Raw genomic sequence first — 254,081 nt, 5'->3', positions numbered from 1 at the left:
ACATTCAAGTTGGTCGATAAGTATTTAGTTATGGATTCAGTCGACGTGGACGGCGTAAATTTTGACAAGTGTAACCATTTTAAATTGGTGTAGACAACAAATTCCTTATTTTGTACGCTTGTGCCCGAAAGAACTTTTTTCGTTTTACGGATACCTTTTGTAGCAGCAAGTCTACTTCCAGAGGCAAGATTAGATGATAAAGTTGAATTTGCATCAGCAAAAAAATGAACGGAAAATATTTTACAGTCTTGGCTTCTTAATGTAATTGTATACAGTGATGGCTAAAACTAAAGCACGCACACATCTCACATTGTAAACATTCAAAAAAGATACATTTTTATTTTATTTTAATCACAACAAAATTTTTCTGATCATTTTAAAATTAATGGTTTTAATTTTTTTTTTGGAAAGGGTTATAAAGATTATGCGTCAGGTGTTAGAGTTGATTTCATCCAAGAAAATTAAAATTGTGATTTCATTATTCAAAATCTTATAAGCTCTCATATGTTTGTAATTTCTATACTGTAAAAATTGTGTTTTTATAGACCTCGTAAAGTTAATGTAGATATTTTTATTGAGGAATTAAATTTATTGCTGATTAGTAATAATTCAAAACATTTGTTTGTAGTTGGAATATAAATATAGATTTGCTTTCTGATGCATTAATTGTTGAAGTAGGTATTCTCAATATTGTTGTATTAATATACCAACAAGAATATCTGCAACATCAAAAACTTGTATTGATTATATTTTAGCTAGAATAGATTTGAAAACTTATCTAACTTCCACCAGTACAGTTGTCTGATTTTAGATGGTTTGATTTTGAAGAAAGTAACCAATTCCCTGTGAATAAACTGACCGCCAATAAATTGGTCTAGTATTTATACAGATTTTGAACCTTGAGTTGCTTTGATAATTTTGTTTTAGCGTTTAAGGAATATGTATATCTTTGTTACATTGTAGTTGAGCGTAGAAAGGAAAATTTGAAAAAGCTGAAGCTATGCACTTCTAACCATTTATTGGAAAAAATCACACTAAAAATCGTTTGTGAGTTAAATGAACAAAATATTCAAATAATATTATACTCGTATTTTATCACAACTATGATACCTGTTTGCAAAAAAATGTGCACATGAATAGGTTTCATAAAGCAAAAGAGAGATGTCTTCATTTAAAGTTTATAGGGTTATTAAAGCATTGAATAGTACGTACGTCTTTTTATACTTCTTGTAGTTTTTCAAATTACTTTATAAAAAAAATTTTAAATGTAATTGACATTTGAACATATTTAAAAAAAATGTATGTATGTAGATCATGCTATTTTATTAAGAAAATTCGAAAAAAGCTGATTTTAAAGGTTTTATGCTGAATTGGTCTTAATCCTACGACATTACTCTGCAAATTTTTCCACATTCGAAAAATTGGTATAGGTGTTCGATTTTCGAAACCCTGCCCTTAATTTATTTCTATCCTTAACAATGTTTGAATTTTGTCCACGTAAGGTGATAGTAAAATTGATACCTAAAAAGCTGTCACAACATAGTGTGATAGTCATTTTCAAACAAATATGTTTATTCCGAATAGAGCTACCATATGCTTAAACAAACGACTGGAAAATTTTCTTAGTTCGCTTTGATTCGTTAAAAAATCACATTCTAGTGACGGACAAAACTTATGACATTTGAAAGAAGCAAGAAAAGTAAGAATTTTATTCAAAATCAGCCAATTTGAAACTTTTATTTAGATATTTTATAAGAATAAAATTTAAAATTTCACCAAGGCAGCAACGAATTTTGACAATTTGAATCTGAAATTGTTCAATCGAATTGAGTTTAATCATCTTACACAGACGGAATGAAAATGATAGTCAATTTGATTATCAAAAAAATAATAGTCAACTATCACCTTAGCCGATTCCACCCTTTTGTTGTTCTTTCTCTGCAATTATATTTATGGAAGAATGAATTAAGACGAATCAAAATAAAAAAGCCACGGTGTTGCCAATTCAAAGAACAGAACCGATTACAAATTAGTCTTCCTTTGCTCTTCCGTGGTTTGAATTTTAATCATTTCGAAACACAGCTTTTCCTTGAAAATTTTAAGGAAGTTCGAAAATGTTGACTAGACAAGGCCTAATGGTCTTACTTGAAAAAAACCTCTAAATGCTACGGCTATTTTTACTTTTTAGAGGTCCTTCAGTTTGTATGCCGAATCCGAACGGTTAATTTGAGAAGGAGCTTTCCATGGCCAAAATTACTCTTGGAGGATTTGTCAATTCCTTGCAAGAGTCAGTATATGTGAAAATACTTTTATGTGGCACAATCAGGGATTAAACTCCAATGCATGACAGTCCAACGCACTAACCATGACGCAACGTATACTACAAACTTCAAATTGTTGTAAAGTGTAATTAAAGCCAAACAAATGATAGAAACTTTTAAAAAGAAAGTGATCTGTAATTTAAAAATTACGAACTTCAATCATAGACACACCATATATGGTGTGTCTATGACTTCAATAATCAACAAAAGTCTCTCGTTGTCGTTTCATTGCGATGTATGGTGTTTTTGACAGCTGTCACTTGATTTATGCTAAGTTTGTTTTGCCATTTTATATTGAATAGACTTACTCTGAATAACGTTTGCAAAACGTTTTGAAAATATGATGACAACTGCTTATCATTATAATAAAGTCAGCTATTCAAGACAAATGACATATGACATCATTAAAGTTTTTAAATTAATTCACGAAATAATATGAACGTTTAATGTATGGTTTTATTAAAAAAATTCTTGGAATTAAAAACCAGGGGTGGAATCGGCTAAGGTGATTGTTGATTGTTGACAGTCAAAATAATAGAATTTAATCTGTGCGAGGTGATAGTCAAATTGGTACCTAAAAAGCTTTCACAACAAAAATGCGATAGTCAATTTCCTACAAGCATGTTGTTTCTGAGTAGAGATACCGCTTACAAAAAAAGAATGGAATATTCTTTCAGTTACCTTTTTAGGTACAAAAACACATTCGGACAAAGCTTACGACATTCGAAAAAGCGTTAGAAAAGTAAGAATGTTATTAAAACACAAACTTAATACTTTTATTTAGATATTTTTTTTTACTTTAAAAAATGAAAACGAATATTTTACTGACAAAAAATACCTCATTTCATTCATAAACAAAGCCATACTATTTGAAGGATTATGATGTCCCAAATTCGAATCTGAATTTTGTGATGACTTTTTCAGGTAAAAATGTTTGTTCTTCAGATATAGTTTAAATCATTTTAGTATCTCACTTAGTTTTTGTAATTTCTCATTAGTCATGAGGTGACTTATCGCTCTTAATTTGACTCTATTTAAAGTTTTATAAAACCTTGGAAGTAATTTTCTTATGTTTTTGGAATATTTTGTTTAAGAGCTCATTAGTGCTGATTACTAATCAAAATACTGTTTATACCTACATATGTGTGATTACACTCAGTAATAACCATTTTTAACATTAATATTATATTTTTTTTCAATATATTTGAAAAACTTGATGTTAAAACCTTAAAACTACGAATTCGTAGTCCATTTGCGTTTTTCTATTAAGAACTATTTTAGCGTAATGCTTCAGTGTACATTTTATAAAGATGTTTTTAGAAATTTTAAGATACTGAACATTTTTAAAATGAATTTTAAAGTAATGGATGAAGATTAAAGAAATCGTCACAATAACTTCAAAAAAGTTTATGTAAGGATTTTTTTTTTTCAATTAGAAAAGATTGTTTCTCAAAAAGCTGACGTGAATGATTAATTTTGAATTCGGATTCGAACAAAAGCCGTCGCAAAGTTTAGAAAAACTTTAATTTAATTGTCACTTTTATTAAATTGCTGACAAATTCAGTATTTAAAGTTAAATTCTTATTTTAAATTGTCAAATGTCAAAAGATGATCCCTTGTGACAGGTCTTTAAATAATGGAAACCTCTTCTTCGAAAGCCATTTCGCTGATTGTGTTTTGAATTTTTGGCAGAATATGGTAGTATACATAAATACGGTTAAAATCAAAACCTTGACAATGTATGAACATAATTGAATAAAATTCAAGACTGGGTCGCACGCACTTGCTAGTGTATCCAAAAAGTCTGTTTAATAATGTTTAAAGTTTAAAAATATACCTGCAAAGAAAGTTTCAAAAATTTAAATGCCATTTGATTTAAAAAAAAATAATTTTTCAAAACTTGTATTTGAAAATCGATTACATTTTTTTTATTAATTTTTTATATATAATATTTACGCGCAATGATATTTTCGATCATCAAATATTCTGCTTGTGCAGAAAATAAATGATTGAAATCAGTTGAATAGTTTTTGAGAACATTTTAATACAAAATAACGGTTCTGCATTCTGGAGCAAAAGAAAAAGATTGAATAAAGCCAAATTAGGAAAACAAATTTTTTCGGTTTGTTTTAGAGATAATCGAATTTTTGGAAATGCTGCAATTTGTTTTCTTTTTTCTTTGATCGCAATCATTTGATATAAAAAGGAGTTACAAGTTAAAATTTGTATAAGTGCTACAATTACTTACATTTTTAACTGTTGGCTTTTGTCTGATGTTTTTCCTAAATTCTGGATGTCTTCGTATATTTAACCTTTTCATAATTGTGGAAATTAAAGAACTACTGAAAACCATCATGAATATCAAAGTTGTTTGAAAGCATAGTCTTTAAATGTATTAAATTTGTATGTAAATCAATAATTCTTGTCTGCAAAAGTCTAGAACAACTACTTTAGAATTCATAAACTAAATAAATATTAATGTACAAAATAATATGAAAATGGACGTTCTTAACGATGATCCAAGCAAATCGTTTGATAGGATCAACCACTCTATACTTTTAGTTAAAACAAGAGAGATACGGATTTCCAGAATGAATTATAACCTTTCCTTTTTTAGTATTCATTAATGACATTTACTCAAAAAATGGATATCCGTTTTTGCAGGACGATATTAATTTGAGCTTTTAAATGCAGCCGAATAAAAAAAGTGTAAAGTGATGTCATAAACTCCGATTAAAAGTCTGATTGTCTCGTCGCATTTTATTGATGAATACTGACTTGATCACGTGGAAACGTACGTGCTTTCACTTTTCAGACCATGTGATATCGACAGAGTTTAGCTGTAACGAAGTTTGTGGTGCAAAACATCTGATTATCTTCGCCGTGAAAACCATATAGTTTGCGATTTTTGAGCATTAACCTTGATTTTTCATTTATAAAAATAGTTCTGTAAGGTATTAAGTGAGCATTGTCGAGCACATTAAGGCAATAGGTTAGACAAAGAAAGAGCAGTGTCGTCAGCAATCATAGCAAATTTAGTGTTTTTCATCCAAAGATGTTAGGTCGGACAGATAAACATTGAAAAGTATGGGTCCCAAGCACAAGCCCCTTTGGAACTCTACTAAGTATATCATAAGGAATACAGTTTACACTGCCTGCGTATACAGCAAGTGTTCTGTTTCGTAAGAAACTATTCACTATTTTAATTAGATTTGTCGGAAAACCAAACATCATAAGTTTGTAACATAACCCGTTGTGCCACACAGAGCGAAGGCTTTTTCGATGGCCAAAAGTACTAGACCAGTCGATAATTTTGAATTTCGACTCAAATATCTTTTTAAAACCTATAGATTATGGCTTCCAACTCATTTTATCTTATAAGAAATATTGTTATCAACATTCAGTAAATTTTTGAGAAAAATCTAATTGACAGTTTTTTTTACAAAAATAAAAACCTACACAAAATTTTAATTTCAAAACTTTTTTTGGTTTTAAACTAATTTAATTAAAAAAAAATTGTTGTCAAAATTGAGTGTAATTTTGAGAAAAATCGAATTGACAGTTTTTTTTACAAAAATTAAAAACCTATGAAATAATTAACAAAAGTAGGTAAAAATGATTTTCCTCTTAAATCTTTTCAAAACTTTGAGATTTTGGCTTAAATCTAATTTTATGTTATGAGAAATATTGTTTTGAACATTCTATAAAATATTTTGAAAATACGAACTAAATTTTTTTTAACAAAAAATTGAAAAAAGCATTTCTAAAAGTAACAATTGATTTTCGACTCAAATGCCTTTTCAAAAATTAAAAATATTGGTTTGTTTTCGGGATAAAAATTCAACAGTTTGTATTTCATAAAAAATAGAATCTTCAAAAAACAGTACGAACATTTGGTAAAAATGATGTTCGGTTCTCGATATCACGTAGAAGGTATTAACTTTTAAAAAATAATACTAAAATTGTTAAAAATTGGTTAACGACTAAAAAATCTCGTTAACAAAAAAACATTTTGTAATCAAACTATTTCATCATATGCAAAATATTTTTATTAATTTTTAAATTTTTTTGAATAATTCAATTGACAACTTTTTTAACAAAACACGAAAACCAACAAACCTTTTAAGCAAGATAAATAAAAAACAGGATGGGAAGTTAGCAGAGTGGATCACATCCCAGCCTCTTTTTAATTCTTAAAATTTGATGGCTTGTGGAGTGACTAGCTCTAGAGCCAAACTTGTCAATAGGATATATGTTTGGAACCTCAATATGATCGATTAATAAGCTTTTTAAACAGTTTACTTACCGTACTTAATAAACTAAAAGGCCTTTAACTATTAGAATTATTCTTTGATTTACTAGGTTTGCACATAGGTAAAACTTTTGCTTTCTTTTATTCATTCGGGAAATAAGAACAATTAAAAACCATTGTAAGATACTTCATGACCGGTGATGGTAAGGCTTTAAGCAACTGTTGCTCATACCATCAAGACCAGATGATTTTTTGGGTTTAAATTATTTAATCCACTTCTTCACAAAATTATTTTTAAGAACGTTGTTACTATTCACGTAACTCGGAAAGGAATTGTGCTCAATAACCTTATTTTGAACAATATTTTCAGTGTTTCAAATAGTTTTTGTAACCTTTTAAAGAGGTTTGAATCCCTTACCAAAACTGGATAAGAGGTTATTATTTTTTTTTTTGAAAATGCCTATCCTGTTCTTTATTTTTGTGTTTAAAATTGTTTTACATTATTTTAAAAATATCGATTCTAAACCGTTTCCTCATGAAAAAAAAACGAAATATCACAGAAGTTAAATCGGTTTCATTTTAAAGTCACCCGAAAAAGTTCTTTCCTTCTATAAGCTTATTGGAATTTTTATGTTTGGATTTTACTCTTTTAGCAAGAAGAAATTACACTTGCAGTACTTTTTTCGGAGTTGGTATTTTTAACAGTTGTCACTTGATTTGTAAAAGTATTTGAAGCTTGCCCAAAGCATTTTCAAACCATAACAACAAACCCTTTTCTATATAATTAAGCTACATTTTTGGCGATATTACTAAATTGTATGCTTTTTTTTTCTTCTTGAAACTCACACGTCTAAAAAAAAGCATAAAAGCTCAATTTATTTCAAAAATAATATCCATATAAAATATGTACGGAAATTCTGGATTTAGAATATATCTATGACAAACATAACATTTATAACATAAACCTGCAAATAATAGGTTAATGGTGAATTCCAGCATTAGACTGGATTTTGTGAATCTATAACATCACTGATCCGAAGGTTTGTTTTGAATTCTTTTTTATTTTGTTAAGTATACGCCACAGTCACCCCATCATGAATCATATCATAGGCATAACTATATTCAAATCCACACAGTCCTCTCAACAGCTGAGCTACCTGCTGCCTGCTGCTGGGTAGCCGGTGACGATGAGTCGACGACGAAGCACGGTGAGAATAAAGTTGAGAAGAGGTTGTGTTTAGGTTGTGCTTCTGTTTGTTTTGAGATAAAATAATGATTGCGTGGAACAAGTTAGGATATGGAACGTGGGAGATGAGCGGGTTTTCTCTAGTATCTAGTTCGTGTTAGATACGTCACATAATTTTACCATGAATCAGTGGCAGTGGTTGTGGTCGAGTATCTCGAAGCATGGTATTCCTCGTCTCGGCCAACAGAGCTTACAGTCAGTGTCAGACAACGACGCAGACCTTAATAATTCTATCTTCTCATTTTAACTTGTTTCTCGTTGTCTTTTTTTGTATTTTTCTTTTTCGTCAAAGCTACGGAAAAAAGAATTAAACTCGTCCGGTTCCGTATTTATGTTTTTAGTTTTTCTTGCTGGAGAATCTTATTGGAGAGTTTGCGCGTCGATTGTATTTAATTTCTTTTTATCCAGAGCTGTCGTATTTGTTAGCATTTTTTTGCCATTTTAATTTCAGTTGGAATGATTGTATTAGAGGAATGTAAAAGGTCTGTTGTATGCAAGGCTAGGTGGTGTGTAAGATCCAATCATCATGGGTTTGAAAAGCTCTGGAGTCAAAATTACTGGTCTATATAAAGGTACAATTAAAAGCAATTATGCAGTTCTTTTTACATCTTATATGGTAAGTTTAAATCATATCAGCTGCCAATAGTTCAATAACTTACAAACATATGCCAAACCGAAAAGATTGTTTAGATAATTTAACAATAATCAAGAAGGAAGAAACTATCGTTGCGAATAAGACACAATTTATTTAGGAATTTAATATTGGTATGCCTTTAATGTACCAAATTATCTAATCTTCTAGCTTTTGAGTTGTTGCTGGCTTATCGACGTACAACTGTTTTATTATTCACAATAACTCCATTCACAATGATACCACTAGCCCACAAACCGTAACAAACAGTAACTCTTTGTGGGTGCATTGGTTTTTCGACAATTAGTCTTGGATTTTCATTCGCCCAAATGACGAATCCACTGAAGTGAAAATGTACCATATAACTTAAGATGATTTTTTTCGAAAATTAGCTATCCACTTCTTGCACTTTGTAAATGCAAGCCTTTATGCATAATGTTTGTCAATGACCAGCGTGACCTGGTTTGCTTAAATGTGTTTCATAATTTTTCCAATCGTACTCCCTTTCGGACGATTAAATTGATCGAAAATATCACAAAGTCCAGGATATCATTTTGATTTGAACGCTCATTTTCATAATAAACCTGAATAGCTTTACCATGTTGCCTAATTGTGTATCTTTCGATGGTTCAAATTAACTTATTCTGAAATAAAAAAATGCCAAATGACATAAATATGACGTTCAGGTGTAGTTCATATTGAACATCGGCCCTTAAAATGTAACCACAATTTAGTTAAGATGTAGAATTAAAAGGAGATGTCGATTTAGAAATGTTGGTCGAATTCAAGTTGAAGGCTGATACCGTAAAAGACGTGATGAAAACGTTTTTTTTTTTTTTCAAAAAAGAGATTGGTTGAAAACAAAACGAAATAAAAGATCAAAATATTTCGAAACAATAATGGAGACAAAATTTTTTAACGTGCGATACAAAACAAAAAAAAGGATTCATCTTATTTTATAGTTTTAGATAGCTTACGACTATTTCTTTCAGCCACTTAAAATGAAGTTGCAAAAGTAAATTTAGAGTCAAAAACGATTTCACTCTTTTATAAGTGCGCATGCTGATTTATGAAGGAAGTATTAAAGGTTGGAGAAATCCCATTCAAACCATTTTAAGTGATTTCAATATGAAAATTTGGAGGACGATATTGGAAATGGGGCCCTATGTTATTTCTAGCGTATTTAAAATCAAGTTTTTTTTTCCCAGGGGAAGATAAATGATATCAACTATCCATGTACATATTTAAAATAATATTGTTTACAATTTTTACTTATTTATTTGTGTAAGACACATACACAAAAAAACATATTTGTTAGAATAATGTAAGATGGATAAAAAGAGCTAAAGATGAACCACAATTTAATTACTTTTTTTAAACCCTCTGCATAAAGGGACCTCAAAAAGTCTATACAAATCTAAATTGACATATGTTTCGCGGGTGCCAACCGATCATCAGATTCCTTTATTTGTGGTAATTGACGAACCGAATTAATGGTAATAATTTTACACAATTTCCAAGCGTTATTTAGAAGTTAGTCTATTCATTATCAAATGGCCAAATGGTCAACTCCTTAAAAGGTGTTTAGTCCCATCTCAGTCCTGCCCTACTTGTTGAAGGGCGGTGAGACAATTTTGCTGGAATAAATCAATAATTATCTTGCAACAAACTCTTTTCATAAAATGAACATCTGTATTACAAGCACTTTTGTACGTGTTTGAAGACTTCACGCAAGAGTTATATAATGTTGGATTAACGTTTTTGGGTTTGTTTGATTTCGCAAATACTTTCGAATCATTAAAAAACTTCAATTTAGTAGTAAGTTCATCCAGGATTTCAATTTTTTACCTTACGTTACGCAACAAATATACATGTTTCTACTTGACCAATAGAATACAACCAGTTCAAGCTGGGGAGAGCTTGTCAAATTTGTTTATTACTGAAGGTGTCCCTCAGGTGACTATATTGGGTCCCCTTCTATTCTGTATTTACGTCAGGATACTTCCATTCTTTGGTTGATAACTGTGCTGTATCTAAGTTACTCCTTTGACTTATTGAGCAGAGCTTAAAGTGTCAAAGAACACAATGAATGTGTAGTCATATCGAGTAAGAATCTAGATCTTCACTATTTTCCCTCCATGGTTTTGGGCAATGCTTCAAATTAATATGTTGAAGGTGCAAAACATTTTGGCTTGACTTTTAACAGATTATTGACTTGGGATAATCATGTGAATGAGTCGGTAAAGGACATTTTGGGATTATTACAAATATTTTAGTTGCTTTTGATAGGGAAACCTCTTTTTTGTGAATATCGTTACATTACTAAAAAATCTGTAATTAAAATCTTTGCTCATAGAACTAAACACTATGAGCTTTGTGGCTCATATGGCCCCCCGTGATTCCTCAATTGGTTAAAACTTGATGAATTTGTGCGACCCGATTGCAATAAACCTGGATTTCCGTTTCATATTATGTTCCAGCATTTAATATAAAAACAAATACAAATTAGATGAATGAAACTAATTTGAAGTAAATATCTTCTATTGTTCAGGAGCGTAGATGTGTTGATTTTAATTTTTTATGAAAAAACTTACTGAATTGAATGGTTTAAAGCCAATATTTTTAATTTTTGAAAAGGTATTTGAGTCGGAAATCAATTTTTGCCAACTTCGAGTAATATGTTTTTTATTTTTTTTATTTTTTATACAAAAATTGTCAATTCGATTTTTCAGAAGATTTTACCAGATATCAAAAACGTTATTTTTCGATGCACGAAATTGTTTTGGAGATTAAATCATTTTTTGTTTATAAAATTTTTGAGATGACAAATATTTTTTTTTACTTTTTTGATTTATAATTTGTTTGGTATCGCATTACAATATATAATATAAGATTTAATTCAAGTCTCAACCGTTATTGGTTCGTGAGATATATTGGGGTAACCAAAATTTGAAATTGCTATGGTAAAAAACCACAAACTCATTTTTTAAAGCCCTTTCTGCGTTATTATGTGTATAACAAAATTTGTTTGATGTTGATATTTCTACTGGTTCTTGAGCTATGGACGTACCTACATACGTATTTACGTACGTACACACGCATACACAGGCATCTCTCCCAAAGCTTATTCTTAATGACAAAACATTTAAATAAATAAATTGGTTGGTGCAACAGTCAGTTGAGAACTAGGGCCTAGTGACTTACAACGAGTATTGTTGTCAGGAATGGAGGGACCTACAGTTTATATGCTGAATCCGAACGGCTAGTTTAAGAAAGCACTTTTTCATGACAAGAGTTACTCTTGGAGAATTCCTCGCAAGAGGCAGTACCCGTGAAAAGACTTTAATTGGCATAGGCAGAGATCGAACCCAAGACCTCTGGCATGACAGTCCAACGCACTAACCATCATGCCACGGGTACTACTGACAAAAAACTTAGCTTTCACTTAAAAATCCAAGTTTTAGCTTAACCTTTTTTTTACTCACACGATTCATTGTATCTTACAATATTAGAAAGCATTGACGTATTTCTTAAAAGAAAATATGTTCTTAAATGAGCACAGTTTTGAAAAGCTTAAAAGTATTTTGTGACTACAATTATGCTTCTTCGTACTGAAAGAGACAGCTCTGCTTTCTATCATTTTATTTTTATTTGTATTTCGATGGAGTATATTATTATCAGCAGCAGCTTCAGAGACCACAGTTGTACGGTGCTCGGTGGGTTTTGCTCCGCATTCTCTCGATGGACTCTTGTGTTCAGAGATAGAGAATTTTTATATTGTTGTGATAAGTGAAGTTTTTGTTATTTGTTGTTGTTGTTGTTTTTGTCTTCAATTTTTTTTATTTTTTTTTGCTTAGGTCTTGAAAAATCCGGGATTTCTTTGAACTTTCTCTTATAATCTTGAGAATCAATTAAGAATACAAAACAAAAACAAACCCTCTTTAAACACAATCTTGTACCACATAACAAAACAAAATATTTAATTCTTGTCTTAATTAATTTTGAAATCTATTAAATTTATATATTTTAATCCTTCGACCTCTCCTTCACCTATATAACTTTAACAAAAAGAAAAAAGGAACCTACCTTTTTGTCGTCTCCGTTCGTCTGTGTTTATATTGTAGGAGCTTCTAAATTGCTTCCGATAGAGTTTGCAATGATATTGTGTATTGTATTGATTTAATTCGGAAAACACCGTCAGGCATTATTCCCTCTTAACGTGTAGCAGCCTCTGCTATAGTGTCTTGTGTTGCATGCTCCCAGTTTAATAACATATTCGTGTCCTTAAGGAAGAAAACAAATGAAAGGACATCCCTATCCCAACCCTAACCTATACAAAATATTCATCCTTCCATTGTGTTTGTGTATGTGCGCCTTAGAGATTTAGGGATTCCATCAGCTTTGTGAATAAAGATATATGTACACATACGAGCGAGTAGTGAGGAGTGCGCGCGTTTGGAACAGCGGCGCGGTGGTGTTGTGAAGGGTCGAATGTAAATATTTGTATTTTGTGCTTCCAGAGAGAGAAGAGAGGAGTGTATATTTTCAAGCGTGTTTTTTAAATGATTTTTAAATAAAAACAAAAACAGGATCAAAAAATTACAAAAATACATAAGTTTAATTCGCATTCGCTTTCGAACCCATCATCATTTTGCGAGGAGGGGTTTTTGAGCGTATTTTTAAATTAATGATGTTTGAGTTGTGTTTTTGAAAGATCTACTAATTTGGCATCCAACAGGAAGCAAAGTATGATTAGGAACTTATAGAGAAGAGCTCTGAGAAGAACAATATTCCTATCGTTAAAGCTGTTTGTTGTTTACTATACTCGTCTTAAATTAAGGTAAGTTTTAAACTCTTTTTAATTTTTATACAATTTAATAAAGTCTTTTGAAAGAGGAATAACTTAATTGAGACTTGTATTGGTTTTGAATTTACACGACAGAGAGATGCATTGTCATCAATTTCAGTATTCTAACGTATGGTTTCTTAAACAAATCTGACTTGTATACGAGTATGGTGGTGCTGCGTCGTCATTTGAATTCCTAATGAGTTTCCTGCAATGCATCACTATGCAGTTTTTATTTTTGGGAGGGAAGATTTGAGCTGTTTTTTTTAAGGAATAATAAATTGGGAAAGGTTTTTATTTTTGTAAATTCAAAAGATTTAAATATATTATTCCGTATTTCATGTGCAGTACCTTTTGGGGGGAAATAATGCATTCAGTGTTGTTTTTTTTTTTATTAAAAGCTGTTGAAACTGTAGTGAATGTGAATTCCTCTGTGTATTTTGTAAAGAAGTTGATTTAAGAATATTCCACAATTTAATTGAATAAAAAAAAAATAAATTGGGTGGCGCAACAGTCCGTTGGGAACTAGGGCCAAGTGTATTACAACTCTCAACCATTCCTGTGTGCGAGTAATGTTGTCAGAAATGGAGGAGACCTACAGTTTATATGCCGAATCCAAACTGCTTATTTGAGAAATCACTTTTTCATGACAAGAGTTGCTCTTGGAGAATTCGTTAATTCCTCGCAAAAGGCAGTACCCGTAAAAAGACTTTAGATGGCATAGGCAGGAATCGAACCCACGGGTACTAGAATTTAATTTAATTGAATAGCTATATTATAAACTTGGTTCTTTTTAACTCTGCTAAATTGGAAATAATTCTTGATTATTTGGGGTTTTTATTTACTATCTATAATTTTGTTTTTGTATTTATGAGGATAACATTTTTTTTTCAGAATTTATAATTAACCTATTTTTTTCAATATTCAAGTTTGTTCTTTTAAAGCATTCACAAATCACAAGCATTAGTAATCTTTTTTTTAATCAAAAAATGTATAATATAATGAATGGGTCATACTCATAAGTCTCGACAAGGTTTTATTCACTTTACTTTTTTATTCCGTTTTGATAGTTTACATTCAAATCAAACTTCAAAATAACTCTATCACTCTTTGAGATATTACTTTTTAAAATTAAATGAAGAATAATATGTGTTCAGGATATCGAAATGGCATTATGGCTAGCGCGTTGGACTTTCATTCAAGATATCTTGGGTTCAATCCCTTCACGGGTACTGCCTGAAATACTTTCGCGAGGAATTTACAAATCCTCCAAAAGTAATTAATTATAAATGTTTTCTCAAATTCGGTTTCAGCTTTAAACTGAAGGTCCCCTTCATCACTGCCAACAGTACTCGCATATAGGAATGGTTGGATAGTTTTCAATGGACTGTTGCTCCGATTTGTCGTCCGTAATTCCGTACGTTCGGGATACCATTTTTCGTTGTCCATATCTCAACAACCAGTAAAGATATTGACTTCAAATAAATGTTGTTACACAGATAAAAAAAAGGTCTTTTAAAAAAATTTGGCGGTTTTTTTTAGTAGAGCAATTTTAAAAAAAGTTAATCTTTTGGTTGACCCTAATTATCTAACGAACAAATAACGCTAGTGACTTGAATAAAATTGAATATAATATAATGTGATATGATACTAAATATGGGAAAATTTGATTGGCAATGTTTTTAACAAACAAAAACGAAAACCTGCAACAAACAAAATGACTTGTTAAAATTGATTTTCGGCTCAAGTGTCTTGAGAAAAAAAACAACTATTGAATTCAAACTTTCTTTATATCATACGAATTTTGTTACTTATATTTAGTATGATTATTACAAATTGAGAGAAAAATGAAGAATCTATAAGATACTACAATTATTGTAACTGTATCTAAGAGGCGAAGATTTGTTCCTTGTAAAATCATCATAAAATGTATTGTTAAGGTATAGAATTGGAAATACTAAAGTCTATTACTGACTTTTCTAAGTGTTAAAACTTCTGATTTTGCTTTAACTTTTTACATTAAATTTAAAAGTAATTTTTATTATTTTCATTCGAAGTTAGTTTCGATGTATGTATGTTTGTCTCTTTGACTCTTTACATTTTTTTAAGTCACTTAAAAGTCAATTTTGAAAGTAAAGGCATTAAACTCAAATTTAACTTTTGACTAAAACCTTTTTGACGTAAGGAATTTGATGGTGTACAATTTTAAAGAACCAAAGTTTACTGACTTTCAAAATTGGATTGTATTTAATTAAATTTAAAGAATTTATAAAGTTAAGTTTAAGTTAATTGAGTTTTTAAATTGACTTTAAGACATTACTTTTTAAATTCAATTAACTTTTGTTTTAAAAGTCAAAGTGATTATGGAAGTCAAAAGGTTTAAAAAAAGTCAAGGTAATGACTTAACTGCTGCCACCAAAAGAGTTTTTGTTGAGTTTTAAAAACCCAGTTAATGCTTCTCTTTAAAGGGCATATTTAAAAACCTCAAGTGATAGAAAAATTGTACTGGCAAAATTTGAATTCAGAACATTCAGAAAAAAAATTGTTTTATTTTGCACTGCGATTTTATTTAAATTCATAATGCGACGTTTTATTGACAAAATGGCATTTTTAACTTCCCATAGGATGTTATTGTAATGGGTCCGATTTGTCAAATTGAAAATTTTGACATTTCTCGACGTTTCAAGGTCCCTAGAGTCGAAATAAAAGATTTTTAGAAAGATGTCTGCGCGTGCGTGTTTACGTACGTTCGTACGTCCGTACGTTCGCGAGGTTTTTTCGTCGTCCATAGCTCAAGAACCAGAAGATATGTCGATTTCAAATAAATTTTGTTATACAGATAATAAGGCAGAAAGATGCAGAAAGGGCTCTCAAGAAAATTTCGTGGGTGTTTTTTTACTATAGCAGTTTGAAAAAAAGGTGAACATTTTGGTTAACCCTAAATATCTTAAGAACCAAAAACGCTAGAGACTTGAATTAAATTTTATATACTATATTGTAACGTGATTTCAAAGAAGTATATTTTTTGAAAAAATCCAATTAACGGTTTTTTTATAAATCTCCAAAACAATTTTGTGTAACGAAAAATAATGTTTTTGACATCTGATAAAATTTTGAGAAAAATCCAATTGGCAGGTTTTTTACCAAAACAAAAAACCTAAAAAAAAATAATAAAAGTTCGTAAAAATTGAATTTCGACTCAAATATCTTTTTAAAACTTTGAGATAATAGATTTTTACTAATTTTTACTCATAATAAATATTGTTTTCAACATTAGAAAAAAATTTGAGAAAAATCGAATCTATAGTTTTTTTTTTACAAAAAATATAAACCTAAAAAAAATGTATGAAAGTTGGTAAAAATGATTTTCGACCCAAATATCTTTTCAAAAATTGTAGATATTGACTTCAAACTAATTTTATCTTTAAAAAAATATTGTTGTTAACATTCAGTAAAATTTAAAAAAAAAAATCGAATTTACAGTTTTTGTACAAAAAATTAAAAACCTAAACAAAATTTGGTAAAAATTGATTTTTGACTCAAATATCTTTTCAAAATTTTGAAATATTGGCTTCAAACTAATTTTATCTCATAAGAAATATTGTTTTCAACATTCGACAAAATTTTGAAAAAAATCGAATTGACGGTTTTTTTTACAAAAAATAAAACTCTAAGAAAACAATACTAAAACTTGGTAAAAATTTACTTTCGACTCAAATAGCTTTTCAAAAATTAAAAATATTGGCTTCAAACTTATTTTATTCTACAGAAAAAATTGTTTTCGATATTCAGTAATTTTTATATAAAAATCCAACAGTCCGTTTTGTTCATAAAACATAAAATCTACAAAAAATAGTGCGCAAATTTGGTAAAAATGATACGAGTACATATAGACAAACTTTTAAGCAAGTCAAATCGACAGACAGGATGGGAAGTTGTCAGTGTGGGTCGCATCCCAGCCTCTTTTTGTTGTTTGATTTGGAAGCTTTTATACAGAATGGAATCAAGAGATTTTAAATGTGAAACAGGAGTTTTTCAAGGATGTGTTTTAAATGTACTTATTTTTGCACTCTTCATTAAAAATATCGAAAACCGTATACGAGGTGGGGTTCTCTTTGAAGATATTAGTGCTTAAGTTTTGCCCAATGATGACAACCTAAGTAACTGATAATTCCGAATCCTTTTAAATCAACTAGCTCAAGTAATACTGGGATCTTTACTTACTTACTTAGGTCCTCAGACCTGTTAAGTCCGTTAGGAACCCCTTACCTTAAGGGGCAAAGGGCCTCTACTACGCCTACGCAAAATTGGATACGATTTCCGGAGATATGACGCTGATTCCGCCTCGACTGTCCTGTGCCATGAGCTTCTTGTTCGTCCAGCTCTTCTTCCTTCTTGTGTGGGCGGATTCGACTGCATTGCTTGGTCTGCAATGCAGTCGTTACCTTTTCGAAGCGTATGTCCAATCCATTGCCACTTACGTCTTCGTATTAGAGATTCTATAGGTTCCTGACCTGCCCTACTATGAAGGACCTCTTTGAATCCTTAGGATGTTACGAATACATCTATTTACGAAGGTTTGCAGTTTTTTTTGTTATAGCTGAAGTAACCTTCCATAAAGAAGCACAGATTCGACATTTGTGCGAAACAGTCGTAGCTTTGCTCTTAAGCTGATAGTGTTATTCCTCCAAATTTTTGACAGCATACCGAATGCCGCTTTTGCTTTGCCGATGCAGCATATGCCGTCTTGTTCGGTTCCACCTTCGATGGGAACGTTTCCTCCAAGGTATTGAAAGCTCTTCACCTTTTTCCACAGGTTGCGATAAAATATTTAATTGAGAGGATGGTCGGGTTCCGGGCTGATCATTTTTGTTTTGCCGGAATTAATTTTCAGTCCCACAACTTCTGCTTCTCTCCACACTTGTTGTCATTTGATGAAGACCCATGATCCTATGAGAGAGTAAGCAAACATCATCCGCGTAATCCAAGTGCTTTAAATAGGATGTGACAGAGCTGAGCGCAGTTTATCAACAAAAACAGAATACAGCCCTGTCTGACTACGATTCGGATTTCAAAATCATCTGACAACCTACCATCGTGCAGAACGTGACACTTGGAACCATCATATGCTGCTTTAACAATAGCAATTAGTTTCTCTGGGATACCTCTCCTCCACAAAGCTAACCAAATATACTCCCAACTTTAACCATAAACGAAGATGCTCTGCACATTGTTTAATTTTACAGGAAATCCGAATATTTTACGTTTTCTCAAGTTTTTCTTTGTTGGAGGTAAATTTAAAGGTTCCTAGCGGAGAAGGAGGTTCTAGTTGGAAGAATTTGACACATTTTAAATCTCTATAATGCAATTTTTATTTAAAATGAGCAAATCATACTCAAAGCAGTCCCTTTCCCATTTTAGAAAGGAATAGTTAAATTTTATTTTGTTTTTGCTTAACTAAAATCCAATAAAAATGTTGTTCTAATTAAACTAAAAGTCGTTGTTTTTATAAACACTTAATTGATATTGCTTTATTAAATTCTTTTAAAAATGTTTTTGGTTATATACTTCAATGAAGTGGTTATTGAATTGTTTGCTTTATATAGTTTCTTTCTATATTATATACATATTGTATTAAATTGAGAAAAATAAATGACGGCGGTGTACTTGGGCGTATACGCAATTTGTATTGTATATAAAATGTTTGTTCTTCATTTTCGATGGCTGGCTTAAGTGTTTGCAGAAGTTAATATAAATATTAAACCAACAATTTTTAATATTTAACGTTTAATTTTTCATCATAGAGGCTTATTAAGAAAGTCTATTTGAAATGAAATGAGAATCAAATAGAACAAATTACTTACATATATCGGTTTAATGAATTTCACTTAACCTAAAATTATAAAGTCAACGTAAACGGTCAACAAAAACCACGAATTTTTCCAATGTCAATGCATAAAACATTGACTATCTTCAGTTATAATTATTGTCCTAAGAAAGTGATTAAACATTTACCAGAAAACCCCTGTAAATGTTTTATAAGAATCAATAAACAAAAGGAATTACACAGTTTTTAAAGATACATTTTTTTTTTAAGAACAATTGATTTCCTTTAAAAGGTTTTTAAATGTGTTAACATCGTCTTAATTCATCAGATCAAACTCTTAAAGCACCTTACTTCTGAATCAAATTTGATTATATAGAAAACTTTTAAAGAGTTATCGTCTATTTTTGGTAAACATGACCTTATTCCCAGCTGTGATCAAACTTACACCATTACTTCTAGTAAAAATTCGTCCAAATAAATAGCCAGTTGGGGCATTTAAGGCACACACAGGGTTAATAGCTGCCTCGATTTAAATAATTAAATTTCATGAATTAATATTATTTGAAACTTCCGATTTTATTTAAACTACAAACAACAATGGTAAGCATAAATTAAAAGATAGGTATAGCGATTTTATGAAATCGTCGTTATACTCGTATGTGGATTTTTGTTGTGTTTTTGTCCTTTCCTTGCCTCTATGTCAATGCATTGCAAATTGTTCTTTTAAAATCTATTGTTCTTATAACAATTAATATAAAACATATAATAGCCAATACAACTTACCAGTATATATTTTAAAATTAAATTATTTACTTAAAAAAAAAACAATCTGTCAACTTAATTATCGTATTTTTTAGAATTACATTACAAATTATACGTTGATTCGATATTAAATTCTGCCCTTTTTATGTTGAGTTATAGTCATTGCCATGCCCGACAGCCCCAAAAAGGAGCCATTGTGCCCCAAAAGCGTCAATGTACTAGTGAACGGGTCTACAGAATTTTTCGTTGCCAATAACACAACCTGAGACCCTTGTGACAGATTTTGAATTCTGCCTTACTGTTTTCTGAATCGACCTACAATATTTTTGAGAGCTTAACTAGATTTTTAAGTGATAATTTTGTTTTTGAAGTTTTCGGAAATCCTTTTATATCCCAAAAAATTGGTCTATATAAAATATGTTTTATTTTTCTGCACCATTCTCTTATGTTTTTTTTAACAAATTACAAAATTAAGTTCAAATGTTATAAGGAGAATTTGTTTAAACGTGCGGTTTTTAAGAAGAAGTAAAACGCAATCATATGGCCAAGAAAAAATACTTTTTACTAATGTTTCCATATAATAAATGAAGCCCTGAGGTGGTGAAAACCAAATATTATTTAAAATCTTAAGTTTGGTCTATAATTGATTTAAAATTCACTAATTATTAAAAATTTCAAAGGTAAAGCAATTATTTGTGATATAATAAATACACTATCTTTTAAGATCAAAAAATCATTTTAACCTAGAAAAGTATTACCGTGACCACTTAATTTAATTTTACGTCACAAACTTTAAAGAAAGTTACGTTTATTTTATTTCAAACTTTTTATACTCCCACAAATTCGAGGCTCTATGCTCTCATTTATCTATCTCACCTTTAAGCATAAGTTCTCAAATCCGGTGTTAAGAAACTACTTATACAAAGCAAATACCTACATATAAAATAAAAATGAAAGTAAAATCACAAACGGAAGAATAAAAAGTTCAAAGATCTTATGAATAATGAAGCCAGCTTCGTTGGTTGAAGTATTGTATTTTATTGTGATAAATTTAGAAGCAAATTAGTATGCTTCAAATTGTGAACAGTAGCCGTGGATCTAGATACATTTTTCTTAAACTGTTTTCTTATAGAAGTGCAATATGAGATCAACCAGAAGATACATAGTAATTATGCGATTTCTGAAGTCTGAAAAACTACATTCTTCAGGTATTTAAGTTCTCACTTCTTTTAGTTTGAGTAGTACTTGACTTTGGGTTGTATAATAAATGAGATTTTCAATTTATTTTTCCTTCCAAAATAATGTTTTATTTATAAAATTTGTATCGATTCCTGATATCTGAAATCTTTCATTTTGTTGAATATTTGATTAATAGTCAAGACAGAGAAGGTTTTAGCATATATTTCTTTATCTTGAGAAGCATATCAGTTACTATTTTCATTGAATTTTGTTTCGGTTTAGTTTTTTGTTAGGGCTTGTTTTCCTCTCCAGTTAATTACATTTTTTTTATAATTTAAGAGTACCTAATACAAAATTTGTATTTGTTTTTTTCCATCCCATTGTCAATACATAGATATAATACATGAAGTACCTAACTATGTGTAATTGAAATACTGAATAAGTGTTCTTTTTCTAAAAAGATGTTTCTTTTTATTTCCACATATGTGGACATATGTTATTTTTGTAGCTTACACCTTTTGACATTTGACTTTGACAACTACAAATTTCAACAATAAAAATGAAATGAGAGGGTATGAAATTGTGCCATACAAAAAACGAAACAATAGTAATTTTTCAAGAAAAGTTTCATGGCCTCGTTAGCTCTTAAAGGGTTGTTCACAACTTACCATCGAGATCTTGTGATTTTACGCATTTATACATTTTTGTCTTTGAGTCCAATAAGTCATGGAAAATTGTTTGAATAAAACATGATTCCTACTGTTTAACGTCATACAATAAAATAAACAATTATTAATTTCTCTTAAAAAATACTCGTTTTTGCCAATACAAAAAAGTAACCTCTTATTGGAAAACCCTCATATTCTTAAAAATTGTTAATAAAGTAATATAAAAGTAAATAAATTAAGTGGCACAACAGTCCTTTGAGGATTGAGGCCAAGTGACTTTTAACTATCAACCATTTCTGTGTGTGACCATTCTTGTCAGGGATTGAGGGAACGTACAGTTTGAAAGCCGAATCCCAACGGCTAATTTGAGTAAGCACTCTTCATGGCAAGAATTACTCTTGAAGGATTTTTCAATTCCTCGCAAGAGACAGTGACCATGGAAAAAAAACTTTAAATGCCACAGGTAGGGTTTAAACCCTAGACCTCTGGCATGACAGTCCTACGCACTACGGTCACGGGTATACAAATAAAGTGATATCCAAAGTCTTTAATTTCCAATTTGATCACTGGTCCACTATGAATATGGAAATACATTATGTAGAACTTAAAAAAGAAATATTTATGACTCTAAATTTTGTATTTTCTAACAGAAAATTAATCAATTTAGACAAAACGAACAATTTACTACAGAAACTGTCACATTTTTTTCTGACGTAACTATTAGACCGAGAGCTGAGGGCTAGTTTTAAGTCCGAAATACATACATACAATAAATGCTGGTGTTCCTCAGGGCTCCGTTTTTTCTCCAACTCCATTTCTTATTTCATAAACAATCTCTTATCTGAAACTTCGAATCAATTAAACTATTTCTCTGACGATAGTACACTCAGCTTTTCATATTCTTTTCTAGAATCACATCCTTGTCTTTCTGATGTGCAAGCGTATAATAATTTCATTAAATTCCATGCAAGTTGCTTCCACCCCCCCTCCCCTTCTAAAACAATTCAGCTGTAATACTCGCACTTTCAGGAATGCTCATCAATTTGCCCTTGAGATTAATTTCGGATGTACTGTCAAGTATAGAGATTCTTTTTTTAACCGTACATCAAGAATGTGGAATGGTTCACCCAACTCTGTTTTAAGATTCAAAATTTTAAGACCAATGTGCACCGGTATCACTTCTTAAATCTTGTGCTTGAGCAGACAAATTTTTACGGCATTTGCGTGCCTGTAAATTATAAAAAAATCAAAAGTACTAAAATAGTGAGAAAAAACACTTCAAATGCATTATTTCTTGACGCCTTAGACTCTCCCATTTTAAATATGGTTTTGAAAGATTCCTAATATGTATATGACAGACGTCTAAGTGGCCACAATTATCCTGCAGACGTTACTTTTTTGGCGTTTTTAGACTTTTTGAAACCAATTGAAATTAGTCGCATTCCAAAAGCCTTATAGCCCACTGCCCAAATTTAATTATTAGTAATGAAATTTTGAGGAAAACCACCCCTATTATTAACTTTAATACAGTTAATTAATAGCAGAAGAAGTCAAAGTGGTGCTACACTGTTGACAGCAGTGATTTAATATACGAGTGTTATTGGTGTATTTTTAAAATAGTTTTTGATGTCGTTCAACTGTCATATATTTAAATATTTTGAATTTCAAATATTAAAGTTTAATACTAGCAGAAGCTTTAACCAAACAAAACTGTACAATATCGCGAAAAAAGTCGTGAATGTTTTAAAGAATTTTATCAATTGTTTTTTAGAGGTAATTCCATAAAATGTATGTAATGTAAAAAAGGTTCCACTACTTAACATAAAATTTTAACTGTCAAGTTACCTGGTACCTAGCACATGATGTTGATAATTCAAAAAAAGCTTTATACTTTATACTTGAATGTCAGGAGTACCAGTGCTCGTTTAAGTACACTTATTTGATACTAAAAAGAAAATTGAAAGTTAGAAAAACTTCAAATCAAAATTCATTCACATTAGATTCTGTGTAAACCTGACAACAAAATCGTTGTACATTTCAATATTTCTAGAACCCTGAAACTTTATTTACTTGCTGAAATCAGTGTTCAAGACCAACCTTTAAAACATTTTTCTTTTAACTATAGGTAGAGTAACTTGGAATTACCAACAAGGTATTTTTTTGTGGTTTGAACATAAAATTGGAGGTCCATTCTCTGCCAGAAAATGCACAAGGGAACGGTTGAAGCGCAGATTTCAGTAGCGAATTATACCAAAATTAGTTTACTCTAAACATAAATCAATGAGAAGTTTTTAAAGGATCAAACTGTGTTGACTAAATTTTGTACGCTTATGTTCAGATAACAGCTATGTTTACTAAGGTCAATTTAATCTGGAAAGTTGGGACTGGATTACTAAGTATTTATAAAGAGGTTGTTTTTTTAGAAAAAAAAAAATAAAACACATATTATTTAAAGTAATGAAGTATATGGTTTCGAACAGTTGGAGGAAATGGAAAATATACAGAGGTATTTTTTCAAGCGAATTTTTAGGTTATCTATTAACACTCCTAATTATGCTATCCACCTAAAGACAGGCTTACCTCAAATTTTCTTGAAAAACTTAAAGGCTAACGCCGATTTTATGATCAGAGTTATGAAGCGATCTGACCAAAACTTGCAAAAAAACTCCTTAAAATTTGTTTTAGTTGTGGATATAGTCCGGTCAAAAATTGGTATGATCTTGCTGTAGCACATAACCTTTCAATATCATTGCCAGTGGACAATGTGGAAGCAATAAGAAATGCATTATATGAATGTATCTCTGTTATAGATGACTCGATGTATAGGCTTTGTGTTGCGAGAAGGACTGCATCAACATCGAGGAATATATACAGACAACCTAATCTGAAACTTGGTGAAAGAAACTATTTTAGAGAAGAGTTTACAGTTTCTGAAATGAGCTTGATCTTCAAGATAAGAACGGAAATGCTCGATTTGAATTATAGACCACATAGAACAGACTTAAACCCTGTGTGCTCCCTTTGCAACCTTGGTCAAAACGAAGATGTTTTGAATTTTTTAGCACTTTGCTCTATAATTCAGGAAATCCGAAGGTTCTACTTTTATTCTAGTTTTCTTTCCCAAGAGGAATGTGTCAGTGTACTAAACGGAGATCGTTGCTGGAAGCCTCTTATACGCTATGTCTCACATGCACGAAAATATCGAAACGAGTGTTTGAGTTTGTTTTGAGTTGTAAGAAGATGTTAATGTGATTTTATCTTTTTTTTTTTTTTTTTCGTTTTAAACCAAATTAAAAGTCCTTAAAATTGAAAAATTAAATTAAAAAAAAAACTTGAGAAATATACAGTTCTTTTCCTATTTTTTGCTTTTTTTTCTCACTTACAAACCATTATTTGTTTTAGCTAAACTAAAAGCCCATTGCCAATATTTTTTTTTTTTTCCTTAATTTTTTTGTTTTGACTAAACTAAAAGTCACATTTTTTATTAAACATATAAATACCTGTTATTGGTTTTTTATACTATATATTTATCAAAATATTCTTTAATGGTGAACATTATTCCATATGGTTTAATGTTTTCTTGTTTTTCTTTGTTTTGACTAAACTAAAAGTCACATTTTTTATTAAACATATAAATACCTGTTATTGGTTTTTTATACTATATATTTATCAAAATATTCTTTAATGGTGAACATTATTCCATATGGTTTAATGTTTTCTTGTTTTTCTTTGTTTTGACTAAACTAAAAGTCACATTATGAAAATAATAATTAAAAAAAAATTGTTTTCTTTAATATTTATATTTATATTTACATTTTCTTTTTTTTAACTATGAAACTTATTTTGTGAAATATTCTGTCTTTTTACTCAAATTGTACTTTTTTTTTTGGTTGTTTATTTAATTAGTTTTTTTCCCGGCAGACGGCTTATAAAGCCATGCTTTGTATATCTTTTATCATGATATAGGTATTGTACTTATAAGAAAATTGAAAAAAATAAAGAACTTATCTATCTATCTATTCAAAGTTATGGCAAAGAATTTAATATTGACATGTGCTTAAAATTTTTAATTAACATAATTTGAAATACTTTTATTAAACAAAACGAAATTCAAATTTTGTAGATTTGAGATTGTTATTTGTATAGTTAATGAGCATAAATAATTTCTTACATTTACTCAATTATTGATAAAGAAAACTGTTAACGCAAAAGTTCAATCGGCTAAAAATAGTTCTCAGAGGTAATTTCTTTCTTCAGCTAGCATATCTCAGCCTAAAATATAAACAACAAAAATTAGATGAAAGTGAAATCATTGAATTAAATTTACCAGTTTAAAGCAGAACTACAAATACTCTCTCTGATCAAAAGCATGGTTTTATTGCACCATTTCCAAAATTACCTTGTACCTCGTTAAAGTGCTAATAATTCAAAATAACTCTTTGACAGTGCTAATAATTCAAAGCATTTTAACATCATCTGCATTGATTAGTGATATAAAATTATTTAAAACAGAAGGCAAATTATCATTGAATAAAATAAACAGCACTGGGCCAAGGTGACTTCCTTAAGGTACACCAGAATTGACTTTACTTACGCCACAGATAGGCCCAATACTCGAAATAATGAGCTTACTAAAAGTTTCCTTCAATTTTTGTATTTTGTTCAATATATGATATGAAGTGGCGTCTTGTAGGAACCAAAGGTACAGGATTTACCAACGTTGTTCAGAAGTCAATTTGTTATTAAACTAAACTTAAATCAAGTGACAGCGTTAAAATAAAGTTATTTTAGTTTTTGAGCTGGTACAAGTGATTGGGGTAAGCAATTGTGTTTGCAAGTGAAAAGAATTATAGAGTTCAGGATAAATACCATAAAACATGTGTCTACAGTTAACTTTAAGTCCACATTAAAAACACTCCGGCCATTATTCCAAAAGCCATACATCTCAATAATAATATTCTTCTTGAACAAAATATTTAAATCAACAATAAACAAATAACACGTCAATTTAAAATCAGTTTCCTTGACTATATTTATAAACGAGTTAATAAAATTATCCTTCAACTTAAAAGAATAAGAATAGCCAATAATCTTATAACCTTTACACATACGTATAGTTCAAAGTTTCAAACTACAGTATTTACATCAGTTAACTTTTTAACCGACAAGACGTAAATAATATATGTATGTATGGACAAACAATTAAAATTTCCATAAATAATGATAAATCAATAATAAAATAAACTTCGATTCCTTGATGAGATTCATCAAAACTTTCAAGAGCAATAAAACTTTATATCATCTTCAAGCAATAACCATTGTTTTCTAACTTAATTTATATACCTAACCGACATCGACAGAGAAAATATAAATATCCTTTCATCAGCTTATCCATAAACATAAATACATAACATTGTGACAACAAGAGCAACGACGCGACAACGAAGACGACGATATGGAGGGTAGCACTTGCTTTTCTTAACTTAACGTCGTTTAACAGTGGACATATCAGACAATTTTGATGGAAAAAAAAGGATTCAATAGATTCCGTTTTAAGGATTCCGGAGAAGGTTAGGAATTTAATTGAGTGAGGTTCAGTGCTTTATATTCAAGATTTTGCAATAAGCGATTTCGTTTTGATATTTTAAAACACGAATATGTTAATGTTGTTGATTTCATTGCAAAGAGGACATTTTGTTATCAACAATTTAAATTGAAACTAGCCAATATCAAGTTTCCCCCATACGAAAGTTAGATATAATAGTTTGAAAGCGCCATTTATCTAGGGTAACAGTAATCCTTATATTTGATAGTTTTGGTAAAATAACACCTCACGAAAAAGTGAAACATTAAGGATTAAGCGGAATTTCAGCAAAACATTCTTGTTTTTATGAGATGCTGATTATTTTACTGCATTTCAAAGACTAGTTGAACACCTTGAGTTTTTATCGATATAAATCTTTACACTAAACCACGTACTTCTTCTAACAGATCTGATCTGTCCACGAGTTTAACTATTGCCAAAGAGAAGGTGCTAGGTGCTTCCTCATGCAAAATAAATAAAGCACAAGCATTTAAAATTGATATAATTGACATTTGGTACAATTTTTAGAAAAAAAATCAATGTTCAAATTCGATGAATGTCAGTTTTGCTTATCACTTAAAACAGGTAATATCTTCTGCAAGATTTTAACCACAACAATGGGAACTAATCAATGTGGGTGGTACTCCAACCTCTATTTTATTAATGCGTTGATATTTATTTATTGTTTATGTACCGTCAATTTAGATGTCAAATATGTGCTTTAATTTGTAATGTGCTTAATCTTTAAAGAATTTTCCAATTTTTAAATAAAAACAATATTTCTGAAATATTCTTAATATCATAAATTGTTAAATTATCAAATTGACAGATAAATCAAGTTCGGTGCCAAACTCTCGAAAAGTGTTGTTTTGCTTTCAGTTTTAAATATTATATTGAAACAAGCTGACGCAACAGACGTCATCAATGTGTCAAATTTAATGGTGATCAATTGGAACGACCAGAAATTAATAACATACAAAGATCAATCAACTATTCAAACATTTTTTAAAAACTAGAAATTTAAATCACACGTCGTTATGTATTTCAAACTTGCTTATGTATCCAAAGAGACTATATACAAAAATATTTACTTTGTTTTAAAACTTTAAAATGTTCCTGGAAAAAAGTTTGTTTTTTAAAATTTAAATTGAAATTTAAATCAAATCCTCAAAAAAACCTTCATTTTTCGAAATTCCAATTATTTCAAATAATTAATTGTGCTCACTCATGTACAATTTTTTCAGTTTTGGTTTTAAAATATTTGTTTATGCAATTATTTAGAGCTTTTATAAGTGTACAAAAAATCAAATGGGGTGGCGCAACAGTCCGTTGTGAACTAGGGCCTAGTGACTTACAACTCTCAACCATTCCTGTGTGCGAGTACTGTTGTCAGGAATGGAAGGGACCGAATCCGAACGGCTAGTTTGAGAAAGCACTTTTTCATGACAAGAATTACTCTGAAAGGATTTGTCAATTCCTCGCAAGAGGTAGTACCCGCGAAAATTAATTTTTTAAATTAAGGTGGCACAGGCAGGGATTGAACCCAAGACCCCTTGCATGACAGTCCAACGCACTAACCATCATGCCACGGGTACTACATATAAGTGTACGTTTTACGTTTAAATTCCGTACAAAAATGTAGACCTGTATTCGAGACATCGAATTTCGTAATCAAATGTTTTATATTCTTTTAAAAATCAAAAATGAAATCAATGACATTTTCGATCATCAAATATTATTAAGACAGTATAAGAGCTTATAGAGAAATTACTGAAATCGGTTGAAATTCTTCTTAAACTTATTTTTTTATTGAAATAAGCCAAATTAAGAAGACACAATTTAAGGAAAAAGAATCTATCGATTAATTTTTAATAAAATTCAAATTTCCTGTTTTTTGGGTAAACAATTTGTAAAAGGGCTACTGTTACTTTAAGTCTACAAAAAAATAAAAAAACCTCTAGTGAGAATCGACTTAAAAAGTTAATTTTGAAACAAAAAGACGGGTGAAATGGGAAGACACACTTTTTTCGTGTGTTCAAAGTGTTATCCAATCATTAAAAGAACACTAGCTAAAAATAAAATCTCTTTTTAATGGTGTGATTGATATATGAGTTTTACGTTCTGCAAACAAAAACAATTTGCTAATATTGGGTGAAATTATATGTGCTAATGTAACTCCCTCCGCTATGATATGTCTGAGAATGCTATTGACCACGCTGTCTGGAATCCTACCTCTGCTATTCCTTCAAATGAACCACTGCCTGGCACTGCCTCCTTCGAATCACGCTTCATATAATTTGGTACCTAGTGGTCTAAGCAAACTAAATAAGAAACACTTAATCGCCATTTTTTCTTTATGAAGATGCTTTATTCCATCCCGGATGTGGAATGTCATTGAGTTCTGCCGAAATAAGCAAAACAGAAAGTACAACACCAAAACCTAACTACAAGTGGACCTCAAAATGAGCGTGTTTCTTAATTTCTTCACCAATATATTTAAAAAAAAAGCTTAATGTAGGTGTCGCAGAGTTTCAACCTCCTGCGACCACACTAAATGCTCTTCAACCTCTCGAAGTACTTCCAGCCCATCGAAAGAAACCAAGAAAAGTCTTTTAAACTCACTCTTAAGTCTATTGACATTTAAATTTTTCACATCGGAATATAATTTGTATTTGTTGTACCAGAGCCAAAAAAACAAGGCTAGCTTTTCACTTTATATAAAAAGTTATAAAAAGATACAAAGGTAATCTAAGTGATATTTCTGGAGTTCCTTGTGTGGAACAATAGAAGACATTTCCGAAGCCTCTAGGCTGAAATAAAACTAATCTGACGATGCCAAACTGTCTTAAAAATACAGATAGCTCCTAGACACAATTCCTGAATATAGAGGGTTCGCTTGGGGAGATAATTCATTTAATGTTGACCAGCAGAATAATTAACATAAAATCAGGCGACTCTTCTACTAGAAAATTCGTTAGTAAAAGGACACCGTTGGTGTTCATACCTTCTCCTCTGAAACTTACATAGTAGTAATAACAAAGTCTGGACACAGAGCGCTTCAGAGTTATTGCCTATTTAGATTAAGCTGTCTCCAGTAGCAAAAAAGCTATTGGTAATACATTGGTACTTACAACCCCGAAGTACGCATTGGTTATACAATTAATCAGACCGATTTAAATGTACGGTGTGTTAGTATGGTGGACTTCTCTAGAAAAATCTATAAACCACGACAAACCAAATAAAGTCAAACATTCAGCTTGCCTGTGAGAATCCCTTCGTACGATCCCATCTGCGGCACTGGGTACCCTAATCTACCTAACATATTGATATATTTAGCAAACAAATACCTGCAAGGTCTGCTATTCGCCTCAAAGCTTTATTACAGTGGCTTACCAACAAAATAAGTCACTCCATAATTCTTAAGTATTTAGAATCCACTAAACTACAATTCGACAGAAACTTCTAGATTTCTATACCTTTTATATCTTTTTGGGAGGCTAGGGTATTTCTGTAACTCGAATCAATACCCTTTTGCACAGATGGATCAGACAAAAATGAAGGGGTTGGTGGAGGTGTGTAGTCTGAACGACTGAAGTTAAGTTTCCCATTCCGCCTTCCCAACAATTGTAGCGTGTTCCAGCTGCAATGTTTGGCGAATAAAGAAGTCTTGCCCTGGCTTAAAAAAAACGGGATATCAACATCTGATATCCGTATCTTTGGACTCTATAAACTCTATGACAGTTCATAACTATCGTTCATCTGTTGTTGAGATGGCACAACAGTTTAATATTCAACTTTACTGTGTGTCGAACCATAGAAACATTCCCGGAAATTGTAAGGTAGAGGAAATCACCAGAAGTATTATAGTACAACCCATTCTACCACATATGGCTAATGCTGGCTAATGCAAGACGCTACGCACAAACATCAGGTGGAATACCATCACCACGTGTCAGGGCACACAAAACTTCTGGCCTACAGTAGATTTAAAGCGATCAAGGTGCTTGCTATGAGCTCGATAATCGGTGTCATAACCGGGCACTGTCTAACAGAAAAGCACATCACGCGTCTAGGAGAAGGAACCAGTTCTTAATCTCCTCTGTACATGCCCTGCTCAAGCTCAAAAACGAAATGACTTACCTAGGAGAATTCTTCTATAACAATCTCAATTATACTAACATAACTGCTTTTATTGAGCTTAGAAGAAAGCCTCAAGATTCATGTTATATCACAATCGGACATTAAACTTGGCTCCAGTACGGACATCCACTTTAACCTAACCCAATCCGTGTCGTGGTGGTTAGTGCGTGCGACTCTTGCAAGGAATTGAGAAATCTAATATTGTCGAAGACCGAACGCGACTTAATTTCTTATTGTTTTTTTTAATTGTTTATAGTGGACTCCAGGAAACTTTTTAATGGAAGTTTACCAAAACCAAAACTGAAAACTAGTCTTCGAGAAAAATTAAGAAATGAAAGAGTGTTTTTGTTTTCCAGATAAGAAACATAAATTATCTTTTATTGCCTGGAAGACCTTGCCCGAAGACGCGATTAAAAAGCAGGATCTTAAATGAAAAAAAAAAAAAACAAATTGATATTTTGAGTTTGACAGAAGGTCAATTCTCGATAAAATGTATGGTAAAAAAAATTATAAGATAGAGAATCTTTGGTAAAACACAACCGATAAAAATCACTCAAAGAAAATTATTTCGACAAAAAAATCAATAACCGCAAACACGTCCCGTAATACAGGAGAACAGAATTTTGAAGCTATGGTCAAAAATACAAATTAGCAGTCAAAGAAAAGGAGGAATAAAAAACAATATTCTTAAAAAAAGAAAACTATAGCTTTTCAACTCGAAATTTCCACAACAGCAGAATCTTCAACACAAAAAAAAATTTAAAAAAGACTATAAACTTTTCTCCACACAATTTTCCAACTGTCTTGTCGGTTTGGACGCAATCCAAAAAAATTGACAAAAATTCTTTTTAATACGGATTCGGGTTAAAACTGTAGGTCCCTTCGATCCCTGACAACATTACTCACACACACTAGGCCCGGACTGTTCCGCCACCTAATTTTTTATTTCTATTTTTTATTTTTGACGTTTTGAAAAAGGATTTCAATTGTTATAAATAACATAAACTGGAGTTTATTTTAACAAGGACTAATTGAAGAGCTATGAATATTTCCATTTTAGTTCAATTTAATTGATAAATTTGTCCACTGTACACTGCTGCTGTTTCCATTTAGCTTCAGAGCTAATCATCTGTCATCAATCATTTAAGAACTGCTACACATTATGTCAATGTTTACCAAGCCATTTATATTATTTTTGTTTTAGGCCAGAGAGTGTTGTAGAGACCCACGTCAACACGAGTAAATGAACTAAACGAACATACCTAATGGTTTAACAAATCGAATTTATACCAACATTTTATGACATACATATTACAGACTCCTATTACTGACTTATACCATATGTATAAATGTAGAAAAGAATCCGGCTGCTGTGCACAATGTGTCAAGTTTGTCAATATTTTTCTTCGATTCTGTTTATATAATAATACGATGATGATAAAAACAAAAAGTTTATGGTTTTATTTTATTTAATCATTTAGCCATTAAAGCTAACTCAAATACCTAGTCAGGTTTTGTTGTTAGTTTATATTATACCTTACTTACATATGTATGTATGTACATATATGTATATTAGATTGTCTTACCTTTAGCTTTTTATTATCTAAATAGTTTACTCAGCTGCGAAATCAACTTAAGGAAATCAAGTTAAGGAAAAAAAGGTTATGGCCTGTATGAGAATAGCTTTTGAATATTTGATACGAATAAGGCATAAAGATTGTCATTTAAATAATATGTAAAATATTCAACTTAATAATAGAAAAACGTTTTTATGTTCTTGGATTTGAACTGATTTCAAAACGGAATTACTTTTTGAAACGTCTAGAATGAGAGGGATTTAATACCAGGTTTATAAATAGTAGGTGTCATTTTTGACATTTAAAAAGAGAGCATTTTTTAAGAGAAAATACAAATGTTTATTTCGTCGTGCATAAAAAAGAATGACATTGAAATTCTGTAAAACGATATCAGTCAATGGTTCAGCAATCCTTTTTAGTAAATTTTCTATGATCGAAGACGTATTGCCGAAGACGGTAACACTTTTGGTCATGCTTTAGAACTCGCTCTTGATGAACTCGATGGAGGAAAAGTAAGTCCTGGGAGAACAAGACACAGCTTAGAAATAATGTCATAAGTATACTGCCAACTCCATCTTATGCTGCAGTCGCAGAGTCAGGGCGAATGGAAAAATGCCAGAAAACTGTCGAAAAGACATCATCTGTGCCTTACACAAAAAAGAAAAGTTTACAACGTGCAGTAACTATAGATATAACATTGTTATGTATCGCTTATAAGATACTCTCTTCTTTTCTATAAGAACCCGATAGCCTCATACTCTAGTATAAAATATAAATTCCAATTTATCAGCTGTTTAAAAACTTTAAGGCTGCCTGCAACTGCATAACGAGATTAGAACTTTGCAAAAACATGAGAAAATTGGGCATCCCAAATAAATTGACACTACTATGTAGTTTGACTATGACCAAAGGTATATTACAAACCAAGTTAAAATGCCCTGGTTGCTATCTAGACCAATCAACATCTATAATGGACTCTGACAAGATGATGAGTTGGCCTACTTTCTCTAACACCTAGCGTTAAAGAAAGTAATCCATGATCCTGCCACACCATCGTCATCAGATCTAGCCAGATACAGAGTTACGAAGACGACATCAATATTATCGGCAAAACGCAACAAGCTATACAAGATTCCTTCATCCAGATTGATTTGGCGACATAAAATCTGGAGGTGCACATTAGTGAAGGAAAAACAAATTATGGGGCGTCTCGTCAACTGCGAGAAGAATAGTTGGTGAAACAATCAAGGTAGCGGAGCATGAATTTAAAGTAGTTCAATTCATCAATTATTTTGGGTCAGTAGCAACCAACGTCAACAGAGCCTTCTATTTTTCTCTCAAAGCTTTTTAAATCCAGAAAAATTTTCCTTAATTTTTAAGTTGCTGCTGTATATGAAGATGGTTCTGGTAGTACTTACATACGAGACCTTAGTAAAAGGCACTCCAACCTTTTAGGCGCGTTCCATATTAAAGCTTAAGGAAGAATTGTTGGCGCCTTATGTTATGAAGGATACACTACAATCATCTGTAATCTAACTCGAAGTAGATATCATCACAAAAATTAAACTCAGTAGACTGCAGTGGGCGAAAAGGAACCAGCCCAGAATGCCTTCTAACGTAGCATTTATGTGCATAACTGGATGTCGATCGGGATAATGGTGAGACTTGTTAGGTGAGACATGCACCGGATCCCTATTGTCTAGCCTATGATAATGATGATGTTCTCAGTAGCCTCATTATTTCCAACTTTAAGAGCAAACAAAAAGTAGAAAGGTGAATAATGGGTCTTTATAAAGAAGACAAAATTTGACATATAAAAAATAAATTCTATTATTTTTTAAAAAAGTTTCCTATTAATTAAAATGAAAGAAAGTGAGAGAGAAAGAGTAAAATCAAGTAGGAAAAAGAGAGCAAGAAAAAGGGAGAAAATAAGAAAGATAGTGAGGGAGAGTTTATTATATAAACTAGTATCAGAGAAAGAGAAAGAAAAAAAGAGAGTAAATGGACAAAGAAAAAAGATATGGCCAAGATAAAAAAGGTTAATTTGAGGGCTGTCAACTTCATTTAATCCTAAACATTGTATTTTGTCCGATAACTGCCACTATTAGGATCAAAAGAGGTCCAACATTTTAACAGAAAGTGATCCTCTTTTCAATCTCTTTGAACCTTAGAGAACCTGAGTTTTGGGGTAGAAAATAGGGCTTGAATTTCGACTCGGGTAACTACAGTCCCGATGACGTCCCATTTATTTCTTCTGAAAATATGTCAGATGCAAGCTTCTCTTATCCCTACCGCTTTGCTCGAAAGACTCATTTATTTTAACAATTTATAATTCTTTTCTAAATATTGACGACTCTTCAGAATTCTACGATCTGACCTGATTTTTACCAAAATCATTCATAGAATTTTTGACAACTTCATTTGTCCCAAATTCAGAGCTCTTCAATATTTAGTAAGAAAGATTATAACTGGAATCGGTTCATTAGTGTTGCCATGCCCATGGGGTCGAGAAAACCAACAATGTAATTCCTTAAAACTTCACGATACTAAATATTTATTGTGTAGGTCTACTGGTAGGAAGTGTAGAATAACATTAAAGGCATCTGAACTTTCATTAGTTTCTCGATGTTGTATTTCTTGCTAACACAATTAATCCATAGGACAAAATAGGTCGTAGAACGGATGTGTTTGTCCATAAAATCATCTTTGATTGAAGGCTCAACTTTTTACAAATTTTTTTCCATGAGCTTTAAAGGAAATGCAATCTTTCTTAACCCGTTCTTCAATATTAATTTTCCAGTCTAGTTTGGGATCTAGAATAAATCCTAGATATTTACCACTGAAAGATAAAGACAGTATTTGACTGTTTTATCGGGGAAGGGTACAGGCAGGTTATTTAGTTTTTGGCGTAAAGAGCATCAATTCAGTTTTGCTCTAGTTAGGACATATTTTACTGTTCGTAGCCCAGTTGCTAACTTTCTTCAGAGCCATATGTTTTTGAAAAAAAATACTACGAATAAATGTTAAAATCAAAGTGGTAACATTGAAAAAAAGTTAGTTTCCACCTTCACCTTTTTATTAAGTTTAAAAAAATTGTGATTGTGAAAGTTAGTTTCCACCTTCACCTTTTTATTAAGTTTAAAAAAATTGTGATTGTGATTTTCAAAATACTTGTTTTTAATATATCGTTAAAATAAATTTTAAATCTCAGAATAACAAAAAGAAAGCTGCTGTATCTTGACTTTTTAGATAATGTGCGGGTGATTTCGCTAATTATGCTGACAAACTTACTCGACATAAGTAAAGACTGTTCCTTTTCTATTTATATTCGCGAATGATATAAAAATATTCAAAGTAATTTATTCTTTCACTGTCTCAAAATATCCAAATCTGTTTTGTGCGACAATATTTCCACAATGGAAACTGTACAGCGATAATCCGGTCCTACGACCAACACATCAAGCATCATTTTAACAGAACTGTGACTGAACTTCTTAAAGATAACCAAAAGCTTCAGTACAAATTCTTACTAAAACACATTTAACTTAAATCTTTTGCTTTTAAAGGTCATATATAATACCTACAACTACATTCTTGGTATAAAATACAATGGAATTATAAATATTATTTTTTTAAGAAAAGTATTTTAATATTTTGTTAAAAGGGAACTTTTATATAACTTTTAAATAAAGTAACCTATAACCTTCCATCATAGAATCTTGTTTTTTACTTTTTTCTTTATTATCTGTGACTTAACTTTAATTTAATGCTTGGATAGATATTTCATTCCCTGTAATTTAAATTTAATGTAATGTCTTTGGTTTTATTTTCTGTAATATACCTATCAAGTTCAAGTTTTTTGTTTGTTTACATAAAATTAGTCTACAAGCTAAACGTTAATGCACTTAAGACCTAAGCTAAAATATTTTATTTCCAATTACAAAACTATAAGTTGAGTGTCTTTATATTTGTTTACCTCTACATAATTCAAAACAGAAAACAAAATAAATAAATAAAACCTATAATTTGTTTACATTAAACAAGCAGTTAGTTTATCAATGAACCTTGAACCTTTATTCGATTCAAGTTTGACTTTTGTCAAGCTTAAAATACTATGTATATTTTAAAAGCAGATGGACTTTGAAATAATGTGTTTAGTTAGTTTTGAGCTAACAAGATGTTAAGACTATGCGGACAATTTTTTTTAAATTTCTTCTTTTATTTTATTTTATTTTATTTTTGACAATAAGAATAAAATAATCCAAAATCTTGTTCTTTTCCACTTGATAAATAGAAGAAGAAAAAAAATTTGAATTGCTAATTTAAAAATGAAACATCAAATGTGCAAATGCATTAAAATTAAATTAAGTTTGGTCAATTCAAGCTTGTTTACATTTAATTCAAATAGAATTTATAATAATGATGATGTTTATAAATAATATCGAAATGATTAAGACATCACGACATTTTGACGATAAGCAGCTGTGACAAATAAATGAATTATGCCGCTGCCGCTCGTCGTCACATTTGTAACTTTAAAAACTATTTACAAAAAAAAAATAGTTATTGTTAAAGTCAAGCAACAGATTTTAACTTTAATAAAAAATACACTTTGCATCATTAATATAAAGACACTTTTTATTTAGCTTAAATTTTTTAAAGCTCTTACAGGAGTTTAGAAAAAAAAACTGTACATTTTTCTGTTCATAGTCTATTGACTTTTAGAAATCATAATTTTCAGCAGCTTTCTGCTTGTGGAATTTAAGATATACCTATTTTGAATAGCGTTGATATTGCAGTTTTTTACTTAAACAAAGTCTTAGAATCTTACATAAAAGATATTGTTCCTCTTGAAATATCCAAATATTTCATCCATGGAATAGAAAAGAGCTAAAATACTTTGAAACAAGGCTATGAAAAATCTTATAACAAGCATGTTCACTGAAATCGTAAGTATTTTAGCGAACCTTGACGGCCATTTTGTTATGGTGACATCCGTCAAATCTTTTGTTTATTATTCAGTTTTTCATGCCAAATCATCATGACAAGTTATACGATTGAACAGCACTCTCAAATGATAAACCTTTATTATGAAAATGAGTGTTCGTTAAATCAACCATTACGTCCATTGCGCCCATTTTTCTGTAGACGTGGTGGCGTGGTGGCACAGTCGACTCTTCAACGTTTGGTGGCCACTTCTTCTACACACAACATCTACCTGCCCTTATTGAAAAACCCATACATAAATAGATTAAATATGTCCCCAATTATTTAGATCCCAAATACCTCATAGATATAAAAAGTTCTCTAAAAGTTGACCCTTAAACCTTTTGATCATTCGTCAAAACAAAGGAGAAATCTGATGGCTTCATTGTACTTAAAATAAAGATAACTTGGTTAGTTCTCCAAGAAATTGCAACATGTTTGCTAACAACTTTCAGAAATCTTACAGTGACACTCCTGTAAAAGTAGATGAGATTTTCTATAATCATGTGTGACTATCCCAAGACTATCTTTAATAATGTTAAAATGACGTTACAGAAAATCGTACATTACTTGGCATAAGTTAATGATAATTATTCCACTGGGCCAGATGGAATTCCTCCTTTTCTCTTTAAAAAAATGATATAAGTCAGTAGTGGCATCTCTCGTCCTTTACATATTTACACTACCTATAAGATCAGTCGAATTCCAAACCCTATGGCAGAAGGCATTTATTTCACCTGTCTTTAGAAAGGGACAGATCTGACATTAATAATAATTACAAACTGATCTCTAAACTGTCCTGAATGCCGAAATTTTTCTAACAAGTTGTTTTTGGCAGTATAAATTTGAAAAGTTTGACATCTAATCATCTACTTGCAGTTAACCTTAAATCCCAAAAAGCTTAGAACTCGGTCGAGAGGTCGATTGTATTTACACTGATTATCCTGAAGCTTTTGACCAAATTTGTTATCATATCATCACATTAAAGCTGGAGGCAATCTTATCTTCAAAAAGAGATCTTAACAATTTAAATTCAGAACTTCTTTCTCCAACCATATCATTGCCAAATAAAGAGTTCCACAGGGTAGTTTTTTAGGACCTCTACTCTTTACCTTAGCTATACCAATAATATTACTTTATAGAGCCTATCTGCCGAGACTATTGGCTTTGGAAACATTCAGTTCTCATCATATGAAGAAATATCTTAAAGAACTAAAGTATTTTAATGACCAGCCATTTATTTTTCGAATTAATAAGTTTACTACATATGTAATCATTAGAAAACGAGGGGAAGGTTAGAATAGGAGTGTCCGTGTAATTTGGATTTTAATTCTTCAACATTACAAATACAATGACTGGAAAAGATAGAGCATGGTATTGTATTCCACACTTGGATGTACGGCTAAAAACGAGGCTCTATACTTCACAGTTGGTAAGAAGGCGGAAGTTGGACTCAAAGGTAAACCTATATGATTGTTTCATCGTTATTTGAATAAGCAACGGTTTATCGAAAAAAACTAGTTGATTTTCACCACTCAAACAGTTTTGCCGAGACTCGGACTTTTAGGAATGCCCATCAGTTTAATATTGACATTAACTTCAAACATAATTGTATTGTTAAGTACATTACTCTTTTTTAAGTTCCACATTAAGAATGGAGAATGCATTGAACAAATGACTGGAATGTCTCCTGAAAATTATATTCCTTTCACTTGGCAGTGAAGTTTTCTATTTTACCACTCATTGTTTTACGCTTGCAACTTCAAAACAAGGATTACCATTGATTATCACACATACAAAAATTATAATTTAGATCAAATATCAATAGATCACTTATCAAAAAGTGTTTCATAAAGGAAATGTTCTCAAATAATTTTTCAAGTTACAAAAATTTAACTTATGATTGTATCTAAATATTGCAAGTCATCCTTGCTTTTTGTTTCTTTTTTTTGAGAATTATCAGGTTTTAAAATAATATAACATATGTATGTATATTATAATGTTTGTTATTATAATTCAGAAAATAATTGAAAACTTGAGCTTTGTCACCTGTCTGCAATAAGTTAGTCTTAGCATGATCTTTAAGAATATATAGCCTTCCCCAATAAAAAGGCTATCTAACACTGAAGTTTAGATCCTTTAGATCCTGAGATAAGCGCATTCAAACAAACAAACAAACTCTTATGCTTTACATCATAGGATATAGTATGTATGTAGCTTTACTATGCCAAAACTATTTCTTAAAAAAAGCCTTTAACTTCTTAACAGAAATTGAGTTCATGAGAATAAAAGTAGCAGTTTGTTGAAAAAATACACTAAATTAAAAAGTAAAACAGAGTTCTCAAATTATAACAATACATTTTCCTTCTAATCGATATTTTCAGTGATAAGAATAAAGAATATACATACATATGTACATACAAAAATAGATATAATATTGATATGCTTATCATGTTCAATTAATAATTGAACACCTATTGTTTGATGTACTCGTAAATTTTTTTGTCATAATCTGATAGTTCAAGTACTTAATTATTATTGATTTAAGTTTTTTTTTAATTTGGTTAATAAAATCAATTATTTTGTATAAGCCAATTCTTGAATTTCTATTAATATAAAAGTACAAAAAGTATTAATTGAAGCTAACCATGTTTACATCTAAAAGTTAAAATAATGAATTACATTTATGGAATAATTTGTTTTTAATTTAAGTTCAATTTATTTTTTTGGAGGAAACCAAAAGTTAAACAGTTCAAATTTTACACTTGGGCAGTTTATATTTCTAAGATTTCAGAGAATTTTCTCAGTGGAGCTTATAGAGCAGGATAATGAAGTATTTATAAATAGGATTCACTATTCATTCTCATCTGGTAATAAAATTAGTTTTAAGTTTCATTTTTTCGTTTTTGAATTATAGAATACTTGATAGTTCGAATTATAAGAATTCTTTTTGTGGAGTTTTGACAGCAAAACTGAACACATTTTGAGATTATAGGGACGGAATCAGCTAAGGTGAGTGTCATATTTTTAAAAGTCAAATTGATCTTCAACCGACTTTTCCGTCTGTATAAGATGGTTTAGTTCAATTCAATTCGATTGCACAATTTTCATATAGAAAATTCATTGATACCATGGTTAAATTTTTAAAGTGCTTCATATATCTTAACAAAATTCTAAAATTGGGTGTCTTAAGATCCTTATTTTCTTGTTTTTTTCGAATGTAGAAAGCTCTGTCGGTTATAATAATATTTTTAATGGAAGAAAGGTAATTGGGAAAATGTTGCAGGTGTTTGAGTATGCGTCTGGTAGCTCTATTCACATTTGGACAGACATTTTATAATTGTTGGAAATTGATTAGGTATTACATTTTTGTTGTTACAGCTTTGAGTTTGACTATCACCCTTCATAGATCAAATTCGAATATTTTGACTGTTATCTATCGAAAATCACTTCAGATATTTGTGAGAACATATTTTCCAATTGTTGTTCTAAATTATCTGCAATGATATTACATCGATGTGTTGCTAAATCACTGCCATCGGAAAAAAATAACGACCCAAGGTCTTTTCATCCGGTATTGTCACAGGCCATGCATCTGCACCGTATAGCGATGTAGATGCTGTTTCTACCTTTATTATTTCACCAATGACTTTGTTTTGGAATTTTTGGATAGGTTCAGAATTTGATGTTCTTGTACAAGTATTTATATATAAGTCTGAGTTCTTTTTTTATTGTAATTGTAATTGTAATTGTAATTGTAATTGTAATTGTAATTGTAATTGTAATTGTAATTTATTTATTAGTTTAAAAAAAAACTCTTAATTCTAATTAACAATTCAGTCTTTAAATTAAGTTATTATATAGAAGATAGGTAATTTTTGATTTAAATAAATTCAATATAGATATTATTTCCACATTACTAGGAAGCATATTGAAAAGTTGAAGACCTTTATATAGTAGGTTGTTTTGGGTCTGAGCTCTTCTGTACAGCGGAAGTCGGAAGTCACCAAGATTTCTCAACAAGTATCTACTGTTGGTTATGTACTCCACATTTCTCTGTAAATATACTGGATATATATTATGTTTGATTTTAAAAATCATGATAAGCTTATTGAATTTAAGACGTTGATCAACATTTAGCCATTTCAGAGATAGCAACATTTGATTAATTGGCGTCATTCTATCACATTTTAAAATTACTCTCATTGCTTTATTTTGCAAAATTTGAAGTTTATTTTGATTTCCAACACTACTCATATATATTATCGATGAACAGTAATTGAAATGAGGAAATACAATAGTATTGTAAACTGTCAAAGCACAATTTTGAGAAATATTTTTTCTTATTCTGGTCAAGAAACCTATTTTTTTTGAAATTTTGTTACAAAGTTTATTTAAATGAAAATCAAATTTAAGTTTACTGTCAATGAACACTCCTAAATATTTGACTGTGCTTACTCTTTCAATTGTTTCGCCATTTAAGGAAAGGGTTACATTTGATTCTAAGCTATTTATACACATGCACTTGGTTTTGTTGATATTTATTTTTAATTTGTTCTTGCACAACCAATTGTTCGCACCATTCATATCAAGCTGCATATTCTCCTCACAGAACTCTAAGTTGCGACCACAGATATAAATAAGAGTATCGTCGGTAAATAAACATACTTTTGAACGTGTTAAACATCTTCCAAAATCATTAATATACAACAAAAATAATGAAACTCCAAGTTCCGCTCCCTGGGGTACACCAATAGACACTTTTTGGGTACTGGAGGTAATATCATCAATCTTAACATTTTGAGTTCTGTCAGTTAAATAACTTTTAAACCACTTCATCTCATTTCCACGAATACCATATTTGTATAATTTTCTCAAAAGTATCTCCCTATCAATGGTTTCAAACGCACGTTTGAGGTCCAAGAAAACAGCCAGAACAGTGTTACCTTTTTCCTTTTCCTTTTTCCACTCCTTAATGATCCAGCATATGGAGGTTTCACACGAATGACCACGCCTAAATCCTGATTGCTCTTCACATAAAAGTTTATTATTTTCAATAAAATTTGTAAGTTGGACACAAACTATGTGTTCCAATACCTTTTCGTAGGTCGGTAGCATATTTATTGGTCTCCATTCTTCAGCTGTTTTAGCATTTTTGACTTTTTTAACAGGAATGATATCAGCATTCTTCCAACTCTCTGGGAACTCTCCATGGTATAAAGACAAATTTATTATTTTAAGCAGTGATGGAAGAATCACATCACTGCAATCTAATACAATCTTGCAGTTCAAACCTGAGCAATCATTTTTCTTATTCATTTGTTTCACTGCTTCTATAAGATCATTTAAATTGATTTGATTAAACTGGAATATGTCTTCATAGATTGGGATTTCATCCGAATAAGTTAGTTTGGGAATACTTTCGCTAATGTTTACTATACTATCAATAAAATATTGGTTCAAGGAGTTGGCTTTATCAATATCAGTTTTTATTTGAACACCATTTATATCTAGGTCATTAACGAAACTTTTTTCTTCTTTAAGAATATACCTCTTCAAAGATTTCCAGAGACCTTTCTGATCACCTGCTTTTTCACTTATTTTCGCTTCTATATACTCATTTTTTGTTTTTTTACACTTAGTTTTATAATAATTTCTAGCAATTTTATAATTGTTCCAATCATTTGGTAAGTTTGTATACAAAGCTTTGTTATATAAAATAACTTTATTATGTTTTAGGTTAATTAATTCATTATTAAACCACTCTGCACATTTTTCATTCAAAGTATAACTTCTGGTTAAAACCGACAGACTTTGTTTTATTGCACCTTCAAATAAGTTCGCGCAAACATTTAGATCTTCGCTAGAACACTCATTTTCAGTTATATATTTAGTATATTCATTAATAAAACAGTTTTTTTCATACTTAATATACTTAATTTGTTTAGGTTCAAATTTAATGGATTGTTTTGTAAAAATTTTTAAATGTATTGATTCATGATCTGAAATTTTACAATCTCTGTTAACTCTAGCATCAGCATTAAGGGTAAAATCACTAAGAACATAATCAATCAAAGTACTTGAAGTAGGTGTTATTCGCGTTGGTTCATTTATTAACTGTTTAAGTCCAATATTGTAAAGAAAATTATTAACATAACTGATTTCATAATTATTAATATTACTAAAGTCAATATTAAAATCTCCAGCTATTATTGTGTGTTCTCTACTGCTGTCTATATTTCTTGGAACCCATTCATTTAATATATCGAAAAAATCACTTACCCTAAGCGATCTTGACGTACATAATAGTATAATATTCCATACTTCCTTTTTGTAAGTTATCTTAATTGATTTAATCCATAGATTTTGTTGTTGTATAAAAGTGTTCTTAACAGATGATTTTAGATTTTCTTTAACGTATGCTGTGACTCCACCTGTATGTCTAGAACTAGACAAACAATCAAATCTTTTATAACCCACTAAAAATAATTCACTATTGTGGACAGAATCGGTAAGATGCGTTTCAGTAAGTAATAAAAAGTCAAACTTAAATTTTCCAACAACATCTTCGATTAGCTCGAAATTTCCAGTAAGTCCCTGAACATTAAGGATTAAGCCTTCAAGGCAAGATTTTAAATTTTCATTGTAGCATTGTTTATTTAATTGCTAATACCAAATACGACTCCTCATAGCTGCCAGTTTTTTTACATAAACTGGGCAGTTATAGTCGAACGTATTATGACTCACATCCAAATTTAAATTTAATCTCTTATTTTGCAGTAAACAGTTCACACATTCATTTTTAATTGGCTTTTCACAACTTCTTGAGTCATGATCTTCACAACATCTTCTGCAACAGTTTTTGTTGGTACAATCTTTTGCCTCATGATTGAATCCTAAACATTTAAAGAATCTCTTTACTCTTATTTCCTCATAAACATTGCATCTGTCCCAACCAATGTTTACTTTACCAACATCGACTACCGCTTGAAAACTTTTTGAATCAACTTCTACAATTGAGTTCCAATATACATAATCTTTGCCATTTTTCTTTTTAAGAGCTTTTTTTACTTTTACACATTTTATTTCACTCTCTTTAAAGATTTGATTTTGTAATTTTAAACTCTTTTCAACCTGCTCTTCACTTATCTCTTCACTCATGCCAGTTATAAACAATTATTAACCAGTAGGTACATTTTTTTGTAGATCAAGTATAACTCTTCGCTATTATTTTTGATGTGCCCGTTCCGTTTAAGCTTTGAATGCAAAGTAATTCCAAGTTATTTGGCAGTATTTGAGTAAATTACTTATTTACTGTTCATAGAAATAGGGACCTTATTCATTGTTTTTTTTTTTTTTTTTTTTTAATGTGTCGGTTTCATTTTATTTTATTTGATACGGTATTTGCTTTATTGACTGTATTTTGCAATTATTGTTCAGCCTTTCCAACAAATCTACTTGCCACCAATATTGCAGTATCATCATCAAAGGTGGTCATGATAGCATTGGTATCCACTGTACATTCCTTATAAATATATAAGAGATACAAAATTGGCCCTATTATACTTCCTTGTGGTACACCGCATTTTATTTTCTTTAGATCAGAGCACTCTAAAGTTTCGGTTCGTAACATATGAAGATCAGTAATTTGAAGTACTACCTGGGAGGGCCCCTATGCAGTTTCTTCTCAAGTTCCAAGTATAGAGGATTGAACAGTATTTAAGAATATAGCAGAGTATACTTGTGGATCATTTTTTCAGTCTTAGTAAGATTTTTTTTCTTTAAAAAGTCAAATACTTTCTCAAATAAAGATAAATAATTTTCCATCTAGAACATAGTCCTGACGAGTAATTACCCTACATCCTACTTAAAGACTTCATGGCAACCAACTTTACAGTTTTACAAATTACCTTAAATATAAATTTCTTGAATGATTTACCTATCTCAAAAGGTTCATGGCTCCCTTTTGATACGCCCTTGATGACTGGTGATGGTCATCTATAAATATAACTAATGGTGGAGGTCGTTTCGTTATAGAAGCAAATTTCCTCTTTCACAAATTGAAAGATCTTCCATTTAAATCATTTATATAAAGTGAAAGTTTGGCATACATTTTTCTTCTTTTTTTTTTTGCACTGGAGAACTTTTGTGCATAGTTCAAAAAAGTTACACGTTCAGCAGAATGTTAGATGTTCTCAGAAAGGTTCTAACTTTAAACATTATTTTCTCTCTTTCTCTCTATTCACCTGAATTAATGTTATGCAACAAACCAACCTACAATCTACGTAGTACATCAATGTTATAAAATTCTTGGTGATGAAATTTAATTGAGTTGGATTCCTTTGAACTTGACATTGAATCATGACGACTACACATTCACAATGAAGGTAAATTGCTGAAAGTTTTTTTTTATTTTACTTTCTTCAAGGATTCTTTTATATTATGTGTCCTTCATTGTTTGGGCATAGAAATGTATGCGTGCATTTATAGAAGTATTCACATATTTTCTTTTTAAAACTGGGCTAGGCTGGGACTAAGGCAGGCAAACCCAGCAGCTAGCGGGGAAGAGAGGTTTTTGATGTCTATTCGTTGCTATTCATTGAAAAAAAAGTTGTTTTAAAAACGGTTCCATCAATGTAGAATAGAATAGACAAGACTTTACAAATCATCACATGAAAGAACAACAAAAATACATATAAAATGCTTAAAGGATTTTAAGTTTATAGTCTGTGGAGTGTACGTTAAATTTAAAACAGCTGAAGGATTGATATATTTTTAATGTTCTTATTCTACTTTCATTCGTGTATGGTATCGAAAAATCTAGTAAAAAATTAATGATAATAAAATATAATTAGAATTACAAGTTTGTAGAACACTTTCCACCAAACTTTTCCCATATGATTAACCTTTATTTTGAAATCTTTCTTTTTAATTACAAGGGATGTTTGGGTTACCCAAAAATAAAGAATATTTTGACAAATAATCTAGGAAAAATTTTACTATGGATCAAAATAATGAAATTTATCGAGGTATTTTATGTTTTCTAACTTACATATACCGCTCTGCAGAAACTTTGTTTATATTTTAAATGAGTTTTGGACTCTTGTATCTCTTTGTAAAAAACACATTTAGTCCAGTTAGGTTCAATCTCGTTAATGTGCCGAATTATCTCATTCCATAAGTCTTGAATTGTTAGTACTATCTCATCATATGAAATACCATTTACAATTATTGCTTGACCGACTTCAACCACATCAAAAGCTTACTCTTTGTGGATGCATCAGCTTTCTATTAATCACTTGGGAATTGCCATGTTTGAAATGCGGCAATTTGGCTGGTTAAAAAATCCACTGAGGTGAATTAAAATAATCTCTTCATCAAAAATTGTATCCTGAAGGAGAGCCAGGTGCAGGCAGAAGATTTTTCAACAAATATCCCAGGTTAGGTACAAAATCTGGAATCACAAAATTTTGAAACAACAAATCTTGAATCACAGAATCTTGAATCACGAAATCAGGTTGTATCAATGCTTATTTAAAAGAATTGTATGGATGGCTAAACCAATTAATGAGAATCAACGAGAACGAAGTTTTCTACTGTATTAATTGACAAGTCTGATTCCTTTAACTTTTAATGATTCTTATTGCTAAATTTTGAATTCAAATTCAGCATTTATAAAAATTATAAAGTAAATGTTTATAACAAATGATTGAGTCCTCGGGATTCAACAACACGACATAAACCATGCTAACGACATTTTCTATTTCTAAGCAATTTAAAAATAATGTAAGTGTATTTTGAGATATTACAGATATTGCAGAAATAGAATTGCTATTCCTTTTGTGTATTGTCGGTTGTTTAAGCTTACTTGTGGTTAGGTAAGATTCAGGGTAAAGGCGTGTTTAGGGCGTATGGGGTGGCTATGTAATTTGGCTCTATTTTATTTTCTAAATAATTAAACAAACACAATTTATAAATTGCAGCATCTCCACCAAAGGCGAGATTTTCTACGTATTGACTTCCATACAACTAACTCTGGGAAGAATGAAGCTCTAAATCAAATGAGCATTCTTTATACGTAACCCCGACTCTTCATCTATCGAATTGAATACAAAAAAACTCGTATTAAAATCATTCTTTAGAATCAGTACTCCACGATCTTAAAGGTTTCTTACTTGTAACATATGGAAACTATATGGCAAGTATTGCATTCGTAAAAAATTTTATTACTAGATTCTAGTGCTCAATACAAACAAAAATTTTGTCAGAATGATCAAATGTTGAAATACATGACATCTTTAGGGTATTGGTAAGTTAGGCGCTATGATATTTCAAAATTTATTTGGGCAATATTAACTTGACATTAGGCTTTGTGGCATTTTCTTCCAAAGCATTTTCAGGCAATATGACATTTTTAATGTATTGGCTTTATTTTATTTGGCAAAGGTCCAATTAATTAAAATATAAGTACTAATTATAAACAGATGCAAGCCCAATTTTCGATCACTTTTTGCAGCTATTGAGGTCTTGTGTGAGCAAAAACGAGCCGAATGCTCTCTTCCAAGACTTTAATCGTGACTTCACATGAGAAACTAAAGAAGTAACAGCGGCAGATTGAAAACTACACGTTAAAAAACAAACACCCTTTAGATAGGTTTTATGTATTTTTTCTGACCATCACTCATAGACATATGATTTGTTAAGTACAAACATACTTGGTAATAGTTTTTAACGCAACTTCTTGTACTATTAATACACTCGAGCCTATAGCTAGTGCTCAAAAGCAAGTCACTATAAAGCTAAGCTATAGTGTAGTGCTACCATACCTTCTTTTTACCTAACCAATACCTAACTCATAAATGTCAAACATTCACTTCTCGAACACAATTTGTCAGTGGAGTGCTTTTAAGTATTTTAATGGATTTTATTGGCAGTAAAGTGAATAAAAAGTAGGAAATGATAGCGAACGTGACAATAATTATGACTATGAGCTAGGTTATGGCGCTTATAATGAATGGGTTATCTATCATCATCATCGTGAAGACTGAAGAGTCACACATAAAAAGAAAGAGAGTAGGTACTAGGTATAGGTATGGCATGCCTCAATCTAAACATTAAGATATATAAATTGATAGATATAAATATAAGTTTGAGAAAGAAGAGTGGGTTATACATATTTTGAAATAGTTGACATTGTGTAGAGGAAGAGGTACACCTTCGATGCCTATACATAATGGGGATATTATAAGGTACCTATCTTAACGTACATTTCGTTATTGAAGGATATAGAATGGGTGAAAGAACCATTTTCAGTTGGGAACAGACATTCTTTCTTACAATACAAAAGTGAAGACAACCTACTTACAAAATAGCTTGACATGGGTAGGGTAGGGTACATTCTATATATTGTTTGTAACCCATTCCCTTGAACCTTTTATAGATAGGTACATGACATATACCTTCTTTAGATATTAGTTTAATGACTTGTATTCTTGGTTTACTATACTCGTAGATGGAATATGAAATTGTGATTCAATTATATTTAATAGCTTACATTATATGAATGGAATGGTTTAATAGTTTGCACGTGGTAAGGCTTGCCATTTATATGCAATCAAAATGAATATATACATATTTCGATTGAGCCTATAATTGCAACAGTACGATTATATACTCGTAATTAATTCATTATAAGTTCTCATAATTAAAGGAGCAAATAAGCCAACAGCGATTAATTACAAAATACAAATTTGGAATCGAATAAAAGAACTGATTGAATATTGTAATGTTCAAACAGTTTATAAAAAAGCTACGGAGATTTAAAATGGTACTTCACTTGGGTAAGGACATTGCGAATATTTTTGGGGTGGAGTCTACATGTGCATTATAAACATGTCTTTTAAAAACTTATGTATAGAATATCGAAGAGTGTTGAAAACAACTGTTTTGATTTAATTTGAAATAAACATGGGTTCGAGAACGACTTTGACAGCTACATAAAGAGATATTTTCAAGGATATAGATATAGATATTTTCAAGGATTGAGGACTCTCAAGAAGTGAAATAGCAAGGGGACTTAACCGCTTTTTTTTGTAAGCTGTTTTACAAAAATTAAAAATAAGTGATAAGTATCACACAGCATAACAATGGTTCGAAGGCTAATACAAACATGGATATTATCGGTTTTTTTGAGGCAAGTACACAAGCAGCATCGGATGCATTTTGCTAGAGATCCTGTTGATTGGATCATTGAATGGAAACGAGTAAAATGTTTGTTGGAACAGTCATTTCTCTTTCTACCTTGGAATTTCTAACAAGACAATGCCCCACTTCAGGGGTTGTTAGATTAAAATGTTTAGTCATGGTTTTCTCGTAAGGTTTATCATGGTGGTAGGCAATTTGGAGACATGGGTACCTTAATCAAAGATATTCGTGATGCATTTGTCCAAATTTCCTGCGATTTACATAACATATAATAGCTTCAAAAATGCGAAAAATATATTAAAATAAGAGGATCAACATTTTTTTGAACCCAAATATCTCTGGAACCAATAACGCTAGTGACTTCAACTACATTTTATTTCGTAAATTATTTATTCAGTTTATAGCAAATTTTCTTAACATTATTTAATAAGCATGCATAGTGCATATAATTCAAAATTAAATTAAACATTTTGAAGCAAAAAGAATAAAAAATCGGCATCATTCTTAAGCACGAAAGTAGCTAGAGGCAAATGATCCTTCTTAGATAATTAAACATTTACTAGAATGTGTGTGAAGATACAAGTGACAATACAAAAAAATACGAATATTTCAGTTTTTACGAGAAATAAACAAATGTGTACATTTATAAATTGAACTAATTAAAGCAAAGTAATAAATTGACTGCAGAATTATCCAGACTAAAAAGCCAATTAGCAAAACACATTAGCAAGTTCGTGCGACCCAGTCATGCATTTTATTTATTTTCGTCTTTGCATAAACATTAATCACTTACTGCGTATGTTCATCAACTCCTTTTACTCTCCTTCATTTCATTGTTTTATAACGTTTAGAAGTTTTATTTTTAACTCATACTTCAATTAAGAAAGTGGGTGTATACCACGCCCCCTGAATGCACGTTATTTGTGCCTAGATGTTTTGTGTGTTTCATGTGGAAATATCACTCTAATGAATTTCATTATTTTACAAAACTTAGAAGTTGTATTTTCAACTAATGCTCACGGTTTTTTACGATTTTTAAAGTGCTGTATCTCAGGAACTCTTTTGACTAAAATTTTTCTAGGAGCATATCATCGACTGTTCAAGTAAGTTTTTGAAAATTTGAGGATTTTGGCTTGGTTAGTTTCTTAATTAGAGAACGGGCATAAGCCGGCTGATTTTTTTTAAACTAAAAGAAAACAAACATTTTCGTTTCAAATTTGAAACGTGCAAATGGGTAATTCTGGGTCACATTCAAAGTCATGTCTAAAGCTGTGGTACAAGGTGATCGCCAATACACAATTAACAAATAAGAACATCTGTGTTTTAGTCAGAGCTGATAAGGTGGTCACCCTAACCACTGAGCAAAAATCTTAGGAAACTATTTTGCTCTAGATTTTGTTTGGATTTATGACATGTATAATTTGGTATTCGCAAATTTGCCGAATAAATGTTACAAGGATCTGCTTTATAACAAAGGGATCGGAAAACTGTTAATTTATAATTAAAAGAAATTACAGAAAGTTTTTACTATAACTCAGAGTTATTCATTTATCAGCGTTAAGAAGCAGATAGTTAAGAACACAACAATCCAAAAACAAATTAAGATCACATTATAATTTTTCTCATTCAATTAAAGAGAAAAGGGTCTAAATGACAACCTTGTGGAATTCCAGAGTTAACTTCTTTGGTTAGCAATCGTTGAAAAGTACAGAGTATGATCTATCCAAAAATAAGATTAAGGCAAAATCTTCAAACTAGCTTAAAGCTAGATAAAAATTCTGAAAAAAACTAACGTAAATATCAAAACTTAGAAACAAGTACCTTACTGGCTCTAAGTTAATCCGCTTAAAGTCACTTTTGGCCTTACAAAAATAATAATAACTTGGTATCTTTATGATTATTTTTTTATTAACTTACTGTAGGAAGTTATTGTAATGGATCCGATTTGTCGAATTGAAAATATTGACATTTCTTGGCGTTTCAAGGTCCTTAGAGTCGAAAAAATCGATTTTTAGAGAGATGTTTGTGCGTGCGTGTGTACGTACGTTCGTATTTCCGTACGTTCGCGACTTTTTTTCGTCGTCCATAGCTCAAGAACCCATAGAGATATAGACTTCAAATAAACTTTGTTGTACAGATAATAATCCAGAGAGATGCAGAAAAGGCTTTCAAGAAAATTACATGGGTGGTTAACCCTAAATATCTCATGAATTAAAAACGCTAGAGACTTTTTTTTTTTTTTGACAGGAGGAAATCTTCAAAAGACACTTGGCAGTATTCGACAACAAGAAGTGTGGGACTTTTAACCACTAAAACCACCTCTTCATCAGGACCAATCTTAAAGGATCGACTTTCGATTTTTCTTTCTTAATTTTGTACAATCACTTTGGGGGAAGTTTAAACTTTTAATACTTTCCCATGCTTTTTAAGACCATAAGCTCATGAGGCTTGGTTCTTCTTAATCTCCGAACATGGTTTCTTATATTCAAGACGGACTCCATTTCAGAATTAGTATGACTTTGCAGTCTCTGGTTGTGCGATACAGCGTATTTTTTAACAACTTCTGTAACCATTTCTATTTGAAAATCACGATGTAGATCGGTATTTCTTATGTACCAAGGTGCATTAACTATTCCACAAAGGACTTTGTTTTGGAATTTTTGGATGATTTCGGTATTTGTTTTCTTTGTACAGCCCCATAATTGGATTCCATAGGTCCAAACAGGCTTTAGTACTTGATTATACAGCATTATTTTGTTTTGGATTGATAAATCAGAGTTGTTACCAAGCAACCAGTACATTTTTCTATATTTCAAGTTTAGTTCTTCTCTTTTCTTTTTGATGTGCTCTTTCCACTTAAGTTTTGCATCCAAAGTCATTCCAAGGTATTTGGCCGTATTGGCGTAAGGTACAGCTTGATTATTAATGATTATTGGAATATTGTTTTCCTTTTTATTTGTAAAGTTTATATGTGAAGATTTTGTTTCATTGAGTTTGATACGCCATTTTTCGGTCCAAGCTCTCACTGTGTCGACGGCATTTTGTAGTTTTACTGCTGCCTTAAAGACACATTTGTCGGGTACCAAAATTGCGGTATCATCTGCAAAAGTAGCCATTATGGTGTGATTACCAACTGGAATATCCCTTGTGTATAGTAAATACAGGGTAGGACCTAGGACACTTCCTTGTGGTACACCGGCTTCTATTTTCTTCAATTACGAGTATTTTTGATCGTACCTTACTCTAAACAATCGGTCTGAGATGTACGATTTTAATATTTTAAAGTACTGCCTGGGAAGATCCCTTTGCAGTTTGTACTCAAGTCCCGCATGCCAAACCTTGTGAAAAGCTTGAACAACAGCTAAGAAAATGGCTGAACATACTTGTTTTTCTTCTAATGCTTTTTCTATTACATCCGATATTCTATGAACTTGGTCTATCGTGGAATGTTTATTTCTAAAGCCAAACTGATGGTTTGGGATTAACCTTCTTTCTTCTATGATTTTGCTAAGTCTCTTCAGAAGCAGTTTTTCAAAAACTTTTGCCATAATTGGTATAAGCGATATTGGTCTGTAAGCCGTCACTTATGTAGGTGGTTTACCTTACTTTGGTATGACAATTACTTCAGCAATTTTCCAATGGTGCGGGACATACCGGTGCTTAAGGCATGCATTTATTATATATTGGAGTTTTATGAAGGCTTTCAATGGCATTTCTTTCATAACCTGAGCAGTAATTAGATCGTAACCTGGTGATTTTTTATTTGGTAGTTGATGTAAACACATACTTTTTATTTCTTTAAGTCTTACAATTGGTATTTCACTTTCATCTATCTTATCAACAAACTGTAAGTTATTTTAAGCCGCGTTCGATGAGTATGACTTAAAAACATAAGCCAGCGAAAAGGTTAGCTTTTTCTTTCGGGTTACCGATCCATTTCCCATCTTGGGATTTCAAGGGCGAGTTTCGTAACTGCGGTCTTTTCAGGCGCTTGGCTGCTTTCCATAGCGAAAAATCGGTTGAAGCATCAGTCGTTAAATTCCTTAGGAATGTACTGAGTGAATCATTTTTGAATTTGTAAATTTGTTTTTTAAGATTGTTGCTTATACAGTTAAACGTTGTTTTATCATCTGGAAATCTACTATTTTGCCGTTTTCTTCGAGCTCTTCTTTTCTCTATTATCAACTCTCTTATCTCTAAAGGATATTTTATTTCATTTTGCCTTCTATTAGAAAATGTTCGAATACTTTCTTCAGTGGCCTGTTGCACATCAGCAATAAATTGTTCCACTTCATGGCCAATTTTCTCGATTGTATCCATGGGAGATCTTAAATTTATAAAACTTAAAAGGCCTTCTCTAAAATCATTCCAGTTTGTTTTCTTATTTACAAGTTTTGGATTACTTTTTTCTAGTACTTCCGATTCACTTAGTGATAGAATCACTGGAGTATGATCTGATGACAGGTCATAATTACCTTCGACACTAATGTGATTTCTTTTGATTCCTTTAGCTATGAAAAAGTCAATAAGGTCTGGTATTTTGTTAGTATCGGAAGGCCAGTAAGTTGGCGACCTGGAGAAATAGAATTCGCAATTGTATTTACGGCCTGCTTGGAAAAGTCGTTTGCCTTTTGTTGATATAAGCTTTGAACCCCAATTAGTGTGTTTCGCATTGAAGTCTCCGCCAACAAGAAAGCAATGCCCAAGAAGATTAAATAGATCTGTAAAGTCATCTTCTGTCGGGGAGCGCCTTGGTGGGCAGTATATAGCTGCTATCTTAAACTCTTTCTTTTTCATACCAATACTAATAGTTGTTACTTGCATATTTTCACTAGTAAACTTGGCTACTTCATAATGGTTTAAGCTTTTTTAAAGGAATCGCCGATCCACCTCTTGCCTTGTCAGCTGGATGTGGAGCGTGGTAACATAAATAGTTTTCTATTACATTATCTAGACTTTGCCCATTGGAGAAATGGGTTTCGGACACCAGGCAAATATCGATATGTTCTAGATCTAAAAAGATTTTTAATTCGGATGAATGTTGTATAAGACCGTTTGCATTCCATGTAGCGATTTTAAGTGTTCTGTTCGACATTTTTTTTTAAGAGCGACTTTTTCGCTTAGCAGTTTGATATTCAAATCCTGTTTATCAATTCTTTTAAGAATAAGTTGTAGCATTTCTTTTATGGAAGTCTCTTCATTCTTTCGCACATTTTTAACAATCTGAAAATAGGCTTTCTTTTCATCGCTTTTACTTTGAACAGCCTTTTTAGGCGGTTTCTTCTTAGTATTGACAGACTTGAATAAAATATATTTATATCATATATTGTAAAGTGATACCACGCCAGTATATTTGTGGAAAAAATCAGATTAACGTCTTTTTTATAAATAAAAATTAAACTGAAAAAAAATGTCTTTTCAAAAACTTGAGATTATGGCTTCAAACTTATCTTATCCTTAAAAGATTTTATTTTCAACAATCAGTAAATTTTTAGAAAAATCGAATTCACAGTTTTTTTTTACAAAAAATAAAAACAAAAAAGAAAATTTAAGAAAAGTTTTCAAAAATTGATTTTCGACACAAATATTTTTTCAAAAATTTGAGATTATCTCTTTAAACTAATTTTAACTTGTAAGAATTATTGTTTTCAACCTTCTGAAAAATTTTGAGAAAGATCGAATTGACAGTTTTTTTTTACAAAAAATGAAAACCTAAAAAAAATACTAAAAGTTGGTAAAAATTGATTTTCGACTCAAATATCTTATCAAAAATTTTAGACATTGGCTTTAAATTACTTTTATAATATTGTTTTCGATATAAATTAGTTTTTTTTTATAAAAATCTCACAGTCGTTTTTTTTTTCATAAAAAAGTAAAATCTACAAAAAATAGTACGCAAATTTGGTAAAAATTGATGGTCGGTTCTTGATATCTCTCAAATTAATTTCATTCATCCAATTTGTAAAAATTTAAGAAATGCTACTAAAATTGGTAAAAATCTATTTAACAAAACTAGGTTTTCAAAAAAACTGTTTCTTTATATGAAAAATATTGTTGGTAATTTAAAAATTTGTAAGAATAATTCAACTGACAACTTTTTTAACCCAACACGAAAACCTACAAACTTTTAAGCAAGACAAATCGACAGACGCTATGGGAAGTTATCAGTGTGGGTCGCATCCCAGGATCTTTTTTTTATATAAAACTTAAAACGAAAAAAAAAAAACGAAAAGTCAAGTCCTAATTGGAAAATTCCAGTATCCAGTTACAAATATGGCAAACAAAGTAATAGGTACCTAGTTCAACATTAATGTGGCTTAAGGTTCCTCTTTACGAGCACCCTATTAAAAACGCACACTGTGGCGTATGAGTATTTTTTATATGAAAATATAAGATTATTTATTGAAAATTTCAAAACTAAATTTAAGTTTTTAAGTTATACTATATTTATGTTTGCCCTTCGAATTCTATAGGTATAGTTTAATTAGATATTTACATCGTCTTAACTTAGCTAGTTACAAAAGTAACTTAATCAACGAATATGATTATTTGCTTAAACATTCGTTTCAATTCAGTCTTAAGATACGTGAATGTACAAAAACTTGTTAAATTATGATGGCGTATTACAAATGCACATATTTTAGGTATCCTTTATTATAATTTAAAAACTTAAACAATGCTTTTATAACATAACATTCATGCAAAAAGCAGAAAATCTAGATATAAATATATAAGCTTAAGTTTCATTTGCCTGAATAGCAAATGTCAAAGTTAAATTATATTCTTCTAGAATAATGAAATGTTAACCTATCTTAATTCAAAGCCTTGTGTTTAGCTATGTATGTATGTAGGTTAAACTTTTATGAATATCCTTGCGTCATATCCTCATTCGAATTATTGTTCCCCTGATAAAGGACAACAAAAAATACATATGTAAATTAACTTATAAATTATTATAAAAACGAAGAATTTGTATGCATAATTATTTTTCCCTCTTTTAGCTGTTACATACATACCCATCACATATCTATACAAACGCATTTATGGATACAAATAAAAACGTATTTAATATTATTTCACATAAAATAAAAGTAATTGAAGAATAATTTTCACGAGCTTAAGAGTTATTCAAAATTCCAATGTATGTAAATGCACGCTCGCTTAAGATACAAACGAGCATTTTTGTACATAAATTAAATATTATTGTTCGTTTTCATTAATTATTATATAACTTTTATTCTTGACTTTAAGTATGAATAAATATTTAAGTTTTTCAAAAAAAAACCTTCAAAGTTTTTATTACATCAAAAGAATAGTGCAAATATTAGGGAACAGTTCTAAATGAACGAGTAAACTCCAAGAGAGAACTTTTAAGCTCCTATTTCTAACAACATTTCTTTCTCTGATTAAAAGATTTTTGTTTTAATTTTGTTTTTTGGTTTTTGAGATTGTTAAAACTACGTTTTTAAAAGTTTTTTGATAACTACTTTTAGAATAAATTTTGATGTTAAGTTAAATTTGTTGATTGAAGCAAAGCCATTCCTAAATGAACAACAAAGAGGCATTGCATTCCGCCTCCCATTCAGTCAGTGTTTAAGTAAGTGAGGATTTGGTAAAAACTACTCACGTCAATTTCCAATGTTATGAAGTCTCGCCAATAAATTTATCATTCGTACGAATGTCACCATGGATTTCGTTAAGTTAAGTTCTTCATTGGTGGCCAAGAGCCAATGTTGTCTTGGTGGTAACACATCTTCTAGGTGTTTGTCAGGATGGTCATATGATTCGAAGTTTTCCAATTGCAAACCTACATTTTCTTTTTCATCAATCTTTTAAATATTCTATTATTTGAGAAGATCCCAAGTCGTCCTTACATTTTTTCGCAAAGGCACTATTTTCTATAAAAAAAAAGTTCCGTGTATTGTCGTTCGGTTGTGGAGTGTTGATTTGCGGCATACAATTATTTTATTTTTCAAAAGCTTGTTCTTATTTTAATGATCGTTTATTGTGTTAGATGTATCGGTGTGGTAAAAAATGGTTGCATCAAGCTCCTGTATAAAAATTCGCAATTATATCAAGATGCCAAAGTTATCGTACACGTGCCATCGATTTTGCTGAGCGTTTATGTCAAGCTTATATTGGATGCAGCAGATCTACCAACTTAAGATATAATAAAGGAAGTGTTGTCATTAAGGCGAACTAAAAAAGGTTAGATAAATGACATTGAGATGTCGTGGTTACACAAACAGAACATAAATGAAGTGACAGCCGTCAAAAAGACCAACTCCGAAAAAAAGTATTTCCAGAGTCAAAACCACACTTTTGATAGTTTAAAGAAATTATTTTGTCTCTTGTGCAAAATGGTGATTTACAAAGTTAAAGGCATCATTTTTGATGGATTTGTCAATTCCTCTTAAGAGGCATCTATTAAAATTTGTTTGTTTTTGTTCGTTTAAATTGTCTTGGCCTATTTAACTTTGGTCAAATTGAAAGAAATAGGGATTATCTTGGGACTTCCTATTTATTGTCACCATTATCTGAAATGATTTTTCATGGCTTGGTGAATAATTTTGAGTCAACCGGTTGAATAAACAATCCGACTAACCACGTTTGTCAAGGAATTGATCTGTCAAAATTATCAGCATTGACCGTAAGAGTGTGGAGTAGAATCCGAGGCATTAAATTCCGTCATCAACGGCCACGACAGCCCAATTCCAGGAAATACCTTGAGGAAGGCAATTGCGGACGCGCAATCGAAAAAAGTTGGTTTCCTAATTGGTTCAGGCGCTAACACCATTCACACGGTATGTGGTAGCTCTGATATAAATGAGAGAGGTAAGTACTTATTTGATTATTTACTAAGCACTAACCTACTCATAAGTAATATTGGTAATGAACCCACTTTTGTAACCAAGAATAGGAAAGAGGTACTTGATATTACACTTACCTCTGACTCGATCCACAATATGATTTCAAACTGGCATGTCTCAAAAGAGAATTCCTTCTCTGACCACAAATACATTCAGTTTGAGCTCAAAGATGTAGCAAATACATCTACGGGATTTCGAAATCACCGGAATACAAACTGGGAGCGATATAGGGAGGTACTAGCACAACTGCTTAATCACAACCTTCTTAAAAGCTCCTAGAGTAAAGATGAACTAGACCTTTCTGTAAATCATCTCACCGTAGCCTTAAATGAATCTTCATTCCCTGTAACCATTTTAACTCTTCAACAGATCTAAGTACACTAGATCTCCTTCTGACTTTGACCTATACAAACAAGCTCTAAAGCAATATAAAAAAGAATTAAGGAAAAGTAAGAGGCCTTCTTGGAGTAACTTTTGTTGTAAAATAGAAAATACTTCAGAAGCCTCAGGGGTCAGGAAAATTCTCTCAAAAAGTCCAACAATACCCAGTGCTTTAAAGACAGAAGCAGGCACGTGGACTATCACAGATGAAGAATCTCTTAATCTGTTATTAGACACCCACATAATCAATGACTTAACATCAGAGTCTCTAGCTTATACAAGCGATTTAGTTGATCTACGAGTAATAACGCGGGAAAAACTGCAATGGGCCATAGACAGCTTTGATCCATATAAATCTCCAGGACCAGACGGAATCACTCCGGCCGAACTAAAAAATGCTCAGACATGATCATTCCACCATTGGAAATCATTCTGACAAGCTGTGTAAGGTTGAGATATATTCCCAAAGCCTGGAGAATGGCAAAAGTAGTCTTCATTCCTAAAGCAGGGAAACCTTCACACGTTAACCCTAAAGATCTACGACCATCAGCCTATCATCCTTCCTTCTTAAAACCTTGGAAAGATTGATAGAAATTTACATCAGACATAATTTAAAACCATGTCTCATTTCCACAGCTTACTCTAAGGGAAAATCAGTAGAATCAGCACTTCACTCGCTGGTACGTACTATTGAACATTCCCTCGAATACAAATAATATAACCTGGTAGCGTTCCTAGATATTGAAGGAGCTTTCAACAACGTCAGTTACCAGGCGATCACAACAGCAATGGATATGCTGAAATTAGAGAAATCACTCATAGATCTTATTAGTCTCATGCTCAAAAGCAGGGCAATCATTTCTAACATGAGAAGTTTTACTACCACCAGATCGGTGAATCGAGGCACTCCCCAAGGTGGAGTCCTTTCGCCACTTTTATGGAACATGGTAGTAAACGACCTACTTACAGCATTGGAAGCAGAGGGTTTCAAGGTGATTGCCTATGCTGATGACTTTGCGATATCCGTATCAAAATGCCCTAAACAGGCTAACTAAATGGGCTAAGCAATGTGGATTGGACGTCAACCCACACAAAACAGAATTAATACTCTTTTCGAGAAGATATAAAATTCCTCAGATTAGCCCACCCAAGATTAGGGGAATACCATTAGGCTTTTCCGATCAAGCTAAATATTTGGGCCTCATTTTAGACAAAAAACTAAATTGGAAGGCAAATATTGATGAAAGAGAAAAAAGGCTACTGTAGCTCTTTTTACTTGTAAAAAGGCCATAGGATCAAAATGGGGCTTCTCCCCAAAAATAACCCACTGGCTATACACTTCGGTAATCAGACCGATACTCATTTATGGAGCTGTCGTATGGTAGAACGCACTGGACAAGATGGTAAATCTAAATAAGCTCATCAAAGTCCAGCGGTCAGCAGGTATGTGCATCACAGGAGCACTTCGCTCAACACCAACCGCAGCACTGGAAGTGCTTTTAAACCTAACACCACTTGACATCTTCTCTAAAAAGGTGGCTGCCAACTCATGTGTAAGGCTTAGAGCCACCTCTCAATGGACCAGTAACAATACTGGACATACTACTATTCTAGACAATTTCAGATCTATCCAAGATCGCTTTGACTATATACCACCCCAAAAATGGTATTTGGTAAAAGATTCCATGAGTACATCCCTTGAAGATCCTCCTGGGAAGAAGAGGGACCCATGGAAGACGATGCGGTACACTTCTATACTGACGGTTCAAAGACCGATCACCGGAGTTGGAAGTTTTATCTTTTCAGAACAACTGAATCTCAGTCTATCCTATAGACTTCCCAATCAATGCAGTGTATTATAGGCAGAAGTAATGGCGATTAAAGAAGCACTATCCTGGCTCAAAGAAAACGTTATATCTTGTAAGGATGTACGAATCTTCTCAGAAAGCCAAGCCGCTCTTAAATCTCTCGCGTCTGTATCCACAAACTCTCAAACAGTCCACGATTGTCAATCATCTCTGAATGAGATGACGGAACAGTTTAACATTCACCTCATTTGGGTGCCGGGCCACAGAGACATTCCGGGAAATTGCAAAGCCGATGAGCTCGCCAAAAACGGAACACTTCTGCCTTATGTTAGACAAAAACATAACATAGGAACACCACTTGCTAAATGCAAATATCTTCCCAAGTAATATGCTCTAGAAACAACAAATGCTAGATGGTCACAAAGTACCACCTGCCTAGCAACCAAGCAAATATGGCCAAGTATTGACTTAAAACGGTCAAAAAGCTTGATATCACTGATCAGACAAAGTATAAGCTCTACAATTGGAGTAATAACGGGACACTGCCTCATAGGAAGACATGCTCTGAGGCTAGGGGTCTGCACAAATGACTTCTGTAGAAGCTGCATGGACGAGGAGGAAGAGGAATAAGTCCAACACCTTCTATGTACATGTCTAGCACTCTCCATTAGAAGGAATTACTTCCTCGGTAATCCGTTCATCGATAACACCAGTGAACTGGCAACGATTGACACAAAACGTCTCTCTAACTTTATTAAAAGTACAAAATGGTTTGTTTAAATTCATTACTCTCCCATGAGTAACCTCATTAGTGGTATCACAATGGACCCTTGAGGTCTACGTGCGTCAATGACATCTGGACAGCCACTCCAACCTAGATTTATTTGTGGAACAAACCTCAAGCAATTTTCTCTAACCCAACTACAGTTTTGAAGTCCATACAAAATAATTACAAGTAAAGGGTGATTTTAAAGACGTACAGGACTTATAAACACAATTTGCAGTACTCTTAGCGTGATGGTTAGTGTGTAGGACTGTCATGCCAGAGGTGTTGGGTTCAATACCTATACCAGTGCCAACTAAAAGAGTAATGCTTGTTATCAAAAGTGCTTTCCAAAATTCGGCATGAAAACTGTAGACTTCCTCCATCTCTCGAATTATTCGCACAAAGGAACTTTTTTTGTATATTCTGAGCGCACTAAAAGGGGTGTGAATACTTTTATAATGATTAGACACAGTTTTCTACGGACTGAGAAGTTTACTTCACTCGAAAGATAATCTTCTGGGATTACACATAATTTGAATATGATTCCTGGAATTTTTGACAGTGTATCAGCAATTATTCAGCAAATGTTGTCCTCCAAGTGGTCAATAGTTTAAACCTTATCGATTTAGGCAATGACTTTAGATATCTTCAAAGAAAAGAGTCAATCTGCGGTTAACCGCATGATCTTCAAGGCCAATTCATAGGGCCGTAACGTAAAACTACATATGTATATACGCAATGGATAAAACGTTTTCTCCAATAAATCATTGTGTGACATGTAGCGTCTTGGCATCGTTTTTAAAGAAGTACTGGCCAACCAACTCATAAAGCACACCAGCACTAAAGTGAGCTTTTCAAACAGAACCATGATCTTCAACAAAAAGTGACCTTTTCGTTTAGAACTATAATTTTCAAAATAAATTTCTTCAATTTGTAAGCGTTTTTCAAGAGTCAGTCTATTTATATGAAAATTTCAAATCAAACGAAAAATGACAAAATGGCCTCTAGTAAAAAAGTTTTTTGACTTAATCTACTTACGTCTTAAGAAAAAATTCCCGCTATAAAACATGATTCGCGAAAGTTTTTATAGTTTACATTAAAACAAGTTAGACAAAATTATAAGGAAGAATGGAAAAAGGCTTAAATGTCAAGATTTTAATAAAACTTTAAAAGTTATAGTAACCATTATAATGAGAATATTATTAGGAATATGAAAAACATATTCAACCTTTAACCTCTTAAACCTCTAATCATACAAAATAAAAAAAAAACCTTTCCATTTAACTCTGCTCCTTCATAGTTTTGGTACTTTGACATTTTGATTATGTTACACTCAAATTTATATTAAACTTATTTTTGTTTATGTACATAGTATATCATAATCTATTAATAAACTCACTTTTGTTTTAGCTTCGTCGACATCGTGGTTCTTTGTTCGACGTCGTCGTCGTGTCATCCTGAATCCTGAATCGTGATGGCAATTCTTTTAAGCGATAAACTTTTTGTTTTAACTTGTCTCACAACTTATGTCATTTTAACTTTGAAGTTTGTGTATACTTCCCCTCGTACCTTATATTACACATTTTACATCCAACAATATTTTTTTCCTTAGAGAATATCCTGGGACAAAATACAGTTAGGGAATTTTCCGAGTATAGGGATTACTCTCTAATCAGAAATAATAAATGATAAAGAAGGATTTCTTTGAAGAAAGTTTTTTAGTGTGTAAGAACATACATATTAAATTAAACGTACATAACTCATTTTGTTTAAACTTCAAAAATGTGAATATGGAATAAATTACCCAGATTATTTTGTGCGAAAAATATATGACGTTGAAGTTTTACGTGTCGTAATTTCATCTGATGTATGTTTGTGCCCTTTTAAAGAAATAAGGGTGCGGAAATTCAATCTGTAGGCTTTCTGACGTTACAAACCAAACTGAAATTTAAGTATTCCAACACACGAAATATTGACGTACGCACATACAAATGGCACCATAGTCGTTCAATGTTTTATCAAATTTTATTAATGTTCAATTCGAGGTAAGATGTCATACATTACCTGCCAAAATTTGATTGACACAATTGACAAGAACATTGTGACTTTAATTCTTTTAAGTGCCATATTATTAAGGAAAAGGACACGAGAATTGTCACCGGCAAACTGTTCTTAAAATAAATCTTAAGGATTCGATAGAACTTCTCAAGAGTTTTGAAGCGTATTTAATATTTGTTTTTTTTTTTTTCAAGAAGAATTGATATTTGTCGCCATTTCTCATTAACTTCACGAATTCCTCCTTAACAGTGTAGCCTTAGACCATGAAAGTCCACTATCGATCAAATATTTATATTACGGCAGATCTTGGAAAAAAACAACAACATCAAATTGATAGCCACCACATTTTCACCGATTTCAAGGCCGCATATGACAGCATTTGCCTGTACGAATTATATAGCGTCATGTCTAGTTTTGGCATCCTTGTCAAACTCATCTGTTTGCTTAGAATGAGCATGGAGAATCCGTGGTGCTCCATAAAAGGGTGAAAGCAACTCTACCTAGAGATATTCAGACAGAGACGGAAACAATGGACTTATAAAGCCAAAAGGAACTACATGCTGTCGTGAAGAAGGGACCTACAGTACCGAGGAATTACGCTTGCTAACGGCAGTTTCTTTAGACTAAAAAAGTAATTGATTAGCAAAGCCGTTTGAGAGCCGCCAAAGTGTCGCAACATGGGACTATCATCAATCCTGTCCTGCTATACGGTGTAGAAGCATGGACTATGAAAAAAGCATAGAAGATGAGTATAGGGGACGGTGGAACGGTGAGCTGTATGGACTGTACAACGCCAGTAGCGTTAATCGGTTTTGACGAATAATTTTTTACACTTCAGAATTTCAGAAAGTAGTAAGCTTATAGCAAGTGTCAAACTACGATCAGAGGCTCATCATACGTTCATGTGTTAGTTGTTAGGTAAAAATAATACAATTATAGCCTAACACATGCACAAAATACAAAACAAAATTAACATTTAACTATTACAGAACAAAAAATAAAATGAGAACGTTTACGATAGTGGAGCACTGGTTCTAAACAATGATTTTATTCCCACCTTATTTAAATTTAAATCTATCGATGAACAGTTTAAGTTATATAAAATGCTCATTCGACTTAAAGCTTCATTCTTCCCATAGTTAGTTCTATGGAAGTCAATATGTATAAAATCAAATGTGCGCAGGTGATGAGCTCCGCCCCGGTAATTCAAATGTACACAAGAAAGCAAATAAGGTGCATCAATTTCACCATTAATGAGTTAATGAAAAAATACTAAGTCATTATTAACACGCCTTTGATGGAGAGATTGCATTTGAAGAAGTAGAATACGACGTTCATAAGGAGGCAGATCATAAGGATCTTCCCAACGAAGTCCTTTTAGGGCAAAGCGAATGAAATCATGTTGAATTGATTCAATACGTTTTCTATGAATTTCGTAATAGGGAGTCCATACCTGCGAAGCATATTCAAGACGAGGACGAACATGGCAATTATACAAAGAAAGAGTAATATAGGGATCACTGAACTCCTTTGCCCAACGTTTTATAAAACCAAGTATAGAACTTGCCTTATTAACAATAAAATTAATGTGATGTGTAAACTCTAAGTTGGAACAGAAATGTACACGTAAATCTTTAAATGCGGAGACACGACAGAGTTTTTGCTGTGATATACAGTAGTCAAATACGTTACTGATTAGATTTTTAGTGAAAGTTATCGTCTGGCATTTTAAAGGGTTGAGTGAAAGGCTATTTTTCCCACACCAAAATGTTTAACTATCAATGTCGGCTTGTAAAAAATACGATCATGGGTGGACTTTATTATTTTGAAAATCTTCATATCGTCAGCAAAAATGAGAAGTTCACTAAATTTTACCTCGTAGGATCTGTTTTCAAGGTATGACTTAATCCAAGCTAAGAAAAATGGTGGAAAACCAAGAGCAGTTTTTAAATTTTACCTCATAGGATCTGTTTTCAAGGTATGACTTTATCCAAGCTAAGAAAAATAGTGGAAAACCAAGAGCCTTAAGTTTAAATAAAATAGTTCCGTGGCTAAGTTGGTCAAAAACTTAAGAAAAGTCAGTGTATACACAGTCAACTTCATACCCTTGTTCTAAAGCGCTTGAACATATGGTTGAAAATGTGAGGAGATAAGTTACCGTTGATCTTTTTTTCACAAAACCATGTTGCTGTTTGCAAATGATATTTTTACTAAAAATGCTACACTTTCACAAACAACTTGTTCAAATACTTTTGGAATGCAAGAAAGCTTTGCAATGGGCCTGTAGTTGCTTATATCCGACTTGTTATCTTTCTTAAAAATTGGTGTTAGAAATGACTGCTTCCATATACTGGGAAATTTGCCTGTTTTTAGAGAAAGTTTGAATAAAAACGTAAGGGGTTCAACTAAAGCGTTACTACACTTTTTTAGTACTATCGGGGGAATACCATCAGGACCGGCTGAGCAGTCATCATTCAACGCAGATAAAAGATCAAGGACCGTACTCTGTAGCACAGGTATGTGACTACAGCTAGTTTGCGAAAAGGTGTGAAGATTATGAAAATATACTTCATCAACTTCTTGCGGGCTATTAACAAATGACTCAAGGAAATTCGTTGCGAAAGCGTTACAAGTGAAGTTAACTAGAAAGCCATCTGATATCTTTGAGTTTACAAAATTCCAAAATTTTTTAGGATTCTCTTTCAAATAGGTGGCCATATCAGTAACACAACAAGCATATAAAAAATTAGAAAGAGATTTAAATTGGTTAAAGAGTTCAACATAAAAAGAGAAGTTGACTGCAGACAGAGTTTTGAGATACGTTTTCCATGCCTTATTTCTTTTGTTACGCAGTAAACGCAATTCTTTCGTGTACCAAGGATGGCTAAAGTTTGTATTTCTTGATTTCTTTATCGGTACATTTTTTTTTTCAAAACAATAATTAAGGATCCTATAAAAAGTTTAAACTGCTTGGTCAATGTAAGAGAATGCTAGTCTATGAGCAATTCCAGAAATGGTTAAATCTTCAGACAACTGCTGGAAATTGGCTCTTCTGAAATCAAAATTATATAAGCAATCAAAAGAATTACTGTGATTAGTAAAGTGATTACTTAAGTAAAAAAAAATGTCCAAAGGGGGGTGATATTTGTCAATATTAGTAATTCCTGATCTAAATTCTAGAACTAGAGTACTAATAGCGTCAGAAGAAAAGACTAAATCGAGAATTCGATTTTTTGCGTTTTTAATACAGCTTGTTTGCTGTAAGTCAGTAGAAGGACTTTATCGAGAAGAGATAGTTCCATTTGTGAAGAAGAAGGAGAGACTTCAAGGCAGGATTCGTCTTCGGATGGAATCCAGTCAATGTGTGGTAAATTAAAATCACCTAGAAGTAAAATATTGGTGTCAGATCTGGACAAATTTATAAGATAGTCTAATGCCAAGGAGAGATCGTTATAAACAGACACCAAACTTTCAGGAGGAATGTAAACGTTTAAAATGAAAAAGTCTTAGTCTGTACCATTATTTTAACACATACCAGTTCAATTGATAATAGAAGTGTAAAAGATACAGAAGAAGAGAAATATGTGATTTTACAGCTATGAGAACACCTCCACCTAAATCCTTTGCATTACCAACATGACGATCGTTTCTGTAAACTTCGAACTCTTGACTGAAAAGTTCTGTGCCGGAAAAGCTTGAATTAAGCCACGTTTCTGTCAAAACGAATACGTCGTGTGGAAATGATGGGAGTTAAGAAAAATAACAGTAATCTTGCTACGAAGTCCCCTTACGTTTTGGTAGAAGACCGCAAGCCTGTTAAGTTTTATGAATTGTTTTTCAAAGAAACACCCTGTTTTTGACTTTGAGTAAATTCTTTGACTAATGTCTCTGCGGGCCATATATTTGGGTTGCAAATAGAATCAAAGTAAGTGGGATTCGTTATTAATTTAAAAGAGGAAACAAATCTTTTTGGTTTACTGATCTTAGTACACCTGATAGATGAGCTGGAAAGTATGCTCTTTGTAGATACTAAGTGGGAAGTTATATGTTCTGGCGTAGTAACTGGGTCCAGACGAGAAATAAAAATTATTTTTGGTTTTTCCTTCATTGAATTAGAAAAAAAACATTCGGATTTAAGTAGCATTGGTTGGGTTTAAGTCTGAGAAACTTAAAATGAATGCTGCTCTGCCCAAGGGCCTTGTTCTGTCTTCGACGCTTTTTTCAATTTTACTAATGATTTCCGTTCTAAAACTTCTAATCCACTTCTCTGGTTTGTATAGTACTCTTAGATGTTCATATTCGTTTTTATATTCACAACCCTGTTCTTTGGATGCGAATCTTCAATGGCAATGAAGAATAAGCTCTATAAATTCATCTCTAAACAGCATTATTAAATGGGGAATCAAATATCGAATAGATATTAAAGCTGGCTACTGTCGTCAAACTAAATTTACCACCTTTGCCAGTATCTTCATTAGCATCTAAACCTGCCTGTCAAAGGCCTTAAAAAAAGCACATATCGAACCATATTCTCCATTGTAATCTACTCTCTTTAGTACCGTGGGGTATTTGTCCCAATCATAGGTGTTCCAGAATAATGTTGTAAGTATTATAATTTTATATGATCTGGAAGAGACAGATAATATTATGTTTGACAGAGTTAACCACAAATTATTAAACAGGGTAACCTCGGTGATAATTTTTCTGATTTAATGAATTTGTTGGCTAGTGTTTCTCAAGGCTCAATTTTAACAATATGCTATTTGGGATGTTCATTAATGACCACCCCAAGTTTTACATAGTGTTAATTTACTTTTCTATGCCGATGATGTTCAATTGAACCTTTTCCGACCATTTACTTTGTTGGGGTACCTGATCTGTAAAGTTAATGAAGATCTTCCAGAAATCTATAATTGGTCCTCATGCAATGGGTTAACTCTTAATCTGTACAAATCGCATATCATTGTTATTTCTAAAAAAATCTCTTACCAATAGTTTAAATGTCTTCTTATCATGATTTGAACATTAATTTGTTTAGTCTGTAAATTATCCAGGCTTCAATATAATCGGACCCTCTTATAGGGTGTATTTATGGTGGTAAATGTCTTTTCTGCCTTGACTCCTGTTGATACTTAGCTGCGGCTTATTAAATCTTTTCTACTATCTATGATGATTATAGTGCTGTGGTTTACTGTAGACCTGATTCACACTCAATGCAGAAACTAGTGTTGCTTTCAATGACACCACGTTTATGGTTTGCTAAGGTTAAACCACGTTTTCCAATATCATCAACTTGTTCTTGGGTGTATGTTAAGTAGTTTCTAGATTCAAGATGGTGGTTGTTTTTTTAATAATTTAATACATAGTTTGACAAGCTTCGTTTCGCATGTTCTGCCCGAATTCTTATTCTCATAACACATTCCTATATTTATTTAAATTCACCCAGACTTTTCTTTGTATATACCATGAGACTATTTAACTCCCTGCCTATAACGGTGAAGCAAATTATAGGAATTTTTGTTTATCCGCCTAAATAGTAACATCTCTTAGGTACTATAAAAGATTATGTCTTAGGTTAGATTACGTTAAAGTGGCTGTCCCGAAAGGAGTAGGACACACTTAAACCAGGTTATTGGCCCATTGTAATACCACATGAATCTCTAGGCTTTCTTCTGAGCCTAATAAAATCAATTTGAGTCCCTACGAATCGTAAAAGACTTATTATGTTAATGTGATAAAAATTGTTTAGATCGCTATAGAATAATTCTCCTTGTTGATTCTTTCGTTATTAACCTAGAGCAGGGCATCTACAGAGAGATGGAAAACTTTTTCCTCATCTATACTGCTTCTGCAAAAGTCATATAAGAATACGCCTAGCCGCGTGTCGTGATTTCCTATTAGACAATGCCCGGTTAAGACACCGATTATCAAGCTTATATGCGATATGCTTAGAGGTAGCAAACACCTTGATCTCTTTAGATGTAGTGTGGCCGATATGTTTTTTGTGATCCTACAGGTGGTGATGTTATTTCACCTGATGTTTGCCTTCATCATAGCGTCTTGCAATTTACAATTTTCTGGAATATCTCTATGACCCGGAACCCAGCAAAGATAAATGTTAAACTGTTGTGTCATCTCCATTACAGATGATCGGTAGTTATGGACTGTTAGCTATTCGTAATACTCAAGAATCCAGGCAGGCCGAGGTTTCAAGCGGACTGTTCAACAAAAACAGTCAGTAAAGGCCTTATGGGTGAGATTTTTCCAAATCAGCCAGCTACGCCTGATGTACTTTCGGGGATGAATTCCCTAAACAAATTAGCAACCCGCTGACACTCCTTGTACAAATTGTACACCTAACTTGACAGAGTTACCATTACCACTCTCAAGTTTCAATTGCAAACAAAGAGCTTATTTAGTAGATTCATGGATTTCCATCCCTGACAACAGTACTCGCACACAGGAATGGTTGAGAGTTGTTAGTCACTAGGCCTTAGTTTTCAACGGACTGTTGCGCCACCTAATTTTTGTTTGTATATAAGAAGCTTTTGGGTTTAGAAGTAGTTTAAAATAAAACCCTGTCAGAGCTTAAAAAAGCGACACGAATATGTAAGCCAATGCAATTAGAGTGAGAAGCAAACGTCCTTTCTTTTCTGTGTTGACTATTTTGTGATGAACAGAGTATACGTAGTTCGCACAGGCCTGTAGAGCCTCCTTAAATAGTCAAGTGCCACTCCCAGCACTCAATAGAAAATGTCTTCCTCACAATAAATGACGAAATGTCAAAATGTCACAATGAATCCATTAATATGATTACAAAATCTATAAATCATGTTACTTTTAAATTATCACAGTGATTGACAAACTTTGAAATAAGAATTTAAATAAACATTAGCTAAATTATAAGAGTTTTACAATAAATTAATAATGATACCGAAAACTGTAAGTGAATTGGATTGTTTGATTTGACTCTCTGTCTGTTTGATTTTCCTTCATTTTCTGTGGCTTAAACTTTAAACTAAATTCCCAAAGGATAGACGCCATAAATTTAGGAATTGCCATATATACAATATACCTCCTTTACCCTTGTTTAATATTCCAAAATATGTTATGGAATTTTACATGATAAAGTTTCTTTTTTTTTGTATTTTGATGAATATACATAGAAAATGTGGCTTCACTTAATATTCAGCTAACAACCTTCCTTATATAACCCAGAGATATTTAGTGGTGTGTTATTTGATAGAATATGTTGTGGGGAGATTTCGCCTACATCAAAGAATACTATCAATAAAATTGCATTTTTATGTTAATATTAAACTTGAACCTATTACATAAATATGCCTTCATTCTTTATGTATAGCCTCTAAAGCCATATAATTATCCTCAATTAAGTTAAACCCAATGTTTTAAGTGATTGAATATTCGCCCTCAAGGAGCTTTAAAGTACAACAAAAATTTGTCTCTATTTTTTTTGTTGCTTCAAGGAACACATGTTTGCAAAATTATATTATTTTCACAAGAAAATTGTCGTCCGCACGTTATGTGCTTTGCTATAATAAGTTCTAGCAATAGCCTCTTTGACTTCGTCCAAAAATATGTACGAGTATGTGATGGACTAGGTAATCATTTACAACTAAAGGACTGTCATATTGGATTATTGAACCATTTTTTGTAGAGTTAAGAAGTTTGCAGAAGTGATATTTAACGACCTGAGATAATTCTAAGCGTAGGTTAGGTTAAGTTATAGTGGCTGTCCAAGATGGAAACGGACACACTTAGGCCAGTTTAATGGCCCATTGTGATACCACATGAATCATGGGGCTTCCTCCTAAGCTCAATGGAACCAGCTTGAGTACCTTACAAAACGTGAGAGGCTAATTATACCGAAATGATTTAGATCGTTTAGATCGTTAAAGAAGAATTCTCCTAGGTAATGCTTGCGTTTTCGAGCTAGAGCAGGGCATGTGCAGAGAAGATGAAGAACCGTTTCTTCCTTGTCCATACAGTTTCTGCAAAAGTCATTTGAGAATACGCCTAGTCTCGTGGCGTGCTTTCCTATTAGACAGTGTCCGGTTATGACACCCTATTATCGAGCTTATATGCGATGTGCTTAGAGAGAGCAAGCACCTTGAACGTTTTGAATCCAGTGTTGGCCAGATGTTTTTTGTGAATTGACACGTGGTGATGTTGTTCCACCTGGTGCCTGCCCTCCTCACAGTATCTTGCATTAGCAGCAGTTTACCAGTAGCAATTGGTATGCCAGTACTTGCCAAACGTGGTAGGATGGGCTGTACTGTACCGTTCCTGTCGAGTTCATCTGCCTTACAGGCACCCAGCAAAGGTGAATATGAAACTGTTGCGCCATCTACATTACGGATATCATTTGAGAGAAGTTGATATCACGTTTTCTTTGAGCCAAGACAAGACTACTTTTATCGCCAAAAGTTCCGCCTGGAACACGCTACAATGATTGGCAAGGCGGAATGAGAGACTTAATTTCAGTCGTTCAGATTACACACCTCCACCAACCCCTTCTTTTGTTTTTGACCCATCTGTGTAAAAATGGATTCACTCATCCTCCAAGAATGTAATATCCTCCCAAAAATATTTGGTAGGTATAGAAATCTAGAAGTTTTTGTCGAATTCTAAAGATAAGTTTTAATGAAAAATTTCAATTTGGTGTTCCTTCAAACATAATTTTCGAAAAATATGAATTTATACATCCTTTGGCATTGACAAAATATCATTAAAATGTAGTATTACTTCAATTGGTATGAGATCTGAAAAATTTTGAGTCCCAACCTTCAATCTTCAATTAAACATACAAATAATTTTACAATTAATACTAATTTAAGTGTTATTTCAGGCTGGTAAAGGGCTTTCTTAAAAGCACTTCGCATTTTTTAAATTTAAAAGCAAACTATTTAAGATATTTCATAAACTTTACTATCGGCTTGAAGTACATTCAAAACATTTATGAATGGGACTCAACTTTTTTCATAGTAATCATGGTGTGCTGTGACGATTATTGTCGGGGAAGGCAAAATATGACCCAAAAGCAGCTATTTTGTTGTATATTAAAGTTGTGATTCATGAAGAAAATATGAATTTTCAACCCACCAATAACGAATATTTTACTAATTAACGAATCTATTGAGCAAAAAATGAGCTTCTTCATTTCAAAAAAGCTGCGGTTACCGACTCTGAATTTAAGTAGAAATTTTTTGAAATTTTGCAGACTTTGCTTCGTTTTAAGGTTGAAAATGTTGAGTTAACTGAATAAATTAACTGTGACAATTCAATGATTACCGATGGGGTGCATTCACAAATTTAACTAAAAATTGTTAAGTCCCTATTGGAAAAGATAGTTTGGTTTCCTTTAAAAAAGATGGTGGGCAGTTTTTACCTGTCAACTATCTTTAATTTTTGTTTACCACTCTTGAAAGTTATTTTTAATGAAAACGAGGTTTAAGTTTCATTTCCATTAAAGATTGAAGGCTGCTGAGAGCCGACGCACATTTACATCCTTGAACAGATATATTAGTTAATATCGTATTACTTAACATTATAAAAACCATCAACAATCCTAAATCAAGTGAAGCAGAGTGTCAGAGCTGAATGATGTGAAAATTGTCGTCCGCACGTTATGTGCATTTAAAGTTTCCAAAATGTAACATGCAATAAAGTAAAACATTCACCATCACTATGCCATTTGCCGCCAGCCGCCCGCCATCGCTGTGAAAAGTAATTTGCCAACAATTTGCATAAAGGCGAATTTGAAATACCTTACCTGCCCGACGACGACGCCGACGACTGCGACACTGGAACTGTTTTGACTTTGCATAAATATTTATAAGAACCCCATGTTAAAACATTGTCATTGTGCATGAGCACGTAGGTACCCATACAATATATCCACCTACACTACATACAAATATACCTACAATCCATTGTACAGTTTTTAGAGAGTACAATGTAGATACTCATGTTTCTTGACAAAGGAAGAAAACGCTCCTGGGCAACCTTTTTTACTCAAAAATTATATTCTTATAATTCTGACTCGTATACCATCACATCATTCAGCTCTGACACTCTGCTTCACTTGATTTAGGATTGTTGATGGTTTTTATAATGTTAAGTAATACGATATTAACTAATATATCTGTTCAAGGATGTAAATGTGCGTCGGCTCTCAGCAGCCTTCAATCTTTAATGGAAATGAAACTTAAACCTCGTTTTCATTAAAAATAACTTTCAAGAGTGGTAAACAAAAATTAAAGATAGTTGACAGGTAAAAACTGCCCACCATCTTTTTTAAAGGAAACCAAACTATCTTTTCCAATAGGGACTTAACAATTTTTAGTTAAATTTGTGAATGCACCCCATCGGTAATCATTGAATTGTCACAGTTAATTTATTCAGTTAACTCAACATTTTCAACCTTAAAACGAAGCAAAGTCTGCAAAATTTCAAAAAATTTCTACTTAAATTCAGAGTCGGTAACCGCAGCTTTTTTGAAATGAAGAAGCTCATTTTTTGCTCAATAGATTCGTTAATTAGTAAAATATTCGTTATTGGTGGGTTGAAAATTCATATTTTCTTCATGAATCACAACTTTAATATACAACAAAATAGCTGCTTTTGGGTCATATTTTGCCTTCCCCGACAATAATCGTCACAGCACACCATGATTACTATGAAAAAAGTTGAGTCCCATTCATAAATGTTTTGAATGTACTTCAAGCCGATAGTAAAGTTTATGAAATATCTTAAATAGTTTGCTTTTAAATTTAAAAAATGCGAAGTGCTTTTAAGAAAGCCCTTTACCAGCCTGAAATAACACTTAAATTAGTATTAATTGTAAAATTATTTGTATGTTTAATTGAAGATTGAAGGTTGGGACTCAAAATTTTTCAGATCTCATACCAATTGAAGTAATACTACATTTTAATGATATTTTGTCAATGCCAAAGGATGTATAAATTCATATTTTTCGAAAATTATGTTTGAAGGAACACCAAATTGAAATTTTTCATTAAAACTTATCTTTAGAATTCGACAAAAACTTCTAGATTTCTATACCTACCAAATATTTTTGGGAGGATATTACATTCTTGGAGGATGAGTGAATCCATTTTTACACAGATGGGTCAAAAACAAAAGAAGGGGTTGGTGGAGGTGTGTAATCTGAACGACTGAAATTAAGTCTCTCATTCCGCCTTGCCAATCATTGTAGCGTGTTCCAGGCGGAACTTTTGGCGATAAAAGTAGTCTTGTCTTGGCTCAAAGAAAACGTGATATCAACTTCTCTCAAATGATATCCGTAATGTAGATGGCGCAACAGTTTCATATTCACCTTTGCTGGGTGCCTGTAAGGCAGATGAACTCGACAGGAACGGTACAGTACAGCCCATCCTACCACGTTTGGCAAGTACTGGCATACCAATTGCTACTGGTAAACTGCTGCTAATGCAAGATACTGTGAGGAGGGCAGGCACCAGGTGGAACAACATCACCACGTGTCAATTCACAAAAAACATCTGGCCAACACTGGATTCAAAACGTTCAAGGTGCTTGCTCTCTCTAAGCACATCGCATATAAGCTCGATAATAGGGTGTCATAACCGGACACTGTCTAATAGGAAAGCACGCCACGAGACTAGGCGTATTCTCAAATGACTTTTGCAGAAACTGTATGGACAAGGAAGAAACGGTTCTTCATCTTCTCTGCACATGCCCTGCTCTAGCTCGAAAACGCAAGCATTACCTAGGAGAATTCTTCTTTTAGAATTATCTCAGGTCGTTAAATATCACTTCTGCAAACTTCTTAACTCTACAAAAAATGGTTCAATAATCCAATATGACAGTCCTTTAGTTGTAAATGATTACCTAGTCCATCACATACTCGTACATATTTTTGGACGAAGTCAAAGAGGCTATTGCTAGAACTTATTATAGCAAAGCACCAGGAGAAAATCGAACCTTTTGAGTTCTACAAAAATTTAACAGAAGAAGCTTTGATTGGATGTTGGATTCGTTCAATCAAATATTTAATGAAAAAATTCTACCACAAGGTTTCCGACAATCGATTCTATTTCCACTTCACAAAAAAGGTGACTTGGATTCAGTGGAGAATTAAATAGATATTTCATTCCTGAATTGTTCATTGAAGATTCTCGCACTAGTACTGTACGCAAGACTAGCAGCATAAGTCGATAATGAGAACTTTCTAAGTGATTTTCAGGATGGTTTTAGACAAAATAATTCAACAATTGACCAAATTTTCACCCTTATGAATATTTCACAGTCGTTTCAGGGCCAACATAGGAAAAACCGCTTTTGGTTCACTATTCTAAAAAATTTCATCGATGGGAATGTCAACGAAAATGCTTAATGTTCCTTAGATCTTGTACTTCTATACAAAATCAGCGGTATGGAACGGCAAGCATCAGAGTGGTGTGCAACAACAATTGGAGTAAAACAGGGATGTATGCTAAGTACCCTTTTGTTTATCCTGTTTCTTGATGACCGAAATGAAGTGCCTTGTGGTTTAATTTTGTGGGCTGGAAGGAGGATTAAAGTACTAATGTATGCTGATGATATAGTCTTGTTATCGGACAGCCCCAAGGACTGAGTCGCATGATTTCGGATCTTGAAAAATATCGTGAGATTTGGAATCTTACAGTGAATTTGAGTAAGTCCAAAATAATGATATGCCGAAATGCTGGTGGAAGATATGGCAGAAACGAAAAGTGGAAATTCGGTGCAAAAGATATTGAAATCGTTAACCTCAAACTTAAACATGAATAGCCATTTTTCCAACAAGCTTCAATTAGCAAAAACAGCATTAATAGCACAATACATAATACAGGAAGACCTCTATGAGTACAAATGAACTCAGTTTTAGTATACCTTAACTGTTCGAGGTGTGGGGTTATCAGCAAAATGAAGAAGGTGAAAAACTTAGATTTTTTCTGAAAGGAGTGTTTTAATTTCCACTTAGTTCCCCAAATTATATGCTTTTATTGGAGACGGGATTATCTCCACTATTTATTTCAACTTTGAAGATTCACTTCGATTATGTTATAAGAGCTGCAGCTCATCCAGAAAGCCGTTTAACAAAATTTATTATAAAACAAGCAATCTCTTCAAAATCTTTGTTCTATAAAAAGTAGGACCTTATAGCAAGAAGTTACAATCTACCATTTAATGTTTCGGTCAATAATGTGGAAGATTGGAAAAATTATTTGTACTTTATGCAATCTTAAAGCTCGGGAGGAAATATTCCATTTCATTGCAGTATGCCCAATCCTTATGGATATCAGGAAGGTCTTCTTTGACTGCACGACAAGGACCTTGGATAAAAGAATAACTGTTTTAAACGGAAAAGAATGATGGAAGATTCTGACTGCTCTTTGCAAGGAAGCCGCCGCTGGCTACAGAACCAAAATAATAGTTATGATATTTATTATTATTATCATCATTATTATTTTTTAATAATTATATGTATATATAAATCTAATATATAAAATTCTCCTGTTACAGTGTTAGTTGCCATACTGCTCCGAAACGGCTTAACCAATTTCAATGAATTTTGCACTGAAGATCTGAAAAAAAGGAAAAAAGGTTTTTGACTATTTTTTATATTCCTAAATGCTATTGTTTCATTGCATGAACATCACGCACGGTGCAACGATCTTAAGATAGTATTCAGTGACGCTATAAACAATGAAGCATTGATTGCTATTGCATTTTATTTAATAGACAATTAATTGAATCGTTAACTACAATACAATACTGTAGAACTGGTAGCAATTGTCGCTCGCAATGTCCGGCAGGACAAGATGGATTCTCTTTTTTGGGATGCACCAGGTAGAACTGGCAAAACATTTCTTATTTCGCTAATTTTTGCTTAAATACAATCAAATAATGGTATCGCTTTGGCTGTTGCATCTTCTGAGATTGCGGCAGAACAGCTCATTAAGTTTAAACTGCCACTAAATACTTAAAATAACTCAGAGGCGGCGTGCAATATAAAAAAACAATAATCCATGGCCAAAACGTTGAAAAATTGTAAAATTATTATCTGGGATGAATGCACTATGGGCTATAAACATTCGCTTGAGGCGTTGAACAGGACATTAAAAGATACGAGTATAAAAAACAACGACAGACTATTTGGTGGCACTCTGTCAGGCGATTTTAGACAAACACTTCCCATGATTCCGCATTCAACGTACGCTGATGAGATCAACGCGTGCTTAAAATCATCGCCACTGTGACGTATTGTTGAAAAACTAGAACTGAAAGTAAATATGCGTGTTTAAATTCACAACTTACCTGGGGAGCTGAATAAGAACAATTGAACGGTCAAATTGAATAATTTGTTCACAATTTGTTGAATATGGTGAACAAGTTGGATACCTAAATTTGAATAGCTGGGAAAAAATTAAGACAACTTTCAGCTGTTTTATCAGATACCCACATATTTATACCAGAAATAACCTCCGAATTCCTTTTACACTCAAAACCCTAGCAAAAATGTATCAGGATACTCTATCTGTCTGAGATTGAGGTTTTTGTTTGGCTTGGAGAAAACAATTAATTTAAAGGTCATTCGTCCTTTAAATCGAACCTCTATTTTTTATTACACATTAAAACAATGTTTTTCGTTTATTTCTTTATTTGTTTTCCATCCTTTAATTAAACAAAAATGTTACAATTTGATTCAGGAAATGTGTTATTTTTTATCCCATAAGATCTTATCAAGTTTATTCTCTTCTCAAGCAAGTAAAGAGCAACTTCAACTTTTCTGTTGTTATTTATATCGTTTTAAATGCTTTTTCTTTTGAAATACAACAAATACACAAAGAGCGATAGGTTTTTGATAAGCATTTTATTTGCATATAAAGTTTTGAATTTGTCATTAAGTTTGAAAAACAATATCAATAAAATTATAGCCACCATAGCTTGGGTAACAAGGATTTTTATTTGCGCAAACAGTCTCTAGTATCCTTACATAAAATAAAAACAAATAATTGTCTTTTATTTATAATTTAGAACCAATGCCAGTACAATTTTACATATCGTAGATAGATTATAAATTAAATAACTAAATATTTACATACATTTCTTTTGTGTTGGGAAATAAGAACAGTACGAATGTAATTTCTATCGAGTTAGATTTAAACTTAGTCACCGAAGCACAGGGAATTGTAGACCTGTCTAAGCAGCATTTCCAGCTGTTGCCCAATATGCCCAAGCTACAAAATAGACAATCCTATCACCAGCAAAGTAACAGAAATCCCTGTTTAATATTGCTTACAAGATACTTTTCCGCGCCTTAAATCTTTTTGTAACATTTATGATCAACATGTAACAGTGTGGCTTTAGGCCAGGCAGCCCAACAATATAGACCAAATATTCATATTAAGGCAAATCCTGGAAAAGAACAACGAATTTTTAGCCGAGACCCGTCATCAAATTCAAAGCCGCATATGATAGCATAAGTCGCCAAGAGCTTCTGTTGGAGAAGTCTGATGACTCGGGATTGAGATATGTCGCATAAGGTTACAAAATATACGGTGCAACCTGCAAATAGTTAACAACTTATCCGAGCTTCTACAGACTAGTGCATCAGTGTCTAGGCAAAGAATAGCGATATCATGTAATTTCTTCAATACACTCCTGGAGCAGATAGTGCGCAAGAGAGAGAACTGTTAACTACTTTCATTCACAGCCATAGTATTAGTAACTTCGAGTCAAGTAGTTCCCCCACCTCGAAACAAATACCAATTCCACGAACGCCACGGAAATCCGACCTCTACGAACAGTTTCTACTTCGGTTTTGTTCAAAACTTCTTTCCCGAAAGACAAAGTGCACGTTATACAAAACTCAAATTTTGCCGGTTTTACTCAACGACAGGATTGTTAAAGAATACAATCTTATGGGAATGCAATCATTATTTGAATTCAACTAAAAGGTTGCATTCATTGATCTCTACCTAACATTAGAACTTCAAATTGTACAATCATTTGACCTGAAAAAGACTACTATCACTTTTTTTCACTTATTTGAATGTTAAAACTAATTCAAATACAATGGTTTAACTTTAAACAAATGAGCCAGAGTGTATACTGCTATATTTCTTATCACTATAACTTATCACAAACAACACACCCTATTAAATTCAAACAGCGCCATATTACCCCATACAATTTGTATTTAAAGCTAAAAAAACATTGTTCTTCAAAATGTATAATAATAAAAAGAGAATATTATTATACATTTTTAAGTATTTTAAAATTAATAATCTTCCGAAGAATTTCTCAAAAATTTGTTATGATGAATTTATTCAATTACGCAAGCTCTCTATGAATATTCTATTTGTCTTAAAAAAGAAAAACGTATCAACAAAAACAAAAAATTAAATAAACTTTGGACCCAGACAGATTTTAAAGCTGAAAATTAATCGATAAAGTTAACCTTTTAGACATTCGATTGTCACAACAATTTTATGAGACTTGGAATTTTAGATTAAGAGCGTCTTTTTTTGGGTCAGAATGTGTTATTTGTTTTCAAGCTTCTTTTTCTGGTATTTATTTTTTTTTCTGGTGTTAAAATTTAAGTCTAAATTTAGGAAAGTCTTCTTTCATTTGAAAAAAAACAGTCTACAGTGCAGTGAGTTTAATGATAACACTGGCCAACAACATTGAGAAATTGTTTTCTTCTTCCAAGGAATTTGTTGTTCTGAATAAGAATTTAAACTTATAATTTCTCTACTGTCACATTTTTAAAATATAACTCGTTGAAAATGGAAACAAATATGCAATAAGTTGTTTTTATGCCTAGAGTAAAACACAACGTACTTTTCAACAAAATTATTTCAAGGAGTACAAGTTTGTACGTTCTAGATAAATTTTAAATCTTTTAATTAACTCACATAGATAGTTTTCCCAAATTCTTCTTAGTTATGAGATGACTTGTGGATCTTCATTAGACGTGAAAATACCTTGAATGTTATTCCTTTATGGTTTTGAATAGTTAGTTTTTGAGTTAAATTTTGGAACTGATTCTTTTTTTCAACACTAATTATAGGGCTGATATTCGAAATCTGTCAAACTTAGCTTAGAATAAGGACTGACTACGGCACATTATGGCGTAGTTTGCATATGGATCTACACCTACATCCAAATAAAGTTCAGTTCGCACAACAACTGAAGTTGACGAAAATTTTCTTCAGCGAAAAGCACATTTTTAACATCCACAAAAATGCACTGTTTGGTGCGCTATTTGGTCCGGTGGTGTGATTAGACCTTACTTCTCCGAGAACAACGATGGAATGACTGTCACCACCTATTCGGATCGTTGTGTTCTTATGACAACCGATTTTCTTTTATCTTCTATTGGAGAATACGACTTGGAGAATATATAAAAAGACAGGGCTACATGCCAAACAACTAGAGTGAATATGGCTTTATAGCAAGAGACATTTCCTGGCCGCGTAATTTCTCGTCATGGCGATATCAATTGGCCACCAAGATCATGCGATTTGAAACCGCTAGACTTTTTTTTGTGGGGCTACAATAAAGACCGTATTAATGCAGATAAATCTTTAACGGTTTAGCACTTAAAGACCAACATTTTTCAGCTGAGATACCGCTTAATATGAGTCAAAAATTGGTCAAAAAAGACCTCAAAAGAATCGATGCTTGCAAAAACTGGCGTGGTGGTCATTTAAATGTGTGCTTTATCCATAATGTCAACGTTTAAACTTTATAATAAAAAAGAATATTTTATATGTGCTATATTCACGTTAAATTTTGAAACCCCAAAATGGATAACCCTGTATATTTCTTAATATATTTCTAAAACTTAATTTTTATTACCTTATAATTACGAATTCGTTATAATAACAACAATTCTTTTTCTTTTACTATTTATGTAGAGAAGGTAAAGACTTTCAACTAATGAAAAGTTCTTGAAAAATAAATAAAATATTGAAAATATTTAAACGAAATATTAAAAGAAGGGATTGTCAACTACTATACCTATGAATTAACAAAGCCTTAATAAGTTTTTTTTTAAATATAAAAGGTCATCTTATAAACTTGCCTTGATGGATTAATTTTGAAGTCGGTTCAAAGTATGGCCATCAAAAACATTAGAAAAATTATAATTTGATTGCCAGCTACATAACCTTGCTGTTCGGTCTAATGTATTCGAATTAAAAACTTAATTACAATCACATACCTACTTGTCAACAAAATATTTAAGCATTTTTAAGCATGAGCTCAGGGACTAGTTATGATTAGTAAAATAAATCCGAAAAATTGTTTAAAAAATGGTACAAATTGTATAATTTTTAGGTCAGCTTCCGTTCGTTAACTATTGATATATTTATGGTTGCGGAGTAGAAAAAAGGGCTTTTTAACTCTCTCTGGATCTCGACTTGACAAACCCATATTACTGCATATTACATACAAAATAGACAATCCACTTCAGAATAATTCACATTTTGATGAAGATTGTTCCTAACGCTGGGGAGAACGTTATTTACAAGTGACAAAAAGTCTCCAAGTAAATTCCAAGTGAGCTTAAGAAGTTAAGGTATTTCGAAAATTTCCGTTTTAAGGCTGTTATTTTTGAACGGTTATTATACGAGAATAACTTATTGCCTTAAAGGCAATAAATGAGTAGATTTTTGAATTTTATATTTTTTGTATTAGAACAAACAAAACAAAAATCAAGTACCTACATAAATCATTCATTATTTAGTACACAGGTTGCTCTTTACTTAAGCAATTGTGATTTGTGATGCACGATATTTTTTGTTTTATGATCAGGCGCGAAAACAAACAATGCAGATGGGCACATATAATTGGCCATGGGAAAAACATGGATGTTCTATATTCAAACCACAAATTTTTACGGATTGGCCTTGTTATTTGTTTATGGTCATGAGTCCTGACAAATGCGAGACCGATCGGAAATTGGAGTCTTTTACATTCAAACGGCATGTCGGTTGGGATCATCGGGATTCTCGTAATGAGAATTTCCTCATCTTTGATTTTTCCTTTCAGTATAGTCGCTTAAATAACATTTTGCGGTGATAACCCAAGCTCATCCGAGGAGTCTAAAAATTCAATTGGATATTTGGTGGCTTCATCATTTGGGAAGCAATCAATAGATTTGAATGAATGCATTGTTCCAATGATCTCATTTTTAATTATGTAGTTCAGGTAATTAACACCTTTATTCTTAGCCGCTAAAATTTCTCGCTCACTCGCTCACTCAAACATTCATCGTTTGTGCCGTTAGAAATAATGTTTGGAAATACATCGTTGATAAGTTCGTCTTTTGATCAGACAAAGTTACAGAAATTATTTGGAAATGACATCAATCCGCTCGATACATTGACAGGTACTTGACCATTACCGATTGTCAACTATTGCTCAGAGAAATCTTCAACAGATGCAACTCTCAAGTTTGTTGTCAGCTACAGTTTCTTCACATAGCGCCATAGATTTGACGATTTGAGGCAAGCGTTTATTTGGCAGCATTCTTGGAATTGCTGGCAGTGGTGGGCGAAAACCGCCACACAGTAAAAGCATTGCTCCTCCAAAACATCTCGAGTAGTTGCGTAAATCTTTCCATTTGTTTCGCCACAAAGCAATGAATACAATGGCTGAGGTGTCGGAGTCAACAATGGCAATATCCCTTTACCACTAAGGCAGCATAATCCGGGCGTTTCTCCCGAAAACTTTAATGCACCACAATACTGGCAAACAACGTCTATTTGCCTAATGCAAACGCTAGGATGCAAGCTGTAATCATTGCTGCAATCGTATCGAAACACTTCTCGATTCAAATCTGCACTTGATAAATCTCGTGTTCTGCATTGCATACTATCTATATTTTGACCTCTGTTGTTCACTCGACGATTTTGCTGTGATTGAGAAGCACGAAGTCGATTTATACTAACGTGGCGCTGGTCACGTGCGATTTCGATCGTCTTGGTCGCGGGATTGGTTATTAGACTTCACTTAATTCACCTAAAAATGTATTGTGCACCTCATATTTTCAAGCAATCATACATACACAAAATTACTAAGCTGTTCGAGATGCGCAATTTGTTATTCCAAGTCTAATGCGTTTTTAGTTTACCACCTTTTATAGTTCAATTCACTTGTCTGTCATTTATGTTTTGTTATTCCAAGTCTGATTCTTTTTTTTATACCACGTTTTATAGTGACATACGATATGTTAAGTCAATAGGGAGCGCTTTCGAACGGGATAAACAGTATACTATTTCCGTATCTTGCTCTAAGCTACCTACCCACATTTAGATAGCTGATTGTGATAGGTTCCAGGTTCTCTATTTTGGATGGTAAAACAATCCACGTTGTCCTGCCGATGCTGCAAGCAAGATGTGGTCACAAACGGTTCTTTATTCATTAGTGGGACATTGCGAGCAAAAATCGCTGCCATTTCTGAAGTATTCTATTGTAGTCCAAGATTCAATTCAGTGTCTATTAAATAAGATGCATTTCGACTTGAGTTTTAAGTTGGCAATGATAACGCAAAGATCCTCAATAGCAATCAATGCTTCATTGTACATAGCGTCACTTGATATTATCGTAAGATCGTTGCACCGTGTACGATGTTGATGCAACTAAACCATAGCACTTAGGACTATAAAAAATATATAAATACCTATTCTCAGACATACCGAATGTATAAGCAAAATTTCATTGAAATTGGTTAAGCCGTTTCGGAGGAGTATGGGAACTAACACTGTGACAGCAAAATTGTATATATTAGATTTATTTATAAAAAAGGAAAAGTTAAAATATTCATTTTTTATTTTGACTCTTACAAATATTTTATAGCCTCCTTGTAGGTTATTTAAACGAGGGTTAGACTTTTTTTCAAACAAGAAATATTGCAATAAGCGATTGTTAAAATTTCTTTGTTTCCCATACATTTTTCGTCATTGTTCTCTTCATAAAAAAATTGTCTGAGCATTTGTTTTAGACGGGTTTGGTACCCTAGCCCCAAAGTAAAAATCCCCAAAACAAAATCCCCAACACGAAATCCCCCAAAAAAAATTCCCAAATCTAAAATCCCCAAAACCAACACCCTTAAGCACATTCACTATATTTCGAGTATATCTAAGAAATTACGTTTGGCACTGACTATTCTTATCAGCGAAAGCAGTTTCTGCATTTAACACTTGTGGATTATGTACGTGGGGATTTGGAGCCTGGGGATGCTGTTTTTGGGCTTAATGTCGGTATCCCGTTTTAGACAGTATTTATTTCGACAAATTTGCATGCTTTCGAAAAATTTTCGTGTTTATAAACGGTGATTTTTTAAGAGCTTGAGAACTTTAAAAAAAAAAAAACGCATACAATTTGCAAAATCTCATCGATTCTTTATTTGAAACGTTAGATTGGTCCATGACATTTACTTTTTGAAGATAATTTCATTTAAATGTTGACCGCGGCTGCGTCTTAGGTGGTCCATTCGGAAAGTCCAATTTTGGGTAACTTTTTCGAGCATTTCGGCCGGAATAGCCCGAATTTCTTCGGAAATGTTGTCTTCCAAAGCTGGAATAGTTGCTGGCTTATTTGTGTGGACTTTAGACTTGATGTAGCCCCACAAAAAATAGTCTAAAGGCGTCAAATCGCATGATCTTGGTGGCCAACTTACCGGTCCATTCCTTGAGATGAATTGTTCTCCGAAGTTTTCCCTCCAAATGGCCATAGAATCGCGAGCTGTGTGGTATGTAGCGCCATCTTGTTGAAACCACATGTCAACCAAGTTCAGTTCTTCCATTTTTGGCAACAAAAAGTTTGTTAGCATTGAACGATAGCGATCGCCATTCACCGTAACGTTGCGTCCAACAGCATCTTTGAAAAAATACGGTCCAATGATTCCACCAGCGTACAAACCACACCAAACAGTGCATTTTTCGGGATGCATGGGCAGTTCTTGAACGGCTTCTGGTTGCTCTTCACTCCAAATGCGGCAATTTTGCTTATTTACGTAGCCATTCAACCAGAAATGAGCCTCATCGCTGAACAAAATTTGTCGATAAAAAAGCAGATTTTCTGCCAACTTTTCTAGGGCCCATTCACTGAAAATTCGACGTTGTGGCTGATCGTTCGGCTTCAGTTCTTGCACGAGCTGTATTTTATACGGTTTTACACCAAGATATTTGCGTAAAATCTTCCATGTGGTCGAATAACACAAACCCAATTGCTGCGAACGGCGACGAATCGACATTTCACGGTCTTCAGCAACACTCTCAGAAACAGACGCAATATTCTCTTCTGTACGCACTGTACGCATTCGTGTGGTTGGTTTAATGTCCAATAAAGTAAACTGAGTGCGAAACTTGGTCACAATCGCATTAATTGTTTGCTCACTTGGTCGATTATGTAGACCATAAATCGGACGTAAAGCGCGAAACACATTTCGAACCGAACACTGATTTTGGTAATAAAATTCAATGATTTGCAAGCGTTGCTCGTTAATAAGTCTATTCATGATGAAATTTCAAAGCATACTGAGCATCTTTCTCTTTGACACCATGTCTGAAATCCCGCGTGATCTGTCAAATACTAATGCATGAAAATCCTAACCTCAAAAAAATCACTCTTTACTACAATTTCACTATACCTATACAAAATGAAATGCGTAGCTGGAGAGCCAAAGTTTTTGAGATCCTTGAAAATATTCTGTTGGCTTATGTTGAGAAATTTAATGCTAATGCAAGTAGTGCTGGCACTGTTAAGACTTGGAAATGCGTTGATATTGGCAAACCTTTCATTGAATTTCTATCTTCAAAATTAAGGAGGTCATTTGTAAACTTGGCAGCTTTTTTTGTATCGAATCGATACCTTTCATAAAAATCGTTGCAATCTATTTCAAAAGGGTCGTTCCGAGTTAAGTAGAGCTTTTTCGTTTTCTGTTGGGTGAAAGTATTCCAATATCCATCTTAATATTAAAATCCTGACCGAAGCTTAATTCTATCGACATTTTATTTTTTTTACATACTCGTGTTTTCAAATAAAATGTCTCGCAACGTAATTTTTTCAATCAATTTGTTTATTTTTGACGTTTAGAGGTTTTAAACATCTCTAACTTAGGTTCCGTTTGTATATTTTTGGACACCAGGCTATCGTTTTAAAATGAGTTTAAATTTTCTATGAATAACATAAACTAAAGTTTAGTTTATCAGTTTTCGCAAAATATTCCATTCGACACTTATTTTTTTCAGCTTTCCTGATTTGTGAAAAAAGTGTTTGTTGAATTTTGTCACAGTTATAGCAATGAGGTTTCAAAATAAAATGTATAATGTAAAATTTAATTGAAGTCGCTGGAGTTATTAGTTCGAGAGATATTTGTTGCTGTTCACTTTTTTTTAATGTTACAATTTGTAAAATAAAATTTATTTATAGTCGATATAGGTATCTGCAGTTTCTTAAGATCAAACAATCAAAATGAAAAAAAAAAAACATAATAGCTTCTCATGTGCACCTTGGATTCTTGGGAACTTCTTGTGACTTGTTAATAACGATGTCTTCAGTGTGTATGTTTGATGAATTTCATGTCTATTTCGACTGTACTACACGTGTTCTTCGGATATTTCATTTAGCTTTTATGCTTTGAATGAAGTCCAATTTTATTTAATATCCTTAAGTACTAAATTTTTAATTTTTAATATAACCCTTAAAGCCTTAAGAAATGAGGGAATGTTAACAAAATATAAAAAAGTTCTCTACAAAACTAAGATTCATTAAAATTTTTGACACACTTTTCCATATGTTTTAATGTGAATTTTTAATTCTTTTTTTCAGGTCAGTATAAATGTTGAAGACACCAGATGGCCATAACGCATGATTAATATGTTTGTTAAGGTAAAATTTACAGCTTTTAAAATAAGAAAGTAGTTATCCACATATAATAAAAAAGGTTCTTTTAAACGTGTAGTTTTCAAGAAGGAACAAAGCGCAAATAATTTAAAGTCATGTCTAAGAATTTAGGATTATTATAAAGATAGAGTTTGCTATTATGATTTAAAAATAATTTCGGGCAAGGGGCTACCGCGGCTGACATTAATAAAATCCAGCCGAGAGGCCCAATTTCCGAACATTATTTGCAACAATAACGCAACTTATAGTCACTTACAAAGCGGCAATCGTCTCGGGCTTACCTAAGTAGACAAGTGACTTCAAATAACCCGATAAAAACTAGTCTATAGCGGTGTTAAATCACCAGGTCTAAGCTACTCTACACGCCAATGATGACACCAAAACTTTCCTTCAAAAAATTGATGCTTCACGCGAACGGAACAATAATGTTGGTAATAAATTTGCATGATTTACAAACGTTGCTCAGGAGTTTCTCATAATGAAATAGAAACACAAATAAATCAAATGACAGCTGTCAAGAACACAAAATCCGAAAAAAGTATTGTCAGATTGAAAACCGCACGATTAAAAAATGTTACATTAAGCAAAGTTCCAAGAAGATGTAATGTAAGTTAACAAAACATCGAGACATACTTCGAATAATTGTATGCTGCTCTCTTTCAGTTTAATAAATAAAATAAATAATAAGTATTGCTACACAGCAACTGCATGCATAACTATTTTAATAGTTGCTTCCGACCATTGCGTTATTGTCAATGGGACTTTTATCACATTAACCAATTTTACTCCGATTTCTTGCAACATATGTATGGACATAGATACGAGTCCAGATGTTTATTATAGTTGTGTCAGTTTCCAGACAAAGTAAAAGTGAATTTATTATGAGGTCTTAAAATAGTACCTATATTTGACATATATTTTGACAAAAGATTGACAGCTATTTAATTATGCAGGAAATTATTTTATATTCTTTAACAAGCTGTGCCGAAATAATTGAGACTTACAGCAATAACATATACAGGGGCGTATTTACCTTAGTGCTAAGGATGTAGCCCAGGGCCGTAAGGCTTTTAGGGCCGGCACGGACGGGACCGGCGCAGCCTACATCATGTAGACCAGTTTTTATTATTTTAAGGGTATTTGTAAGAGAAACAGAACCCGTAAATAGAGATGGGGACCAAATAATACCGGCTCTCAATTTCAGCTTTAGTAAAATCTGAAACTGGAACTCCCTTAAGGCATCAATATTTGAGCATGACGTCGAAAGCATGTCCATCTTCTGAGAGAGAAAAATAAGAATGCTTTGATGTTTTTAAAGGGATGGGAATAAGCAAAACCTCTTAAAACTAAAAAATGGACCTAAATAGAATCGGCAAGAGGAAAAATTTTGATGTTTGATTGTCGTTAAGGGAAAGTTCTGTTTTGTGTTCGTTAAAATTTAAAAATAAGTACATAAACTTCCATTTGCGACCAGTTATGAAATAAGCTCAAGAAAAGAATTTCATCCTAGAAAGTAATAACAACCTGTTTTATTTTTTGTATCTTAGCTTCATCACATGAGTGAAGAAGAAATAAAAAAAATAGAACGACTTTCCAGAAGTTATTCCCTGTTGATCTTAGGAAGGATTGTCAAAACATTTTGTAAAATGAAACAACACTGAAAATACGAGTTTAATGCACTTTAACATTCATAATAAGAGAAAAATAATTAAAAGAAGCATTTACATGCGTTGAGGTTACTTTAAGAACTGCAGTGCAAAATTGTAGTAGTGCAGAAAGAATTTGTTCTGAATTGGAACGAATAACCAATACCGAAGAACAACACCATATTGTAGCTATATAAAGTATGAAAGCTAAACTGACAAAAAATGTTTGTAACGATTCTATTGTTAACGAATTTTGTAATAAATATACACACAGAAAAAAAATATCACCAATTGTGCACTTTATGAATTTTTTTTTTATTATTTTCTATTACTATATTTTCATTGTTCTAAAAGGTGGGAAAATGTAACAGCCCGGGGTCCCAAGTCCTTAAATATGTCTTTGAACATATAGCCTTCAGTTTAGCTTTTGTTTTTGTCGATACTATCACTGCGTTAAAATTATGAGAATGTAACTATTCGAGTTATGTTTAAAACAGCTATCAAAAAGTTTTTAATTCAAATAAATATTGTTCATAAGCAGGCATACAAGCTAAAAAATGGTATAAAGATTGTCAAGTAAAAGACCGCTTTTTAAGAAACATCTTTCTTGATCACATTATATCTTATAAAATATATTTAGCTTTTGTTGTTCAAAATATGTTTTTCTTAGATCATGTGGTTTAAACAAAAAATCGCATACAATTAAATGTTATGGCCAAGACTTAAGCTTTATTATAAAGATAAGGGTTTGAAATTATGTTTTATAAACGATTAATACCTGCTGCTTATCGTGGCTGCCTCGAATAAATTCCAGCCGAGAGGCCCAATTTGCAACCAGTTTCATCGTATGTTTTGGGGCTTCCAAGACGGCAATCGTTTTCAGAAGTAAGTCTATTTATTATCAATTGACAACAACACTGTCAAAAAGAAAAAAACTCCATTACCAAGATCGGAATCTTAGACTGACATTTCGGTTTGCCTACAAGCTATCTGCACACTAAATGTGAGAAAGTGTGCGTGAAATAATGCAAAAACCAAACACATTCTCACATTTAGTGTTGCGGTCCATCAAATGGCTTCATTTTAGCCCTCAGGCACATCTAAATTCTTCATTTTGGCCTTCGTTCAAAAACAAAACAATCCGAACCAACAGAATCTGAAGTGCTGACATGGTCTTAAATTAGAAGATTTGTATAGCTTTTTAATTTCAATCCAAATAATTGTTGTATATATAAATTAAATAAAATAAGATTGACCAAATACATATTTAATGATTTATTAGTGCTATTTTTTGTTTATTTAAATTATTTGCGAAATCAATATGAGCTGCAACTGGTTAAGTATAATTGGAAATGGAAAAAAGTGTAACTCAATACTTTGTAAAACAACAAAACAGAACATTTTTTCAGCTGTAGTTTGCTTAGAGCAGCTTTAAGCATTTTTTTTTGGCGAAGTTCAGGTGGAAACAATAGGCGGGTGCCTCCGTATTTTTTTGTACAGACAATGCTACGAGTTCCATTGCCAACTTTGGTAGTTCAGATTCCTCAATTAGATTAGTTTTTCATCATTTAAGCAGTTCGGTAATTGCAAGACCAAATTTTAGTCCTGTTTGTTGCAGAAATATTCCTGAAAATTTCTTTTTGAGGGACTATGTTAGATTAAGAATATTGTTTGTAGTTAGATTTTGGAATACAAATTTGAGGGAACCATGTTTTAAAAATAAGTTGCTTTGTGTAAAGCATCTTTAAGGAATAGAAATAGGCAATATGGTTACACACAATACCAACTAAATGAGTGCAATAAATAGATTTAAGTAACTTTTTTTATTCCAATATGGGGAAACCGAATACACAATAATTTGCTTCAATTAATGCTAATTTTTTTTCTAAAAAGTTGATGAAGATTTGCCGAAAGCGGAAATTTCTTTAATGAACATACCTTAAATATTATTGGCTTTCTTACAAATATTTTTCTAAGCTAACATCTTTTTTAAGGAATGAATGAAAATTGTATTTTGCGTTAAACTGTGGGAATTCGTTAAAATAAAGTTCTGTACGTCAAAAATAAACACTCATGTCGATTACATGATCTATTGAATGAGTTGTGCGTGAATTCAGAACGATTTTTTGACGTTTTCATTTTGTGATAAACGTCAAAATTTGCATTTTATTTGCTCAAGTTCGCTATAATCGTTCTAATTATTTTTTTTAAATATTGGTGTTCATTTGAAGCATAATTTTGATAGTAAACACATGTATGCTTCCATCAATCAATAATGTATTGAGGATGAGGTATTTTTCGATTATAACTCTTTTTTTTAAATTTAATTTAATTGAAAAGTAGTTGCAAGCTTAAACCATAAAAAAACAGAGGCTGGGTTCCGACCCACACTGATAACTTCCCATCCCGTCTGTCAATTTGTCTTGCTTAAAAGTTTGTCTATTGCGCGTACTATTTTTTGTAGATTTTATTTTTTATGAAAACAATATTTTGTGTGAAAAAAAATAAGTTTGAAAAGAATATTTCAATTTTTTGAAAAGATGAGTCGAATATTTTTACCAACTTTTGTTAATTTTTTTTAGGTTTTTAATTTTTTGTAGAAAAACTGTCAATTCGATTTTTTTTAAAAATTTTACTGAATGTTTACAACAATATTTTTTGAAAGATAAAAGCAAATAAAAGCCAATATCTCAAAGTTTTGAAAAGATATTTAAATCGAAAATAAATTTTTACCAAAATTTATTAATTTTTTTTTAGGTTTTTAGTTATTGTACAAAAACTGTAAATTCGATTTTTCTCAACATTTTTCAGAATGTTAACAACAATATTTTTTGAAGGATAAAAGTGTTTAAAGCCAATCTCTACAATTTTTGAAAAGATATTTGAGTCAAAAATCAATTTTTACCAACTTTTAATACATTTTTTTATTTTTTTGTAAAAAAACTATCAATTCGATTTGTCCTAATGTTGAAAACAATATTTCTTGTAAGTAAAATTAGTTAAAAACTATTATCTCAAATTTTTGAAAAGATATTTGAGTCGAAAATCATTTTTTACCAACTTTTGTTAATTTTTTTTTCTGTTTTAAATTTTTTGTAAAAAAACTGTCAATTTGATTTTTGTCAAAATTTTACTAAATGTTGACAACAATATTTTTTGAAATATAAAAGTAAATTAAAGCCAATATCTCAAAGTTTTGAAAAGATATTTTAGTCGAAAATCAATTTTTACCGACTTTTATCAATTTTTTGTAAAAAACACTGTCAAATCGATTTTTCTCAACATTTCAGAATGTTGAAAACAATATTTCTTATAAGATAAAATAAGTTTGAAGCCTAAATTTCAAGTTTTACGAATTTTGAGTAATGTTTTTTTAGATTTTTATTTTTTATAAAAAAAAACTGTCAATTCGATTTTTCTCAAAATTTTATTAGATGTCAAAAACATAATTCTTCGATGCATACAATTGTTTAAGAGATGAAATCATATTTCAGTCGTAAAATTTTGGAGGTGACAAATTTCTTTTTCAGTTTTTTTTCGATTTATAAAAAAAACCGTTACATTGATTTTTTTCAAAAAATATACTTGTTTGATATCACGTTACAATATATTATATAAAATTTAATTCAAGTCTCTAGCGTTTTTGGTTCGTAAGATATTTAGGCTTAACCAAAATGTTCACCTTTCACTGCTATGGTAAAAAAACCACCAACGCAATTTTCTTGAGGGCCCTTTCTGCATCTTTCTGCCTTATTATCTGTATAATAAAATTTATTTGAAGTTGATATCTTTTCTGGTTCTTGAGCTTTATGGAGGACGAAAAAAACGTCACGAACGTGCGGACGTACGGACGTACGACCGTACGTACACGCACGCACAGACATCTTTCTAAAAATCTTTTATTTCGACTCTAGGAACCTTGAAACGTCGAGAAATGTCAAAATTTTCAATTTGACAAATCGGACCCATTACAAGAACTTTCTATGGGAAGTTAAAAAAGTGCTTTGGACTGTCATTCAAGGGGTCTTGGGTTCAATCCGTGCCTGTGCCACTTTACTTTTTTCACGGGTACTACCTCTTGCGAGGAATTGACAAATCCTCCAAGAGTAATTCTTGTCATGAAAAGTGCTTTTTCAAATTATTTTATTTATTTTTATCGTATGCGGCCACTTTGGGCAATCGTTTTCAGAAGTAAGTCTATTTATTATCGATAGACAAGAACTGTCAAAAGTATGAATTTATAAAAAGTGTTGCCAGGTTGAAAATCACACTTATAAACCCAAACCCAACAAACTTTTAAGTCACCAGAATAAAAAACAAGTTTTTATTTTTGAGAACGGATCAGGAAAAAGCTCTAAGATCTTAGTCACCGAAAATGTTTTTTTCTTTCTTAAAATGACTTATGCGATAAGATTGCCTTAAAACTGTACCCACCCTAAAGTAGCTCTAGATTTGTTGTTAGTTTGTGTGACAATACACTGTCAAAACATGGAATTCAATTTTGTGACGTTTTATATGATTTATTTTACTTTATAAACATACATAGTTATAGTTTAGAGCCCTCATTTTAGGAGAACCAATTGTTGAACTTTTATGGAATATGTTAAAAAACAATTTCATGAAAATTGTAGCCGTCAATATTTATAATATCTAGCATTCTGTAATATCGTCTTGCTCAGTTGAGTTTTTTTTTTCAAAATTAAACGCTTTGCATAAATCCTCATTTTTTTCCTTTATTTCGAAAATGACAGGACTCAGAGAAAACACATTTTTATAGGAAAATTAATAGTCCATATAAAAAAGTTATCTGCACTATAACGCTATGGTTTAAAGTTTTCTAGACATTCTTCGTTAAAGTTTGAATAGCATTGAATTTCCATACCAATGAACCAAATTTTAGAAATTATTATAAATTTTAAAGACTAATATCTCGAAAACTGTTAATTAAAACGGATTAGTGCTGAAATAGTCGCCAAAGTATGTTTATTTTAATATATAAGTTTAAAATGATTTAAAGCAAATTTTTAGCTTTTACACAAAATATCTATTTTTTAGTATGTTATTAACAAAATTGAAAGCTGTCAGAAATCTATGTAAAGATTCTCGATCTTCATCTAAGTTTTGTGTTTATCTAATTTGTTTGTAAAACAAAATTTGTGATAAATAATACATTTTAAGAAATTCAATATCTGTCGTATCAATCAATTTATTGATTTCATTTAAATTTTATATTTTACATTATGACGTTATACCAAATTAGTATAAATTCAAGACAGCTAAAAAATATTTTCCACCTCGAATATTTTGTGAACTAAAAATTATATTACCTCCGAAACAATTATTGTATGCATCGAATAAAAACTATTGTGACGTTTGATACATTTTTTTGAAAGATTGAAATGATATTTTTTTTTAAAACAAAATGAAAAAAAATGACCCAAATAGAAAACTACTTAAAGTTGGTAAAAGTTGGGATCAACTAGAATATCTTGATAATATATTATGAAGGTATCGGCTTCAAAATAATTTTATTCTATACAAAATATTATTGTAAACTATTACTCGATTTGTTTGAAAAAATCCTATTGACAACTTTTTGTACAAAAGCAAAAACCAACTAAAAACTGCTTAAATATGTGTTTCGACTCTAGAATCTCGAAAACAAAGAAAGAAATTGACTTTGTTCTTAAAATAAAATGTTGTAATTAATATTTTGTAAGACTTTTAGAAATGTCAACAGACGTACACGAATGGGAAGATATCAATGTTAGTCGCATCCCATCCTCTTTTCATCTTCTTGTTATCACCTTAAAAGTCATGCTTATAACCCCCATAAGTTCAAATTCTGGAAAAAAATACTGATAAGATTCAAAACGAGTATAGATCTTTCATTACAATGGCATTTGCTATATTATTCAGCAAACAATATCATCTTAAAGATGTTAAAAACTTGAAAATCATAATACAACAAAAAATTTGTATTGTAATTAAAAATTTCCATATCAAATATCAAACTGTCAACTACATTTAATAGCTCTTGTATAGTCTCGAACTAAACATCAAATTCAATCTTAATTACAGTCGGTATTTTAATTCTTTGTATCCGCTATACTCGTAGTCGTATCTTAGTATCATTATCGTAATTCGAAAGATACTCAATCTTCGAATACAATCTTGTCTTGTGCCGATGCTTTGGCGTGTTTGAATCTATGAATGCTGCACAAAATATAGATACAGATAGAGAGTCTACCTACATTATTCGTGAGTATGCTGGGGTGATGATTTATTAAAGTCTACAATAATAATTATTATAAATCAGTGAATTATAATCTTAATCAGTAATTTGAAGTGTAACATTGTGTCAAGTGGCTGAGATGCGAGAAGATGGGAATAACTGAAACTGAATTGATTGGCATTTTAATTAGGTGATGAGGTGCGGCATAAGTGCTGTGATGTCGGAGAATCCTCAACTCTCAAGCCAATTTATGGAAGTGTCAACGGTGGTGATGGTGGTGGCGTGACACGGCGCGACTTCGGCGATGGTGGTGATGTTAGTGTATAATGTAATGTAATATGTTTCATGACTTAGTTCTAGTTTCCGTTTTCTATTGCATGTCCTTCAACGTTGGTTGATTTTGCCTGCGATATACCAACGCCATCGCTACCCGCCGCCACTAAAGGAGGATTATATCTCTTGTTTTTCTTTGCAGGTCTATAAACATCTCACATATGTATGTATGTATGTGTATAAGGATGCTGTGGTGTATAACAACTTACAAGTTGTGTGTAGGAATAAAGTCTCAAAAATATAATGTGTCAGAGTATAAGGACTTGAATAAACTTCATTTTATATGAGCTTCTTGTAAAATATTTTGATTTTATTTTGTTTCTTTTCCGCCTCCGACGAGACATAAAGGACGAAGACGAGTCCTTATGTTACAAACAAGCCTCGGACCATATGCTATGGCTTCTGGATATAATTTAAAACATATTTTTTCCCTAAGACTACATCGTTTATCCCATGAGAATAAAAATGGTTATTCATATGAATGAATTTACTTTTCTTGTTTTCGTATGTTTAGTCTCTGTACATTTTTTTTATATTTTGTATGTTGCAAAAGCTAATAAATGTCAGATGTCTTGAGACATTTTTTTAAGAATAATTTCTTTAGAATTATACAAAAACTACGTAATTAGACAACTTTTATGTCAATAGGAAAAAGTTAAAAGGAAAAAATCATTTTTCATATTTTCTGAAGTTTTAAAATTAAATGTCTTTTTCAATGTTTGTTGTATAAACGAATAGTTTGTACTTTATAGGCAAATTAATGTTGACAACCTGTGGTGGCCATATTATTTTGAGCATCTGTCACAATTGGTTTTTCATGACTTCTTTGACACTGAAAAGAAGAACTTAGTTTTGTTCAGCTAAAAAGGTTAAAGTGAGTTACGAATTCAGAACTGCCAAAGATATGTGTAAATCAAAATTCTTTCAGTCAATAAGACAAAGATTTTTTCAATGAGGCCTTTACAAATTTTTATTTTTTAAATGAAAGAAAAACATTTGAGATATTTCAGAAACTTATCGGCTTTAAGTTCAATCAAAACATTAATGAACAGAACTTTCTCTCAAAGTCGGTCGTTGTAATGCATGTGCCATAAAACAATGGCTTAACATGACAAGAAAATTGTCTGGAGATGTTAAATTACACGAACGAGGCGGTCAACAGACTAACCCATTTCTTGAGATATGTTTCAAGTCTATATCTCCCAACTAATACCAAAAACAAATTAGTAATATTTGCGGGATAACCCTGGCCATGAATCATGAAACAAATGTGAATTTACTCTCGACCAAAAAGACATATCTTGCTTTTTGACAAACGTATTCACCCAAAAATGTGCTTCGTCACAAAAAGAAGCTGCAGTTACTGACTCCGAATTATTGTAGGAAATAAATATAATTAGCAGACTTTGCTCGGTTGTGTACTTTACCATGATGAAAATGTTGAGTTTTCTGAATAAATTGACATTCGCAGTTAAATGATTAGAAAAGGGATGCATTCACAAATTGAATTCAGAAATTTCAAGCCCCTATTGAAATAGATAGCTTGGTTTTTCTTAAGAAAGATGATTGGCAATCTTCGCCTTTCTTAAATTTGTATCACCACAGTTAAAAGTTATTTTTAAGAAAAACGAAGTTTAAGGTTCTAATTCACATTGAAGTTGAAAGGCTATAGACATAGAGTTTTTCAAGAAGGGTGGGTAGATGTTGTGTGAAGATGTCGTGGATTTGTCTGTGTGGCACGTAGTGCCCGTCCTGCTGGAACCACATGTCGTCTAAGTCCATATGGTTCAATTTCGGCCATACAAAATTAGTAATGATCGTTATGTAGCACTCGCGGTGACCGCTTTACTAATGTCGTTTTCAAAAAAGTACAGACCAATTACGTCAACGCGCCGCCGCCGGACGGCCCAAAATTTACCTAGAGAACCTAGCGTGGGCTTGTGTAGTTCCATATACGGCAATTTTGCCATTCGGCCAAAATGAGACAATACATTCCCACTATTAATCCCCATGGCTTAGCCCATCCTAAGACCGCTCATAAAGTTAAAAGTAACTCATCTTAAAAATGTATAACATACGATCTCTTTTGATATATTATTTTCCCAGTATTTAATATTTCTTTTATAATAAAACTTTTGCAACAAATCTGAAATTTATATTCATTAAAATTAGAATTCCCATAGTGTACAGAAAATCTATTTTTTCGACACATTATTTGTTGAAATTGGTTAAGTGTGAGCAGTAGCGGCGCTAGATCATAATTTTATGTGGGCAAGATACATTTTGTGAGGCCCTCTCCTCGGGCATAAAGACAGATTTGTTTAAATAAAAAAACATATGTCATTTCATTATTAAACTTTTATTCATGCAAAATTTAGTCAAACTTACAACTACCCGATGAAAAATGTTTTTATCTTATTATGTATTATCATATATGATTATATATAATTAGGTAAAAAAAAATTTCATCGGTTAACCTAAGAATATTTAAGATATTAAGACCAACGTTAAAAAACAATTTAATTTAAATATTACAGGAACAGAAATTTTCTACTTTTTACACTGCTTGATTGTTTGATTACGTGCTCGTAATCTAGCTTGGATGCTATATCAGCCTCGATAGACAAAATTGCGACCGCAGAAAGTCTTTCCTGTGACATCGTACTCCTTAAATAATTCTTAATGAGTTTTAATTTGGAGAAGCTCCTTTCAGCGGAGGCTGTACTAATTGGTATTAATAATATTCTAATGACGATGTAAATGTTTGGGTATATTTCTTTTAAGTTATTATCTGTAATGTATTGAAGCAACTGTTTTACGTCTGTTATAAAGTTAGGTAAATTAGGGATCATTATTTGTAATTCTTCATATGATTCGTAAGGTTGAAAGTCACTGCTCTCACCCACTCGTAGGACTGTGTGTAAATCTTGACAATTTTTTAATATTTGTTCGTGTGGAATATTTTTTAATTTACTTATATCTTACAGAAAACCGAAATTTTCATGATGTTCATTTAAAGCCATAAATCTCAAATCCATATTGGTAATAATTGAATCAAGCATAGTGTTAAAAAAATTTGCTTCATACTTGCTTTTGGGACACTGTATAGGTTGATCCTCGCCCTCATAATCAAAGACCCTTTTCTTTTTCACTACTCTTTTGTTTTTAAATTCGTTCGGCAGATCATAACAGCATCTGTCAATAAATTGTTGTGCATCAGACAAGCATTTTTCAAATCCAGTTTGCCGATATTCTTTGATCCAGTCCCAAAATGTATGCAAATGTTTAAGGGCAATGCTCAAATGGACTTGTACAGATTGCCATAGTTTTCTTATCACATTAACACGCGATAACAATTCATACCATACATGTAAAGATATTACAAATTCTTAACTAAGCATTTCGTTTAATACTGAATCACAATCACTGAGAGTGTCTGATTGATCCGTTTGATTTTTCAAACTTTCTATGCATCCTACAACATCATCAAATTGAAATAGTATGGACTTAACTGCCTCGATTCTGCTTTCCCATCTCGTATCCGATAAAGGCTTCATGGTAAGTTTTAATTTATCTGTGACCAATTCCCAGCATTTGCTGGAACCTGAAAACAGCAAATAAATTTTTTGGATAAAACCAAAAAATGTTTTTGCTGACACCGAAGAATTAGCGGCGTCTACCAACAGCAGATTCCAGCTATGACAACGGCAAGGCGTGAAAAATTCCCTAGGATTTATATTTAATATTCGAGTTTTGACTCCACTATTTATGCCTACCATATTTGCGCCATTGTCGTATCCTTGGCCACGACAGTTTTGAATATCTAACCCCTTCTTTTCTAGCTCGCCTAGTATGGCATTACTTAAATACTCTCCTGTTGTCTCACTTACAGCAAGAAATCCAATAAAATATTCTTCTATTGTGCCCATTGATGTATTACAAAATCTTAAGATCACAGACATTTGTTCTACTTTACTACAGTCTCTAGTGTTAAAGTAATACATAAATCTCCATGGCACGAGGCCCCTTGGACCGCGAGGCCGTGGGCTGTGGCCCACGTCGCCCACGCCCACGCCCTACGCCGCCTCTGAGTGTGAGAGCTGCAAAAGTGTGACTTACTTTCTTGTTGAAAAGTTTAAAAGGAAAAAGCATCTTTCTGTACCAATTGAAATATTTTGCCAAAAATAAAAACAATAAATTGAAAACATAAATATGTAAATTTAAGAATGATGACAAATGGTTGGATGGGCCAATTTTCGGAAACGAAAGTTTGCATATATAATTGAAAAATACTCCTGTACTGATACTGATCCATCCTTCAAGATCATCTTACAATTGGACTTACATCGTGCCACTCAAATGCTATCCAAACCATAACGTTGCTTCCACCATGTTTAATGGTCTTCTTTGTGTATTAGGATTTAAACTTTGTTGAATTTGGATAAGTCACTACAGAACACATTTTTCCAAAAGACTAAGGGCTTTTGCCGATGTTATTTTGCAAAAGTTAAACGTTTCTTTAAATTTCTTGTTAAACCAAGCAGCTTTTCTCTTGCTTTGCAGCCATGTAGTCCTGCTTTTACAAGGCGGTATTGCACGGGCCACGATGTCATAGACACGCTAAACAGGTCCTTACGACTTGTCACTACAATTGCTCTGTTTGTGGTCTTTGTTGTTTTCCTAGAAATTTAGTAAAACGTGTATTTTAGCCTTTTAGAACATCTAACATTTTTCGAAATTTCCAGAATCCGCTTTCGAGGAACGTATGGGAGTACGAACGTAACACCCAGCACATTTCGTTAAACACCTTTGACTTAGATTCTAATGACTTTAAAAGATGACAAAATGACAACAAATTAAAATAGCTTCCTATGGAAAGTTTAAAATGAAGCCATGTAACAAAAGTTGACCATGTGCTATTCTACGATAGTTAGTCCTACCAAATTCACATACAAATGTAAGTAACAGAATCAAAAATCAAATAAAATTCCTTAAAGAAGGATACCTTTCGGTCATTTTATCGTAAGCGCCATTTTCAATAAAAAAAGAAAACTGTATTATTAAAAATTGATCACATAAAGCTTGAAGGCTATTTTCATGACTTAACTAAGGCATCATTAAGAATTTTCCATACTGACTCAAAGTAGCAGATAGCTTTTGGTTTGTCGTTTACGATATAATTTATTTTGGCGCTTACGACAAAACGAAATGTTTTTATGTCTCTTGAAAAAAGTAGTAATTATATTTGACACTTTCACCGATAAATATAAAGCAAATTGTCCAATCTCGAAAACCACAGTTCGCAAACACAGTCCGTTTATAATCTCCACAAAACACAAACAAAAATTTCCTCGCCACACAATCGTTTTTATTTGTCTACATTTCTTATAAATAAAAATAAGTGAGCATTAAAAAAAGGTCAATAGTTAATTATTCACATTCACATTCCTAATCTTCATTTGATTTACGAGTATCACAAATTTTTGCTATTTAATTTTTATATACATTAAATATACGAGTCAAGAAGTACTTCTCAATGATTATAACGTTCAATCTGCTCTTCGACGTTACTCTTCCTAGTCGCCATCGTCACAGACACCATTGATATGCAAAAGTTCGACAGCATAATCTTCGATGGTAATTTTGTAACAAGCGCATGTCGCAATGCCGCCGCTCGATCTGTCAATGCACTAACATCATCGTATATATCCTCTACACACGATATTACCATGCTGTCAATTTTTTTTTCACTGAATATACAATTATCAACGGTGTCAACAACATCTGCGACCACTTGAAAGGTTTCTTGTAAAATTATCCGCACATTACGGCATATCGATCGCACCGGTTTAATGACGATATTACAGCATCCGGATAGTTCGTTGGTTGTTTCCTTAATGAGGGCATCAATGGCAGGACAGAGTTTCCGGTAAACTGTCGTGTCATTCATTGAACGCAATTGACGTTTAAGTTTACTTGCCCAAACCTCCATGTTCAGTGACTGCTCCATCATTGTGTTGTTGACATAAACAATGACACGTTCGAATTTCTCATCGGTTAAGCGTGACAAGTCTTGGAATTCCTGCTCGATGTTATACAATTTCTGCTTCAGACTGATGAATACTTCTTTGGCAACAACTTCTGTGGCATTTAGCATTTTGGCTCCGAATAATTCCAAATTGTTGGTTAGTTTATTAATTGTCTTATGGAGCATGACATGTGTGTCATCTCGGATCGGCGATGATGAAAACATATCCAAAATGGTACGAATGAGTGTGCTAAAGTCATTTAATGTCTGCGTAAGAACGCTGGATTGAGATTCCGATGACATTTGATCATGATGATTGTCTTTAAATTCCTCAGAGACAGCAACAGAATCGGCAGCATAACTTTTAAATCGTTTTGAATCAACAATTGAAACTAAAACTACCGATAAGTAAATTGTTATTATTACAGTTGAAACCTGCATTATTTTATTTATGTATTCGAGTATATATTTTGTTTTCTTTTTAAAGCGGTGAGAATAAGAAAACGTGTTTCTCAAGCTAATTATAACAGTTAACTGCGCGTCGCAATTGTTTGTAATTAATTTAAGATTATTTAGTCTATAACGAATTAAAGTGTGCGCAAAACACAAACCAGAGATCAATCTGCTATCGTTTTTGATTTAAAGAGAATTGAACTGACTGACAGCTGAGATGTGTCATTATCTATTTTGTTTTTTCATTTTTATTTTTGTAGTTTAACTTTTTTTCCTGATGCTATATTTAAATTTGATGTCGATTAATAAATGGTATCTGTGTATACTGATATTGATTGAAAGAAAGGAGATTGACTTCTGTTAAATTAATTTTTATTTTTATTTGTTATGCTGACATTCATCACACAACTTTGCGTCGACAACGGTAAGTGCTGCTAGATAGCCGTTTTTTAAATTTTCTAACGCTTTTTGAAATTAAAAACAAAAATCAAATTGTATTTAAAACACTGTTTTAACTAAATTAAATATTATTAAAAATATATGTAGTAGATTATTTGAAGGAGTGTCCATTAAGTAATGTAATTATTTGTATTCAAAAGTCGAGTGTTTTTTAAATTTGTGTTCTTTTTAAAATTGTGTTTTTTTGTAAATTCCCAACGATCATGTCGATTACAGAATTCTAAGAATTTTACTCCCTGTAAGTTCATTCGATGAGCTGACCTTTTGCATTGTCAATTCCTAACACTACCTTATCATTTCTGAACTTGCCTATCGCACTGTCAGTTTTTGACATGCTTAAGGCATCTAAAACATCCCAGATGCACTGTTAGTAGATTTTTCTGTGTTCTGTTGTCTTCTATGGGTTTTAGATTTGCCTCTAATGTGGTCGTCGAGATAAGAATATGTTCGATGGAAATTTACACTTGAATTAAGATCTTTTTGAGTTTTCATGACATTTATTTTCATGAAGAAGTGCCGAATGGTGGAATTTCTTTGAATTGAAATCTAATCGTATTGATTTATTGGCTATGACACTCATTTTATTTTAAATTATTTATATATTTTATATTAAAACCAAGTTTGTATATTTAAGTGCTTTTTACTTTGTTTGTAAATTTGGTATTTCTGACTCCATAGCTTTTCAATCGCACGCATAGATCAATTATTGTAATCAATGGATGATCCAACGGGGGTCATATGAGCCATAAAGCTATATTGTTTAGTTGTATAAGCAAAAATTACAACGTGGTTAAAAAGCGGTCTATTAAAAACCAATAAAACGTTTGTAATAATCGTCCAAACTTTTAAGATCTTAATAAATTAAAGAAATCTACATAATAAATCAAATTTGCTTTGGATGGTCTAGAATTTAGATTTAACCATTAATTTCAAGAATATAAAAGTCCCAGAAAGAAAAAGTGACACTTTCATTTAACCAATGGCTTAACATGTATAAAATCTTTGAATTTCTCGAGAATTGAAGAAGAAATTCTGCCACGTGCATTTGGTGAGTTCTACACTATAGTTTGTTCCCAATTTTGTTGTTTGTTTTTTTGTATGTACATAACTAAATTCACCTATTTCTTTAAAATTAACTTTTTTTGTCTCTAATTTTTAAGTTTTGTTGACATATTTTTGATCAAAATATTTACAAAGGTTCACGCAAAACAATACATTTTTATAGTTTGTCTTCTAGCATCAACTTCAACGAGCTACTTACTTACTTAAGGTGGCACTACAGTCCTGTGTGAACTAGGGCCTCACCCAAAAAACTTCTCCATCTAGCTCGGTCCTTAGCTAGATGTCTCCAGTTTCGCGCTCCAAGTTGGGTGAGGTCACCTTCCACTTGTGCGCGCCACCTGATCTGCGGTCTTCTTCTACTGCGCTGTCCTGTGCGTATGGATTTAAAGACTTTCCGGGCCGGAGTATTGGTTTCCATGCGCTCTACGTGACCCAGCCATCTTAGTCGTTGGACTTTTACCCTTCTGGCTAAGTCTACGTCGCTGTACAGCCCGTACAGTTCGTCGCTCCATCTTCTTCTACACTCCCCTTCGATGCATACGGGACCGTAGATCACACGAAGAACTTTTCTCTCGAAACGACCCAAGGTGCTTTCATCCGCTTTTGCCATAGTCCCTTAAGAAAGATGATGCTTCTGCACCTTATAGCAGGACGGGGATGATAAGGGTCTTATATAGCAACACTTTGGTCCCTCGAGAGAAGACTTTACCACTCAATTGCTTTCTTAGTCTAAAGAAACAGCGGTTAGCAAGAGTTATTCTGCGTTTGATCTCAGCGCTGGTGTTGTTTTCTGCGTTTACAGCGGAGCCTAGGTAGACGAAGTCCTACCTCAAAGTTACGTCGGTCTATGGTGACGTTTTGACCAAGACGTCGGTGTTGTATGTCCTTTCTTGACGACAGCATGTACTTTGTTTTGCCCTCATTAACCGTTAAACCCATTTTTGCCGCCTCTGCCTCAATACTCACAAAAGGCCCATTGACATCACGCTGAGTTCTTCCGATTATGTCAATGTCATCAGCATATACCAGTAATTGGACAGACTTTTAAAAGATAGTGCCTCTAGTGTTGACGTGTGAGCTCAGCACTATTCTTTGAAGCTCGATGTTAAAAAAATCACATGACAGCGCATCACCTTGTCTAAAACCTTTTTTGACATCGAAAGGTTCTGTTAAGTTGTTTCCAACCTTTATGGAGCAGCGTGAATTTTCCATGGTCATCTTGCACAAACGGACGAGTTTGACAGGGATGCCAAAACTAGACATGGCTCTATACAGCTCGTCCCTGTAGATGCTGTCATATGCGGCCTTGAAATCGATGAAAAGATGGTGCGTGTCGATTTGGTGTTCTTGGGTTTTTTCCAGGATCTGCCGTAATATGAATATTTGATCGACTGTAGACTTTCCTGGTTTAAAACCACACTGATAAGAACCTATCAGGTTGTTGACGATGGGCTTTAGACGTTCACATATTACGGCAGAGAAGATAATATAGGCGATGTTAAGTAGACAGATTCTCTATAGTTGGTGCAGTTTAGAGGGTCTTCTTTTTGGAGCATGCTCCTAACCAACTTATCTCCAGCTGCTTTAAAGAGCTCGGCATTCAAACCATCTGCTCCAGCGGCTTTATTAGATATGGCAATCTTTACTTCGTCTAAGTCGGGAGGAAGGGATTGTTTGCTTTCGTCGTCTATGTTGAATGACAGCGGAATTCAGTTCGTCTTTGCAGCCTTCGGTTCTAGGTTTATGTACCTGTGAACTTCGTTTTACCTGTTTATAAAACTTTCGAACTTCATTCCTGCTTTAAACCTCTCAACATCTTCGAGCACACGCTTCTCATGCCCTCTCTTTTTGCTTCTGAGAAATCGGCGTTCCTCTCGCCTCTTCTGCTCATAGCGCTCATGAGCAGCTCTTGTCCTTTTATGCAGCGCCGCTTTGCGTGCCTGTTGTTTGGCTGCATTTGCCTGCCGACATTCTTCATCAAACCAGGGGTTCCTTGTTGGTGGCTGTTTGAATCCCAGCAAATCAGAGGCGGTTTCTTTAATTGCATCTTGGCAATGTTGCCAAGAGAGAGGTTACTTGTAACTTGGTCGGAAAAGGATTTGGCGATCTCTGGCGATTGTAGCCGTTCGACGTTGTACCTTCTCCCAGCACCTCCCTGTTTTGCCTTGGGTCTGGAAATCCGAAGTGCTACCTTGGCTACAAGGAGGTAGTGGTCTGAGTCGATGTTAGCTCTGCGGAAAGTTCGTACATCCATGATGCTGGAAGCGTGTCTGGCGTCGATCGCAATATGGTCATCTGGCTCCAATGACGAAGCCGCATCCAAATAAGCGTTGTTGGTTTTCGTGGTAGCAATCACCATAGTAAATATCGCAGTTTTTCAAGCTCTTTTTGCCGGGCACATCCCATCGTATTTCCTGGATGGCGGTGATATCTGCTTTATAGCGGTCTAGGGCCTCTGTTAATTCCAACCTAACATTCCACGTGCATGTCCGAAGTTCGTTGTCCTTTATTCGTTTGCGTTGGTTATCAACAGTAAATCCGTCCGTATCCGAGGCTTGTTGGTGCTTCGCAACTATGAAATCTTTTATAAGGTGTTCACTAAGTAGTTCAACCTTACTGGAACTGTAGAAGCCACCGTTGATTCCATCTCGGGAATTCCTCCGCTGCCGTCTGGATAAGGAGAGTTGCCTTTCTGGAAATACCTCTCCCCACATCTCTTGTTTACTGCCCCCAACAACTTTCCACTGGGGTTGGAACCCAATCTCCAGTTGAGGTACTATATGCACCCGAAGTTCACCACGGGGAGGTGAGAGTAGGAGTTGATAGACAGAGGTTGGTTTTGAGAAAAACCTGTGGACGCTTGTGTCCTATTGAATGCACATGTCTACCATTTGAACATCAACTTCAACGAGTAATTATACTAAAAATGAAAGGAATAATAGACCCCCTGAAATTGAGTCAGAAGAAAATGCGCCAAAAAATTCTTCATATTAAATTTTGTTTCATTTTCCTGGAAAAAAGATGACATTTTTCTGGTAAACTTTTTCATTTTGTTGGCTTTTCATCTTTATTTGTGTACCGAACATAATGTATTATTTCTATTTAAAAAAACTCAGCACAATTTGGAACATTTCTGCATAAAGCCCACCCAAAACCATTCTAAAGTATTGTATTTTAGCTCTTTAATAGAGTATACATATTTCGAAAACTGAATCTTACGCCCATGTACCGAATATCGATTGAAAGTGAATTAAAATCACTTTTCAATTTCACTTGAAATGAAATTGCTATTCTTCAATTCGATCGATTTCAAAAACTTCGAAATTGCAACGATCTGTCAGAACTGAAGAATCATCTATTTTTGTTTTCTTAAAATAATAAAATGTTTGCTGTTTTGAAGATGGATGCAATGTTATTGGCAATTTTAAATGAAAAAAGGAAGTAGAATTGAAGAGAAAAAATAAGAAGATGAATTTTGCGAGACAAATTAAAAAATAAAGGGTGTCTTAAAATTAACGCAAGATTTGAATTTGCCGCCATTTGTGCAGTGAAGTGTTGGCAACCCTGAAAAAAAAGCAATTTGACAGCTAACAGTATAGGGTTATTAAAAATGGAGCGTTACACGATAGAATAACATGTCTTCTTTATTAAAGAATATTTCAAAAATAGTGAAAGCTTGGCGGCTGCAGTTCGAAAATTTCATACAAAATTACAAAATATGGTCGGAATAGTGTTTTAACTTCGTCAACTGTGAAGAGATTAATTGAAAAATTCATGGAGACTGGATCCGTTGGAGACGCCAAACACACTGGTCGTCCAAAAACAAGCCGTTCAAATGTGAATGTCGAAGCAGTGCGTGAGAGTGTTGCTGACAATCCAGGACAATTCGACGTCGTGGACAAGAATTGCAAATTTCAAGAACCTCTCTACAGCGTATACTCACCGAAGATCTGTGTCTTCATGCTTACAAAATTCAATTAACACAACAATTCAAGCCTAATAACCATGGGCAGAGAAGAGAGTTCGTTGAATGATATGAAAAATATTGTTAATGATTTTAAAATTTGTAAGAATAATTCAACTGACAACTTTTTTAACCCAATACGAAACCCTACAAACTTGTAAGCAAGACAAATTGACCGACGGGATAGGAAGTTATCAGTTTCTCAATAATATTTTTCAAATCCAAAATCCTCCATATCAATATTCTGTTTAGATGTTTTCACTATCTTACATATTTTTTGAAAAATCCTCATTAGTTGTAAGTTGTCACTGATATTTTTCATAAGAAGAACATTGAAGCTTTAATGCTTAAAAGGTTCTTAATATAAAAATGCAAAACGGTATACAAATATATCGCCAAAAAATAACCGAACAAATGTCGTAACGCTCAGATAGATTTTAAATTAAAAAAAAAACGCCAAAATTATTAATTGTCATTTTTCCAAATCAAATTTTGAATTTGGGTTTTATGGTATAAGAGTTGAGCTTTGTTGACAATTGTTTTGGACATTACGACGTTATAATTTCTACCGTTTATTATGTGCTCCCAACGACATATAACCCAAATCATAAAAGGAAAAAAAGCCCAAAACGAGAAACGTCGTTAAAAATATCACTAAGAAAACGTTTCAAAGCCCAAATAAAATGTCATATCACCCAAACAAATTTTCAATGCAGTAAAGCCAGAATTTGGAAATCATACGCCCAAAAGAATCTGTGTGCTTGGGCTTTTAGATTCTGATAAACAGTGTATGCAACTCTCCTGTTTGGTCTTACTATAAGATTTGGGATAGGAGCGAAGTTGAGTCTTTGCTAAATTTCTTTGCATTTAAAGAAACTATAAACTTAGAGAAACTTTGCACACACACAATTTTTCACCTACCAAATCCTAAAGTGAGTCCAAGCAGAAGGTTTCAGGGCACAGCATGTCCCTAATACATATTTTACTGTCTATACGCCACGATGCAGAGTGCTACAACTGGGAGTAATCAAATTATTTCGTTTTATTACACTTTGAAAATTTGCCTTATTATGCTTTCTGAAAGTGAAATAAAGTCAAACATATTTGTTACGCTTTTTTGACGTTCCTAGTTCTTGGGCGATTTGACGTATTTTCATTTAATGTTTACGTTAAATTCAAAACTCAAAATGGCGTAATGTCCAAACTAAACAAAAATTTTGTTAGAATGCCCAAATGTTGAAACACATGATGTCTCTTGGGCGAGATGTCAATTAGTATTTTGGCCGTTATGATATTATAAAATTGATTTTCGGCAATATAAAATTGATTCTTAGCTTTATAGCACTCTCTTCTGAAACAGTTTCTTGCCGTTATTTTATTGGGCAATAAAATCAAAGGTTCGGTAGTATTGCCGAAATCGTACAACAACAAAGTGTAAATAAAATAGTTTTTGCTGCTATGCCATTTTTAATTTGCGCGTTATGGTTTTGAGTGAAAAGACCTAACGCCTTTAATTTGATTGTGAAGCATTATAATATACCTTATATTTGACGTAGCTTTGGAGTAATAAGATTTCTGAAATCAAAATAATTAAAAATACACGTAATTCGTAGTGAACACATTTTATATTTTATTATAAGGTATCTGCCTACATGCTACAAGTTGTCTAGGTCTTGAAATCAGGTGGCTGGCTAATTTCGTTAATTTGACTGTGAAGCATTATAATACCTATACCTTATATTTGACGTGGCTTTGGAGTAATAAGTTTTCAGAAATCAAAATAATTTCAAATACACGTAATTCGTAATGAACAAATTTTATATTTTATTACGGTGTCTGCCTGCATGCTACAAGTTGTCTAGGTTTTGAAATCAGGTGGCTGCCTAATTTTCTAAATGCTCGTATGTATGTAATTCCACAAAGTAATTAAAAATTATGGTTTATTTATTAAATGATTGTTTTCATTTACGAGAACACAAACAAACCACATTTCAAAATACACAATTTTCAAATTCAACGAACAAAAAAAAACTCAAAACATCGAAGTACTACTGATACTTAAAAATTGTTTAATCTCTCAAAATTCTATTTAATATTTCTCTTCTTTGGATGGTGGCGTTGGCGTTGGCGTGGCGCTTAAATCACACGGTCGTTGACATACATTTTCCAGAATTCTCTCTAGAAATAATTTGTGTTTCAAAAATAGATTCACACTTTTGTGATTATTTTTTCTCAAAATCCAAGTACTAAAGACTCATATAATTTAGTTGCACATAATTGCTTGGCAATGACGAAAGTTATCTGTGTTTTGTCGATCTGTCAGCTTCTAGTGGCAGCGGTAGTGGGAGCAAGTCAAAAATTAGACTTTCATAGTGTGCAAATTTCTGTAGAATTCTTTATTGCCGGTGAAAATGCTGATCGATATCAGAATTCACTTAGTGATTTTATGGATAAGTTTAACGAACAATTGCAAATGAATGTGACACATGAGGTGGAGAATTTATTTGTATATCTTGAACAGAGTCAAAATATTTCAATAACATTTGCTGACAATGTGGATGAATTCTTCGATATAGCCAAAAACGAAAGTGACAGACTTCTTGTGGAGCTTCAGAATGCATTATCAAGAGATAACCTTACGGAAAAGACCAAATACCAACTGTCAGATTATCACACTGAAATGGAAAATCTGAAAGAAATTTTTTGCGGAATTTTAGATGATGTCACAGAATTCACATTGGACTCGGTGAGAATGGTTCAGAGCACTATGCAGCAATTCGCAGAAGTCGAAACCATGATCATCGAACGACGACGACACTTTCAGGATGATGATTTCTGTCACAATGATTTCACTGAATTTCTTTGGCAATCAGCTGGCGAGGTGATACAGTGTGCAAATTCAAGACTGCACATTACTTATGATATTTTTTCGATCACAAAACTGGCCACATATCATATTTTGAAGATGCTGGAACATCGTGTTCAAAAAATTTACAATTGTTTTATGTTTGGAAATTATTCGTTTCGTTGTCGATTTGTAAAGAATGCCGAAACGGATTTCGAGAAGCTACACACTAGATTGGATGATTTGCAAATGTATAATGAGAAACAACGGCGAAAAATCTATCGAAGTCGACAGAGGGGTGGCTTTCTCAGGTGTATTCCACTGAATTTCCCGGATGGACAGATCACGGAATCTCTTAGGTCGTGTTATTCTACTTCACAAAATATTATTGTGCCCTAGTCGGGCTTATATATTTTATTGTTAAGCTAAGAATTAACTAAAAATAAAAATAACTATACTCCCTAAATTGTGTATATGAATGGAAACACATAAAGCTTAGGAATAACTTGGATCAAAGGCATAAATGATTTTGAAACGAAAATTAATCATAATGTAAATTTTGGTGGAAATTTAAATTGTTATGAATTTTTTTAGTTTAATCAAAGTCTAGTCTTGTAGAACTCATGACTGTCAACCAATCGTATGCAGATATGTATTATGTCAATATAAGTAATACTTTGTTTTATTTTTTGCGAGCTGTCACATTTAAGGTAACCAACTCGGGATAGTAGATAACTTGGTAACCAAGTATCCGGGATAGCCTATCCAACTTGAGATCGAAATTGCCAATGGATACATTTCCTAGTTTTGACAGCTTTATTGGTTTCATAACAGACGAACTTCAAATTACTAGTTCTGTTTAATTTCTTGAATCCATTGCGTACTAAGGAATTTCAAACAGATTGTGGACCTTCTCGAAAACTTCCGCGTGAAGTTGTCATGTGTTCTTTCTGTCTATTGTTCTTTCTCTTCTGGCCTTCTGTCTTGTGCTGTGTTCTCTACTCTGTACATTTATGTGCTGAGTAGTGTGAAATGTAATGTAATGAGGAATTTCAGAGCATTTTATGGAACTTAAGGTTTTGTACTCGCACACAGGAATGGTTGTGAGTTGTAAGTCACTAGGCCCTGGTTCTTAATGGACTATTGCGCCATCTAATTTATTTTGTATTATTTAACCAGGTGACAGCTGTCAAAATAAGAATTATCAAAACAAAAACAACACGTTTAAAAAACATCCTTTGCTTTATTTTGAAATCAATCGTGAAAACGTCAAAATTATTGAGACAAAATTTTGATATTTTCTATTATCAAATCATTAACAGATTTGGAAAAGTAGCGAAGAATACGATGTACATATGAATAAATGTTAATTAAAAAAAACGAACGGTAATGAAAATCTATTTGTTTTAAATGGTATTTGCATTATGCTGTACAAAAACCGAGTGATGAATTTGCGCACTAGGAACTGTGGTCACTTAAATTAAAACAACAAGCCCCTAATGATAATCCACAAAAAGGTTTCTTGAACGCTATCCCGTTGAAACCAGGCCACAAGAAGTTGGTTTCAATCGACCTATAGCGATTTTCGCTGATAGTGACGCCACCACACTTAAAAATGTTCCTGGTAGGTAAAATCTGGTAGAAAATACCACCACATTTCGTGGTAAATAACTCCAAATTTTATGGTAAAATAAAAAAACCAGAAATCTGGTAGAATCTAACAAGAACCAGGAGACATTTTTTTAACCAGATTTCCTGGTAGAAAATAAAACAGGAACAAATGTGGTAAATTCTTTAGACTTAGTGATAAATAACTCATTTCCTGGTTAAAAGAAATTTGGTTTTATTTACCATAAATCTGGTTTCCTGTTAAATTTTTTGACAGAAAATTTTCTGATAAATGTTACCAGCGTCCTGGTAGAAAGTATTTTGTTTGCCTGGTAAAATGAAGATTACCTGGAATCTGGTAAATAGAATCAGGAAATTTATTTTCTGGTATATTTGTCTGGTAGATAAAACCAGTCTTCTGGTACTTATTACCAAAAATACTTGAAGACCAGGAATTTTGCTGTCAGGTATATTTTTTTTGGTACTTAATACCAGAAATTCTGGGAGTTTAAGAATTTTTTTTTCTAGTAAATAAAACCAGGAATTTCATTGTCTAATATTCTCATAGATAAAACATTTCATAATCAAATTTTACTACAGCCCTTCCCGCCAAATAATCGTAAGCTACATGGCGCTTCCGATAATTCAGTTTAGAGAAAAATCTTTATTCTTTTTTTTTTGGGACATATTAGAGACGATGTTGATGTGAATGTTTTTACCTATATATTATGCGTTCTTTTTAGTAGGAAGAAAATAATTAAATATATGATATGCATAATTCATAATTTTATAAGTTGCTTACCATAATTTGGCTGGGAAAGCTTAATGTTCTACTAGAATTCAACTGCATTCTGGGTTAAAAAAATCCAGTATAATCTACCAGAATTCTGGTAAATTTTTACAAGGAACAAATTTATTCCTATTATATTCCAGCAGAATTCTGGTTATTTTACCAGGAAAAAAAATGCTGGTATATTCTACCAGAATTCTATTACATTTTTACCAGGAAAAAAAATAATTCGTGGTATATTCTACCAGCCATAATGCACCATCACCTCCGGAAGAGGTGTGCAAAATCATAACCGAAGCTAACATCAAAAAGGCAAACCTTCTGATCGGAGGCGACGCAAATGCTCGGCATACCCTTTGGGAAGTTCTGGGATCAATGAACGAGGTGAGTCACTTTTTAATTTTATTATTGGAAATAATATGACCATTTGTAACAGAGGCAATACTCCCACTTTCGTCTTTCCAAGCTCGGAAAATTATGATGGATGGGAGAATGTGCTTGATGTTACTTTAGTAAACAACCGTAATTTATTAGTGGAGAATTGGAGAGTTTCCCCTTTAAATTCGTTTTCGGATCACAAGTGGATTCTTTTTCAAATTAATTTCGAGTCAAAAAACCCTCCACCTTACAGAAATCCCAAAAGAACTGACTGGACGAAATTCAGTCAAATTGCGAATTCCAAACTAAGTAACTTACCGAATCTCACTGAATCGATAGGAGACCTTGAATCAAAGGTGAAAACCTTTGAAACTTCTATAAGTAAAGCTTTTAGAGTCTCTTGCCCAGTTAAATATATCCGTAAAACCCTTCCTTCGTGGTGGAATGAAGAACTGTCGAGTCTTAGAAAAATGACGAGGACAATTTTCAATATCTGCCACAAACCTTAGTTTTACCAACCGTATAAAGACTCTCTTAAAATTTACAAGCAAGCCCTGTCATCAGCCAAAAGACAAGGCTGGAGAGAATACTGTCAATCAATCGAAGACATAAAGGGACTCCGCAAGGCTCAGCAAAGTCTTATGGAAGGAACATTGTAATCCTTCATTTCTAAAAAAGCCTGATGGAACCTGGACTGCCTCTCCAGCCGAATCTCTTGAGCTACTGATGAAAACGCACTTTCCGGGTTGCGAGAGTGATAACCCCGAATCGCTTGAAACCACAGAGCTAAACGTAGCTCATATGGAGCAAGTCAATTCCGTCATAACCAGAGAAAATATTTTGTGGGCCATCAATACTTTTTATCCATATAAATCCCCAGGCATGGATGGCATACTGCCAGTTATGCTTCAAAAGTTGCATGATGTGGCAGCTCCATGGCTGGAACAAATTTTCAAAGGATGCCTCCTTTTCAAACATATGCCCATGTCGTGGAGACAGATCAAAGTAGTTTTTATCCAGAAAGTGGGTAGGCGAGGTCACGATTCCGCGAAGGATTTCAGAATTCAGACCAATAAGCTTAACATCTTTTGTGCTTAAAACTTTGGAGCGTATTCTTGATTACCATATTAGAGAAATCCTAGTTGGACGACCTCTCGAAAGCTCTAAGCATGCTTATCTTAAGGGCAAATCTAAGGAGACTGCCCTCCATGAGGTAGAGCGTACTGTAGAACAAACAATCCATTATAAAGAATTTACTCTTGCCACCTTCTTATACATTTAAGGTGCTTTTAACAACGTTCTTACCGAATCCATAGAAGAATCTCTCGTTAAGTTCGGTGTAGAAGACTTCATTCGAGGATGGATTATTTCCATGCTCAGTGGTAGGAAGATTCAAGCCACTCTAGGCAATACAATCGCAACAAAACACGTGAGTAGGGCAACACCCCAGGGTGGTGTCCTTTCGCCTCTTCTATGGCTTCTGGTCATGGATACAATTCTCGTTAAATTTAAGAGATGTGGAGTGAAGGCGGTAGCCTATGCGGATGATTTGGTGCTATTGGTGTGAGGAAAGTACACATCTGTGATTAATGAAATCACGGAGTCAGCTTTGAAGAAAGTTAGAAGCTGCGCCACGAGTTGTGGACTAGGAGTTAACTAAAGTAAAACTGAACTGTTGCTCTTTACCACCAAAACTTAAGTACCACCCTTTACGCTACCTCGATTAAACAGTCAAATCCTATCATTGTCTTCCAGTGCAAAATATTTGGGAGTTATACTTGACCCTAAACTGAACTGACAACTAAATATTGAAGTACGGGTTAAGAAGGCCTGTGTTGCCTTCTACGCCTGCAGCAAAACTTTCGGCAAAAGTGGGGACTTCAGTCGAAGATAATTTTATGGACGTACACAGCCGTAGTAGGTCCAATCTTAACATATGGTTCGATTGTGTGGTGGCCTGCTCTTAGCAAAGCCTATAACATTAATAAGCTAAAGAAGGTTCAGAGAACAGCTTGCGTGGGCACCACAGGGGCCAAGCGTACTTGCCCAACGGAAGCCTTAAACGTTATTTTGGATCTTCTACCAATCGACCTTTTTATTAAATACATAGTTTCCTGCAGCGCTATTAGGCTGAAGAAATCAAATAGCTGGTTGTCAAAACCTTATGGTCACAGTAACACTACGAAATTAATTCCCTCAGATATTATCTCGGTAGACACTGACTACTGCACTCCTACTTTGAACTTTAGTAAGGGTTTAAAGGTTATTTTTCCATCGAGAGAAGATTGGGAGGATGACATCGTGTCGATAGGTTTCGACACAACCATCTTTACTGACGGCTCAAATATGGAGTGCGGAGTTGGTTCTGGGCTCTTTTCTGAGTCCCTAAATGTAGCCAAATCCTTTAGGCTTCCTGACTTTGCTAGCGTTTTTCAGGCTGAACTGCTGGTAATAAGGGAGGCATGTAAGGTACTTAAACAAAACCCAAACAAAAACAGACAGTGAGGCAGCTGTCAAAGCCATTAACTCGGCCATATCCTCATCTAAATTGGTCCAACAATGTCGCGACGAGCTTGCGAACCTGAATATTAACCTCGGTGTCACCCTGATCTGGGTTCCGGGCCATAGTGGTATCGTGGGAAATGAACGGGCTGACAAGCTAGCCAGGCAAAGATCGGCCCTTCATAGCTCACTTGCGGAAATGGTTAACATTCCTCTTGGTGCTATGAAGGGTAAAATCTTTTCTATCTACCAAACTGAACCAAACCGAAGGTGGAGCAATTTATCCAACTGCATTATATCTAGGAAGATATGGCCCACCTATAATAAAACCCGTACAAACGATCTTCTTTGCAGGCCAAGTCAAGACTTAGCCAGGATTGTTGCGGTTTGTACCGGACATTGGCCTATAGGATTTCATGCAGAGTAGTTGGGTATCTCTTACAACACCTTTTGCCGTAGCTGTAGTGATCAAAGAGAAAGTGAAACCATAATCCATTTCCTCTGCAAATGTCCTGCTTTGGCAAACACCAGAATAAAATGCTTTGGAAAAGTTCTTGTGAGCCACGAGGAATTGAGTACCTTAGATTATGCAGCACACTTACACGAAAAGCGGCGATGTTTTGGGCATATCGTCCGTTTTATGATAAACGGATCATTGTTCGCTGAGTTGGTGGACTCGAATTTGGCCAGCAAACGTTTAATAGTCGACTTGTAAGTACATCCATGTACTTTTGTACAGCAATTTCAAAAAATAAGGTTTTATCATTTGCAAGTGTTTCTCGATACCTTGGATAGGTGGATTTTTAGATTCCTTGTTGAACGAGTTGGATAGCTGTCAAAAAATAAGAACAACTTTCAGCTGTTCATAAAAAGCAGAGAAACATTTAAGCTTCGAAATTAAAACTCAAACAGGATGACTTTCTTCAACTTCAGAATTCTAGACATTACACTGGAGATAAGACCTAGCAAATTGGTTATCTACAAAACGAGAACAAAATAAGTCAATTTTGAAGTTTAGTTCATAATAACCTTCTAAAATTCGAAAGCAAATGTACAGAACATCCTCAAATACAACTTCAACTAACATTTGTTCAACTAGTATTTGTTTACCAACAAATACAAAAAGCTGAAATCAGTTTCTTGAAACTCAAACATGTGTAAATTAGCTGTTCTGTCAGATACCTGCATAAAAGAAATTCTTGGATACCTTTGGATTCCTTTTTTGACATCTTAGCTGTTTTTGATCAGCTGTTATCTTACATGTAGAAAAAGGTACCCTATCTGTCCGAGATTGAACGCAGCCATTAAAAGAATATATTTTGACAGAAATTAAAAGAAACAATATGGCCGCAACATGCTGTCAAAATCAATCTGTCTCTTTACATCGATTGATAAAAACTCAGCTTTACCATAATAACCCATTGTTGCATTATTGTAGACAATAAATAGCTAAGTCATAATTGTTTAACTTCAAGAATGATATAGTAACAAAGTACACCACTTTCTTTCTAAGTATATCTACTAAATGGTCTCATAAATAAAAATCACTTCCATCTTATAATTGAACCCTTGTCCATTATTATATCTTCTTCTTGTTGTCCTTCGCCATTCGTGTTTCAAAATTTCACATCAATATTATACAAATACCTATTCCTATATTTTACATTCAATTCAGAGTCTGTATTTATTTAGTTAAATTAATCAGGAACGAGTAAATATTAAATAGGTACAAAGATTAATCTTTAATCATCTCATTCCATATTATCCATTATCGCATGAAATAAATCGCTTAACATACAATTTATTTCAATCTCATTTTATTGTACGAACTTTAGCCTTTGCTTTTACTTATGTATGTGGGCATGAAATGAATATATAGTTAGTCTTAGTCTACTAAAACAAATTATTACTTTCTTGAACTTAATTACAACAATAAATTCAAAATCAAAACGTGAACAACTTTCCTTATAGCCAAATTGGCCAAAGTCCCTTTTTTCATCTCGAAAGTTGTTGTTTGCATGATGACATTCACAATATGTACGAAGTATGTTTACAATACATGTACAAAAACTGCCCTTATAATATTGTATGTACTTGAATTTATTTCTACCTCGTTATTTAAGCCTTACGTCTTATATTTGTTTTAAAGTGGAAACAAAAGTTTATAAGGTTTTTTAAGAGTAACTTTATAAATTGTAAACAATTCATAAAGTCGATTTGTATAGTGTAGTATAAACGTTTGACAGCAATGTCAAATCATCTGTCAATGCAGTCTATTACCTATAGATGAAATTATAATTTTGTATACTTCAAAATTCTAATTGTCATTAAGAGACATATAACAATATGACGAATACAAAGAATTGAAAATACGTGTATGGATACAAATGTCAATGACAAACAATTTAACTGACAGGATGACATAACAAAAATGTCACAGATTACGCCATTTTATCTTACCGTCTATTATGACATTTCTTTCACACAGCTTGTTTTAATTCTGAAGACTGAATAAAATTTGTAGGTTATGACGTGCGGAACATTTTATAATCGTTAAATTGTGGATTGTATGATTCGCGCAAAAGAAAATTGACACAAGCATGTAATAAACTGATGATTAGTTTGACATCAGGGTTACACAAACCCAAGTCCATTCGAGATAGTAGTCATTAACGAGTTACACTCGTAGCATGATCTTAACAAGCTTCTTCAATTAACTTTATTTCGAAGCAACAATTAGAGAGTGAAGAATGTAATTTGACAGGCAATATTATTTATTTTCTTTTGATACTAAGATTTAAATTTTAAAGCCCAAGATTTGAAAGAATAGTGACTTAAGACAAGTTATAGATATAAATAATATTTTTTTTTTTTATTTTTTTGACAAGTGGAACATTTTGAAATGTTCGATTTTTTGTGTTAACCTCATACTCCCATCCTATAATCTGTGACCTGGTCTACTACATCCTCCTCTAACTCTAACATATGTTGGTTGACACTTACATGTCATTTCTATGCGAAAAAATTAATATAACAGTAATTAAAGCAAGTACATTCGACACAGTTGGAGGTGGATGAAATTTTGCATGGCATGTACGAATGATAAGCACAAATAGCATGACATATTCTAACAAACGATACAGAGTCGTATCGGAACGCACACTAATGTTAGAAATCACAAACACAAGAACAACTTGTTTATTTATACATGCATACCAAACAGTCCTGTGCAAAAGAAAGTTAACTTTGGCCGCTCAACTTCTTTTACTTTTTATATTTTTGAAATATTGTGTGAATGTGAAAACACTTTATTTTCTCATTTAGTTCTTGAAATGTGCTCACGATTTTAAAATATCAAAAGAATTGAATAATGGCTAAACGCGACTTTACGATAGATAGATAGATAGATTTGGATTTTATTGGATCAACATTTGAATTTAACAATAGAAACGTTTTTACATTTATATTTTCAAAAATCATTATGACATGGCATTTGCCGTCTGCCAGATTGACAACTATAATATATTAATTTAATTACAAAGATATAACCGTTTTAAATAACATATGTGTTTAAAATAAGGAATTATATGGAAACCAATAAAATTTAAAATTCAAATAAGATACAGTTAAAGGTTTGTTTAAGGGGGTATTCTGGTCTAGAAATTAAAAAAATCGATTTTTTTTTCTTTTCATATTTTCATAGTATAACTATTTTAGAATATGTCTACGAGAGGATTTTCCCAAATTCAAATTATTTTCGGAGAAATAAGTATTTTGCTGAGCAGCCATCCAAATCGGTTGGGCTGCAACTAATAGAACAAAAGACATAATGGGGTACTTTAAACGCGTTTTTCTCAGAACTGTCTTTTTGAATCTGATACCCACGATTTCTCAGGTTCTGCCGAACCGATTTACTTGAAATTTTAAGAGATTCTTCTTTAGGGACTTGTCTACGTCCGGAACTACGGCCATCCCCAAATTTTCATTTTTAATATTTTTAACAAATCGAAGAATGTTCAAAAAAATGGTAAATTTTTTATATTTTTCTTTAGACAGCCGCCATTTTGTAAAAAGAAATGTTTGTAACTTTTCCGTAGTTCCAGACATTGCGACATTATTGTAGATTAATAATCTTTTTTAGTTTTTGATTTCAGATTTCTAGGAGAGTTAAAATCGTGGGTATGGTCACGCACCAAATTTTTGAGACGCACCACTCCATGAACTGATAACTAACGGAATTTTGATTTTTTTTTTTACTTTTTAATTTTTTTTTGTATGCTTCTAACGTGAATAAATAATGTATAAAAAAATGTATGGTAAAATTGTTGCTTGCTTTTTTCTACAGCACTTCAAAAATTACCTAAAATTCATGTCTCTAGACCAGAATACCCCCTTAATCAAAAATCTTCGTTAATTATTCTTGCTCTATATCTGAGCGCAATTACACAATATTCATAAAGTCTATTAACGTTCATTTGATTCAATTCGTCCAGGACTTGCTCTTCAGATAAAACATCGCTTCCAAGAACGCTTCTTCTGGTTTCTTTCAGAGTTGGGCATCTTCCCAAAAAGTGAATTACGTCTTCTCTTTCTTTCATGTTGCAAATGCTGCATTCTAATGGTAGATCAGGTCTGTGAGGCATGAAGTTCAGATTGATAAGCTCGCTGCGAAGTCTGACCATTGTAGCGATAACATTAACCTTATTAGAGTCATGAAAATAGTTTTTCTCTGCCAAATTGTGATTTAATCTACTGTAAACTGTTCTGTAGATGGAACTGGAGGCTTCAGCTATATATTCAGCTCTACATTTCTCATCCACCTTCGAGATTACATTGTAGAAGAGAGTCTTGCAACTACCAATGTTTTCCAGGTTTAAATCAAAGCTTAAATTGCATTCTTCAGCTAGTTTTGACCACTCTCTATACCAGCTGTTTCGTTCGTGTATGGCACTGATAGCTACCTTCTTGACTAATCTGGATTCTGATAAATTGAATATGTACTGAAGAAAATCGGCTTGCAACTTCAAGGTCTTTATGTGTAAAGGTGATAGTCCTGTTTCGAGCATTACCACGTAATTTGGTGTGTTGACTGGTAAGCTAAATATCCTTTTAATATAGTGTGTCAAGAGTTTTTCCACCGTTTGAAATCTCATACATCCCCAAACTTGTGCGCCATATAAAAGTATGCTCTCCGATACTGCTTCAAATACCTTGTGTTTACTGCTATGCGCAATGTTTCTGTTCATGAAGCATCTTTTCCATGATATGTTAATGGCTGTTTTCGCCTTTTCTAACTTCACAGTTAAATGCTTCTGCATGCTCAAACTTCTCGTAAAAATTACCCCTAGGTATTTGTATTCGGTTACACACTCTAAGGCTTCTCCGTTAAATGACCATTACTCGTTAGAAGCATTTCTTCCACCACCGTTTTTAAATATCATTACTTTAGACTTTTGCGTATTCACGATTAAGTTCCATAAGCAACAATAATTATATAACCTGTTTATCATGAGCTGTAACGCTTCCGGCGAATACGCAAACATGACAATATCATCTGCGAATAATAAGGCTTTAATACGTGTTCCTGCGACATCCACGCCACCAGGAAGATAATCAGGTCATTTATAAAAAGTGAGAACAAAGTGGGGCTCAATGTGCAGCCTTGCCTTACTCCGGATAAGGTCACAAACCAATCTGGCAGCTTTACGATATTATTATCATCTTTATTTTTTAATTTCAAAAATTTACAAACTTAAAACTAAAGATTACCAGCATGGCTCATGGGCCGTCTGCCGGGTTATTTTTATAAACTAAACATTTTGTGAGAGAAAGTACAAAAATTTGGTTATATAAAGAAAATAGCAATTGAAAATAGAAGAAGAATAATGCCAGAGGGAAAACAAAAAATATTCGTTTTCAAAATCTGATTCGGGCTTTTAGTTTAGCTAAAAGAAAATTATTAAGTTTTTCAAAAACAGCAATCATTTAATTATGGCCATGTTATGTTAAACAATTGATTCAAATGTTCTAAGGGCTTTTACTTTGGCTTAAACAAAAGAAAGGATACATAGATCATAAAAAAATTTGCAATTTCAAATGCGGTTTAGGCTTTTAGTTTGGCGAAAACGAAAAAAAAAGAAAGATATCTCAAGGAATTTAATGATTAGCAATTTGGCCGACCTTTGCATTACCCTCAATATATAATATATAATCAGCGAAAATTCCATATCTTCTATTTGCTGTACCCATAGATTTGGTTGCCATAACACAAACAGCTTTTGATAGTTGCTTCAAAAACTTTGAACTTAGACGTAGGATCAACAAGTTTGTTATTAAAAAAGTTTGACCACACACAATTTATTGCAGTTTTTGCAACTCTCACCTTATCTTTTATGTGAACACCAAAATTCAGGTTATGAGTTAATGTGTAGCCTTAGTATTTAAATTCTTTCACCACTTCTAAGTTGGAACCATGGTTTAGTTGCGGTCGGTTCTAATGCTACGATGTTGGGACCTAAAGACCATAATCTTCGACTTTGAGGTGTTTATTTGGAGATCCCATATATCACAAAATTGTTTTAATTTGTTTATGTGAAGCTGAAGTGTGACTGCATTATCAGTAAAGATCACCAAGTCATCGGCGTACAGCATAACTTTAATAGACAAATCTCCAAAAGTAACACCACCAGGGATATAGCGGACTTAAAATGCAGCCTTGAGGCACACCTGTATTACAACTAAACGGTTTCGATTTGCTACTACCATTTAAAACTACAGCTGTCATATTTGAGAGCAGCTGCTCATAGATTCGGATAAATTTTGTCGACAGCCCGATAGCTGCAAGTTTAAATAGTAGAGATCTTCTGTTCATGGTGTCAAATGCTGATTTAAGGTCAACATAAAAAGAATAAAGATTTATTTTTTTCTCTAAGTAACGCCTAGCAACACTCGTGAGAGTGAAAATTTGGTCGATTGTCGAAAGATTAGCTCGAAAGCAACTTATTTTGTTGTTTTGTTCGACCCATCTTACAAGCCTGGAATAGAGGATCTGGGTGAATAATTTCCTTAGAGAAAGAGACGCCTCTATAGTTTTCAGGTAAAATAGGGTCACCTTTGTTAAAAATTGCAAAAAAAGATGAGGACTGAAAAATTCCTGGAAACTGTTCCTCCTCAAACATTTTGTTGAAGAGCACTGAAATAAATTCAAAAAACTGCAAGGTGGCGTTCTTGTAGAACTCAGCTGGTATGCCGTCCAGCCCTGCAGCCTTATTGTTCTTCATTTTTTTAGCGCAACAACCAGTTCTAACATTGAGAATGGAGCATCTAATTCTTCAATTTATATAAAAGGGAGTGCAAATCGTATAGACTTCTGGCATGGATCAGCTATGAAAAGTTGTTCAAAGTGCAATGCCAGTATATCCACTCCAATGGGATTTATAACTGACCTATTACGGTCACTCAAAATGCGCACATTGGCCCAGAAAGCTTTAGAGTCATGACTACTAACCAAATTTGATGCAGTTTTTTTTGTTTAAAGTTCTTTTTTTTGCTTACATAAATCTTTATAAGTCTTGTTATAATTGTTATAATGTAAATACAAAGTCTTATAAAAAAACATCATTTGAGTCTCTAAAGAATTTTAAGAACTTAAACGATCTCTCTCTACTTTTTTTGCATTCGTTGTCATACCAGCTAGATTTAAAAATTGTTCTATTATTATTTGAATAGCTGACCGAAGACAGTCTTATAGTTTGAAAAACAAAATTTGTAGCTACATCGATTGTGGACGTTATTTGATTTAGCAAATTATCTGAATATTGATTTAAGTTACTTTTGTAAACTTCAATTTTAGTTCGTTCCAACGAAGCCCTGTATTAAAATTTTCTTCGCGAGTTCTAATAAAACTTTCTTGAGGTTTAAACTCACAGGAGACATAGATAGGCACGTGCATTGAGTAGTTAGCAGGCAATACTAAAAAATTTTTTACAATATTCAGCCATTCACCTTTTACAAGGCAGAAGTCAATGACAGAGCAACCCCCTCTATCCCCTCTCGAAATACCATTTAAGATAAAAAACCCAAAATCCTCAATCAAATCCATCAAACGGTTTCCGTTTGTATTTATGGTTTCGTCTAAAGAGTTTTACGATATTGTACGATAATATGTGTCATAAGTTGCGAACTATGAATTTACAAAACGAAACGATGACGTTTTAAACCTCGGGCAAGGAAAGACACTGCTGCCACACAGATCTCGGCCTTAGTCAGATCGACAGTGTTCATAAAAGATACTTCCTATAATGATCCCAATCCTAGCTGTCATTCTTGTTTGGCTACAAGCTGAAACATTAATTTTCCACGCACACCTTTAATGCTGAGAATTTACCGCATAAATTCTGGGATTAATTGTCTACGAGTTTGTTTTTAGTTTTCTACGAGTTTGTTATAAATTCATGACATTGTTCAAAAATTATGAAATTTTTAAGCCTAATTTCAAAGTGCCTTCTTGACCTTAAATGGACAAGTTTCTTGCAACTAGATAATAAGATTAATTGAACAATTTATGTTTTATTCTGTGTTATTGTGTTTTTTAAATTCTCCTATTTTTGTAGACCAACGCAAAATTAAAGTTTATTCAGGACAACTTTGAATCTTTTTAATTTCCCATAGGAAGTTATTGTAATCGGTCCGATTTGTCGAATTCAAATTTAATAAAGCCCAAAGTATTTTATTAACATTTTGTTGTTGTACGATTTGGGCAATATTACCGAACCTTTGAGCCTTAAAACTTATTCGAGTTTTATGAAATTCCAAATAAAATAAAGGGTTCGGTCTTATTGCCCTATAAGGTAACGATAAGATATCAAAAATGGCTCTATAACCCAAAAACTTTTTCAAAAGAAAATACCAAAATCAATGGCATATTGCCTAAGTCAATTGTAAAATATCATAACGCCCAAATTTCTTACTGACATATAACCCAAAAGATGGCAACTTTTCCAACATTGGGCATTCTGACAAAATTTTTGTTTACTTTGGGCACTGCTATATTTTGAATTTTTAATTGTACCGCCCGAACGCAAACATTAAACGAAAACAAAAGTAAGATCGCTCAAAAACTCGGAACTCCTAATGTTGGAACGCCCAAAAATTTGAAACGTCAAGATGGCTTATCAAATAATATTTGGCTTTATTTAACTCCCAGAAAGAGCTATAAGGCCAAGTTTTATGACATTTCTAAATTTGAGCTTTAAGACATTGAAAGTTGGTTTCGTTGATACGACATTTTATTTGGTCTTTGTGACGATTTCTTAGTGACATTTTTTACGACATTTATCTTTTTGGGCTGTACGTCATTTTATGATTTATGTTCCATGTCGTTCAATGATAAGATTTAATGAACGATAAAAATCATAATGGTCGTAATGCCCAAAATAAATGTCACAAAGCACAACCAACTTTTTTTTTTTTTTTTTTATAATAAGCGCACACTCAAGGGGATATATTACCCTTATTACGTAGACACAGTGTGAGCACTATTAAAGGGAGAGAGGGGTTGAAAGGAGATGTCGGTGCACATTGGTTTTGAATTCCTGAATATTGCAATAGCTGGGAAAGACAGAGTGTGGTAAGGCATTCCACATTCGCATAGTACAACTAAAGAACGAATCTCTATACTTGACAGTACGACCGAAGATGGGCTCGAGGGTATATTGATGAGCATTCCTAGAATTACGGTTGAACTGTTTAAGGGGAGGAATGCAGCTGGCTATTTCTCTAAAAACAGGGTGAGACAAGAAACATTTCGACGATGTTCAAGTGACGTAAATGATCTTATGATGGTAATATCACCAATCAATCTAAATGCTCTACATTCAATACTATCCAAGAGGCTTAAGTAAGTTGCAGGAGCAATAGCCCAGATATGGGAGTTATACTCAAGCTTTGGACGTATATAAGACTTGTAAATAACAGCCAGATCAAAGGGGACGAAAAACTTCTTGCATCGCCTTAGAAAACCCAAACATCTTGCGGCATTTTTGGCGACATCGAGTATGTGATCGTTCCACAAAAGGTGGTTGGTGATACACATACCAAGAATATCCAGATGTTCAGTTTCCTCGATGCAAGTGCCATTTATGGATAATGGCAGGGAGGGTATATTTCGCTTTAACGATACAAGACAGCATTGCGTTTTCGAAGCATTAAATTCCACGCGGTTTCCCATTGTACAATGCTGTTTAGGTCGGAATTTAATGAGCTTATCATATTTTGTCGTTGCTGTTCCACATCCGAAGAAGAGGGGTGTGAATCTGAAAACGAATATGAAAAGCTAAGAGTACTATCGTCAGCAAAACAATGTATTGGATTAGTTGTTGCAGACAGGAGATCATTAATAAAAATGAGAAAGAGTGTTGGAGATAGAACAGAGCCCTGGGGCACACCAGCATTTATTTTGTGGTTTTCAGACTTGAATCCATCCAATACAACTTGTATTGAACGATTCGAAAGGTAATTACTAATCCAATGAAGAAGGGAATCATGCAAACCGAAAGCACGCATTTTCGATAAGAGAGCCTGATGCCAAACCCTATCAAATGCTTTTGAAATATCTAGTGCAATAATCTTACTTTCTCCAAAGCTATGTAAAGATTTGTTCCACTGTTCGGTGAGATGAACCATGAGATCACCAGTGGACCTATTGCTACGAAAGCCATACTGTCGGTCATTAAGAAGCTTCCGTTCTTCAAGATATTTCTTAAGCTGAAAATTAATCAGCGTTTCCATGACCTTAGAAAGAAGGGACGTAAGTGCAATTGGACGATAGTTTGAGGGAGAGGAGGACTCGGCTTTTTTAGGGACAGGCTGGACAAATGCAGTTTTCCATCCACTCGGGAAGAGACCTGTAGAATAGGACGGATGAAAAAGCTTACGCAGTGGTTTTGCCAGCGTTGAAGAACACCTCTTCAGAACAATAGCGGGGATACCATCCGGGCCAGCAGATTTGTGTATGTTAAGATCTTTTAGGACCCTCGCTACGGTACGAGTGCGAAAAAAGATTTGCCCCATAGAATCATTAACTCGCTCAAGTACAGGCGGAGTCATAACACTCACTGGCAGAGTTGAATTGGCGGCGAACTGCCTAGCAAAGAGATTTGCTTTCTCTAAGGAGCTAACAAATGGAGTGTCATTCACAACGAGCGTAGGAACCGAGGAAGAGGAAGAATTCCTCATATTTTTTACAAATGACCAAAAATACTTACTGCCTTTGAGACATTGCAGTATTTTTTGCCGTAATTTTTGGTCATGTAAAAATTTGGTCCGTCGAATATGGGCGTTGCAGGCCTTCCTGGCTTGCTTGAACTTATTTCGGTTTTCCTCAGTTGAATTGGCTTTAAAACAACGGAAACTTACCTTCTTAACCCTAATAACCTCTTTACAGCTCGCATCGAACCATGCGTTTTCCTTAGGTCTGATGCTTTTAACCTTATTCGGGATAAAAGTTCTCATTCCCAGGAGAATCAAACTTGTGATCATATCAGCGCTGGCGTCAACGTCACTATCGACTAAGCATAGTGACCAGTTAAAGATCCTGAATTAATTATTGAGACCGTCCCAGTTGGCTTTCTCGTATTGCCAAACGGTTCTCTTAGGAGCTCTTTCCTTAACTGGAGAGTTTTTACACGAGAAATTTGCTGATATGACACAATTTTCAGATGTACCTAAAGGAGATAGGACACTAATAGTGTACTTACCAGGGTCAGAGGTAAGAAACAAGTCAAGAGTGTTTTCTGCTCGACCTACCACGTCTGATATTCGAGTGGGCTCGTTGACCAGCTGAGTTAGGTGGTTTAACTCAGCGAAGATCTCAGCACACACTCCTTCTGGTGTTGACTGGCCCGAATGTTGAAGCCATGAAGAATTGTGTACATTGAAATCGCCCGTAACAACGATTTTAGTGCGAGGATAGGACGAAACAATTCTTTGGATGGAATCAGACAAAGCATCAAATTCACGAGAAGTTGATACTCTGTCTAGATTTGGGCTTCGATTAAGGAAGCAATAGTGAATGATTTGCTTGTTCACGGAAAATTTAAACCACATAAAATTGAAAAAAGAATTTGTGCAGGGACCATATTGTGGCAAAAACTGATAAGCAACATCAATCCTAATGTAAATGGCGAGACCATAGTGGGAAAAGAATAATGGCACCAAGTTATACCCTTGAATAAAGAATTCAGTGGGATCGGAATCCTCACCCACTTGGGTTTCACTTAGTGCCAATACAGCTGGCCTGTTTAAAGCAGTATGGGAGTACACAGAAAGAAAATTCGATCTAAGCCCACGAATATTACAATAATCTACTCTGAAATTTCCAGCCATTGCAAATAAAAGGAACACAAAAACCAAAACAGACGAAGACTATAAGAAAAATATTACTGAGTTGAACCACAGAATGCTGTTCGATACACGCCACTACTAGTGTTATGCCTTAGTAGTGACAAGAATCGAATCCGGACCTGTTAATTCAAAACAGTAAAATTTTTGTTGTCAACAGTCTGTTATCAACGATGACGTAGTCTCTTGGACAAAACGACCAACTTACAATTTGGACGTTTTAAATTATTATTTTGACTTCAAATTCTAACGCAAAATGTCAGTGTGGGTTGCATATCCCAGCCTCAGGAAAAACCCGGTTTAAAATGACATTTTACTACGTTTTCATTACCGAAGGCCTACATGAGCGAATAAATCATCCACATTGAATAGAGTGCCACATTAGCCACATCTTTAAATAATTTATCCTTAAAATTTTATATGGAAAAATATCCTTAATGACAAATATTTTTGCACATCATTGTTTATATTTACATTCGTTTTCAACTATAGTCGAGTCCTCTTACCTTGGCCGAAAAGTTCAAGGATTTAGATCCCTAAACTACCCTTGTTTAATGTTTATACTTCCATCCAACAATTTTAGGAGAAAATATATCTACATGCACACAACACAAACATAACCAATTGTTACTCCGACTCCGCAAGAAAGTTCTTTTTAACTTAGGTACATATATTCGACGCTCGTTATTAATTAGTTCCCAACTGTGTTGCTGGTTGTTGCCACTGCCGTTTTGTTGGGTCCGGGTTCTTACATTTGTTAGCTGCATCATCAACTTGGTCGTGCTCCTACTCTTGTACTTGGGGGGTGGCTTGAAACTTGATGTCTCTCTTTCCATTGCATGACGTTGGAGTAGGTTTTGAGTTTATGGCAATGTTTTCGTTTATGTTTGTATGAAGAAAGTGTACCTACTGTTTTTTATTGCTTCCGGTTCTCGTCACCCCTCCTTGTCAAAATTAAGGCTATTTTATTTTTGATTAGAAGCTTGAACAAGTTTCTAATTTTGCATTAGAAAGTCTAGCAAGGGCGTTTTTACTCTGTGCTCCATGAGAGGTAAAAAAAAAACATCAAATAATGTTCAAGAGTGTTATGGTAAAGAAAAGCCTTCGTTTGGGTTTTGTTAAACAGGATACAAAGAGTATTTTGTTGGCTTGTTTTTTTTTTGGCTTTGGTTTTCTTCTTCTTGTTCTTCTATTTAACCCTTAGGCAAGACCTTTTTGAAATTGTTGCGCAAAAGTGTTTGGAAGGAAAGGGAATGGTTTAATAGAGGCTATAGAATCAATTTTGCGGCAAACAAAGAATGTTAAATCGTTCCTTAATCCTTGTTGAATGGGTTGAACAAAAAAAAAGAAACACATTTATTAAAGGGGGGTGTTTCTATTGAAGTGAAAACGTAGAGGTATACAAAATACCTTAACGAGTGTTAGGCCAAAAAAATGGGCTCAAGCATAAAATCAGTGTGAAGATTTCAAGTGAAGGTAAAAAGAGTTTTTTTTTGTATTTCCTTTTTTTCTAAATTTGCAAATTTTAGTATCTATGTTTTGATCTCTTCCCATAAATATTCCATGGTCTTAAACATCTTGAGTTATTTATGTACCGATTAGCATTTTTTTTCGTATTCAAATAAGCTTCAGATTGACTTGCCTCTAGAGCTGAATCACATACTTATACATAGGTCCTTGCTCGGGCGCCAATTAATTTTGTGAAGTTCAAGTTAGATATACATACCTTCAGGATTTTATTGCGTTATGTAATATTTGCAACGAGTGGTATTTGGAGGTAAAAATTGTATTTCCGGGAGGGTTTTTATGTCTAGTAAACCAGCTCCCTCTTTGAATTTCTAATAGGTACTTAAGGTCTTGTGGTCGCGGTAAATGAGCATATTTTTTGTTCTTGCTACCCTATACAATAGCTCAATAATGATTCACATGGTAGATAAAATAAGAACTTAAGGTATAAGGTAATAACTAATTTTGTAATCCAAAATCATGTCTATCTGCGTAACAAATTTCATCAAAATTGGTTCTGCGATTAAAACGTGAAGAACTATTTACATAAGAGTGACCAACGACCGAATAAATAAATGTATGTGTTTTTAAAGAATATTTGAACCTACGCGTACTTCCTCTGGAAATAAAGAAAAAAGTAGAAATATACCTTTAGTTAATCTTTTTAGTTCCCAAAATAAGAGGAGTTTAAGAAAATGAAATGTTCGTCCCGAATTGTGATATGATTGTAACGAACTGTCAAACTTAATTCGCGTTCCACATACAATCCACACTTCTTTACCTACAAATTTCATGCTAGTTCTAATTGCTCGCAATTGTGAATGAAATGTCATAATAGAGGAATAATGGTCTATCATTGGTCTATTTTTTTTTGTATATATATATTTTGAGCGCACCAAAGGGGTTATGAATACCCTTATAATGATCAAACACAGTGCGAGCAATTAGGAAAGAAGGATAGGATTAGAAATTAGAAACCGCTGCATATTGGTTTTGAATGTCTGCACATTGTAATGAGTGGGAAATATTGCGCCTGGTAGAGCATTCCACATTCGTGTAGTGCGGCTAAAGAAAGTATCTCTGTACTGTTAGTACGCCCGAAGTTGGGCTTAACTGATGGGCATTCCTAGCAGTATGGATAATTCGGTTGAATTGTTTAAGGAAAGGAATGCAACTGGCTATTTCAATAGAGCATTGTTTATAAAAATAATGATAAAACAATGACAGGCATGAGACCTTCCGGCGGTGTTCAAGAGAAGCGGTGTTTAACAGAAGCAAGTTCTCGGTAAGATAACAATCTTCAATCATTTTTAGAGCTCTTTTTTCAATTCTATCCACAAGACTTAAGTACGTTATTGGAGCACCAGCCTAAATATGAGAGTTATACTCAAGTTTTGGACGAATAAAAGCTTGTAAATTATAGCCAGATCAGAAGGGGTAAAAAACTTCTTGCATCGTTGAAGAAAACCTAAACACTAACTAAGCTGCATTTTTGGCGATGTCAAATATGTGATCACTATACAATTTGTTTTGTGATACACATACCTAGGACTGATAGTTGTTCATTCTCCTCGATGCAAGTACGCTTTTGCTACAGAAGACAGCATTGAATTTTCGAAGCTTTAAATTCTACACGGTTTTTGATTTCCCATTGAACAATGCTCAGAATTTAATGAGCTTATCATACGCTGCCGTCGGTAATCCACTTCCGGGGGACAAGGATAAGAATCTAAAAACGAATATGAAAAGCTGAGGGTACTGTCACCAGCGAAACAATTAAGTGGGTTAGAAGTCGGAGACAAAACGGAGACCTGGGGCACACCAGAGTTTATTTATATTTGAATATCAGATTTGAACCCGTCCAATACTACTTGAATTGAACGGTCCGAAAGGTAATTTCTAACGCAACCAAGAAGAGATTCATCGATACCAAAAGCACAAACTCTTGATAAGAAAGTTTGATGGTAAACTGTAGCAAATGCCTTAGAAATATCAAGTGCAATAATCTCACTTTCTCCAAAACGATGTAAAGATTTGTTCCACTGTTCGGTGAGATAAACCAGGAAATCACCAGTAGACCTATAGCAACGTAATCCATACTGCCGGTCATTAAGAAGCTTTCGTTCTTCAAGATATTTCTTAAACTGAAAATCGATCAGCGTTTACTTCGTGGTAAGAAGGGACGTAAGGGCAGGACAAATGCAGTTTTCTATCCACTCAAAAAGAGACCAGCTTCCACAGTGGTTTTGACAGCGTTGAAGAACACCTCTTCAGAACAATAACGGGGATATTATCCGGGCCATTGGATTTGTGAATGTCAAGATCTTTTAGTACCCTAGCAACTGTACGAGTGCGAAAGAAGATTTGTCCTATAGCAACGTCTACGCTTTCAAGTACAGGAGGAGTCATGTCACTCATTAACAGCATCGAATTGACAGCAAACTGTGCTGAGGGTGTCATTGGAAACGATGGTAGGAACTAACGATGACGTAGTGTTGCGCATGTTTTTTACAAATGACCAGAAATGTGTACTTCCTTTGGGACTTTGTAGTATTTTTTGCCGTAATTTCTGGTCATGTGCGTTACAAGTCTTTCTTGCTTGTTTGATCTTATCCGGTTTTCCTAAGTAGGGTTGGCTTTATAAACCCGAAAACTTACATCTTTGATCCCAATAACCACTTTACAGCTCGGTTTAAACCATGATTTTTCTTTAGGTTTGATAGATTTTACCCTATTCGAGATAAAATTTCTCAATCCATAAAGAATTAAGTTTGTAACCATATCTGCGCTGGAATCCACGTTGCTATCGAGGAAGCATATTGACCAGTTAAAGTTCTTGAAGAAGTCGTTAAGACCGCTCGCTCTCATGTGAATAGTCTTTTGCTCTACAAGATCCTTGTTTCATATTGTGTTATATTTGTGAATGGAAAATATTATTGACACGCTCATCAAACTTATTCTTCAATAAATAAATTTTAAGGTTTTACATGTGGCATGAGGGCACCACATATCGTCCAATTCTATATCTTCCAATTCGGGTCAAAAATGATCATGGCGGTATAAAGCTGGTTATCCACAGTAAAGTGACGATCGTTATCGTGGAAAGAAATAATGGCGCCGCCAGTTATTTTGTATGGTTGAAGTTGTGATTTATGAGGCAAATGTGGATTTTCAAACAATAACCAAAAATGAACTTTGTAATATTAATATTAAGTTGCAGCCACCGACTTCGAATTTTAGTAGAATTTTGTTATAATTTGGGGATTTTGCTCGTTCATGTGCTTTAAAAATAAATCAATCAGGTGTCGTAACAGTTCTTACCGTAGAGAACCAGGCCTAGTGACTTAGAAATCTCAACCATTCCAACAGTTCCCTACACCGAACCTGAACAGCTCATGACGAAAATTACTCTTGAATAATTTGTGAAAAAATGAAGAGGAGGTGGAAAAAGTTGTAATTGGCGCAGGCAGGTGCACTTGATGAAAATGTTGAGTTTACTGAATAAATTTAGAATGACAGTTCTATGATAAGTGTGCTCAAAGTTGTCAAGTTCCTATTAGAAACCCTGATACACACTTTAACGTCTTTTGAAGTTTCAACTTACTTCACAATAATAACTATATTTTGTACAATTCACACACTTTTTGTATAAATTAAAGAATTACCTATGTGTTATTCTGTTCTTGTTTTACTATATTACTGTAATATTTCGTTAAAATCTTTTCAGTAGTTTTTGAAAACTTATTCCCCTTCATCCAGATCAGATCGTTTATTTATTTACGATACAAAAACAAAGTGAAATCCTGCCTTGCTTGGATCTAATTAGTTTTTCTATTTAACACCAGGTGACATTTTGTCCTTTAAAGTTTCACTACCAACTATTTCAATAAAAATAGCGTTTCCACATTATCTGCAAATAACATATTAAAAAGAGTAATATGACGAAAAATAATGTTTAGACAGATGTAAGTCGAAAATAAATTGATTTATTTACCAATGAAAACCCCTATTTGTTATAATTTCGTCAATTTTCAGACTACAACTTTCAACAATAAAGTGAACAATGCAGATGACAGTTTTTGAATTAATGTATAAAATCCGGAATTCCTTGACATATTGACATTAAGATTTGGCTGTTTTTCAATATTCAGTTCGGGATCTGAGAATTCAATTCACTTGAAATTACGAATACGTATGTATTTCGTTTGAACGTGCCAATTACCTTTAATATTGATGGGTAAATTTTCTATCACGAGTTTCAATCATCAATTCAAATCTAAAGCATCGAAATTCTTGGGTTTATCGTTATCTCTAGGCCTTTCCATAAAGGAATTTTCCAAGAAAAAAAATACCTTATATATATAAGGAAATAGATTTCGAAATCGTGCCACTACCAAACACTTTATAGAGTTTCTTCTCAACAACAGCTTTAACCTTTGCACGTACGAATGGCTCATTTTTTATCGGAAATTATTTCCCACACTACTTATTCCAAAACCAGATAAGATTGACAAAAGGAATAGTTATTTTTCATACACGGAATAGAGAGATTTTACGAAAATGATTTTTGAATCAACATTGCCTTGAATTAATGGAAATTCATAAATTTGCTTCCAATTTATTTAAGCTCCAGTGTGTTCTGAGTTCTCCTTTTGTCTGTCTACAGCTCCGAAGTAGGTATATTTTTCAATTGAAATCCTTGTAATCACTTCTATCTAAACATGCATACTTGTAGCTCCAATTGCTTTGCCAAACTTTGAAATTTTTTAACAAAGTGTACAAATTACTCTCGAATTTAAGATAATAACAGGTGTTTTTTTGTAGGTATGGTTTTCAAGAATTAATCAAACACATACAGACTTATGTTATGACTAAGAATTTAGCTTTATTATAAATTGGTCTGTCATTATGTTTTATGAAGGATTTTAGGCAAGTGGCATCCGCGACTTACTCGAAAAAAAGTTAAGCCGTTAGGAGCAATTTTCATGTTACGAACTGTCAAACTCAATTCGCGTTCCACATACAATCCACACTTCAACGAATACAATTTTTACTCGCGTCTTCACCTGAACATTTTATTCTAATCTTTGTTGTGTATCTATTATGACGAATAAAAACAAAAACGCCCTCATGTAAATAGTCCATAATTATGAAATGAAAAACATAGCTTAGAACAAATCAAGTGAAAGCTGTCAAAATACTAACTCCAAAAAAAGTATTGCCAGATTGAAAACCACACTTCAAAAACAACACCCGTTGTATGTAAGGTAAGTATATCTTTTTTTCGTTTTATGTAGCCACCAAAAATAAATGCAAATCGAAAACTTCATTTTCTGAACATTCACATTAATGGTAATCTAACACGACACACCTTAAAAAGAACATAGACCCTTGTTATACATATACATATTTTCAAAGCGGAAGTATGTAGATACTTTTGGAAATCTTTTGAAATGCTTTTCTTTAAGTTATTCATTTGAAAGGCACATCATAAAATTTGTTAAGGAATTTCTGAAAATTAACATTATAATGTAAATGTAATGACTTTTCTGTATAGAGAAGGTGAATATTTATGAGCTCAAAAATCCAGGCAGTTTTCATAGTTTAGATAAAGTACTGTATATGTATAGCTGGAGAAGGCAATATTATGAAATAATAAGATAAAATACAATAATAAGTGGCGATTCTCGACCATTAAATCACAAAGCTCACGATACTTAAGATTTGAATGTTATCCAACCGATAAATAAATCCATAAGGCAATCAAAATTATATTAAGAAAAGAAAATGGTTTGTTCTTTGCTTATTTGCGGAAAGGTTTGAAATAATTACTCCTGAAAACTTTTAGAAGCAAAAACTTGTAGAGCAACTAAAAGACACTTTCAGCAAGTAATTGCACTCAAGTTAATGTTCTCACGATGTTTTGACTGGTTATCCGGAAGACAGAAAACTAAGAGAATGCTTCAAAGAGGTGAACCAAAAACCACTCTAAAGCTTTATTAACTTCCTATAGGAAGTTATTGTAATGGTTCCGATTTGTCAAATTGAAAGTTTTGACACTTCTCGACGTTTCAAGTCCCTAGAGTCGAAATAAAAGATTTTTAGAAAGATGTCTGTGCGTGCGTGTGTACGTACGTTCGTACGTCCGTACGTCCGTACGTCCGTACGTTCGCGACGTTTTTTTCGTCCTTCATAGCTCAAGAACCACAAGAGATATCAACTTCAAATAAATTTTGTTATACAGATAATAAGGCAGTAAGATGCAGAAAGGGCTGTCAAGAAAATTGTAACGTGATACCAAACAGTTATATTTTTTTAAAAAAAATCAATATAACGGTTTTTTTTATAAATCAATAAAACTGAAAAAAAGATTTGTCACCTCCAAAATTTTACGACTGAAATCTAATTGACAGTTTTTTTTATAAAAAATAAAAATCTAAAAAAAACATTACTCAAAGTTCGTAAAAATTGAATATCGATTCAAATATCTTTTCAAAAACTTGAAATTTAGGCTTAAAACTTATTTTATCTTATAAGAAATATTGTTTTCAACATTTTGAAAAATATTGAGAAAAATCGAATTGACAGTTTTTTTTACAAAAAATAAAAACCTAATAAAAAAAGTATAAAAGTTGTTAAAAATTGATTTTCGACTCAAATATCTTTTCAAAACTTTTAGATATTGGCTTTAATTCTTTCAAAAAATCTTGTTGTCAACATTCAGTTGAAGTTTGAAAAAAATCAAATTGACAGTTTTTTTTTAAAAAAATTAAAAACCGAACAAAAATTAACAAACGTTGGTAAAAAATGATTTTCGACTCAAATTTATTTTAAAAACTTTGAGATAATAGCTTTTTACTAATTTTTTCTTATAAGAAATAATGTTTTTAACATTAGGACAAATTTTGAGAAAAATCGAATTGAAAGTTTTTTTTACAAAAAATAAGAACCTACAAAAAAAATGTATAAAAGTTGGTAAAAATTGATTTTCGACTCAAATATATATTCAAAAATTTTAAATATTGGCTTCAAACTAATTTTATCTTATAAAAAATATTGTTTTCAACATTCGATACAATTTTTTAAAAATTCGAATAGACAGTTTTCTTACAAAAAATAAAACTAAAAAAAAAAACAATACTAAAACTTGGTATAAATTTACATTCGGCTCAAATAGCTTTTCAAAAATTAAAAATATTGTCTTCAAACTTATTTCATTTCAAAGAAAATATTGTTTTCAATATTCAGTAATTTTTATATAAAAATCCAACAGTCCATTTTTTCATAAAAAAAAATTTACAAAAATAGTACGCAAGTTTGGTAAAAATTGATACGAGTACATATAGACAAACTTTTAAGCAAGACAAATCGACAGACGGGATGGGAAGTTATCAGTGTGGGTCGCATCCCAGATTCTTTTTTAAGTTTGATATTTGCTTAAGTTTTGTAAATTTGACTTTCAATAATTTTTTAGATGGGTATCAGATTTTTCCACCCAATTCAAAAATGTCATAGGACCCATAACAATCAAAATATCATACAGCTTAAAGCATCATGACATTTCTATGTTTGGACGTTAGGACAAGAATTTTATTAATAATATACTTTTCTGTAACTCGGAAAAGACAGTATCGTTGAAAATATCATTTGTTAAAGTACAGGGTTAATAAGTCATCATAAAACGGGTTTTAGGCAACTTCAAATTTGTAGGCAAATAAGGCAGCAATAGCTTAAAAAAATACCATCCATGGACGCAAACTTTTATAAGGAAAGCTTGTGTTATAAAGGATATTTTTTTAGAAGTGTGGTTTTCAAAATGAAAGTAAAAACATACAATTTTATATTATGGCCAAGACTTTAGCTCTATTGATGATGTAATGGTGAGCGTCTAAACAATGGCTTGCGCCTAATGATCTCTTCAAACACAACAGTTTTGCCCGTTGACGTACCCATCTAACTAGAAATGAGCTCCATCTCTAAAAAAATTTTCCTTGTGTAAATCTGGGTCGGTATCCGTCCCGCTTTGGACCCATTTACCGAACTTCTTGATGCTCGTTCTTCTTCAATTCTTGCAAGAGTTGAATTTTGTAATCCCGCAAAGCAAGATCCTTCAGAAAAATTGTCGATACGTACAGTGATTGGCGCGATAGCAGATAGGTTTATTATGTTCTTCTTCGATACTCTGCCGCTCGTCTTTAGTGTGTCTGAGGATCCATTAAAGGAAACGTGTTGGATTTTGAAAACCAGCAAACCAAGATCCTTTCGCGAAATCTTCCTTACAGTTGATGACAGATGAGCCATACATCCTTTCGCAAAATCTTCCTTACAGTGGACGGACATAGTCCAATTATTGCGCACTATGGCAGATGAGCTCATTGGGTTCTTCTTCGATACTCTGCCCTACACTAGCAGCTAGTTTTAGGTGCACTCTGTAAGGTGTTTTTGAAGGAGAGCACCTGATAGAAGAGAAGATAATTCATCCCTTAAACGACCTTCATCTCTTAACTCTTTAAGGAACATACAACAAATTTTATACTACTTTCTAATAAATGTTGATAAAAGGGATTGTTTAATGACAGCAAAAACTGTTTCTAAGAACTTGGAAGTATTCCAACAAATTTCTTTTCTAAGCCATCACCTAACTTTCTAAAATTAAAAAAATAATATATTCTTTGTTTTTCTTTTAGGTTTTTAAAATCATAATGGACCCATTGATCGAAACTATGGACCAAAAAAGCATAGCAAATAAGAAACTAACTACTAGCGGGCAGAATCCAAATGAACCACAACAACGCTCAAAACTAATGCACAAAACCAATCAAGAACCAATTAGCCCTATTATACTATCTCCTTCGAGTGTGCTGGATGAATGCTCTCCTCTGAAGAATAATCGTATCCCCGAGCAAAACCATTGTCAAGCCACAAGCAATCATCGACAATGCGATGAGCCACGAAATCCCAAACAAACTGCAACCGATGACGGTGACGCTTACTACGATGACAATAAGGATGTTATTGTTGTCAGGGAATATGAAAGCAGTAATAATCAATTTGACAGCAACAAGTTTGGTCAGAAGTCGAACAACATAAACGAGAAAATGGGAAATCTACTTATCCAAGGGGAAATTAAGTCTAACAATCCGAACCAAATTAACCAGTGTGATAATAAGGAACCATCTGCATCAGAAGGTAGTGGCAATCCAAATCAAATTGCATCATATTCCATCGCACCAAATCGAACCACCAGTGACGTTTCAATAACGTCAACCAATCCAACATCCTGCACTGACATAATACTCAATCGTGATATATCTGAACCATGCCACCATCTTCCACCATCCTCATTACCCGAGACTATCAATAAGCCAACCATTCCAAATGTATCTCGCAACAAAATTATTGCGTCCAATGGCAGAGAATTATTGAGTAACCACATTGGGACAGAAGTAAGCACAACTGTGATACAACGTCGCCAGCTGCCCATAGTCAAGGCACAGTCCTTGGACTTGTCATGTGACGATGAGTCCATTGACCAAATCCATCCCCACCTCCAGAATAACCATTTTGTGTTAAATCAAAATCACAATTACCGTACCCACCTTCATAATCAGCATCTTCATAATTTTCACAATTATTCATACAATCCTACGTCGTCGCTGGCGCTTTCGCTGTCGGGCAGGAAACAGTTAATAATAAATAATAAAGGTCCTTCCTTAGCTAATCAGCAGCAGCAGCAGCAGCAGCAAGAGTCCCAAGCCGAAGGTTTATTGCGTAAATCCAACGTAATTGGCACCGGTTCGACGGAAGATGCTGACGCAGATGTCGATGAAGATTACGATGAAGAATTGCCGTCCAGGCGAACACCACTAGCTGCAAATTTACTCAGAAGCCACACTTTGGATGAGGAAAGACCTTCTTCGCCTAGTCATCGTCATTCTCCACGAGGAAGTCTTGATATAACTTCTTCAGCTGGCCTTGCAGTAGATATATCAGATGGTATTCGTAACAGTGCCAACCATCCACGACAACAGACCCTTGCCAAAGGTCATCTGCCAAGTGTGCAATCACTAGAATCAAGACCTATTTATCCCAATGTACCATACAGTCCATATGCGAGTCCTTACGGAAGTCCGCGAAGTCACCGCAGAAAGACTCCTCTAAGAGAATCCCGCAGAATATCTATTGAACAATCTGGGAGTTTCCTTCAGCTTAATCAATACAAACTTATGGATCAAATTGGACAGGTAAGTTTTAGATAATTTTTTTGTTTTTGTTATAAAAGATGTACACGAATGTTTATTTTGTGAAGGGTTCCTATGGCTTAGTTAAATTGGCCTATTCCGAAGAAGACTCCACGCACTATGCGATGAAGATTCTGTCAAAACGTAGACTTCTACGCAAGGCTGGCCTTATGAGTCGTGGTCCAAAGAAAACTACTACGTCTCCGCTAGACAGGGTCTATCGGGAAATTGCTGTTTTAAAAAAACTCGATCATCCAAATGTTGTCAAGCTCGTAGAAGTTTTGGACGATCCATTGGAAGATTCACTATACCTCGTATTTGAGCTCGTAAAACAGGGTGAAGTTCTTGAGATACCTACTGATAAACCACTGACAGAGGAACGTGCATGGAGTGTCTTTCGGGATGCTGTGCAAGGATTGGAATATTGTAAGTACAAATCAATCTATTTACCCATAATATGTATCTGTTTACTACTTGATAATTAAAAAGAGACAAGAGTGTGAGGTAGAAGTGAGTAGGAGCCTTGAAATCTTATATGTACATTTTTCAATGTCTTCTATAGACAACCGTATTTTTAATGAACTCTTTTAAAACACCGATGCAATTTATTGAATTCCACTAAGCAAAATAAGTTGATCTGATATTAACTTTAAATAATTATACATATGTTAATCACAAATAAATCTTTCACCTGTCATTTTAATGAGTGTGATTTCATTTATTTAATTTTATTTCATTGTAAAAATTTTATTTAACTACTAATTTAAACGTTTAAAATAAAGGAAGCTTGCGTGTATACTCGACTTTCGAAGTTCAAACATTTTGAATGAACAAATAACCGTGTTTTGTTGGGAAATCTATCCATAGTAAAGTAGGATCTTACACGAATAACAAAAACAATATCCATAGTGAGAATAACACCGATAAAAGTTAGAGTAGAATCTCACTATGGATAGGTTTTTGACATTTTTTCTCAATGCTGGTATGATTGATAATGCATTTGTATTTCGATGGCTGTGTTCGTTGAGTAGTTCAGCATTTTTAATCATGTGTGTTTTCCATTGCGGAAAAAACGAATCTATTATTGTTGACATTATTTAGTTTTGTTAGTGAAAATGGACTAACTGGGCTAATTTTGCAAGAAAAAACAATAGAAAAGGTATTTATGTTTTGCTTTGTTTCCAAAAAAGGTTTATCTCAGTTTAAAATAGATAAATCTCAACTCGATTCAGGTATATAAAGAATTGAGGCGAGCTTCAAGCTCGCTTCAACACCACATGTTAATGTAGTAGTCTACGAACAAACTCCCTTTTTGATGTTTTTTATTATTATTTTGACAGATCTTCTTTCAGTTGTACCAATTTTTAAATACACAAATCTGGCCACTGCGGATCGTTTTCTTGGGAATTTCTCACTTTACTATTTATGAAATGCGAACAAAATGCACGTAATGTAGTGTGACTTTTGTTTGGTTGTTATTTTTTCGAAGTTTCGATATTCGAATATGACTTCGAAATTTAAGGTAGAGGCCTCTTAATCCCTTCAAATTATTTCACAAAGGAATAGGAATCAACATTTTGATTTGTTGTTGCACAAAACTTTATCTCATGAAAAACAAATAATCGATAAATAATGCTTCGAACATTATTTTTCCCGAACATTTTAAGGTTAATATTACACTTGTTTTGCTCTTCATCCAAAACAATTGACAAGTTTATGTTTCTTAAATCTTAAGCCCGTTTGCTGATACGAAACATAAATCTTGTTACTAGCTAAGTTTCGCTTAGCGTTTAAGTAAAACATACATTTATTTATGTTGCACATACAAATTTATGTTGAACTTAGCAAAGGAGCAGATTTAAAACACATCTTTCACTTAATACTACACAAAACGTCAAAACATTAAAATTCGTGAAAAAATTCAAAATTGAAACGGTGGTGTTTTGTTAATTGCTGGTTCTTATTGTGTTCTAAAATTGTTTTTTTTTTTTTTTTTTGTTAAAATAAAATATAATGGCAGACAAAATGAAGAAAAGAAATCTAAACTTTTCGCTTAACGAGAAAACATTGCTTCTTCAAAGCATTTATGAAGAAAGAGCTGTAATAAAGAACAAAAAAACATGGAAGGAAAAAGAAAGTGCTTGGCGTCGTATTGAGCAAAACTTCAACAGCCAATCCGGAGCTTCGTGTTAAAGGAATAGCGAGGCTGTATGGAAACTACAAAGCCGGAACCCGGAAGGAAGCTGCTCAAGACAAATTTTCTAGTGTGCTAACTGGTGGTGGGAAGCCGTTCAAACCGACAGACCCAAATTTTGAACTGGCTATCTCCATTATGAACCCAAAAACTGTTCATGGCTGGGAGAACGAGTTTGACGGTAACGAAAATCAAGTCAAAGAAAAACAAGGCGAAAATGTTAATTGTAAAACAACAATTCACTACTTGCCTGCTTGACTTCTTAACTATTTTTTAGATTGCAGAAAACTCGAACAATGACTGGAGTGGCTACAAACCCTCTATGCTGAAGAAAACTGTTTATCCCAAATTAAGAACCCCACTTCATACCATTAGTGGCACCGATTTACAGGATCTCAATGATGAAAGCAACTTGCCTAAAATTGAAAATGAAAATCCACCAACAGTTATTTTGTCAAAAGGTTTTAAAAAAACAATTTGAAAGTAGTTCGCTAGATTTGGTTTACTAGAAGAAGACCCGTTGACTCAAGTCTACCAAGCAACAAAATATCTGAACAATATTCAGAACTTTCTAGAATTAAAATAGAACTTGAACTTCTGCAACTATTAAAAATCATTGCATTATGGCTTTATCCAGGCCACCTCGCCACCACATTGGTGAATATCATTTTAGCATTGCAAATTGCCTGGACGTTTATAGAAAAATAACATTTTCTGTTTCGAAAAACTTCTGCATCAAGCCCACCTTAACATACACAATATTCGTAATCCTTATTTTGATAAATAAAAAAAAATATTATTTACCAGGAGACTGAATATGAGTGCCATCAATGGCGCCAATAACATTTGGAAACGATGCTATCTCAAATAAATCCGTTTTAGTTTTTAATATATCAGTTGTACTATCAGGAAATGTGATGTAGTCATTAGCATGTCTAGCTAACTGTGGAAACATGCATCCCTTCAAAATCAGCTATGCTTAGAAGGTGGTTTCCAGTTGCAAAAAACTGCAAGGCGACCAAAAGTTGGTTGATGGGAACTATGGAGTTGTTTCTAAGAACATAAATAAAATTCAATTTCTATAATTTAATTAAAATGACTGTACCTGTTTGAAGGGAATTCTAATAAGCATTCTATTTTTTCTAAAACAACTATGGTAATTTCTCTTGTTAAACGAAATCTTTTGTTAAACGAGAGCTTATCAAACGACGAAAAGTATTAATTTATCTCGTATATTTGACAAGGAACTCCAAGTTTAACACTTTCAAGAATTTCAACGCCATCATCAAATACATACATCCAGGATTTCGAAGTCTATTTTATTTTCTTTTATTGATATTGATTTTTTTTAAATCACTATTTATATTAGCTTACAAGCGCTCTACGTGACCCAGCCATCTTAGTCGTTGGACTCTTACTCTTCTGGCTAAGTCTACGTCGCTGTACAGCCCGTACAGCTCGTCGTTCCATCTTCTCCTCCACTCCCCTTCGATCTATACGGGACCGTAGATCGCACGAAGAACTTTTCTCTCGAAGCGACCCAAGGTGCTTTCATCCGCTTTTGTCATAGTCAATGCTTCTGCACCGTATAGCAACCCGGGGATGATAAGGGTCTTATATAGCAACACTTTGACCACTCAATTGCTTTCTTAGTCGTTTGATCTCAGCGCTGGTGTTGTTTTCTGCGTTTACAGCGGAGCCTAGATAGACGAAGTCCTTGACTACCCCAAAGTTACGTCTGTCGATGGTGACGTTTTGACCAAGACGTCGGTGTTGTGTGTCCTTTCTTGACGACAGCATGTTTTTTTTTATAATAAACACACACTCAAGGGGATATCACTACCATTATTATGCAGAGGCACAGTGTGAACAATAGAAAGAGGAGAGAGGGTTTAAAAGGAGATGTCGGTGCACATTGGTTTTGAATTCCTGAATATTGCAATGACTAGGAAAGACAGAGTGTGGTAAGGCATTCCACATTCGCGTAGTACGGCTAAAGAACGATTCTCTATATTTTACAGTACGGCCGAAGTTGAGCTCGAGGGTATACTGATGAGCATTCCTAGAAGCGCGAGTATTACGGTTGAACTGTTTAAGGGGAGGAATGCAGCTGGCTTTTTCACTAGAGCATAAGCGGTTAAAATAACGGTAAAAAAGGGTCAGACAATAGACCTTACGGCGATGTTCAAGCGAAGTAAATGAACTTATGATGATATTATCATCTATCAATTTGAATGCTCTACGTTCAATACTATCCAAGAGGCTAAAGTAAGTTGCAGGAGCACCAGCCCTGAGATGGAAGTTATACTCAAGCTTTGGACGTATGTAAGTCTTGTAGATAATAGCCAGATCAGAAAGGGTGAAATATTTCTTGCATCGCCTAAGGAAACCCAAACACCTTGCGGCATTTTTGGCGACATCGCGTATGTGATCATTCCACAAGAGTTGGTTGGTGACACACATACCGAGAATATCGAGGTGTTCAGTCTCATTGATGCAAGTGTATATCACGCTTTAACGATACAAGACAGCATTGGGTTTTCGAAGCATTAAATTCCACGCGGTTTTTTAATCCCCATGCTGTTTAGGTCGGAATTTAATGAGATTATCATATTTTGTCGTTGCAGTTCCACATCCGAAGAAGAGGGATGTGAATCTGAAAACGAATATGAAAAGCTAAGAGTACTATCGTCAGCGAAACAATGGATTGGATTAGATTTTGCAGACAGGAGATCATTAATAAAAATGAGAAAGAGTGTTGGAGATAAAACTGAGCGCTGGGGCACACCAGCATTTATTTTATGGTTTTCAGACTTGAATCCATCCAATACTACTTGTATTGAATGAAGCAGAGATTCATGAAAACCGAAAGCACGCATTTTCGATAAGAGAGCCTGATGCCAAACCCTATCAAATGCTTTTGAAATATCAAGTGCAATAATCTTACTTTCTCCAAAACGATGTAAAGATTTGCTCCACTGTTCGGTGAGATGAATCATGAGATCACCAGTGGGCCTATTGCTACGAAAGCCGTATTGCCGGTAATTAAGAAGCTTACGATCTTCAAGATATATCTTGAGCTGAAAATTAATCAGCGTTTCCATGACCTTGGAAAGAAGGGACGTAAGTGCAATCGGTCGGTAGTTAGAGTAGGCTGGACAAATGCCGTTTTTCATCCGCTCGGAACGAGACCTGAGGAGTAGGACAGATGAAAAAGCTTACGCAGTGGTTTTGCCAGCGTTGAAGAACACCTCTTCAGAACAATAGCGGGGATACCATCCGGACCAGCGGATTTATGTGTGTTTAGATCTCTTAGGACTCTTGCCACAGTACGAGGGCGAAAAAAGATTGGTCCCATAGAATCACTTACTCGCTCAAGTACAGGCGGAGTCATGACAATCACTGTCAGCGTAGAATTGGCGGCGAACTGCCTAGCAAAGAGATTAGCTTTTTCTAAAGAGCTAACAAAAGGATTGTCGTTGACAACGAGCGTTGTAACCGAAGAAGAGGAAGAATTCCTCATGTTTTTTACAAATGACCAAAAATGTTTACTGCCTTTGGGACATTGTAGTATTTTTTGCCGTAACTTTTGGTCATGTAAAAATTTGGTCCGTCGAATATGGGCGTTGCAGGGCTTTTTGCTTGTTTGAACTTTTTCCGGCTTTCTTCAGTACGGTTGGCTTTATAGCAACGGAAACTTACCTCTTTTTTTAAATCGAAAGGTTCGGTTTACAGCTCGTCCCTGTATATGTGCCGATTTGGTGTTCTTGGGTTTTTTCACATATTACGGCACAGAAGATTTTATAGGCGTTGTTAAGTAGACTGATTCCTCTATAGTTGGTGCAGTTAAAAGGGTCTCCTTTTTTCAGGATCAGGAACTTTGTATATAAAACTTCCAAATGTAATAATGAATCTAAGTTTTGTAACATTAGCCGTGTTTTATTTATATTCCATTTATATCTAGTTCAGTGAGAAATTTCCAAAAGAACGATTCGCAGTAGTCCGGTTTTTATTTTCTGATAGTTGATGAAATTGATTATTTGTAAAAATAATTTAGACTAGACCTAATAAAATGGACAATTTTAAAGGGGATATGTTAAGAAAATACCAGGAATAACTTACATTTAATATCTTGTCATGTTTTCCATTTTGTTATTAGAAATTGAATGAAATAAAAACTGAAAGGGGTTTGTTCGTAGATTATGGTCCGACGAATGCATGAATATTCGTCCATAATCGTGTTAGTGTCGTAGAAGACTGTGTAATCTTTTCTAAGCTAACGCGTTGAGTAACATAAGGTCAATTAGCTTTCTAATTTAAGTAATCCATGGTTTCATTAGGTTAGCACATTTTAATCTACAAAATTTCATTCTAGGCATCTGTAATAAGGAATAAAAACAAGTCGTATGAATGAAATGTCATACAAAATATAATTTTCTTATAAAAATGCTGTCGACAGAGTTTTTAATTCTGCTGCGTTTTTGTTTCACGTTATTTTGCTTGTAGATAAAACATGAAATCTCAAAAACTGCAGGTGTGTGTTCTCACTGAATAATACAAAACACAAAACTACTTATTATACTCAACGAACATACCTTTGAGATACACAGTTATAAAGGAGACTCAGTCCGCGGTGGTTTGTGCATACGAGTATGTAGACCGTCGAATTTAAAAAGCCGGTGTCTTTATCTTGAAATTCAGGCAGAAGAAGATAGTGACCATCGATCTATAGTGATCGACGTTGACGGTGATTGCCTGGCCAAAGTCATTTTCGAAAATCAGCCTAAAATCTACACCAAACAAGAACTTTATTTGGATGCATTGGCACCTCGTAAATTTCGTGTAAAAAATGTTGCGTATTCACGTACACATTTATCAAAAATAGGGCCTCATCGCTTAAGATAAATTTCTTTTTAACTCCTTTGTCTGTTGGATTTTGTATGTGTGCGGGCCCTAGCCACGACTCGAAATTCGTTGGCCAAGTTTTCGTGAGCACCGCAGAATTGACTGTATCGGTGTCTGCTGCAAAACTTTCACGACCAGTGGCGCTGTTTTCGGCAGATTTCGTTGACGTACGGGTTTGACCTGCAAACATTGAAAATTCGGCTTGAAAGGACGACGCGCAACGCGTGCATCGCTGCAACTAGAGAACAGCCATTTTGATAATAAAGGTGTCAATTAACATTTTTATTTGTTTTTAGTGACTGATTAAAAGAAGATGGCTGCCACGAGCTGTCAAAATCAACCCGTCCCAACTGCAACTCTTTATAATGCCCGTTATTATTTCAACAGCATCAACTTTGGTGTGAATTGGTGAGCTACAAAAAGGGTAATAGAAGTTAATTATTGTAATATCCGCCGGATATTACAGTCGCTGATAAAAAATGCCTTAATTATTTCGTCGCTAACTATAGCTTTTATTCTATGTGAATACAAAATGAAACCTTTTGATTTCTTTCATCCTCTTTCTGGAAGGGTAATCAAAAACGAAAATATGTTATCGACCAATAACTGATTTTAATGATCTCCGTTGGCAACATCTAACTTGCATAGAACAGGGTTCTATTTGGATTAAATATAAATATAGCAGGGTAAACCTAATGCTTTATTGACTCGGAACAAAGCTATCCGTTGAAGTGGACATCATCCGTGTTTAAATATAGCACCACACGCAGGGGACATCTTTCTCTCTATTGCTTACCCACCTAGAGGGATAACTGCTTTGGCTTTCATCTCCTGAGCATTTCTAATCCATTTACTTTCAGTTGCTTGCATCCTTCCTGATAGGGATATTTTTATTATTTTATTCTTCTTCTTTTTTTAATATACAATGTAGGTTGATATTTCTATATGATGACACAAGGAAGTCCTGTGTATAATATTGCTCCTTTCCGCTCACACAGACTCCTCTCTTTCGGCCCTCAATTATTGAATCCCTACTTCTAAAAGTATATGTAGAAATGATTTTGATTGTTTTATCATTTCAGTGCATTATCAACGTATTATTCACGCTGACATCAAGCCAGGTAATTTGCTCCTTACCGAATGTGGACATGTTAAAATAGCCGACCTAGGGGTGTGCAATGAATTCTTTGGAGAGGATGCTACATTGAATAATGGTTCTACAGCTGGTACACCAGCATTCCGGGCACCGGAAACTCTATTTCCGGGACAGGTTGGTTGATTTTCGTTGTTTCCTTTACCTTTACAATTGTAACAACAAAAGGGTTGTTAAACCAAACGACTTAATATACCTATTTTAGAGATACAATATTATCAGATTATTAACTTAGATACATTTTTGACATTGAAACTAATTTCATATATTTCAGCATTTATATAGCGGAAAGGCAGCTGATATTTGGGCGTTAGGTGCAACACTTTACTCTTTATTGTATGGCAATGTGCCTTTCGTGGCAAGTTCAGTGCCATTTCTGTATGAAAAAATTAAAAATGAGATTCTTGTGATTCCCGATAAGCCAAAAGTAAGTTGTGAGTTAGTAGATCTTATTGAAAAGATGCTAACAAAGGATCCGGGAAAGAGAATTACACTTCCTCAAATAAAGGTGAGTTTTAATGTTTAGAAAAGTGTTTATACCATTTATTGAAAATTGACTCGCAAGTGATAAAATGGACAACTTGTACTTGCAGACTTATGGTTTTAAACTAACATTTTTTTTATATAAAGATTGTTAAGAATTTTTCACAAGTGTGCGTTGGACTGTCCTGCAAGAGGTCCTGTCGTTCGATCCCTGCCTGTGCCATCTTAAGTTTTTTTTCACGGGTAATGCCTCTTGCAAGGAATTGAAAAATAATTCTTGTCATGAAAAGTGCTTTGTCAAGTTAGCCGTTCAGATTCGGCATAAAACTGTAGTTCCCCTTGATTCCTGTACCTTCCTTCCTCTGAACCTTCTTTAGCTTATTAATGTTATAGGCTTTGCTAAGAGCAGGCCACCACACAGTCGAACCATATGTTAAGATAGGGCGTACTACGGCTGTGTACGTCCATAAAATCATCTTCGACTGAAGTCCCCACTTTATGCCGAAAGTTTTTGCTGCAGGTGTTGAAGGCAACACAGGCCTTCTTAACCCGTACTTCAATATTTAGTTTCCAGTTTAGTTTAGGGTCGAGTATAACTCCCAAATATTTTGCACTGGAAGACAATGATAGGATTTAACCATTGAGTCGAGGTAGCGTGGAGGGCAGTACTTTAGTTTTGGTGGTAAAGAGCAACAGTTCAGTTTTACTTTGGTTAACTTCTAGTCCACAACTCGTTGTCCAGTTGCTAACTTTCTTCAAAGCTGACTCTATGATTTCACTAATCACAGAGGTGTACTTTCCTGACACCAATAGCACCAAATCATCCGCGTAGGCTACCGCCTTCACTCCACATCTCTCTAATTTAACGAGAATTGTATCCATGACCAGAAGCCATAGAAGAGGCGAAAGGACACCAGTTCCCCTACTCACGTGTTTTGTTGCGATTGTATTGCCTAGAGTGGCTCGAATCTTCCTACCACTGAGCATGGAAATAATCTATTCTCGAATGAAGTCTTTTGCACCGAACTTAACGAGCGATTCTTCTATGGATTCGGTAAGGACGTTGTTAAAAGCAACTTGTATGGCTAGGAAGGTGGCAAGAGTAAATTCATTATAGTGGATTGTTTGTTCTAGAGTACGCACTACCTCATGGAGCGCAGTCTCCGTAGATTTGCCCTTAAGATAAGCATGCTGAGAGCTTTCGAGAGGTCGTCCAACTAGTATTTCTCTAATATGGTAATCAAGAATACGCTCCAAGGTTTTAAGCACAAAAGATGTTAAGCTTATTGGTCTGAATTCTGAAATCCTTCGCGGATTCGTGACCTCGCTTACCCACTTTTGGGATAAAAATTACTTTGACCTGTCTCCACGACATGGGCACATGTTTGAGAAGGAGGCATCCTTTGAAAATTTGTTCCAGCCATGGAGCTGCCACATCATGCAACTTTTGAAGCATAACTGGCTGTATGCTATCCATGTCTGGGGATTTATATGGAGAAAAAGTATTGATGGCCCACAAAATATTTTCTCTGGTTATAACGGAATCGACTTGCTCCATATGAGCTACGTTTAGCTCTATGGTTTCAAGCGGTTCGGGGTTATCACTCTCGCAACCCGGAAAGTGCGTCTTCATCAGTAGCTCAAGAGATTCGGCTGGAGAGGCTGTCCAGGTTCCATCAGGCTTTTTTAGAAATTAAGGATTACAATGTTCCTTCGATAAAACTTTGCTGAGCCTTGCGGAGTCCTTTATGTCTTCGATTGATTCTCTCCATTCTCTCCAGCCTTGTCTTTTGGCTGATGACAGGGCTTGTTTGTAAATTTTAAGAGAGTCTTTATAGGGTTGGCAAAACTTATGTTTGTGGCAGATATTGAAAATTGTCCTCGTCATTTTCCTAAGACTCGACAGTTCTTCATTCCACCACGAAGGAAGGGTTTTACGGCTATATTTAACTGGGCAAGAGACTCTAAAAGCTTTACTTATAGAAGTTTCAAAGGTTTTCACCTTCGATTCAAGGTCTCCTATCGATTCAGTGAGATTCGGTAAGTTGCTTAGTTTGGAATTCGAAATTTGACTGAATTTCGTCCAGTCAGTTATTTTGGGATTTCTGTAAGGTGGAGGGTTTTTTGACTCGAAATTAATTTGAAAAAGAATCCGCTTGTGATCCGAAAACGAATTCAAAGGGGAAACTCTCCAATTCTCCACTAATAAATTACGGTTGTTTACTAAAGTAACATCAAGCACATCCTCCCATCCATCATAATTTTCAGAGTTCGGAAAGACGAAAGTGGGAGTATTGCCTCTGTTACAAATGGTTATATTATTTTCAATAATAAAATCAAAAAGTGACTCACTTCGTTCATTGATCACAGAACTTCCCCAAAGGGTAATTGACCTAGTACAGTCTTGCGATGCAATTTAAATGGACAAATAAACAGTACTGTTCATAAATTTTATTTAGATTTACCTATTTATCTTAATTTTAAAAATAAATATTCATAAAACATTTATATATCTCTCCACTTCCACAGGAACATCCTTGGGTGACAGCTAATGGAACTAATACTCTCCCTACGGAAGATGAAAATTGTCGTCTTGTACAAATCAGTGAGGAGGATATCAATAGTGTAGTCAAAAGCATTCCCAAATTAGACACATTAATTCTAATCAAAACTATGCTTAAGAACCATTCATTTTTAAATCCCTTCAATCGTGGTATATCCGGCCGTGCACCACAACGTGGCGGCTCCCGTTTGGAGAGATTTACACGTGCTGGACGTTCGAATTCAGCTCCCGGAGCATATCATTTGCCAATTGATAGACAACTCTCTGGTGATAATTTCCTACCAGCTTTATCAGAACACATAGTCAGTTCAAATTCTGACTTAGCCGAAGATTGCTAAAGGCTTTAAAAAAAAAAAAAAAAAAAAAAACAAATAAAAAATATAATTACAAAATTGCCAAAACAAATTTGTTCGAAACACACACTAAACACACACATAATATTTTGCATTTAAAAAATGATAAATAAATATATGTTTAAATTTCTTAAAATTTTCTTTAAGTTTAAATTTTAATTTAATGAAACAAAAACTTAAAAAAATATATCTTTTATAAAACGGGTTTAATATTTAAATATTGTTCTTTTATTATTATCATTATTACAATTAATATTACCATAAAGTAAATCTCCAACTTTTAAAAGCTTTAGAAATATATAGCTTTTTAAAATGCACATTTATAATATTTGCACATAATAAACAAAATATAAACAAAATTATAATGTAATTCAAATACTCTTAATATAGTACACAAAAAACAAACAAATTACACAAAACAAAACAAAAATTAAACTTCAAATGCTAAATTGCAATCATTCGTTGTAATACCCTTATATTGTTTTCTGTGATATTGATATTATTAGTGTTATTATAAAAACAAAAATAACTATAAAATAATTATATATTATTATACTATGTATACACATGCATTCCTACAAATTTAATATGTGTATATTTTTATCTATTTCTAGTTAAATGTTATATTTATGTGGTTAATTTGTATCTTTTTTTTATTTTGTATTTTATACTATTTTGAAAAATCCATAAGGTTTTGAGAAAAATGTTTAAATTAAATGCTGCTGTCTTTGAAGCTTTGGTTGTGTAAACCATTTATAAACTAGTATAATAATAATTATGTTTAGAGAATCATAAAAGCGATAGAAATAATGGATTTCTCCTATATTTTAATAAAACAAAATATATTTCACATGCACAATACTAAGAAAATTAAATCATTTCATTTATCATCTTAATTTTGTTTAACATTATTTCATAACATTTAATTTACAAAGTTAAGATGCCCTAAAATTTGAAAACGTTGTTTTACTCAAGGGCTCCTTTTTTTCTGACACTTCTTCTTATGTCAATAATTGATCTTTTATCTGAATCTTCTAACCTATGAATTTAATTCTTTCGCTGATGACAGTGCCCTAAGTTCTTTATATTTATACAGATTGCCCTTTAGATGTAGACACTTGTAATCCTCCCTTCAAATATTCTAGGAATGCTCGTTCATCAGTTTACGATTGGGTCCAATTTCAGATGTTCAGATGTACAGGAATTCTTTTTCTAGCCACACTTCTCGAATGTGGAATGCTTTACCAGGCCTAGTATTTCCCGCTCATTACATTGTGCCAAATGTGAATCGGTATCTTCATTGTAATCATATTACTTACTTACTTACTTAAGGTGGCGCTACAGTCCGGGGTGGACCTGGGCCTCAACCAACATGCGTCTCCAGCCAGCTCGGTCCCTAACTAGCTGTCTCCAGTTTCGCAGCCCAAGTTGGTTGAGGTCCTCTCCCACCTGGGTAAGCTAACTGAGTCGCGGTCTTCCTCTACTACGCCGTCCCTCGGGATTAGATTCGAAGACCTTTCGGGCTGGAGCGTTGATGTCCATCCGCTCTACATGACCTAGCCATCTAAGCCGTTGGACTTTAATTCTGCTAACTAGGTCAGTGTCGCTGTACAGCCCGTGCAGTTCGTCGTTATATCTTCTCCTCCATTCTCCATCTATGCCTACGGGACCAAAAGTCACCCGAAGAATTTTTCTCTCGAAGCATCCTTAGACACTCTCATCTTTCTTTGACATGGTCCAGGCCTCAGCGCGATAAATGAGAACCAGAAAGATGAGTGTCTTATAGATGGTGATTTTAGATGCTCGAGAGAGGACTTTACTTCTCAATTGCCTTCTACATCCAAAGAAGCAGCGATTTGCAAGAGTTATTCTTCGTTTGATTTCAGCGCTGGTGTCGTTGTCTGTATTAATAGCGGTGCCTAGGTAGACAAAGTCCTTAACTACCTCAAAGTTATAGCTGTCCATGGTGACGTTTTGTCCAAGACGTTTTCGTTCAGTGTCCTTTTTTGATGACAGCATATACTTGGTCTTGCTCTCATTGACTACTAAATCCATCTTCTTCGCTTCCGTCGCAATGCTCAAAAACGCTCCACTGACAACACGCTTTAATCTTCCAATTATGTCAATATCATCTGCGTATCCGAGTAATTGGCATGGCAGTGCATCGCCTTGTCTAAAACCTTTTTTGACATCAAATGCATCGCTAAGATCTTTTCCGACCTTGATAGAGCAGCCTGCATTCTACATCGTCATTTTGCACAAACGGATAAGTTTGACTGGAATGCCCAAACTAGACGGTAGAGCTCTTCCCTATAGATGCCGTCATACGCGGCTTTAAAATCGATAAAGAGATGGTGGGTATCGATTTGAAACTCCTGGGTTTTTTCCAAGATCTGCCGTAGTGTGAATATTTGGTCGATAGTGGACTTTCCTGGTCTGAAGCCACACTGATAAGGACCAATCAGGTTGTTGACGAATGGCTTCAGCCGTTCTTATAATACGGCAAAGAGGATCTTATACGCAATTTTGAGGAGACTGATGCCTCTGTAGTTGGCGCAGTTTAGAGGGTTCCCTTTCTTATGTATCGGGCACACTATGCTGAGATTCCACTCATCGGGCATGCTTTCTTCCGACCATATTTGCATATGAGTTGGTGCATGCTCCGTACCAAGTTATCGCCTGCTGCTTTGAATAGTTCGTCAGCTCCAGCAGCTTTTTTTGCCTTAAGTTTAGATAAAGCTATCTTCACTTCGTCAAGGTCGGGTAGGTGGAATTGTAGATCTGCGTCGCCGAGGTTGAGTGGTTCTATCTCCCTTACAGCGTAATTCGATTCGTCATCGCCGTTATATAATTTGGAGAATTGATTTTTACATATTCTCAGCATAGACTGCGGTTCTACTACGATGTTCCCCTGATCGTCTTAACAGGCTTCGGTTCGTGGCTGGTACCCTTGAGAGGTTTTTTTTACCTTTTGGTAAAATTTATGAACCTCATTCCTATTGTGACATCCCTCTATCTCCTCGATTGCGCGCTTCTCATGCTCTCTTTTTTTCCGTCTAAGAAGCCGGTGTTCCTCTCTACTCCTCTGCTCGTATAGCTCGCGAGCAGCTCAAGTCCTTTTGTGCAGCGCCGCGCCGTTTTGTATGCCTCTTGTTTCGCTGCGTGTGCTTGCCAGCATTCGTCGTCAAACCAGGGGTTTCGCTGTGGTGGCTGTGTGAAACCTAGCACTTCAGAGGCAGCATCTCTGATGGCTGCAAGGCAATGTTGCCACTGTTTTTCAATGCTTAATGCTGGCAGCATAGGACTCCTTAAGAGGTTATTAGAGACTAGCTACCAGAGCGTCTTGCCACGCAGTGAAATCGACCAGCCTGAATCCGTTGTCGGAGGTGGTGTCGTGCAGGCTGTATTTTCCGATTATGCCACCAAAGATGTCTTCTCTTCTTAGCTTGGCATTAAAATCTCCTAAGACAATTTTAATGTCATAGCCAGGGCACTGCTCATATGTCTTGTCCAAGAGCTCGAAGAATTTGTCTTTGGTGTCTTCATCTTTCTCCTCTGTTGGGGTATGCGCTCATATTAGGCTTATGTTGGCGAATTTAGCCTTGATGCGGATTGTCGTGATGCGCTCGCTCACACTGTTGTTGTTGTTCCAACAACAAATCCACACCCAAATAGACGCTGTCTTTGTTCTCGGTACCAGTCGCCGTAGTACATATCGCATTCTTTTAGTTTGCTTTTGCCCGGTCCATCCCATCGCACTTCTTGGATGGCGGTAATATCTGCCTTGCAGCAGTTTAGGGCTTCCGCTAATTGTTCGACTGCACGTGGTCTGGGGACCTAACAATCCACGTACATATCCGAAGTTCGTTGTCCTTATTTCGCTTGCGTTGGTTGTCAACAGTGAATCCGTCCGTATCCGAGGCTTGTTGGTGCTTAGCAAATAAAAGTATTTTTTACGTGGCCAGGAAGTCACCCCTATGGCACAACCCCCAACCTGGAGGGCCAGATCCTTAGTATAACTCCAAGAAAGAGGAACCGGATAAACCGCTTCTTACAGGCCTGGGAATATGTCGAAGAAGCCCTATAAGGTGTTCAATAAGTAGTTCAACCTTACTGGAATTGTAGACGCCACCGTTGATTCCATCTCGAGAATTCGTCCAGTGCCGCCTGGATAAGGAGAGGTGCCTTAGTGGAAACACCTCTCGTTTACTGCCCCCAACAACTTTCTACTGGGGTTGGAACCCAATCTCCAGTTGAGGTACTAGGCACCCGATGTTCACCGGGAGGTGAGAGTACTAGTTGATAGACAGGGGTTGGTTTTGAGAAAAACCTGTGGTCGCTTGTGTCCTCTTCAATGCACATGTCTACCATTTGAACATCATTAATCAATAAAAGGTTGCATAAAAACAGGATAATTATTTTTGTAATTTAAACAAAAAATGTAGCAGACGCCTTCGCTATGAATATTAAAATTCAATAGAAGGGATTAAAATGTCCTGAATTCGAATATCACCTTTAAATTTTTCTATCACAACAGGTTTTAAAAATATACACATTTGGAAATACTATAGACAACTAAAAACGGTGTGTTTAATGTCCACGCGTTAGGTCGGTCCGGCTTTTTACAGGCTTCTTACTGACTTAACGATATTTTACGACGACATGTGTCATAGAGCGTGACATAAGAATTTGCAAAACGTAATGTGGCTTCCACCTTGTATGAAGTAAAAACTGATTCTGAAATAAAAAGAACAAGATTGCAATGACAATACACTTGTCAGCTGTCAAAGCGGACAAAATAGAAAACATATCTATTTGGGGGTTGAGCTCGAGCTTACGATATTTACGATAAAAAGCTAGCACAAAGCTTCAGCTAACATTTCAGATTGCCTCATTAGAGTCCATTGTTTCTATTCAATATGTCAAAACCGGCGGGGCTTAGTTTCAGAGTTACATTAGTTTCGAGTCTCTATATGAAGTTTTGAGCAACTATTAAATTTAATACTTTCATAGTTTTTCAAAATTCGTTTTGCAGAACATTTAAGTACCCGTTTTCAACAGTATTTTTATATTTTTCAATATATTATGTACTTGTTCGAAAAATGTATATATGTATAACAGAAATGTTAAGATAACGAATTTGTTACAAGAACAAAATTACGTTCAATTCGTTCAGCGGCGTTTCGTTAAGATTAATTTGATGCACGTGAAATCTTAAAAATTACTAAGACTTTTCCAAAATTTTATTAAATAATATCATTAAATTCATTAATGATTTTCTTGTCCACATAATGCGGTTTATTTGAATTTATTTTGACTTAAATATGTCAAAATTCCGATATCTTTTTAAGATCCATCCAACAAAAATAAACTAGAATTCAAATTTCGTAACTAAACCAATACCTATACTAGTATTTCTGGAGGAAGGATATTTGTAAAACACTTTTCTTTAAATTTTCTTATTTTGGCCATGAATTGATTGATTGATTTTTAAAACCAGTATTTGTATTATGCTACGAAACAAATAATGAAATGCATTTTTGTTCTATTGTACACAAAATATTCTTTTACTATTAATAAAAAAAAGGAATAGTTAATCTGCAGCTTAAATATAAATAATATGCAATATCTTAAAGTCTAAGGTTTGTTTTCAGAATTAAGAATTCAAAAAGAGATTCCTACAAAATATTAAAAATATTTACTTAAAGATGTGTCCACACCAAAGGAACATTGTTTAAAAAACGTTTGTAAGGTGTGATCAGCAGATCAGAAAAAAAACATTTTTGAAACATTTAAGTTAAATTTAAAAAACAGATAAACACTTCTGAAATGTTTTTTTGAATGTTTCAAAAATGTTTCATTGGTCTGGAATCACTTTTCCACTCAACGTATTTGCATCATGACACCCCCAACAACCAGTGGTCATGGTTCATAGCTGTTGTATAGGAAATTCGGAGCCTCGGGATGTTCAACAGAATGACACCGACCCTCCATTTTATAGAACAAGAAAGAAAAAAAATATTTTACCAACTTTTTCAAATTTTGAATCGCTGCCAAAAAAAATTACGAACAAATTTGAAGAACTGCACTTAATTTTAAATGTCAAAGCGTCAACAGATTAGGAGCTTAGAAAACAGTCAGTCAATCATACTTAAAGAGGTATCAAGGGAATAAAAGTCCCACTTTATGTCCCAACAAAAACATGAAGCAAGCCTTTTCTTCAGCCTAGTTTTATAGACAACTTTGCTAGGACAACTTGGATGAATTATTATTTTATTTTGCTTAAGTAAAAGTCTTGCTATTAAGTTTTATAAACTATACATTTTTATTTCTTTTTTAAATTCATAATATTCATATGCTATTTTTAACAATTCAAATCAAAAATAAAATCAACACATAATTTAAGAAAGTAATATTAATCTCCTATCAAAAGTTATTAAGTCTAAGAAAAAATCGTCAAATCGTCAAAATTTTTTGAAATAAAAAATATAAAACAACTAAAGCTTTAAAACTTTACATTTCTATATAGAGAAGTCATACAAATTATGATATGTAACTACAACTTAATTATTATTAAAATTGGTACTAAGAAAAAATATAGTATGTATAAAATATCACATTTATTAGAAAAACAAAACAAAATATTTAATTAGAAGACAGAGAAATAAAAGCTTTACATACAAGCAATTTAAATTCGAAAATAAATACAAAAATACACACTCAAACAAAAAATGAAAAATATTAAATATACATAATTTTAATCGAGAGCTTTTTAAATGAGAATTATTTCGGGACCATTAACCAATGTAAACCATGAGGCTTAATATAATATTTAAACAAAATGTTGAATGTGTTTTCCGTTTATGTGTCTCTCCATATTAAATATTTGAATTTATTAATTAACTTACGTATAAATTATACAAACAAAAAAATTAAAAATGCAATTATTGGCTGTTAAATAAAAGAAAACTTAAAAATGAAGACATAATGTTAAACATATTTTGTTAACACCAATACAAAATAAACGGTTTGTGAAAAAAGGAAACAAAACAAAAAACCAAAACAACGAATTCTTTATAGTAAATTAATAATATAATATTTAATCTTTCTTTTCTCTAGACTCTACACTCCTTCTTCCTGTTAACACATTTTTCTTCTGACGAAATTTAAAAAATAAAGTACCAATATTATTCAAATTGTGTCCTTAACTTTTAATAATGATAAACAAAAATAACAGCGATGTATGGACTTATTATTAGATTGGTTTGAAGAATATGGTAAAAAAATCAAATACCTATTAGGACCTTGAAGACAAAACTGGAAGGAGTTTACGAATATCTTAATACTGGCTTTTTAATCTGAGAGAATTCAAAATAAAAAAAGAGGCTGGGATGCGACCCACACTGATAACTTCCCATCCCGTCTGTCAATTTGTCTTACTTAAAAGTTTTTATATATGTACTCGTATCAATTTTTACCAAATTTGCGTACTATTTTTTGTAGATTTTATTTTTTATGAAAAAACGGTCTCTTGGATTTTTTATATAAAAATTACGGAATATTAAAAATAATATTTTCTGTGAAATAAAATAAGTTTGAAGCCAATATTTTAAATTTTTGAAAAGCTATTTGAGCAGAAAGTAAACTTTTACCATATTTTAGTACTGTTTTTTAGAGTTTTATTTCTTGTAAAAAAAACTGTCAATTCGAATTTTTAAAAATTTTACCAAATGTTGAAAACAGTATTTCTTATAAGATAAAATTAGTTTGAAGCCAATATTTAAAATTTTTGAAAAGACATTTGATTCGAAAATCAATTTTTACCAACTTTTATATATTTTTTTTAGGTTTTTATTTTTTGTAAAAAAATTATCATTTCGATTTTTCTCAAAATTTGTCCCAATGTTGAAAACAATATTTCTTATAAGAAAACATCAGTTTGAAGCTATTATCTCAAAGTTTTTAAAAGATATTTGAGTCGAAAATCAAATTTTACCAACTTTTATAAATTTTTTGTAGGTTTTTATTTTTTGTAAAAAAAACTGTCAATTAGATTTTTCTCAACATTTTATCAGATGAAAAAAACATTATTCTTCGTTGCACAAAATTGTTTTAGAGATGAAATCATATCTTAGTCGTAAAATTTTGGAGGTGACAATTTTTTTTCAGTTTTATTGATTTATAAAACAAAACCGTTATATTGATTTTTTTTTTCAAAAAATATACCTGTTTGGTATCACGTTACAATATATTATATAAAATTTAATTCAAGTCTCTAGCATTTTCAGTTCGTAAGATATTTAAGGTTAACCTCATTTTAGCCCACCCAAGATTAGAGGAATACCATTAGCTTTTCCGATCAAGCTAAATATTTGGGCATCATTTTAGACAAAAAACTAAATTGGAAGGCAAATATTGATGAAAGAGTAAAAAAGGCTACTGTAGCGCTTTTTACTTGTAAAAATTTTTACTTGTAAAAAGGCCATAGGATCAAAATATGGCTTCTCCCCAAAAATAACCCACTGGCTATACACTTCGGTAATCAGGCCGATACTCATTTATGGAGCTGTCGTATGGTGGACCGCACTGGACAAGATGGTAAATCTAAATAAGCTCATCAAAGTCCAGCGGTCAGCAGGTGTGTGCATCACAGGAGCACTTCACTCAACACCAATCGCAGCACTGGAAGTGCTTTTAAACCTAACACCACTTGACATCTTCTCTAAAAAGGTGGCTGCCAACTCATGTGTAAGGCTTAGGGCCACCTCTCAATGGACCAGTAACAATACTGGACATACAACTATTCTAGACAATTTCAGATCTATCCCAGATCGCTTAGACTATACCACCCCAAAAATGGTATTTGGGAAAAGATTCCATGTGTCCATCCCTTCAAGATCCTCCTGGGAAGAAGAGAGACCCCTGGAAGACGATGCGGTACACTTCTATACTGACGGTTCAATGACCGATCACGGAGTTGGAAGTGGTATCTTTTCGGAACAAATGAATCTTAGTCTATCCTATAGACTTCCCAATCAATGCAGTAAATTTCAGGCAGAAGTAATGGCGATTGAAGAAGCACTATCCTGGCTCAAAGAAAACGTTATATCTTGTAAGGATATTCGAATCTTCTCAGACAGCCAAGCCGCTCTTAAATCTCTCGCGTCTGTCTCCACAAACTCTCAAACAGTCCACGATTGTCGATCATCTCTGAATGAGATTGACGAAACAGTTTAACATTCACCTCATTTGAGTGCCGGGCCACAGAGACATTCCGGGAAATTGTAAAACCGATGAGCTCACCAAAAACGGAACACTTCTGCCTCATGTTAAACAAAAACATAACATAGGAACACCACTTGCTACATGCAAATATCTTCTTAAGCAATATGCTCTAGAAACAACAAATGCTAGATGGTCACAAAGTACCACCTGGCTAGCAACCAAGCAAATATGGCCAAGTATTGACTTAAAACGGTCAAAAGGCTTGATATCACTGAGCAGACAAAGTATAAGCTCTACAATTGGATTAATAACGGGACACTGCCTCATAGGAAGACGTGCTCTAAGGCTAGGGGTCTACACAAATGACTTCTGTAGAAGCTGCATGGACGAGGAGGAAAAGGAAACGGTCCAACACCTTCTATGTACATGTCCAGCACTCTCCATTAGAAGTACTTAATTTTTCGGTAATCCCTTCTTCGATAACACCAGTGAACTGGCAACGATTGACACAAAACGTCTCTCTAACTTTATTAAAAGTACAAAATGGTTTGTTTAAATTCATTACTCTCCCATGAGTAACCTCATTAGTTGTATCACAATGGACCCTTGAGGACGTGCGTCAATGACATCTGGACAGCCACTCCAACCTAACCTAACCTAGGGTTAACCAAAATGTTCACTTTTTTTCAAACTGCTATGGTAAAAAAACCACCCACGCAATTTTCTTGAGAGCCCTTTCTTCATCTTTCTGCCTTATTTTCTGTATAACAAAATTTATTTGAAGTTGATATCTCTTATGGTTCTTGAGCTATGGAGGACGAAAAAACGTCGCGAACGTATGTACACACGCTCGTACAGACATCTTTCTAAAAATCTTTTATTTCGACTCTAGGGACCTTGAACGGTCGAGAAATGTCAAAATTTAAGTTAATAAGTTGGCGCAAATCTTGTAGAGAACCAGGGCTTACAACTTACAACTCTCAACCATTCCTCTTTGCAAATAATGTCAGGAAAAGAGGAGACCAACAAGTGTATGCCGAATCCAAATTTAAGAAAGCACTTTTCGTGACAAAAATTACTCTCGGAAGATTTGTCCATTCCAGTACTCTTGAAATAAAAACTTTAAACTAGCCTTATTACCCATAACGTACAACTATCTAACTGGACCCATACGGCCATACTTAGTTAAACTACTTAGGCCGTTCGGCCCTAAGGTCTACTTTACCTTATTTTATTAGAAAATTTAAAAATGCTTCGGGTCTTTTCGCCCAAAACCATAACGTTCAATTCCAAAAATGTCATAAAGCCCAAAAATTGTTAGTTGTCATTTTGCCCAAAAGAATTTAAGATTTTAAATTTGGGTTTTACGACACAGGGGTTAGGCTTTGTGACACTTTATTTGGACATTGCGATAATTATGACTTCTGTCGTTTCGTAAAATCGTAAAATTTAAAAAATGCCAGACCGACCAAAAGATTTTGTGTTGCTCGTTAAATTAGGGCTCTATGACATTTATGTTGGGCGTAATGACCTTTTTGTAAATTTTGAGTGGTTGAGCTTTGTGATGCCTATAAACAATGAGGTATGAATGAGCAGAGCATGGTGCCCCACAGCAACCCCCCTGTTTGGGATCACTTTACGTTTTTGGGTAATCGTAATCTCGCACTTATCCAAAATGATGTAGTGAGCCCAAGCAGGGGGTTTGTAGTGGCACCATCCCTCTTATACATATTTTAGTGTTTATACACCATAATACTGTGTGCTCACTCTATGAGCAAGCAAATCATTTTGTTTTGTTTCACTTTAACAATTTGACTCATTTTGCTTTCTGAAAGTGAAATGAAGCCAAACATATTTTTTACGGTTTGTTGAGGTTCGAAATTTTTGAGAGTTCTAAAATTTGTTTTCCTTCAATGTTTGCTTTTGGGCGATAACATTTTTAACTCAAAATGTCGTAGACACAAATTTAGAATTCCCAAATGTTGAAACACATGACATCTCTTGGTCTATATGTTAGGGGCCAGTTATAGCTATCCTGGGTTTTCATCATTGGATACAAACATTGTAATTTGTTTGGCAGGTCCTTTGTAGCGTTCATCCAAAATTTCTGTCATTGAAAAAAATGCCCTGATTTAAAGCCACCGAAAAATTTGTATTGACAGAAATCTTTCATTTTAACTGTGTGAAACTGGAATCAGTATAACGATTCGTTTCACTTTTGAACATTTTCCGTCCGGAAAATAGAATAATTAATTTTTAGAGAAAAATAAATGCGTTATTATCTACACTTTTTTTCTCAAAAAAAAATTCTTTGTGTGATTTCCGATCGATCAGTATAAAATTTTAATTTCTAATCAATTGGAAACACCGTCAAATATCGTTTCAAAAATGTTTCCGGATCCTCTTAATGATAGCTACAACTGGCGCCTTAGGGTCCGGTTATAGCTGTCAAAAAAATCCATCAGTAAAATTTGAAACAGGAGGAATCTGAAATGTTTTACTGATGAGCGTTTATAGCAATCAGTAAATTTACGTCATTTAATTATTGTTTTCTTTCGATCATAACTTCGAGCTTCGCACCTCGGACAGTTTTGTTACTGTTGCTTTCATCAGTAAAATTTGTAATGATGTGATGGGAACAGTAAAAAATTGGAACATCAACAGGAAAAGGAAATGGATTTTTTTTTACTTTTTGCAGTCATAATTAAAATGGGCTCGAAAGTTTGCCGAGTATCGCAAATAAAACAAGCAAATTGTTATGATTTGGCAATTATTAAGATTGAGTTTTAAGACATATTTGTTGCACCAAGTCTGAAATGAGTCAACATCATTTTGGAGTAAAACAAAATCAAGTCGAGTAGAAATAACCTTTATTATTTTCATGTCAACAGCGTAAATAGTGACAGTTGAATTATTAATGACATTAATAACGTGTCGTTGACAGTTAAAACAAATAACAAAGGACCAAGTTGGCTCCCTTGAAAGACTTCTGAGTTTGCATAAATGGGATCGGAGATTGAGAACCTGAAACAACTCCAAATTGGTAGTCTAGGTCAAATAATTTCATAAAATAAAAAAGTTTGGAAAATCAAGTGCTTTAAGTTTAAGATAAATTATTTTATGGCTGGTTTTATTAAAGGCTGAAAGCCTGTGGCAATAAAGTCCACTATATTTCCTTCCTCTAGTTCATTTAGAGTTTTAGAAACACATTCAGTAAGATAGGTTTTAGTAGATCTTTCTGAAGGTTATGTTGTTTTGAAGAAAAATTAGGCCTACAATGAAAATGAAAAGAGTTGTAGACAATGATTTCGAAAACTTTTGGGAACATTATTTCTTGCTCTTTTTTTATGAGCAGGAGAAATGGATGGATGAAACAGTGCTGAAAGAGGTAACACCCTTTTTTAATAATGTGAAACCATCCTGACTAAAAGAGATAACCTCTTTAATAAGACTAAATCAATCACCACTTTTGTATTTCGATTTGCGTAAGGGAAAAATAACTATGGACGCCTTCAGCTACAATTGGCTAAGAAATATGACAAAAACGAAAAGGTTTGTAATAATTTTAAAGTCGGCGATACATGAATTCACAAAGAGAAGATAGTTTGAGAAGTCAACATCGAACCTGGTTTTCAAATATGTTTTACATAATGTACATATTTGACACCTTGTTCGGGTTGTTGAAGGCAAGTTTATAGTCTGACAAAAATTGGCTTCTAAAACATCACAAGTTTCACAACAATCTTCAGAATTGTCAGCATCAAAACAAATTGATGATCTTGGATCGGAAAGTGAAACCGGATTGTAAAATAAAGACAACATAAGTCAATATTTTTATAAATTTATCTAAATAGAAAATCAATTTTCTTTAGACCGAAGTTTCACAAATAATGGTCAAATGGTAGACATGTGCATTCAAGAGGACACAAGCGTCCACAGGTTTTTTTTCTCAAAACCCACCTCTGTCTATCAACTCCTACTCACATCTCCCCGCAGTGAATATCGGGTGCCTAGTACCTCAACTGGAGATGGGGTTCTAACAAGTGGAAAGTTGTTGGGGCAGCAAACGAGAGAAGGGGGAGAGATGTTTCCAATAATGCACCTCTCCTTATCCAGACGGCACAGGAGCATTTCACGAGATGGAATCAACGGTGGCGTCTACAGTTCCAGTAAGGTTGAACTACTTAGTGAACACCTTATATAGGGCTTCTACGACATATTCGGAGCCCGGGCCTATAAGGAGCGGTTTATTCGGCTCCCCGTCCTTGGAATAAAATTGACTATCTGGCCCTCCAGGTTGGGGGTTGTGCCGTCGGGTTGAATTCCTGACCACGTACAAATGTCCTAGTTGATAAGCACCAGCAAGCCTTGGATACGGACGGATAAACTGTTGACAAACCAAGCAAACAAAATAAGGACAACGAACTTCGGATCTGAACGTGGAATGTTAGGTCCCTTAACTGAACAATTAGCAGTAGCACTTAACTGCTGCAAGGCAGATATTACCGCCATCCAATCCGCATTATGGCTAAATTCGCCAACTTAAGCCTAATATGCGCACATGCCCCAACAGAGGAGAAAGATGAAGACACCAAAGACATATCCTTCAAGCTCTTGGACAAGACATATGAGCAGTGCCCTGGCTATGACATTAAAATTGTCTTAGGAGATTTTGACGCCAAGCTAGGAAGATCTTTGCTAAGAGCTATAGGGAAGAGCTCTACAGAGTAGACATCCTATTACTCGGACATAATTGGAAGATCAAAACGTGATGTCAGAGTAGCGTTTTTGAGCATTGCGACGGAAGCAAAGAAGATGGGTTTAGTCACAGACGTCTTGGACAGAACGCCACAATGGACAGCTATAACTTAGAGGTAGTTGGGCTGACACCAGTGCTGAATCACCATCTTTAAGACACTCATCATTCCGGTTCTCATTAATTGTGCTGAGGCCTGGACCTTGTCAATGAAAGATGAGAGCGTCTTAGGATGCTTCGAGAGAAAAATTCGTCGGCTTATTTTTGGTCCTGTATGCATAGATAGACAATGGAGGAGAAGATATAAGGGTACGGTCTGTACAGCGACACTGGCCTAGTTAACAGATATAGATCTTATAATAGTTTCGGAATTCTTTGTAATAGTTTCGATTTTGTCAAAATTTTCAACTTTTGTGTTGTTATACCAAAAGCGCATAAAATTATTAAGCGTTTTTTCTTGTCTAAAGTTACATCTTGGATATGGCCTGATGAATGTACCTTTTAAGTGGATAAGCTTCATCAGCTAGCAATACCAAAGGTAGATAGTATTTCTATTTGGTAGATATTTTGAAATATTAAAATGCCGATTTTCGAAGTGAAGAAACAAATTTGAAGAGGCACTCGAATGTCCGAAATTGTCGTTCGAATCGTTCTGCCCCGATATCGGTCGTAAATTTGGTTTTAGTGCACTTGAGAGTTACATTTTGGGAAACCTCTGACCTTAATTCCAAGATACTGAAAACTCTATACTTTTTCTACTGGTTGCAGTTTAACGTTTTCCAGAGAAGGTGAGTGAAAGGTTTCCAGGCTGAGCATCTTAGTTTTTCTCGTGTTGATTTTTAGCCCCTCTCTCCATCCTTGTTGCCGTTTAATAGATCACCCATTAAAATTGTGGATAATATACTGGCTTTGGACTTCAAACTTTTCCGACAACTTACCTCCATGTAAGATGTGACATTTAAACCCATAATAAGTCGCCTCGATAATAGAGATGAGCTTATCCGGGATACCCTTTCTATGCAAAGAAAGCCCTGTTGACGCTCTCAAAAGCCTTCTCAAAATATGTTCCTAAACCAATTTTTAAATCCACAAAGCGAGTCCACATTTTTCGGATCACAAAATGCATCTATAAGCAAACAGTATTCTTGGCTCTAAGTGTACTCAACAACCACTGACACAAGACTGACAGCCATTTGACAGTTTCGAGTTAAAATAAAAATTCAACTAATCACTCGGTAAAATAAAAATTATGAACTTCATTCTTCAAAATACTACACCAAAAAATTGAGTTTTTGTTCAAAAATTGGTCAGAAATCGAAACGCAAACAACAATCCGTTAAAAATGGGTAAGTTTAGAATGGGATGTGATTGTGGTGAGCCCAAAACAAAAACATTAATTGAAAACAATTTGCAATTCATTTGTATGGGGGCGTAGAACTTAACACGGCCAATTTAATTTCTTAATAATCTTAATTAAACTTTATTTAATTTTATGACACTATATAGATACAAAAGATTCTCCATCGGTGAAGCTTGAGAAACATCTAAAGCTCCTCAAGGAAGAATATACCAAATTGCAACGCAGCTATGCAGATTTGGAGCGAAAATATAGCAAAGTTGTGGCATCGTCGGGAGATGCTTCGGAAATCGGGGAATTCAGTAGTTTTGTGTCACGTCTCGTTATGATGGTGGCTTCCTTGTACGGTCGGAGCACTTATTCAGATCTAACAATCAAGCTAAGTGGAAAAACTATGCCGGCACATAAGTTTGTTTTGAATGCCAGATCAGAGGATTGGCGCGAAGAAAATCTGGCTGATGCAACAGAACTCGATTGGACTGATTTGGAAGATGACATTGGTTTTGCCTTGTTGCGTTGGATCTACACTGATGTGATTGATTTACAGCATGATAGATTAGCTTTGGGTCTGTTACGGGCTGCACATAAATTCAAGCTACCTGGGTTGCTTGGTCTTTGCGAAAAGGCGCTCGTCGCTTCGGTTGGTGTTCGGTCGTGTGTTCGCTTTTATTGTGTCGCCGAAGAAGTGGGTGCTGCAAGTCTTTTGGATTATTGTTCCGGATTGATATCGACGCATTGGGATGATTTGACACCACAAGACTTTGAACATATGTCTGGACCGTTGTTGTATCAGATGCTAAAGAGCAAAACAAAACATCCGTTGCATGCTGCTGTGCGATTGCTGAGAGAAGACGTTGTGTTTTTGTGTTTGGTTAAGAACGATGGATCGGTAAGTCTTTTGTTTATTTATTTTGTATCCATTTATTTATGTTTGAATGACTGCAAAGCGTTAAGTATAATGGGGAATATTAAGCCTGGTTAAGCATTTCACATTTGTGGAATCCGTGTACATTACGTGCAGAATTGGGCTCAAGGGTAAACTTTTAAGAATCATTAAATTGTTTGAAGAGAGGAAGAATAGCAAATTTATCAATAAGAGAACGATCGCCTATCATTTTTAGAGCTGTCTTTTCAATTCTATACAAAAGACTCAAGCACGTTATTGGAGCATCATCTCAAATATGAGAATTATACTCGAGTTTCTCACGAATTTGTGTCTAATATGGGATAACACCTTGAACCGAAAGCTGGGTGGAATCGGCTAAGGTGGAAAATTTTCTTAGTTCACTTTGTTTCTTTTAAAAAACACATTCCTGCGACCGACAAAGCTTACGTCAATTTGACTATCAATTTGACTATCAAAAAATTGATAGTCCACAATCACATTAGCCGATCCCACCCCTGTTCAGTATCCTCGATACAAGAACCGACCATGGATAGTGGCATTGGGGGAGGATTACGCCTTTGTGACAGCAGATAGTATAGAGTTTTCATTTCATTCTACACGGTTTTTAAACGTATTAGAAAATATTGGGAAGTCCAAAGTTAGGTAGTCCACATCTGAGGAACATGGATCAGAATCTAAAGACGAATATGAAAAGCTAAGTGTACTGTCATCAACGAAACAATTCAGTGGAAATAAGGAAGAATATAGGAGACAAAACGGAGCCCTGTTTTTTTGTGGATATTAGATTAGAGTCCGTTCACTACTACTTGAAATAAACGGTCCAAACCAAAGAAATAGATATTCATCAATACAAAGAGAGTTTGGTGCCAAACTCTGTCAAATGCCTTCCTTGTTCTTCACAAATGGAACTATCTCTTCTCGATAAAGTCCTTCTTACTGACTTACAGCAAACAAGCTGTATTAAAAACTCATAAAATCAAATTCTTGATTTAGTCTTTTCTTCTGACGCTATTAGTACTCTTGTTCTAGAATCTAGATCAGGAATTACTAATATTGACAAATATCCCCACCTTTGGACATTTTTTTTTTGACTTAAGTAATCACCTTACTAATCACAGTAATTCTTTTGATTGCTTATATAATTTTGATTTCAGAAGAGCCAATTTCCAGCAGTTTTCAGAAGATTTAACCATTTCTGGAATTGCTGATACACTAGGATTTTCTAACATTGACGAAGTAGTTTCAACTTTTTATAGGATCCTTAATTATTGTTTTGAAAAAAATGTACCGATAAAGAAATCAAGAAATACAAACTTTAGCCATCCTTGGTACACGAAGAATTGCGTTTACTGCGTAACAAAAGAAATAAGGCATGGAAAACGTACCTCAAAACTCTGTCTCCAGTCAACTTCTCTTTTTATGTTGAACTCTTTAACCAATCTAAATCTCTTTCTAATTTTGTATATGCTTGTTATGTTTCTGATACGGGCACCTCTTTTAAAGAGAATCCTAAAAAATTTTGGAATTTTGTAAACTCAAAGAAATCAGATGGCTTTCCAGTTAACTTCACTTACAAGAACCTTTCGTTAGATAAAACTTTTGATATCTGTAACGCTTTCGCAACGAATTTCCGTGAGTCATTTGTTATGATGTTGTTGAAGTATATTTTCATAATCTTCACATTTTTTCGCAAACTAGCTGTAGTCACATACCTGTGCTACAGAGTACGGTCCTTGATTTTTTTATCTGCGTTGAATGATGACTGCTCAGCCGGTCCTGATGGTATTCCCCCGATAGTACTAAAAAAGTGTAGTAATGCTTTAGTTGAACCCCTTACGTTTTTATTCAAACTCTCTCTAAAAACAGGCAAATTTCCCAGTATATGGAAAAGTCATTTCTAACATCAATTTTCAAGAAAGGTAACAAGTCGGATTTAAGCAACTACAGGCCCATTGCAAAGTTTTCTTGCATTCCTAAAGTATTTGAAGAAGTTGTTTGTGAAAGCGAAGCATATTTTAGTAAAAATATCATTTGCGAACAGCAACATGGTTTTGTGAAAGAAAGATTAACCGTTACTAATCTCCTTACATTCTCAAACATATGTTCAAACGCTTTAGAACAAGGTTATGAAGTTGACTGTGTATACACTGACTTTTCCAAAGCTTTTGACCAACTTAGCCACGGAACTATTTTATTTAAACTTAAGTTTTGGTTTTCCACCATTTTTCTTAGCTTGGATTAAGTCAAACCTTGAAAACAGATCCTTCGAGGTAAAATTTAGAAATTGTCATTATGGACCTTTTGTTGCTCAATCTGGGGTGGAATCGGCTAAGGTGATTGTTGATAAATGACAATCAAAATGATCGAATTTGATCTACATAAGGTGATAGTCAAATTGATATCTAAAAAGCTATCACAAAAAAATGTGATAGTCATTTTCAAACAAATTTGTTTATTACGAATAGAGCTACCAGACGCTTACACAAACGACTGGAAAATTTTCTTAGTTCACTTTGTTTCTTTTAAAAAACACATTCCTGTGACCGACAAGGCTTACGACATTCGAAAAAGAGCAAGAAAAGTAAGAATTTTATTCAAAATCATTCAATTTGAAACTTTTATTTAGATATTTTATAAGAATCAATTTAAAATTTCACCAAGGCAACAACGAATTTTGACAATTTGATTCTGAAATTGTTCAATCGAATTGAATTGAGTTGAATCATCTTACACAGACGGAATGAAAATGATAGTCAATTTGACTATCAAAAAATTGATAGTCAACAATCACCTTAGCCGATTCCACCCCTGGTGTTCCCCAGGGAAGCCATCTTGGCCCTTTTCTTTTCATCCTGTCTATTAACGATGTATCGTCATGTCTACGCTCAAATGAACTTCTCATTTTTGGTGACGATGATCGTATTCTTTTACAAGCTGACATTGATAGTTTCACATTTTGGTGTGGGACAATAGCCTTTTACTCAACCCTTTAAAATGTCAGACTATAACTTTCACAAAAAACTAATCAGTAACGTAGTTGACTACTGTATATCACAGCAAAAACTCTGTCGTGTCTCTACATTTAAAGATTTAGGTGTACATTTCTGTTCCAACTTAGAGTTTACACATCACATTAGTTTTATTGTTAACAAGGCAAGTTCTATGCTTGGTTTTATAAAACGCTGGGCAAAGGAGTTCAATGATCCCTATGTTTCCCTTTCTTTGTATAATTGCCATCTTCGTCCTCATCTTGAATATGCTTCGCAGGTATGGACTCCCTATTACGAAATTCATAGAAAACGTATTGAATCAATTCAACATAATTTCATTCGCTTTGCCCTAAAAGGTCTTCCTTGGGAAGATCCCTATGATCTGCCTCCCTATGAACATCGTATTCTACTTCTTCAAATGCAATCTCTCCATCAACTCATTAATGGTGAAATTGATGCACCTTATTTGCTTTCTTGTGTACATTTGAATTACCGGGCGGAACTCATCACCTGCGCACATTTGATTTTATACATATTGACTTCCATAGAACTAACTATGGGAAGAATGAAGCTTTAAGTCGAATGAGCATTTTATATAACTTAAACTGTTCATCGATAGATTTAAATTTAAATAAGGTGGGATTAAAATCATTCTTTAGAACCAGTGCTCCACTATCGTAAACGTTCTCATTTTATTTTTTGTTCTATAATAGTTAAATGCTAATTTAGTTTTGTATTTTGTGCGTGTGTTAGGCTATATTTGTATTATTTTTTACTAACAACTAACACATGCACTTATGATGAGCCTCTGATCGTAGTTTGACGCTTGCTATAAGCTTACTACTTTCTGAAAAAAATTCTGAAGTGTAAGAGTTAAGTGCCAAACTCTGTCAAATGCCTTTAAAATATCAAGTGCAATAATCTTACTTTCTCCAAAACAATGTAATGATTCTTTCCACTGTTCGGTGGGGTAGACAAAGAGATCACCAGTGGAGCTTTTCGTACGAAAGCTAAACTGATGGTCATTAAGAAGCTTTCGTGCTGTAAGATATTTGTTAATCTGCAATTTGATCACCGTTTTCATGACTTTGGTAGAAAGAAACTTTAGTGCAGTTGGAATATAGTTAAAAAGGGAGGAGAATTCGCCTTTTTTGGCTTTACCAATCAAGATAATAAAAAGAGTGACATTAGAAACGAGCGTAGAAACCGATATTTCTTACAAACGACCAGATATATTTATAAGCTTTGGGATTTTAGTATTTTCTGTCATAATTTCTGGTCATGCAAACATTAAATACTTTGAATATGCCCGTTACATGTTTTTTAGCTTGTGTAAACTTATTTTAGTTTTCCTCAATGAGATGGGCTTTGTAAATCCGGAAAAATACACCTTTCATCCTAATAGTTTGATACCATATTCGAGATACAATTTCTCATTCCATAAAGAATCAAGCTTGTTATCATATCTGAGCTGAAATCCTCATCACTATCGAGGAAGCATATTAACAAGTTAAAGTTCCTTAAGAAGTCGTTCAAGCCGTCCTAGTTGGCTCTCTCATATTGCCAAGCGGGTTTCGTAGCGTATTTTACTTTAACTAGGTGTTTTTGACATATATTTATTTATAATATTTAATGTCAAAAGTTTAGACCTTTCGTGGGTATTTGTTTTTTAATTGTGAAAAATATTTTTCTCTACTTGTCCATCATTCAAAACATAAAATAAAATCATTATTTACAAAAGTTGTTTTTCAGGAAGTTCAGTTATTCATCTTTGTGCTGTAAAAACACCTTGCGTATGCTGAGAAAAAATTGATAGACTCAAAAGAATATCTCAGGAAGGAGAAAAGTTCCGTGAATTGAAATTAAACTCTCCGAAACTTATTTAGAAACATTCGGAAGCATACAAAATATACAACGAAAAAGATTAAAAACAATAAGTCCCCAGTTTATGAGAGTAGAATAGGAGTTTCTAAAAAAAAAACTCATCTTTAGGATTCAAGCATTATATTCTTTCTTGTTTCTTCCTATCCTCGCACTGAAATCGTTGTTACGATCCATTTCAATGTACATCATTCTTCATGGCTTCAGCATTTGGGCCAGACAACATCCGAAGGAGTGTGTGCTGAGATTTTCGCTGAGTTGAACCACCTACATAAGTCAACCATTGTGTTATATCAGCAAATTTCTCGTGTCATAACTCTCCAGCTAAAGAAAGAACTCCTAAGAGAACTGTTTGCCTATACGAAAAAGCCAACTGGAACGGTCTCAATAATTTATTTCAGGATCTTTGACTGGTCGCTTCCTGGATAGTGACGTTGATGCCGATGAGAACATTTATTCCGAATAGGGTTAAAAGCATCATACCTAAGGAAAACGCATGGTTCGATGCAAGCTGTAAAGAGATTATTAGGGTCAAGAAGGTAAGTTTCCGTTGTTTTAAATCCAATCCAACTGAGGAAAACCGGAATAAGTTCAAGCAATTCAGGAAGGCCTGCAACGCACATATTCGATGGAACAAATTTTTAAATGACCAAAAATTACTGCAAAAAATACTGCAATGTCCCAAAGGCAGTAATTCTTCCTTTTTTCTCAGTTCCCATACTCGTTGTTAATGATATTCCATTTGTTAGTTCTCTTGTGAACGCTTATATTTTTGCTAGGCAGTTCGCCGCTAATTCAACGCTACCAGTGAATGTTATGACTCCGCCTGTCATTGAGCGCTTTAACGATTTTGTGGGGCCAATCATTTTTCGCACTCGTACTGTAGCGAGAGTCCTAATAGATCTCAACATACATACATAGATCCGCTTGGTCCGGATGGTATCCACGCTATTGTTCTGAAGAGGTGTTCTTCAACGCTGGCAAAACCACTCCGTAAGCTTTTTCATTTGTCCTACTCCTCAGGTTCGAGCGGATGGAAAACAGCATTTGTCGCACCTATTCCCAAAAACGTTGAATCCCCCCCACCCTCTAATTACCGACCGATTCCACGATTACGATAACGTCCCTTGTTTCCCAGGTCATGGACCGCTGATAAGTTATCAACTCAAGAAATATCTCGAAGATCGAAAGCTTCTTAACGACCGGCAGTAAGGCTTTCGCAAAAATAGGTCCACTGTTGATCTCACAAAACAGTAGAGCAAATCATTACATCGTTTTGGAGAAAGTAAGATTATTGCACTTGATGTTTCAAAATTTGATAGGGTTTGGCATGAGGCCCTCTTATCGAAAATGCGTGCTTTCGCTTTCCACAAATCCCTGCTTCATTGGATTAGTAACTACCTTTCTGATCGTTCAATACAAGTAGTATTTGATGTCTTCAAGTCTGAAAATAACAAAATAAATGCTGGTGTGCCCCAGGGCTCTGTTCAATCTCCAACACTCTTTCTTATTTGTATTAATAATCTCCTGTCTGCAACTTCTTATCCAATAGAATGTTTAGCTGACGAAAGTTCTCTTAGCTTTTCATATTCGTTTTCAGACTCACATCCCTCTTCATCGGATGAGGAACTGTAACGACAAAATAAAATATGATAAGTTTATTAAACTCCGACCTAAACAGCATTGTACAGTGGGGATTAAAAAATAACGTGGAATTTAATGCTTCGGAAACAAAATGCTGTCTTGTATCGTTAAAGCGAGATACACCCCCTTTGCCATTATTCATGAATGGCACTTGCATCGAGAAGACTGAACATCTCGATATTCGCTTGAACATCATCGTAAAGTTACTTGTCTCTCGCTTTTTTTTCGTTATTTTAACGGTTTATGCTCAAGAGAAATAGTTAGCTGCATTCCTCCCCTTAAACAATTCAACTATACTTCTAAAAATGTATTCCCTCGAATACTTCGGTCGTACTTTCAATGCTGAGATTCGTTCTTTAGCCGTACTGCGCGAATGTAGAATGCCTTATCACACTCTGTTGTTTCCAACCGTTGGAATATTCATTAATTCAAAACCAATATGCACCGACACCTCCTTTCAACCTCTATCTCCTCTTCCTAGTGCTCACACTGTGTCTTTACATAATAAGGGTAGTAATATCCCCTTGAATGTGCGCTTAATATAAAAAAATAACATCTTCCATACACGATATCTCTTACATTCCCACATGTTTTTGTTAGAATTTCATGCAATAGAATTATCAACTTGATGTAATCAAACAATCGTTTAAGTATGTTTCAAGCTGATTTTCGTGAGAGTTTTTCAATGGTTTGACCATATTTTTGTTTATCGAGTATAGCTAACAAATTTTTTCCAAAAAAACAAAACAAAATGTATACTCTCTTGATTTGAATACCGTCCACCATTTCCATGTGCTCTACGTGACCCAGCCATCTTAGTCGTTGGAGTTTTACCCTTCTGGCTAAGTCTACGTCGCTGTACAGCTCGTCGTTCGATCTTCTCCTCCACTCCCCTTCGATGCATTCGGGACCGTAGATCACAAGAAGAACTTTTCTCTCGAACCGACCCAAGGTGCTTTCATCCGCTTTTGTCGTAGTCCATGCTTCTGCATCGTATAGCAGGACGGGGATGATAAAGGTCTTATATAGCTACACTTGAGTGAGGACTTTACCACTCAATTGCTTTCTTAGCCCAAAGAAACAACGGTTAGCAAGAGTTATTCTTTGTTTGATCTCAGCGCTGTTGTTGTTTTCTGCGTTTACAGCGGAACCTAGGTAGATGAAGTCCTTGACTACCTCAAAGTTACGTCTGTCGATGGTGACGTTTTGACCAAGACGTCGGTGTTGTATGTCCTTTCTTGACGACAGCATGTACTTTTTTTTGCCCTCATTAACCGTTAAACCCATTTTTGCCGCCATTTCCTCAATACTCACAAAAGCCCAATTGACATCAAGCTGTCATCAGCATATGCTAGTAATTGGACAATCTTTCTAAAGATAGTGCCCCTAGTGTTGACGTGTGAGCTCCGCACTATCGTATGACAGCGCATCACCTTCTCTAAAACCTTTTTTGACATCGATAGATTTTTTAAGTTGTTTCTAACTTTTATGGAGCAGCGTGAATTCTCCATGGTCATCCTGCATAAACGGATGAGTTTGGCAGGGATGCCAAAACCAGACATGGCTCTATACAGCTGTAGATGCTGTCATATGCGGCCTTGAAATCGATGAAAAGATGGTGTGTGTTGATTTGGTGTTCTTGGGTTTTTTCCAAGATCTGCCGTAATGTGAATATTTGATCGACTGTGGACATTCCTGGTCTTAATCCACACTGATAAGGACGACCTATCAGCTTGTTGACTGTGGGCTTTACACGTTCACATATTACGACAGAGAAGATTTTGTCGGCGATGTTAAGTAAACTGATTCCATTATAGTTGGTGCAGTTTAGAGGGTCTCCTTTCTCAGGATCGGGCAAACAATACTGAGGTACCATTCACCAGGCATGCTTTCTTCCGACCATATCTTATAGAACAGTTACTGCATGCTCCTAACCAACTTATCTCCAGCTGCTTGAAAGAGTTCATCGGCCTTATAGTTACCTGGAATGTCTCTATGGCCCGGCACAAAGGTGAATATTAAACTGTTGCGCCAGTCGACGTCGAGATGATCGACAGTTATGGACTGTTACAGAGTTTGTAGAGACAGAGTCCAGAGATTTGATAGCGGCCTGGCTATCAGAGAAAATACGGACTTCAGTGTTGATATCACATTTTCTTTGAGCCAAGACAAGACTTCTTTTATCGCCAAAAGCTCCGCCTGGAACACGCTGCAATGATTGGGAAGGCGGAATGGGAGACTTAATTTCCTTCCTTCCCTTCTTTTGGTTTTTGACCCATCTGTGTAAAAATAGATCGACTCATCCTCCAAAAATGTCCTATCCTCCGAAAAAGATCTGGTAGGTATAGAAATGTGAAAATTTCTGTCGAATTGTAGTTGGGGGATGGTTTAGTCTGTGTGCTTTGGAATTGATTCTAAGTACCTTAGAATTACGGAGTGGCCAATGTTGTTGTTAGTCCACTGCGACGGAGAATTAAGGCGAAGAGCAGAGCTTGCAGCTATTTGTTTGCTAAATATGTCAAGAGGTGTAAGGTAGAGCATGGTGTCCTCCAGCGCCGCAGACGGGGTCGTGCGAAGCGATCCGCTTATACATAGGCAGGCTGAACGTTGGACTTTATTTAACTTATCCCTGTTTATACCTTTCTCTAAAGCAGTCCACCATACTGCCACACCGTACATTAAAATCGGTCTGATTACCGATGTGTATAGCCAATGCGTGATTGTGGGTTGTAAACCCCATTTATTACTAATAGCTTTTTTGCAAGAAAAGAGAGCTACAGTAGCTTTTTTGACTCTTTCCTGTACGTTGCGTTTCCAATTTAGTTTTTTGTCTAAGACAAGACCCAGGTATTTAGCCTCGTCTGAGAATTTTAATTGGATTCCTTTAATATAGGGAGGGTTGACAAATGGAATTTTGTATCTCGTCGAAAATAAGACCAGATCGGTTTTGTGTGGGTTAACACCCAGTCCACACCGATCAGCCCAAAGTATTAGTCTGTCCAAGGCATTTTGTAAGAGTTCTTTTATGATGTTAAGATGTTTTCCTGAAACTGCTATAGCAACGTCGTCCGCATAGGCTATTACTCTGAAGCCTTCCGCATCCAGACCAGTTAAGATTTCATTCAACACCAGTATCCAGAGTTCTAGGTTCCTTGCGGTGTCCCTCTACTAACGAATGTCTACCAGAAGAGTTGCCCAGTTTTGAGTTAATTATTCTAATAGTAAGCATTAAATGAATTAACTCCCGAAACGAACTCTCTACATTTAGAGATGTTAGTCCAGATGTGATTGCAGATGTGTCCACGTTGTTAAAGACACCTTCGATGTCAAGGAAAGCAACCATAGTGAACTCTTTATGATGGAGGTAATATTCGAAGGTGCGTACTAAAGTGTGTAACGCTGTTTCCACCGATTTAAATTTACAGTAGACATGTTGAGACGAAGACAGAAGTCTTGTATCGATACATGCCCTTAATCAATCAATCTTTCCAAGATCTTAAGAAGGAATGATGATAGACTTATAGGTCGTAGATCTTTAGGATTGACTTGGGAGCATTTACCTGCTTTGGGTATAAAAACCGGTAGGTGGTATTGTTTTTGCATTGCAGTTGGAATTGCCGTTATATAGTTTAGAAGACTTTCCATACTCTCAGTATAGACCTCCGTTCTACTACCATGTTCTCTTGATCGTCTTTAAAGGCTGGCTGGTACCCGTTGGATGTTTTTTTTTTGCTTTTTGGTGAAATTTACAACCTCAACTGTTTTGTGAAATCTCTCTACTCCTCGGTCGTATCCTGATGAAACCATGTGCTTTCGCTGTCTATATCGTACTATTCCGGCTACAAAAAGTTGGGATTATCGACTCATAGCAATGTTCGTTGGCGGTGGTGGGCTGGCCAGCATAATTTTTGAAGAAGTACAGAACGATAATGTTCTCAGACCAAAATTCACATGAAACAGTAACTTTATTCAAACGAATTAGAAAATCGTGAAACTTGCATGGATTGGTGTCGTTGAGATTATTCTTTTTCATATTTGGTCAAAATTTTTTTGAAGAAAAAATAGTTACAGACAAAGTTATTGGCATTTTTCTAAAATTTGAGGATTTTGATGTTTGTATGGGAAAGCAGAAAAAAGTCTGTTAAATCTGAACTATTAAACGAATTTTAATGAAATTTTACACACATGTTAAGATTAATCCTATACATACTTGGTCAATATTTAGTCAAGAAAATTTAAAAAAAAAGACATTTTTATTAAATGTTATGTTATATTTAAATAAAAGCTTTTTTTTAGTAAAATCTTTTAGGGCATGTTCTAATACTTCATATTGGCGTTTCGACATTCTGTTTGTATAAATAAGCCTTATCCGGATCAAATTGTGAGCAGGAAAAGCTCTCTTATGCTGCTGCATAGTTTATCTCTTCTTGAGGAAATATATTTCTAATTTCGTCGCTTTTATACCTTTTAGCTCGATCGCAGCATTCGTCAAAACTCTTTCGTGGTCTTCCCATATTATTTGACGTTTCGGATAATACACTTTGGGTTAGTTCTACTTCGAAAACTCCTTCGAGCCATGAGTGTATTTTTTTTTTCAAAAATTACTTTTTTTCCATAGACTTAAAAAATGATACATAAAATGTTTCTTTAATGCTGACAGCACAGTTTCTATTTGCTCAGAAATTAAGTTAGGGTATTCCCTTACAAAATATAGTTCACTACACAACACCGAAAAAGGAATTTCGATTGAACCCTTTTTTTTACATTTCACTTCACTTTACTTCTTTGTTGATCAAAGAGTAAACATTTCTCTTAAACACCTTCCACAAATGCTCAATAACTCAATACTAACTTTTTTTCATTAAACCTTTATATATATAAATTTAAGAAAGAGATTTTTTTCTAATAAGCCAGGTAATAAAAATTAGCCAATACGCAACAAAAACAAAACAATAAAACTTTAAAAATAACTCCGTTTTTATTTCTACGAATTTAGCGAAAAATTAAAAAAATAAAAGACTATCCATAATCCTTTTCTTTATTTTGTATTAAGCTCTATCATATAATTTAAAATATCGTAAAACTATATTGTTATTCGTGTATTGTTATCAAGAAATTTGAGTTTAAAGTTGAAAAAATTTACCGGGCAGAAATAAATGGTTTGGCAAAAATCGAAATTCTCAGACCTGGGTCAATGTATTAATTTTGTTTCAATTTTAAAATAAAGTTTGACATTTTTACTTAAAATAATTTGCTTAACCAGTTCATTCTGACAATTAATACGGAAGAAACGAAACTTTTTGGTAAACATCACTATCAAAACGGAGTTTTTTGAAATCCGATTGAGTAAAACATTTTTTTTTTTAGATACTCGAAAATAGACCAATTTAATAATTTAAAAAGTTAGAGAATTTATTTAAATTAACTTCGGAAAAATACATCTCAAAATTTGATGAAAATACAGTTCGCGATTTGAGTAAAATTATTTTTCAATTTTGATTGCTTGTAAATCAGAACATACAATATATAAATATGTTAAAAAATACTTTAAAATCATACGCTAGGGTTATCTAAGAGTACTTTAACATAAAGTTTAAGAGGATAAATAAGACTTTTTAAAAAAACATTTTTCCGCTCTCGCACATCTGTGCGACGCTGCGTATGGTCGTTTAGTTCCAAATCGAACTCGAACTTTTCCACCAAATGTTGAATAGTAGACTTGGTATTACAACCATGTACCCCATAAAAAAGTGCACAACGCGTGCATTAATGCTTCTAGAGAGCACCTAATAAAGTTTTATGTTGCTCTACGCTGTAACTTGTCAAGATGAAAGTTTGGTCGCCAAAAGCTCGTAAAATCAAACCGTTCCTACTGAAAACCTTGCCAAGTTGGTTGAGGTCCTCTCCCACCTGGGTGCGCCAACTGAGTCACGGTCTTCCTCTACTGCGCCGCCCGTCCCTCGGGATTGGATTAGAAGACCTTCCGGGCTGGAGCGTTGATGTCCATCCGCTCTACATGACCTAGCCATCTAAGCCGTTGGACTTTAATTCTGCTAACTAGGTCAGTGTCGCTGTACAGCCTGTACAGTTCGTCGTCTACGGGACCAAAAATCACCCGAAGAATTTTTCTCTCGAAGCATCCTAAGACGCTCTCATCTTTCTTTGACAGGGTCCAGGCCTCAGCGCCATAAATGAGAACAGGGATGATGAGTGTCTTATAGACGGAGATTTTACATGCTCGAGAGAGGACTTTACTTCTCAATATCTTCACTTCGTCAAGGTCGGGTAGGCGGAATTGTTGATCTGCGTCGCCGAGGTTGAGTGGTTCTATCTCCCTTACAGCGGGATTCGGTTCGTCATCGCCGTTATATAATTTGGAGAAGTGATCTTTCCATATTCTCAGCATCGACTGCGGTTCTACTACGATGTTCCCCTGATCGTCTTTACAGGCTTTGGTTCGTGGCTGGTACCCTTGGGAGTTTTTTTTACCTTTTGGTAAAACCTCATTCCTGTTGTGACATCCCTCTATCTCCTCGATCGCGCGCTTCTCATGCTCTCTTTTTTTCCGTCTAAGAAGCCGGTGTTCCTCTCTCCTCTTCTGCTCGTAGAGCTCGCGAGCAGCTCTAGTCCTTTTGTGCAGCGCTGTTTTGTATGCCTCCTGTTTCGCTGCGTGCGCTTGCCGGCATTCTTCGTCAAACCAGGAGTTTCGCTGTGGTGGCCGTGTGAAACCTAGCACTTCAGAGACGGCATCTCTGATGGCTGCAAGGCAATGTTGCCACTGGTTTTCAATGCTTAATGCAGGCAGCATAGGACTCCTTAAGAGGTTATTAGAGACCCGATCGAAAAAGGACATGGCAGTCTCTTGCGATTGTAGCCGTCTAAAGTCGAATCTTCTCACAGTACTTCCTTGTTTTGGCTTGGTTCGAGATACCCGTAGCCGTACCTTGGCTACAACGAGGTAGTGGTCCGAGTCAATGTTAGAGAAGTGCCGTGCGTCGATCGCAATGTGGTCAATCTGGTTGACGGTTGATTGATCAGGAGATTTCCATGTCCCCTTGTGGATATTAAGATGCGTGAACTGCGTACTAGCTACCAGAACGTCTCGCCCCGTAGCGAAATCAACCAGCCTGAATCCGTTGTCGGAGGTGGTGTCGTGCAGGCTGTATCTCCCGATTATGCCATCAAAGATGTCTTCTCTTCCTAGCTTGGCATTAAAATCTCCTACGACAATTTTAATGTCATAGCCAGGGCACTGCTCCTATGTCTTGTCCAAGAGCTCGAAGAATATGTCTTTGGTGTTTTCATCTTTCTCCTCTGTTGGTCATGCGCGCATATTAGGCTTATGTTGGCGATTTTAGCCTTGATGCGGATTGTCGTGATGCGCTCGCTCACACTGTTGAAACTCAAGACTTTTTGCCTGAGTCTAGTTCCAAAAACAAATCCACACCCAAATAGACGATGTCTTTGTTCTCGGTAGCAGTCGCCGTAGTATATATCGCAGTCTTTTAGTTTGCGGTAATATCTGCCTTGCAGCAGTTTAGGGCTTCAGCTAATTGTTCGGCTGCACGTGGTCTGTTAAGGGACCTAACATTCCACGTACATATCCGAAGTTCGTTGTCCTTATTTCGTTTGCGTGGGTTGTCAACAGTGAATCCGTTCGTATCCGAGGCTTGTAGCCAGGAAGTCACCCCAACGGCACAAGCCCCAACCTGGAGAGCCAGATCCTTAGTATAACTCCAAGGACGGGGAGCCGGATAAACCGGTCCTTACAGGCCTGGGCTCCGAATATGTCGAAGAAGCCCTATAAGGTGTTCACTAAGTAGTTCAACCTTACTGGAACTGTAGAAGCCACCGTTGATTCCAACTCGAGAATTCGTCCAGTGCCGCCTGGATAAGGAGAGGTGCCTTAGTGGAAACACCTCTCCCCCCTCTCTCGTTTACTGCCCGCAACAACTTTCCACTGGAGTTGGAACCCAATTGCCAGTTGAGGTACTAGGCACCCGATGTTCACCGCTGGGAGGTGAGAGTAGGAGTTGATAGCAAGAGGTGTGTTTTGAATAAAACCTGTAGACACTTGTGTAAAAAATAAAACAAATGAAAGAAAAATGTGAATTTATTTTTTTATAATTATTATAATGATATATTTTGTTTTAAACATAATAACAGTACAGTACATGTATGAATATATAATTATGTATATATTTGTATAGTATCTTTTTATATCACAATAATTTTCTTTGAAAAAGTCTTCAAAGCTTTATTTTTTAATATCATTTTATATTTCTCATCATATAGTTTCGTTATTCTTCTCTTTTGATATTTTTTTATTTTATAAATAATTTTTGATTGTTTTCTAGTTTCTATGAATAATACACATTCATATTGTTTTTTTCTTTTAACTAAATTCTAAAGTATACAAGTAATAAGTGCAGTGCTACAAGGATTTTCCTCCGACATGATAAGGAGTTACAGAAAACTAAGATCTTTGAGACTGATATTGAAAATTATTTTTTGATATTACTAAAGTATGTTTAAAGGCATTTAAATTGTTCTAGGTTTAAAAGAAATCGTGGTTATTTCGAGAAATAAAATAAAAACAATAAACAAATTTAAAAAAAAAAATCTTAAGGGTCCTTGAGAATTTTCATTTTAAGAAAAATATTCGTTTAGTTTTTTGTTACTATTTGAAAACTATACAAAAGATAAATTCGAGTTTATGTCGAAGGAGTTTACCTAATTATTGTATTCTAGATAAATATAGGTTTATTTTGTGTTCTTCTTGTTCACAATATTGAAATTATGGAACGATTTGAAAAATATTTCAATGCATTAAATACAAATATCACAAACATTGCATTTATAAGCAATTGATTCGTTGGGTCATTCTTTATTGCAAAATTACACAAGTTGCCGCGGCAATAGCAGTACGTTGAACTCGAACCTGACAGGCTATTTTCCTTGAATTCTTCACAGCCTTCTTTGTAGGGCTCTTCTACTTTATGCTCTACACGCCATGCACCTTGTTTAAGAACCTTTTTCAAAAAAAGAAACAAAAAAAAGAGAGTTAACAATAAATAACTTGTTTATTTTATAGGTAGATATAAGTTGGAAGGTGTTTTTTTTTTCTTGTTGTTACCTGATCGGTATACTTCTGGCTAGCACATCCTCTGGTCACTGTATCTACAGTTCCATTTTGCAAATATAGCCTAGAAATTTGTTTAACACACATTGTCGAATATTCACACTCAGTTATGTATTCATCTGATTCATCGAATTTTGAACACAATGGTTTGGAATTTGTTATATTGCCTATTTTATATATAGATGGAGATACTTGACATTTGTAACATTTTATTGCATCGCCGGGTTCTGAAATAGAAATTAAATTGATATATTTTAATTAAACATATCTTAGTTTGGCTTGTCTTAGAAAACAATGTTAATGGCTACAATTCAAAGAGTGTAACAGTGAGGTCTATAAATTTATTTACATGTTGTTTTTCTTCTTAATTTTGTTCTATGTTTTTTATATAAAATAATATAAATGAATAAAAGTTTAAACTTAGCCAAGGTTAACCAATTTGACAAATCATTATAATTGTAGAGAGGCAACTTCTAAAATTTCTTTTGCGTACTCTCAACTGCCAAAAAAAAGTTAAGTCTTATTATTGGAAAACATAGTTCAACAAGGTTAAGTCGGTGGCTATATCAAATTATATCTTTTCTAAGGTTTTTGATTGCTTAAGTTCGAATCCGACTTCAAAATCAGTCTATCTTTTTAAGGCTATGTAAATTCATGAGAATATTTTTTTAATAACATTCATGATACGTTCTTTAATCTCAATTCCTTAGTTAAACATGCCGTTTAAAAATATTCAGTATCTTAATTATTTTTCTAAAAATCCTCTTGTTAGTTGTAAGTGTTCACCTGCCATACATTAATTGAAAAAAAAAGAATGCTAAAGCAATAATGCTAAAAAAGGTTCTTATACGCGGTGTGTTCAAAAAGTACCCGGAATATTTCTTTATTATTTTACATCAATGTGGTCCCCTTCAAAGCAGTCCCCTCCAGATATAATACACTTATGCCAGCGTTTTTTCCTATCTTCGAAGCACTCTTGATATTCACTTTTTGATATGTGCTTGAGCATTCTCAGCGATTCGGCCTTTATTTCTTCGATCGATCGATCATTTCATGTGTCTCTTCAACTTTGGAAACAGGAAAAAGTCACACGGAGTGGTGACTATGGTTTTGTTTTTAAATTACGAACAAGCAACGACGAGTGAGCAGGTGAGTTATCGTGGGGCAAAAGCCATGAATTGTTTTTCCATAAATCTGAGCGTTTTTTTTTCGTATTGCTTCACGCAAACGTCACATAACTTCAAGGTAATACTCCTTATTAACCGTACGACCTTTTGGTAAGATCTTGGTGACGTTGGATGCTTCTAGGTGGACGATTGTGCTTTGGTTTCGATATCATAACCGTACACCCATGTTTCATCACCAGTTATGACCCTTTCAAGCAAATTTGAATCGTCGTTGACATCATTTAACAGCTCCTGAGCGCTGTTCATGCATTTTTTTTTGGTCAAAAATTGTTTAAAGAAGCAAAAATCGCCGAGCTAATAAAAACACGTTGACTTTAGCAACTACAAAATAAACAGTGAATATAGCTGAAAATTGCGTCATACTTTAGGAACATGTATACCAACACAATACAAAACAAATTTTGACCTTCTGACTCTCCAGACCCGCAAAATTTACTTTACTTTTTGAACACAGCTCTTACTATTAACGCTAAATAATATACGAGTAAAAGCCCTTTTTGATCTTATTACGAAAAATATTTTCTGCTTAGAAAATTTAATTAAATATTTATTTTTAGGATTTAAGGGCATTTTTTAGACTTGTTTTTTCAAGAATAATTAAAAAGTATATTTTAAAAATGATTTTGTAACGAGTAGCCGACGCGTCTCGGGCTCATTTACGTAGACAAGCGACTTCAAAATACTCCAAAAAATATAGTCCAACGCTTATCAAAAATTGATGTTTCTCGCGAACTGAACTATAATTTTGGTAATACATTTGCACAATTTACAAACTTTCTTTATAAGTAAGTCTATTCATTATGAAATGGAAAACTTAACTGAGCTTAAATCAAGTGACAGCTGTCAAAAATAAAACCACACGTCAAACAAAAAAGCATCCGTTACAATAATCGGAACTTGTACTTATTGTACACTTCAATTATCCATTACACTGTGATATTCGTAGGTGTTTGAAAGAATCAAACATTGGTATTTTTTATATTCAGGGTTTGCTGTAAGAAGTTTTGCCGTCACAGCTACTGTTGCACTACAAAATTGTTAAATAACAAGACTACGTGGCCAATAGTGGTCACATTTTCGATAAATAACACGGTCACACAACTTTTTATGCAACACTGCATATAGCTGCAGAATGTTCACAATAGTTGTAGCAAATTTCAACAAACTCAATTCGGTGTTCAAGTCTCTAATGTTCTTATGTCGAAAGATGACAGATTTGCCTATACATATATTTAAATACTTGACCATTTTTTTCGTCCGATCAATGAGCTAAAAGATATTCAAAAGTACTACACAAAATACTATTCAAGTATTAAGAGTACGTCTTTTGGCAATTGTTGTAGACCCAGAACTCTTCTTTTAGTTCAATTTTAATTTTTCAATAATGAAAACCTATCTAATAAACAGCTTATAATTTTATTCACATTTCGGACCACATAATTTGTCGTATTCCAACATCAAATTCTTGTTCAATCTCAGACAGATAGGGTATCCGGATTCTTTTTTGTTAGTGTTTTACGTGTAAAATAACAGCTGATTAAAAACAGCTGAGATGTCAAAAAAAGAATCCAAAGGCATCCAAGAATTTCTGGGGTTTAGGTATCTGACAGAACAGCTAATTCAACACATGATTGAATTCCAAGAAACTTGAAAATTGATTTTAGCTTTTTGTATTTGTTGGTAAACAAAAAGATACAAAATGTTAGTTGAAGTTGTACTTGAGGTTGTTCTGTACATAATAGACGATGAAGAAGCTATAAATCCATTCTGCTCTTCTTGGAGGAGTGCAGAATGGAAAAGGACCAGCTCCGAGACCAAAAAACCCGGCGAAGAACAATTTTTCAAGAAATTTGCGTAAGTTCTTGCAGAATAAGGGTTAATTTTTGATGAGAAGCAATTAGAAATAAAATTAAAAAATACGAAAAAGCGCTACAATATTATCATAGAATCAGGAAATGATTAATTTTAATCAGAAAATAACAAACATTTTCAATGAAAGCTATAACCGACTTGTCAAAAAATTTCAATTATTGGTATCAATAAAGAAAATCAATGCTAGCTATATTTGGCCCCTAATAAATTGTTATAGTTTTGATTTAAAAGCTCGGTCGTTTCTATGTTTTTTTGACAAATTATCACAAAATTGACACAAGCTTATACTTGTCAAATAAGGAAGCACGTATGTTCAAGTTCTTGGAGGGTTGCTTTGAAAAGTTGATATCACGTTTAGCAAAACAGCAAATACAAATAAAGAGCATATTGAAAGACAATATCGAAATTTATTGGCTATCACAATGTTTTCCTGGAAATTTATACACTTAGGCACTTTTGGATAGGTAAATGTTGTTTTGCTAGCTTGACACTGATAGCTTTTTGTGAACAGCTGAAAAAGCTACTAGTTTAGGTGAACATTGGTTGTCACTTCTTAAGAACAAGTCTCAACCGCTCTTAATAACATACATGGATTCCCATAGACTTTATATACTATGGTTGACAATGTTTTGTTGCTGTCAATCAAATTTCACTTTTTCTATCGGTTTTGATTGCCTAAACTCAAATCCAACTTAGAAAATGACTCTATCACGTATGGTTTTAGAGATATTAATTTCATTACATTCAAAAACACATGTACAATGCTTTTCAAGGGTAACTAAATTTATGAAGTAGTTTTTGTTTTTGATAAAATTTGGGATGGTTTTCGAAATCAATAATCCAATTTTTCGATATTCAGTTGAAATATTTATATTATTTAATACAATTTTCGAAAAATCTTTATTAGTTGTTAGATCACACGTTTCTTAAATAATTATTATTATTATACATTTATTAAGCGAGTAATGAAATTACACGTTAATATAAAAGAATAAATGCTGAACCATTAGACAAAAGGGATTGAAAGTAATTGTTCTATTTACGAATTCGTTCTAAATAGTATTGAAAACAAGTATTTTTAAAACTTAAGCAGATATAGTCTGTTACATAAGAGCGTGTTTATTGTTACACGTAGATAAAAAATCAGAGAGTCCCGTTTCTTTCTCTATGACATAGAAGGCACCTCAGTCCTTAATGCTTTTTGTAAAAAGTCAGCTGTCTGTCAAATTTAGTCTTCAATTGAGTGCTGTTCTCACTTTGAGCAATTTTTCTATGTTTGCATGAAAAAGGACCCAAATTAACTGCTGCTGCGAAATATATGGGAAAGTTGAAGCAGTTCGTTAGCAAGTGGATAAATCGCTATAAGAAGGTCGGTAACGTTGATGAATTTCCTGATCGTAGAAGTACAAGCAAAGTCTCAAAAAAAGACGATTACAAGATTGTTCTCGAAAGATCCAACTTTGACTTTATGTGAAGCTGCTGTGAAATTGAAAGCAAAAGGTGTAGACATATCTTACGGAACGATTCGCAGGCACTTGCTTGCCATTAAACTGAAATATCGCAGTACTTTGGAAAAAACACGTTAAAAAACGAGTGGAATGAGCGAAGGAAAACTTAGACCGCAATTGGAGCAACGTAATTTTGTTTGATGAATTCTCCTTTTGGGCATTTATGAGCATCAAACACGCCTCTACAACCTCCACCAGTAGAATGCTTCAACGGACTGTTAAACACCCCGTCAAGGTCCATGTTTGGCGGTGCTTCTCAAACAAAGGTTTCGGTACTTTGTTCTTATTTACCGAGAATTTAAATGCCGAAAATATGAATAAAATATATCAAAAGGTTTTGTTACCATCTACTAAGCAATGGTATATCAAGAAAAATGAAAGCTGGATCCTTCAAGAGGACAACGATCCAAAACATCGGAGTCGAGCGTGAAGCGAGTGGAAGGCGCAAAACGGAGTTCTCACTTTAGATTGGCCATCTTAGTCACCGGATGCAAATCCCATAGAAAATGTGTGGGCTCTGATGAAAATGCAGCTTCGCAGACGCAAGCCATGAAAACGCAGCTTCGCAGACGCAAATCAACTTTCTCGACAAATTCGGGATATTTGGAGGCCTTTTCCGGTAGAATATGCAGAAAAATAAGTTGAAAGTATGCCCCGACGTGACGGTGCCAGGCCATAATTTACAATGCAGGAGATTGGACTTGCTACTGAGGTATTTGCATTGAGTATTGCAGACCAAATTATCAATAAATTTGCGAATTTTCGAAAAATCAATTGTTGTTATTATGTAACAGTGACCACGCTCTAATGTAACAGAGTGTAGTTGAAATCAAAGTTCTAAATCGAAAACAGCAATAAAAATTAACTCCAAAACGTGTTTTTTTTTAACTATTAAAGTATTAAATTCAACGTTTGTTGAAAACTTTATTTAGAGTCAAATAAACCTTCATAGATTTTTTAAGAAACTAACTAAGATACTAGCAAATTTAAACTCTATCTAGAAAACAAAGATTTTGACTTTTCAAAACCATCATACAATTTAATTCTAAGGTACACGTTGAGTTTTAACAACGTAAGTCTTAAATTAAACTATTGTTTTGTTTGGGCACAACAGACCAGGTGTTATTATTTTAATAATATTTTCAACTAAAACGGCAAAGTGACCTTAGTAGTGTCATTAATAAATAAAATCACTAACTTTCAAAAGAGAACATCATCTTGAACATAATTAAGAAAATCTCATTATAATGTTTATCTGTCTTTTTTGATGCACTATCCAAAACCGGAAAGACCCCATATATAACAACATCACAAATATTACTCACATGTACTCTACAGTGTACACATTATACGTACTTGTTTTAAAAAACATAAACCTACTCAATCACATTCAAAATAATATGTTGTAATGAACTCATGGTAATCTACTATAGCACTTCCACTCATTAAAAAGATTCAACAAGTCCACATAGTGGACTGACGATGATGATGATGATTATGATGACGTGACATGACAAAGCCTCTGAAACATATATGGACTTGAAAGTGAAGGCATTCTCTCTTCTTAATTGGGGTGGTCACTTTTCATAACAAAACAAAAAATTGTAACCTAGAAATAGAAAATTGGAAGAAATACCCAAATGGTTTTGTGTACTCATGGAAATGAGAACAAATTACATAGATAAATAAACAATCATGGAATAAGAGGAAAGTGATGAAACACCCACTCGCCCCAAATGAGACTGACAGATTTATTATCACGAATTCCTTGTTTGGAAAGAAATACAATTTAAATATGAAATAATAATGGCGCAAGATTTTAAACAATTTTAATGTTCTCATGCGTACTTAATTGAAAAAAATTAACCCAATATAATATTGATCACTTTAAAAAACTGTCTTGGTTTTTGTTTTTCAGCTTTAAATTTTAGTGTCGTATAATACTAAAAATTTAAATATTGATTTTTTGTGCAAACTCCTAATTGAAACCTTAACTGAGCTTTTTTGTACCGAAAACACAGTACAAGCATTAAGAAAAGGTGAGAGGGTTTGAAAGGAGGCGTTTGTGTTAGCTGCGAAAGACAGAGTTGAGTAAAGCATATTCGTGTAGTACCACCAAACAACGAATCTCTGCATTTGACAGTAAGTCTCAAGTTGGGCAGTGACCAAGCTTCAATCCATAGCAATGGTCATAATTGAAATGATTTACTTTCACTAAATGCCGTTTGATTCTAAAAATCAAAAAGAGGCTGGGATGCGACCCACACTGATAACTTTCCATCCCGTCTGTCGATTTGTCTTGCTTAAAAGTTTGTCTTTATGTACTCGTATCAATTTTTACCAAATTTGCGTACTATTTTTTGTAGATTTTATTTTTTATAAGAAAACGGATTTTTATATAAAAATTACTGAATATCGAAAACAATATTTTCTGTGAAATAAAATAAGTTTGAAGCCAATATTTTTAATTTTTAAAAAGCTATTTGAGTCGAAAGTAAATTTTTACCAAGTTTTAGTATTGTTTTTTTTTAGACTTTTATTTTTTGTAAAAAACCTGTCAATTGGTTTTTTTTCAAAATTTTATCGAATGTTGAAAACAATATTTCTTATAAGATAAAATTAGTTTGAAGCCAATATTTCAAATTTTTGAAAAGATATTTGAGTCGAAAATCAATTTTTACCAACTTTTATACATTTTTTTTTTAGGTTTTTATTTTTTGTAAAAAAAACTATCTATTCGATTTTTCTCAACATTTTTCAGAACGTTGAAAACAATATTTTTTATAAGATAAAAAAAGTTTGAATCCTAAATTTCAAGTTTTTGAAAAGATATTTGAATCGATATTCAATTTTTACCAACTTTGAGCAATGTTTTTTTTTTAGATTTTTATTTTTTTATAAAAAAAAACTGTCAATTCGATTTATCTTAAAATTTTATCAGATGTCAAAAACATTATTCTTCGTTGCACAAAATTATTTTGGAGATGAAAAATTTTTTTTTCAGTTTTTTTGATTTATAAAAAAACCGTTAAATGGATTTTTTTTTTTCAAAAAATATACTTCTTTGATATCACGTTACAATATATTATATAAACTTTAATTCAAGTATCTAGCATTTTTGGTTCGTAAGATATTTAGGGTTAACAAAAATGTTCACCTTTTTTTCAATATTTAGCTTGATCGGAAAAGCTTAATGGTATTCCTCTAATCTTGGGTGGGCTAATCTGAGGAATTTTATATCTTCTCGAAAAGAGTATTAATTCTGTTTTATGTGGATTGACGTCCAATCCACATTGCTTAGCCCATTTTGTTAGCCTGTTTAAGGCATTTTGTATGAGTTCCGAGAGAACTTGGGGGTGCTTCCCAGATACGGATATTGCAACGTCGTCAGCATAGGCAATCACCTTGAAACCCTCTGCTTCCAATAATGTAAGTAAGTCGTTTACTACCATGAGGCGAAAGGACCCCACCTTGGGGAGTGTCTCGATTCACCGATCTGGTGGTAGTAAAACTTCTCATGTTAGAAATTATTGTCCTGCTTTTGAGAATGAGACTTATAAGATCTATGAGTGATTTTTAGTATAGCTAGCATCAATAAGATATTACTTGAACATTTTGCCGTGGCAAAGATTTGTTCCCGTTGGATCCCGCATAATCTGACAAACCCTCAAAAGAATGCTCGTGTCGGTTGGTGCAAAGAAATGGTGAAAAAATACGTTCAAGGTGTTTAATATCAGCACAGGTGACGAATCATGGATCTATGCGTATGACCCCGAAACAAAACAGCAATCGACTGTATGGGTCTTCCAAGATGATTCAAATCCAACAAAATTTTCGCGGAAGAAGCACATCGAAGCAAATGGTTACCTGTTTCTTCGGCATTACCGGTCACGTGGCGACAGTAGCGTTAGAGCAACGCAATTCGGTCAATTCTGAATGATATACCACCATTTTTTTGCCAGAAGTTATCGGAGAAACTCGAAAAAAAAATAGAAGAAGAGGCGAATAACTCTTCATCGTGACAATGTAAGCTCTCACACATCGGCTCAAACAAAGGAATTTTTGACCAGCCTCATCGAATTAATGGGTCATCCGCCGTACAGTCCATGTGACTTCTTTTTATTCTCGCACTTTAAAAAAAATGAGCGGACAACGATTTCGACCCCTGAAGAAATCCGAGTGGAAAAAGTGCTGCGAAAATGGGTTCAAACGCATGCAAAAGGGTATTGCTCTTCATGGAGAATATTTTATAGAACAATAAAACCAATGTTAATCGTAAATATTCGTTTTTTCATTATTAAGCCAGAAATGTAAGTAGCAACCCTCACGGTATTTTCAAATAAGTGATAGTGTTCTACGCGCTTAGCAATGACGGTTAGGTGGCACAGCCAGGGATTTAACCTGAGACCTGTGACAAAACAGTCCTACGCCTTATCCATTATGCCACGAGTACTTTGAGTTTAAGCGTAACGCAATAACATATTAAGTTAGATAAATTTTGTATTACTATGATTTCCAATGAATGATGATATTTTGTTTGTTGACAGGAGTGTTTCGTGTAATTTTTTAACCTGACAGCTATGCTCTTTTTTTTATCTTTTTTTAACGTAATTTCTTTCACTATCAAATCACAAAAGCTGGGCCTGAATTTTACTGTCAGCCATTAACTGTAATGATTCCCAAAAAAGGAAATTCTATATTCAGAATATTAAATGACATAACAAATACATCATCCGCAGTAGAATCACGTAAAACGAAATCCTGCTGCCGATAGAGATTTGACTTTTATTCGAATATGATGCTCGATGGATGTGTTCGTTGATTAGTGTCCAACATAAAAAATAACATGACGTCATTTTAAAACTCAAGATGAACTCTGATATTTTGACAGTATTTCTCTTTAATTTATTTTAACTAATTGTTGCTAATTTAATTACTTTTGTGTTTTCATGGCTTAACTTTTTGTTAATCGTATTTTAATTGTGTTATAATCCCATAAAATTGTGTGGTGACCCCGTTTCAATTGTAGTGCTACAACTTTTCAGAATAAAACCCACAAAGTATATTCGCAAGTCTTCAAAAAAAATATAAGCATAAGACCATTCAAATCTTATTTCTTATTCTGGGTTTCAACATTTTTTAGCAAAGAATCGATATTTGAGTTCTCTGTGCGTCGTTGTACTCTTTTTTATAATAAATTGTAAAAAAAAAATAAAATATAAATTTTATTTTTATTGACTAAGTTGTTTAATTATACGAAAAGGACACAAGCTGTAATATTTGTTCGTTATTTTGCAAAAAGTTAGTGTCAACAAATATGCCATCTATTGCACGCACAGATCCACACATAGTTAGCCATAATCTAAGAATTAACCCATTTCCTTCAGTTCATATTCCATTCGGCTTAAATTTACAAAATGGAAAACATAAAATCAAATTAAATATAAATTGTTTGACTTTAGGCAAGAAGGACTTAAGTCAGAAACGGGTCACAAACACTTAAAAGAACTTAAGATGTTAATATCAATCCAAATAAGCAAGTTTTCTGATTTATTTTCTAAAGACTAAATAAGTACAATAGTTAGCAGTTGTTGTACTAGACTTAAGTTATATGAGTATTAAATCCTTTAGAGAAAAAATAACCGATAAAATAGTCATGGAACATATGTTGCATGTATCTAATTAGCTAAACGTTCAGACAAAAATAATAAAAAGTTAGCCGTCTTCGTTAATCGAAAACTCTCTTTTGTCGAAAAATCATTTCTGATATCGAAGTTAATTCTTATTTTCACTTTTCTTTGGTCAGTACTTGTAACTTCTTTTTTATTTACAACAGCTTTTTAATTTTTAACTTCCCAGAGGAAGTTATTGTATTGGGTCCGATTTGTCAAATTGAAAATTTTGACGTTTCAAGGGCCCTAGAGTCCAAATAAAAGATTTTTAGAAAGATGTCTGTGCGTGCGGCTGTACGTACGTTCCTACGGCCGTACGTTCTTGACGTTTTTTTCGTCATCTATAGCCCAAGAACCAGAAGAGATATCGATTTCAAATAAATTTTTTTATATAGATAATAAGGCAGAAAGGGCTTTCAAGAAAATTGCGTGGGTGGTTTTTTTTACCATAGCAGTTTGAAAAAAAGGTGAACACTTTGGTTAACCCTAAATATCTTACGACCCAAAAACGCTAAAGACTTGAATTGAATTTTATATAATATATTGTAACGTGATATCAAAGAAGTATATTTTGTAAAAAAATCCAATTAACGGTTTTTTTATAAATCAAAAAAAAATTGCCACCTCCAAAATTTTACGATTAAAATATGATTTCATCTCCAAAACAATTTTGTGCAACGAAGAATAATGTTTTTGACATCTGCTCAAATTTTGAGAAAAATCGAATTGACAGTTTTTTTATAAAAAAATAAAAATCTAAAAAAAATCATTGCTCAAAGTTAGTAAAAATTGAATATCGATTCAAATATCTTTTCAAAAACTTGAAATTTAGGCTTCAAATTTATTTTATCTTATAAGAAATATTGTTTTCAACATTCTGAAAATTGTTGAGAAAAATCGAATTTACAGTTTTTTTATAAAAAATAAAAACCTAAAAAAAAATTTAACAAAAGTTGGTAAAAATTGATTTTCGACTCAAATTCTTTTCAAAACTTTGAGATATTGGCTATAATTTACTTTTATCCTTCAAAAAGTATTGTTGTCAACATTCAGTAAAATTTTGAAAACAATCGAATTGACAGTTTTTTTACAAAAAATTTAAAACCGAAAAAAAATTAACAAAAGTTGGTGAAAAATGATTTTCGACTCAAATATCTTCTCAAAAATTTGAGATAATAGCTTCTAACTAATTTTTACTTATAAGAAATATATTTTTCAACATTAGGGCAAATTTTTAAAAAATCGAATCGACAGTTTTTTTTACAAAAAATAAAAACCTAAAAAAAATTAATAAAAGTTGGTAAAAATTGATTTTTAACTCCGATATCTTTTCAAAACTTTGAGATATTGGCTTAAATTCACTTTTATCTTTCAAAAAATATTGTTGTCAACATTCAGTAAAATTTTGAAAAAAATCGAATTGACAGTTTTTTTTACAAAAAATTAAAAACCGAAAAAAAATTAACAAAAGTTGGTAAAAATTGATTTTCGACTCAAATTGCTTTTCAAAAATTTTAAAATATTGGCTTTAAACTTATTTTATTTCACAGAAAATATTGTTTTCGATATTCAGTAATTTTTATATAAAAATCCAACAGTCCGTTTTTTCATAAAAAATAAAATCTACAAAAAATAGTACGCAAATTTGGTAAAAATTGATACGAGTACATAAAGACAAACTTTTAAGCAAGACAAATCGACAGACGGGATGGGATCAGTGTGGGTCGCATCAAAGCCTCTTGTTTTTATGATCCGTCAAATTTCATTGAAGGTTGAATTAAAAAGTCTCTATCAAATCAGGCATTTTTAAAATTGAGATGAATTAACCCTTTTACCATAAAAATTCAAAATTCCTGTGTCCATTTTCTAATTAACTATTGTTAACTTCTTCATTTTCTAAACGTTTTATATGTTTTTTATTAATTTTCGACAACTTTTCAAAAGAAACTCTTATTTTCAAATACAAATTCCTTTTTGCAAATTCTTTTAAAATTCTCAATATAATTTTTAAAGTTTATTGTCTGATGAAACAAAAAGAAAAATAACAAAATATTTCACTCATTAAAAATAACCTTGCACTTTGTAAATTTGAGTTTGCTGGAACGTAATTGAAAAGACGAACATTTTTGAGTTCAATAAACTGTGTTTAGTGAAACGTAATATTCAAAGTAAAAGTTGAAAGTGAAACAAATTTCGTTAAAAATGCCCTGGTCTGAATTTCGCTTAATTTGTTTACAATTTTCTTTAAAATTATTCAGTCAAACGTAGAACCGTATTCACTTTCAGTTGCGGATCCAACAAAACTTTGCAATTTCTTACTGCAAAATATATGGAGTCCCAAAAAAACACGGCTAATATAATTCATATAACTTTTTTTTTTTAAATCGCGCACTCTAACTTAAAATATGTCTGAGTTATACAAAAGTTTTGAAAAATCTCAAGGATGGCAACCAAATTTAATTAAATAAATTATATTTATCGAATTTTCCATATTTGACAGCTGTCACTTTTGAAGCTGTCATCTGCCATTGGATATGTTGAAGTCATGTCATGTATTAAAATAACTTACTTTTCGATGTTTCTAGCCTTGTGGCCTTCATTTCTATTTCAAAACATAAGTGTTTAAGAGGGTGACCTAAAAAACGTTGCTGAGCAACTTGACAACGTTATTGTTGTGCCTTGTTGGCGGACTGTTGAACCGACTTAAAGTAAACTGCAAACACTCAAGGTCAAGTTTACACTGTGAATAATGTCAAATGATATTGATAGATAGACAAATAAAAATAACAAGATAATAATATTAAAAAAAAAAATAAGATATTTTTTGGGCACGGTACAAAAATTGAAATTCGAATGTTTTTGTTTACTCTTTTCCATTTATCTTTTTTGATAAATTATTATCACATTCCCTCGGTTAAACCATAAAATCAAAATAAAAAATGTGTTTAACATTTTTCAAATCTATCTTTCAGTTTGTACATTTTTGTGTTTATGGATTTATACAAACAAAACTTTAATTTTGGCTTCAAGAAAATATAACAGCAACAACTGTCCTTATTTGGGTAGGTGTTTTCGTAGTTACAAACGCCACGAAGTTCAAAAGAGTATCTTAAAAAAGAAGAGAACCAAAGTATCTCGAAAAAGCATATAAATATTCAAAGAGAAAAATATGCATTCAAAATTACAAAGAGAGTCTATATTGAATTTCCAAACATTAAGTTCAAGGTCGATTCTAGTCAAGTTTAGAATTCTGGTTTTCTATAAAAACAAAATTAACTTAAAAAAAAAGTTCATTTATTTGGAGCGTCGTTTCTTTTTGACAACAATAAAGTTGAGTAAGAGGAGGCCTTTAATTATGTTGAAGGCTTGTTTTATGTTAACATTCTTTGTTTGTCTGTAAAAAATGTGGTTTCAACACCGAGAATAATAATTCAATTTTAAACAATCTTGAGGTTTATTAGTTCTCTGTGATTCTCAGAAAAATTCTTATCATATTTACCCAAAAATTATTTTAAATTGTGTGTGACTTTTTGAAAGTTCAAATACTCGTATACTCAAACCTACGCTAAATAAATAACTACCATGACCTTCAACAATATAAATTAAACTTGAGCTATTGATTGGATATGACCTCGAATGACAGTCACGCGTGTTCTATTTTTTGTGTTATTCTATTTTGTGATGTTGTGCTTTGCATCTTGAATTTTATAAAAATACTTAAGCAAGTATTTATACAAAAATTAATGTATGTAGATCGAATTTTGATTTTTTGTTTTTATTTGGAGAAAATCGATTTATTGCATTCGTTTTACTTTCTTCTTAAAGTGGAATTAAACTTCACATGTTCTTTCAACTTTCTTTTATTTTTATTATGGAAAGTATATACAAGATTAAGTAAACTCACGGTGAAACTTTTTTAATTTTTTGAATTTACAGACAAGAGATTAGTATATTTTGCGTTCATTATGTACAGGGTGTTTTTTTTTAAATGGGACTGAAAAGTTTTCTTTTAGCACACTACAAGTATTCAGTTCGAAAACATATAAAATCATAGTAGTCCAGTCAAACTGTCACTATAAAACCCAAATGGTTACATAAATTATGGTAGTTTCGATTTGTTGATGTTGTCAGGGTTTTTAAGCTGTTGAAAAATCCAAGTTGTCTAATTCCCCCCAACAATTCTGGCGGCGCGGCGCCGCCATTTCGAAAAAACTGCTCAATTTTTTTTACTTTTTCCTGTGTTTTCCAAATATCTTCTAAAGTATTGGTTTGAGAAAAACAAAGTTGATAGCTTTTTTAAACTAGATGAAATTACTGCAGTAAATATTGAGCAGTAAAAATATTGGTTAATTTTTTAAAAAGCTTTAATTATGTTTTCTTCTAACAACTCATATCTACTAGATAAATAAATTGTTACAGTTACAACATGTGCATAAATTAGAATTTGCAGTAACATTAGGGAGGTCATTTATGAAGACTTAAAAAAGAAGAGGGCCTAAAACAGATCCTTGTGGAACACCTGTGTTAACAAGATTTGGATTAGACAACAGACATTCCAAGTTCTGTTTCGAAATGTAATGACCTTTTTTTTGTAATAAGCGCACACTCAAGGGGATAATACTATCCTTATTGTGTAGACACAGTGTAAGAACTGGGAAAGGTTGAAAGGAGGTGTCGGTGAATTCCTGAATATTGGAAATGACTGTGAAAGACAGAGTGTAGCAAGGCATTCCACATTCGCATAGTACGGCTAAAGAACGAATCTCTGTACTTGACAGTACGACCAAAGTTAGGCTCGAGGGTATATTGATGAGCATTCCTAGAAGCGCGAGTATTACGGTTCAGCTGTTTAAGGGGAGGAATGCAACTGGCTATTTCTCTAGAGCATAAACCATTAAAATAACGGTAAAAGAGGGTGAGACAAGAAACATTTCGACGATGTTTAAGCGACGTAAATGATCTTATGGTGGTAATATCACCAATCAATTTAAATGCTTTACCTTCAATGCTGTCCAAGAGGATTAATTAAGTTCCAGAAGCACCAGCCCAGATATGGGAGTTATACTCAAGCTTTTGACGTATATAAGTCTTGTGGATAACCCGCGGCGGCGTTATATATTTTAAAACAAAATTGGTTAGCATAGAAAAGGTTATATTGAGCCAACTTTAAAAGGTAGGCATATGCTTTCGCTGACTCTTTTTTAAGAACTATTAAACTAGAGCATTCATACATTATTATTTTAGGAAAACTTTAACCGTCTTATAGTGGAAAACGTGCTTTATTGGTTCTCTGCTCGTATTAGTTTTACCGTGATGTGATTAATGAAATCACGGAGTCAGCTTTGAAGAAAGTTAGTAGCTGGGCCACGAGTTGTGGACTAGGAGTTAACCAAAGTAAAACTGAACTGTTGCTCTTTACCACCAAAACTAAAGTACCGCCCTTCACGCTACGCCGACTCAACGGTCAAATCCTATTGTGTGGTGGCCTGCTCTAAGCAAAGAGTATAATATTAATAAGCTAAATAAGGTTTAGAGAACAGCTTGCGTGGGCACCACAGGGGCCATGCGTACTTGCCCAACGGACGCCTTAAACGTTATTTTGGATCTTCTACCAATAGACCTTTTTATTAAATACATAGTTTCCTGCAGCGCTATTAGGCTGAAGGAATCAAATAGCTGGTTGTCAAAACCTTATGGTCACAGCAACACAATGAAATTGATTCCCTCAGATATTATCTCGTTAGACACTGACTACTGCACTCCTACTTTGAGCCTTAGTAAGGGTTTTAAGGTTGGTTTCCCATCCAGAGAAGATTGGGAGGATGACATCAGTTCGATAGGTTTCGACACAGCCATATTTACTGACGGCTCAAAGATGGAGTGCGGAGTTGGTCCTGGGATCTTTTCTGAGTACCTAAATGTAGCCAAATCCTTTAGGCTTCCTGACTTTGCTAGCGTTTTTCAGGCTGAACTGCTGGCAATTAGGGAGGCATGTAAGATACTTAAACAAAACCCAAACCAAAACCGAAATGCGGCAATCTTTACAGACAGTCAGGCAGCTGTCAAAGCCATTAACTCGGTCATATCCTCATCTAAATTGGTCCAGCAATGTCGCGATGAGCTTGCAAGCCAGAATTAACCTCGGTGTCACCCTGATCTAGGTTCCAGGCCATAGTGGTATCGTGGGAAATGAACGGGCTGACGAGCTAGCCAGGCAAGGATCGGCCTTCATAGCTCACTTGCGGAAATGGTTAACATTCCTCTTGGTGCTATGAAGGGTAAAATCTTTTCTATCTACCAAACTGAATCAAACCGAAGGTGGAGCAATTTACCCAACTGCATTATATCTAGGAAGATATGGCCCACCTATAATAAAACCCGTACAAACGATCTTCAGGTCAAGGCAAGACTTAGCCAGGATTGTTGCGGTTTGTACCGGACATTGACCTATAGGAGTTCATGCAGTTTTGCTGTAACTGTAGTGACCAAAAAGGAAGTGAAACGCTAATCCAATTCCTCTTCAAATTTCCTGCTTTGACAAACACTAGAATGAATTACTTTGGAAAAGCATTCTTTCACGAACTTGATGAGCTATCTGAGACAAAGATTAGAGACCTAATCTTTTTTCTCAATGCGACAAAATGGCTCTAACATAACCACTATGAAGCTTCTCTATAAATCTATCCCTTTCAATCAAAGGTCAAACGAGTTTTTGGTATCAAAACGGCGCACTACAGCGCTAATTGGATCTCAGGCTAGGTTGCCTTGAGATCGTCATTTCTACCTACCTACCTACCGTGATGTTATACACACTATGGCTCAGTAAGGTGGCTATCTAATACTGAAAGTATTTTTCAAATCGGACAAGTAGTTTTTGAGATTAGTGCGTTCAAACAAACAAACAAACAAGCAAACAAAGTCTTAAGCTTTTTGATAGTAGTATTGATAAGTTTATTTACATTTGCACTAATTTTTCCGTAATAATTACTAAATGAGTAACAATATAAATACTCTGCTGTGGTGAAAACGTTTTCAGGAGAGTTTTAATATTCCAAGTTAAAATAATGGTTGTTTGATTTAAGACGTGTGGATTTCAAGAAAAAATCGAACGCAAATTATTTACTAATTTAGTGTTATGGCGAAAAATTAAGTTTTTATATAAAGATACAAATTTGTCATTTTATTTTAAAAATGATTAGGGTAAGTGGCTGTTGAGACTCTACGCAGCAGATATGCCAAATTTTCCACAACTTTTTACATAAATTAAGTCCATTAGTCAATCGTCTCCTAATTATCTGCAAGTCGACAAGTGACTTCACACAACGCCACAAAAAAGTGTCTAGTGGAGTTAAATCGCATGTTCTTAGAAGGCATACCACGGGCTCACCTAGCAAAAAAAAGAACTAGCCAAATGTTTCCTCAAATAACTTCATCTTTTGCGTAAACCGAACTATTATTTTGGTTATTTTAAATTTGAATGAAAAATCAAACCAAACTGAGCATACATCAAGTGACAGCTGTCAAAAAGACCAACTCCGAGACAAGTTTTGCCAAATTGAAAACCAAAAGTCTAAAAAAAACAAAAATTCGGTTCATTACGCTTACAACTATTTTTCGAAATAACACTGATTTTTTTGTAGGGGTATCTACATACATAATATACAAAAGGGGGCCAACAACTTTTTGACACATAAATTCATTTAACTGCAGCTAAAGCCTTTAACAAAAAGGTTAAGGTGTTGTTATTGTTAAAATTAAGTCGAATCAATTAATTTTTTTTCGAGACTTCCACTTAAATAATTATCCTCATTTCATCATGTCCAATTATAACTAAACTAAGTAATACCTATTTTCTTTTCATTTAAAATAGGAATTAATTATTAATCTCTTTTCATTTATACATGTGTATGTACTCTACGCATATCTATCAAGTAATGTATCTTTAAACATAATAATTCTTATTCCAAGCATAACTGCTGGTTAAAAAACACAATAAAAATAATTAATTTAAGTCAAGAATAACCAATATTCTTGGTCTACTCAAAAGCGCGTTAAGAATAATAAATTTTGAAAAACATGTACTGAGTAATTATGAAAAAAAAAGAAGAAAAATATAAAATAAAATTAATTTGTGACCAACGCAACGCACTTAAATCGGCCTCTTTTTTTATTTATTCTTTAAAGTTCGCATACATTATATGTTTGTAAGTAATACAAAATAAAAGATTAAAAGTGATTCAGATGCTTAAATACAAACTTATATTTGAACACGAACGTAACCATTATGGGTATTGTTTTGTTTTATTGAACGAATAAAATTAGCACAAGATCATACTTATATGAGTGTTCAATGTACTCATAAGATTATTTTCTACATTTTCAAATCGAAATAATTTTTTAATTATTTTTATTGATAAAAATAATAAAAATACAAAACATATGAAAGTTCATTATACTCGGACAAACAACAGACATTAATTACAACGAATCATTTTCGTAGGAACTTTTATTCTACTTTTTTATAATAAATAAAATCTCAATGGGTGTTTTTTTTCATAAGAAGAGGAAGTAAAATAAATTAAAACCTTGATAAAGTGCACAAGGTTATTCTACTTAAAATCAAATGTTTACATCTAAATACCAAATCTATACTAATATTATAGGGAAAGACAGTTTGTTTGTTTGCTTGCTTGCTTGTTTGTATGTTTGCCCGTACTTCACGTCGTAACAGAACTATATAATGACATGATTTTTTTTTGTGAAAATAGTATCGAGGCTGAAGAATGTTTAAAGTTACTTTTTACCTCGGTGAAATATCTGATTCCACCGGTAACACTTTTATAGTTAGATATTCCATGTATTCTTTTTTTTAGAACACTAATTAGAATATCCTTAGGTGCTTAATGCGTATGGACTTATCATCGACGTTTTTTTTTATAGTGGATTTAACGTACAAAACTATGCTGAATCACTCTTAAAAATAGGAGATCGGTGGTTTTTGTAATCAAGTGCATAGTAATTCTCTATAATGCAAGTATTTAGAGTGAAATTACAAAATAACATACAAATGCGATAAATTTGTCTGTCAAATAGCGATTTTAACACCAAAAAACGATTTTGTTTTGAAAATAAATTCAAACATATTTGTTAAAGTAGATCAGAAGGTATAAGGGAGTATTTGCCAATATATACTGTCATGAACTCAGAACAGAGCACTTCATAAGTAATGAGTTTTCAACTCAATTGAGCTGTCCGGTGTGCCCTCACAAAAGCTACAATTGCGATTAGGAGTGCCAGTAATGCTTATACGAATTTAAAAGGTCTCTCTTCTAAGTAACGGTACAATTTAATTAATAAGTAGCAAGGGCAAACACTAAAAGTTGCGGAGTTTGCATCTGGAAAAGCCGTGTTTTGTCATTTTAATAATTAGACAGCGTTACTTTTGGTCCCTCTTTGTTACCTTTTGTTGTGGAAAGCTTACCAAAAAAGAGGCTGGGATGCGACCCACACTGATAACTTCCCATCCCGTCTGTCGATTTGTCTTGCTTAACAGTTTGTCTATATGTACTCGTATCAATTTTTACCAAATTTGCGTACTATTTTTTATGAAAAAACGGACTGTTGGATTTGTATATAAAAATTACTGAATATTGAAAACAATATTTTCTGTAAAATAAAATAAGTTTGAAGCCAATTATTTTTAATTTTTGAAAAGCTATTTGAGCCGAAAGGAAATTTTTACCAAGTCTTATTATTGTTTTTGTTTTAGAGTTTTATTTTTTGTAAAAAAAAAACTCAATTCGAATTTTTTTTAAAATTTTACCAAATGTTGAAAACAATATTTCTTATTAGATAAAATAAAAATAATTTTTGAAGAGATATTTGAGTCGAAAATCAATTTTTACCAACTTTTATACATTTTTTTTTTGTTTTTATTTTTTGTAAAAAAACTGTCAATTCGATTTTTCTCAAAATTTGTCCCAATGTTGAAAACAATATTTCTTATAAGAAAAAATTAGTTAGAAGCTATTATCTCAGTTTTTAAAAGATATTTGAGTCGAAAATCATTTTTTACCAACTTTTGTTAATTTTTTGTAAAAAAAACTGTCAATTTGATTTTTTTCAAAATTTTACTCAATGTCGACAACAATATTTTTTGAAAGATAAAAGTTAATTAATGCCAATATCTCAAGGTTTTTAAACGATATTTGAGTCGAAAATCAGTTTTTACCAACTTTTGTTAATTTTTTGGTCTGTTTTAAATTTTTTGTTAAAAAAACTGTGAATTTGATTTTTTTTTTTAATTTTACTGAATGTTGAAAACAATAATTCGTAAAAGATAAAATAAGCTTGAAGCCTAAATTTCAAGTTTTTAAAAAGATATTTGAATCGATATTCAATTTTTACGAACTTTGAGTAATGTTTTTTTAAAAATTTTTATTTTTTATAAAAAAAACTTTCAATTAGATTGTTCTCAAAATTTTATCAGATGACAAAAACATTTTTCTTCGTTGAAAAATTGTTTTAGAGATGAAATCATATTTTGGTCGTAAAATTTTGGAGAAAACACATTTTTTTCGGTTTTATTGATTTATAAAAAAACCGTTATATTGATTTTTTTCAAAAAATATACCTGTTTGGTATCGCGTTACAATATATTATATAAAATTCAATTCAAATCTCTAGCGTTTTTGGTTCGTAAGATATTTAAGGTTAACCAAAATGTTTACCTTTTTTTAAACTTGAGAGCCCTTTCTGCATCTTTCTGCCTTATTATCTGTATAACAAAATTTATTTGAAGTTGATATCTCTTCTTGTTCTTGAGCTATGGAGGACGAAAAAAACGTCGCAAACGTACGGACGTACGAACGTATGTACGTACAAACGCACGCACAGACATCTTTCTAAAAATCTTTTATTTCGACTCTAGGGACCTTGAAACGTCGAGAAATGTCAAAATTTTCAATTTGACAAATCGGACCCATTACAATAACTTCCTATGGGAAATTAATAACTCCTGTTTGCTTAGCCCTGGAACGTTTCTGTGTGAAATTTCAATTTTCTTTCATTCCCCGGGCAAAGCTGCGGGGAATTTTCTGACTTTAATCGACGTTTTAAGCTTCTGAAATTATTTTTACGAGACCGAAATTCTCCCAAAAGAACACATTTTGAAATGACAACATGTTTTTGGACAGTTGAAACAAGAACTAATCACAAAAATTCTTTCACAAATATATCCTACTAGCTAAACCTCTCAGCGTTACTCTCATGTTTCATTTAGAACAAATTTAGTTAGCATAAAAATGGTTATTGTGAGCCAACTCTCAAAGGTAGACATTTGCTCTCGGGGACTTTTTTTTAAGAAATATCCAGGGACAACAATTCTGTGATCTATTATTCTAGCAAACCTTAAACCGTTCCTCAAAGGGAAAACGGCTTTTTCACATTCTTTATTGGCACTCCGCTCGTATAAGTCTTAGCGTGATATTATATAACCTATAGCCATTCCCTTGAAATGGTCTGACAGATTTTCTTAAATCGAACCAGTAGTCCCTAAGATTAGCGTGTTCAAACAAACAAACAAACAAGCTGCTTTATATAGATAGAATTCGAAGTTCTTAACAAATTCTTAAAGAAAGATTATATAATTCGTACAGAGGCGAAACTTAAAACTTACTAGTTATTAACTTTGTAGCTATGTATACATGTAAATGAATAAAACGAAATAAGTCTGAGATTCGAGAAGCAACCAGGTTCTGACGAAATATCCGCTTATGTTTTAAACCAGTGCGCAAGTGCTCCCTTTGAACCATTTACTCTGTTATTTAAAACTTTAACCAAGAAAGGTGAAAAATTCCTATTCATAAATCTGGACCTTAGCAAAGTCCTTGATAGCACTGTCCGATTTGTTAGCTCCCGAAATTATTCGAAATAATCATTTGTAAAAAACTATCCTTTAGTAATCCTAGTGGTAAAAATCAACCCCAAAACGTTAGTAATTATGTAATTAGCTTTTTTGAAAGTGAGTCGCAATGTGATAAGAAAATCGCTAAAGCCTTTCATCGAGTTGACTACAAAGTTATACTGAAAAAGTTAGAAAATTTAGACTTCATGCCCATCTTTTGAATGGACTTAAATCTTGTTAATGTGATCCTGTTCAATATGCCTTACCAAATTCACGTTTTATTCGGTGTTCCCCAAGGAAGCCACTTAGGACCAATCTTATTTTTAATTTTAATTAATGATATTACACTTCAAACCCGTTTTACTCATAAATTAATTTTTCTCCTTCAAGAAGACCTAAATAGACTTGGTGAATAGTGGAAGAATAATAAATAATTATTTTTTTGACATCTCAAAATGTAAAATCATGTAAGTTTTTCGTAACCAATTTCCTATCTTTCACTCTTTGAAGAATAAATAAAAAAATATTACCTACCTAGGCTCCCGAAATCAAGTGAAATGAAAATGATATCTAATTTGAAAATCGAATTAAATTATTTTCGGAATTCTATTTTTCGATCGATTTTATAACTTCGAATACTTTTCGAAATCACTTTAAGTGAATTTAAAGCAGCTGTCAAAAAAACGATCAGTCATAATAACAAATTTAACTGATTGTCAAAATTGTATTTTCTTGTTTTTTTTTTTCTTTTGCACTTTTTAATAAAACTAATATAAAATATTAGTGTTTTTTCTTTGCATTATGCTTATGTGCATTACTGCTGCATAGATGCAAATTTACATTTTTATGCGAAAGGCACTTTCCAAATATCGATTCGGTCGATGTTGAGCAGCCTAAGTGTCTTGTCAATGTTTTTTTTTAAAAACATTGTTTTATTCAAAATGTTATAGAGACATTTGTGGTGCTAAAAATTGTTTTTAATATTTTGTCCGTTTCCAGAAATATGAAGTAGAAGTTACAACTTTTCACTTACCAACTTTTTTTAAAATTAGTCAAGTTTCATTTTCTATAATTGAATTGAATTCAATTCAAGTTACATCGACATAATCTAGTCGACTTGAAATCACATTTAAAAACATCCAAATGTAAGACACAGAAATTCACTTTTAAGTTTTAAGTTCGAAAAAAAATTAAATCGGTATCGAAAAAAGTGAATTCCAGAACACCAATATTCATTTCAAATGTATTTCAATTTGATTTCGGATAAAACTGATATGTAGAATTTTAATAAAATACCAAAGACAATTCTTTTTAGAAATATTAGGTCTTGCAAATTCACGTAAGACTAATTATTTTATTTTTCTTGGCCTCTACTGTGTTTCTACTCTTGGACGATTCAATTGTTTTCCAATTTTCTTAAAATCAGATAATGGCATTGTGCATTTTAGTCTTCATTGCAAGTTTTAAAATGATAATAAATTATTATTATGTGGGTGTTTTTAGCTTTTAGTGAGGTAGGATGATGCGGGTCAATGATCGACAAGTGATGCAATAAAACTATCTAAACTCAAAACAAACAAATTCTTTAATGGAATTTTCTTTTTTGTTTATTATTGGTATATGACCATAAAAGCTGCATATTTCGGTTGCAAAGAATATGATTGATCCGGAACCAATATTTGAATTTACAAATGTAACGGGTGTTTTATGATTAGCTATGTGGTTTTCAATCTGGCAATACTTTTTTCGAAGTTTGTCTTTTTGACAGATGTCACTTTATTTATATTCAACTTGGTTTGACATTTCAAAATGTATAGACTATAGACTTCCTTTTAACAACGTTTGTAAATCGTACAAATTTTATTACCAACATTATATTTTGGTTTGCGCGACACATCGCTCAGTGCGTCCAATTATTGGTCAAGTTGTCCCCGGGCTTGACTTCTGATATAATTGCACCAATCCTTGAGGCAATTTTTACCAGCTGTCTTTACCTGGTCCATGTTCCCTCGGCATGGAGAGAATTTAAAGTTGTTTTTATACCTAAAGCAGGTAAATGATCCCAAGTCAATCCTAAAGATCTACGACCTATAAGTCTATCATCGTTCCTTCTTAAGACCTTGGAAAGATTGATTGATATCCATTTAAGGGCACGTATCGATACAAGACTTCTGTCTTCGTCTCAACATGCCTACTGTAAAGGTAAATCGGTGGAAACAGCGTTACACACTTTAGTACGCACCATCGTAAAGAGTTTACTATGGTTGCTTTCCTTGACATCGAAGGTGCCTTTAACAACGTGGACACATCTGCAATCACATCTGAACTGACATCTCTAAATGTAGAGAGTTCGCTTCGGGAGTTTATTCATTTAATGCTTACTAGCAGAATAATTAACTCAAAACTGGGCAACTCTTCTAGTAGACGATTCGTTAGTAGAGGGACGCCGCAAGGTGGTGTTCTATCCCCTCTTCTCTGGAACCTAGTGGTGAATGATATCCTAACTAGTCTGGATGCGGAGGGTTTCAGAGCGATAGCCTATGCGGAAAGCATCTTAACATCCTAAAAGAACTCTTACAAAATGCCTTGGACAGACTAATACTTTGGGCTGATCGGTGTGGACTGGGTGTTAACCCACACAAAACCGATCTGGTCTTATTTTCGAGGAGATACAAAATTCCATTTGTCAACCCTCCCTATATTAAAGGAATACAATTAAAATTCTCAGACGAGGCTAAATACCTGGGTCTTGTCTTAGACAAAAAACTAAATTGGAAACGCAACGTACAGGAAAGAGTCAAAAAAGCTACTGTAGCTCTCTTTTCTTGCAAAAAAGCTATTGGTAATAAATGGGGTTTACAACCCACAATCACGCGTTGGCTATACACATCGGTAATCAGACCGATTTTAATGTACGGTGTGGCAGTATGGTGGACTGCTTTAGAGAAAGGTATAAACAGGGATAAGCTAAATAAAGTCCAACGTTCAGCTTGTCTATGTATAAGCGGATCGCTTCGCACGACCCCGTCTGCGGCAGTGGACACCTTGCTCTACCTAACACCTCTTGACATATTTAGCAAACAAATTGCTGCAAGCTCTGCTATTCGCCTCAGAGCTTCGTCGCAGTGGACTAACAACAACATTGGCCACTCCGTAATTCTAAGGTACTTAGAATCAATTCCAAAGCACACAGACTAAACCATCCCCCAACTACAATTCGACAGAAATTTTCAGATTTCTATACCTACCAGATCTTTTTCGGAGGATAGAACATTCTTGGAGGATGAGTCGATCTATTTTTACACAGATGGGTCAAAAACAAAAGAAGGGGAACGACTGAAATTAAGTCTCTCATTCCGCCTTCCCAATCATTGCAGCGTGTTCCAGGCGGAGCTTTTGGCGATAAAAGAAGTCTTGTCCTGGCTTAAAGAAAACGTGATATCAACATCAGATATCCGTATTTTCTCAGATAGCCAGGCCGCTATCAAATCTCTGGACTCTGTCTCAACAAACTCTATAACAGTCCATAACTGTCGATTATCTCTAATGGAGATGGCGCAACAGTTTAATATTCCCCTTTGCTGGGTGCCGGGCCATAAAGACATTTCAGGTTACTGTAAGGCAGATGAACTCGCCAGGAACGGTACAGTACAGCCCATCCTACCACGTTTGGCACACACTGGCATACCAATCGCTACTTGTAAACTGTTGCTAATGCAAGACACTGCGAGGAGGGCAGGCACCAGGTGGAACAACATCACCAAGTGTCAAGTCACAAAAAACATCTGGCCAACACTGGATTTAAAACGTTCAAGGTGCTTCCTCTCGATAATAGGTGTCATAACCGGACACTGTCTAATAGGAAAGCACGTCACGAGACTAGACGTATTCTCAAATGACTTTTGCAGAAGATGTATGGACGAGGAAGAGGAAGAAACGGTTCTTCACCTTCTCTGTGCATGCCCTGCTCTAACTCGAAACCGCAAGAATTACCTAGGAGAATTCGTCTTTAACGATCTAAATCATATCGGTATAATCAGGCTCTCACGTTTCGTAAGGGATTTAAGCTGGTTCCATTGAGCTTAGGAGAAAGCCTCAAGATTTATGTGGTGGGCCATTAAACTGGCCTAAGTGTGTTCGTTTCCAGCCACTAAAACCTAACCTAATCTAACCTGTCCCCGGGCCAAGATCCTGTAATTGTACACCGTTCAAAACTTTTCCACAACTAAAGAGTACATTGCTCCTAAAGTATTTGTTACGCAAACGTTACTGCAAATCTAAGTACACTTATCTATCTAAACTAATATCATAAAGCTAAAAATTTTGTTTGATTGCTTGCTTGCTTGCTTGTTTGTTTGTTTGTTTGAACTTGCTCATGCCAGAAACTACTGTTCCTTTTTAAATAATTCTTTCAGTGTTTGGTTGCCCATTTATTGGGGGCTTTATAAGACTATAGATTATTTAACATTACGCTAAGACTATTACGACCGCAGTACCAATAGAGAATGTTTGACCCGTGATTTATTTCTCTTTTGAGAGCTTCCACTGCATGTGTTGCGGAAACTGTTAAAGTTTTCCTAAAATAATAATGTATGATAGAAATTTTGTACTAACTATATTTGTTCTAAAATAAAACTGCGAGTAATGCCGTAGCAATGTCAATGTGCCAACTTTATCCAAGCTTAATTCAAACTCACGTTTTATCTCTTTTTCTCTAATTAAAAAAAAAGTACACAAATACCAAAAAATGGGTAGATATAGTGAAGCTTGTTGAATGCCAGACTATTTCATCTTCTACATAGCTAAACAAAAAAGATACATCAATTCGTTATCTACTCTCTGAATTTAAAATACTTGCCAGATTTCTTGGAAAAAACATTTAAAGTGTCGTAAACAAAAATGATTTAAACAAAAAAAAAACCTGCGGACATTCTCAAGATTCGCTTCGCATAAAGGTACATTTGCTGCATCTTATAAATCTCTCACATGGTTATGAATGACTCATCATATGTACACAAGCATTCTCTTAAGGCTTTCTCACACAAAATACAACCGGCTCATCTGCCGGTGTCGATTGGTCGGTGACCAGTATAAGATACTAAATCCAACATACTATCTCAATTTTATAGATACATTCATTTTTGTTTTTTGGAAAATTCCCTTAGTCATCGACTTTGACGGAACTGAAGCAACAAAAATCTATCTTTCTCTTGTGACGTTCACGTTCGTTAGTCGATCCAAATTTCATCAAAACCAGTTTAGTCAGATGATACAAGTTGAGACAGACGTGTCATTCACAACTTGGGGTATTTACACTGTATGTACTTCTTGTATCTACAACATTAAACCAACAAGTAAAATAGCTCACAAACTTTCAAAAGTTTTTTTTAAAACTCTGAGTGTTTATGTTTTCTTGCTTGTTCGATTAAATGTTGCAGAATCTTTCGAAAGTTATATCGAATTCCCTATAAACTATCTTTTATTCTGTTCTGTGCCTTTCCCTAATCTGCCACCACAACCATCATCCAGCTCGCATCAACGACGACGTCGACGACTACGACGTCATTTTTCCAGGTCAATGATGTTCTTATATGATAGTGTTTAGATCTTGCAAATATAAAACATTATAAATTGTATATAGTATACATGGATACAGTGCAGTTCGCTTGGTTAGATACGTCTTTGAAATTTAAAAAAATGTACTGTTTTATGCTAATAAAAACTTAGTATTTATTAATGTCTAGAAAAAAAGAATTCAATCCTAATTGAGATGTTTAATTTATCAATAATCCCTATTGTGAGTTTTTCATTTCAATTCAAATCGTATTTGAAAAAATATATATTTCTTATACTTGTTACTGTAATTTAAAAAATACAATCACTAATTACATGTAATTGAAATGTGAATTACAGTAAAGGTAATTTTTAATCTTTCTTGTTTATTTATTACTTTAAAGCAACACACATAAAAGAACTTAGCATTTTAAGAACTTATTTTGTAACACCGTAGCCTAGTGATTAACAACTCTCAACCATTGCTGTGTGCGAGTAATGTTGTCAGAGATGGAAGGGACCTACAGTTTATATGCCGAATCCGAACGGCTAATTTTGAGAAAGCACTTTTCATGACAAGAGGCAGTACCCGTGAAAACTGTTTTTTTTTTTTTAATTAAGGAGGCACAGGCAGGGATTGAACCTTAGACCCCTTGCATGACAGTCGAACGCACTAACTATCACGCTACGGTTTGTTTTTAATTACATTTTTATAATTGAATCGCCGGCCGCTTTTCAATTACATGTCATTAGTAATTAAAGGTCTTCAAATAACATTTAAAATGAAAAAGCGTTGGGGATTTGAATTACAAGTTATAGTAATTGTACTATCAATGTTTAATTGATAATTGATTGATAATTCGGAATATTGCACACTATTGTAAAAAATGGAATAAGTGAATGTATTATTATGAATTTAAAAATGTCCAATTTCTTGTTAATTAAGGTTTAAATGAAGAATTGTAATATTTATCAACTTTCAACTAATTGACATCCGCAATAGTTTTGAATTCGAACTCTGGAGCAAGAAATAGCTTGTGAAATTTTGTTTAACTCTAACTACTACTAATATTAAAAAGCTTTAGAGTTTGTTTGTTTGTTTGAATGTGTTAATCTCAAGAACTACTGGTCCGATTTGAAAAAATGTTTTAGTTTTAGATAGCCCATACATTTTTGAACCAAATGTTAAAAAAATTACGTAAACTTCGAAGACTAATCTCGAAAACTATAAATCTAAGTGATATGGTTCTCCGGTCTTTTTTGTAGGTGTCGTTATTGTTTTTCTGCTTCTTACTAAGAGCACTAGAATTTGACATATTTGCTTTTATTACGATTTACAATTAAAGAAGATTTGCATCATTGCATTGTAAGACCAAAAATTTCAACGAAGTATGTTGAAAAAGTGTATGTTCTAAGGGATGTTGAAAAAGTGTATTTTTTTTTTTTTTGTCTTTTTTCTTTGGAGGCTCATATGGTTTCAAATTACATCTCTAAAAACCTAAAATTTACAATATTGAATATTGAAATCAATTTTCGATTTTTTCATTTTTAGATGTTGATACGTTTTAAACCTCGTAGAGATTCAATGGATATGTTCGTAAAGAAGAGTCAAACATACAAAGAAATGTCAAAAGACGTCATTTTAAAACTCAAGATGAACTCTGATATTTTGACAGAATTTCTTTTAAATTTGTAAACTAATATTATGAGCTGACGACTCAACTTTTTGTAAATCGTGCTTTCAATTGTTTGTTGACTTCGTATCAACTGTAGTACGACTACCTTTTAGAATAAAATTCACAAAGTTTTTTGACAAATTTTCAAAAAAAAGGAAATATAAGAAAGTTTTCTACGTCGCTTAGCCCAAAATCGCTCTTTGAGTTGTATACACATCTTTTTAATCTTTATTATACTAATTTATTAAGCTGACTCAACTAAGTTGTTTAATTATACGGCAATAGACATAAGCTTTAATATTTGTTGATATTTTGCAAGAAGGTAGTAGGTTAGGTTAGGTTGGAGTGGCTGTCCAGATGTCATTTACGCACATAGACCTCAAGGGTCCATTGTGATACCACTAATGAGGTTACTCATCGGAGAGTAATGAACTTAAATAAACCATTTTGTACTTTTAATAAAGTTAGAGAGACGTTTTGTGTCAATCGTTGCCAGTTCACTGGTGTTATCGAAGAAGGGATTACCGAGAAAGTTATTCCTTCTAATGGAGAGTGCTGGACATGTACAGAGAAGGTGTTGGACCGTTTCCTCTTCCTCCTCGTCCATGCAGCTTCTACAGAAGTCATTTGTGTAGACCCCTAGCCTAAGAGCATGTTTTCCTATGAGGTAGTGTCCTGTTATTACTCCAATTGTAGAGCTTATACTTTGTCTGCTCAGGGATATCAAGCCTTTTGACCGTTTTAAGTCTATACTTGGTGGTACTCTGTGACAATCTAGTATTGGTTTTTCTAGAGCATATTGCTTGAGAAGATATTTGCATGTAGCAAGTGGTGTTCCTATGTTATATTGTTGTCTAACATGAGGCAGAGTTGTTCCGTTTTTGGTGAGCTCATCGGCTTTACAATTTCCCGGAATGTCTCTGTGGCCCGGCACCCAAATGAGGTGAATGATAAACTGTTCCGTCATCTCGTTCAGAGATGATCGACAATCGTGGACTGTTTGAGAGTTTGTGGAGACAGACGCGAGAGATTTAAGAGCGGCTTGGCTGTCTGAGAAGATTCGTATATTCTTACAAGATATAACATTTTCTTTGAGCCAGGATAGTGCTTCTTTAATCGCCATTACTTCTGCCTACTACTTTTGCCATTCTCCAGGCTTTGGGAATATATCTCAACCTTACACAGCTTGTCAGAATAATTTCCAATGGTAGAATGATCATTGTAGTTCGGCCGAAATGATTCCGTCTGGTCCTTGAGATTTATATGGATCAAAGCTGTCTATGGCCCATTGCAGGTCTTCCCGCGTTATTAGATCAACTAAATCGCTTGTATAAGCTAAAGACTGATGTTAAGTCATTGATTATGTTAGAGCTACCTGGAAAATGGGTGTCTAATAACAGATTAAGAGATTCTTCATCTGTGATAGTCCACGTGCCTGCTTCTGTCTTTAAAGCACTGGGTATTGTTGGACTTTTTGAGAGAATTTTCGTGAGTCTTAAGGCTTCTGAAGTATTTTCTATTTTACCACAAAAATTTCTCCAAGAAGACCACTTACTCTTTCTTAATTCTTTTTATATTGCTTTAGAGCTTGTTTGTATAAGTCCCAGTCAGAAGGAGATCTAGTGTACTTAGATCTGTTGAAGAGTTTGCGACAGATCTTTCTGAATGGTTCTAGTTCTTTACGCCACCAATAGGTTTCTTTTTACCCTTTAAAATCGTTACAGGGCATGAAGATCTCATTGATTCATTTAAGGCGGTGAGAAGGTAGTAACAAGAATAATAAAGTTAATATCGATCCAAATATTCATTTTTATATATAATATATACATACACAGATTAAATATCAAAAATATTGAAACTATCTAAAAGATATTATTGTGATATTGGTACTAATATCGATTTTATGGAGTCTAATAGTCGAAAGTTAAAAACTAATATGGCAAAAACAAACATTTTCTTAATTTTTACTTATCCTTTAAGATGAAATATCTCGAAATCTCAAAAAATATTAATAAAGTATATTAAGCAAAATATCAGCAATTGTTCGGTACCTATTTTATGGTTATAAGCACTGGGCCCATATCTCCTTTCTCTTTTAAAAATGGTAAAACCTACATTATTGTCTTTAAATGATTTTCTTTCCAAACGATTAAGCAAAATGTTAAAAGTCATTTTTAGCTATTTACTAAGTGAAAATTTAATTGATATCTCTTAACAATTTGCTAAAGTTAAAATTAAGGAATGACTACTTAAACTTTAGCAATTTGTTTAATTCCTTAGGACATTTTGAACAATTATTCTTATAAGAGCAGTGGATGGAATGCTCCAGCCAACAATTCGAAAATTCCATTAATAGATTGTTTTCACGAACTGTCACTTTTTAGATGTGTTTGGATGTTCTTTTTTTAATAATAGCCAATTAGCAATTTACTATTATTATTTATTTATTATTATAAATTCTTTATTATTCTCGATAAATGTACAATCTTTTAATAGCTAAGAATAAAAGCATGGCAAATGTTGCCGTCTGCCTGAATTGACTTATTTCGAGTTTACATTTTAAGTGAAAAAGTTAAAGTTATAAACTATGAGTTGTATATATGTACATTAAAAAATTTTAAAAATAGCAGTTTGTTTAGCAATTTACTAGTATGCGAAAAAAAGGTTTAAAACTTTGGAATCCCTTAGTAAATTACTAAATATTTAGCATATTTCTAACTAGTAAATTGTTAAAACATTAATAATAGGTTGTTTAAAATTTTGCGCCAAAAGCCCATGAAACTTTTCTTCCCGTCAAAATGCAAGAACCAAAAAATATATAAATGTTTCTATCAAGCGAACTGCACTGTACCAATGCTCGGAGGAAAAAAATAATAGTGTCATTTTCACCCGCCCCAAATGTGCGGCGGCCATGTGAAACTAATTAGCAAATAACATGGCGCCCTGCATAATTCCATTCACACAGTAGAAAGTCAGTTTTTTAATTACATTATAAAAATTATTATAAGGGAATTATTTTGTTCCCACATTTCGTCATTTAAAATCTGTTAAATCTATTATCATTGAACTGTATCCAAAAACATTAAACATGTCGTTATAAATTCATTTTTACAAACCTATTGAAATAAACAATACCGCTAAACTTAGCGATAAGAACCCAAAGCAAGTGCCTAGGCTGTTCTTTATTCTAAAATACCACTTCATTATTTATTTATTTATTTTTATCTTTAATTTTATTTTATAATATGATTTCTTTTTCCTTCTTTTATTTTATTTGGTTTTGTTTATAATTTCAATCACTTTACTACAAGAATTGCATATTATTAATTTTTGTTATCTCGTTTTTTGTTTGTTGTTGTTTTAAGTCGTTTATAATTTTTATAGAGAACCTCCTTTTCAATAATTGGCAAGAATTTGTTATTTTTGTATAAATTTAATTTTTAATTGTCGTTGCTATTTTATTAATTCACAGTATCCGGATTTCATCAAAAAAAATAAATACACGTCGGTCGGTTTAAAAAAAAAATAGAGAAAACAATTCGTTTTGGCTCGAAATACGTATTCCGTAAAAGTATCTTATTCTTATATCTTGATTAAACACAAAGATGCACAACGGACTATACTTAAATGTGAATAAAAACAAAACGAGTTGGACAAGGCACGTTGTTTTGTATGTTTTCTTATTATTTTATTCGTCTTGAGAATTTATCAGAAAAAGCAGAAAAAAGGGAAATAGACTTTATCTAATAGTAACTTAGCACCCGATAAAACGATAGCGGCAACGAATTAATCAAATATGTAGAAATTTATGTTAGAATTGTGTTTTTAAAATTTTTTATTAAGTGCCCTCGTCTTATAATTTATGAAGCAGAATGCTTGCTACCGCATTGAGGACAGAATTATAACTGAAATTGAACTTACTATGTTTTAAACCAGCAGCTGATGGGGGAAGCTTTGCTATGCGTGGTGTCGTGAGTGGTGACCGGTGCTGGTGCTGGTTTGGTCTCTGGTCTCTGGTCTCTAGTCTCTGTTAGTGTCTATAAAATGTTCTTTTAAGAGAACGTTCGCCATTCATGGCATACTTTTTGGCATGCCATCAAGGAACAGCTTTTGTTTAGAGTGTATGTCATCAGTTCGTCTAGAAGGCAATTTATTTTATACTATTTCAAAAAATAAATCTTATTCTAGTGCGCAGGAACCGATGTCAATTATTTGTGTTTAATTACAAAAAAGTACCTACATACATATGTATATACAGTATTGTGCAAAACCTAAGCAACCATTTTTTTTACATTTCAAAATTGGTTTTTCGATTCTTTCTTTATGTGATATTATAGGTTTATGTTCATATATTGTATTTTTATCTTTTTTATAAAAATAGACATTCTCAAATTGAAAAATAAGAGGCTGGGATGCGACCCACACTAATAACTTCCCATCCCGTCTGTCGATTTGTCTGTCTTAAAGGTTTGTCTATATGTACTCGTATCAATTTTTACCAAATTTGCGTACTATTTTTTGTAGATTTTATTTTTTATGAAAAAACGGACTGTTGGATTATTATATAAAAACCCAGCTTGGAAACAGCTTATTTTATTATTTCGTTTAGCCCAACTAGCAAGTCTTAAGTAAAGAATTTGAGTGAATAGCTTCCGCAGTGAACTAAGGACAGAAATTCCCCTGTAGTTTTCAGGCAGAGATGGTTGAAGACCGGAAAGAATTTGGGATATCTTCCTTATCAAAAATTCTGTTAAACAAAACTAAAATATGTTCAAGAAATTTTGAGCTGGCATTTTTGTAAAACTCAGCCGGGATGCCATCTAAACCCGGAGCTTTGCTGTCTTTCATTTTATTTAATGCAATAAGCAGTTCACGCATGGAGAATGGAGCATCTAAATCTTCAATGTGAATGAACGCAAAGCTTATAGATATTTGATTTGGATCCGCCAGTAGAAGTGTTTCGAAACTAGAAACTAGATTTAAAATCGCTTCCTCCATTATTTGAATAGGTAACTGCTGACTCTCTAATAGTGGTCGATATCAATTCTGTTGCTTCGTCAATTGTGTTTATAGCTTCATTTGTGATATTAATTGAATGCTGGCTTAAGTTTCTCTTATAAACATCAGATTTATTTCTATTTCTGTTGCAACCATTTACATTTCGACGTCGGATATTGCTTTCTTGGGTTTTGAACTCACACAACACATACAAATGGGGAGGTGAGTTGAATAATTAGCCAGAAAAACCTCGAAATCTTTCACAATGTCAAGCCAACCCCCTTTATCTAAGCAGTAATCGATTACAGAGCAACCTTGATTGGAAATAAATTTAAAATTGCCAGCACTATCACTTATGGAGGTCTAATTCAAGATTTAAAAAAAAAACCAAAATCCTCAATCCCATCAGGCATTTTCCATTTAAATTTGTTCATTCATCTAAAGATCCCCTTTTGAATGAAAACTTGTCCACGTTTATGAAGGGAGAGTTTTGGAAATCCCCTATCTGACTGTTTAAATCTCCAATTATTAAAATGTTGTCATTATTTTTTAGCAACATTCGTGGTTTAAGAAAGAACTTAGTGCCATTATTTTTTATTTATTATTTTTTCCTCATCATGGATTAGCCGTGTATATCAGAAATGATGTTGCGTACCAACTCCAGCCACAATATGGTTTGTGCTCTAACACAAACTTAAATTTCATATGGTTAAAATTTACGGTAAATAAGCGCATCATCCACGCATGTTTTTTTTTTATCGAAGTCCAAATCTGGACAGAAATTCAACTTTTAACGAATTTGATGCTCTGACTGACTCCATTCAAAGAATTGTTGCCCATTATCCTCACACTGAAACTGTCATTGCGGGCGATTTCAATGTACACAATTCTTCTTGGCTTCGTTATTCTGGCCAGTCAACACCGGAAGGAAGGTATGTTGAGATCTTTGCTGAGTTAAATCAATTTATTCAGCTTGTCGATGAGCCAACTCGAATCCCTGACGTTGCAGGTCAATCCGCCAACGCCCTAGACTTGTTTCTTACCTCTGATCCTAATAAATACACAATAAGTGCATTACCGCCTCTAGGCACATCAGACCATTGTATCGTATCTGCAAAATTCTCATGTCGAAAAAACCCAGTTAAAGAAAAACCTCCTATGAGAACCGTTTGGCAATATGAGAAAGCCAACTGGAACGGTCTCAATGAATTCTTCAGGAACTTTAACTGGTCACTATGCTTCCTCGATAGTGACGTGGATTCCAGCGCAGAAATGGTAACAAATTTAATTCTTTGTGGAATGAGAAATTTTATCCCGAATAGGGTGAAATCTATCAAACCCAAAGAGAACTCATGGTTTGATTCGAGCTGTAAAGAGGTTATTAGGTTCAGAGATGTAAGTTTCCGTTGTTATAAAGCCAACCCGATTGAGGAAAACCGAAATAAGTTTAAACAAGCTAGAAAGACCTGTAATGGTCATATTCGACGAACCAAATTTTTAAATTTTTGCATGATCAGAAATTAAGGCAAACAATACTACAATGTCCCAAAGGTAGTAAAAATTTCTGGTCATTTGTAAAAAACGTACGAAACACCACGTCATCCTCGGTTCCAACGCTCGTCCACAATGACACTCCCTATGTAAGCTCGATTGATAAAGCCAATTTGCTTGCAGCACAGTTTGCTGTTAATTCGACGCTACCGGAAAGTGTCATGAGTACTCCTGTTCTTGAAAGCGTAAATGATTCAATGGGACGAATCTTCTTTCGCACTCGTGCAGTTGCAAGAGTACTGAAAGACCTTGACATACACAAATCCGCTGGCCCGGATAGTATCTCCCCAATTGTTCTGAAGAGGTGTTCTTCATCGCTGGCAAAACCACTGCGTAAACTTTTCCATCTTTCCTACTCTACAGGTCTTTTTCCGAGCGGATGGAAAATAGCATTTGTCCAGCCTGTCCCTAAAAAAGGCGAATCCTCCTCTCCCTCTAACTATCGTCCAATAGCACTCACGTCCCTTCTTTCCAAGGTCATGGAAACGCTGATTAATTATCAGCTCAAGAAATATCTCGAAGAACGGAAGCTTCTTAATGACCGACAGTATGGTTTTCGTAGCAATAGGTCCACTGGTGATCTCATGGTCCATCTCACCGAACAGTGGAACAAATCTTTACATCGTTTTGGAGAAAGTACGATTATTGCACTTGATATTTCAAAAGCATTTGATAGAGTTTGGCACCAAGCTCTCTTATCGAAAATGCGTGCTTTTGGTATTGATGAATCTCTTCTTCGTTGGATTAGAAATTACCTTTCTAACCGTTCAATACAAGTTGTATTGGATGGTTACAAGTCTGAAATTCTTAAAATAAATGCTGGTGTTCCCCAGGGCTCCGTTTTGTCTCCGACACTCTTTCTTATATTCATAAATGATCTTATGTCTGCCACTTCTAATCCATTAACCTGTTTCGCCGACGACAGTTCCCTCAGCTTCTTATACTCGTTTATAGATTCACATCCTTGTCCTTCGGATGTGGAACTTCAACGGCAGCTTATGATAAGCTCATTAAATTCTGATCTTGACAGCATTGTACAATGGGGAATCAAAAACCGTGTAGAATTTAATGCTTCGAAAACTCAATGCTGTCTCCTGTCGTTAAAGCGTAACATACCCCCGATGCCACTATCTATGAGTGGCACTTGCATCCAAGAAACTAATCAACTGTCAGTACTTGGTATGTGTATCACAGATCACCTTTTATGGAACGATCATATATTTGATATTGCCAAAAATGCTGCCAGGTGCTTAGGATTTCTCCGACGGTGCAAGAAATTTTTCACCCCTTCTGATCTGGCTCTAATTTACAAAGCCTTCATCCGTCCAAAGCTTGAATATAATTCGCATATCTGGGCAGGTGCCCCCAAAACAAGTTTAAATCTCTTGGATAGAATACAAAAAAGGGCTTTAAAAATGATAGGCGATAGAACTATAATTGAAACATTTACATCGCTAGAACACCGCCGCAATGTTTCATGCCTTTCGTTGTTTTATCGATATTATTACAAACAATGTTCTGTTGAACTAGCCAGTTGCATTCCACCCCTTAAACAATTCAGCCGTAATACTCGCACTTCCAGGAATGCTCGCCAGTTTACCCTTGAGCTCAATTTCGGGCGTACTGTCAAGTACAGAGATTCTTTCTTAAATCGCACATCGAGAATGTGGAATGCTTTGGCCAACTCTGTTCCCCCTCCCCCCCATTTTGATGTTCAGAACTTTAAGACCAATATGCACCGGTATCTCCTTTTAAATCCTTCCCCTTTTTTCCTAACGCTCGCACTGTGTTTAAATATAAACATATAAAGGGTACTAATAACCCCTTTAGTGCTTGTGAATATAAAAAAAAATTGGTTTAGTAGAAAGTCTTGCAAATTTTCAAAGTCACTTTTCCAATTACTGAAATTCAGGTACAAAGAAACAGATAAAAATAATGTTTCGCCTCAATTAAACATTCTATTATAATCAGGTTTTCGCTAATTTTGAAATTGATATTTTTGTTTAAAAATTTGTTTTTTATACCGCATAAAAAACATGGAAGACCAAAAAAAGAACAACAAAAAATGAAAAACAAAAGATTTTTTAGATAGAATAGGTAGTTTAAGTTAGTTTCAAGTTTTATAAGGTAAGTTTCTTGGGTTCGATCGCTGCCTATGCCATCTAAAGTTTTTTTTTTCACAGGTACGCCCTCTAGCGAGGAATTGCCAAAATCTCCAAAAGTATTTCTTGGCATGAAAAGTGCTTTCTCAAATTAGTACTGTAGTTGCCCTCCATCCCTGACAACAGTACTCGCACACAGGAATGGTTGGGAGTTGTAAGTCACTAGGCCCTAGTTCCCAACGGACTTTTGCCCCATCCAATTTATTTATTTTAGACCTGATAAAGGGTGATTTTTTTGAGGTTAGGATTTTCATGCATTAGTATTTGACAGATCACGCGGGATTTCAGACATGGTGTCAAAGAGAAAGATGCTCAGTATGCTTTGACATTTCATCATGAATAGACTTACTAACGAGCAACGCTTTCAAATCATTGAATTTTATTACCAAAATCAGTGTTCGGTTCGAAATGTGTTTCGCGCTTTACGTCCGATTTATGGTCTACATAATCGACCAAGTGAGCAAACAATTAATGCGATTGTGACCAAGTTTCGCACTCAGTTTACTTTATTGGGCATTAAACCAACCACACGAATGCGTACAGTGCGTACAGAAGACAATATTGCGTATGTTTCTGAGAGTGTTGCTGAAGACCGTGAAATGTTGATTCGTCGCCGTTCGCAGGAATTGGGTTTGTGTTATTCGACCACATGGAAGATTTTACGCAAAGATCTTGGTGTAAAACCATATAATATACAGCTCGTGCAAGAACTGAAGCCGAACGATCTGCCACAACGTCGAATTTCCAGTGAATGGGCCCTAGAAAAGTTGGCAGAAAATGCGCTTTTTTATCGACAAATTTTGTTCAGCGATGAGGCTCATTTCTGGTTGAATGGCTACGTAAATAAGCAAAATTGCCGCATTTAGAGTGAAGAGCAACCAGAAGCCGTTCAAGAACTGCCCATGCATCCCGAAAAATGCACTGTTTGGTGTGGTTTGTACGCTGGTGGAATCATTGGACCGTATTTTTTCAAAGATGCTGTTGGACGCAACGTTACGGTGAATGGCGATCGCTATCGTTCAATGCTAACAAACTTTTTGTTGCCAAAAATGGAAGAACTGAACTTGGTTGACATGTGGTTTCAACAAGATGGCGCCTACATGCCACACAGCTCGCGATTCTATGGCAATTTTGAGGGAAAACTTCGGAGAACAATTCATCTCAAGGAATGGACCGGTAAGTTGGCCACCAAGATCATGCGATTTGACGCCTTTAGACTATTTTTTGTGGGGCTACGTCAAGTCTAAAGTCTACACAAATAAGCCAGCAACTATTCCAGCTTTGGAAGACAACATTTCCGAAGAAATTCGGGCTATTCCGGCCGAAATGCTCGAAAAAGTTACCCAAAATTGGACTTTCCGAATGGACCACCTAAGACGCAGCCGCGGTCAACATTTAAATGAAATTATCTTCAAAAAGTAAATGTCATGGACCAATCTAACGTTTCAAATAAAGAATCGATGAGATTTTGCAAATTTTATGCGTTTTTTTTTTTAAAAGTTCTCAAGCTCTTAAAAAATCACCGTTTTTAAAAAAATAATTAGCTAGGAAAAATTAAAATGGTGCTCAAAGGAAAAAAGAAAAAAATCTGATCTTAAAAATGAAGGCAAAAGTGCGGACGATAACATACATTTCTAAGGTGTTAGAATGCTCCACGAAGCTGGATTATAATGCCCTTCGTCATTTCAAAAAGTTTGGAGTGATCGAAAACGTTAAACAAAACCCACGGGCCAGAAAGACAACTACAAATGAAGATAGAATTATTTATCCGTTTAAGACCTCCACCGCCATTCGAAACGAACTTTCAACATAGTTCGTCGAGTAAATGTTTCCTCAAGGAGCATAAGACGCCGATTAAATGAAAACAACCTACGTGGGTGCGTTGCTCAGAGAAAACCGCTTGTATCAAAAAAAAAATCTGAAATCTAGGTTACAGTTTACCAAAGCTCACTTAGACAAACCAATTAATTTTTGGAAAACGTGTTCTGGGGCGATTTATCCAGATTCTGACGGTTCGGATGGGAAAAAATATGTATGGCGTCCGAAAAACAGGGAATATGATCCAAGGTACACCTTTAAGACGGGGAAACACGGTGGAGGCAACGTTATGGTCTAGGCTGCTTTTTTATTGCACGGCGTTGGCCCCATCGTAAAAATTGACACCAAAATGGACGAGAACGTGTGCAGAGCTATCCTGTTGGATCATATGATACCCTACGCAGAAGACAATTTGCCGTTATTATGGGGCTTCATGCACGACAACGACCCTAAACACACTTCAAAGTTAGTGAAGTGTGCCTTAGAGGTGAAAAATCCAAGTTTTGAAGTGGCCAGCACAATCACCCGATCTTAACCCGACGGAGAATTTGAGGAATGATGTTGAACATCACATTGAGCAAAAAAAAACCATCTAATTTAACTCGATTGTGACAGGAGATTCAAAATGCTGGGTTTTCAATTCCAAAGCCACGATATGATGGTTTGATTGAAAGTTTGCCGTATAAGAATTGCTTCTGTACTGGACAATAAAGGGTTCCCTACCAAATACTAAGAAAAACTTAGAATTGATAACGGTAAGTAATATTTTATCAAGAAACTGTTGAATGTGCTAAATTCGTGCCCAGGCGAAAAATTGATGTTTCTACATTCCCTACATTTTACAAATGTTAAACATATTTGATGAAGTACTATGAAAACATAGTGCTATGCATATGTAATGTAAATAAAATATAACTTATTTCATAATAAGAAAACAAATTGAAAATGAAATGGTTTTTATTTTCTTTAACATGTGTGCTAAATTCTTGTCCAACACTGTATGTGCATTCCAGAGTTGTTATCGGGTGTGGGTTTTGAAAGATTTTTTAATGGGAATAAGATAAATTAAGATTGTTTTTAATTTTGGAAAAACAACTATTTTATTATTTCTATAAACAAAAAGAAACTATGGTACTTGGTACCCACAGACAGGCGCTGAAGACTTTTGCAGGTTTGTGAATATGAAGTAGGTTTAATGTACTTATAGCAAAATTAAAGTACTTGCTCCTTTTTTCAAAGTTTCTGTTATTGGTGTTGATAAAACTGATTTTAGATGAAGAAATATTTATGCTGAATCAGTAAACAATAACCCTTAACTCCTCGAGGCATACACTTCATAGAGTTTAGTTGTAAAGTTGTTATTGTTTTTTTAGAAGAATTTAGCTCTTTTAAAAAACAAAGTGTTTGACATTATGGTTCAAAAAAGATTTTGGGCAAGTGGCTGGCTCAATAAATCTCAGCCGGTAGGGCTAAGAGTAAGTGTACATGATTGCCAGGTCTGACAATCATTGTCAGATCTGCAAACGTCTGACAATGTGTTAAAATGAGCTGAAATAATTTTTGTGTACACGGTTTGCAGATATCTACAAACATCTGCAAATCTGTTGCCAAATATGTGTTTGACAATGTCGACGAACTAATTTGGCCAAATAGCTAGCAATAGATTTGCAAACATTTGTAGATTTTCAAATCAAATTTTGGATCTGCAAATTTATTTTCAGCTCATTGTCACACATCGTATCAGTCAGAAAATTTTTAAAGCTACAACAAAGTGAAATATAAAAAAATAAGATAAATGGAAAAAAACGTGTCAGTTGCGACTGTTTTGAGTGCTTTTTTATTAGAAAGCAGCGATGAAGAAACAGCTAAACAGCCCAAAAAGATGTGTCGTAGGGTATGGACAAAGGATTGGGTGGCCCGTAGTGAGCAGGAGGGATTTTACGCAAAATTGATGGTCGAATTGCGAACAGAGGAATCAGAACTGTATGGAAATTTTTTGCGAATGGATTGCAAGCAATTTGATCACCTTTTAGCTTTGGTGGCCCCACATATTCAAAAACAAGATACGATTATGCGCAGGAGCATTTCGATTTCAACGAAATTTGGCAATTCCCAAACTGGTAGACAATTGCCTGTTCCGTAGACAATTGCCTGTTCCGTATGTCCTTGTCGCAGACGACGCGTTTGCTTTACAATCAAACATATTGAAGCCATTTGGCGAAAGCGGTCTCTCCATGGTGCAAAGAGTATTTAATTATCGTTTGAGCCGTGCTCGCCGAATCATCGAAAATGTTTTCGGTATTATGTGTGCACGCTTCCAAATCTAACATTTGAACGCTGAAAAAACAAAGATAATTACACTTGCCTGTTGCGTACTGCATAATTTCTTGAAGTCGACGAATAAAAATAATTACGCACCTCGTTATTATGTTGATCGCTACAACGAAAATCATGAACTAATTTTAGGTGATTGGCGGCAATACTTAGAACCAGAAGCTAAAACGTTGTATCCATTAGAAAGATCCCGTATTGATCCTCCATTGGAAGACAAAGATATACGAGACGAATTTAAATTGTACTTCATCGAAGAGGGTGAGGTGGAATGGCAGTACAGATTCATTTAATAAATCAAATATTAAAATTTTAAAATTCAATTTCAAATTAAATAAAAGAGGCTGGGACGCGACCCACACTAATAACTTCCCATCCCGTCTGTCGATTTGTCAAACAAACTTGCTTAAAAGTTTATCTATATGTACTCGTATCAATTTTTACCAAAGTTGCGTTCCATTTTTTTTAGATTTTATTTTTTATGAAAAAACGGACTGTTCGATTTTTATATAAAAATTAAGGAATATCGAAAACATTATTTTCTGTGAAATAAAATAAGTTTGAAGCAAATATTTTTAATTTTTGAAAAGCTATTTGAGTCGAAAGTAAATGTTTACCAAGTTTAAGTATTGTTTTTTTTAGAGTTTTATTTTTTGTAAAAAAACTGTCAATTCGATTTTTTTCAAAATTTTATCGAATGTTAAAAACAATATTTATTATAAGATAAAATTAGTTTGAAGCCAATATTTCAAATTTTTGAAAAGATATTTGAGTCGAGAATCAATTTTTACCAACTTTTGCTAATTTTTTTTCGGTTTTTAATTTTGTAAAATAACTGTCAATTCGATTTTTTTCAAAATTTTACTGAATGTTAACAACAATATTTTTTGAAAGATAAAAGAAGTTTAAAGCCAATATCTACAATTTTTGAAAATATATTTGAGTCGAAAATTAATTTTTACCAACTTTTATACATTTACTTTTAGGTTTTTATTTTTTGTAAAAAAAGCGTCAACTCGATTTTTCTCAAAAATTTGTTCTAATGTTGAAATCAATATTTCTTCTAAGTAAAAATTAGTAAGAAGCTATTATCTCAAATTTTTCAAAAGATATTTGAGTCGAAAATCATTTTTTACCAACTTTTGTTAATTTTTTTTCGGTTTTTAATTTTTTGTACAAAAACTGTCAATTCGATTTTTTTCAAAATTTAACAATAATATTTTTTGAAAGATGAAAGTAAATTAAAGCCAATATCTACAATTTTTGAAAATTTATTTGAATCGAAAATCAATTTCTACCAACTTTTGTTACATTTTTTTTGGGTTTTTAATTTTTTGTACAAAAACTGTCAATTCGATTTTTTCAACATTTTTCAGAATGTTGAAAACAATATTTCTTATAAGATATAATAAGTTTGAAGCCTAAATTTCAAGTTTTTTAAAAGATATTTGAATCGATATTCAATTTTTACCAACTTATATAAACTTTTGGAGGTGACAAATTTTTTTTTTCAGTTTTTTTTTTATTTATAAAAAAACCGTTGATTGGATTTTTTTCAAAAAAATATATTTCTTTGATATCACGTTACAATATATTATATAAAATGTAATTGAAGTCTCAGCGTTTTTGGTTCGTAAGATATTTAGGGTTAACCAAAATTTTCACCTTTTTTCAAACTGCTAGGGACCTTGAAACGTCGAGAAATGTCAAAATTCAATTTAACAAATCGGACCCATTACAATAACTTCCTATGGGAAGTTAAAAATAAAAATTTAAACAAATTGTTAAATTGTAAATGTGCAAAACTTAAGCAACTTCGTTTCCACTGTAAGAGAATTTTTGACAACAGGACTTTTTCAGTAAAATTTGGCATAGAAAATAGAATGCAATCAACAAGAGTGTAACAAATGTCATTCATTAGTTTGGATCGATTAAGGCCCAGGTTCGGTTTGTTTTTCGATATGTCCCGAAATAAGTACGATTCCAACTTTAAAATCAAAATAATTAATGAGTATAATCGTGGAGCATCACAAATTTCACTTTCCAAGAAATATAACATTAATAAGTCAATTATTTCACGGTTGATTACAAAATTTGAAACTACGGGAAGCGTCGAAAGTCAACATTTTGGAGGTAGACCACGTAAAACAACAAGAAGAACCGAAAGACAAATTTGTAACATAATAAAAAAAAAACGTTTATCAGCTCAAAGGAAGTAGTACACTCATTAAATCTTAATATTGATGCAAGAACTGTGCGAAGACGTGCCCTAGAAAATGACCTTCGAAGTTACAGGCCATGCAAAAAACCCGTTGCTCACAAAAAAAAAACATTTGAAAAAAAGGTTTTGTTTCAGTATTATGATATTAACTCAATTTAAGTATTAAATTAAACTTTTAACTTATTTAAAATAATTAGATTAGGTTTTGCAAAAAAGTATTACCAAGGGCCGTTGAGAAATGGAAAACGGTACTTTTCAGCGATGAATCAAAGTTTAATTTTGATACAGTCAGATGGAATATGTCACGTGCGAAGAGGTAAGGGTGAACGGCTCAATCCAAGATACTGCAATGTCACAGTAAAACATGGGGGTGGCAGTGTGATGATTTGGACCTGTTTCTCAGGATATGGACAAGGTCCTTACCAATAAATTGAAGGAATAATGGACAAATTCGAATATAAACGTATCCTGAAAACGCAGATGTTACCATATTCCGATTGGAATATGCCATTTCGATGGCTGTTTCAACACGACAACGACCCGAAACACACATCGAAGCTGGTTAAAAAGTGGATTGAAGACAATGGGTTTCAAGTTCTTGATTGGCCGGCACAATCACCAGACTTTAATCCCATTGAAAATCTTTTTGGGATTCTCAAAAACCGAGTCGCTGGGCAACGCTTCCAATCCAAGGCGGTGCTCTTTAAATGGAAAAACATACCACGAGATTTAATAACTTCCATGCCGAGAAGATGTGCTCAAGTCCTAAGAAATAAGGGAAACTATACAAAGTATTGAAAAGTTGCTTATTTTTTGCACATACGAAATCGTTGAATTTTTTGTTATTTTATTTTCAGAAAATGTTTATAATGTTATTATTTTTATATAAAGATAAAAACACGATACATAAAAATAAAACTATAATTCCACATAAATTGCGTTATTCTTTTATTATCCAAAGCATGGGAAAAACAATATTGAAATGAAAAGTCGAAATGGTTGCTTAAGTTTTGCACAACACTGTATGTGCATTCCAGAGTTGTTATCGGGTGTGGGTTTTGAAATATTCTTTAATTGGAATAAGATAAATTAAAATTGTTTTTAATTTTGGAAAAACAACTATTTTATTATTTCTATAAACAAAAAGAAACTATGGTAGTTGGTATACCCACAGACAGGCGGTGAAGACTTTTGCAGGTTTGTGAATATGAAGTAGGTTTTATGTACTTATAGGGGCAAAAATAATTTACTTGCTCCTTTTTTCAAAGTTTCTGTTGTTGGTGTTGATAAAACTGATTTTAGATAAAGAAATATTTATTCTGAAAAGTAAACAATATATTGCACGTTGACTCGTACGTCGTACCCAATGCCTCAAATTTGACAATTATTGTTTGTTTTGTTTTGAATGCTCCTTCTCGTTAGCTTTAATATTTCGATAGTTTTTGAAGTTGAGTAAAATTTCTAAAACAAAATAAATAGGATTTGTTTGGTTTGTTTTTCTTTTGCTCTCCTGTAAAACTTGTTAATATGGAGTTACACACTTTTCTGGTTACTAAAAATTTGCCCGAGACTTACCGGACATTTTTGTTTGCATCTCATTTTCTCACATCTGCTTTCTTTTTCGCACTCATGTGAGTCGTGAGGCATCGTGTAATAGCAGACTTAGCTATGTCTAGTATTATTAGTGAGTGTGTAGTACCCGTAGCGTGATGGTTAGTGCGTTGGACTTAATACAAAATGTCAATCTGTTGATTAAGGAGAACTACAAGCTATCAATTAACAAGTAGTAGCAGTAGTATGTTCCCCAAAATCAACAAGATATTCAGGAAAAGAAACGATAATGACCTTCCGTGTCTTAAATTCCAAAGAACTGAAGAGAACAGAGACGTACTAATGACATCGCAAATAGATCCAGAGGAAGCCATCTTTGACGATGACTTTTACATAATTGAATATCCGAAGGAAAATGTAGAGGCGGTGGGAGCTGCTTTCCAGCAAGTGTACAAGGTGAATGTTAGCATTCGCCCCAACCACGACCTGGAAAACAGAGCCCTACTTAATCACTTTTAACTTCGAAATGATATGACACAATGGCGATCTGAGAACCGCGGTTTCATGCGGTTCAATGACGATTCCTTGGCAAATGCCATAATCGCCGAGCAAACGGGAGCAAGTCCCTTGTTAGTGACGAAGGTTGAGCTTCAGCTCATCTTCAATTCAATAAAAAATAAAAAGTCAGCAGGTGTCGATGGTATATCCAACGTTGTACTAAGACATTTACCGAGGGAAGCAATTGACATTTACACCACGCTCTTCAATAATTCACTGAATAATGCATATTATCCAGTGCATTGGAAGACCGCTGTGGTTCATCCTCTCCCGAAAAAGAGAAAGGACAACTCCAACCCGTCAAATCTTCGGTCGATAAGTCTTCTTCCGAGCATCAGCAAAGTTTTCGAAAAGATCATTAATAGTTTCTGACTAAGTGGGCTGCGGACAACAAATTAATTCCGGATAAACAGTTTAGGTTCAAGGCGGGCCATGACACAATTCATGCTGCGTCTAAACTCGTTTCTGATATCCAATGGAATAAATCAAAACAACAATGCACAGGTGATGTTCTGGTTAATTTGGAAAAGGCCTTTGACACCGTTTGGAGGGTCTTTACCTTAAACTGAGCAGGCTTGGCATAAGCAAGCCATTGTTGTATATACTTTATGATATGCTTAACGGTAGAAAGATTGTTGTCAAAAGTGGCAATGTAACTTCTACCACAACATTTTCAATTAAAAATGGTCTTCAACAGGGAGCGGTAAATTCGCCAATTCTCTTCAGCATTTACACCAGCGATCTGATAGGTAGTCTTACAAAGGCAATTGCGTACACCGACGATCTAATTGCGTACAGAACGGCCGAAAGGTTGAAGTTATTAGAATTCTCTTGCAGCGTGATTTCGACAATATTCAGCGATATTGCGACGACTGGAAACTGAAAATAAATGTCCAGAAGTCGAAGACAATTCTGTTCCGGACTCCGTTGGCTGAGGCCACGAGGGATACGTGTAAGAATTGGAGCAAGATGGAGCACGGGCGGCCATAAGCGGGCAAAAGTAGTACCCCGTATCTGGTAAGATCAGTATTTTTATTTCGACAGACACATAAATGCTGCTCTGACCAGGGCCAGAGGAGCCTTCGCTCTGACGAAACGGCTGTTTTTTAGCAGTCGGCTTGACCCCAAAGTGAAGGTAATTTGTAACATGGCCCTCATACGGCCAATAATCGTTATGGTTGTTCTGTGTGGTTCAACGTTGCCCCTTCCCAGATGCAGAAATTTCGGGTGTTCGAGCGGCAGTGTCTACGACGCTGTACCGGCTTATATCGAACAGCCGAATCTTCTTATGTGCATTACTATTCCAACGAGGTCCTATACAACGGGGCTCGAATCAACAGAATTGACAATTTCGTGATAAAACTTGTTCGAGGTCACATTGCAGGAGCTATGTCTTCGACCAACAATTTAATTTTCGGGGAGTTCTATCCGAACGATGAGTATTTTGAAAGTGCACGCTTGAGCGGCTTTACTCCACCAGAGGCATTCCTCTTTTTAGACAAATGCGGTCTGATACAGGATAGATTGGCAGTCCTGTTAATCTACGACGTTAGACGAAGAACCGTGGATAGGCGACTCCCGTACAATTGGGACGTCATGGCACAAGGTAGAGCGGAGCTCCTTCGGTTCAGTAGAGCTGTGTCCAAACGGGACCGAACTGATAGGGTGAAGCAGGAGAACCAGTTTTGGTGGCTTCAATCGGCACTTGATATTTGGTAGTCGGGATGGGTTTTTAATTGAAGTTAAACTAGATCTTAGGGCCGGCATTAGTAGTTGCTGTTATAGTTGAACTTAGAGTGTCCGTATGGGACCATTAAGTTATGGATAATTAGGCTAGTTTTATGAATTTTTGTCTAGCTTTAAGATAGGTTTAAGAATGAACTAATAAAAATGAAATTAAAAAAAAAAAGTGCGTTGGACTGTCATGAAAATGGTCTTGGTTGGGTTCATTCCCTGCCTGTGCCACCTAACTATTTTTACGGGTACTGCCTGTTGCGAGGAATTGCGTATTTTGTACACAAAGTTGCTTAAATGAGTTTAACCGTTGTTTCTGTTTAGCCACGTGAGTATGTGTAAAGAACTTGTTCGTTACTCAAAAAGTCGAACACCTTTTTTCGTTTTCAAAAAATATGACCAAATGGAATACAAAATGACCAATTGCATGTAGCCATAAACTTCATTTCCATAGCAAAGGCAGTTTTTAACGGTTGAATCAAACACTTAAAATTTCAAGGCCGGATCTATATTTTCGTTATTGAAAAAATTTGACCACATGCAGTTAATAGCTGCTTTTGCTGCGGTCAATTTATCTCTTATATGACTTAGAAAGTTCAGATTGTGTGTTATTGTGAAACTTAGATATTTGAAGTCCTTCACTACTTTTATATTTGAACCGCTCAAGTTCCAAGAACGGTCATTACGTGCACTGCTATTATGGTATCTGAATAACATGATCTTAGGCTTCGCAGTATTTATTTAAAGGTCCCACAAATCACAATATTGTTTTAACTTGTTAATTTTGAGTTGAAGCGTCACAGAATTATCAGTTAAAATAACAAGGTCAACAGCATAAAGGAGCACCTTGATAACTAGATCACCAAAAACAACACCATCTGGTGTTATCTCCAATGTCATTTATAAAGAGCGAGAAAAGCAAGGGACTCAAAATGCAACCCTGTGGGACACCTGTTTCTGACATGCCATTTTTAACCACAGTAGTCGTATTTGAGAGAAATTGCTCAAATTTTTTATAAATTTTGTTGATAAACCGATACATGAAAGTTTAAATAATAATGAGCTTCGGTTGATGGTATCGAAGGCTGCTTTAAAATCAACGAAAAATACATAAAGATTTGTTTTCTTCTCTATAAAGCGTCTAGCAACACTAGTGAAAGAAAAGATTTGGTCCACTGTGGAGAGATTAGCACGAAACCCTGCTTGGAAACAGCTTATTTTATTATTTCTTTCAGCCCAACTAGCAAGTCTTAAGTAAAGAATTTGAGTGAATAGCTTCCGCAGTGAACTAAGGACAGAAATTCCCCTGTAGTTTTTAGGAAGGTTTGGGTCACTCTTTTTAAAAATTGCAGAGATGGATGAAGACCGGAAAGAATTTGGGATATCTTCCTTATTAAAAATTCTGTTAAACAAAACTAAAATATGTTCAAGAAATTGTGAGCTGGCATTTTTGTAAAATTCAGCCGGGATGCCTTCTAAGCCCGGAGCTTTGCTGTCTTTCATTTTATTTAATGCAATAAGCAGTTCAGGCATGGAGAATGCTTATAGATATTTGATGGCACTAATGCAAATAACAGGCGACTTATTGCGCCCACTTAAAATACGCACATTAGCTCAAAACACTTGGATCTCTGCTTTGTACAAGATTTAATGTAGAGTTGTTGAGAAAAAGTTATTTTTTACGGCTGCATAGATTTTCAAATGCTTTATTTGACTGCAAATACAAGGATACGGGTGATTTCAATGTACACAATTCTTCTTGGCTTCGTTATTCTGGGAAGTCAACACCGGAAGGAAGGTGTGTTGAGATCTTTGCTGAGTTAAATCAATTAACTCAGCTTGTCGATGTGCCAACTCGAATCCCTGACGTTGTAGGTCAATCCGGCAACACCCTACACTTGTTTCTTACCTCTGACCCTAATAAATACACAACTAGTGTATTACCGCCTCTAGGCACATCAGACCATTGTATCGTATCTGCAAAATTCTGATGTCGAAAAAACCCAGTTAAAGAAAAACCTACTATGATAACCGTTTGGCAATATGAGAAAGCCAACTGGGACTTGGCAATATGAGAAAGCCAACTGGGACGGTCTCAATGAATTCTTCAGGAACTTTAACTGGTCACTATGCTTCCTCGATAGTGACGTGGATTCCAGCACAGAAATGGTAAAAAATTTAATTCTTTGTGGAATGAGAAATTTTATCCCGAATAGGGTGAAATCTATCAAACCCAAAGAGAACTCATGGTTTGATTCGAGCTGTAAAGAGGTTATTAGGTTCAGAGATGTAAGTTTCCGTTGTTATAAAGCCAACCCGACTGAGGAAAACCGGAATAAGTTTAAACAAGCTAGAAAGACCTGTAATGGTCATATTCGACGAACCAAATTATTGCATGATCAGAAATTAAGGCAAACAATACTACAATGTCCCAAAGGTAGTAAAAATTTCTGGTCATTTGTAAAAAACGTACGAAAAACCACGTCATCCTCGGTTCCAACGCTCGTCCACGATGACACTCCCTATGTAAGCGCGATTGATAAAGCCAATTTGCTTGCAGCACATCTTGCTGTTAATTCGACGCTACCGGATAGTGTCATGAGTCCTCCTGTTCTTGAAAGCGTAAATGATTCTATGGGACGAATCTTCTTTCGCACTCGTGCCGTCGAAAGAGTACTGAAAGACCTTTACAAGCACAAATCCGCTGGCCCGGATAGTATTCCCCCTATTGTTCTGAAGAGGTGTTCTTCAACGCTGGCAAAACCACTGCGTAGGCTATTTCATCTGTCCTATTCTTCCCGAGTGGATGGAAAACTGCATTTGTCCAGCCTGTCCCTAAATAAGGCGAGTCCTCTCCTCCCTCAAACTATCGTCCAACTGCACTTACGTCCCTTCTTTCTAAGGTCATGGAAACGCTGATTAATTTTCAGCTTAAGAAATATCTTGAAGAACGGAAGCTTCTTAATGACCGACAGTATGGCTTTCATAGCAATAGGTCCACTGGTGATCTTATGGTTCGTCTCACCGAACAGTGGAACAAATCTTTACATCGTTTTGGAGAAAGTAAGATTATTTGTATTAGATGGTCTCTAGTCTAAAATTCATGAAATAAATGCTGGTGTCCCCCAGGGCTCCGTTTTGTCTCCAACTCTCTTCCTGATATTCTCTTGTCTGTCACTTCTAATCCATTAAACTGTTTCGCCGACGACAGTACCCTCAGCTTTTCATATTCGTTTCTAGATCCACATCCTTGTCCTTCGGATGTGGAATTTAAACGGCAGCGTATGATAAGCTCATTAAATTCTGATCTTGACAGCATTGTCCAATGGGGAATCAAAAACCGTGTAGAATTTAATGCTCCGGAAACTCAATGCTGTCTTCTGTCGTTAAAGCGTAACGTACCCCCGATGCCACTATCTATGAGTGGCACTTGCACCCAGGAAACCAATCACCTCGGTATGTGTATTACAGATCACATATTCGATATCGCCAAAAATGCTGCCAGGTGCTCAGGATTTCTCCGACGATGCAAGAAATTTTTCACCCCTTTTGATCTGGCTATAATCTACAAAGCTTTCATCCGTCCAAAGCTTGAATATAATTCGCATACCTGGGCCCCTAACATAGATAGAATTCAAAAAAGGGCTTTAAAAATGATAGGCGACAGAACTATAATCGAAACATTTACATCGCTAGAACACCGCCGCAATGTTTTATGCCTTTCGTTATTTTATAGATATTTTTACAAACAATGTTCTGTCGAATTAGCCAGTTGCATTCCACCCCTTAAACAATTCAGCCGTAATACTCGCACTTCTAGGAATGCTCACCAGTTTACCCTTGAGCTCAATTTCGGGCGTACTGTCAAGTACAGAGATTCTTTCTTAAATCGCACATCGAGAATGATGATTGCTTTGGCCAACTCTGTTTTCCCTCCCCATTTTGATGTTCAGAACTTTAAGACCAATGTGCACCGGTATCTCCTTTTAAATCCTTCCCTATTTTCCTAACGCTCGCACTGTGTTTAAATATAAACATATAAAGGGTACTAATAACCCCTTTAGTGCTTTTGAATATAAAAAAAAATTGTTTTAGTAGAAAGTTTTGCAAATTTTCAAAGTCACTTTTCCAATTACTGAAATTCAGGTACAAAGAGACAGATAAAAATAATGTTTCGCGTCAATTACACATTCTATTATAATTATGTTTTCGCTAATTTTGAAATTGATATTTTTGTTTAAAAATTTGTTTTTTATACCGCATAAAAAACATGGAAGACCAAAAAAAGGACAACAAAAAATGAAAAACAAAACATTTTTTAGATAGAATAGGTAGTTTAAGTTAGTTTCAAGTTTTATAAGGAAAGTTTCTTGGGTTCGATCCCTGCCTATGCCATCTAAAGTATTTTTTCACAGGTACGCCCTCTAGCGAGGAATTGCCAAATTCTCCAAAAGTATTTCTTGTCATGAAAAGTGCTTTCTCAAATTAGCCATTCAGAATCGACTTAGTACTGTAGTTGCCCTCCATCCCTGACAACAGTTCTCGCACACAGGAATGGTTGAGAGTTGTAAGTCACTAGCCCCTCGTTCCCAACGGACTTTGGCCCCGCCCAATTTATTTATTTTAGACCTGATAGATACTAATGTAGATTTTTCTTCGATACCTTTCTACTAATCGGGAGACATTTTTTTGCAGCTTTTATTACCTTCAAGTCTCTTATGTCGTCTTAACCATGTCCAGTGTCAGCTAATGACCAGCTGTTGTCAGACAACTGACCGCCCTGACAATATTTTAATATCTTATATTCTATACCTTAATATTTACTGTTCTAGAACATTTTACGGCTCTTAAAGTTAAAGTTACATATTTGTCTCAAAAAGTTAAATGAAGCCACACATGATTATAAAGAGATTGATTCGCCAGAGGATATTATTTACTTGAAGTTCATGGTTGAGTTTTGTAAGAAGCTAGAATCTGTACATACTGTATGTCAGCTCATTTTACTTTCCCATAAATACGAGTACCAAGGAAAACAAATGTTTTGAAACTTAATATTTATTTGTTAGATATTTTATTTCATGTGTACAATAATATATCATATTTTAACATGCGTTCTCTCTTTTCAATTAAAGCAAAACAATTATTTTATTAATTATTGCGTGTGTAATTTATTAGCGGCATTAGGGTGTGCTCAGCGAATAAAGGTGTGGATATTAATATAGAAAAAGTTATTATTTGACCATAAGTTGTACACATTTTTAAGGTACAGAGTGAGAAATGGAAAATTAAAATTAAAAAAAAATAGGATAAGAAATCATTGGGGATGTGATGCAATAACTTTTTATGATTTAAAGCAACTGTTTATTCAAGATCTTGAAAAAATGGCAAATAAAAGTGACAATTTTAAATTTCACGAATTGAAATTCCTTTTGAACAAACATTTTACATCTTAGTATTTTTCACATGAGAGCGGCCAAGGAACGACGAATGAACGAACATTCGTCCATTTTGACATTTCATTCACATGGATTTTTTTTTATTCGTCGCGAACTCTCACGAATGACACAAATGAGAACTGTTAAACAACAGAAATTGTTTTGTATTCAAAGTGAGTGTTATATCGGGTAATTTTTTTGAGGTTAGGATTGTCATGCATTAGTATTTGACAGATCACGCGGGATTTCAGACATGGTGTCAAAGAGAAAGATGCTCAGTATGCTTTGACATTTCATCATGAATAGACTTACTAACGAGCAACGCTTGCAAATCATTGAATTTTATTACCAAAATCAGTGTTCGGTTCGAAATGTGTTTCGCGCTTTACGTCCGATTTATGGTCTACATAATCGACCAAGTGAGCAAACAATTAATGCGATTGTGACCAAGTTTCGCACTCAGTTTACTTTATTGGACATTAAACCAACCACATGAATGCGTACAGTGCGTACAGAAGAGAATATTGCGTCTGTTTCTGAGAGTGTTGCTGAAGACCGTGAAATGTCGATTCGTCGCCGTTCGCAGCAATTGGGTTTGTGTTATTCGACCACATGGAAGATTTTACGCAAAGATCTTGGTGCAAAACCGTATAAAATACAGCTCGTGCAAGAACTGAAGCCGAACGATCTGCCACAACGTCGAATTTTCAGTGAATGGGCCCTAGAAAAGTTGGCAGAAAATCCGCTTTTTTATCGGCAAATTTTGTTCAGCGATGAGGCTCATTTCTGGTTGAATGGCTACGTAAATAAGCAAAATTGCCGCATTTGGAGTGAAGAGTAACCAGAAGCCGTTCAAGAACTGCCCATGCATCCCGAAAAATGCACTGTTTGGTGTGGTTTGTACGCTGGTGGAATCATTGGACCGTATTTTTTCAAAGATGCTGTTGGACGCAACGTTACGGTGAATAGCGATCGCTATCATTCAATGCTAACAAACTTTTTGTTGCCAAAAATGGAAGAACTGAACTTGGTTGACATGTGCTTTCAACAAGATGGCGCTACATGCCACACAGCTCGCGATTCTATGGCCATTTTGAGGGAAAACTTCGGAGAACAATTCATCTCAAGGAATGGACGGGTAAGTTGGCCACCAAGATCATGCGATTTGACGCCTTTAGACTATTTTTTGTGGGGCTACGTCAAGTCTAAAGTCTACACAAATAAGCCAGCAACTATTCCAGCTTTGGAAGACAACATTTCCGAAGAAATTCGGGCTATTCCGGCCGAAATGCTCGAAAAAGTTTAAGTTAAAAAAAAAAGAATTTTGCTATTTTTAACAATGAAAAAATAAAAAAAAAGACTTCATGTGCACCCACTCAACAAAACACGAAAGATGGAAGGATAATATGTTTCACTAATAGCAAAATTGGAAGAATATCCAACAAAATGTTACCAATATTTTATGATTTCAAAGGAAAAATTTGATATCATATTTAAAATGGTTAAAAAAGGCTTGGTTCCGGAACCTTTAAGCTTCAGAAAAGATATAGTCTGTTCAAAGGAAAAGTTTGTTATATCGCTACGGTAAGATACATGTATTTCTCTTGCTGCGTTATACTTTTTTTACCTAATTTATTTTCTCTAGGTTCCTTGCTACTGGTGCAAGTTTCGTTGATTTAGCATACAGGTTTCGTATGGGAGTTTCAACAGTAAAAAAATAGTTGATACAACGACCCAGGCTGTCATCTCCAATTGCTTAAAAATTGCCATCCCAAACACTCTTTCGAAAGAAGATTGGAAACAGATTTCCTTGGACTTTTTACAGCGCTAGAACTTTCCAAATTGTCTAGGGGCTGTTGACTGCAAATATGTCCTTACATTTGCGCCAAAAAATAGTGGAAGTTTGTTTTTTAATTATAAAAAATCATTTTCCTACAACCTGATGGCTGTGGTGGACGCAAAATATCGTTTTTTGATGGTTGACATTGGAAACTATGGAGCAATGCCGACTCGAGTGTTGAGTGCCCATACATGGAGAATACTACTGAAGCGCCTAGAAGTTAATAAAGAGTCAGCAAACAAAATAGTGTTATGTTGCTGTATACTCCACAACTGCCTCAGGATCAATCTGGATGAATCTATAACACAGACAAACAATGTCAGCCAAGATTCGAGAGCAAAATTCGCTGACTGGTGCCTACAGGAAGGAGTCGTAAGCTTTCAGCACAATATGATTTAAAAATGAAAACACCAGCTTTCAATACTTTTATGTAAAAAACATTATTAAATTATATTTATTAAAACAAAAAAAATACCAGTATTTAATTTCATTAGGTAAAGGTATATAGGAACTCGTTCAGTCTTTCTTTTAACTTAAGTATCAACAAAAAACTAAAAATTTATCATTCAAAATAAAGAAAAATAAAAAAAGGATTCAGTATAAACAAAAAAAAAAACAGCCAAAAAGTATCCGCACAATGATTTCACACATTAAAATTATTCATCTTCGAATTCAATGTCATGAAACAATTGAAGTGTCCGCATTTCCAATTTTGATTATTTTTTCGGCTCCAGGAATTTGCACGTTGTGCTAGAGCCAAGAAAAACTTCTCCAATGCTGCTGAGTCAGGTTCATTAAGTTCCGTCAGTGTTGCCAAAAATTTATCGGTATCTGAATCGGAATTCTTCTTTTTCTTCGAAGGTCTCTTATTTGAGGATGTTGGTGCTTCATCAGTTTCTTCTTTGTCAGAGAGATCAATGGCAACGTTCTATTTTTCATTTACCATGTTTCCGAGAGTTCTAAAAACAAAACAACAAAAACATGAATACAAAACAATTTATAAAGATAACATTTTTCATTATTACTTTGGTACTTCAATATTTGGAATGAGAAATTTCATTATTTCAAAATTAGGCCAGGGTCTTTTCTTCGGAAGTGCCTCCGACCCACTGGGTACATTTTTGTCCCTTTTGTAGTACTTTCCAAAAGTATCCCGCTAGTTCTTCGTCTTCCAACGTTCCTTGCATATTTTCACTGAAACCTAAATTTAATACTGGATGCAATTATTAACACATTTTTGTTTATATTACCATCGGTATTTAAAATAAATGCAATATTTTGCCACACATCTCCTTTTTATATCTATCTGAATAGGACCGCTCAGCCTTGCTATAAATTGATGAATTTGCTTCAACCTCCATTATCAATCTTTCGTCAAATTCCTAGAATTATTAAATTTATTTTAATATTCATTATCAACATGTATTTCAATTTATATTTACTTTTTTTTCCATATTTTTTTCTTCGTTGGTCGCCCTCATGTGAAAAGTGCTTAAGAGTGGGTCTTTTCCAAAATTGATTAAATATCCAACTTTTAAAATCTTAAAATTTCATACTAGTATAAAATTTTCCAAAAGTTATCTCTCTTTTTTTCCCTTTTGGGCAGCATGCATTTTCAAAAATCTATTGTGAAAAAATGTCAGGACCGTATCTTTAATACTCTCCTAAGGGCGGAATTCTAAAAAGCGACCGCTCTAATGTCTCATTTGATGCGTTTTAGCGTAGAAGTCTGTTGGGTGAAGCCCTAGTTCACACAGGGCTGTAGCGCTACCTAAGGTAAGGCAGTAGGAATGCCTCACAAGAAACTACCGGAAATGCTGTTTAACCATTAAAATTGACAATGTGTATAATGTTAAGATAAATTCGCTTAATTTAGTTCAAATGAATTTAATAGAGTCTTTACTTAAGGTTGTGCTACATTTACTAGGCCTCAACCAACATGCGTCTCCAGCAAGCTCGGTCCCTAGCTAGCTTTTTCCTGTTTCGTACGACAATCTCCACCACTACAGACGGAACAAAAAATTATCGGAGAAGCTTTTTTTCTCGAAGCATCATCAGACGTTCTCATCTTGCCTTAACAAACTTTAAGACTCAGCTCCATATATGAGACCCTGGATGAGGCTGGTAGCACAATAGTTTCCAAAACGATTTTGAAAAAGTCGCATGACAGTGCATTGTTCCTAAACCTTTTTTTTTAACATTTAAAGTATCAGTAAGATTTTGTTTGACCTTGATGGAACAGCGTGCATTCGTCAAATTGCCCAAATGGACAGAGATGTCAAAACTAGACATTGCTCTGTACAGTTCTTCTATGAACATAGTGTCATACACAGCCTTGAAATCGATATATAGATGGTGGGTGTCGATTGCCACACACACTGATAAACGGTATCATAAAACTTAAAAAAAGATCTTATTATCGATGATTTAGAAGGTCTCCTTTCTTGAGGAGAATTGGGCAAACTACTTTTTTTATTAAACTTTTTTAAAAAAAAAGCTATTTAAAAATACATATTTTTATCTTAAAATCTATTTTTAACATATATTTTGGTAAGACTTTTAAAATTATCTATATTGTATTCATTTTTCATTTCATTCGGTAAGCTATTAAAAATAGATATTAGATAATCCTTTATGCATTACCATATTCCTAGTTCTTTACTTTCAAATACTCTTTCAAGGACTATATTGTTAATGGTGTAATTAAAAATGATGGGCGACATTTTCCGATGACAAGTGAAACTTTGACATTTTCCAACATTCAAAAATTATTATCATCACACCATTTTGGCAGCTTGTGAAGATCTTCCTGAAGAAGAAGGCAGTCGTTTGAAGATTTAATAGACCGGTATACTTTGACGTCATCAGCATACATCAGATTTTGTGAAAATTTAAAATTGGAGGGAATGTCATTAATGAAAAGGATGAAAATCAACAATCCAATATGGATTCCTTAAGGAACCCCTGAAGTAACAGAAATTTGTTTGGATAAATGTGTTCCAATTTTAACATACTGAACACGATTTTTCAAATAAGAAGAAATCCATTTGATAAAGCAAGAATGAAAGCCAAGTTTTGATAGCTTAAAAATCAGGATCTCATGGTTTACCCTATCAAATGCTTTAGCAAAATCTGTGAATATAATGTCTGTTTGCAAACTGTTTTCAAATCCATTAACTACCGAGTCACATAAAACTGCAAAATTTGTTGTTGTAGACCTACCGGCAATAAAACCATGTTGAGAATCAGAGATTATGTTTTTAATAGTATAACTCAATTTTTTGGAGACTAACTTTTCAACCAATTTTGGAATCACTGAAAGTTTACATATTGGTCTATAGTTCATTACATTCTGTTTGGGCACAGATTTGTGTATGGGAGATATATATAATATCTTCCAATTATTCAAAAAAGTTCCAGTCATTAAGGATTTATTGAAAATCAAGCATAGTGGTAGTGATATTGAAATAGCACAGTTTTTTAACACAACAGGAACCATTCCATCTGGTCCTGCGCTTTTATTAGTGTCCAAATTTAATAACGCATCAAAAACATCTGCTTCATCAAAAATCATGTGTCCTATATCAACCACATCAACCGGTGAAAAGGGAGGAAGTTCACATGAATTTGGAATTGAGTAGACAGATTTGAAATAATCAGCAAAAAAATTGCATATAACATTCAAATCACTGGAAATGCTTCCAGAATATTCCATACAGTTTAGAAGACCAGTGGTTTTTCTTTTAGTATTTATAAATTTCCAAAACTGTTTACTATCTGATTTAATTTTAGATTCCACTGATAAAATATAATTGTTATAAAGAAATTCATTTAGACTGTTAAAATCTCTTTGGCATTCTAAATAGTTTTGGCGGAGGATAACATTATTTTTATCAAGCTAATACAATTTATACGCTTTATTTTTTCTGTTTTTAAGGTTTGTAAGCCTTTTATTAAACCATGGTAGTTTTGAGCTAGACCGGGCTGATTTTTTGAGAATGAATAAATCACGAGATTCGTTTAAATAACTACAAAATAATTCAAACGCTTGATCTAAGCTTAAATCGACCAAAATCATATTCCATGGAATTGATAGCAAAAAATTGTTTATTTCAACGAAATTTGCACGTTTATAATCGAAAAAAACTCTGTACTATCAGAAGATTCTTTTATATATGTTAAAAGTTTACATTCAATAGAAAGGCATAAGTGATGAATTGAATTTTGAACAACAGGGAATTCATTCTCTTCGATATAAGCTTCATATTCCTTGTCAATAAAAACTAAGTCTAAAATACGATTAAGACTGTTATTTAAACTATTTACTTGAACTAAATCAAATTGACTGTAAAAGTCTATAACTTCGGATTCAATTTCGATGACAACTTTAAACGGCACTAAGTGCTTATGATCAAGTTTCCAGCTTATATTTCCAAGATTGAAATCACCTAAGATCATAACATGATCAGAAATACTTAAATTGTTTAAAAACGAATGACAATTTTCTAATTGCAATTTATACATGTCTAAAGAACTTCCTGGGCGAATATAACTTACACTTATATAAAAATTACAGTTCCTTTGAAATGATATCTTAACAATCAATTGATCGACATCCAAATTAAGAGGATTATTATCAGAAATAAGTTCTAACTGATTGACAACATAAATACTTTTTACAGCAATTATTACACCACCACCTCTATCTAAACCTGTAGTAAGAGAACATCGATCTTTCCTAAATAAAGGGTGTCCCAAAATTAACGCAAGATTTGAATTTGCCGCCATTTGTGCAGTGAAGTGTTGGCAAACCTGAAAAAAAAGCAATTTGACAGCTAACAGTATAGGGTTATTAAAAATGGAGCGTTACACGATAGAACAACGTGTCTTCATTATTAAAGAATATTTCAAAAATAGTGAAAGCTTGGCGGCTGCAGTTCGAAAATTTCATACAAAATATGGTCGGAATAGTGTTTTAACTTCGTCAACTGTGAAGAGATTAATTGAAAAATTCATGGAGACTGGATCCGTTGGAGACGCCAAACACACTGGTCGTCCAAAAACAAGCCGTTATTATCAGAATGTTGCTGACAATCCAGGAACCTCAATTCGACGTCGTGGACAAGAATTGCAAATTTCAAGAACCTCTCTACAGCGTATACTCACCAAAGATCTGTGTCTTCATGCTTACAAAATTCAATTAACACAACAATTGAAGCCTAATGACCATGGACAGAGAAGAGAGTTCGTTGAATGGATCATTGAACATCTACAAATGGACCCTGATTTTTCGAGCAAAATCATCCTAAGCGATGAAGCACATATTCTTCATGTACAGATTTGTTGCATTCATTTTTTTCTTCATTCAAATCCATTGCATTATTGCAATGACCATTGACGTCTACATCTTCGACCCCTTTTTCAGCGATAGGAGCAATGATTGGCAAAATATGTGAATGGCTTAAGCTCTTTTCAACATTAGCTTTGCCAGCTGATGGAGAGAGAACAGCAGGTTCGACATCGTCATTACTCGAATTAACACCAACAGCATTTACTTCACTCTGATTGAGATCAGAGCGAGAAAGCAATTTCACTCCAACCACTGCACAATTAGATGAATATCTCTATCTACTGTTTCAAATGCTCTTTTCAGATCTTAAAAAACTGCAAACAACTATCTTTTTGTCATGTATTTTAATTTTCCATTTAGTTATGATTAAATTGAGAAGAGATTCACAATTCTGTTTTTTCTGAAATCCTGATTGATACTGTGATATAAGATTGAATGATTCTAAGTATTTTTGCAATTGTATGTAAACTACTTTTTCAATAATCTTACTCTCTAGTGGAAACATATTAACAGGTCTAAACTCGTCTGCGCTTTTAGTGTTTTTAACTTTAGGAATTGGTACAATAGTTGATTCTTTCCAACACTCTGGAAAAATTCCTTCAAGAATTGAACTATTTATTACTTTTGTCAATAAAAATACATTCTAATGTTAGCATAGTTTGTATCTTTTTTGTTGTTCATCAATTTCATAATTTCTTTTAATTCTAGTGTGTTCATTTGTTTGAACTCAAATTTAATATAATAATAATCATCTATTTGATTTACATACTCAATATCTTGTATCTGGTATCTGGTGAAATTAGTTCAGTTATACTTTTTACAAAATATCAATATCAATATTATTTCTATACTCTGTATTATTATGATAAATTTCTTTTATTTCTTTAGGTGTTTCCCTAAGTTTTAACCGTTTAATATTTCTCCACATAGTTTGTTGATCGCTCGAACTATCAATTTTTCTCCTAACGAAGTTGTTTTTTGCAAGGCACTTTTAAACCGGTTTCTTTTCATCTTATACGAATTCCAATCATTTTCATCAGCAGACAATTTCGCGATATGATATCCTCATATTTTATCGTTTTTTAATGTTCTTAAGTTTTCAGTAAACCATTCGTTCTGATTTTGCTCAATGGTTATAGTTTTCATAAATATTTACAATGCACTTATGAAATTTTCTCTAAATTTTCCAGCAAGTGAATTTACTTCAGCATTATTTTGTTCAAAATAAAAGTCTTTAGTGTGCAGTTCATTCAAAAACTGTTCACTGTCATATTTCAAAAATGTTATTGATTTAGGTTCTAAAGTGATATCGGAAAGAACTTTGATTTTTACTAAAATGATTTCATGATCACTGATTTACTCCCCGTATTTGCTTTTATGTTTGTCTTGTCGTTTACAATTACATAATCGATTAACGATCTTGAATTCTTTGTGATTCTGGCGGGTTCAAAAACCATCTAATGAAGCGCATTGTCGTCTTTAAATATACAACTTATTTGTTTTTTGAATGAATTATTTTTAAACCAGTCTATGTTAACATCTCACATTATTATTAAATTTGAATTATGAGCAAAGTTGGTACTATCAACCCAATTTTCGAAATAATTTAAGAAAATCGTTTCACTATAGCTAGGAGATCGGTATAGACCAGCAAGTACAAAAAATAAATTTTTGTGTGACACTTTTATCAATAACCACCATATTTGCTTTCCAATATCAATATTTTGCAACACTCCATTGTTCCAACCATTTTTAATGTAAAAAACAACACCACCTGCATATGTAGATATGGGTTCGCATCTCACTACACTATAATAACTATACCTACTGTTATTCCACTCATGGGGCATGCTTTTTTCCGACCATATTTTGCAGATGAGTTGGTCCATAGTCCTTACCAAGAAAGCACCTGCTGCTTTGAATTATTCAGCAACGATGCCGTTAGCTCCTTTGGTGGACTCCAGATTCGAAATATCTATCTTTACTCCGTCGAGGTCTGGTAGGCGGACTTGTTGTTCGGTGTGTTTTTTTTTTTTTTTTTAATTCATTTGTATTAATTCAATCTTAAAGCTAGACAAAAAAACCATAACATACAACTAACTTACTGGTCCCATACGGACACCCTAAAGACTACGGTTCTACTACGCTGTTCCTTTCATTTACAGGCTTCAGTTTGTGGCTGGTATCCTTGGGAGGTTTTTTTGTATCTTTTCGTCAAATTTACGAACCTCATTCCTGTTGTGACATCCCCCTATATCTTCGATCGCGCGAGTAACGTATATTGAACGTATGTTAATCAAGACTATTTTAATATATTTATCATCCTATCAAACTTCTTGAATAGCCGTAAACTCTGCTTTGCAGTTGTTGTTAGTTTCCCACTCTTGTTTGCTTCCGCACCTGATTAAAAGTCTGCCTTTAACAATAATGCATATCCAGCGCATTCTGCTATAGGTTTAACAACTACTGTGTTTCATTTAACATTATTGTGTACATTTCTTTGTGTATATAAAAAAATTAAAATAAAATCTTCTTTCATTTATTCATTCCCAGCTACCAGAACTAGTAAACAGTTTATCCCTTCAAGGTCAATTACCATTGCAAATGTCTTTGCTAGCTCGTAATTTGGCAATTTCAGAACTATTGGTAAAGAACGGAGGAGCAAATATAAATGCATATGATGCTGAGGTAAGTAAAAGTGTTTCTAGTTTCAGTTTGTAACGTATTTTTCAATCAATCTTTTGCCCCAGGGGTCTACACTACTTATAGACGCTATCCAACGTGCTGATGAATTTGCTGCACATTTCCTGCTCGACAGAAACTGTGAAGTAAATCTTCCACACAGGTAAGGCCTTTTAAACTTCCTTGATTATTTGGCTAAAACCTTTTGTTTTCCTTTCTTTACAGAGTTACCTCGGATACGGCATTACATCTTGTGTGCAATTATTCTTCAAAAAATGTAGATTCCGAGACATTCAACAAGATGCTTGAAGTGGGTAAGAAAATTTTAGATCGCAAAGCTGATGTCAATCTTCAAAATCAACGCGGCCAAACTGCTCTTCACTCCGCCATCATAGCAGGGCACACAGAATTGGTGGATATGTTGCTAGAAATTCCTCAGATCGATGTAAATATAAGAACAAACGACGATAAATGTGCCTTGCTTTTAAGTTTGACTCCACCTCAATGCGAAGGCAAACCGTTTGTTCTAGCCGAAAAGCTTCTTATAAAGGGAGCTCGTGCAAATCAACTAAAATCTGAAACACATGACAGTCTATTGCAACAGTTGGCCCTGCAGGGTCTTGAAGAGGCCGCAGTATTTCTATCTGATCATGCGAACCTAAATCACATCAATGGACAAGACCTAACGGCGCTGCATATTGCGAGTCAAAAGAACCTTCCGAAATTGGTCAAGAAGCTTCTCAATGCGGGGGCTTCACCAAACTTGCAATCATGTGTAGGCCAAATGAATTCTGCTTTGCATCTAGCCGTCGAGGCAGATTGTCCTGAAGTTATAACGCAATTTGTCGAATTTAAGGAAAATGTAGAATATTGTAAAGAATTACCTGATTTCAATTGCAAAAATTCATCCGGAGACTCTCCGTTGAGCTTAAGTCTGTCACTAAATCGTACCGAATTGGTTCCCATACTGATACGGGGAGGAGCTGATGTGAATGCTCGCAACGGGCAGGACATGACATTGCTTCATCAAGCAATTCTTAATCATGATTCGGACACAGCAGTATTCTTGCTTCAACAAGGAGCTGATATGAATGCTCTCACCGGGGAGCAGGAGTCTCCTTTGCAGTTGGCTATCCATTGTCACTTGGCTCAGGTCGTCGACGCGCTTTGTACCCGTGGAGTAGCCCTTAGTGCCCCCGACAATAAGGGCGATCCTCCACTATGGACAGCTCTTGAGCTGGAATATGAAGATGTCGCCCATGTGCTTGTGCGCCACGGAGTTGATACAGACTGCTGGGGGCCAGGTCCTGATGGATGTCAGCAAACACTCCTGCATCGGGCTATCGACGTTAACAAAGAAGCCGCAGCCATTTTTCTAATCAAAAGTGGCTGCGATTTGGATTCTCCCCGACAGCCGGGCATGAATGGCGAAGGTGGTGAAGAGTCCAAAGATAAAGCTTCGCCACTGCATTTGTGCTGTCACTGGGGACTTACGAAAGTTCTTCAAACTCTTATCGATCACGGAGCTAATGTTAATATGCTCGATTGGGAAAACAACACACCGTTACACATTGCCATTAAGAAACAACACAATGACATTATAACGGTCCTCCTCTGTCATCCAGGGATCGATCTTAAAATTCGCGACAAAACTGGTAATACTCCTTTCGCAGCGGCACTCACCATGCGTATGAACAAAGCCGCCCAAAGTATTCTTGAGCGTCTGCCAAATGCCGCTGAACAAATGGACCTAAGAGGGAAGAATTTCCTTCATACGGCAATCATCAAGGATGACTTGGAAAGTGTTCTCTTTTTGCTATCAATCAGGGTCGATGTAAATAGTCGTGTTCAAGACGTAAATCAGACACCTCCACTACATCTAGCCGCTGCGTCAACAAATGAGATGATTATCAGGAACCTTATTTTGGCTGGTGCCCGGATCAATGATCGAGATGCAACCCAAAAAACAGCACTGCACATTGCTGCGGAACGCGGCAATCTAGCAGCTGTATCTGCCTTAATTCAAAATGGCGCTGACTTTGATGCCGCCGATGGTGATGGAAACAATGCGTTACACATTGCTGTTCGCGAAGGACACTTGACGGTAGTGCGAGAACTGCTCACCGAGTCGAGCATAAACGCGGAGGCCTTCAACTTAAAAGGACGCAATCCATTACATGAGCTGTGTCGCACTGGAAAAGATAATACTGCCGCCGCCATATGTGAACTTTTCATTGAATGCATGCCAAATTATCCCATAAATGTACCCGACATGGATGGCAACACTCCGCTCCTTTTGGCCTTTATGCGTGGACAGGCACCGCTGTGTAAGGTCTTGGTTAAAAATAACGCCTGCATGGGCACTGAAAATCGTGACGGCGTGACTATTTTCAATTTCAAACTGGCCACCGATCAATTGCTACATAAATTATTAGACCAACTGTCGAAGGAGTCACCATGGTCTGAATCGGATTTGTGCCAAGAGTGTGGAACTAAGTTCTCCATCACTATGCGGAAACACCATTGGTTAGTTTAAAATTTTCCTTTGTATAATATGTATATCTTAATTATTATTTTTATTTGTTTAATTTTCAGCCGCCATTGTGGCAGGGTTGTTTGCTCAAAGTGCTCCAACAATGATATACCAATTCTTAAGTTTGGTTTAAACAAACCCGTCCGCGTTTGTAGTGTTTGCTTCTGTGTGTTACAAGTAGGTACAAATGTTATGCCGTGAGATGAAGAGTCTGGTGTATCGACGCCAATTAACAGCAAAACACCCCCGAACTAATTCATTCCTTATTTTGTTTAGTATTTTTTTTAATTCTTATCATACAAGCAATATATTAATTTGTTTCAATGTTTATTTTTTTATCTAAAACAAAATATTCAGTGTTTTGTAAATATTTTAATCTGTTTATATTCGAAAACTAACTGTTGTTCTATTGCTTTTTGTTTTTTTTTTATTTGTTATTCGTTTGATATGTTTGTCATTATAAAAATTATTAAAAAAAAGGTATCAACATTCGTTAGGAAAGATACCTTCATGTCAAAATTTAATTTAATATTTTAGCATTCTTTTTTAAATGTAACTAAATATATAAATATATTCGAAATGTTAAAAAGTATACAAATAAAACGTAATAAAATATATAAATATTATTTATTTCAATGTTGTTTTACTTGTATAAACTAATCTATGTATAGCAGCAAATTTGCAAGGCTATTTCATCAATCAACATAAATGAAAGTTCATTTTTAATAGACCCAGAAATGGTGGTCGTTGCTATTGACAAAGTCAAAAACCTTAAGCATCCAAAAGCGAAAAGAGGGTAGAGCACTAATAACCAAAGGATTTTTCTTCTGTCTTACCAAGCTTAGTAAACGCATCGATACAGAAGAAACAATCCAGTGTAACAAGTTGAGACAGACCCTATATCAGAACTCTCAACACCATAAGGTAATCGTTACTTAGTTGCTTTCTTTTCGATCTGCTCTAGCAGTAGCTCCAGCAGCGGCCTGATTATGAGGTTCGCGGCGAATCGTTTTGCTAGCGAGTTTGCTTTCGCCTTCTTCGTTTTGAATTCGACCAATTAACGAATTCGAAGGCGAGTTTGAAATGTCATAATGTTTGTTGGCGAGTTGAATCCGATAGCTTTTTTTTTGGCGGATTCACAGGCGAAAGAGTGTTTATTATTATTCAGTGTTCGATTTCGTGGGAAATTTCTTTATTTTAATTTAAAAATTTGAGTTAGCTTTATTTTAATTTTCTTATAATTTGTCCACAATAAAATATAAAATTTTAAAATTCATTCAAGGAACGATAAAAACAAGCAAACAAATCGACATCAATTTTTGGCTCTCGTCGAGTTTATGAAAAAAATTAAGGGCATTGCAACGAGAGCACTCGTCGGTCCTGAATATCGGCCTAAAACAAATGAACTGTGGGACAATATTTCAAAAGTTTTAAATAGCCTAGGACCCCCTCGAAAAAATGTTGTTATCCTCATTTTGTGGTCACAGGCCTGTAAAATTTACTCACCACCATTACATTTAAGATATGATATCCTTTTCTGTTGTAAAAATGTAAAAATGGTGTTCATTTGTTGTAGGACGTATAATGCTTACATGCGTTCCATAAACGCACATTATAACCCCAGGAAAACCACTATTTTCATAGAATGCTGTTTTTGGTTCTAGATTTTCCTGTTCATTCATTTTAAAATTTATAATCTTTGGGCACAACTTTCTCTCAAGAATTTTAAGAGTTTCAGACAAAACGTTTGGTTGTGCCATTCCAAACAGTACGTCTTGTCCAACTCCTTTTTGGTACGATCCCTCAGCAAGAAATCTCATAGTAGCGGCAAGCTTTAAAATTGAAGGAATGCCGTTGCTGTTCTGATCCTTGAATTCCTCACTGATCTCTTGCAAAATGAACACAAAAGCTTCTTTCGAAAGTCGAAATAGTTTGATAAATCTATTAAGACAAAGTGTGTAAATTAGTTGATTAATTTGATTTCAACTAAAAGGAAACAATACTTACACAGTGGAAGGGAGATCCAGAGGATAAGATTTGCTCCTTAGTAGTCTCCTGAACACCCGTGATCTTGAGGATTCCTGGGATTCCTCACATTCAGAATAAACATACACCATAATTGATTCCATTTTTTAATTTTAATATTGTTTATTAAATAAATCACCGCAAATTTCACAAATTCAATCAAAACAAAACAAAATTTGTGGAAAGCTGTCAAACCAAAAGTGTCAATTCACTGGAATATAGAGAGAAAAAGTCAAACCAAAGTGTCAAATTACTGGAATATAGGAAGAACTACTTTGGCTTCGCCGCGAGTTCGTTAATAAGGAAATACGAAGCGAGTCGAATTTAAAAGGTCGAATTGAAAACGATCCGCCGCGAACCCCATAATCCGGCCCCAGTTCTCCAGGAAAATAGTTCATTAAGTTCATAAGTTTTAGTGGAATACATAGTGAAAGCTACGCACCAGTTTAGCTTTCTGTTAACAACAAACCGTAATTGATACATGTAGCAAATCACATAGTATTTGAATTGATATTTTTCTCAAGATAGCTCCAGCAAAAATTTGAAATCGATCTACGATGCTTTCATTAAAAGGAATGCTCTATGCTATATGTAAGAGAACTTGAGAACGAATATTTAAACCACCAATCGATATAATTTTTTGGAATGAAAGTGATATAACTTCACGATCTGCTTTACAAGATTGTTCAGATGAAAAGCTTTCAAAAACCTCGAAATTCTGGATTTCCAATGTCACACACTAAAAAACCTTCAAACGTCGGTATAGGTCCAAAAGTTTTAACTAATTCAATACATATTCAAAATTTACTTCTTCCGATGAAAAAGTCGAGTACTAACAGGGTAGGAAAGCTTTTGTGCTGGGCTTAAGAGATAAATTTAATGTGTACTATTTTTCAAATTGAAGGTCAGTGTTAAAAAAGAAGAATATTTCAAGTGTGCATGTAACCGTAATAGAAACAAATCAAGCCGAGAAGTGGAAGATCTATTTTCTGGTTTAACAAAACTATTCAAATAAATCGTATTTAAAGTAAAGTAGAAGTTACAAGTAGTAAGATCAGTAAATAAATAGCAAAACTAATGAGCATTGGATAGAACAAGTTTTAGTCACTCCGAACTGACATGCAACAGCCTGCGGAAGAACGTACTCCAACTATTTCGGACTCGAGAAAAAGAGAAATAAAATATCCTGTGGAAATAAAAGAGCGAGGAAAAAAATAATAGCTCGAAGGAAATACAAAAGGCTACGAGGGGATTCCAAACAGTAAGACAATCTTAAACTTTCTAAGCAATTAACTAAAAACGAATCAGAAAAAAAAGAATCATTCACAAAGTAAGTTTCTAAAAAGGCTAACGACAAATGATTTTACTGAATACTCTGCACTAGCATGTAAAGATAATGGGCAGGTTCAGACGACATAAGGGACTTGAAAGTTAGGCAAGTTTTTAGTATCTGATTGGCCAGCTGCCAAAAAATTATCTTCTAATTAAGGCAACTTTAATTGAAAGTTGACTGGAAAGTTAGTCAAGAAAAATGGGCAGGTTCAGGCGACATAACGGACTTAAAAGTAAGGCAAGTTTCTAGTATCTGATTGGCCAGCTGCCAAAAAAATGCCTTCCAATTAAGGCAACTTTATTGGGAAGTTGTCTAGAAAGTAAGTCAAGAAAAATCTCCCTAATTATCAAGTCAAGTCAACTTATTTCAAAATGACAACTGAACATGTTTTTTCATTCAAGTGAAAGCTGAGCTTTACTACTCTATAATTCATTTATTTTTTGCACAGTTCTAGAGCTGCGCTAAACATTTCCAAAAGCGGAACGGACATTGAACGATTCTTTTCCTCATGGGAACTAGTTCCTGGAAACAG

General features: G+C 33.9%; 4 protein-coding genes across 8 annotated transcripts; 3 read left to right on the top strand and 1 right to left on the bottom strand.

Annotated features, from left to right (window-relative positions):
• The first annotated feature begins 12,156 nt into the window (after nucleotides 1-12,156).
• On the top strand, nucleotides 12,157-153,685 carry LOC129942367 (calcium/calmodulin-dependent protein kinase kinase 1). 5 transcript variants are annotated; one of them, XM_056051299.1, is made up of 7 exons: nucleotides 12,157-13,290; nucleotides 138,948-139,449; nucleotides 139,978-140,504; nucleotides 140,570-140,927; nucleotides 148,683-148,870; nucleotides 149,028-149,261; nucleotides 151,766-153,685. In XM_056051299.1, the coding sequence occupies exons 2-7, from the start codon at nucleotides 138,963-138,965 to the stop codon at nucleotides 152,135-152,137; spliced, it is 2,166 nt and encodes a 721-aa protein (XP_055907274.1). In that variant the 5' UTR covers nucleotides 12,157-13,290; nucleotides 138,948-138,962; the 3' UTR covers nucleotides 152,138-153,685. The 5 variants fall into 5 exon arrangements, with proteins under 5 accessions (XP_055907274.1, XP_055907267.1, XP_055907250.1 ...); XM_056051292.1 differs by having other exon boundaries at nucleotides 139,966-140,504; XM_056051275.1 differs by having other exon boundaries at nucleotides 12,189-12,239; nucleotides 12,971-13,290; nucleotides 138,948-140,504.
• Nucleotides 110,405-111,533, top strand: LOC129942396 (uncharacterized). Its single transcript, XM_056051310.1, has one exon. The coding sequence runs from the start codon at nucleotides 110,520-110,522 to the stop codon at nucleotides 111,474-111,476; it is 957 nt and encodes a 318-aa protein (XP_055907285.1). The 5' UTR covers nucleotides 110,405-110,519; the 3' UTR covers nucleotides 111,477-111,533.
• Nucleotides 153,686-167,345: 13,660 nt separating the features above from the next.
• Nucleotides 167,346-250,822, top strand: LOC129950918 (rabankyrin-5). Its single transcript, XM_056062873.1, has 6 exons — nucleotides 167,346-167,479; nucleotides 167,640-168,379; nucleotides 247,530-247,664; nucleotides 247,727-247,821; nucleotides 247,884-250,184; nucleotides 250,254-250,822. The coding sequence occupies exons 1-6, from the start codon at nucleotides 167,476-167,478 to the stop codon at nucleotides 250,390-250,392; spliced, it is 3,414 nt and encodes a 1,137-aa protein (XP_055918848.1). The 5' UTR covers nucleotides 167,346-167,475; the 3' UTR covers nucleotides 250,393-250,822.
• On the bottom strand, nucleotides 183,025-217,344 carry LOC129950927 (uncharacterized). Its single transcript, XM_056062884.1, has 3 exons — nucleotides 216,544-217,344; nucleotides 184,049-184,281; nucleotides 183,025-183,944 (listed from the first exon to the last, which is right to left on the bottom strand). The coding sequence occupies exons 1-3, from the start codon at nucleotides 216,629-216,631 to the stop codon at nucleotides 183,696-183,698; spliced, it is 570 nt and encodes a 189-aa protein (XP_055918859.1). The 5' UTR covers nucleotides 216,632-217,344; the 3' UTR covers nucleotides 183,025-183,695.
• Nucleotides 250,823-254,081: the final 3,259 nt, after the last annotated feature.

The sequence above is a fragment of the Eupeodes corollae genome, chromosome 1 (genome assembly GCF_945859685.1).
Source record: "Eupeodes corollae chromosome 1, idEupCoro1.1, whole genome shotgun sequence".
Lineage (NCBI taxonomy): Eukaryota > Metazoa > Arthropoda > Insecta > Diptera > Syrphidae > Eupeodes > Eupeodes corollae.
The sequence above is the reverse complement of the archived record's forward strand: the minus strand, read 5'-3'. Positions and strand labels throughout refer to the sequence as shown.

Excerpts from the sequence above, each read along its gene's own strand:
- LOC129942396 (XM_056051310.1), top strand. The coding sequence starts at position 110,520 with ATGACGAAAGTTATCTGTGTTTTGTCGATCTGTCAGCTTCTAGTGGCA.
- LOC129942367 (XM_056051275.1), top strand. The coding sequence starts at position 138,963 with ATGGACCCATTGATCGAAACTATGGACCAAAAAAGCATAGCAAATAAG. Across the intron at positions 140,505-140,569 it reads TTATGGATCAAATTGGACAG|GGTTCCTATGGCTTAGTTAA; the intron begins GTAAGTTTTAGA and ends TATTTTGTGAAG. Across the intron at positions 148,871-149,027 it reads AAACTCTATTTCCGGGACAG|CATTTATATAGCGGAAAGGC; the intron begins GTTGGTTGATTT and ends CATATATTTCAG.
- LOC129950918 (XM_056062873.1), top strand. Across the intron at positions 247,665-247,726 it reads TAAATGCATATGATGCTGAG|GGGTCTACACTACTTATAGA; the intron begins GTAAGTAAAAGT and ends CTTTTGCCCCAG. Across the intron at positions 250,185-250,253 it reads ACTATGCGGAAACACCATTG|CCGCCATTGTGGCAGGGTTG; the intron begins GTTAGTTTAAAA and ends TTTAATTTTCAG.
- LOC129950927 (XM_056062884.1), bottom strand. The coding sequence starts at position 216,631 with ATGAAGTGGTATTTTAGAATAAAGAACAGCCTAGGCACTTGCTTTGGG. Across the intron at positions 184,282-216,543 it reads GGTATTGTTTATTTCAATAG|AACCCGGCGATGCAATAAAA; the intron begins GTTTGTAAAAAT and ends TTTCTATTTCAG. Across the intron at positions 183,945-184,048 it reads GCCAGAAGTATACCGATCAG|GTTCTTAAACAAGGTGCATG; the intron begins GTAACAACAAGA and ends TTTTTGAAAAAG.